Source organism: Amblyomma americanum, chromosome 3 (genome assembly GCF_052857255.1).
Source record: "Amblyomma americanum isolate KBUSLIRL-KWMA chromosome 3, ASM5285725v1, whole genome shotgun sequence".
Taxonomy (NCBI): Eukaryota; Metazoa; Arthropoda; class Arachnida; order Ixodida; family Ixodidae; genus Amblyomma; species Amblyomma americanum.
In genome coordinates this window covers 133,870,747-134,159,104 of record NC_135499.1, presented here as the reverse complement: position 1 = coordinate 134,159,104, position 288,358 = coordinate 133,870,747, and the positions used below count along the sequence as shown (strand labels likewise).

The window sequence follows — 288,358 nt, the reverse complement described above, 5'->3', positions numbered from 1 at the left end:
AGCTACACGTCACGTTCCCTCAAATAAGGGCTCCGTACTCTATTGCCAACTCCAGCTGTGAAGGCCACATTTCCCATTTGTTAGGCGTCGACGTCGGTGCCGACGCAATGCACCAAGTCAACGCGTCATCCTGATAGGTCAAAAGAAGGTAACGCCGCAAATCAGATAATGGCAGTGCGCTGCGCTGAATGGTCAGAAACGGAATGACGTCACGCCTGACGGCATGACAGCGCTCACGAGCTAGCCCGAGCTCTCTACTTCCGGGTAGCCGTCGATCCCCCCGCACACTTTGCATACGACGAGCGTCTGCTTAATTACGGGTAAATCATCGACCCTTCTAAATTGGTAGACGCAAGCTGATACCCTCGCCAGATGTTGGTCTAAATAATAGAGAAGCTGTCGCGTGGAGGCGGCTCCAAACTAATACTTTCATGAACCCAGTCTGGTGTGGGTCAAAATATAGTAAGTACTAAGTAGAGAAGCCTAGGAGACCCTGCTGCGAAGCGCGGACCCCACCATCCAGCGCCGCACCATCCATCTGGCGGAAGAGGCCGCAACAAGCCAAGGGCTGCCTGCAAGCCTCTAATCCGCGGGCGCTCGACTTCCCTTCTTCCCAGGCCTGCATGCCGGGGGCGGGGAGGGAGGCGCCTTTTTCCTGATGGAAATAAAAGTTGTTTCAATCAATCAATGACAATGCTCTTCGCTGAGTGTAAAAATTGGTTTTGAGGACAGAAAATGACACCCGCCGCGGTGGCTCAGTGGTTAGGGCTCTCGACTACTGAGCCGGAGTTCCCGGGTTCGAACCCGACCGCGGCGGCTGCGTTTTTATGGAGGAAAAACGCTATGGCGCCCGTGTGCTGTGCGATGTCAGTGCACGTTAAAGATCCCCAGGTGGTCGAAATTAATCCGGAGCCCTCCACTACGGCACCTATTTATTCCTTTCTTCTTTCACTCCCTCCCTTATCCCTTCCCATACGGCGCGGTTCAGGTGTCCAACGATATATGAGACAGATACTGCGCCATTTCCTTTCCCCCCAAAACCAATTATTATTATTATTATTAAAGTGACGCAGTAACTGTCTCACATATCTCGGCGGACACCAGAACCGCGCTGTAACATTAAGGACAAAGGAGGTAGTGAAAGAAGAAAGGCAGAAAGAGGTGCCATTGTGGAGGTCTCCGGGATAATTTCTACCTCCTGGGGATCTTTAACGTGCACTGACATCGTACAGCACACGGGGGCCTTTTGCGTTTCGCCTCCACCGAAACACGGCCGCCGCTGAGTGTCCAGAATGCCAATCACATACTTGTACGAATCCAGTGACGTCACTTGTGACGTCATTGTGTGCTATCTAGATGATATGGATGGAGGGATAAGCGTACGTGCGTGACTGTGGGTATTTAGTGTCTTAGTGGCTGCAACGTTTCACGCCGCCCACGCTGTCGCCTAATTTCGTATTACCACAAGACTAAACAACCGGTCAATTTTTTTTGGCCAAATAAATTTCCTCCTTTCTCCCTCTCTCTCCCTCAGGGCACACAAGAACATGAAAAGCGCATGACAGACAGCAAGAGCACGAAACCCGACAGGCAGTTGTGGCGCGCAGCTCTAAATACGTTTAGCGGATGTATGCGCCTGCCTGGCATCCTGCCGACCTGGAATGAATACCTTCTTCCGCAAGCGCAAGAACCGGAAGGGGACGTGGAAGCGTCCGAATTATGAAACTAAAAATAAAATATACTTCGCAGTGCGCGCCCATCCCCGCGTCATGCAGGATATGGAGATATGTTAGGTGAAATAGGCTCAAGGCCTCTGCGATCGTGAAGTCAAGAATCCGCCTTTCTCACACGCCCACTCTGCGCATGCGCGCCTCTTCTCCTTGAGCTGCACTGGTTGAAAAGAAAACCGACCGCTCCAAATGCGAATGCTCATTTCATGTTAGTGACAGGCGCACGCTACAGATGGCGGCAGTTTCCAAGCGTACACTTGCGTCTCCCACGTGCGTTTGTTTTCAACCCGTGGCAAACGAATTTTCTCCGCTCCTCAGAGGGCGCCACTTCTTCCGAAAAAGGCGGATTTTCCTATATTCGAAAAGAGAGCGGGTACTGTATTTAGTAAGGAGCACATAAACGAGACAGCGGAGAGGAGGAAGTGCAGCAGTTCAGATCTCGCTAATGAAGAGATGTTATCCTTTAGCTTATAAAAACGACCACGGAAGTAGAGGAGAAGGATTACAACTTGACTACCTGTATATGATCATGAAATTAAGAATTTAGTTTGTAACTAAGGTGCCTTGAAAAAATACTGGCAAGTTCCCGCAGGAAACAATTTTTTTTTTTTTGAGGAACGTCCCAGCATAAAAATATCGAACCCCACACATAAAGGTAGACATAATTCTCTGAAGCGTAAAAATTAATCATTATAATTGCCTTCTCAGGCACTGCTCACAAGGCAGCCGGCTCAGAGTGAGAAATCAAATGGAGGATTTGCGCAAGGATCAAACGGCACATTTCCGCTTGATGCGGTCCCAGCCTGTAAGGCATCGATTAGTTTCCGCGCTGCAAGAAGAGATGGGAGCCATACACACTATTGTTTCAATGCCACCGCCAACTTCTTCAAAGTTATGAATTTTAGAAATTAGGCACAGCAAATCCCTCATGGCTTGTATTTACCCTGCAATACTGTTGTCTCTCAAAGGGATAATTAGAAAACATGCCTTTATGATATGTGTTGCTCAATAGTTAGCACTTTACCAGATATGCATGAGATACCTGGTTGCATTCATGTGTATACTTTTTGCTCGTCTTCCAAATTCATCTACATCTGCACTTGTGATTCCACAACTGAATGAGCGACGAGCATTTAAATTCACCACGCAACAGCATCAGCAACTGCTGAGATTTGCGCTGTTTATTGGACCCTTCAATACATCTCATCGGCGTGCAATTCGCGTATGTGGGTAATCTTTAGCGAGTACAAGTCCGCGTTGAAATCCATTGATACTGCTAGTTCAGTACCTTTGAAAGCTAGGGTGGTGTATGAATGCATAAACAATTTTTACAGCGAGAGCTGTTAGGCGCCCGTCCCTGGCTTACGTGTCGTAGTCCGGCGTTGTCACCGTCGACGTAACCGGTGGGTCCGTTAATGGCATCCACCCACCACCAATGGCATCCATGGTTATCATGGCAACCCGGCTTTCCTTGGCAACCATGACCGACACAGCAATCGCTGAATCTTGCGTTACATAGTCGTAACCGTCCTGTGAGTTTTTTTATGGCTGTGAAAATCCGCACACTATAGTGTTCTAATGGATACCCGGACGTTGCCTTATTCTAGAAACACCGAGAACGGCTCAGCGGCTAGGCAGGCCAACACCAATACTCTTTCTGGTCTTCCGTTCTCGAGATGTGCATAATTCTCGAGATGGACGTTTACCGCGTTTAATGCGAGATTCAGCGACAGCTGCTAAGGTGTTTATATTTTACCATATGTCAGTCATAGAATGTGAAAGTGACTTCATATCTTCATAATTCTAGAGCCATCATTTCTGTTCCACACTTACTGCTACTCATACGCACTCCTCAGTGCTTTAGTTAGAATGCCTCGATGACCCAGAGGCGCGGGTATCGAGGCAGACTAACTAGAACACTATTCCGTAACCGCTGGATCGCAAGCTGCCCGGCTGCTTAAAATATAGTAACGATGAATAGGTTAAAAAGTGTCATAAAGATTAGTAGAATGCGTTGCTGTTTCCTTTAAGCCGCCGGCATGCGGCGCCTTATCTTTTGTATGCCACGCAAGAGGCACCAGATTTCTCTGGAATGACTGCGGCCGCGCGTATGTTTCTGCGCTGTTCGAAATTGCCGTAACTGCATTAAGTACCTTGCGTTTAAAGTTCGTTGTCACCTTTGAATTGAACGCGGCCGAGAGCGACCGTCATTGGGATTTTAGTTGATCGTTGAGAGCGCGTGTTTTTAATGCAAAGACATTATTTGCCCAATTAGCCCGAAACCCGTCGTCTGTCGCCGTCCATGGCACAAAATTAGGAGGATATGAGAACTTCTTTTGATATTTCAGTGCCGTGCCATTGTAATCAACGCATCTGCGCATGCCCACCATGGATTGCTTGGACACGTGGATCAAGAATTTTCGCCCGTCAGCATCCGGCCCTCGGCAGTGCCTGCGTCATCATTCTATGTCAGCAAGCGCAGAGTACTGTGCACCGGGACTCCAGGTTGAGACGCAGTGTAATCAAGCTATAAATGCGCCTCGCGCTAGCTTCGCAGTCATTGGGTACGGCGCATCGGAAGCATGCGGAACATTAATTTTTTCATCTACGCTATACAGTTTTACATATAGGGTGTTTTGCCTAGGATTTTTCACAATTTTTATAATCATGTTTTTTTTTAGTTAGAAGAGCGCTTTTTTTGCATAACATTGTCAGTGGTTAACTAGCAGGCTGGTTAACAAATATTTAACACTTGACTTTCTAACGATTACTGTCAGGATCCTTAATTATTGAGAGGTGTGTAGCCAACCATAAATGATATCCATGTCAGTTTTCAGATTTCGAAAATGCGGTTACCCTCAGTGCTGTGGCCCAAAATATTTTGGCGAAATCGCGTCAAAATACATGCGCTTTCGAGAAGATTGCAGACAAAGCAACCTCTCCAGTGCACGTAACTCGTCTAAATAGCCAAAATTTATTAGGCCACAGTGCCCAATGTAACTGTAATTTCGAAATTCTTAAAACTGATATGGATATTACTAACGGTGGGCTACACATCTCTCAGTGATTAAGGCGCCTTAAAATAACAGTTGAAAAGTCGACTATTCAGCATTAGTTAACAAGCCTGCTAGTTAGCATGTCTTAACTGTATTCTGATGTACTACACTGCTGACAATGCTATGCCGAAAAAAAGCGCTCTTCTTACTCAAAAAAGCCATTTTTTTAATTGTGTAAATTCTTAGGTGAAACACCCTGTATAACCCTCTCGCATTCTCACACGTAAACAGTATTAATTGTTTCTGCTGAACTTTTGTTATAGCTGCCGCCGAACTGCTTTCTGTTTTAGGGGAATCAGTTGGCCCAACAAGCAGTTTTGGAGTTGGATGCAAGCTTGCTTGTCGCCATTCTGGCATGCCTGACGTCTCTATTACGTAGCACAAGCATGCAATAAAAGCTGTGTGTGCACGTACTGAGTATTGTGACTTCAGAAATCCTGTCCAATTAGTGACATAAACTACTGTAAATAGCGCACTTGTTTGCTGTCGACGTATATTCAACCTGCTACATGTGCTGAAGCTATAATACCTACAAAATATTTCTTTTCAATATGTTTTCTAAGAGAAAGGGCCAGGTTATGGCCAATCTTGCAGTTGAGTGTCTAATCGTTCGCATCCTCTTGAACTCAGGAGGTTTTATTAACTCATAAGAATCACAAACCGTAATTTTCAATTCCTTACATCATAAGCTAACCCAGGTATAACACATTACTCTGCGTTAACGGAGCTATATATGTTAGGTTGTGTAAAAGATGCATTTAATGCAAAAGCATTACATAAGTTTAAAGAAGCTGCGTTAGGTTGCGGAAAAGATGCTTTGAATGCGAAAGCATTATGTGTCCCATTTGCACAGATGCCGCCGCCCGTTGTCTCCATTTTTTTTCCTGAAAAAACAATTTTTACTTTTTTTTCCACGCAAAAGGCGCCCGTGTGCTGTGCGATGTCAGCGTACGTTACAGATCCCCAAGTGGTCGAAATTGTCCCGGTAGCCCTCCACTGCAGTACCTTTCTTCTCTCAGTCCTTCCTTTATCCCGTCCTTTACGGTGAGGTTCAGGTGTCCGTCGAGATGTGACGCAGATACTGCCCCATTTTCTTTTCTCAAAAACCGATTTTACGTCACACCATGCTCTCGCATGACGTCAGCAGTACACCATAGAATAGTGACGTCCACAGCAAAGAGGAAAAAAAATGTATTCCTAATGTGCGGGGACTCGAACCACGCAACCCATAGGCCACGAAACTGCGTCACTTCAGACGAATAAAGGTGAACCTATAGTGTTTCCTTTTCCTTAGTACTGTATACGCTAATGAGTTGGTGCGTAATTAAAAAGGAAGGTATCTTTAATGAACATCGCAACAGAGCTCACGATGAGGCAGTGCTTTCGCATTGAAATTACGTAAGCTGTCTTAAGTGCCCTCCGTAACTTTGTGTGTGTGTGTGTGTTGGGGGGGGGGGGGGAGGGGCAGGGGAGATGGTGGTGGTGGTGGTAGTGGTTTTATTAAAAATAATAGTAAAAAGGAAGGAAAAGATTTTTGCTAGCCCCGGCATCTGCCATCGGTACTGAAGCATCAGCTGGGGCAGCGGAAATAAAGGACAGCAGGCAGAATGGAGAAATGAAATGAAAGAGGTGAGGGGACAGGAATAGAGGATAGGGGGAGAAGTAATATGTACAAACTATTGGGGTTAGTTTTCTGAATGATATGAGGAAAGTTCGTTCCCGGGAAGGTTTTTCGAATGTACAAGTGCAGGAGAATAAATTATGCAACACTTGTAGTTATATATCACCTTTCAGATATGTCTGTTCGCTATTCAAGCCTGTTTTCCTTGATACAGAGTGCAGTTTCGAACTCTGTCTTTTAATGAGCGTGATGACAGTAACTGCCAAAAAATGAATTAATTATATTGCGTTGTTATCGGATGGGACTATCAGACGTCGTCAAACTCTTGCAAATGCCTCGCGGACGCTGCTTGCATACCTGTCTCTCTTGGACGTCGCATGCATGCAACGTACGCGCTCTCATTACACCATGCGTCTGAGGCTAGCGTTGCGTTGTTTCTTAAGCGATGGTTCGCATTTCTGCCTGTTCCTTCCGCCGATAACGCAATAGATCTTTTCTGGGGAGCGCCATGAATTCTTGCTAATGCCACTTTTGCTCAAAACTTAACTGTCATGCAAATGTACCGTCTCATTCTGTCCTGCCAGAAGACAAACTGTACAGAGGCTGACAGCTTTGTTTTGTTTAGCTAAATGAAAGGGATAGAACGTGTTGACATCTTTACCCAAACAATAATGACTGTTGCGTGGCTCAGAGAAATGAGAAAAAAATTCCCTCGGCCTAACCGCTCGCTTCTTCGTGCTAAAATTTCGCATATTTCGCATAAAATTTCGCATAAAATTTCGCATAAAATTTCGTGGTATATAGGCGTCCATTTTGTTTTATATTACGTCTGGTACGGGTGCTTTCCTGATTCGGTCAAAATTTTTCGGAAATTTCCATCGTCTGCAGCAACGGGGAACCAAAATAGAAAGCATTCTCAGCAATGTTGCTGGTAGCACCATCACAGACACACACACACCGGGCGAACTAGAACTGTACTCTGCAGCCTCGGCAGAGATGGCGTGACTTCTGTTTTGCGCTGGATGTGCGCAAAACCAGTAACCAAAATTTGGCGCATCGTTAGAGGTATGCGTACGCCACTCATAACAGTTTCACCCCTTCACTGCACTCTCTCTGCATGAACAAAAATCCCTAAAAGAAGTCTAAGAAGAATAATGCAGACTACTGTCAGCGGGATCAGGGCATTCGGCACTGTTCGCAGATGGTTACTCAGGCATCCCTCAGGCGGCAGTGCCAGCGCTGGACCTGCCTTTCACAATTGAAGAGCTACCCGCAGCTATCACGGAATCAAACAGACGCACGGCTCCTGGTCACGATGAGGTGACCTATGACGCAATCGAAAACCTACCCCACAACTCCCATCTACGACTCCTGGAATGGTACAGTTCTTCCTGGATGATTGGTGAGGTCCGCACAGAATGGAAGCTGGCGAAAATTGTGCCTGTTTTGAAAACTTCTAAACAGTCAACAAGCTACGCGTCCTTCCGGCCCATCGCTCTACTGAGCTGCGTAGGTAAGCTAATGGAGCGAATGATCTGCAAACGCAACACCTGGTTCCGCGCAAAGCGGGCACAGTGGGGAGACCGCCAGACAAGATCTATGGAGGTATATAGAAGTTTACCTGATGAGCGCAACAAGGAGACGCGTGAAAGAACACGAAGCTTGCGCGATCGCCTGTCTTTACTGCACCACGGGAAAAGAAGCGCTGCCAGGCGCCTTGCCGAAACGCGCGGGACTCAAGTTGCAGTCGTAGTTCGTTGGCACATCTTTCTAGACAAACCCGATGCCACGAACGTCAGCATAGCTTCCGCGCCGGACGAACGGCAAGCAAGCCGCAAGCTTCGCGGTGACCGCGCTTTGGATGTGCGCTGCGCTGTTTTCCGCTCACCGCATGATTCCCTTTTTGCGCACGGCCCCACCGCGCCCGAACGAGACGAGCGGGAGGCGCTGCAGTCGCGCGCCATCTGTTGGGGCAGTGGTGTATATTGTGAGGAGGAGAAGGAGCGAGGAGAAGGAGGACGATTTTTCGCTCACGGCCAACGCCGCCGACGACACCGGCCTTCATGCAACAGGGGGCCCTTATCGCTGTCGCGTTAAAAGTACAAGTACAACCAACCGTACGCAGTCATGAGCGCAAAACACTTAATACAGATTTCTAGCGAAAAATGTAAGCACATCGATATTACATCTGGAAAAGTCATTCAGTAAACTGGAAAGTCGGTGGCGTAACAATTGCTGACTATAATAAGAACGTAGGTGAGGAACACACCAAGCCTCGGGAGCTCGAGTTGGGTAAGGGGCTGTGCGTTTTGCGAGACTGGCGAGAGAGCTGAGAACGCCAATATTTTTTACATCTCTTCTGTAAGTTGGCAGTAAGCGGCAGTTTACTAAAGGAGGCAATTTTAGAGTTTTGAGCTCACTGAAGAGAGGCGCGGAATGAAAATCGAGAGGCTCATTGGAGAACTTCCTTCTGAAAAACAGCGTATGAATGTTTATATTTTAAGTTGTCCCCATACTAGACAGCAGTAATTAAGGTCCTTTCCTCAAAACCGGTTATGGTGTCCACCGATATATCGGAGACAGTTACTGCGCCTTCAATTTTCTTGGAAAGGAAAAAAAAAGGTGCATAAGTGGTCCCCTGGGACGGTGGACACCTCAGTCGCGCTTTATTAAGCTACGTTGCGGTAGTAACAGATGTTCGTTGCATGCGTTGGCATTCACAACGTGGTAGCAGAAACGCAGCACTGAAGCAGCGGCGGCTCAGTGGTTAGGCGCTCGGCTTCTGACCCGGAGTTCCCGGGTTCGAACCCGACCGCGGCGGCTGCATTTCGATGGAGGTGAAACGCTAATGCGCCCGTGTACTGTGCGATGTCAGTGAACGTTAAATATCCCCAGGTGGTCGAAATTATTCCGGAGCCCCCCACTACGACACCTCTTTCTTCATTTCTTTCACTCCCTCCTTTATTCCTTCCCTTACGGCGCGGTTCAGGTGTCCGCCGGTATGTGAGACAGATACTGCGCCATTTCCTTTCCTCAAAAACCAATTCTCATTTTCAAGCTGTAGACCGTCGGCGTTCTTGCTCTAGACTCCGATGATTCTGAGGAAAGGAAGGCGCATAACTGGCTCCCTGGGGAATTGGACGCCTCAATCGCGCTATGAGGTACATGGCAGTGGGGAGAGAGAAATGTGGGCTGCATGCATTAGCGCTGACAACGTTGTGGCAGACACGCGCCTTTGCAGCAGTAAGCCGCAGCGTTCACTGGGTGACCAACCTCTCCGGATCAACCATTAACTTAACCACCACGTGGCAGAGCGGGCGCATTGTCTATCCAGTGTGCGGAACGCACTAAACATTGGAGGCCAAGCCGCGTCTACTTACCCGATACAGCTTTCGCTTTCTTACTAGTTTCAGCAGTAGTTGAACCGCGGCAAATTTTTTTGGTACCACCTCACATGTAGGTATTGGTGCCTGGGCACAGTTTAATTAATTTAAATGAGGTTGCTGACACCGTGACGAAGTTATCTGTTCAAGGCCCAGTCATGACTCTCCCTGCGCATATATTACAGCGACCAGGTTGCGCAGGGATCTGCTACTGAAAGCATTTGCAGCCTCAGCGCTTGGTTACTCTCTCGGCTACCAGCAGTTTCTTTTCCCGTGGTTCAGTAAAGACTGGCGATCGCGCAAGCTTCGGATTCTTTCACGCGTCTACGTTGTTGCGCTCATCAGGTAAACTTCTATATACCTCCATAGATCTGGTCTGGCGGTCTCCCCATTGTGCCCGCTTTGTGCGGAACCAGGTGTTGCGTTTACAGATAATTCGCTCCATTAGCTTACCTACGCAGCTCAGTAGAGTGATGGGCCGGAAGGACGCGTAGCTTGTTGGCTGCTTAGAAGGTTTCAAAACAGGCACAATTTTCGCCAGCTTCTATTCGGTGGGGACCTCACCAATCATTCAGGAAGAACTGTAACATTCCAGGAGTCGTAGATGGGAGTTGTGGGGTAGGTTTTAGATTTCGTCATAGGTCACCTCATCGTGACCAGGAGACGTGCGTCTGTTTGATTCCGTGATCGCTGCGGGTAGCTCTTCAATTGTGAAAGACAGGTCTAGCGCTGGCACTACCGCCTGTGGGATGCCTGAGTAACCATCTGCGAACAGTTCCGAAGGCCCTGATCCTGCTGGCAGTAGTCAGCATTATTCTTCTTAGACTTCTTTTAGAGATTTTTGTTCATGCAGAGAGAGTGCAGTGAATGGGTGAAACTGTTGGAGTGGCGTACGCATACCACTAACGTTGCACCAAATTTTGGTTACTCGTTGGCGCACATCCAGCGCAAAACAGAAGTCACGCCATCTCTGCCGACTGAGTTTATCAGCGCCGAATATGTCGTTGCGCCCGTCGGCTGGCACGAAGGTCTTCAATGTTCCTGGTGCGCAAAGCTTTCCTTTCAGCTCGCCTGCGAATAGCGCACATCATTTGAAATACCTTCTCATTTGAAGGTTGTCTATCATTTTTAGCTGTAATTCTTGTACTTTCTCTCAGGCAATCAGCCATTGTCGATACTATTTCCTCATTCCGGTTTGCGGCAGTAATTCCTCTGTTTGCAGTGTCTTTGTAAGCATCCCAGTCTGCAGATTTTATCAGGAATTTCTTCTGCGCCGTCTGCGCGCGAACAGCAGATATGAGGACTAGGTAATGATGACTTCCACGTGTTTTCAAATCAGTGCACCAGGCAAAGTTGTTGGAAAACGAAGATGTTACACAGGTCACGTCAATGCTGCTGGCAGTCGCCAGGCCTCAGATGTAGGTTATGCTGCCATCATTTAGCGGCTAAATTGAATGTGTTGGGAGTTCTGCAAGGTTGGCTCCTCGGGCACATGTATATATTAGCGGCCCGAAATTTCATTGTGCGCATTGCAGTTTCAGCAAATCATATGCGGAGAGGGCGTCCTATCAAGTTTTCAAGCCTTGGAGCGTCGAATGGCTTGCCTGGCTTCTCACTCTTTTCGCGTCTGCGGAGTTGAAATGGTTCTCTGAGCCATTGAACTCTCCCAGCCGCGTTCATTTGCGATGAACCGTTGGATTACATTGTTAAATTGCAAGCAATACACTGAATTCTTTACGCTCCTGATTAAGTGCGACATGCCACTTTTGAATCGCAACGGCCCCTCACATAGCTGCGAACCCAACACTGTGCTTCCCAGTGTGTCATTGCAAACTATTAAACTTCTGTGTCCGACCTAATTGTCTCTCTTTTTCACGTCCCTTTTAAAGGGACCCTGAATGATATATATGGGCATATTATAGTGCAACAGATCTGTATAAGTGGTCTTTGCGGGTATTCGAGTAAAATTTCTGTGTGGACCCTATAGTTTAGAAATCATTTTTTTAAATTGCTGTTGTCCTAGCTCTGTTAGACCAGGATATGCGTAGCGAAAGCGCGGCGACTTCTGCATCGCAAGAGTTAATATATGAAACCCGTGCATTCACTAGATGTACATTTATTCATGATCAAGCCCTGAGCCGTTGTGGTGGAGTGTTAGCGTCTCTGCCTCAAACGCCAAAAGCCGTGGTTCGATTCCCAGCCCAGGCACAGGCTCTTTTTTATTCAGCGAGTGTGCGGGGGTTTCAGTAGCTCCCATAGATAGCGCCACCGAATACGTTGGTTAGCGGTTAAGCGCGTGAGGGTGGTTAAGGGCGGCTCCGCGGCGAAACGCAAGGTGTGACGTCATGCCAGCTGGCGCGGCGAGCGCGCGGCGTTCGCCAGCTGCAGCCGTTGCTAGGCAACGGCTCTGCTCCTCTGTCACATATATTAAGGAGCCTAAATTAAATTTTAAAGGAAAAAGGTGTGAAGAAGACGACGCGAATTAACCTAAGAATAAAGAAGAGGAAGAAGCATTCGTTGAGGTGGAGAGAGATGATTGGTGGAGAAGCATACGGTGACGTGGAGAGAGATGATTGGTGGAGAAGAGAAGAAGACGACGACAAGGCTTACGTGGACTAACACCGAGGCTATAAAAGGGTGAGCGAGAGCGAGGCACAGAGGGAAACAGCAGAGAAGCGGAAGCTGCGGCAGGTCAGGGTCACATCGGCTGGAAGAGAGCGACGCCGGCTGCTGCTCCGGTGAGCTCGCGTTCTACGACATCGCATCGTGGACTTCCTGCCGTGCCTGAGCACGCTCCGGGGAGTCAACGGAGGACGCTACCACCTGCTACGGCCAGGGGTATCTCCAGCGCTGTTGCCATCCATCCGGGTGGTGCGCCCAAACGCCAACAACACCGGTATCACCTCCACGGGCGCTTGCACCTGGAGCTTATACGACGCAGCCAGCGACGCCGCCACCAAAGCCAACAACACCGGCATCACCTCCACGGGCGCTTGGACCTGGAGCTTATACGACGCAGCCAGCGACGCCGCCACCAAAGCCAACAACACCGGCATCACCTCCACGGGCGCTTGGACCGGGAGCTTGTACGACGCAGCCAGCGACGCCAGCCCGAGCACGTCGAACACCGCCAGCGACGCCAGCCCAAGCACGGCGAACGCCGCCTCGACGCCGCCTACTGGATCCATACAACGCCGCAGCCATACCGAACGAACCGTGAGCACGAACGCCGTCCGCTAATAGTAGAACACTAGTAGTAGACGCTAGTAGCAGTGTGCCCGGGTGGTGTGTATTTAGTCTGTGTTTTGTGTTAGTTTTGTTAGTTGTATTCTAGTGTGTGTGTCCCGTAGGGTGTATTAAATGTGCGTTTGTGAGGGTACACCCGTCGTTTAGTCCATTCTTTCAGTCGGAGTATTCTCCGGAGAGATCCGTGACATCCTCCTCCTCAGGACTGGCACAGCGAAATCACAACATCGCGGCCAATGTAGCTTTCGCTACAAAAACTCTGCTCGTAACAGCTCGCAACCGATTAGGGCGACACGTCACCGCCGCTTCCCGATGACGTCAGTGGGCAGTCTGGGTATGTCTGGGCGAGCTTCAAGGCTCGTCCAGACTGCCCATTGACATCATCGGGACGCGGCGGTGACGTGTCGCCCTAATCGTTTGCGAGCTGTTACGAGCAGAGTTTTTTTAAAAATGATTTATAAACTGTAGGTTCCACACAGAGCTTTCAAATTTGACTCGAATATCCGCAATGACCACTTCTACAGATCTGTTGCACTAGAATATGCCCATCGGAATTGTTTCAGGGTCCCTTTAAGACGACTGTTTTCTGACATAATTTACTGTTCTTTTGCTTTTTTCGTGCAGACTTATCGCGAAATGGAGTCAACGAATACTATTCCTGTGAGAGTGGCCGTCCGTTGCCGCCTGCTCATATCCAAGGAGATTATCGGAGGATGCCAGGAATTCACCCTGCTTGTGCCGAGCGAGCAGACTGTGGCTGTTCGTGGTGAAAAAAATTCGCCTACGACTATGTTTTGGACGAAGGCTCCACCCAGGCGGCAGTATGCAAGGCCTGTGTCTCCAACATTCTGCCAAAGATATTCGATGGTGAGCATACTTCTCTAAAATATACCCCCCCCCCCTTCCAGTTTTTTTCCTTTCTGATTCCGCCACTGGGGTAGGTCCGGGAATGGCGAAAAGGTCAGTCAGCAGGCACCTTGCTTACATGCGACTCGGGGTGAACAACGGTGCTTGTGCCACAATGCAGTGCAAGAATTTTGATGACGAAATTCGTCGCCAGATTCTGATAAGTGTGCCATTTGGTTCCTACAAATGTGATGTTTACTTCTTAGGCGTGTTTCCTCAGCACCCGTTTTTAAGCTTTCAAAATCCTTGTTGGCTTCAGTCTTCCTGCTTTCTTTGCTGTTACTGCTCGCATGTGCAAGCTGCCTTCCTGGCTGACATGATCATCACTTATCATCATTTATTATACCCTTAAAGGCCCTAGGTGGGGTAATACATAAAGGGGGAAGGAGGTAACACAAAAATTGTTGGCAAGAACAGAACCATAAAACAGTCAAAAGGCTCTTGTACAAAATCACACTTTAAGTGATAGAGGCACTGTAATGAAAAGAGGAAGCCACAATTTATGACATTATGGCAATTTATGGCAAAATGACATGTCAGGCATTGTTTGCATCTAACAGGAACACGTTCGATTACAACATGGTCAGGAGGCTGGTTCCACTCCTTAATTACGGCTGTCAAAAAAGATTTGTTAAGGGCGTTAGTAGGTCCATTTAAGCGACAGATGCTCATGGAGTTGAACAGACGAGATGGTGTGCACAGTTGGAACTTGTAGAGAATCACGGAGATGGGGAAGTCTTGTGGTGCAGTTTATTGAACAGACAGAGACGAGAAATTTTACGTCTAAAGGCTAGTGGGCGGATACCGAGAGACGTCTTAAGACTGCTGATGCTGGAGCGAAAGTCATAGTTTGAAGATATAAAACGGGTGGCGCTATTCTGGGTGGATACAATTTCGGTAATTAGGTACGCCTGATGAGGGGATGCGTATTCGAGCTTAGGGCAGATAAAAGTTTCGTATCTAAGTTTACAAATGGATAGCGGTGATAGCGAGGGCAGCCGTAGCCGACTTTGTCTTCGTGGACGACGAAGTTGAGGCAGCGGGAGAACTTGCGAACGAAGACATCATTGCTGACGTTGCGCATAACCAAGACACCACTGAAGCGCATTGTGACGAGGACTTGTAACAATGGGTGCATAAGTGCTCGGACGCGCACTATCCACTCAGCGTGGTTCGTCGCAACAGCGCGACGATAGAAGGCTATGCTCTCAGCTCTTCGTAGTCCATCGATAGCATTGCAAAATGTGTTCACTCGGAGGCAAAATTCACGACTGTTTCGCTCAGTAATCACGACTGTTTCGCTCAGTAATCTAGCTGCGCGCAGTTAGTGGCTATCAAAGAAATTCATTTTTTCCATATCAATTATTTTATATCGAATTACACGTTACATCGAACTCGTAGCGTTTTTTTGCGTGTTCGAAATAGGCAGGTTCGACTGTGTCGCATCCCTAAAGCAAATAGTCCGCAACAAGGGTCTTAGCCAGAAGCACGTGGCCGCACTGGAGAGCTTAGCAAGGAGCTTGATGGGGCGTGCTTCGAAGAAACAGACAAGGTCCAGCAGACTTTTTAAAGAAATAAACGGCACTCTTGTCTGACTTTGTGTTTTGGCTGCAATAGCTTAAGTCCACCTACTACGATACAACAAACGCCATTTCCGTGACCCTCGGATTCGTTATAAGTAGGTGCAACTGTACTAGTGACTGGTGCCGGTCGTTTTCCTGGAAGAGATCCAATTCGTATACTGGTTTATGTTATGTTCACTGGCAAGATTTATAAAGAAATGACTTTTTCACCTGTAATGTTTTTTAGTTTGCATACTCGACAAAATGATGAGTGGTATATATTGGCAGTTCTGCTTCAAAAAGTCAGTTCTACCTGAGCCTTCCTGTGTTTCTTATGAGGTGCTGTTTTTGTGGTATTGCAGTTACAATACTTTCCACTAATCTTAATTTTGGCAACCAACACACACACACGTTGGCGCGTTAATTTCTTTCATCACAAATAGCAGCAGCAAGCATCGCATTAATTGTACATCAACCAAAATTTCACAGCTGATGTACAGTCTCTTTCTGCTGAGTGTCTGTAGACTGAAGTGGCTTGATCCAGCTATGCATATGAGAAAATCTAAGCGTTGTGGAAACCTAAAAAAGCATAGGCATTCTTTTTGAAGGCGTCTGTTAGAGAAAACTAATTGCGTAATGATTTAAATAAGATGTATTCACAGACAGTAGTGCAAAAACGGCTTGACATCGGTGGGGCCCAATCGCATTACCTTCCAATATTACATGCAATGCTTTACCAACTGAGCTAAGGTGTTGGCTGTCTCAGCGCTTGCTTTCGAATGTATTCATGTTGCGTGCAGCGTAATCTTGAGTATTCACCAGCGTTGCACCCAACTATGCAGTGGACGACGTGTATCCTGTGTTGTCATTGGTTTCAGTGAGTGTTGGCAATTTTTGCTTTTCGCACATTCTGACAAACCCCTTTTCCCATCGTCCTTGCTTCATCTAGCTGTATAATATGTAACGAGTTCATGACCATGAAAATGTTTGAAACCGTGACTGCCTGCTCTGTGTTCTAGGATTTAACGTCACCATAATTTCCTACGGCCAGACGGGTTCCGGGAAAACGTGCACGATTGGAATTCGCTTCTCATCAAATGCTGACGATGCAGGAATCCCCCCCCCCCCCCCCCCCCCCCCCCCCCAGGGCAATTGGGGACATCTTCAAGCACATAGCAGCAACCACAGGGAAATCTTTTCTTGTGCGTGTCTCGTTCTTGGAGGTGAGTGTGTTTTTTGCAAAACATGAACGTTTGTATTTTGTGACATCAGCCAGTGCATACTGAACAAAACCACAATATTTTATGGCGACCCGCCGCGGTGGCTCAGTGGTTAGAGCGCTCGACTACTGATCCGGAGTACCCTGGCTCGAACCCGACCGCGGCGGCTGCGTTTTTATGGAGGCAAAACGCTAAGGCACCCGTGTGCTGTGCGATGTCAGTGCACGTTAAAGATCCCCAGGTGGTCGAAATTTTTCCGGAGCCCTCCACTACAGCTCATATTTCTTCCTTTCTTCTTTCCCTCCCTCCTTTATTCCTTCCCTTACGGCGCGGTTCAGGTGTCCGCCGATATATGAGACAGATACTGCGCCATTTCCTTTCTCCCAAAGAAATTGTTAAAGCTGTTCTGCCTAATTGGCGATTATGGTTTGTCTCTCCTTAGAGCCAGGCAGAAAAAAAGAACTTGTTTGGAAAAAACTTGGTCCCTGAGCGGTATGTTAACCACTGCCGGCGCAAACATAACAGCTTTGTTTTCCGATGCCTTGGACAATTCGGCTACCGCCACAGTTTGTGCCTGCTCTCGCTTTCCAAAATGCAAACAATTGTGCGTCTTAAGCGCATTTCGTGAAATTATTGGACATTTTCAAAATGAGACATGAGTGCTGCATGCGCAGGATATGCTTTAAATGCGAGTCCTCCGGACATTAGGTGCACTAAAGTAGTTGAAAACGATACTAACTGGAGTTTCATACCCCTGACTGGGAGCGAAAGCATAAGCAGCAACAAGACTGAGCCATGCACGAAGCCAAGTGCGATCGTGATGGATTTCATGCCCAAACTTAGCATGGACATCAATCAAGCCGCAAGCTTAGCCGTTGAAAATTTTTGTTTGGCATCACTTGTTCCTCACTCTGATTTGCATGCAAGCTTATCGCTTACTAAGTGCCACCGCATGCTTTATGCACCTTGAGGATCTTTTGCATTCATTGGTTAGCTGTAAAATCCCCGTAACCTAGCATTTCAACATTCAAATGCAGCCTTTCTTCATGCTGTCGTGTTGTTCAGAAATAAATGTAAATGGAGGATGTTGCATCATGTCTGTAGCGGGCAAACTGGCTTCTTGTGGATTTATTGCTGTTGCAAATTTCTCGCAGATATATCAAGAAGAAATTTTCGACTTGCTCTCAAACAGCAAAAGGCGGGAGCCACTTGCAATTCGGGAGGACAAGACTGGTACAGTAAAGGTGAGATTCCACTACTATATTCCAAATCCCTGCACAAACTGCATGATAAATAGCATGCGACTTGAATTTCATCTGCAAGGAAAATGTAGTACTTGGCTGAGCAAGTAGTTCATATTTCAGGGCTCCCACATCAGTAAAAAGATGGTTTCTGCTCATTCTGCTACACTCTCTAAGTAATGTGACTGAATTTCTGTGCAGTATGCAAAACATACCTTGGCTGTGCTTGTTTCGTGGCCTATTCTGCACACTTTTGAACTCTTCATGGCGCTTCCGATTTGCTTGGGGCTCCTTTTTTTTTGGGAGGGGGGGGGGGGGGAGTGTAGTTCTGTCTCTTGCTGCGTTCGTTCCCATTTGCAGTTTTCACCCTTCTCACGAAGACGTGCTCGTGCAACAAGCTTTCTTCTTTTTAACTCTTCTTTTGTGTGTGCAGGTTACCAACCTGACTGAACACAAAGTGGCGACCGCAGATGAGACTGTCAGCCTGGTTGGCATCGGCTCTGCATCCCGGATCACTGCGGCCACCAAGATGAATATCTGCTCCTCGCGGTCTCATGCCATCCTGACACTGACAGTGGAGCAACAAAACGAGAGCGGAGGCGCCACGACGGTGGCAAAAATGAATTTTGTAGATCTTGCAGGTTCTGAACGGGCTGGAAAGACCAAGGCAGTTGGCGAGAGGTTCAAGGAAGGTTGGTCACTGATGTTTCAATGTTTCAGCTAGTAGTTTTTGATGATCGACTCCGCCGGCAGTACAGAACTGCACGAGCCGCCACAATAGCAATAGGCACAGTTGTCAAACTGCAGTGACAGATGGAAGCAGTTGGTAGAAGCATAGAAAAGACGCATTGCTGTCGCACTGCCTGCAATGTCAGAGGTTTAAATCGATTTTTTTTTAATGTACTAGCACCACTGCCCGCAGTGAGAGATTTCAGCAATGTCCTTGTGGTCCTTCGGCGTCACACAAACCGAAAAATGTCGCAGAAAAAAAGTTCCAGGAGTTGGATTCGAACTCGGGAATTCCTCGTGGTAAGCAAGTACTTAGCCTCTAAGGAATTACGAGTGCCGCCTTTCTTGTTGGATAGAAGTGAACATAGTCTTTGCAGTAAAACAGCAGCAAAACAAAACAAATAAACGGTAAAATATTTAAAACAAAAAATAAAACAAGAGAAATAAAGAAAAAATGCAACAAAAGAAGAATGATGCGGTGTGAACAAGGATGTGGTGGCAATGGCTAAGCAGTAGTTAAAAGCGGATAAAAGAAGTGTTTGCAATGGCCAACGAAAGGCGTTTGCAAATAGCCAAGCAGTCGTTAGTGTGGTCATCTGCTTGCTAACGCATTCAAACCTTGCGCTTGCAGTGCATGACCTTTTTTATTGATGTTTTTATGCAGCTTTTACTCTGCTATGTCATCTCTGATAGCGTTAGTTTTCGAATTTGCAGCTTTTCTCTCTGTGTTTTCAAGGCCAGCAGTCATATGTGACATGATGCATTGAGAGAAATGCATCATTTTGCTATGTGCCTTACTGCATACCTCGCTCAAGGGGTCCGGAGGACACCTGGCCCACGTTGCTTGTGTTGCAGAAGGCCGGCATCTCCTCATAAATCGTGTCTTGTACACACGCATAGCAGTTTTAGTGCTTGATTTTGTCAGACCTAGCGCTTGTGATAATCATTTCCGTCCTGTTCTTGGTCTTATGATGCTTTTTTTATCATTTAGTTACCCCTGAGCTTGAATTTGTTTTATATTTCTCAGCTCCAAAACATGGCTGAGATTGTACTCCCAATTTGTTCACAGGCATCAAGATAAACCACGGACTTTTGTCGCCTGGCAATGTCGTGAGCTCTTTGAGCGAAAGAAAATTCCACGTCCCGTACCGGAACTCCAAGTTGACCAGATTGCTGCTGATTGAACGATTAATAAATGGACACCCCTCTCCAGTTGTAGCCAACACAGTGCTGTGCGCGTGTGTTTTAATTCCTCCAACATGAACTAATCACGCGCACAACCTGGACACATTTCTTATTGTGTAAATAGTTTGTGTATACTACTTCTCCCTCTCCTCTCTTCCTGTCCCCTCACCTCTTTCATTTCATTTTTCCATTCTTCCTGCAATCCTTTATTTCCGCTGCCCCAGCTCAGGCACTTCAGTATCGATGGCAGATGCCGGGGCTAGCAAAAATCTTTTCCTTCCTTTTTACTATTTTAATAAAAAAACCACTACCACCATCAGATTGCAGGGTTCGTACAGAAATTTTCTTTCTGTGCTGCTCTCTTGGCATGCCTGTTTTGCAGATGTGCATTTGGAATGTGGCACTTATTGTACGCTCTGCACGGCGCAGTGCACAATTTTTATTGTCTTCTTTGACATCTAGTTTTGTAGTGCATACAACCTTGAAGGCATTGGTATCCCTAGTACCTCGGTGAGTTGTCCCACGCAGTTTCTGTTCCCGAATCCTGTGTAGCATTTTATGCGGTGTATCAATTACAGCTGGTTATGCATGCACCAAATCAAGAGACAAATTCAGTACTACTTGAACACATTTGTGCACTGGCAGTCAAGTTTATGAAACACAGTAATTGGCAAAAAATTTTGGCTTCATCGTTATCTTTGCACAGAGGCTGGAAAAAAGACTTGTGCAGCCTTAATTCTGCAGGTTTGCAAATTGCAGTGAATCATTCAATCTTGAGCAATGCTAAGGAATTGTATTTTTTGCCAAAATTTCATTCTATAAACTTTTGGTGGTGAGTGTACTTGTACATCTTCTCTCTTTTTCCTCTCTGCCTCGGTCGGCAGTGTTATTAAAAATAAATTGCCTGAGAAAATATCCCAGTAAACATCGCGACCGGTAGCTTATGTCTTCGTGCTACAGTTACTATTATGCAATACCGTCTGTATCAGCTTCGTCTCTCTCAATCTGCATGTTTTATGAATCTCCAGCCAAGACAATGCAATGACGTATTTTGGAGTAAGTGTCTTTGATATTAGTCCATGTAAGATTCCATGCAGTTCAATTAATTTCTGCGGTCCTGTAATTTCTAATGCAAATTTTAGCGGATATTTTATGCTGGCAGGTTGCACCTGCCTGCTTAATTCGAAGGCCTGGAATGCTATGTCAGAATGCCCGAGTTCGCCGCAAACTCTAACACCAAAGTGCACTTGGTAAAGCAGCGTTACACCGCTTATAACAGGCGTGCAAGCCCACTGATAGCAACACGATGCTTAATCTTGCTCTTCGGTGCTTCACATACCATTGTGCAGACAGCAGTGGCACTCAGACTTAATTAGTGCGTGTTATGATGGCTTCACACTGGCCAAAGTGACCTCCTGCAGTTCGCTGGTGCCTGACTACCATTTGGTAGTGTTCACTGCTCGAAACTCGCTGATACGAAATACATTGGACACTGGCCGAGCTGGCTGGATGGACCGCACGCAGTCTTCTTGTTCCTACTCTTCAGTGGACAGCTGCCATTCTGCGCATGCGCCTAAAATGTGCGTCGCACCACTAACCTCGGATATCTGACCTTGGCCTGCACTCTTTCATGCACTGAGAAGATTGTACAAAAGTATCGGCGAACGGAGTAATGTTTTGCCGTTAACCAAGTACGCCCAGAGAGATGAGCGACTGTGTTCTGGAAATGTTGAAACTGGCATGGCGGAATTTCGGGCAGCCAGTAGTGATGTGGCAACCATGACGAGTCCAAACAAGCGCCCACTGTGGAGCAGTTTACTGTCAAACGCTGACCACAGTTTTGTTGAGTGCAGTGGTAGCGACTGTGAAGTGCTGTAAGCAGTTGTACGTTATGTGCTTGCTTGTTGTTTTGTTTTCCTTTTTGTTTTGTTTGTTGTTTTATTAATTCGAATCTCTGGATAATTAAAATTTCAGCGGGGCACTTTGTTGACCTAAAGTGCTGTGAGGCGAACGCATTTAGCGCGGTGTTGCTGCTTGTGTCATTGATATGGGGTTAAGATGTTAAGTACAAACTTGTTTTTAAATGCTGTAGGCACTGCAGGACGTTTGGGAGGCATCTGTCCGATTCGACGCCTTTCCGCACACTCCAGCGTCCTAGACAAGGAGAACTGCATATGCATTGGCATGAAGTAGCGTAGTCATTAGCACGCTCGACTGCAGAACGGAAGGGTGGTGGTTCGAATCCAGTCGTGCGCAAAGATTTTTTTCTTATCGAGTTGAAGAGCGTAACGGACGGACGGACGGTATGACGTCACTTCCGTTGTCGTGACTTTCAGTTGGCGATTTAAAGGACGGGCAGGATCTCAACCGGGAGTATGAGCCGTTAAAGGCTTTCGCCTTAAAACTGTACGACTTATCCATTCATGCTCCTTTAAGCCCGGAATACATGGAGCGTTTTTGAGGCGATTTTCGCCCGACGGCGCAGATTTGACGCCCGGCGTCAAGAAAAACGCCCGCCGCCGCCGATCAGGAACGGCTAGATTTTGACGCGGCGTGCGCGCGTCAGACGCTACCGGAAGTGCCTGCCGGACTCACTTCCGTCTGTATTCGGCGGCAGCGGCCAGCCGTCTCAGCGTCCCTTGAGCACTTCGCGCGCGTTATTCACCCTCCTCCTTTCTTAATTGCCAGATGGGGTGCATCTAAAATTTCCTCTTTATTTTCTGCTTGTCTTCTATGTCCCTCATTTTCATGAGCAATAATCTTTTATTTAACAGCAGAAGACGCCGATGTGCCCCCATGCACACTGGCCTTGGTCACAAGAATAGAAGCGGCGTGTTCTCCCTCGCAGTTATCTCCCTGCTTGCCGTCCGCTCGAAGTAAATGAAAACTCTTTTCAAAACTGGTTTTCAGCAACGAGAGCCACAAGCAGTGCACAGTGTCTGCCCAATCCGCACCGCCATTTCAGTCGCACAGGGTCGCCAGACGAAACAGTTCTGGCCAACTCTCTCCGCTGAACATCCACAAAAATATCGAGACAATACTAAACATACCTGAAAATGTGTATAGACATAACTGTAGGATATTTATTGCCTAATTTAATAATTATAACACAAGCAAACAACATATAAGCATTGATCGTTCATTTAGTGGTGGCCAAAACATTTTTGCCTTGTCTGGCCACACTGCGGCGGCGTTCGCCACTTGTACGCCTCATGTAGCCTGGCCAGCGTCCCTCTGACGCGTTTTTTTTGTCTACACGCGATAATCGCAGGAGAAAAACGCCCCATGTAGCCCCCGCTTTAGAGCCTATGTAATATATAGCCTGTTAATTCGAACGGTAATGGTTTGCGCCACCGATAATTTGAACTACGCGCCTGGGTGGCCTGGGCACGCGTCCAACCAGGCAATGCCCCTGTGAGGCTGCATGATCTCTTTGGAGATGTGAAGAGGGTAAAATTGGTGTGCGAGCTGGGAGGCCGGATAAACGTGGAGACAGGGCTCTTTCCGTGTTATCGGTGGCATGGTGACGGCAGCTACGCGAGACCTCAGATTTGTACACGGCTGTTGCTTGCGTTGCTTTTTAAAGCCAATCTCGAAGGCTTCAGTAGCTTGCTGGGTTAACTTTTGTTGTTGAGCGATGGATGGTGTGACCAGCGGCGGGATGCTATGTAACCTCGATGTAGTGCAATGTCATACAGGGTGGAGACACCGCCTCCGCGACCACCATTTTGGGACAAGCGCATAAAACGCCAGGCTCTGGAATGGCGGTCGGTATTCGTGTTCAGCATGCGCTTGCGTAAGCAGGCTCAGATGTATAAAATTTTCGCACATATACTCGCAATTCTGAGCTTTTTGCTCGCAGGCATAAAGAGAAATGTACTATCGTGTACTTGCATGCATAGCTATAGCTCCTGTAGAAAATGAGCAGCTAGGTCAGCATGTACACTTAAGCCGTCTCGGATGCTAAATTCGTGATGGAACAGCGCAAAACGCCGGGACAGGAGACAAACGCTTGTCTCCTGTCCCGGTGTTTTGCGCTGTTCCATCACAAATGATTAACCAACATGCCCAAGCTGCTGTCCTGTCGGATTCTCAAAGTGGTTATTTTGAATATACAGTGACTTTCTAAATCATGATTTCCAAATCATCAGTTAAATTGTCCCAGAAAAGGGCTCTCAATAAAGTTGCGATATGCCTGGGATGTTAAAGGACGCCGCTCCATAATTATTCTCCAGCAAAATTTTTTAATGCGTTTTGTCGAAGCTGAGTTATATGCAGAAAAAATTTGAACTTCCGTGTCTTCGGGCCTTTTCCTCTCTCGCAAGCCAAAACGGCGGCGCTCCTCCGCCGGCCTCACCGACTCGGCCCAACCCCTATTTCCGCGGGTTGCGACGCGTGCGCAGTGGCCGCGGCCGTAGTGGCGCGTGACGTCTGAAAGAATTTGGCGCTGTGAACCAATGATAACCCCCGGCTGCTGACGTCAATTGCACGACCGACGTGACGACGTATGCCAGGTTTCCGCGCGAAAGCCCGACACCGCGCGTCGCCCCGAGGTGAGAAAGCGGATATTTAAAAAAAAAAGTATTGTAAATTTCCCGCTCGCTTCTGAGGTGACGTACGCGGCATGGACGCTCGGTGGCCTGCACTCTGCACAGTGCAAGCATTTCAAAGCCAAGCTCAAACACCCCTTTCTGGGGCCTTTAATACACTGTCTGAAGAGTGAAAATATCTGCCACACTCCCGCACCCTTCTCCACATTTTTTGCTAATCATGGGGGCAATGATTATGGCACGCCTGTAGGGGAAGGCAATAATTTCATGGCAACATTGACGTTCTCGTTTTATGTGATAGTAACTTGTACAAATACTGTCGCCGTGAAACGGAAACTTGAACATTGTTTCTGTGACACATTCAGCTCAAAGTGCTCAGAAGTAAAACATTACTTTCTAAAGGCTTCAACACCGATTGCACTGGAAAATATTTAGTTTCACATTGTTTTGAGTAAACATTGCTTTAAAAGAAACTCGCTGTATCAGCCATACCTCTGCGAGGAATTGTGACAGTACCATGACGGCACTGCGGGGGTTGGCACAGGCTCTATTCTGTGCTTTAACCCTCCCTCCTCTGGTCTGTACGCACAATGCAGATACTGGTGTTGAATATGTGACTTTGCAGGCTGCAAGATTGTTACTATGCCAGAAAACTTTGCACAGAAACTACTCATCAGTAAAACGCACAAATAAAAACGTGGTTAGAAGTGGCTGTCTGGGGAATGCAGGTCCCTCATATTACCACTATTTTCATGTGCATGTTGGTATTGTCTCCTGGCTTTCCCTAAAGCCCGTGGAAAAGGCTGTCAGAAAGCTGGGTGAGGAGCACGCGCTGGCTGAAAGCCCGTCTCGCATCAAGGAGCTCAAGGCAAAGGTTCCAACACTCGAGAGGGGCTTCGAGCTGAGGATCATTGAACTCAAGAATGAACACCAGGAGGGGATTTGGCGTGCAGTACTTTGTTATATAGCTAGGATAATTCTTACCTGCAAAGCTGCCTATTTCAGCTGCATGTTACGGATTTGCTCCGTAACTAGTAAAAAAAGTAGTAACTAGAAAAAAGGCGTTGTGTCAGATAAATATGCCATTGCTCGAGAGCACTACAAGCAAGAGTGCCATGGACATTTCGCATGCGAATGAGTTGTGGCTAACTTGGTACTTTGTCAATGGGCACAAAGATGACTGCGATTAAATATGCTTTTGACGTACTGCTAATGCCATTAAATGTGCCCGTCGGTGCCCCCGCGCCAAGGACACCATTATTGAAGACTCTTGTGTGGTGTGGGTGCTACTCGAAAGTGTAATATGCACAAGCAGACTTCACGAATTGTGAATTTGGTCCATCGAGTAATTATATTCTGCAAAAGCAGGTTACACCAGCAGCACTATTGCATTGTGCTGTATACCACCGATGTTGCTTCGTCAACATTTGCCAGAGGGAAAAGCTATTCTTGATTCTTATCTAGCGTCATGCCTAGAATTAGAAGTTTCTTCTTTTCTTTCGCAGGGTAATTTGCATTGTGATGTCTACATTTACTATAACAGTGCCCCACATTGCACACACACACAAAAAAAAACCTGTTCTAATACATTCTGCGTATGTGCGCTGCAGGAGCTGTCCTTGTTCAAGCACTCGGCCAACTCAACGCCTGAGTCTCACCGAGACATTTGTGCCTCACTGGTAGAGGGGCTGGAGAGCCAGGTATTTTTCTTTTCTTGCCAGTCACTTGTACCCGCCGCTGTGGCTCAGTGGTTAAAGCGCTCGTCTACTGAGCCGAAGTATACTCGGCTTCGAAACGCGACTGCGGTGTCTCAGTGGTTAGGGCGCTCGTCTACTGATCCGGAGTTCCCGGGTTCGAACACGACCGCGGCGGCTGCATTTTTATGGAGGCAAAACGCTAAGGCGCCCGTGTGCTGTGCGATGTCAGTGCACGTTAAAGATCCCCAGGTGGCCGAAATTATTCCGGAGCCCTCCACTACGGCACCTCTTTCTTCCTTTCTTCTTTCGCTCCCTCCTTTACCTCTTCTCTTACGGCTCGGTTCAGGTGTCCAACGAGATATGAGACAGATACTGCGCCATTTACTTTCCCCAAAAACCAATTATTAATTATTAACGCGACCGCGGCGGCCGCATTTCGATGGAGGCGAAACGCAAAAAGGCGCCCGTGCGCTGGACGATGTCAGCGCACGTTAAAGATCAACAGGTGGTCAAAATTATACCGGAGACCTCCACTACGGCACCTCTTTCTTCCTTTCTTCTTTAACTCCCTTCTTTATACCTTCCTTACGGCGCGGTTCGGGTGTTCATCGAAATAAGTGAGACAGTTACTGCGCCGTTTCCTCAAAACAAATTATAAATTTTTTTCGCTCACTTGCCGTGCCAAAAAAAATAAAGCCCGCAGCGTTTTTCATTTTAGTGCGATAGCACTACTAGGCACACTTTCTGATTCCGGGCATACGTACGTATGTCCCTGAAGCCTGCTTTGTGGCAGGCGGTCCACCTACGCACCGGGTTGTGGGCATTTTGCCAGGTGTGCACAACTGGCAGGCCTGGTTGAAGGGTACACCAGGGTGAAGACCTTCATGGGGAAGGCCTTTAGGTCAAACGCCTTACTGTAAAGATCTTAAGGGTGAAGGCCTTCATGGTAAATGCTTTCGTGGTAAAGGCCTTTAGGTCAAATGCATTTAGCATGTAAGGACCTTGCGTGCCCATCATAACTAGTGCTACTGCATGATACTCCGCGCTTAGCCATGCTTTATTCAACCGTCTGCTATCTTTTCTTATCTGCACACAAGGCCTCAACCAAGACTAATTTGTGTGCATTTTATTTTTCTCCTACGTGCAACTTCTATAGGGTCAGGAGATATCCAAGCTCCAGAACGTCCACGATGAGCCCAAGAAGAAGATTGAGGAAGGGGAGACTGTGCAGTAAGCTTGTCTTCTCAGCTGACTTTGTGAAGGCCGAAGTGGTGTGGCAATGAAATGCCGACCTTAGCACTCACCAGTGTGAAAAAAGCCAGCCAGCGGTCTTATCACCCTGTCATTTCTTTAACATTCGGGAAATACACATCATCTTCATTACACTTTCTTTGCTAACGGATCTTGTTTCTTAGACAGCTCTGCGATACTGTAGGGATTAGTAGCATGCCCATAGCGCCATTGGGAGAACAAGGAGTTGCAGCCCTTTTAACAGTGGAAACTTGTTATTTCCAGCTTGCTAAATTCGAACTTCTACTTTAATTATACCTCTGTCACACGGGCAGTTTCGATCCTCATTGAGTCAATGCTCATCGAATTCAATGCAGATCAGAGGTTGTCACATGGCCACTTTCAAGCGCTGTCGAGTCGGTTCCTGCTTGGCCCGATCATGATTCCCCAAGTGCTCTTGAGGTTTCAAGCATAGTCGAAAGTGGGCATTGACATTCTCGCCCGCAATGGTCTAGTAAAACAAGAGAAAGTTAATAAAGTAAAAGCACGAACATTAACGTATAAATTGGTTAAAACTCATGATCGACCATTTTTAGGACACGATTCCTGCTACACAGAAAGGGCATTGTTGGGCTTTTTGTTGATCTGTGAAGATGCAGCGCATCACAGCAGTGAACGAGAACTGAGACGAGTTGACACACAAGCGCTGACTTCCAGCTGAACAATAGGAAAGTCGCGCTATATCAGTAAACTTCGTCCTGTGTTCTTTCTTTCGACTACTGATCCGGAGTTCCTGGGTTCGAACCCGACCGTGGCGGCTGCGTTTTTATGGAGGAAAAACGCTCAGGCGCCCGTGTGCTGTGCGATGTCAGTGCACGTTAAAGAAACCCAGTTGGTCGAAATTATTCCGGAGCCCTCCACTACGGCACCTCTTCTTCCTTTCTTCTTTCACACCCTCCTTTATCCCTTCCCTTACGGCGTGGTTCAGGTGTCCAACGATATATGAGACAGATACTGCGCCATTTCCTTTCCCCCAAAACCAATCATTATTATTATTATTATTATTATTATTATTATTATTATTATTATTAATATTATTATTATTATTATTAATATTATTATTATTATTATTATTATTATTATTATTATTATTATTATTATTATTATTATTATTATTATTATTATTATTATTATTATTATTATTATTATTATTATTATTATTATTCTTTCTTTCGTCCTCGTTTTGCACTGCTATCCTCAAGACCCTATATATACTCACTGCACTTGCAAGGCTGTGCTTGCACTGTGACATCACGAGGTGGAGGCGGGGGCATACACCAGAAAATAAAAAAATGGCCGAACGAGTAAACAGCACCAGCCCATCCGTAACGGCTACTGCGCTTACCTCTCGCCTTGGTAAAGCGATGCCGTATTCCCGTTTTCCGAATGCCTGATGAGTCTTTTTATAATTATAATTGTTTTTTTTGGGGGGGGGGGGGAGGAAAAGGCACAGTATCTGTCTCATATATCGTTGGACACCTGAACCGCGCCGTAAGGGAAGGGATAAAGGAGGGAGTGAAAGAAGAAAGAAGAAAGAGGTGCCGTAGTGGAGGGCTCCGGAATAATTTCGACCACCTGGGGATCTTTAACGTGCACTGACATCGCTCAGCACACGGGCGCCTTAGCGTTTTTCCTCCATAAAAACGCTAAGGCGCCAGTCTTTTTTGCAGATGGTATTTTCCGGATGAAAATATACATATTTAAACCTGCATCGATACCAATACAGTTCTAACGACAGTTCCTCACGTGTTGAAGTTGGCGCTAACCCCGCCTCGCATTTCGTTTTTCTTGCCACTGAGGCCTCGTTGCTCCTGAATTTTCATGTCAGCGCTTTTAACAAATGAGAGCATGTGCATTATAAAGAGCGAACGCCACGTTCGCTAGGGCATGCAGGTGGCCTGCCAGCCGGACTGCTCTTGAGCCGCACTGAACCACGGCGCCCGGCGATACCTCTACGAACGACATTGTTGCTTTCTGTGCCCTCCCCTTCTCCACCACCACCGCCGAGAAACCGGCGGCAACGGCTGGAGTCGCGATGCCAGCATGCTGCTGTGTGCCTGTCTGCAGCCAGGGAGGTGTGAGACGCGCACCGAAACGAGGCATCGCCGGCACACGGACAACGTGAAATGACAGCATGTTTCTTACTAATAAAGAGACTGGCCTAAGCCCAGCTGAGTTGTTTCCGACGGAAAGGCACAGTGTTGTTTCACTGCGTCGAATAGCAGCCAGCTTTGTGAAGAGCGCGCGAGAGGCCGCTCGTTTCTCATTCGCGCCCGTAATCTCGGTCGCTTTCAATAACACAAAAGGTATACATGTGTTATTCTAAAGCATCGCCAAGCTGCGTCGTCAGCGATCGTGTCGCCTTTCTTGTGTTTGATACTAGCACAAATATATTCGGGGCCATCTTAGGGACACTCGTGTTCATTTGTTTCCGATGGCGGCGACTATTCCGGCGCGGCTAAAAATCAAAGCAATGAACACGGTCGACGGGTCCCCAGCCACACGAACAGCCTAACCGTGGTTACCGAACTTGACTAATAATAATAATTGGTTTTGGGGGGAAAGGAAATGGCGCAGTATCTGTCTCATATATCGTTGGACACCTGAACCGCGCCCTAAGGGAAGGGTAAAGGAGGGAGTGAAAGAAGAAAGGAAGAGAGAGGTGCCGTAGTGGAGGGCTCCGGAATAATCTCGACCACCTGGGGATCTTTAACGTGCACTGACATCGCACAGCACACGGGCGCCTCAGCGTTTTTCCTCCATAAATACGCAGCCGCCGCGGTCGGGTTCGAACCCGGGAACTCCGGATCAGTAGTCGAGCGCCCTAACCACTGAGCCACCGCGGCGGGGCAACTTGACTGCAGTTATCACGATTCACCGTTATCACACATCTCGGAGCCACCGTACCCGGTTACGGCAACCAACGGCCCTTTGGATGCAACAAATGAAGTGCCGTCCGACGATGCCTTCCAGTGGCAGCGCTATACTTCCACCACCGTAAACCGCCGCGCTAAGCCAACACCTTATCTACGGCGGATCCCTGGCGCGCGACAGGAGAGCGCGCTAAAATTTGCTGTTCCAGTGAATATTAAGCCTTGGGATAAAACAATGTCAAATATAAATCCTTCTTGTAGATCGACGACCCATATATACTGATCGAGTTGCTGGTAGCAGTGATAGCGGCGATACAAGCAAGTTTCTCTACACAGCCGCATAGCAGCTGCTGCCAATGGTGTGGTGGGGCTGACATGGTCGGCTTGTACGGTAGCTACGTTTCCAATCAGGCATCGCTAAAATCGATCATATCTCTCTTTTAATAAGATACAATGGGGTTATCATAGAGGCAGTGCCGTGAGTAGATCTCTTTCGTGGCAATAGCGCAAACAGGACAAGGGACCAAGACGAGTATAGACACACACAGCGCTGTGCCATAGCGTGCCATGTGCCATGGACCATGTACCATAGCGCCGGCCAATTCCGAAGCGTCGTCCACTGCAGCTTCGATTGGAATGGCGCACTGAGAGCGCCGTTGTGCACCGGTGCACCGGCACCGTTGCAGTAGCCTCGCGATGTCCGGTGTTGCGAGCGTTGCAAACTTGTCGCTTACTTTCGTGATGCGGCAGGTACCGGACCTTTTTCGACGTTACGGCGCTAGAATATTTCGCAGCTTGAGCAGATGGTGCTAGTCAGCGAAGCTAAATGAGGTACTTTCTGGCACTTGATCTGAACTCAATAAAGTTTTTCTATGCTATGCTAAGGTGGGTACGCTGCGGAGAAAGGCGAGGTGCGGGGATGGGCAAAGTCGCATGTAAACAATATTTTCTGCGCTCAATTTCCATTTTGGATTGCAAAACAGATACTTCGCCAGAAAAGGCAAAATGCAGATGATCCGTGCTAGGTGGATATCATCAGTCCACGGCTGACAGCGACCTGAGTAGCCCATTCAATGGCCCGGGTTTGAACGCCCAGGTCTGAGCTGACCAACACGGCCTACCACTGCTGGAGAGTAGGAACTTGTATATTAGAGATTCCGGTGAAAGCTCCTCTTTACAGTTACACAACATGTGATGGTAAGTGGCTATTTCGCCATTTAGAGGACATTCTGGGTCGTATAATCACCGGGGTAGAATTTCGATACTAAGTAAGGAGTCATTAAGGATCTAGTCTGGGGTCCCCTCCAGGTTGTCTCCTGCTCCTTACCTAAGGTTTTGCCTGAAGGAGGGAATATTCTCCTTTCTAGTTTAAAATGATTAGTAATGTCGTGATATGATGCTATACGCCGTTATTCGAGAAACTCTCAGTACCTATCGCGTCCCCTGCTCGGCTGACGAATACTCGAGCTTTGATGTGTGCCTCTTCGTTACCAGGGTTCCCCGAGTGAGCAGGAACCCAAATCAACTCAATAGGTTTAAACGTTTCGTTTGACACAATATGTCGATTGCTGCCTGATAAATTCTGCCGCTCGCATAATTGCGTATAGCGAGTTTAGGGTCGCTGAGTATAGTATCAGCGTTGGTTTTAATGATGGCAAGGGCGATAGCCGCCCCTTTTGCCTTTTATGAGGATCTCGTTTTAGTAGTTCCGGCAACTATCAATCTGCCTTGCGTGTCCACCGCCGCTAATGCGAACGCCTGTTTCTGTGGCTATTCTACGGCATCTACACAAACCGGTTGTTCATGTTGGCTGTACATTCTGCGTAGAGTTTTTCCCCTAGCTTTCCTTCTCCCCTCGTCGTGAGCAGGATGTGTATTCTTAGATAGTGGCGTGACTACTATTGCCTGAGCGATGCGTTTAGGTATTTGTGTCTTGGCATCTAGTGGTGGCAGCTCGATGCCTAGTCCTAGGCGATCAAGCATGGCCCTTCCTGCTTTGGTGCGGGAAAGCCGGCCTCGTTGCTTTGTTAAGTGTGCTTCCTTAAGTTCGTCTAGGGTGTTGTGTACGCTTATGTCCCGGAGTATTTCGATAGAGGTACAGTTCGGTAGCCCTAATACAACCTTGTATGCGTGTCTAAATATAGCCTCTACTTTGGCTTTCTCAGTGCTCTGTAATTTTAAGTATGGGAGTGCGTAGACAAGCCTGCTTAGTGCAAATGCTTGTACTATTCTGCAGAGTTCTTTCTCCTTCACTCCTAATCTTGGCAGTTCGTCTGATTAGTCTTATTGTCGTGCTGGTCGTTGTCTTGACTTCCTAATGTCTCCTTGTTCTTCCTGTTTGACTGAAGTAAGGGTCCCATGATTCTTATAGATTCAACTTCCTTTACAGGGAGCCCGTCCACCCAGATGTTAAGTGGAGACGGAGGTTTATCATTTTTGGTTCGACAGCCTCTTGGTGTGTCTCTGATTACGAATAATTCGGACGTGGAAGGCGTGCAGGTCAGCCCTGCTTTACCCGCCAGGTCTCCTACTGCTTCTACAACTTGTTGCAAGATATACTCTATCTGACCATCGCTCCCAGTTGTGGTCCATAAAGTGGTACCATCTTCGTAGAATGTGTGTTGCAGCCCCGGGAGGGCTGCTAATTTAGGAGGAATTTTGATTAGTGAGAGGTTAAAAAGGAAAGGTGACTGGACTGAACCTTGAGGCGTTCCTTTACCTCCTAGTGATATAGGATGTGATTTGATCTCTGCCGCTGCTAGCTCTGCTGTTCTGTTACTCAAAAACGACTTTATGTGATTGATAGTTCTTTCTTCTGGGTTAATATCATCGTGCGTGACGCTGTCGAAAGCCTTGTTTAAATCCGAGCCTAATATGGCTTTGTTCCTCTGCGACGTTCTGGGTCTATTATATGTCTGCCTTGAGCAGCAGCATAACATCTTCGTTGGAATGATTAGCCCTGAAGCCTAGCATGTAGTTTGGAAGTAAATTATTGTACTCGGCGTATTCTTGTAGGCGGTTGAGAACTACATGCTCCATTAATTTTCCTAAACAGGATGTCAAAGAAATTTGGCGTAGATTCTCTATGCACAACTTCTTGCCTGACTTTGGAATGAATGTAATCTTTGCATGTCTTCATTCTTGTGGCTTGTTTTCTTCTTTCAGGTACTTGTTCATGATATCAGTGAGAGTTCTCACTGATTCCGCGTCCAAGTTTCTGAGAGCTTTGTTAGTAACACCGTCGGGCCCGGCTGCGGACGTGGTGCGTAGTTGGCCCGTGGCAAACTACACCTCCGCCTCCATGATTTCGGCGTCTAATCGCTCGTTTGGTGTCCCTTGATAGTCTGGCAGCGGCCCTTCTGGGCTTGCGTTTAAGTATCGATCTAGTAGTTCCGTTAAGAACTCTTCTGTGGTGCCTTGATACTGATGCACTAATTTCATCAGGTGACTCCGTTGAGTTGATTTTGTTTACGTAGTCGAGACAGGACTTTCAAACCAACCACCCTACCGCTTTCTCCCTCTTGCGTTTCTCCGCAGAGAAACGTTTTCCTGGCGGCAATAAAAGTTTTTCAATCAATCAATCAATCAATCAGCGGTAGAAATGTAGAGCGCTTGTTCGTTCGATGGGCGCGAGGTGGCGCTACCGGTACTATTGCTGCCAAATTTTGCTGTTGTGATTCGCCGCCACAGGAGACGATAAAGATTTTCGATTAATCATGACCGAATCAGGCAAGTAACCACCCAAACGCAGTTCAAAACAAAACTGACCGAAAAATGTCACCTCTGTGGGAAATTTGAGCCCGAACATGCGAGCGGATACGCCAACGGATTTTTTTCCCGATTTCCTCTGAGCGACGCAATAGTCCCTACCGGGTGTTTCATATTTATCTGTCGGGGTTGTAAAAAATTCTCCTCGGAAATTACTGGCTCTTTGGGCTCAACCATTACGACAAAGTAGGTTATGATTGTCGGCGTTTTTTTTTTTTTGATAAATAATTCAACATCGGAACTTGACTGGGTTACCCAGAATCAGCGAAAAACTGAAGTCGTGATTCTCGTCTTTACGTGCTTTTTCCACCATGCACCTAAACCAACTCGCCCACCTTTCTGCTCTAACGCAGCCGTCTGCGCGCAGAATTTCTGTCGAAGCTGCGCCATCTGGCGAACTGCGAGGCAACCAATGTCCCTGCTCGGAGCTGGGGAAGCTGGGGCATAGAGTTTCCTACTATTAACTAGAGGAAAAGCTGGCGCCCCGCCTATGGGAGTTTGCATGGAGCTTCCTCGAGACCACCTGTACCACCATGGGCGCTCTAAGCATCGTGGGGCGGAAAGCTATCGACTGCAGAACCACAACTTTTGGCCAAAAAATAATGAAAAACAAACGTTGTTCGATAATCAAGAATGTCCTGTCATTCAATATCCTGTCTATAAATTGCAACAAACGAGCAGAACAGCATGTAAATGCAAGTTTGCTGAAAAAAAAAACGATGGCTTGCTCTGCTATTGGCCAAGCATTGCAGACCACAAAAGCCAATATTTCGTACTTAACAGGCACATTTTTAAAAAGAAATATGTTTTTGGAAAAAATGTTGTCGTCTCAACTTTTTAAAAGGTTTTCCCAAAACATTTCGAAAAACAAAAACATTTTATTGGAGTCGTGTGTTGTTGCATTTCGCTACTATAGTTTTGCAAACTACTGTTACGCCGAAGTCGTCTGCGCGCGCAGCGCACCGTGGATGCGGAATGGGACATCTCAGCTACATCACTCTGTGTTCCTGAAGAAACCTACTGTCCCGCACCAAGTAGCTCATCGCCCCAAGATGCTTTGCGCGCCCATGGAGGTTCAGATGCAGCGCCGCCAGCTTTCCCTCTAGTTAATAAGAAACCCTATGAGCTGGGGTAGGTCGCAGTACCCCAGGTGGCAGAGCCTGTCAAATCTGCCGTCAAGTAAAAAAAAAAAACGCAGACTATCTGCTCCCTTGTGGCCGGTGGTTGAGTCCAAATACGCTAGTAGTTTGCGTAGGATAATTTTTTTTTTACAACCCGGACAGATAAATGCGGAACATGCGGTACATGAGGCCATGCACAGCCGGACTGAAGTCGACCGCGCTCGGAAGTTAATCCGTTCCATGAGACCTCTCGGAGGCTGATTACGCGGTCTTTGCATAAAGAGCAAGGGGTGAGACATCACGGTTCGGCAATTGCTACTCATGGCCGGACTAGCGCGGACTGGGAGCGAGCGTCTCTGTCTGTCTGTCGAGCGCGCGCTTTCCTTTTGTATGAAAGGCGGACGGCAAATGTATATTCTAGTACACTGAAGCAGTGGTGGGCAGTAGCGACCCCATCGAGGCGCGGCGGGAGGCGGAACCAGACCCCATTCTGGAACATTGCGTCAAGTTCCTCCATGGAGCCGCCAACATTGCAAAGGTGGCTGAAAGGCCTGCTTGTGCCACCTACGGTATGCATAGAGTTGATATACTGACGGGATGCCGCCGATCCTTCTCACGACCGTGCCCTTCTAGGACTAGTTCGTGGCGCCGCCGCAGCATAACGTCATTTTGTGAGCAAACGTCCAGTTGAACGTCCGCAAAGCAACTAATAGGAGTGAGTGCAACATTCTTTGTATTTACTGGCTAGTTTTTTACTATTAGGTAGTTATTGTCTTTTCTCATAACACACATGCACATTTCTTCAAAACAGTTACATGCAGCGGCGCATACTACCTACCTACTTCTTTCAAAGAATGCTGCGCAGTGCCCGCATAATTACTCTATACCCACAGTGCCACCAGCGCCACTAACGGTCAACGGTGGCTCTACAGGGGAGCCGATTTCAAATTGTCGCGTGTTGTACGCGCTGTCGCTGAGGCGTCTTTTGCAACGTTTAGCGGTCGTTGCGCCATGAGCTCCATGCCATGCACGCTGTCGGGAGCATCCTGCGAGCTGCGCAACGAATGTTTTTATCGTGACCGGAGACTGATGCGTGCTGAAGCCGGCCGCCGCAACAAACGGTTGACGGTGTTCAGTGCACGGAGACACATTAACACCACCGGCAATCAAGCCGCTGAAGAGAGCAGCGACGACGATGGTATGTTAGACATTCTTCGTCGTTCTGTGCTGTTTAGCGTTAATTTGGTTCTTTGAAAGCTCACGTCTTAGCAGCTGTGCGGCAACCCACACTAGATAGGATGAAGGAGGAGCGTGGATCCGCAAGTAGGTTCACCCTGATAAGAAAGGATGTAGCGCGAACAAAACTCAAGCATGTACTTACCTTTGTTTTGTTGTTTGTTAGCGCTGCATCCCTTCCTAGTAGTGCCTCGATACACATGCGGAGTTAGGCGCACGTGCATCGAGGCATCCTAATTAGGGTGGCTACCTGAATCATACCCTAACTCACGAACCAATTTTTGCGTGCGGGTGCCATTTTTTCCGATTTCATCGAAGGAAGCATGGGGCGTGTGTACTGTAAAACGCAAACTACGCCGTTGTTTTGGTTGAAGCTGTATTCGGTATTACTTCAGACCTCAGACCCATGCTCGATTTGTGCAAGGACACGTTGCCTCTCCTCCGACACTGGTTTTACTATATTTCGACCTTTCTTCTTAAATGTTCGAGCGCAAATTTCCTCGCTTGCTTTGCCGCAGTTCGCTTTGTTTAGTTTCATATCTTATATACTTGCTCCCTCTGCTTTGTTTTAGATGCGGGCTTTGTTCGTGAACTTTGTGAAAGACTGCACAGCACACCTGCATGCTTTTCAAGTTTCATCATCTGCCTGACTATGCCCACTGCAGGGCAAATGCCTATCCCATATCTTTCCAATTAACCCTGTCCTGTGCCAGCCGCAAACTTCCTAATCTTGTTCACCCACCTAATTTTCTTGTGCCCTCTGCTACGCTTGCCTTGTCTTGAAATCATCAGTTACCTTCTTAAGGACCTTCCGTTATCTTGCCTTCGCATTATATGCCCCGCCCAAGCCCATTTCTTCTTCTTGATTACGACTAAGATGTTATTAATCCACGTTTGTTCTCTGACCCACTTAGCTCTCTTCCTGTCTCTTAACGTTACAACTATCGTTTTCTTCCCTCCCGTGACGGGTGCATTTTGATGGAGGCAAACTGCTAGAGGCCTGTGTACTGTGTCATTTGCATGTTAAAGAACCCCAGGTGGTCGAAATTTCCGGAGCCCTTCACTACGGCATCCCTCGTAGCCTGAGTTCCTTTGGGACGTTAAACCCCATAAACCTTCTTCTTTTCCATGCCTCGCTGCGTAGTGGTTAACTTGAGTTGAACCCTTTCGTTAGCCTCCACGTTTCTGCCAGATAGGTGTGTACCGGTAAGGTACAGCTGTTATATACATTTCCCTTGAAGGATATTGGTTAACTGCCAATAGGTAATCTTTCTCTAGAAAGATAATCTGTCATCACTCAATGGCCACCGCTAGCAACCGTTGAGCCCTGGCGGTGTCAAAATCGCACATGTCAAGACATGTTGCAGCGCAGCCCCTTATGCATTCAATAACATTTACCACGCGAATAGGCGTTTCACAAAATATTAAAAAATCTGAGCAGAAAAGCAGGAGCGGTTAGTGAGATCAAAATCTCCAAATTTGCTAAATATTGGCTTCTTCACCCCATGTCTACCATTCTGCTGCTTCTTCTTCTTCAGTGTTCAATGGGAATGCGTGAACAGCGATGACGATAGCAACAGCGATTCCAGTGGAACTATCCCATTAAAAATTAATAGTATTTTTGTGTGTTCCTGAGGCACAAGAGGAATATTTGTGTTTCGTGTCAATTGACACCACCAGGGCTGAAAGGGTTCAGTACTCATGAATAATAAAATGTTACTTAGCGTGAATGCATGAAGTACAAACGACATGCATGAAGTGCACGTGCAGCACTGACATCTGCTGGTTGATTCCCAGTGTTCACATTGTTGTGGATTGTACAAACTGCTGGTAGAAATTGCAGAATGTTTTTGATTTTGTGGTAAGACTGCTTTTGCAGCGCAATATGCTGTCCAACACTGCTGAAAAAATTAATGCCTGTGCGGAGATGGGAACCAGAAGGCTGCTGATGATGGTGTTTTGAGGTGTCTAATAAAGTGTGCACTCAAGCAGGTCTTCAGATTTGCAAACATTTTTTTTCAACCTGCTTAAGTCACTAATCTTCAAGTGTAGTGTCAAGTGGCATCTTGTGTCGTGCATCGGTAATGCTAATGCCTAGGTGGCTTCTGGTTTCGAGTTACTTTATCAGTGAGTAAGTGTTTAGCATTCTTATTCTTTCAATCACATCTGACCATTTGTTTTGTGCTTCATTCACTGCCAGAAACCCTTCCAGCAACATCAAATGCAATGACGTACCCTGCCTCTCTTGCATGCATCCCTACATGAAACTACGCATTGCATGCCACCACATATGCCCATCACTAGAAACAATGCCTCTGGCAGCAAACAACGCGTGCAGGAAGTGTTGCTCAGCTGGCATGAAAATAATTGGCAAACATACAAGCACTAGCTTGTTGATAAGCTATGATAAGTTAAGGAACCAATAGCAGGTATTGCTGACACACTGCAAAATGCGTTGCCTGAAAGTTCGGGTAGAAAAGCCTGTGCAGGTCTGTGCCTTCCCAATAATTCTTTTCACTGTCTAATGGCTGGTAAGTGACTGTCTAATGGCTGGTAAGTGAGCTGGCAAAAAGGTGCATTGTGGCATATCTTAATCCAAACCAGAAGGCACCTCATCCTTCTACTTTCCTTTTGTGTTTATGTTGGTCTGATATCCATCGTCCAAGCCTTCATGATCAGCAGGATCACTTGCTGGCTCCCATACCTCCACGTTTCACTGGCAGAATGAAATAAAGTAGATATGCTCACCCGCTCGGCCTGCAAATCTGCTCTAGATCTCCGTTCCCAAACAGAACATCTCCTCGTGTTGGGACTTAACAATACGCAAAATGAGTTGGTCAAAGCATATCTTACAGCACAGTACGAACACCTTACATACACCCCTACCCACACATGGTCATCACATTCTGTCCACTCTGCACATCATGTAGGAATCCGCTTTTACAGACAAGGCTACACTTCCCAGGCATATTCATAGCAAGCTATTCATCCCTCCGATACCTAACAACATGCATCTGACTTATTACATTGACTGGCGAGATGTGCGTGCCAAGGCTGCTCACAAAAAGTACCAGGATTGCGAACTTGCCACATACGGCGACACCGCTGAATATACTCGGCAGCCTGCCGCAGCTGTCTCCCCTACTGGCTCCCTTGCTGCATCCGCAACTACTCATACTCGCACCCCGGAAGAGGCAGAAGAATGTGTGATAGCCATGGCCATAGCATCCACATCATGTACTACTGTTCTTAATGTCTCAGCCTGCAGTACGTACCTTTGCCAAAGGCCGGGTTTCCCCCACTGCTCTTTCCATCCTTCGGACCGTCCCACTTGATAGCCACAGTTTCCATCATCTGGATCCCCGCTCACACGGCGCACGTACCGGGAAACAGGGCCATACATGGCGCTGCTCAATGTCTAGCTTACTGAGCAGGGCCGTTGGCCGACTCCCAAGCAGTTTTCCTGCAAAGGACCTCTTGGTCACATACCATGTCATCACAATGCATTACCGACTCCAATGCATTACCGACTCGAATGACTCCAATCTCAACTGGGTGATAAATCTCTTACAAAATCTGAACCGGTCCCTTGGCGACAACTTCAAACACTGTCTATCCTTATGCCGGCTCAGTATGCCGCCACGTTTCCTGATAGCTATAGCCCCGACTGCACCCTCTGCGGTCCATGTGGCCCATATCTTATGGGCTTGCCTTGCTGATCTCCCTAAACCATAGCTGCGACTCATAAATTTTGAGCAGTGGGAGGTGGCATTGCTGTTCTTGGACCTGGCTGTCCAACGCCGGGCCCTTGAGCAAGCCATCGAGGTTATCACGAAGCAATGTCTTCTGATCACCTAACATTGATCTCAATTTTCGTTTTTTTTTTTTGAGCTAATAAAGTTTTTTCTCCTCCTCTTCCTGCAGATACCCCATTCACTCGTCGCCTGAAACACTGGAAGGAGCAGAAGAAACTGCGAATGGCTGTTGCCACCAAGCAGAAGGCTCCTTTCCGGCCACCAAGTCGGGAGCCCAGCCCACTACCACCGCCATCAGACTACGCATCATTTCGCAAGCAACATACACGCTATTATGACAGCATCCGCCAGTCGGTAATGATCCTTCTAGATAGGTAATGTTGTGTAACGTTAAATTGTAACGTTAGATCATGATTCATTTTAGTTACTAATAAATAGTATTAGATAATATCAAAATGTTTTAGATAATTGCCGATATTCTAGATCCAAATAATCAAAGGCAGGTGATATGGTTCCACTTTTGTGCTTGACTGGTGCTCAAACATGTACAGGATTGTCCACACTTTTGGCGAACACGCGACATGCGCTCTTTGGTGTGTCTGTGCATCTGGCACTGCATGCTTCAAAGAAAAGTGGCGCACTCTTGGGGGACGTGGAGGTAGTACTTAGCGTTGCCTGCCACTTTGCACCAATGCGCAACCTCATAGGATGCACTGGTGTACTCCTCGGATCATGGATTTGCAGTCACATGTTCACCTGAAATGTGGATGACCCTGTGCATCAGAGCACACCATTTTGATGGTTGAGCGCTCTTTGTGTGTATTATGCTTACAGAATGTGCGGACTCCTGTCTTGCCCATGTGCAGCTGTCTGTAACTCTGAAAGAAGGCTGGGATGGTGCCTCCCATTGGAGGAGGTGTAGTATTTGCTTCCTGTCGACGCACACAAATTTTGAGTGCGTCTGACCAGAAGTGGCTGGCTTTCTGATGTGTGTGCAGTTCAGCAGTACGGTTTCTTCATCTACATCGTGTGCTGATCGGCACGCTGGTTGCAAGGCCTCCAAAGAATCGGCTCGACCTCCCTGGGATGACTCGACACAGGTGTCATTTGCACCACTTGGTTTCCAGTTTCAGTGCCAGCCACTTGCCGTGAAACGCACTGGCACAGCTGCCAGGGCAACTGGAAGGTTAGTGTTGCATGTGTTCTCCTTCACTGGTGTACGTCATTCTTGCATGTTTTGTTATGGGCAAAGCAGTTTCTGTGAACCCCTATCCAATTGTACTGGACAATTTTCATGCACATCTTCCAGCTCATTGGAATTTACTTTGCAAAGTTTTGTGCATTTAGACCCTCTCTAATGTCATGAACAATGAAAAACCATTGTAATACAAATGCATTCTGGAAAGAGGTAACAAAGCTGAAATTTATGGGAAGCACGTCACGTAAACTGAACAACTATTCAGAGCAGGCATTGGGCACTAAGAGACTGCTACATTTTTGCACTGTATAAGAGCACTTTATACTACTATGGCTTGCAGCCTTTGTGGGCCAAAACCACCTTTGTTTTTGTGTTTTTCGGCACACAGTGTACCTGTAGTGATTTTGTGCATTGATTTTTTTGTTGTATTATTTCTAATTTTAAGAGATTTAGCTCTTACTCATCACGTTTCGGGATTTTGTGGGGTCTGCTACCACCCTTGATCACAACGCCATCTGTGGCAGAAACAACTCATCACGTTTTAAAATTTCGTGAGGTCTCCTACCACCCTGAGATCAAAGCGCCATCTGTGGCTGCAACTAGAAAACAGTGCATCTCGCATTGAGACTTGTAACGCCATCTACAAAAGCATTGTAGAAACAACCACCTGCCGCGTGCCAATGATGATGTCACGGTCTAATATGGTGTATAAAGGTGGAACTGTGCGAGTATGACGTCAGGGGACGAAATGGCGGCATAGTTTTGGTTCCTCGAATCGAAGATGGTGGCCATTAAAATTGGTTGTGCACTCTCATCCCTCACCCCACCCCCACCAAAAGATATCTTAAAATGGGTAGGAAAACTGTCCCGTTACGTTACGGGACTGTTATGCATGTACACATTCGTTCCGCTATATATACTCCGACAACAACGGGCACCCATCCAGGGACAGTTGTATACCGAAATTGGTAGGCAAATAAAACCCTATGGGTTGTGGTATAGAAATAAAACCACAAATAAATAATAGGTAAACACTGTTTACATGCAACTACTAATTGAAGCGTTACCATATCGCACGGCAAGCTGAATTCTAGGCCCACCTTGACCCCCCCCTCCCAAAGGAAGCAAATTTCATTCGGGACGTATCTCGAGGGGATGCAACTCGACAAAGGGTAGACGTGCATCGTAATTTCTCTGATAGATGGCGCTAGACGGCGATCGTTCCGCTAGGTGGCGTGCGTGCACGCGTAGCCGAGCACGGTGGCAATCCACCCCGTTTCAAAAGCGCGTTCACCTTCGCTTTCTTCATCGAGTAAACCAAACAGCTAACGCTTGTTACTTCGTCTTCCAGACGGTGGCAGCCTTTTTTATACATACATTCAATGGCCGCTGATTACAGTAGTGGCTTGGGGGCTTGAGCTGCCGTCTCGCATGCAGGAGGTGTGGGGTTTGATCCTTAGTGCCGCCAGGTACGTGCTGGTGACAAAATGGGTACAAGTGTTCCCTTGGCGTGGTGCTGTGCTTATCGGAGTTGAGAAATTCTTGGGTAATGGATCTTTGACCCCCACCTTGAGTTTAAGATAAATACCTTATACCATGGTGCTCTTTGGCGAAAGCTACCTGAAGTGGACATCGAAGCAATAAAACAGCTTTTGCATTTGTAGAAAATGTGAAACCACCTCCACTCTCACACGCACAACTTAACTGTGGTACTGCTGGTATGTAGGGGCTGGAAATGTTTTAGTTATGTTTAGTTTTATTGCTTTATTTCTGTGCATACCGTGTCACCAGCTTGGGCCACCCTAAGTAAGGTAGACCTCCTCGGGCATCTGCTCGATTCCTGTCATTTTGGCTGCATTTCAATGTAGCCAACATGCAAAAATACTTCTTACGAAAACGTGCGGAGATTCCAGTTTTAAGAAAAGAACCTAGTCCTTTTCATTGAGCTTCTCAACAGAAACCTTTGCAGGTTATCAGCATGCCTCCGCACAGCCGTGGTTTGCTTTGTATGTAAACTGCAAGGTATGCCGCAGCTATGCTGCTTATAAACCTTGTAGAGGAAAATGGCCTTTTGAGGCAGTGGTAGGCAGTGCCATTCTTTTTCTGTGCGACACGGGTTGAGAAATTGCCAACACCATCATTGTGAGGCTAACCTGGCCTGCACCTAGCATTGCCACCACCATCGCTAAGCCTGCAACATTGTGCTTCGCAAGCTTACTTAAAGGGGCTGCGAAACACTGCTTGAACGGATGCCGGTTGCACTTCAAATGGATTCTTTGTTACACAGATGCTGACCCAAAAAGAATTATGAGAATCAATGGATAGGAGTGGGAGTTATTCAATGAAGAAATTTCAAAATACAATCAAACAAAATGCTGCCCTCAACTCGATTTTCGCGCAGCTTCCCATTCCCATTTCACTCTCCCCATGACGACACTTAATGCGACCAATCAAAACAGCCTATCTTAGCACGTAGCGGAAGTTTGCACTCCATGGTTGCCTGTTCTCTGCAACTCGTTCATGCCAAAGCTGGCAGCGCCGTTTGCATGGTTACAACAACCATGTGAACGCCCAGCTGACCCAGCGATGCTTTATCGTCACGTCGACGGCGCAGAAGGAAACACTGATCAGTGACGTTCCCTTACTTATGGATCCGAATTTGAGCACGAGATACTTGACGGTGTGACGGCCTGCGCAAGATATCAGACACATTTCGCATAGTGCGTACAGCTACTGCTTACCGCTTACCATCGCCCATGGCTCCTAGCGCGCTAGTTGGTCTCGGCGAGCAAGGAGCATGCGCTGTTGACGGGAGCCGCCGCCCGGTGATCCTTCACAAGCTGACGATGCGCACTGTCTGCTAAATATGAAACGAATTAACGCATCCTTCCTTGTGACCGAAACGAACGCCTATAGAGTGCAATGGCTCGATAGGATCGATTCCACAAAGCCACTCTCAGATACATAGAGAGTAGCCATAAGTGTTGAGTGCTAGGTCATAGGATGTTTACAGAGAGGCGCAAAGTCCTTCGATGCAAAAAGTAGCCAGAGCCTCTGGTAGTGTATTTTTGTTTTACTTGCTTTACAGTGCTTTTATCTAAGGCAAACAAGTTGGTTTTGTTAATGTAATATAAAGCACAAAAACTTGACAAAACGTATCTCTAGTTATTAACACAATTTGCAGTATATTTACTCTTTGTCCAATCATCAAGCTCCCACTAAGTGATGTCATATCCGCTGCTAAAAACCGCCACTGTATGGTGACACCGTCAGCGCCACGAATTTGCTTTTATGAGCGAATTAAAATATTAAAAACCGCAGTATACGCGGTACGACCGATGCTAATAGCATCACTATAACTCATTCTATGCAACCAACATGCAAAACAATGCACTGAAAATGTGTTTCGGGGCCCCTTTAACTAGAATAAACTTTTTATAATTGAACGAAGGAAACAAAGTTCTATATGTTAAATTTCAATAGTCGGCTACTCTTTAATAGAGTATAGATAAATCGTTGGCACTTCACATTTTTTCTCAGCAAACTTGCCTCAGCTTTCATTTAACTTTGAACATGCTTTTAATCGGGGCTGAATAAAATTTGTGGCCAAGTTACCTCCTAGATAGCTAATCCATTGTGGCTATTGCCCAATAAAACTGGCAGCAGTCATAATTTGGAAGAACAGAAAGATGCTTGCAAATGGATATCATGCTGCTGCCATAGTATTCAGATCTGCAGCTATCATGTTTCATTTAGTGTCTGCCTTCTTTCTTTGCATCTTTTTTAGTAGATATGTGTAGCATGAAAGGCTAAATGCTTTTTTTGAGTCTGTTTATACTGAGTGTGGTGTTTTGTAGGGCCAAGAAAAGTCAGGATACCAAGGTGAAGGCGGAGAAAGCTCAGGAAGAAGGTGAGTTAACACCAGTAGGTTTTACACTTTAAGAAAGGACAGTCTCGCAGCTTTGATCAGTAAAGACTGCCCCTTTGTAACGCTTTGACCTTCTCATCATGTTGGGTGTTGTTGTGCTTTAGTGCATTAAAGGGCATCTATCGATGTCACATTCCTAACTGGTTCATTTGATGAGACATTCATAGTGTCTATTCCAGCCCTACAAGCATTGTAGGTTCACAGTGCTGCTCCAGTGGTGGTGAGCAAGGCCACGGTAGCCGCAACGGCAGTTATCTTGTCTACAAGATCAGGGGTTCTCAAACTTGTTATCCTCAAAGAAACCCAGCAGCTTTCAAAGATGCTAAGGAATGTCACATGTCTTAGCTTTTGTTCCCCCTTGCCTGATGCACATGCAGAAGAGCATGCAGGGGTGCACTCCCTGACAAAATGCCTAAATTCACTTATTAATGTTTGGTATTAAAGTGAGTGTGCTAAGCCATTACAATATCATTACTCTTGAAATAAAGTGGGTAAAATGAAAGATGGGCACTTAGGCACAAGTGGATTCAACAGTTCTATGAAACACAATTTGAGAACCCCTGTACAAGACAATTGTTACAGCATTCTTGGTTTGAATATATAAGCAGTTTTGGCAGCTTCCATACTGACTCTCTGAACACTGCTCCATCCTTTGATGTGTGTCAGTCTGGCCACTTGCGCAGCGGCAAGCTGGCACTGAGAACTAGAGTCTCAGGTTCTCTTGCCATTGTCCGATTGTGCTGTTCCGGCCATTGCTCTGCACTAGGCGTGATTGCCCCGAGTGACTGTTCTAAGCATAGCTCTAGGCATGCATTTTTATTTTCGGTCATCGTGGCCAGAGCTGTTGCTGCAGGAGCTTTGGTCTTACTACTTGAGAAACTGTGCACATTTGGTGAGGACGCTGATGAGGACACCTGTACAAAATTCTCGAGCAACTTTTCTTCGTTGGCCTTCTAACATGTCAACGCTGGCAAGGCTGTCAGTGGTCACAAAACAACAAAATGCTTACTTCGGAAAGAAGCAGTGTGCAGTGCTTCCCTATACCTTTCTTAATTTATTTCTTAATAAGGCTTTTATGTATACCCAAAATCTTTGGCTACTTTGTACACATGGGGAATGCTTTCCTTTATTATTAGGTGGCCTATTTTTCTGACTCTAGCTTTTCATATTGTAGTAATGTCTGAAGCATTGTGGATTTATTACGGCATGCGACCTGTACTGTGGTCATAACAAATGAGTAACAAAATGAAATAATAAATGACACATGGCTGATAATAAAATGAATGGTATTAAAAACTCTTTAATTTGGACTAAAGGTCGCAGAAGAAATGCTGCATTTATCCGGAGGTCGAGTAATAAATAGCCAGGCACCAGAAAAAAATGCAAAAATTTTGAAAATGCGGTGAAGCATTGCAAGGAGACTTTGCTTCGGAGGCTTCGCACAAATGACGAAAAGCCCGTAACGAGCATATAGTTTCAGCGTGCTGCAAGAATAACGTGAACGTAAACAAAGGCAACACCGTCGGAATCGCAGAACTGCTTCCATAAAGAAAATGATCCGTAATGTGCCAGTCGGTGTCCGAAAGCAGCGCACAGGTGGGTTCGGACGGCTGGCGAATGCACAGCCAGTAGCCATTGTCGTTGTGGGCTTACTGCGAAGCTTAGAAACCGGAACTACGTGGCCAGGCTATTTTTTGGCCTAGTGGCAGTGGCCCTCCTATTGTCGTTATGCCCGCAGTTACATGCAGGTGAGAGGTGCACGAGTTACAATGCACCATGCTTGCCTTGTTGGTGACACCTCGACTCGACTCCACTTAGGGAACCCCATGCAAAAATTCTGCAAGTGGGCGTTCGCACAAACGACATGGCAGATTTCACGCTACAAAAGTTCTGAAAGGCATTAAGATAATAACTCATTATAGAAGGATCATCGAAAAACCACGCACTTTCGCTTTGATTGATTGAAGTGAGTGGTCAGCCATCTTGTTCTCACCACGTGTGATATGTGGGAAAGCCCACTTGCGGAATTTCACATGAGGTCCAAGCCAATCGTCGTCCGAATGTTAGTGGTCCTCGTGATAAATGAAAAAAGCTAAGAGGACGTATTTGTGCTGTTTTCCTAACACTCTAAACCCGATCTTCATATAATTTTTCCATATATTCGACTTCCCATTATCAACTTCGAGTGGTTTTCGATCACCGCGAATATTAGGAAATTTTTGAATATTCGAAAATACTCACATAAAAATTTCTCGAATACGAATATGAACCGAGTAACAAATATATTCAATTTGTATTCAAAATTTCGAATATTTGCATGCCCCTAATACAGTCGAACCTCGTTATAACGAACACTGATATAGCGAATTATCGGTTATAGCGAACTAATTACGAATTTTGGTTGGTCATGCTTCATTTCAGTGACATTTATTCTTTTATAACGAAACCGAAAACGCGAGATCCGCCGCGATATCGGCTGTAACGAAGAAATATTTGGTTTACACGAGGCTCAGAACTTGAAAGTAGCATAAAAAAAACAAAAACCAAAATGAAAATCGAAGGCCGATACACAGCTGAATTTTTTTTTTTATCGTTTGAAAAAGTTTTGCCGTCTGGCACAAAAATCGCGTTTGGATGGTCGCGCCACCTGTGAACAGAGCGCGAAAACTCTGAAAGCTCATGACATGACAGAGGGCCGAAAGGCGGCGCCACTTGTCCAGCGGTAAAGAAAGGCAAGCGCAGCAACATTGGCAACTTTGAGGCCGGCGTTCTGACATCAGCACAGCGGCCAGTCTTGTTGTTGCAGCGCTCGAAATGGCATCGAAGAGGAAAGCGATCTCGCTCCAGACAAAGCTGCAGATACTGAGAGCTGTGGACAGTGGCCGCAAGAAAAAGGATATTGCTTCGGAATTCGGCGTTCCTCCAAGTACGTTATCCACCATTTTGGCCACTAGAAAGAAGATTGAGGGCAACACCGAGGACGCCATAAAAGCCGACCGTAAACGAGTTAGGCCTTGCCATCACCCGGACGTGGAAGCGGCTTTGCTTTCTTGGTTTAAAGATGTGAGGGCGCGAAATTTGCCGGTGTCGGGAGCACTTCTTCAACGGAAGGCCCACAGCCTGGCCTGCGTACTGGGGCATGACGATTTCTGTGCAAGCAGCGGTTGGCTGCAACGTTTCAAAGATAGGCACGAGATCGCGTGCCACACTTTGTCTGGCGAAGGGTCCGCTGTCGACATGGAGACATGTCAAACGTGGCTGGAGAATTTTCGTCCTCTGCTCCAGGAGTACGACGAGTGCGACGTATACAACGTCGACGAAACCGGCGTGTTTTTCAAGTTGTTGCCAGAGCGGTCACTGGCGATGAAGAACGAGACCTGCCATGGGGGCAAGAAAAACAAAGACCGGGTGACTGTCGTCGTTGCCGTGAACATGGACGGCTCCGACAAAAGACGGCTCACCGTCATCGGCAAGTCGGCACATCCGAGGTGCCTGAAAGGCGTCCGGAATTTGCAGGTTCAATACACGTCGAACAAAAAAGCGTGGATGACGACCAAGCTTTTCGAGGACTGGCTGAGAGCGTTCGACCAGGACATGGAGAGGCAGCACAGGAAGGTCCTGTTGCTTTTGGACAACTGTTCGGCGCATAAAGTTTCGATCGTGCTGAAGGCAGTTCGCTTGCAGTTTTTGCCACCGAACGCAACTTCTGCTTTGCAGCCTTTAGACAAAGGCATTATTCGTTCGCTTAAGTGCAATTATAGGAAGCGTTTGGTGACGCAACTGGTGTTTGACATCGATCGACATAGATCGACAACAATAAACATCAAGATGACACTCGAAATGTTGTACGGGTCGTGGAATGAGGTGAGGCAGTCGACAATAAGGAACTGTTTCGCGGATGCCGGTTTTGTTCTGCCTGCCGACGAAGAAGAAGTGCAGCCCGAAGACCAGGCAGAGCTGGACAGAACTTGGGATCGGCTGGCAGTCCCAGGCGTCGAATTCGACGATTTCGTTTCGGCCGATGAGAACTTGGCCGTGGCGCCCGAGCTGACGGATCAAGAAATTGTGGATCGCGTTTTGTTGCCCGAGGATGACAGCAGCAGCGACAGCGGTGAGAGTGAACGGGATGAACCAACGATGAGCAGTGCGGATGCCGCGGACATGGCCAGGAGGCTGAAAGGATATTTGGAAAAACTCCCGACGACGAAAACTGCTGACGTAGAAAAGGCCCTCTTGAGCATGGACAATGTAGAAAACTTTATTCTGCGCAGCGCTGTGAAAAGCCACCAGACGAAGATAACATCTTTCTTCAAATGAACGAATGCAAACCTGTTTGGCTGATCCCGGGCTGGCGTTGCATATGTCTCCTCGCCCAACGCCGCCTCTCCTCCTTCTCTTCTCGCCCAACGCCCCCTCTCCTCCTCCTCCTCTTCTCTCAAAGCTGCTTTGGCAGCTTTTTTTTTTTCAACGGTCCCTCTCGGGGCCACCAATCGCGCTTCGGCAGAGCACGCAGGCGCGATGGTTCCCGCTGTGTCTCACTCGAGTTCCTCTCTCTACACCAAGTCGCCTATGCGCAGACACATGGTGCAGTCGTTTCGCGCCACGCACTTTCACGTGCGCGGCGACGTAAGAACAGTCGTGTCAACCTTCCCATATTCCGGCCTATTTTGATTGAATGCCACAAGGAGACAGGTAAGGATTACCACGTTTGTAGTGGGTTCAAAGCCAAGTATATAATGCATTTTAGTGTCTAGAATATTTGCGCGAGCCAAATTACGAATTTGTCACAGCCGATATTTATGTCTACTGTTACAACGAATATCGGATATAACGAACTGATTTACGGTCCCGATGCTACTTCGTTATAACGAGGTTCGACTGTATTTGCATTAAAACGAACCACATTCCCACTTGGCAAACCTTGTAGTACATGTGTGTAGAAAAGAGTTCAGACTAACCAGTCGTAGTGGCATTGTTCATGATTTAAACAGCTTTTGGTTTCAGCATCCAGTGGAAGTTTTATTGTTTCATTGTCGTTTTTATTTCGCAGAAATTGGAGCAGCAGCACCAGAGAGCAAGAACTCATCACTCAAGCTGCCAGACTTCACTTTTCTATTTGAGCCAGCTCGTTTCTCTCTTCTGTTCACAGACTCCGAAAAGTAAGCGCATTTTCACTTTGTCATCGATAGTGGCATGATGTCCAGCTTTCCTAATCATGCCATTGTTGCTCAAGTGCCAGCACTGTGTTTGGCTTCTGTAGTGGTGCGATGGTTTGCTTGGAGATCTGTAATGGCATGCTGCTTGACTTCAGCATGAATCTATGCTAAGTGTGCTTTGCCATGGAGATCAGCTTCGCATGGGGTATGGCCATTTGCTATGTGCCTGTGCATGGTTTTTAGGGCTACTAAAGGTCGGCCCTCAGTGTGGTTTTGGTTTTTAGGTCATGTTGATTGAACTTGCATGACTCCTTGCGACGGAACTTGCGATGGTGAGGTGTGTGTGCAGCTGTCACTGAGCTGCATCAGATAGGTATAGTAGTATTATGTCAGTTTGCGAGCATACGATGGGCACAGCTGGCAAAGGACAGGGTTAACTGGAGAGACATGTTAGAGGCCTTTGCCCTGCAATGGGCGTAGTCAGGCTGCTGCTGCTGATGATGATTTGGATGTGCTTTGTGCCTTTTATTGCAGCAAACAGCATGCCAAACCATGTGTAATAGTTACTGGCATGTCAGCTGTGGCATTCTTTTTAAATATTGTGCACATATTGACTATGCTGGTTGTTTGGCTATTAGCCACTGTAATACTCGTGCCACACGCGCACAAGAAATGGCAGTAAATGGTTCAGGCCTTAAGTTTGTTAATGCCTTTATTTTCGGAGTTGGTGTTACGTGTCCACTTTTAATGTCATTATACGAAATTCACGATGACGATAGCGCTTGCAACGCAGTCAAAAACTTCATCTGAATAAAAACGGGGCTAATGAGCGCTATATCTCGGCAATGTTGTTCAAATGCAATATAAAAATTATTTTGCAGAAAATGCTGCTGTTCTTGCTTGACAAGTTGAAAAAATAGCCATAAACTCATGTGTCAGCACACATGCCAAGAGTATCTGTCAATAGAGCTGGTAAAAATGCTGCAGAGATGCCTTGTCTGACTGAATTATTCTGAATTAATCATTTACTACTGGGTAGGAAGTTATATGTCACAAGGTCACATGCTTTTCTGCATTTGGAATGGGAACGAGAATACATATTGCCCGGGCGAATGAGTTGTGGCAAACTCAGTAGGTCGCGAATGGCAGTGAGGCTAATGCCATTAAATTTATGCGTATGACACCGCTCAGATGCCATTAAAACTTAAGGCACTAAGCACTTAATGATATTAAATTTGCCCGTCTGGCACGGGTATAAGACTGTTTGTGTGTAATAAAGTACTGTGGGGTAGGGGTATGCCATACATAATGTTGACTCTGTAAATTGGTTCTTTCTGTGAAGATAGGATCAGCGTTTTCATGCTAGTTCAACAAAGAGCTGTACAACAGCCCCTATTTCCCTTTGAACTGATTGTTGGATAAGATTTGCCTGCATCTGTAAAAGTCAGTAATTACGTTTTTTGCTTTGTAGATGCTCTGTGGTACTACTGCAAAAAAGTGATGCCTGAAGAGATGCTTGTACTCTCCAAATTTAGCGTTTTTGTCGGTGTCCAATTGCTGTGACATACTGGAATGTACATCATGCCTAAATATTTCATATTTTTGGAGCTAACCCTTCGTTCTGGTGGCTGTTTATTTCTATTGTCCAGCATGCACTGTAGCCTCTATAGAAAAGGGAGGAATGCACCTCATTGCTGGACGAATGTGCGAGCCATATTTACGCAATTGTAGTTTGCCTCGAGGGTAAGTCAACCCCCTCTTCATATCACATGTCAGGAGAAAAGGGGAGAAAAAGTTTGACTTGACCGGCAGGAAGATATTTAAATCCGATTTTCTCAGCGATAAATGTATTTAGCTGCTGGATAAACATCAGTATAGCCGAAGGAGTCAAAGAACCAATTTTTAATGAGAACAGTAATTGGATGAGGTTGTCCTCAATGGTTATGTAATGGTGATTTTTAATATACTAACACTTAAAAGCCATGTTGGAAGTGATGACCTCCTCTCGTAATAAATCTGGTTGCAACAAAACTATAGGTGCAGATTTCCTACATTTAGTATTGGTCCCTTATCCTCTATCTAGCATGCACTCATTTTCTTTATCATTTGTATAAAATCTGCCATTCCAGCAGCGTAAATGCCATTGAAAATTGCGGTACAGTAAAATCTCGATAATTTGACCCCACTAATTCGGTATACTGAATAATTTGGGCCTACCATTCGGTCCAGTCAGACACATGTACTAATTCCATGGCGTGAAACACCTTTAACCGTTTACATGCCAATGTTCCAAAATTGGAACATATGAAACTCAATTTATATCTCGTTAAAGTATGCCCTTCGATATTTTTGTGTTCACATACTATATGATAATTGTGCAAAATGTCACAACTATAATATTCATTTTCAAATAGTTTAATCACTTTTATTTATTGATTCTAAATCGGTATATTTTGGACCTTGTCATAGCCAAGTGTTTAGGAGCCCTTCTGCAGGAAAATAAAATTGAGATGAATAAAACAGAATGCAAGTAATGACAAACAGTTGTTGATTTCGTGGAAGAAAAATAAAAAACCAACAGTGTGTCTTTAAATGACAGTGAGTTCAATGCAAACATTCCTTTTGAAAGAAAAATATAGCGTGAACAGAGAAGACAGAGGAAGAAGAGGTGCACAACACAAGCGCTGTCTCGCAACTAAAATTTTATTCAGGAGGAAAACACGTACATAAAAGCGACCGAAAAAATGGCGAAGTCAGCAATCATATGAGTCAATCAGCACCAGGAACAAACTCAAAAGATTGCACGGGGCGCCCTTTTCTCTGACCCATGGCACATCAGGTGTTATGCAAGAACTGTATCTCCGCATCAAATAATGTGATAGAGGGTTGGCTGATGCAAGCGGTTATTTTTTTCCTTATGAAAAGCACTTCCATAATCTCTCTGGTACGTTGGTCTCGGTGCCGGTACAGTACCTCGGCTCTCTCAAATATCGCCTTACAATTCTTTTTATCTTCGCACTGAGCGCAATGGTTAGATACATCTGACGATGCTTTTTCGTGTTCTTTTAGGCAAATATTCAAGCATCATCCGGTTTGTCCAATATACACCTTTTGGCAAGTGAAAGGAATCTGGTACACCACCAAACGCACACAATCCACAAATCTTGATCCGTGCCGCAGTGAACACGTAAAGGGGTGCATTTCTTTCTTCCATTCTTGGACGGCTGCCCTGTCATCGGACACAAGCATTGAAGCTTTAGGGGTGCTGAGCAAACCGCATCAACACGAAAATGGCAAGCAACATTCCTCAGATTGTGCTCCATGTGATGCACGTAGGGAATGGCCACTCCTTTCTTTTTGGCTCCCGTTTCTTCACCTCCGTTCATGGTTCGGAGACCCCTAAAGTTGGCAATTAGTTTTTTTTCGCGTGCATGTGTTATAACTGAGAGCGGGAAACCTGCCGCAGTCAGTCGTTGCACCTGCAAGGAAACACCATCTGCTATGGAGTGCACACAAGATTTTTCTAGAGCAGACCTTAGGCAGGAGAGAGCTATGCCGTTTGTTACCAGTTTTGAATGCCCTGAACAAAAATTCAGTATCGGTTTCTTGGAGCGTGGTTTATTGACCCAACAAGTATGGCCCTCCTTGAACATTAGTCTTAGATCTAGAAACTGAAGTTCATCTTTTTCCGGCATTTGAAATGTGAAATTCAGATCCATAGCGCTCTCTTTAAACATTTTCAACACATCAACTGCATGCCTAGCGTGCCCTCCCTTATTTACTGGTACCCGAAAGTCATCTATATATCTCCAGATCATAAAGGCAAGACCGTCAAGATTTTCACTGATCGCTATGTCTACTTTTGCTAGAAAAATACTACTGAGTATCGGGGCTACACGAGAACCGATACACACACCCTGTTTTTGCAAGAAAATTATCCTGTGTCTGCATCCACCTCTTCTTTGTCTGTTCGTGCTGTATTTTTGTTTTAAAATGAACGTCACCCAACTGGCTCAACTTTCCATCCTGCAAACATTCCTTATCTGGAACATTTCTATTTGACAGCAGTGATACCGCTGTTAGTACTTCAATACACCCCCGCCTCTCCCCTAGCGTACACCGCACCTGAAGGCGACAAAGGCAGCGCTAGGCGAGTGCAGACGATTGTCACGTGATCGTGGAACTGAACCGCTCATTGGTCGTCGTGGGGCTTGTGTAACATAGCCAAGGTGGAAAAGCCATTGCTCAAGAAATGCTTTCCCATCTTGCCACGGCTTCTGAGGTGCTGAATGCTGCGACATTTGCTTGGCAAAAGAAAGCATTCTGCAAGCATAATGGTTTTTGATATAATTTGCGGAGACATTGCAAGCAGCTATGAGATTGGTTGCAGATAGCAAGAAGAAAAAATTTGCACTGCACACACCATAAAAGTTGTTTCAAATGACATTAGCATTCAGTATATGTGAAACGCCCATGTTCCAAAAATGGAACATGGAAAAAAGCCATGCTTATTCGTTGAAATGTGGCTAAATTTTTTTTCATTGTTAATTTAGAAAGCAGGTGTTAATTGTCTGTAGGACTTGAGTGATCCGCAAAGAGCAATACACATGTTGTGCCAGAAGACTATTGATGTGACGACACTGAGGGAATCAACACTCAAAAGTTAACTAAGGAGCTCATAGCATAAATACAGGTCAGCAGCATGCAGACACAGCTATGCTGATGGAAATTTCATGCATGCTGATAAAGAATCGCCTGGAATGCCTTCACATGATCAGGAGAACGTAACAGAAAAGTCAGCAAGCATGTCAGAAAAGGAAGGCGCTGGAGCTGGATCTTGAGAAATCATCTGAAAAAAAATATATAGAGCTGCAAAAGCATGTTCAAATTTCTTTGGGAGTCGGCGGAAAGTCTCTGCAAGGATGCTGAGTTTAAGAATGACATAATTCTCCTTGTCAAGGCTAACAGTTTCTGCCGAAAAGGCCAGGGGCAAAGGAAGCAGAGGTGGTAGCTGTGGAGAGGGGAGTCAGAACTAAGCAAGAATCAAGGGATGCCTGATCTATGTAATCCAAAAAATATTTCATGCCCTCCTCAATTATTGCCTGTTTTTGTCCTGAGCCCTGGAACTCTGCTTGACCTTTAGCCAAATATTCTGTATGAACCCTGGACATATGTGTAGGCTCATTCGACACTGTGCACGCACAGCACCAGTTAGCAGAACAGTGGAAAATATTTAGTCATGCAAATTCCTCGCATGGGACAATAAATGATTCGGTATAGATTTTTCCAGGAAATAAACGTATGCTGGTGATGTTGATGGGACACTTTGTTATCATGTCTTTTGGTTCCCCATAATTAAACTTTCAGTTAAACATTTTGTCTTATCCTATGATATCCCAATTATAACGAGGTTTTTCTGTACTTCCAAGTAGCCTTCCAAAATGGCTGCTATGTATCTATGAGCACTATACTATGTGCCCAAAAAAGTGCCTATTTTCTTGTGCTTTGCTGCAATATTATTTGCAGTTTGGATTGAAATATACATTTTGCCTCGTATGTTCTTCGATTTCTGTACCACTTACCGTACGCATAGGAAGCTGTGGCGTATTGCACAGAAAAGAACCATGAACGTAAACTGTTGGGCTTGCAGCTAAAAAATGCTTTGCCTGCACTCGGGCGAACACCCAGTCTTAAAATTCTCTTGATATATGCTGGCAGGCATTTCTTTGCTCAATCATACGAGCATGTGCTGCTATGAAATGTCAAGCAGTTAGTATAGTAGTTAAAATGCAGCTAACCAGATTAGTGCTTCACAAAGATCTCAGCCCAACAGGTGTGACCACCTAAATCAAGTTGGCAAAATCTTTCACCTTGTTAGTGTCATATTTTTGCTTATGGTCTAAACAGCGCTCTTCCGCTGTCAGTCCCGTTAAGTTGGTGGAATAATTTTCCTGATAATTTGAACCAGAAAGAGACCGAAAATTTGGTCAAATAACAGAGAGCCTTTTCAAAAACACTCGGTGCTGACAGGACCATAGCTTCCGTTTGAAAAACCTTGGTTTTTATATTAAGCAAGGCCAAATTAATGAGTCCTTCAGTACAATGCAAGCAAAGCAATAAACAGTTCCTCTGTGCTTTCATTGCTCCTGTTTTCATATAGTATTTGTCTGCTGCCATAATTTCAGCATTGAAATGTCAGCATGCAAGAGAATTTTTTGCTGCCTTTTTTGGGACAAATATCTGACGAAACTCACATTTGAGGGAAAATTCCAGAAGTTACTGCTGCTATGGATTAAGTGGCAGTCTGCAGCGGTTGCTGCCTTCTGATGACCAGTGTTATATTGTGACGAAGAAGACAAAGCTGGCAGTGGCGCGGGACGGTGTGCTTGTGCTAGGCCAGCAGCCGTTAAATTCGCCTCATTGCCATCGATCATCGCGTCTCATTCTTCGGTTGGCGGCCACGTAGCAATGTGTGCTCCCCTGAGCTTGCTCATTCGTATTGTGCTTTCCACAGAGGGTGTATTTGTTCATGCAGGACCAAAATGAACCGGAAAGCTTCCACAAGGAGTGCCCTTGCCAGCCTTGGCACCGCAGGGTGAGAAAGTGGCACGAGTTTTCCTTTTCTTCTAACTGAGCTCTGCTCCATAGTAAGTGGTGTAATTTGCTGGAGCATTACATGAGCTTGCAAGTTGCAGTTCATTTGCTAGCTTGCGTGCTTTAAAGAAGTCTGTTTCATTGCATGTATACAAAGACTGCCGTCACACTTCATATACTATCTGCCTTTGAAATATGTACATGTATTGTCCGGTCTTTACTGCATGCACATGCCCACAGCAAGCTGTGTGAAAGGTTAGTTTTTCTCTACTTGCCTTTTTTGCTGCCTTCACTGGGCCGCTTCATAAATTGGTCTGGAAAGGTGTTTTCTGGCTATTAAAGGAAAGGATAGCTTTCATGACAGGTGCCAACTAAATTTAAGTTGTGTGCCATGTTGTTTATTGTTGCACACAAGAGGTTAAGGCAGCTCAACGCTTGTTCTTGGCAATATGCAAACATGAAATTTGATGTAGTCACAACGGGTTTAATGTACAGTCGCCGACCGATAAATCGGACACCGGTTATTCGGTTGGGTGAGCAAAATACTGCTACCACTGCATGCCAAGCTCACTATGAAACATATAATGTTCCGCAGCTCTCAAGTTGCTTGGCGTTCCGCAGAACATTTTTGCTTTGATTTATCAAATAACATTGCGTTCTCTTACAAGAGACTGTGCGATACAGGCAATGATTTTGTAAATAAATATATTTCTTCAGAACAATCTCTTCCTTTGCATCTGCCTCAATTTTTTTTGTTGTATGATGCTGTCTTTTGGTAAGGCTTTGAACTTCTCATTCTTCCAGTGTCTCTTTTGCATTCCTTGTCAAGACAAGGACTGTGTGCTGAGGTACCATGGCTCATATGCATGCATGGTTCTGCACACGTCGTGTTATGTTCTGTTTTTGCTGATTTGAACGTTATTGTACCCTACTGCACTTATACTAAGGAAGCATTTGTCTAATGTTATTAACCACTCGTGCTTCTGCCCCACGATTTCCCAGCACTCTCTGGCTTTCAGTACTTGGCCTTTGAGCCATTAAAATCCCTGTCTTTAGACGATCACCCAAGGATAGAAGTGAGCAGGGCAGTGTTAGCTTGAATGGCTGCTGTCACACCGTGATGGGCAGTACATGACGTCCTGCTTGAACTGCATTTCCTTTGCGTCACGCTGTCATTGAATCTTGACTGGGGCTAAAATCAGTTTAAATTCAACAGGTTTGCCATTGGCTGCCATGGTTAAAATTTTACAGCTAAATGAATGTGATCGCATTACTGCAGCCAACAATTTTAGTTCATTCAAGCATTTTCGGAAAAAGCATGCATGTGAATGGAAGGCACCGCAAGGTGCTGTTGAAAGGAGTAACCTTTGAGCAACAGAGAACAGCATACATAAATGAAAAAAGGACAAAAGGAGTTAACGGCATCCTAGCGGGAATAAAAATTCTAGAGGGAAACCGGACGTGTAACGTCGCAGACATATGGTCAGTGGTCTGTTATGGTAACAAAGTGGGTTCCAAGAGGAAGGAAATGCAGACGAGAGTCACCGAAAGTGGAGAGGCGAGATAAGAAGTTTGCAAGGATAACGTGGCTGCAGGTGGCACAGGATAGGGATACTATTCCTTGGATTGCAAAAAAAAGAGGCCTCTGTCCTGCAGTGGATGTAATCTGGGCCAGTGATGACGTTAATGATGGTGATAATTTTAAAAATCACAGGGGTCCAAGAATGGTAGAGTAAGGCCACCTTGATATTGGTGGTGAAACTCTGTGGTCTTTTGCTGCGATGCTGTGAGCAGTAATCAGCTGCTTTCGTGAGTGCATTACTATTCTTGGCAGCTTTGACAACCCGAGAACAGTGTTTTTCCTGACAGCTTTGACATTGTTTACTAGGAAGCTTGCAAAGCATTGCACATCTCATGGGTAAACTTTGGCTATTTGTTTGTTGATTCATTCTCTGTTCTTTTTCTTCTTAGATCGGCCACCCAGAGCTCCACCAAACTTGGTGGTCCCAAGCAAAGGCGTCTAGCCCTCAAAGAGAACACCCCAGCTGTTAAACCTGAGCACTCTCTAGCAAAGCCGAATGGTGGTATAGTGGAAAGACAAGGTGAACGGAAAGCTTTCATTTTTTCTTTTGTACTTACCGCATATTGCCATGTGTAAGCTGATTTTGAACTCGAACTGACGCATGCACTTTTGCCACCGCACTCTTTGTTATGTAGCTTTCCGCAGGATGGCATCATGGCTCATAGGCAGCTTGAAGCAATAAGTGCTTAACAATAAAAGCACAAAACCAGCAGTAGCAGCAAATGGGGATCAAAGAATAGAAAACGACACCTCATTCTGCGTCCTAAACTCATATGCAGCTGGACTGGCTAGTGCCTAACCGAACTGCCAACAGTTCTGTAGCTTCATATTCCAGCACGGTGCGGTGCACACTCTGGAGATTACCACAAGTTTTCGCTTGTGCTTTCCGGGAAAGCGGTCGCCAACACGAATGAGCCGGGTAAATGGCATGCGGTTCTAATTTACGTTAGTGGTATCAATTTGCACACGAATCACTTTTCTTTTTTTTTGACACGTGGAGCTCTGTGCACCATACCAGAAACAGGTACCGGCATGGTACAAATACTACCAGCTGCGCCGTGGTAGCTGCATTTTCGTTGAGGCGAAATGCTAGAGAAACTGGGAGATGTCTGTGCACTTTAAAGAATCCCAGGCGTCTAAATTATGCTGGGCCCTCCATATGGCACTCCTGCTGCCGCGGACCATGGTAGCTCAGTGGTTATGGCGCTTGGCTGCTGACCTGAAAGACGCGATTTCGATCTTGGCCGCGTTAGTCAAATTTTTATGGAGGCAAAATTCTGGAGGCCTGTATACCGTGCGATGTCAGTGCACGTTAAAGAACGCCAGGTGGTTGAAATTTCCGGAGCCCTTGACTATGGCGTCCCTCATAGCCTGAGTCGCTTAGGGACGTTAAACCCCCATAAACCTATGGCGTTCCTGATAGCCTGAATTGCTTTGAGATATTAAACCCCATAAAACCAGCCCGAAACTGACCCCGAAATTAGGTTGCATCTGCGTTTAGGGTGACCCCCCCCCCCACACAATTTTTGATATGTTTGGAAAACAGGTCAACTTATTGTGGCAATATACAGTATATTACATCTGCGTGATCAGCCTTTCTTGTTCCTTCTGGGGTTGTGCATGTATGTGCATGTACGTATGCACATACACAGTTCAACTTTCATTTGAGAGCCTCATCCTTTCATCGCATTGAGATAGCAATGTTGCAGCTCAACAAGACATAATTCTTGGGTACCTAAAAAGCCCGTGTATACTGCCATGCCATTTAAATGGACATTTATACGTAGGTTGTCCTGCAACTGGTTGCATTGCGATTGAAGAAGGGCTGCAACATTTTGGCAATCATTTGCTACATATTGTAGCATGCCCTTGAGACAGGAAGAAAAGTCACAGTGCCACTCTGGTATGATTACACTGCGTTTGTTCACTTGGCGTTAATAGCTTCAGTATTGAGGGGGATGTCAAGTGCACCAATGCAAGGGTACCGTTGAAACCTTTGGCTGCTTTAATGCAACAGCAGCTATTGAACTGTGGCTCTTCTCGCTCACTTGTCAGAAGGCACCTCAAAGTGCAGCTGTGACCAGTGGCACATGAACAAATTGTTGGGCTGCACTATTGCCTTTTAATGTCGAAAGAGTGCTTGGCAGTTTCCCTCAGGTTTCACAATGTTTTTTTCATTCTGTGCACCGTTTTGGGCACGGCCAGCTGTGCTTGAACAAAATGGTCAGTAGGAAATAGTATTGAAGTGACATCCCCATTTGGGATTATCAACTTTGTTTTTAACATTTGAGCAGTTTACTTTCTGTTTAAAGGAGACCAAAAATTTGCTTGAATTATGCAGAGCTCAAAATGCCTGATTAGAGTGCGATGCTGATCACTGGGTTTTTCCGTTAATCACATCTTAATTAAGTGTATCATCATCCACTAGGCCTTTTTTGCATGTGTATGACCTCTTGGCACCAACAGCAAAAGATAGATTAGTAGTATAGCCTCCAACGTGCTCTGGTGCAACATTATCATTACTTATCCAGCTAGTTCAGTAATCTCTCCGCTCCCAGCATTTTTAAGGTATGACATCCACAATTTACTGATGTCAATTTAGTTGTGCACTTCAAGAACGCAGCAATATATTGATGTTTCATCATGCTCTACGCACATATCCATACATATGCGTGTTAATTTGCAATCTGTGAAAGGGCTTGGTGAGAACTGACTGTAAACCTGAATTTTCAATTAAACAGTGCTGCATGTAGTACGTATTGATAATTAGTGAGCCAGTTCCTTACCGTCTTTAAAAAGTGTCTCTTCGGTGTGTTAGGTATGCTTTGTAACCTTTGGTTCACCCTTTATTACAGCTCTCCACACTACCATTTCTAAAGACAAGGAGGTAAGCTTGAATATAGCTATTTCTTGTGTGCATACCATATTTATTTACATAATGAATGCATGTGCTATTTTGGATGTCAGAGCAATTGCTTAACTCTTGCATAATAAATGCACCAGCACTTTTAGTGTTCTGAGCTTTCTGATGGGAACCATGCTGCCAGTAAGCATTTCAGCCTTGGCATTTGTATCGCTGCAAATTAGGCAAGACACATGTGGGTCGAAATCATTTGGGGCTTTTGACTGTGCTCCTCAAATACAGCTGCTCCATTTTGTGAAAAGCGTCTAACACATTTACTACGACTCTGCTCGCAACACACTGTGCACCAACGGTCTGGTAACAAGTTTCCTACCAGGTACCAGTAAGCCTGGCTTGCTTTGCATGAGGCCACAGTAGATGGTGCGCCACACTCAGCGTAAAAGATCTGATTTGGCCATCAGTATGTCATCAACACCTGGTATTTAAATGAAGGTGCTGTTATTAAAGCTGAAGCTTTACTGGCCTAGCAGGAGTGAGCAAACTCGGCTCCAAGAAAACAGCCTTGCAACAGCCGGAGTGTGGTGTCACAACCAAGTGACATGTTTCTCTCTCTCCTTCGTTCGAGTGTCCAAGTGTCCACCGAAATATGTGAGACAGTTACTGTGCCATTTTGTTTCCTCAAAACCAACTTTCGGCTCCATCGCTTTGACCTTTAGTGACCTTCAGCCGAACGGATGAAGTGCGGGAGCTTAGAGAGCAAAGGAAAGGCACATAACTGGTCCCCTTGGACAGTGAACACCTTAGTTGCGCTTTAACCTATGTGGGGGTGGTTAGCGGTGGCGACAGATGTGCGCTCTATGCGTTGGCATTGCCAACGTTGTGGCAGAAACGTGGCACTGAGTCTGTAGGGCATCATCGTCCTCACTAGTGCATCCCTCATCATCGTTGCTGCGGTCCTACAGCACATTATTTTAACGTCGTCCAGCGAAATCCCCCACTTTGCAAAAAACCACACATGTTGTCGTCCCTTGAAATCCCATACTTCGAAGCAACCACACTGCGACATCACATGGAACAGCCAAAAATTTGGCATCACTACAGCCGCCGCACCTGTATCACTGTTCCAAAGCGTCGAACTTGTGGCCCTGAGCAAAACTGTTCGTTTCTTCAGTGCAAAGAATTACTGCCATCTTGAATGTAGCCATAAACGAGTGCCGAACGCTTACCGGACCGAGACCACTAATGATCAGGCACTGCTATTCCAGATGGCGGCGCAACCGCGATTGTAATAGCGGCTCTTCTATCAACTATCGACACTACCTTAAGTGCTGAGTGTGCAGTTAAAAGTTAAAAATAAAATTTAAAAATCTTCTAGTACTGGGTGAATCTAATGCTACTGGTCAGAAGAGCGTGTTGTCGGGCAAGTTGGCTTTGCATGATAAGGATGAAGTTAGCGCAAAACTTAGACAGAGACAGAGACTTAGACAGACGAGCGCTCGTCTGTCGTCTGGTGTGTTTCTTCTCGGTGTCTGTCTAAGTTTTGCGCTAACTTCATCCTTAATGCTACTGGGTATAGCCATAGACCAAACATAAAATTTCAACCATGCCGTAGCATCTTGATATCTAGTTTGTCTCCCTTTTACTGATGGTGCCATGCACTGGTTTTGATTGTAAGTCAACCCCCAACTTTGGATTTTCAAAAAAAATTGGTCGACTTACAATCGGGTACAGTTCAGAGCAGGGCTGGCTTTGTCTAGCCAGAGCAAGTATGCATGACCTGTCTGTGCACACTCCTGCCTCGCAGTACTTTGTCCGCGCTGCACGTAATCCCTGCCTGAAGGAAGCTTCAGAAGCCAGCGTGGTGTCCTCGCTTGAGGCCAGTGTGTGCGGAGACCACGTGCACATCTGCGTGGGCATAGGCGGTGCTAACTCTGCACCTAATTATTCTCTCGTAGTCTGCCGTGTCATTGGTCGAGGAAGCATTATTCATGGAAAAATGCATATGCAGCTAATTTGTTAGCCCTTTTGCAATTCATGGCCTTTTGAAACGGTAGAACGTTACTGGAAATAAGCCCTATACAGAAGTTCTTAGAAGATATCGTAGCATGAGATTCAAAAGATTCCTCATGCTATCCAGATACCAATTCGAGTAGAACTGCTGAAATCAGAATGTGTGATCAGAGGTTATTACAGTACTGAAAATTAGAGGGGTGCGAATATTTAAAATTTCTAATTGAATACAAATATGAAGAGAAACTGCTTCGGATATGAAATCGAATGTTTTTTCAGTAAGAAAAAAATACTCAGAAAAAGGGGATAACAGAGAAAGGTATAGATAACATGGCTTGAACCTATAAATTTTAGTACTACCTGACCGCAGCGGCCATAAAAACGCTAAGGCGCCCGTGTGCTGTGCGATGTCAGTGCACGTTAAAGATCCCCAGGTGGTCGAAATTATTCCGGAGCCCTCCACTACGGCACCTCTCTCTTCCTTTCTTCTTTCACTCCCTCCTTTACACTTCCCTTAGGGCGCGGTTCAGGTGTCCAAAGATATATGAGACAGATACTGCGCCATTTCCTTTCCCCAAAAACCAATTAATATTATTATCATTACACAACACAAGAGTATGCAACCTGCACTGTGGTCAAGCAAAATGAGTAACAAAATGAAATAGTACATGAACTGACACGACAGGCAGCTGAAAATAACATGATGGCTAGTAAAACCACATTCATTCGGATTTCAAGGAACAACTGTTTAGACATAGTGTCCTACTGCATTAACATATGGGAGGCATACGTTAATGCAAGTACAGTCGCCGACCGATTTTTCGGACTCGAAGGGACCCAAAAAATGGTCCGAATAATTGAACTGTCCAAAAAATCCGTGAAGTACAAAAAAATCACTTTATTGAGATGAAATCGGCTTAAAAATGTCACTGATTTTCTCTCGCAGAAAATTTCTCTTGCTGGTGACGATTTTCGCCTGTATTTACGCCAAAGTTGTGCTTTCACTGTACACGCTAGGCAGCAAGGTCACCGCATTTAGTTCGAATACTTTCCACGCTTCTTTGACGGACCCGGCGGGGCCATGTTGTCCACAACCCGAGTGTGCACCACACCGCTCGTCAAACACACGCAAAGATAAGGCACCCTTCGCTCAATGCGGTGGAACCGCTGGACGCAATTACAAAACGGCGAACGGATGTAACTTCGTGAAGACTGAGCGCCACTCAGTCGACACGGTCAGAGAAACCCAAGTGACGAAACAGCGAATAGCGAATGTATGAGACCTGCCGCGGTGGCTCAGTGTTTAGGGCGCTTGGCTACTGATCTGGAGTACTCAGGTTGGAACCCGACCGCGGTGGCCACGTTTCGATGAAGGCGAAACGCAAACGTGTGCTGTGCGATGTCAGTGCATGTTAAAGATCCCCAGGTGGTCGAAATTTTTCCAGAGCCCTCCATTACGGCACCTCTTTCTTCCTTTTTTCTCTCAGTCCCTCCTTTATCCCTTCCCGCCGAGATGTGAGATAGCTCCTGCACAATTTCCTTCCCCCAACAACCAATTTTCGACGTATGGGACAAGCGATAACTGCCCGCGGCAACATCGGCGACAAAAGCAAGTTGACAGCTATGACAATCCAGCTGCCACCTCGAAGTGCAGAGATCGCAGGGACCTCTACTGGCGAAAATGAGGTGCCGAAAGTATGTCAACCAATCCAACTGAAGCGTAAATCCACCGCAATCCAAGATGGCGCCTTTTGCGCCAGCGAAAATCAGATAAGATGGCCGATTTTGGCCCGCAGGCGACTGAAATTATTCTGAAAAATCGAACTTTCGGACTTTTAAGTCCGAAATATCCATCGCGAATATGTATGTGCTTCTATGGGGTGACTGGCGGTGCGTCATCAAGGTCCGAAATATCCTACAAGTCTGAATTGCCCGTCAGCTACTGTATTCTGAAATTGCTTTGCTGAAGGCATGAAGATAACTTTGACTAACATTACATTTACTGCTAAGCAAGCTCTTCACAGTAGTGAATGAAGGAGTTGCCTATGCCTTAAGTTTGTAAGAGCCTTGTATTCTGTGTGCGCAGCATATCAGTGCGTCCAAGAAGTAACGAGACTACATTCGTAAAAAATATTTATTGCAGGTACACGTAATATGGCTTGAAATTCCTCAAAATAACATGCATCTGCATCAACAAATTGTTGCTAGTGTTTCTGCCATGCATGTATGCCTCCTGGAAGTGTGCAACCGCATCCACTTCCAAGCACTGCATCAAAGCTGCTCGCACTCTTTCCATCAGCTCATGGTTGTTCTATCCGAGGAAAGCGAAAGATGTTGGGTGGGGCCAGGTATGGACTGTCGCGAGGCTGGGGCAGCGTTGCTATGCTGTGCTGTGCCATGAACTATGCATAGTAACATGTGGTGTGGTGTATTGTCATGATAAGATCCAGTTATCTGCCATCTACCTTTGACACAGTGTGCCCTTAACCTCAACTGCTTGAGCACTTCCACATAAAATTGATCATTCCTTTAGTCAGAGAAGACACTGAGCATGGATTTTACTTTTAATTTGCTCATGCGGGCCTTATTTTGGGCGAGGAGAGCCACTGGTGTGCCATTCTGTGCTTTGTCTTTTCACCTCACAGTGACCAGAGCCCGACTGTGGTGATCACATTTCGATGTGGACGAAATGCTAGATACCTTGGTGCTGTGCGATGTCAGTGCACATTAAAGAGGCCTGGGTGATCGAAATTATCCAGAGCCCTCCACTTAAGCGCCCTTCATAGCCATAATTGCTTTGTGACCAAAAAATCAGGCTGAAGCGCCATACGTTCCAACATTTCCTGACAAGATGACACACCGATTTCCTTCTGTTGTGTAGACAAACCCTTCTTTGGAACCAATATGGCGCGCTTTCCTCAGCTGCAAAACATCGTCTGACACCCGCTGTATTGCTGCAAAGTGTACGTTAAACTTTTTCGCATTTATTTCCATTTTCGCGCATTGATCAGAGTTCAAAAGTTATTTTACTTTTGCCACTTTTCCCTCATTTCAGCTTGTTGACAGACATCCTTCATATTGCTCATCATCGACGCACTTCCCTTCCTTCTTTAAATTTCTTGTGCAATTCAAAAACTCATGTTTTTGACATAGCATCCTTCCCTTTGGCTTCATGGGTAAAGTGAGTCTCAGCACAGGATTTGTTGTTTCATGTGAAACTTGGTCACTTCATCATCATAATCCTGACTGCACCCACTGAATGACAAAAGCCTCTCCCATATCTCTTGCAGTTAACCAGGTCCTGAGTCACTTGCAGCTGCCTTATCCTTGCAAGCTTCTTAAACTCATCCGCCCATGTAAATTTCTGCCACCCCCTGCTACGCTTGTCTTTATTACGTGCTGCTGTTTCATCACACGCTGCATTGTGATTCCTGATGACACAGCAAAACAGCTGCTCACTCTGGGTATGATGCACACTCTGCAATGGCTCAGAGGCAACTGAGCCGGGTTGTGTCTACCCAGAATCCCCGACCAACTTCCCTGCCTAGGGAAGCCAGCCTGCACTCTGTTCCCTTCACGAGCAAAAATGTGTCCCAATAATTTTCGGGCAAACCCTGTATAGTGCACTTTGCACACATGGGGAAATTTATTGCTGGTTGTTCCCACTTTTCTGCTTTGCTGGGGGTCCAGTGTAGTGCATTGGCTCAGGTTCTTGTCTTTGGTTTGTGCTAGGTTCCGCACTCTTCACTTCTTTGCACAGCATCATATGGTAATCTTTTGCAGAATGACAAGAGTGGCTACAACCTCAGGCGAGCAAAAGCCCCGTCTACTTGCCACTAGGACCACCATTGCTTCATGCCGTGGGATGTTTCTACAAGGCTTGTGAATGCATGCAACCTAGAGTACAATTTGCGCCAGTGAATGCTTGCTGCAAGCTTCAGACATAGTGCTGCATTACATGTTTCTTTCTTAGCCACCTCTTAACATTTCACGCTGACGTGCAGTGTTGGCAACTTGCTGGCTGAAAAGGGTTCTTTTTTTCTTTGGTTCAGCAAAATGCTTTCATTTGCTAGTTTGCAGATAAGCATGAATGATACTATGATGCAAAAATTATCCCTTTGTTTTAACTGCCATGAATATCAATTGGAGTTAGTAGCTTTCCAGCTACCACTGAACAGGACGGCAAGAGGCAGCATTCAAGCACTCATGTCATATTTTGTTTTTGCTAATTTGAAGTACATGATCAGCTTTTGCACTTTTGTTTATACTACGAAATAATGCTGTGCAGAGCCAGGCCAGTCTGCATGAGATGTACTTGGCTTCCAACTGCAATCTTGTCGCTTGACCCATTTCACAGGTGTTACCGATCGCACTTGCAGCTGGTTCTTACTATTGAGAACTCCATGGTAATGCTCTGTAACATGGGGCACCTTTGGAGTAAACTCTGTTTGCTGGATGGCAGTTAAAACTAGTGTGTAGTCAAGGTTTTGCACAGAAAGTTTAGAAGTGAAAAGAAATGCACACATAGAGCTCTTGTGTAGATTGGCAACTTTTGGTTGAAATAGCAGACGGGGTATATTTGTGCAGGAAAAATGCAACAAGGGGTATGGCAGTAATAGGCACACTAACAGGAGGTGAATTTCTGTCTCACCTTTTGAATTGTCAGTAAAAATTTTGCTGCACCATACTAATTGTGCATTTTTTTTTTTCAATGCATACCCTCGCATTGCTGTTAAATGGTAGCAAAGCAGGATTTCGTACTGCAGTTGATGTAATCTTGCAGTCAGTCTGATAATGTGTTCATAACTTTGAGAAAAAGATAAAGGTTCTTTATTAAAAAGAGCTGATTTATCTTATTACCATGTCATATCATCTTTTTGTCCAGGCCTGTAAGATAAGAGCGTGCTGCATTTTATGTTTCTGTACACTCATCCACTTACTTTTAGTCTCCTAGCTAGTTTCTCGTTCATTTCATTCACTGTATTGTAATCTCATTAGCAAATTATTAAAGTGCATCACATAAGTGCTATCTGGTCCTGTGCTTTCATTCAAGCTGCCATGGGTACAACAGACTAGTATGCTGGTGTTTCCTTGGCTGTTTAAAAACATTGCATGGCATGCTGCATCAATATGGCAAATTTTTCCGCACTGTACTAGATATATACAGCCAGACTTAGTAAAGCCTGAACTTTTGTCTTTTTTTGTTCCATGAATACCGTCGTTTCAGAAGTGCTACCATAAATGCTTGTAAAGATTTCGGACGATGACCGCCAGCCAGCTGCGATGCTCCCAACGCCGACGAGCCACCGGAAACGAGGCTCTTGTGTTTCCCGACATATTCACGGCGATTGGGGAAGACAACGTCCACTTGCTCATCTTTCCGGCCTCCGCTCTTTCGGGTCCCATACTCTGACCGGGCGAAGCTTGCCAATTGGAACCTGCTGACACCTGGGTCTATTCCGCGTGGTCCTTGACAGCAAGCCTGGGAGCGATCACCATAGGGTTGCTCGGAGCCACCCAGTAGAAGCATAAGTGTTGGCTGCCGGCAGGCGAGACTTGCTGCTGCCATTGCTAATCCAGAATGGCTGTCGCCATTCATAACTGCACTATGAGTCTTTCCGTCCGCCAAAAGGAATGTACGCGTGGCGCCGATATCTGGTCATCTCTGTGCTGTGATAGCGCGTGTTGCGACGCCGCCTCAGTAGAAAATTCAGCTCCCAACTTTTTAAGCACTAATTGACATCGGGTGCGCTCGCCGCCAACGCGTAGCATGTGACGCACGCGATGCTGAGATCTGGCTTCTCTGCGACGCGTGCAGGCGGAAGCGATGGTGCCCTGCCATTTCTGCACGAACAAAAAGCCACCTCAAAAAAGTGTGCCCCCCCCCCAAGACAGCTTGTTTGCACTCTTTCGCGAAGGTGCATATAAGGTACCTTTTTTTTTGTGGGGGTGCATTTTGTTGTGTGTAAGTGTTTTATATTTTATTTAAAGGCAATTGTACATGATAGTAACCAGCCCGCTTAAGCATTGATGCTTGTGAGCATGGCTGGGCAGTACAGCATAACTGCATCAGGACAAAGCTTTGCAGAAAAAAAAACAATATTGAAAGCACATAAATGTTCAAAAGAAATAAATACACATGTATGTCTCAATGTAACAAAGCAAATAAATGTTCAAAAGAAATAAAATGCATGTAGCAAAGTAGCGAGGCACAAAGCAAGGTATTAATACTGGCATAGTAAATGAACAAGATTGTATTTTCCTCAACACGCATACAAAAAAACTCAGACAGGGCATTTTTGCAACTGAATTATCTTTTGAGCACTACATATAAAGAGCATTGTTCCAAATAAATTGTCTAATAAGGGGCAGCATACGAAAAGCACATGGTGTCATTCATTTGACTGCACAAATGACCTTATAAATGCCTTAATTTTTCGAGGAGGGTTGAAGGTGTGGTCTGTTTCAAATTTGTTGAAACATGAAGGTACATAAAGTGCGCCGGTTTTCTTTTCATAATTAGTGTACACACGTGGAATACTAAATTTCTCTGCCGTAAGGGTCGTGATTTCATATTTTCTACCTTGAAGGAACATGAGAAATAATGTTTGTATAAAATATCAAATAAATACTGTTTTTTATGAATAACATATTAAAACGATTCATGTTAAATAATACATGTTCACTATGAAACTACCATATGACAGGCTGCATGCAATTTTTTAAAACACTTTATTACAGTTAATCTGTATGTGGATGCGGAACCATATATATTACGACCATATCTTGGTACAGATTCGCCTAAGCTCTTATACACCATTTTTCGTATAGGTGCGTCACATAACGACCTCAGAGAGTAGAAATGTGCACATACCATTCTTAGTTTCTTTGAAACTTCCGCGGTATGAATATTCCAAGATAGTGTGCTGTCGAATGTCATTCCTAAATATTTGGCGCTGTCTATTAGTTGTACTGGGATACATGAACAATTCTCGGAACGTGAGTTATGTAAGTAAATTGTCTTGGTATTTGTTCTGACTTTATGATTATTGCAGAAATATATAAGGTTTGTTTTGGCTTTGTTGACAACTATTGCATTGCTTGAAAACCACGAGAGCACGCGCTGTATATCTGTTTGAAGTATACCTCCAAGTTCGTTATAACACATTCTAGTACAAGGGCCGTGCCATCTGCATATAAATACAGCTTGGATTGCAGGGGTAAACTGGCAATTTCATTAATGTAAATATTGAATAAGAGGGGTCCTGGAACCGATCCTTGAGGTACTCCTGATTTAATATCCAAAAATGTACTGTAACCGTCACCTATTATTGCGAAAGCAATACTGTTTGAGGTTTCCGCTCTTGGCCGTCGTCCCGGAGAATCCACCATTGACCTTTAGCGTTACCTATGTGTGACGTCATACCAGCTGTGGAAAAGCGGGGCCCCAACTAGGCTCGTCGCGGTCGGCCCAGCGAATCCTCCATGCTGCAGCTGCGCTCCGCTGCCGCGAGGGGCGCTCGCTGTACGTGACGTCATGCCAGCTGTGGAAAAGCGGCCCCCCCCAACTCGGCTTGTCGCGATCGTCCCAGCGAATCCTCCACGCACTGCTGCCGTGGGGGAGGCGCTCGCTTTACATGACGTCATGCCAGCTGTGGAAAAGCGGCCCCCCAACTCGGCTCGTCGCAGTTGTCCCAGTGAATCCTCCACGGTATGTCGGATGATGTGTATAAGGTGAAGCAGCGGCGTGCGGAAGAAACGGATGAAGAGCGGGAACAACGTTTAGCTAAACGGCGTGCATTTGTAGTCGTTATGGGGAGTGCGAAAGAGACGCAACAGCGACAGAACGAAGCGAGGAAGAGACACCGCGCTCAAGAGACGCCAGAAGAACGCGCCGCAAGACTCAAGAAGCGTAACGAAGACGTGGCTAGAAGTGCCACGTCCCGTAGTGACTCTTCAACTGCGAAAGAGACCACTTTGCATTCTCGAGAGCGTCGGAATGAGACGCAGCGTAGACGACGTGCCAAGGAAACGAAGCTTTCGCAATTCAACTAGGGTTAACCAGAGCTAAACCACAGCCAATTTTTTTTTTACACACTGTTGTCGATCTTTGAAATAACTGCAAAAGAATGACTGGTAGGGCCCCCTGTAACCAAAATTATTTTATGTTGCAGAAGTTGATGATTAATCTTATCAAATGCTTTTTGAAGGTCAAATTTTTCAAATCAAATGAAGGTCATATTTTTTATTTCCACGACAGTGCCGCGCAGAGGCATCGCTGAGTGGCGCTGCTGGATGGATGGATATAGTGTTCCTGTATATACAGGAACTCTAGATGGATACGGTTGAACCCATTGTGGCTCAAGCCACCTAGCCATGTCTTGTGAAATTTTACTCCTGTTTTGCTTTTAGCCACCAATCAGATAACCTTCGCTTGGTTACTTCTAACCTCTTAAAATCCACTTTCCTTTCACTATCCCTAAACCCCATTGCCTTGGGTAAGTCAGCCCCGCTGCTTTCCATTGTAGGGTGAAGCCCTTTACAGAAAAGTATCAAGTGTTCGGCCGTTTCCTCCTCCTCTCCGCACGCAATGCACAAAGTGTCTATCTCCCGGTACCTGACTCTATACGTCTTAGTCCGCAAAACTCTAGTCCTGGCCTCAAACAACAAAGAGCTTCCCCTACAATTATCATAGATATTTTCTTTGACAATTTCCTGTTTAATGGTCCGGTATGTTCCCAGTGCCGATTTCGTCAGCATCCCTGTTTTCCACAGAGCTCTCTCTGTTTCTTTAACCTTTTTCTTAACCGATAATTGCTGATTTGCCCCCTTACTGCTGTCCAGATATTTGCTTGTCAATTTTCTAGTTCGCTTTCTCCATTTAGTGTCAACATTCTTTATAAACAGGTATCTGAAAACTTTCCTAGCCCACTGCTTTTCCTGCATCTTTCTCAATCGTTCCTCAAATGCTATCTTACTGCTAGCCTCTCTGCTCTCGAAAGACGCCCATCCCATATCACCCTGTACCCCCTGATTTGGTGTGTTGCCATGTGCTCCCAAAGCTAACCTCCCTACTCCCCGTTGGTTAATTTCCAGCCTTGCTTGAACATCTGGCCTCATACACAGGACAGCATTACCGAAGGTCAGGCTAGGGACTATCACCCCTTTCCAGATCCCTCTTACCACCTCATACCTATTGTAATTGCTCTTGATGTGCAGAGCCATCTGCGAATGAAAAGTAGGAACTGGGACATTGACTGCTGCTTTCACTGCAATATTTTCGCGTGCTTTCTTGCACGTGTGCGGGCTCGCGCTGGCACGTCACAGTGTATCATCTCCACTACGGCTTCAAGAAGATCGGTCAAATTGATGCGCAGTTACGCAAAGCGAACTAAATTAAAGGGGAGAAAGTCATAACCACGTCTACGTTGTTGAGCAATCGATTGACGACGAGGACGAGGCACGTTTGATCGCGAAGTGCTTTTCTCAAGTCTTCGACGTGTGCCTCGAGGTAAATCCGCTATTTAATTATACGCCTAAAATATGCATAGCACGCTGTCGTTGATCTTAGCTTGTTGCTGTATGTGTGTGTTGTGTGTGTGTATATATATATATATATATATATATATATATATATATATATATATATGTGTGTGTGTGTGTGTGTGTGTGTGTGTGTGTGTGTGTGTGTGTGTGTGTGTGTGTGTGTGTGCTTTTTTTGTAATAGAAAGCGAATTTGCGTACACTCGGAGAAATACACGGAGCTGAGGGAAAAAATGTTTCTGCTCGGCCCAGCACATGCTTGTCAGTTGAAAAGCTTGGTAAAGTTTGGGACATGCGTGCTCCGGGCACTGAGGCAGCATAGACTACTTGCTCGATTGTGAGTCAGGTGAACAGATGAAGTTCGGCGAAACCAGGTGTGCTACTCCTCTCATTTATCTGTGTTAATTCTTACGCGATGCTTGCACTTCGTTTCTTTGCGAATATTTTGCACTTGGCGCGAATGTGGCGTTTTGTTGGAGTGATGCCGTACAGCAGTGGGTGCGTTGTTGTATTGTCCATGCGACATCAGAAAGTAACAATTGTGAAAGAGCCGTGTAATTTGTGCTGATATTGCAGGTTAATACCGAATTAACAAAGCCGAAAAACAAAGCAGCCGAACAAAAAGACAATTTCAAGCCGCTGTTTTTCGATGCGATTGAACAGCGTTCGCGACATGTAAACTGCATGGGGCGTAGCCTTTATTAACGTATGCAGTAATAACAGCGCAACACTTATTGAACCTCATTTTCAAAGGACAATTAACATAGAGCGAACGGGGACAGTCGATGAAGGACAAAGTGTAACGCTGCAATCTGTCCCTCATCCGCTGTCCCCGCTGCGCTGTGTTGTCCCTTCAAAACGAACGTCACCCCACGCGATCAATTGTTTACTGAGAAATAGGAGAAAGCTGTAGTAGCGACGGCTTCGCTTGATAAAATATGGGGTATGAAAACGCGATGTTCTCGCCACGTAATCGTAACAAGACATTTACAACAAACGCTGCAGGTATCTAGAAGACAGCGAATGCGAGCAGTAATTACTGCAGTCGTCGCATTTCGTTCGTTAGTATTCCGTGGCCTGAGATGACAGTCCACGATACAACAGTACTTATAACATAGAAAAGCTATTGAGTTCAGATCAACTATCAGGATGACGGACTTGCCCTCCTGTCCTTGTCAGACGGCTGAGATCCCTTGGGACATGGCGGCTTCGAAGTCTTGTCCGATGACGGTCTTCTGCTCTTCTAGGTCCTGGAACCTCCCCACGAGTCCTTACTGTCCACTAAACTGGTGGATTGGGTGCATAGCCGCATTATATGGGCTAGGGTCGACCGTTCTCCACAGGCCGTATATTTGCCTTCGTTTAAGCCCGGCAGGAACCTTCTCAGTGTGGCTGGGTTCGGAAAGGTGCCCACCTGCAACTGCCTCCATGCTGCTTCCTCGTTCTTGCTGAGCTTCCTGTGTGGCTCTGGATATCCCCGTATGCTATGTCTGTAGAACTGTGCAATATCGAAAAGAATATAGCCGCTCGTTTTCTGAACTGTATCCATCCTCAGAGGTAGTCGCGGAGACCGGCCGGGAAGTCTGCCATCGGGCGAGCTCATGAGCTCCAGCATTACCCTGAATGGTTTGGTACACATGCAGGCGCCCAAATCAAAACGATCGAATTCTCAATTTTACCGTTCGACAGTATGCGTGCAGCCGTTGGCGATACTCTACCTAAATCAAAATTGCGCATCGCTTCCTTAGGGTCGCTGATGACCACTGTTACGTATTTTTGTGCAAGCACTAGTGCGATGGCCGCCTCCTTCGCCGTCGTTACCGCACCTTTTCTGAGTGTGCAGCTACTTGCGGGCACCTTCCTTTGCGACCACCGCCACCTTGACTGTTTGTCCAGCGTATACTCTGCCGCATCAGTATGTACGCGGCATCGTGCCGTCCTGCGTACGTATACTTCCGATGCAACATTTCCACCCTGTCTTTCCCGCATTCCTCATGAAAAGAAAGGCGCATATTCCATGGCATTTTCTGCCTAACTTCTGCAGGAATTCCCAACTCAAGTTCCTTCGTCTGCATGGGAGAGAATCCCAACTGCCTGAGAATATATATCTACCCGTCTTCGTGGTCGTTAACCGACGCGACTGTGCAGTGAGCGCAGCTTCTATGAGCTCGTCTGTGGCATTGGATACACCCAAAGGCGGGTTCACACTGGCGAGTCGCGGAGGTCGCGCGACAGGTTTAAATCGATTTGTTACTTTCCCTCCCTGCCTTCCTATAGTACTTCGGAAACCGTAACTAACTGACCGAAATCGGTCGCGCGACGTTTGCGACTCGTCAATGTGAACACGCCTTAAGGCCGTGAGCATTGTAGTCGAAGCCCACTGCTGTAGCCCCAGAGCTGCCTTAACACTTGAAGCTATAGCAGAGCGTCTGATCCGGCAGCTTCCCGTCGTATCGCGGTTTGTCGCCAATGGGGCAATGCCGAGCTGCCGTCGTGCGACCAAACTTCAACTTGGGTTCCCGTAGCTCACACTGTTCAACTTATTCGATAATTCGTCTTAACGTTAGTCTACTTCATTTCAAGGAGAGGCGCCTTAGAAATGAAAGGCACGGCAACTGTGCCGCCTAAAGTGTACAGCTCAAAGGCGCCATTTTAAAGGGGAGTGAGAGACTTTCTTTGGGCACCCCGGTCCCTGCGCCTCCGCAGTGACGCTGAGTATCCTTCGCCACATTGTCGCGAGACGAAATTTCTTTTCTTTCATCTTGGGTTGGCATCACCACAAATGACTGGATACTTTATTTCGGAGACCACGTAAGTTAAGCAACCAAAGCTGTCATTAAACTGAACTGATCATAAACTGCATTTTTTCTAAGTCTGAGCTTGACGGCCATTAATGGAAGGCCTCCTATGGCCTGCGTATCTGCACTTCTGAAGTTTTTTCCTGCACCGCCGGTTTGTTCGTTTCTTCACGTTCAAATGTAAGACTACCGTGTATGCTACTACACGTGGTCCCTGCATCTTTAAAGGCTGCAGCCGACGGCCGTGGTCTGCGAACCGAGCAGGTATATTTTAGGTGTTAGCTGTGGTTCGTTGGCCGAGGGAGCACGGGTTACTTCCAGCACATAGCTGAAGTGTTCCTATATTACAGGAGCACTAGCTCCACAAGGTGCACAGCGCCATTGCTCCGTGTCGCTGTTTTCGCGTTGTTCTCAACTTCTCGAAAGATGGCGTCAACACTCCCCGCAGCTCCGTTAAAGTACATATTCTAGAGCACAATATAACTTTATTCTGCAGAGGTGAGCCGACGCAGCTCGCTGACGCCGTTCAAGGTCCGTCTGACCATGGCTGGACTTGCCCTAAAGCTAAAAACAGTAGCCTGCATCAACTAGGCAATTTTCCCGCTCATTACGTCGTCTGCATGAAACTTTCGCAATTGCTAAAGCAGCGGAACGCGCGGCCAGGTCTACTTGAACAATTTGGGATATACTTTCTTTTTCTTTTTGCCGCTTAAGGGGTTTGCATATCTTATAAGTTCATTCGCATGCAATTTTCACGTTTTTTTAAGGAGCCTGTTGACAATGTGCGCTCGTAGACGTGCATACGAGTAAATTTACCAAAGGAGCTGCTGGACGCGTTAGCCAAAGCTATCGCGCGGGGAGCGTGCTGTGGTTTGTCGTCTTAAAACATCTGGCATCGTCTTGTCAATGGCTTCAAACTCCCCTACCGGCACAAAACAGCAGATCAGTTTATTTAAAAATTGCTGAACTTTACGTAAAAGCTTCCTTATTTGGATGATTTCTACAGTGACGTCCGCCGCGTGGCTGGCAGTTAGTTCTGGAAAATACTTTTCTATTTTAAACCTTCTATTCTGAGGAATTTCCGAAAGTGTTCGCTGAAACATTTATTATATCATCATTATTAGTCAGTGACCACAGTTATTAATTGCCGCAGGTAGAAGTTATTTTTCCTCTTTTAGCAGGCAGTTTCGCAAATGGCACTACTTAAGCAGCACAGGTAATTGGCCCAATATTGGAAAGGCATGGTTTCATACTGATGCTTTGCTGGACCAAATTTTAAGCCTATTTTGCTTACTACTGGCAAGACAGGTCACCCAACGGGACCTGTTATTCCGGGAGGGTCGTCATAATACAATGGTTGTGCAACCCTTCACTATATTGGTTGAAGCGACGCCACGCCTTAGGTTTCACGAGCAGCGAACACGGGGCTTGGAGTCTCTTGGAGGCGGGAAATTCAGAAAGGTCGACGATTCAGCTGCAGAACCGTTGTGTTCTGCCGTCCAATTTCGCTGTCGGTCACCTGGGGTGAATTTTGAAATTCTGCTGAATAAACTTTACGCCGTATCCTATTATGCGTTGGTCGTATTATGCGACATGGCCGAGGCCGTAATTTTTTTTTTCGGGGTTCAAAGTGTTTAAAACGTGGATTGGATTGGAAAACATTTAATTCGTCAGAAAAGGCAGAATGCAGACGATCCGTGCTAGGTGGCTATCAGTCCACGGCTGACAGCGACCTGGGTAGCCCATTCAATGACCCGGGTTTGAACTCCCAAGTCTGAGCTGACCAACACGGCCTCCCACTGCTCGAGAGTAGGAACCTGTATTAGAGATTTCGGGATCTTGATTGTAAAACATTTTATTCGCCGGGAAGAGCTTGGCAAGAGGTCGCGTTAAGTGGTCGAGAGCACATAGCCCTCGACGACTTTGTCAGCCCACTCCACCGCCAAAACTTGCGTTCTGGGGTCAGAGCTAGCCAGCACGGTCTCCCACCGCTCGAGAGAAGGAGCTGTAACTAGATCACCCGGAGGTGGCTCTATTTTGCAGTCCCACAGGATGTGATCGTAGGTAGCACGTTGGCCACAGTGTTTGCAGTTTGGGTTGTAAAGATCTGGATAAATGTGCGCGAGGAGTGATGGGGTGCATTGCGCGCGATAAAAATAGTTCAAATGTGCCGCCATAGCTTAAAAACAAAATGTGCACAGCGCTGCGTGCGTTTCTTTTTGTGTTAACCGTTCGTTGTAACCATACCTGAAAGCGTTGTTTAGAAAATGAATAAGTACAGCAACACACTTGACGTAATTTGTGTTTACTTTGAAACAAAAAAAAATTCCGGTTTCATGAAACGTTGAGCGCGCCGCCCAGCGACAACTTTCTTTGTTTCGCTTTCGGTTTCGTCTGCGATTCTTCCGCTAGCAGCCGCTAGCAGCTGGTGCCGTTCATTCCGTACACGACAGGAGGCGCGCAGCTCGTCAGCTCGCCAGCGTTGCTCGTCCGGCGTTCGGTCGTCTGCAATTTTGGGCGTGAAAGCTGGCCCCCGCGCGCGGACCCGCGGTTCGAAGACCTCCAGAGTTAGAACTGTCGCGTGCCTTTGGCGTGCTCCTCCTAGTTCCGTCATGTTTTTCGCCGTGGTGATGTTCTTGTGGGCCGTACTCGGCTTCGGCAACGGCGAGACCCTCGCACCGGCTTACGCGAAGGGTTTCGACATGAGTGCTTGCCAGACCCTGTGCCCCGTTCCGGGCTGCCCTGGAAACACGTCGGCCGACTCCGAGCTGAAACTCTCCGAACGTGGCTTTCCTCTCACCAAAAACTTTGAGTTTCCGCCCAAGATTCGTCGTTACACGCCGTTCAGAGGTGAGAAAGACACGCTTCCAGAGCGCCCCCCTTCAATTACGTGTTGCTTTTTCCATTTAAGGGCCCCAACACGAGTGCACTCGCCAAGGGCGTGTTTTTCGATCCATTCAATGTAGTTTCGGGAGTTGGGAAAGTTTGTGTGGACCTCAAAGCGCGCCTTAGCTGAGGGCTTCTCTGCCGCGCACATTGCAGTCGTCATCGACACACAGTGCAATTCGATAACTTGTTATCCGCGCGTGTGGCGCCTGTTAACGTATCAGCGCCGCGCATACTCAACTTTTGGGCGGAAACGTGAGTCAGTAGATTCCTCGACAGTGCTGTCGGGCTATTGGCCGCTGCTGGCGGCCGTTATCCGTTTAAACATTTAAACTTTGGGCGTTGTTTACCAGCGCTCTTCCGCGCGCAGATTAGACGCTGCGCGGCGCCGGGAGCGCTCGTGCGGCGAGTCGCAGATTGCGCCCGGCGCCAGCAAGCTGAGAGGAGGGCGGTGCCTGCTGCTTCTGGCGGTGGGAGAAATTCACTCGCTCTGTATAATGCGCGCGTGAGTTGTCTGCGATCGCGCCGCTTCTGCGGCATGCGTGGCGTGGATGCTTGGCCACTCGTTGCGAGCGGTTTATTCGGTGGAGATCGGCGTTGTGGAGTTGCATCGAAGCTCCAAAGTCTGGGCCCTCGATGAGTCAAGTGAACAACGTTTGACAACGTGCACGTGAACCCAGCGTAGAGGCCTGTATAATAATAATAATAATAATAATAATAATAATAATAATAATAATTGGTTTTTTGGGGAAAGGAAATGGCGCAGTATCTGCCTCATATATCGTTGGACACCTGAACCGCGCCGTAAGAGAAGGGAATAGGAGGGAGTGAAAGAAGAAACGAAGAAAGAGGTGCCGTAGTGGAGGGCTCCGGAATAATTTCGACCACCTGGGGATCTTTAACGTGCACTGACATCGCACAGCACACGGGCGCCTTAGCGTTTTTCCTCCATAAAAACGCAGCCGCCGCGGTCGGGTTCGAACCCGGGAACTCCGGATCAGTAGTCGAGCGCCCTAACCGCTGAGCCACCGCGGCGGGTTAGAGGCCTGTATGTGGCTCGTAATTCATGTCATGGGAGAAAAGACACTCGAGACGAATTGAAGTTAGCGTGTCGCAATAAGGTGCTGCGTTCCGATGGCAAAGAAGGTACCTTCACTGAAAGCGGAGCTTTCATAAGCTAGGAAAAGTGTAAAAGAAAAAAGCAAGTTGCGGTGACGTGAAGACCCTAATTGCGAATCTCTGAGGCTAGGCTACATCTCAATCCACTTTTAAACGGTGATCACGGAGTCATTTTTGGTCTCCACGAGTTTGAACCGAGGGACGGGAAAAAAAAAATTGCTCTGTTTAAAATTAAAATCTCTCAGCTATAAATGGGTGTTTTCCTGCCTAACAAAGAGCAACGTAGCCGCTAAGTGTTGCACAATCGATTTTTGCTGCGAACAAAAATTGCATCGCGCAGTCCACATTGTTCTGTTAATTACGCCGGCAGTGCCGCCAACTACGCCACGCGCTATAGTATAATGCAGACAGATTGTTAACAATTCTACTGCTTGAGGACAAAAACCTAAATTTTTCTTTTAGCCTGAAAGTCGTAAAGTTCTGCACGGCGAGCTCATCAGAAAAAAAAAAAAAATGGAGGGATTCGCATTGGAATGAACGCCGAGCGGCAATTTGCGCTCATGCGGCAAAAATATAGACACGAAACGAAATGGGCGTGTAATTTCAAAGAGGCTGCACATAATTCTCAAAACGGACTGGAGCAAGTGGCGGCTGACACGCTTAACAGATGGTTCGTTGTAGTGCGCAGTAAACTGCTAAATATGACTGAGAGAAAAAGGGGTCTGCAAAAAAAAAAAAGGAAAGGCGCGGTAAGTTCCTCGCTCAGAGTGGACGCATCGACCGCACTCTCGGGCAAGAGATGAACTTCAAGAGAACACGCAGGGGCTAGACCTCGCATGACTCAGAAGAATATGCTACAGGGTGGGGTCAAAACCGTGTGGGTTCGGGCATACGTAGTTGCACGAGCCCAATGCATCTCCTCCGCATACACGTTCAGCTGAAAAAGGTTGAGAATAATGAGAATATAGGACCGTTGTTCTGTGGTCCCGGGGTTATAGTTGGAGCGGCTTTCTTTTTCAACCTGGCACCCTCGTTCGTATACAAAGGCGGCCACGCCTGGCAGACTGCGTGAGATGCGGCTGTAGAAAATGAAGGGTTTTAGACAAGAGAAAAAGCAAAAACTGAAAACATGCCAATGTTTTGCAAGAAAGCAGATGTCCCAGATGATGATGGCATGATTGCGTTTTATTTTAATGGCGCAACGGCAGCTTCGGCCATAGGAGCGCCGTGTTTAGCGTTATTTTGGTCTGCGGGGCTGGGGTTAAAGATCAGTTTTTCTAAGCACCACATCCCAGAGAAGCGGAGCGTCAGGCTAGGGGAAAGGTTCTAACCCCCACCAGAAAACCGGTATAACCGAGGCGGTAAAGTCGTCCAAGTAGCTATAGTTTTGTTCACACGTGCTTGGTTTCTAGGCTTTCTGGAGTGAGCTCTGCATAATGATTAATCATGCGGTAGAACGTTGCGGCCTTCTCCTTCTTTAAGAAATTTTCTCTGCATAATGCTGCCGCCTCGGCTAAATATAGCTTGATGTTTCCACGGAGTTGCCACGTGCTATTCCGGTGGTTTTTCGCAAGGCGGTGACGGTAACTGCTCGTGGGCCCTGCCTTTACGCGTGCACGGTCGATAATATACGGCTTTTAAATGGCCGAGCGCCTGTCTCGGAAGTATTGATCTCAGCTTTGGGTCAAAGGGTATGGGAGGGGCGATAATCGCGGAGCGGTTCATTCGAAAGCTGATGCCGTTCGATCGCTTCGGCTGCGTTCAAGCCTCCGTTTCTACGGAAACGAAAAAATAATGTTTTGACATTTTTCTGACTTTTAAGCTTTGCATGCGTAGTCTCATACAGTAGCTTGGTTTGGGCTAGTTGGTAACAGTTCTTAGAAAACATAGCGCAAAAAGGACACGGACGACACAGAAGTGGACAGGACAGGCGCTAACTTGCAACTTTATATTTCGAAAAGCCACCACGTCTAATATATAGGAGCCGATCACCACCATCAAGCGATGAGCATGCGCAAAGAGCACAATCAGGATTACAGCGTGTGAAAAATAAGCAAAAAATTTACGATAAAATAACAAAATGAAAGCACGGTGCCGGGGGAACACTGAAAGAAAAGAGACATCGTGTACTGAAACTTACTGCAAAAAGCGCTTTACAAGCTTGTCAAGGTTAAGAACCAAACAAATAACGCGGCAAAAAAGGGAGATAAACAGATCGACTAAAAGATGAGGGGAGTGCACAAGGCTCCACACTGAGACAAGCACGTGGTGAATAAAGACAGAATGACAATGGGGAAACTACATTTATGGGCATGGCAATGGCAATAAAGTTGCAAGTTAGCGCCTGTCCTGTCCACTTCTGTGTCGTCCGTGTCCTTTTTGCGCTATGTTTTCTAAGGTCTCATACAGAGCCATGGGTTTATTTGTTGTTGCATCTACTACGGCGACGTATTTGTGAATTGTGCTTACTCAGCTAGACTAACCTTAATATATTGCTCCGATTGCGACGCCACTGCGGTGGCAATCGGGAACCTATGAACTGTTATGCATCTCCGTCTCGGCATCAAGGAGCAGTTTGCCATATCGCCGCCGTGTTGGGATAAAACAGCATTGTTATTGCCATCAAGCTCAATTCAATTCTTTATTTCTTCCAGAAATAATGCATCCTGGAAAGGGTCAAGGGCTAGAGCTGTCTCGACAGCTTGACTAGGCCCATGACCGCTTGTACAAAGCAGGCGTGGTTTGCATCAATACCTACGTCAACAGGTATTGCTCATGTTAATTGGCGGCAGGAATACGAAGAGTACTTAATTATGCAGTAGCACAAGTATACAGAAGTATAAGCAACATATTATTTCAAAATAAGTTTGTAGAATACCAGTACTAACATTGGTAGACACATCACAATACCAACAAACCAAGAAGGTAAACAGAACAGCATCAAGAACAAAAAAAAAATAGAATGCTTACATGTTCAAACAAAAAAAAAAGCCTTAGAAACGAAAAATCAAACACATCTAGGCATTCATTCCGTGCCTAGAAAAAAGAAAAAAATCAGGGGGGGGGGGGGGCACTTTCTTGGCCTAAAGTGCGGTGAGGAGAAAGCCTTTAGCGCGATGTTGATGCTTGTGTCACTGATGTGTGGTTAAGATGTTGATTAAGTACACAGTTGTTTGTGAATCTTAAATGCTGGAGACACTGGAGTGGAGGTGGGTATTTGACCTCAAAAATCTCGACCTCACCTCAACCTCATATAAAATTTGCCGACCTCACTCAACCTCATCAGTTTAGGTTGAGGTCTCCTTAGACGCCCTCACCGCGCTCAACCTCACCTCAACCTCAAATTTCGAATTTGAGGTCGGCTTCTCAACCTCAGAAAACAAAAAAAAACGATTAAAAAGTTTTTCAGTTAAAAACGGTTCTGAGAATCCTGTGACACAGGAAAGCCAAAATGGTGATGGTACCATTGTGATGACTAGTTATAACAATAGCGACACTAAGCGGTCTGTAATTATTTAATAAGGTGTGTACAGACACTACTGATGTGCACGCAATAGGAGAAGCTTATAATCTGGGATGAACCCTTGGAACTTGGAGAGTTTACGGCTTGCGGACAAGGTGGTAACCCTTACGTGCCTACCACCAGTACGTCGTACAGTACCTTTTTCATAAGTTTGCTACACTAACTATTTGTGAGCTAATCAGTGTAAATATTCGGCAACCAGCTTCGCGTATACTTCTTCGTATCGGAAGCCTCTCGCTCATTCACGCACGACCCGGCAATTGACAAACACAGCCCTTCTACACCGTCTACCAGAAAATGGGAGGGGGGGGGGGGGGGGAGGTATTCACGATACTCTTCTTAGGCTTCAGAATAGTTAGCGAATGTAAAGAAACTGGATGCCGATTTACTTTCCAATGGGACGGCTACGCAGACGCATATCAGTAGATTTCGATTTTCTAGCTATGTAGAAGCGAGCAGCTTCTTTTATTAATGCGAAAGCATATTAGATGGCGCAGTTTCAAGGTCATATCCGCAAAAAAGTGTCCGCAAGAAGCGGCACCATGTGAAGTCACGAGCTGACGATTCAAGCGACGAAGATTATGACATGACACCATTAATTATTGATAGTTAACACTCAAATTAGCGTGCCTGACTAATCATAATTGTCGTAATTAGATAACACTAACACTAATTAGTATTAATGATGACATCGTATGAGTGTGGCGTCATACCGGATCACGTGATAACGATGTAATGTCCCATCAAACCTACTCACCTGACGACGATTTAATGTGCCGGCACACCTAGTCACGTGACAACGATCTAATGTCACGTCATACCAGGTCCCCACCCACCTCCTCCCCCCATTTCAAGGTACATGTGGATCCAACATTACTACGCATGCGCGCGTGACGCATCACAATGAGTGCCCACAATCCGATCGGATTGTTAAGCACGTAAACGCGCCAGTTCTCATGTATGACATACTGCAACGACCTTGCAACGACACATGCCTTTGGCATTCGAGATTTTGCCGATGATGATGATGATGATTGTGTATCTTTACGAGCCCGGGAAAGTCTGACATACCGCTACCAGATTAAAAGAAGTTGCTAGAATATTGTAAATGTCGTACCCAGCAACCTCAGACAATAACTGTGCGGAAAAAAAGCATTACGTGCAGCTAATACTTAAGGAATATGATGCTGATGTTCTTGGGAGGTCAAGACCCTTCCTCGATTCCGTCACTTCTCTCCAGGTGGCGATGGTAATGGTTTCGAAATCCTGGGAATGCTCGGATGACTCGCCAGGAACGGGCTAGATTACGTCTTCGAACACTGTGCCGACTATTTAAATCACGTGGGACAACTGGCCTGGAGTGGGCAGCGTGAACCGCTCTCTCTCTGTCAAGAGCACCACGGCTCTCCGCTCAAATTTCGTCGCAGCGAAATCTTTTTCCGAGCTCCCCCACCCCGGGGAAAAAGAAACCGCCCAAGTAATCATACGCCTCAACAGAATTCTGGGTACCATTTCGTCAACCAGTATGAGACAAGCTGTTTTAAGTCAGTCACTTGTTTTCCCACAAATCTGAACTAATCAATGGTACGCCAGCATCCTCGACGTTTTTTACCCACGAGCACCGCGCGAGCATTCTACGAAGCCGTTTAAGACGTCAGATAACATGCCGAAAACGGTTTTTCTCCTCTTTTGTGTGCGAAATATCTCGGTACTCCAATCCTATAGGAACGGTATTTTGTGTCCCCGCGTGAATCAGACGGGCCTCAGCACGGACACGCGTATACGAGCGCCCATTATCAACTAAATGTTTATTAGATGAAACAAACTTCCACGTTCGCACATCTGAGCTGTTGCAAACTGTCAGTTCCGTCTTAATTGCTTCAACCGGGCGTGCGCGCGCTTGTGCGGAGAAACGTACACTCTTGCTTTCCATTGAACTCGATTCTGCTTTCGATGACAGTTTGCGCTCGTGTGTGTTCTCTGCTCCCGAGTTTCATCGTTTCGCGCGAGTAGAAATGGTCGTCTAGCAGCTCGCTCAGAACTGCCCAAAAGAGCAAATGGTGCGCTCTTATACGGCTGTCGTCCTCGCACACATTTCGCTCCGTGCATTCCTCAAATTCTCAGTTGCGGGTCGACTGAAGTACAGGGAAGTCTCGAGCAAAGTGGGCCAGAGAAGGTCTCGTCAACTGTGACAACAGCCAGCGTGCACGTGTTCATTGTTCGCGCATCGGAGATGGGGCCGGTCTGGCCCTGTAGTTGCAAGCAGGCGCCATGCTTTTTCTACAGAAATTGAGCCTACTCCGAGCGGACGAGGAAGCCTGCAAGTCTTTTTGGAATATAAACCGAAGCCCGCTTGAAATAAATCTAACTGCTTATTCTTCCCCACGAACGGTTCTTCCGCGCAGAAACTAGTGGCGCATTCCAATCGGTCATCCGGAGCACGTTTGCGTGCACCGCGAACCGAAAAGCGTGTTTCAATGGGCGATTTGCATCCAAATCGCGTATTATTATTGCCCGAGACGGATTTGGTGCGCCTTTGCGGATTTGAGGCTCTGCTCCGGATCGCCCGTTGGAATGCTCCATAACTGCTGGTGGCTATCACTTTGGAATTAATGTCTTAGGGAGTAAGACAATAATTAAGGTACTAATTATTGCGGCGACACAAAGGATTGACCCGTGCGTCGCTTTTAGTCCTTTTTGCACTCGCGAACGATGTTGCATTGTATGTAATAAACTGCAGGCAGACTGCGTTCTTCTAAGCTTTATTTGGCCGGCGCACAGAGGTGGGCAACCTCATGAGGTTTCAACCTCATGAGGCCGATTTCAACCTCAAAATGACCTCACCCTCACGTCATGAGGCGAGGTTGAGGTGAGGTCGGCGACGGCTGGAAATTGTGTGAGCGAGGTCAGCAAATCAGACCTCAACTTCACGCCTGAGTCTGAGGTTGTGGGAGGTCGTCATCCAGTGAGGTCGAGACTTTTTACAGTTGCCGCGGCTTACTTCGACGAGCGGCGCTTCCGAAGCGGAGTTGCAGCGCATCACCGCAATGTTCATGCAATGATGCCTGGTGTTCGGTTTCCCCTTTTTGGACAACCGGATGCCACAGTTCCCTCTTGGCTTCCGGTGCTGCGCCGTAATGTCCGTTCAGTCCGAGCCTACGGGAAGACGCACCCCTCTGGTCTTTCCGAAAGGAGTGTTACTGTTGCCCGACGTTTCCACTTATCATGAAAGTGTTTCGTGTAGGTTGATGTTCTCAGGCAACCAAATAACTATTGTTGGAATCTAAGGCCTCATGGGTTATGACCAGAATGTCTACTGGAGTTATATTATTACCTAGAAAAGTATTCAAACGAGAATATCATAATTTCAGGCGACCTACCCACATTGATTGGGGCACCATGAAGTTCAGTCCCCCCGATGCGCGTAGTTCAGAAGTATTACTTGATATATTGTTGGCGTATAATCTAGTCCAGACTGTGCACTCTCCTACACGCATAACTAGTTCAGCTTCTTCAATTATGGACCTCATTTCATGTTCCGCAGGCTGAAAAAATTGCATTACTGTAGTTTACGAGGGCATTTCTGACCACAAACTAGTCTATTTTACCTGCATGCTCCCACGCCAACTGGGAACGTGCATGAAAAAATTACAAACTGTGAAGCATTTTGACGCCGCAGACGACCCACGTATTAGGCATTTTCTGGAATATGCCCTGTCATCGTTTTGTGAGGACGATGTAAATGCGTTGTGGGCGAGGTTTAAATACCTCTGCGATTACTGCGTGCGAAACTTTGTACCGGAAGTAATAAGGAACTAGGCAGAACAAACCCTTGGCTAACCCGAGAACTAATACAATTAAAAAGTAAAATCAAGCGCTGCAGGAAGAAAAAGAAAGAAACGCGTCACTAATTACAGAATTAAGCGCCTCCCTCAGGCATGGGTTGCAAAAAGCAAGAGACAGGTATTTTTCCGAGACACTTGGTCGTTTTGCAACGGAAAATCCTCTAAAATTCTGGCGGTCTGTCGAATAAGCACAATAAAAAGTTATAGCAAGTAACGGTCGACGGGGAAGTTGTCACGGACAAAAAAGAAATGGCAGACTGGTTCAACCTCCATTTTCAAAGCGTATCTTCCAGACCTGATGCGAGGATTGATAACACGTCAGTCAGCGATGGCACAAGCAACATTACCATCTGTTTGGAAGGTGTTACCGAACTTCTATTGCAATTGGATCCGAAAAAATCAGCCGTTCCTGATAATATTCCCGCAGCACTCTTATAAAGGTGCGCAAAAATTTTGGCTAGATTTCTCGTCGAAATCTTTAAAAAAACCAGTAGAGTCAGGCGTCGTTCCCCATGACTGGCGTGTTGCGCGTGTTGTACCCGTATTAAAGAAAGGAAATCCATCGTAAACCAATAATTACCGCCCAATATCTGTCACCTCTATTCCTTGCAAATTAATCGAGTATATTGTATTAAAATACCTTAACAGTTTTTTAGACACGAATGAAATAATTAGCAACAGGCAACATGGCTTCCGGAAACGTTTTTCCTTTACTACTCAACTAATTGATAGCGTACATAATCTAACAAAAACTCTCGGCAGTGGCGGTCAGGCAGATATAATTTTTACGAATTTCTCCAAGGCGTTTTATAGGGTTCCTCACTCTAAATTGATAACAAAAATGAAAGAAGTAGGTATCCCTTCCCATATCAACGCTTGGGTTATGCCATATTTACAAAATAAAAGCAATATGTGGAAATTGATGGCAACTGCTCCCGCTCCCTAGATGGTCATTCAGGTGTTCCTCAGGGCTCAGTCTTGGGGCCTGTTTTATTTAATATCTACATTAATGACCTGTTAGGTGTTCTGGAACTAAACACGTCGGCCAGGTTATTCACCGATGACTGCATTATTTTCAAAAGCATTCATTCTGAATCCGATTAACTGGTCCTAAATTCGAACTTGCAGTTTCTTGCAGACTGGTGTAAAAAGTGGGATATGATAATTAATTATGACAAAACCGTTTATTTATGTGCTACGAACAAGATCAACAAAATGAAATTTACGTATGACATTGGGGACAACACAATTAGTTAAGTGGAAGAATACAGATACCTGGGCGTGACTTTAACATCTGATCTTAAATGGTCATCCCATATCTCCAACATCTGCTCCTCTGCAAGGAAAAAGCTAGGCTTCTTAAAACATAAATTAGGCAATTCTTCAAGCGCACTTAGACTTCAAGCGTACAAATCAATTGTTAGACCTACTATTGAATACGCCAGCATAGCATGGGACCCACGCACCACAATCAACGTTGAAAAACTAGAAAAAAACCCCAGAGATTAGCAGTAAGGTTCATATATAACCGGTATAAGCGAAGGGACTCTCCGTCCGTCCGCCATGTTACATCAGGCAGCCCTTGAGCCATTGGCTCGAAGAAGAAAGGCTGCCCGGCTGCGTTTTTTTCAATCTATTTTCAAAAACTAGGCATTCGGCCACAGGACTACTTCGAAAGGGACACAACCAGATCTTCACGATACAAACATAGTCATAGCATCAAGTCAATATTTGTCGGCATGAACTTCTACGAATATTCAGTTTTCCCGAAAACGATATCCGACTGGAATTCCCTGCCTCATGATTCATCTCTCCATTCTTCAGCCTTTTGAGAGCCTATACATCTGACTGCATGGTTAGAAATGATGATTATATATTAACAGTGCATAGTGTGCTTCTTTGTCTATGTGCCTGTGTTTGGGGCATGTACTCTCACAAAGTGTATTTGCATTGTAACCTTGTTTATTTTTGTTATTACATTTTCTTGTTGTAAACTGTAACTTCACCATTGTTGCTGATCCTAAGGCATAGTGCTTACTAACAAATGTATGTAACCTCTCGTGTTTGGACCGATTCGGTCTGCAGTATTCTGTAAATAAAAAAATAGTAAAAAGTTATTGTAAGAGCACGCCACTCTCCCTCCCCCTTGCCCCGCTGGCGTAGCACCCGGCTTCCTGCCGGTCGGCTCAAGCTCCCGGGAGCGCACAAAGCACGTAACTAACGTTGACCCGTGGTAGCTTTGCTTGATGCCGCAAACAAATAAGTTCAGTCCAACAAGCACGCAATAAATTCGTCGCAGCGCGGATGTCCCCAAGCAAGACTGCTTCGTGTTCATGCTCGTTGCCGGCACTGACGTCATGGCTCTTGCCTTGCAGTCGAATAAAGGGGATTCTGCTGTACATTACAAACTGACAACAGAAACTGGAGTCGTCGGCACAAGCGAGAGAATGTGATTCAGGTGGTTCCTAACAAGGACACCTGCTGATTTGATTAAAAAAGCCCGAAGCCAGAAAAACCTGTATAACACCGTCGAAGCTTTTGATCGATGAATTCCCCTTTCGAATCTCACACTACTTCTGGATATTCCCGTTGCCTAATGCAAGCACATGTAAATATAATTTCACTTTTTTATCCTTCCGAATAACCTCTCTTTGGTCTCATGTTTTTTGTTCCTTCTCGGAAATTCGCTTATTATGCCGAAACACCGCAACACGAGGCGGACGCATCAGCATAGCGGTGTTGCAGCGGCGAAAAAATGCAAAACTGTTATGAATGTATGGTGATGTGGTAGCTGATTCCTTTTCCTTTTTTTTAAATGAAGACATGTGAATGGAACTGATTACATGCTCGCGCTGTGCTGCTGAGTCGCTCTTTCAAACCTTCTAATATAACGTTTAATGGGGCACACTGTTGTTCGCTTCTTTTCTTAGTGTGCGATTTTTGTTTGTATATTTCTAATCATTCGATTTTTGTTTCTTTTTTCGTATGCGATAAGTTAGGTTGGCGGCCTGCCTTGCAGGCGACCAGGCACTACACGTTTTCTTTCCTTTAACTATTTTGCAGAGACCGATCGTTCATCTTAAACGGCTTCGTAGAATGCTCGCGCGGTGCTCGTGGGTAAAAAAACGTCGAGGATGCTGGTGTGTCATTGATTAGTTCAGATTTGTGGGAAAACAAGTGACTGACTTAAAACAGCTTGTTTCAGACTGGTTGACGAAATGGTACCCAGAATTCTGTTGAGGCGTATGAGCACTTAGGCGGTTTCTTTTTCCACGGAGTGGGGGAGCTCGGAAAAAGATTTCGCTGCGGGGAAATTTGAGCGGAGAGGCATGGTGCCCACGCTGCCCGCTCTAGGCTAGTTGTTTTGACCCGTGTGATTTTATATGTCGGCACAGTGTTCGAAGACGTAATCTAGCCCTTTCTTTCAAAATGCCGTGGGTTCACCGAGTCATCGGAGAACTTCCAGTATTTCGAAACCATTACTATCGCCACCTGGAGGAGAGTGGCGGAAATTTGAGAGGGTCTTGAGCTCTCAGGAACATCAACATCATTATCCTTAATTATTAGCAGCTGGTATTCCTATTTTCTCGCACAATAATTGTCTTCGGTGGCTGGGTAATGTACAGTATTCAATTAATATTTTGGCAACTTTTAATTCGGTAGCGGTATATCAGACTTCCCCGGGCTCATAAGGATACACTGTTAGCATCATCATCATCATCGCCATCATCTCGAGAGTCAAAGGCATGTGTCGTTGCATGATCTTTGCAGTATGATATACATGAAAGCTGGCGCGTTTACCTGCTGGGCAATCCGAATGTCATTAATGTGGAGCGGGTTGTGGGCACTCTTTGTAATGCGTCATGCGCGCATGTGTAGTAATTTGGGATCCATGTGGATCTTGGAATGTGGGTAGAAAAGGGGTGGATGGGGGTCTGGTATGACGAGAAATTACATCGTTGTCACGTGAGTAGGTGTAATATCATATTACAGCGTCATCACGTGACTAGGTTTGATGGCACATTACATCGCTGTCACGCGACATGGTATGACGTCACACTCACACGATGGCATCACTAATAATACTAATTAGTCTCGACATTACCTAATTACATTAATTAGCATTGATTAATTGTGTGACGTCATCATCTTCGCCGCGTGACTCGGCGGCTCGTGACGTCGCATGGTGCCGTTTCTTTCGGACATTTTTTTGCGGATATGACCTTGAAAGTGAGCCATCTAATGCTTTCGCTTTAATAAAAGAAGCCGCTCGCTTCTACACAGACATAAATACCACGTGCCTCTGTTGGTGTAATATAGTCGCAGCTTGTTAAGTGTTTTCGAAGGCAGCATACAGAGGACTGAAAAGAGCATTCTCGCTATGCCGGATGGAACTAGAAAATCAAAATATACTGGTATGTGTCTGCATAACGTACCGTCGCATTGGAAAGTACATTGGCGACCAGTTTTTTTATATTCGGTAACTATTCTCAAGCCTGAAAAGAGTAATGTGAATACCTCCCCCTCCTCCCAATTTCTTGTAGATGGCGTAGAAGGGCAGTGTTTGTCAATTGCCGGTTCGTGCGTGAATGAGCGAGAGGCTTCCGAAACGAGCAAGTATACACGAAGCAGGTTGCCAAGTATTGACACATATAAAGTACTCACCGACGTACTGGTGGTAACAGCGTATGGGACACTCCTGCCCGCAGGCCATATACTCTCTGAGGGTTCATCCCATATTATAAGCTTCTACTATTGCATGCACATCAACAGCGTCTGTACACGCCTTATTACATAATACCATCATCATTTTGGCTTTCCTGTCTCACAGGATTCTCAGAATTGTTTTTAACTGAAAAACTTCTTAATCGCTTTTTTTGTTTTGTACACAGTTTGTTTTCTGAGGTCGAGCAGCCGACCTCAACCTCACTATTTGAGATTGAGGTGAGGTTGAGTGAGGTCAGCAGTGGCCCCGAGAAAACTGGGGTGAGGGCGTGTAAGGAGATTTCAACCTCAACTGATGAGTTTGAGTGAGGTCGGCAAATTCTTTTTGAGGTTGAGGTGAGGTGCAGATGTTTGAGGTGAAATGCCCATCTCTGGCCGGCGCCGAGCACGCGTTTAGATGTGCTCAGCAGCATTGCCATACAAGCAAGTTACAGGAGCGTGCGCTTTCGCTGTTGCGCGTGCGTCCCGACGACCTGCATATAGCCGCATTCGCTCCATGCGAGCGTGGCGGAAACGGAGGATCCGTTTCCGGTGTTTGCATTGCCGCCATTGCCTTTCCGGAGCCTGCAATCGCTCTTATTCCTCGTCTTGTATATGTTCCGCGTTTTCTTGCGCGCTGGACTCGTGCTCGACGCTGGCGTCGTGTGCGGCCTGCGCGCGTTGTAGTCATCGCTAATCAGATATTACCGCTTCTGCCGGGCTTGAGCCAGCCTTGAAGAACGGTTCATCAGCTTTCCCTTCGTTTGGGGATATTGCACACTGTATACGGGCTGGTCCCCATTTCCTGGCCTTGTGTCCTAACGCACAGACGGTGGTTTTCAAAAGCCTTTCGCAGACATGTAATGTTGATGCTCACGTGCAAGCGAACTTTGGATGCTGCATGGTGATGGTTGGTTTATGGTTTATGGGGGGTTTATGACGTGCCTCATAGCAACTCAGGCTATGAGGCACGAGGCACGTCGTAGTGAAGGGCCCCGGAGATTTCGACCACCTGGGCTTATTTAACGTGCGCTGACATCGAACAGTGTCACCACTTCGCGCACTTTTGCGTGCGTTCCCAGACACCCTTAGAGCGTGTGGGGGTAGCGGTCTCGGTCACAGAGGAGATGCCCTCGACTCAGCGTGGCAAGCTCAGCCGGAGACCAGCTACCAAGTGACAAGGGGGGTTGGTCGTTTGGTGCCCGGCTTTCGCCGGTCGCAAGCCAGAGAATGGGTCGAAGCCAAAGGTTCACAAAACAAAATAGTTTATACAGCTAAGAGACGATACAGAGGCTTTCACAATCACTCGTACGTGCAGATACAAAGTGATTCAGAAATACAAAGTAACTCATGCAAAGTCACAATAGAGAGAGATACAATTCAACAAAATCTTTGCACCTAAAGTGCACTAACACAGAGAAAGACAAATAAACAAAACACGATTTGTTCACCGGGCACTGCGACAGTCTGACGACCTGAGGAGCTCGACGTTGCCTCGCTGGTCCTTGGCTGGGCGAGTGGTGTTGTCCCGGGAGTCGAGCGGGTGCGCTTTTCGGAAGCTTAAACGGCGGCTCGGGCTAAGCAACAGCGGTTGCAGCCCCTCATTTATAGGCGCGGACCGCGTCTGTTTGTTCTTCGCGCCAAGGCAGGCGCACACATACACGCAGCTTTAACCGCACAAACTTCTCCTTCTTGCGCCGGGCGCGCGACCTCATTGGTCGAGCGCGGAAACCACCTTCTAGAACAATTTTGGTCATTCGCGGCACGCTGAGTCATCGGTGCCGGAGCGAAGGGGGGAGGGTGGCCTTTAGCGCGAAAGGTTACCCCCTTTCCGTCGACAACAAGCAGAAACTTCTCCAACATTCGAGAAGAATCGACGCCGCGGGTGTCTGTTTACTTTGGCGCCCCGACGGCGAGCTGAGTGAAAAGCGCCATGTGCTCCCGGGGGTTCTTTCCCTGCTGTTTTTTTGTTTTACTTTACCGCTCGCGGGCGCGATTGCTTACGCGCAGCACCGGGTTTTTTCGAAGATGCGCCGAATTTTGTGACACACAGTACACAGGCGCTTTTGCGTTACGCCTCCATCGAAATTCGACCGCCGCGGCCGGGATGCCACCCGCGTCTTTCGGGTCGGGAGCTGAGCGCCACAACCACTGAGCCACCGCGGCTGCTAGGGGATGGTAACTGATGCCACAGACGCAATAGATTCAAATTAAGCTCCCAAATCTCTTCTCAGCTTCGCGCTTCGTGTGCTCTCTACAGTCGTTCTAGGGTTCAAATGAGAAGCGCTCCAAACTTACCTACTCCGAAGTACATTACCGAAAAAAATGGCAGCTGTACACTAATTTGCCAAGGCTGCGCGCTCCTCTTTATGGTGTGTCGAGAACCCACTTCCTGTTCGCTGGTGAGAAAAGCTAAAAATGCCGCCTGCGAGCTTGAGCGCGGCTGGTCATTAAGGACCAACGCCATTCGCTGCGCCACCAGCCTTCAGCGCGGAGCGACCGGTTTAAGTTAAAACCGCCGGCCGTCAGCGCTTTCACGTATTTACTTCCGCGTCCGGAAGTGCCTGCGGCTTCCGCTCGTTAAACTCCAATTTGTCGCTCGGTTCTCATTTCGTTCACGGTCGCCCGAAGTTCGCACTACTATAGTATACCATCGAAACTGCACGTAGAATGTACGTGCTATTTATTCATTGCAGTCGCGCACATTTCATTCGCCTTCGTGGATACGGCGGTCTCCGAAAACGTTTCTCTTCTCTTTCCGTGTGTAACGGCGGCTTCGGATGCGAACGCGGGCGGGCGAGAACAGTAATTACTCTTTCAGAGAGGGTGGGCTGGATGCCGTTTACATGGCGTCCTGTTTCGCGTCTGTCTGTGCGATACGCTTTCTCGCGTGAGTTGCGGGGATGCGGCCTCTTATTACTGGGCCTCTCTGGCGAGCTTGGTCGCGGACGTTGCCCGCACTGGCTCATCACTGTGTGGCGATCTATATACGAGATAAGTCCGGTGGTGGGCGGTCGTCTATCCATCTGTCCATGGTCCCGTTGCCGATTAGAGGAACCGGTTATTTTTTTTTAATTTTTTTTCTCAATTTTTATGTTGTCTGAGTGCGGCTTGTTGCTGCGAGCGCCGCTAATGATGCTGCGCCTGCTTTCAGGCGATTTTGTTGGTCCGTTCTGTCATCTAGAAATTTCGGCGTTGCACCGGCCACTTTCAGCCTAATAATAATAATAATAATAATAATAATAATAATAATAATAATAATAATAATAATAATAATAATAATAATAATAATAATAATAATAATAATAATAATAACTGGTTTTGGGGGAAAGGAAATGACGCAGTATCTGTCTCATATCAGCGGACACTTGAACCGCGCCGTAAGGGAAGGGATAAAGGAGGGAGTGAAAGAAGAAAGGAAGATGCCTCGTCGTCTTGTCGATTTTATAGAGAGGCGGAGAGAGCGAATGACAAAAACGCTCCGCGTTACTCATTCAGCTGCGTCCTCACTCCTTCCCTTGTTCCTATTCATAATTCTTTCAAAGAGGCACTCTCCGAACCTAATAAAAACAAATAGAAACCAATAAAATTCAGTAGCATTTTAATGGTTTCTTTCTAATTTCAAACGTCACGCGTCCCATTGGACATGAACTGAACAAGCTCTGGCAGTCTAGCTGTGGACGTGCGGAACTGCTCCATATATCTGCACAGCGCAGGAGCTGTGCGTTGCGCAACGCTCGGTGGCGCTTCTGCCTGAGCATCCGAAACGCTGCAGGGAATTAACCGAATGCGGTTCTCCGCCTCGTGCCGGAGATGGCGTGCGGCCGAGACCTAATTGGACGGCTCTCTCTCCCAGCAGATGACGACCGCCCAGTGCGCGTAATGACTATCGACTGCGGTCGCGCGCCGTTTACCGCGCTACAGCTCGACGTGAGCGAAATGGAAGCACGCCCACTGCACTCTGTGTATTACAGTCTACCCGCGTTATTCTAGCGCTGAGTGTGCAGTGCACAGCGCTTTCTCAACCTCGGCGAAAATGACCGGCGTCATCGCGGGCGGGTGGCTCACTGCAGGGCGGGGCTCGAGCGTTGTGGTTATACAAACCAGACTGTGAAGATTGCATCGTCGTCGTTTAACGTTTTGCACTTTATTTGTTTAGTCTCGGAAGACGTGGTCTTTGAGTCTGCTTTCAGCTCTGCACACTGGCGCAGCCACCAGGACGGATTTACGGCCAGGGGTTGGAAGAGGCGGTCGAGTCGCGGTCAGAAGTGTGCACGTGCACTTCTTGAACATCGTTCGCACGAAGAATAAAGTGAGGAGAAGGGGAAAGTTGGTTTTTAGGAATTGAAATGCGCAGGAAGCCCCGCCGCGGTGGCTCAGTGGTTAGGGCACTCGACTACTGATCCGGAGTTCCCGGGTTCGAACCCGACCGCGGCGGCTGCGTTTTTATGGAGGAAAAACGCTGAGGCGCCCGTGTGCTGTCCGATGTCAGTGCGCGTTAAAGATCCCCAGGTGGTAGAAATTATTCCGGAGCCCTCCACTACGGCACCTCTTCTTCCTTTCTTCTTTCACTCCCTCCTTTATCTCTTCCCTTACGGCGCGGTTCAGGTGTCCAACGATATATGAGACAGATACCGCGCCATTTCCTTTCCACAAGAACCAATTATTATTATTATTATTAAATGTGCAGGAACTGCCCCTCTTCTGGGCGGACACCTGAACCTCGCCGAGGGAAGAGAGGAGAGTGGGAGTGAAAGAATAAAGAGAGAAAAGGGTGCCGTAGTGGAGGGCTTCGGAATAATTTCGATCACCCGGGGACCTTTAACCGGCAGTAACGAGGAGAAGGGATCAGTGTAGTTTTTAGAGCGAAAGCTCTACTTTGCGACCGAAGCTGCAAAAGCCAGGCCATATTGCTGAAGCCTTGATCGCGAACAAACAAGCAAACATTGCCGTGACTGCGATTCGAACCCGCGGTGTTGCGAACAGATCAACCTCGCTGGCGACTGCTCTAGAACGCTATGCTAAAGCCGCTTTTTTGTGTAACGTGGTATTTATTGCAGTGAAGCAATTTTCTGTGTGCATCAACTATGTTCAAACTAGGAAGAAAACAATCTCAAATCAACACAATGCATAAAATGACAGACCTAAATAACCAAGCACGAGAAAAGACGCAACACAGGGCACATCACTACTGCATCATAAGACACACCTAAGCAATGACTTACTATAGAAAAAGGGGAATGAAGAGCGCAGCACTAGGAGTGGGTGCCACTGTGGTTCAAACTAAGTATAGGCATTCAATTCCTTTAGATGACCAACCATGCTGCTGAAGTGGTCCTTTGTAGAAACAAGATTCACAATGTCGGTCCATCGTGTGCGTTTTCCAGAGGCTGTGTTGTACAGCCAGGAAGAACATGTCTAAAGGTTCACTAACAGTGCAGTGAGTGAGATACGGCGCAGAATGCGGTGTCAAATTAAGTTTTTTTTTCAATGTTGGTTGCGAGATATCCCAAAAGCGCATTTCATCTTTGCAGTCGATGAAACAATGCTCAATTGTTTCTGGAGCACCACAGGGGCGGCTATTTACTCTGAACACAAAGGTGCCCTTTTTTATAACCACGTTGTAACGGACAATGTCTCGCTATGCAGCTTATAGAAAAATGTCTTGGTACATGGCAAGGGGGAATTTTACGTGCCCTTTTGAGTACGCTATGTCCCGGTAAACCAAAATACATAGAGCGGTACATGGGCGGAGGGAAGAGCATTCAAGTTGCAGTTTAACACCAGGCGTGATCGAGGCGTGAGCACACTATACCGCACTGTACATTGCACATTGTCGTCTTAATCAACTTCTATCTGTAGCCGCCGCGGGGCTGAGTGGTTACGGCGCTCGGCTGCCGGCCCGAAATACGCGGGTTCGATCCCGGCCGCGGCCGTCGAATTTCGATGGAGGCGAAATTCTAGGGGCCCGTGTACTGTGCGATGTCAGTGCACGCTAAAGAACCCCAGGTGGTCGAAATTTCCGGAGCCCTTCACTACGGCGTCTCTCATAGCCTGAGTCGCTTTGGGACGTTAAACTCCCGTAAACCAACCTACCAACCAAATTCTATCTGCGGCGCAAACAGATCAGCTTAAACTCATTCAGAGCTTAACTAGAATCTGATATCGTCGCCAGACGTGCCGACGACCCAGCAAAGCAAAACCATAAGCCAACCAGGATAAAAACATGCTTTCGCACATCTACATGGTATAACTACGGAAAAACCGCACCATTTTTTGAATGAAAGATTTTTCGCCGCGAGTCTGGCTGTGGTATATCGCTTCTAAAGGTGTAGGCCACCTCAGGGCGTGCCGAAAGTGGGACAATGGAACGTTAGGTTGGCGTGAATGTCAAAGGGACGGTTGTAGAAGATGGCCCGCGATGCTACGAGACAGCCGAACAGGACACGGGTCGACAGGGGCGCCGTGCTGCAGATGCGCTCAAGACAAGACAATCAAAGGGCTATGAGCAACGCATATTGACATCTTTGCCTGATCTGAAGAGATAGCATACGTCAGCACACACAAAGATACTCAGTGCTAATGAAATAAAAAGCTGCAAAAAAAAATTTGGAGCAGAAAGAACGCGAGCGAGGGCAAAGCGCTACGTGTGTGTTTACGTCCTTGTCTTCCTTGGGCCGCAATATTTTCCAGTATTTATAACCTGTACCTCACTTGATATACTACCCACTGACATCATACATGTGGTGGTGGTAGTGGTTTTTTAAAATAAAATAATAGTAAAAAGAAAAAAAAAAGATTCTTGCTAGCCCCGGCATCTGCCATCTATACTGAAGCACCTGAGATGGTGCAGCGGAAATAAAGGATAGCAGGCAGAATGAAGAAATGAAATGAAAGAGGTGAGGGGACAGGAAGAGAGGATAGGGAGAGAAGTAATATATACAAACTATTTACACAATAAGAAATGTGTACAGGTTGTGCGCGTGATTAGTTCATGTTGGAGGAATTAAGACACGCGCGCAGCACTGTGTTGGGTACACAACTGGAGTGGGCGTCCAGTTATTAAGTTCAAGGTAGAACTCGCGGAGCGTTCGGTCACTGCGTGCAACTACCTGACGGAGAACAGACGGGACGTCAAGCCCGTGTGTTCGAGGAATGCACAGATGCTCACCAAGGTTCGCTCACGAGTGCGCGCACTGCCCTGCTGCCACAATAGCGTCTTGGGGGAGTCTGGTAGTATGCCCAGTGCCCTATAGGCCGCAAGCATATTGCGACGAGCATCGGCGAAGGCGGCACAGTAAAGGAGCAGGTGTCCTAGTGTTTCAACTGCGCCGCATCCGTCACACAACGCATGAAACGCAAAGGCGCCCTTGTGCTGTGTGATTTCAGTGCTCGTTAAACATCTCCAGATGGTCGAAATTATTCCAGAGCCCTCCACTACGGCACCTCTTTCTCTTTCTTTCACATCACCTCCCTCCCTTTCCTCGAGACGCCGTTCGGGTGTCCATCAAGATATCTGAGACAGTTACTGCGCCATTTCCTTTCCTCAGAAAGACATTTCTTTTTCCAAGTAAGTACTCGAGCAGCGCAGTTGGATGTTATGTGAAGATGTATTTTTATGCCGCGGTGGCTCAGTGGTTAGGGCGCTCGACTACTGATCCGGAGTTCCCGGGTTCGAACCCGACCGCGGCGGCTGCGTTTTTATGGAGGAGAAACGCTAAGGCGCCCGTGTGCTGTGCGATGTCAGTGCACGTTAAAGATCCCCAGGTGGTCGAAATTATTCCGGAGCCCTCCACTACGGCACCTATTCTTCCTTTCTTCTTTCACTCCCTCCTTTATCCCTTCCCTTACGGCGCGGTTCAGGTGTCCAAAGATATATGAGACAGATACTGCGCCATTTCCTTTCCCCCAAAACCAATTATTATTATTATTATTATTATGCCGCAAAGGTATCAGTGACCAATGAGCGCCATAGCACAAGGTGCTTTCGTCTACTCGAGGTGGGGTCGTAATAGTAATAATTGGTTTTTGGGGAAAGGAAATGGCGCAGTATCTGTCTCATTTATCGTTGGACACCTGAACCGCGCCGTAAGGGAAGGGATAAAGGAGGGAGTGAAAGCAGAAAGGAAGAGGTGCCATAGTGGAGGGCTCCGGAATAATTTCGACCACCTGGGGATCTTTAACATGCACTGACATCGCACAGCACACGGGCGCCTTAGCGTTTTTCCTCCATAAAAACGCAGCCGCCGCGGTCGGGTTCGAACCCGGGAACTCCGGATCAGTAGTCGAGCGCCCTAACCACTGAGCCACCGCGGCGGGTCGAAATGGGGTCAAAGGTCCATTTTTCGAGTATTTCATCCTGACGAAGCCGAGCATTTGGCCAGGGGAAAGCCTGCACTCTTTGTATCGCCAGTGTAGCACAAAAGAACGAGCCTCCCGCATGCGAGGCGAATGCTCAAACCACTAGGCCACTAGCACAACATGCGTAATATATCGCCATAGCGGTGCGTAATAGCTGCTACGCTTTTGCGCATGCTGTGCTAGTGGTGGACTCGGTTTTAATTTCGGCCACCTTTATTTAACTTGCACTGACATCACACAGCGCTCTTTTGCGCTTCGCCTGTATCGAAAGGCGGTCGCTGCGGCCGAAATCGGATTCCACTGGGTCGGGCTCGGTGGGCCACCGAGGCTTGTTAGCCGAATGCCAATATGTCGAGAGTCCAGGTGCCAGTGCTGAAATGTTGTGTTTCTGTTAATCAAATTACTGCGGCGTCGAATGAAGTGCCAGTATTTTTTTGCCATACTTCAAGTAGATGTCACTGAATTGTGATCGCTTTGGCCGAAATATCTGCAGTATTGACAGCGAGAGGGAGAGAGAGAGAGAGAGATAGATAGATAGAGAGAGAGAGAGAGAGAGAGAGAGAGAGAGACGTTCATTATGCTTCCCTTTCCCAGGTCGCCGGCTCCAGTGGGTGGCTTGAGGCCTCGGCTCGGCGCGGTGAGGGGGTTACCCAACACCTGGGTGAGGTGGGCCACCAAAAGCAGGCACACTGGGGCGCATAGTGCAGTACGGTTTGGTTGGTTTATGGGAGTTTAACGTCCCAAAGCGACTCAGGCTATGAGGGACGCCGTAGTGATGGGCTCCGGAAATTTCGACCACCTGGGGTTCTTTAACGTGCACTGACATCGCACAGCACACGGGCCTCTAGAATTTCGCCTCCATCGAAATATGACCGCCGCGGCCGGGATCGAACCCGGGTCTTTCGGGCCAGCAGCCAAGCGCCATAACCACTCAGCCACCGCGGCGGCTGCATAGTGCAGTATGTTGAGCAGCCCAGGTCTCCCAGGAATGGCCGCCGCGGTCGCTCAGTGGTTATGGCGCTCGGCTACTGACCCGAAAGACGCGGGTTCGATCCCGGCCGCGGCGGCCGCATTTCGATGGAGGCGAATTTCTAAAGGCCCATATACTGTGCAATGTCAGTTCACGTTAAAGAACCCCAGGTGGTCGAAATTTCCGGAGCCTTCACTAGTGCGTCCCTCATAGCCTGAGTCGGTTTGGGACGTTAAACCCCCATAAACCAACCATAAACCAATCTCCTTGAAATGGGGCACATATTTAGCGGTAGGAATTTGCGTTGGAAGTAGTATAGTGCGGCCACTGAGGGGCGCGTAAGCAGGACCAGTATGGGTGTGTGTATCATCAGCAGAGGTGTGCAACCTCATGAGGTTTCGACCTCACTTCACGTCGCGAGGTGAGGTTGAGGTGAGGTCTGCGACGGCTCGAAATTTTGTGAGTGGTGTCAGAAAATCAGACCTCAACCTCACTCGTGAGTTTGAGGTTGAGTGACGTCTTCATTCAGTGAGGTCGAAATTTCGAAGTCGAGACTCCATAAAAACGCAGCCGCCGCTGTCGGGTTCGAGCACACTGTTGTTCGCTTCTGTTTTTAGTGTGCGATTTTTGTTTGTATGTTTCTAAGCATTCTCTTTTTTTTTCTTTTCTCGTATGGGATCAGTTATGCTGGCGGCCTGCCTTGCAGACGACCAGACACTACACGTTCTCTTTAACTATTTTGCAGAGACCCATCGTTCACCTTAAACGGCTTCGCAGAATGCTCGCGCGGTGCTCGTGGGTAAAAAAACGTCGAGGATGCTGGCGTACCATTGATTAGTTCAGTTTTGAAGGAAAACAAGTGATTGACTTGAAGCAGCTTGTCTCAGACTGACTGACGAAATGGTACCCAGTATTCTGTTGAGGCGTACGAATACTTACGCGGTTACTTTTTTTTTTTTCCCTGGGGGGGGGGGGGGGGGGGGCTCGGAAAAAGATTTCGCTGCGTGGAAATTTGAGCGGAGAGCCACGGTGCTCACGCTGCTTGCTCTAGGCTAGCTGTTTTCACCCGTGTGATTTTATATGTTGGCACAGTGTTCGAAGACGTAATGTAGCCCTTTCTTTCAAAATGCTGCGGGTTCACCGAGTCATCGGAGACTTCCCAGGATTTCGAAACCATTACCATCGCCACCTGGAGGGACGTGGCAGAAACGGCGGAGGGTCTTGACCACCCAGGAACATCAACATCATTACCCTTAATTATTAGCGGCAGGTATTCCTTTTTTCCCGCACAATAATTGACTTCGGCTGCTGGGTAATGTACAGTATTTAATCAATATTCTGGCAACTTTTAATTTGCTGGCGGTATATCAGACTTCCCCGGGCTCATAAGGATACACTGTTAGCATCACCATCATCGCCATCATCTCGGGAGTCAAAGGCATGTGTCGTTGCATGATATTTGCAGTATGATATACATGAGAACTGGCGCGTTTACCTGCCGGACAATCCGAGTGTTCTTAATGTGGGCCGGGTTGTGGGCACTCTTTGTTATGCGTCATGCGCGCATGTGTAGTAATATGGGATCCGTATTGATCTTGAAATGGTGGTGGAAGGGTGTGGGTGGGGGCCTGGCTTGACATGAAATTACATCGTGGTCACGTGAGTAGGTGTGATGTCATATTATAGCGCCATCACGTAACTAGGCTTGATGACCCATTACATCGTTGTCGCATGACCTGGTATGACGTCACACTCATATGATGTCATCGCTGATTATAGTAATTATGCGACGTCATCATCGTCGTCGCGTGACTCGTCGGCTCGTGACGTCACATGGTGCCGTTTCTTGCGGACACTTTCTTGCGGATATGACCTTGAAAGTGAGCCGTATAATGCTTTCGCATGAATAAAAGAAGCCGCTCGCTTCTACACAGACATAAATACAACCCGCCTCTGTTGGTGTACTACAGTCGCAGCTTCTTAAGTAGTTTCGAAGGCAACATACAGAGAACTGAAAAGAGCATTCTCGCTCTGCCGGATATAGCTAGAAAGTCTAAATATACTGATATGCGTCTGTATAACCGTCGCATTTGAAAGTACATAGACGGCCAATATTATTAGATTCGGTAACTATTCTCTAGCCTGAAAAGAGTATCGTGAATACTCCCCCCCCCCCCCCCCCCCGTCCCCATTGCCGGTTCGTGGCGTGAGTGAGCGAGAGGCTTCTGATACGAGCAAGTATACACGAAGCAGGTTGCCAAATATTGACACATAAAAAGTACTCACCGACGTACTGGTGGTAACCGCGTATGGGACACCCCTGCCCGCAGGCCATATACTCTCTGAGCGCTCATCCCAAATTATAAGCCTCTACTATTGCGTGCACATCAACAGTGTCTGTACACGCCTTATTAAATAATACCATCATCATTTTGGCTTTCCTGTCTCACCGGATTCTTAGAATTGTTTTTAACCGAAAAACTTCTTAATCGCTTTTTGTTTTGTTTTTCGTTTGTTTTCTGAGGTCGAGCAGCCGACCTCAATCTTACTATTCGAGGTGGAGGTGAGGTTGAGTGAGGTCAGCAGTGGCCTCAGGAAAAGTGAGGTGAGGACATCTAAGGAGACTTCAACCTCAACTTATGAGGTTGAGGTCGAGTGAGGTCGGCAAATTCTTTTTGAGGTTGAGGTGAGGTCCAGTTTTTTTTAGGTCAAATGTCCACCTTTGATCATCAGTGTGTTGTCGCCGCATACATATGACAGCGGGGGTGGCCAGGGCGTCTGTAGTGGTTGTTGAGGTCACAATATCTGGGGAGGTTGGTTCCTGTCGAGTGTGTTCGCGCTGAAGCTGCATCGAGTGTGTAGTATACATTGGTGGTAAAAATAGTTAAATTTTATTTCTCAGTCGTGTATATATGTATAAAGTTGTAACATAGACTTTGCAACCTTTACAACTTAAATTTTAGTCATAATTTGAAATAAAAATTAATAACTTGGATTTTACGTAATTTTAATGCGTAAATATAAAGGTGCATTTTTTTGTTCAGTGAGGGAAGAAGTGCTATCATGCAGCAAGAGTAAAGACACAGCAAGGTATCGCAAGTATGATGACAGGCGGACGGAGGTGAAGGTGAGCAACACAGCGTTTTGACAAAAAGGACGCGGCGCCAAAATCCTCACCTCAGCCGTTCGGTGCCGTCTTCGCATTGCTCTGACCGCGTTATACGCCGTGCTAGCGTTATACGCGCTCTTGGCGAAGGGAGTAGCGGCTGGAGCACGGTCGTGCAAACTACAGTCTAGCGTTGGCTGTACATTTGTTAGCTGAGCAGTGAAATGTGTTCCGCGAGCACTTCACAGCGTGCTGCGCTGTAGGAGCTCATTCTGATCAGCACACACACCGGCGCCGTGTATTTGAAACGCCCGAGCCTACGAGATGCCCTCACGTAAACGGACGGTGCAACTCTTGTGCGCTACATTGGGCCTTATTTTTCTTTTTTTTTTTAGAGCGAAAGCTCTTCTTAACGACAAAAGCTGGCCAAGCCATTTCACCGCTCACGCCTGGCATAGAATTTACCTTGTGAGCCGAAATAAGGTAAATAAATAAAATAAACATTGCTGCCCCTGAGTTTCGAACCCGCGGCGGCGCGAACAGATCAGCTTCGCAGGCCTGTGCACGAAAGCACTATGTGCTATCGCCGCAGCTGATCACGCCTCGTGTTAAAGTGCGGCAAACTCTCGCGCAGTGCATTGCATGACGTCTTCATCAAGTGATACTACTATTGAACTAATATCGTCGCCAGACGGGCCGACGACGCAGCAGAGCAAATCCATTAGCCAACCAAGCTAAACACGTGCTTTCGCACGTCTACTCTGTTTAACTATAGTTTCAAAACACTGCCAATTTTTCTTTTTCATTTGGAAACTTCTGCTCTGCGTAGCTTGGATGTGTCAGTGACGGCGCAGCAGTACCGTTCCCAGCCCTCATCTTTCCCGGATATCACCGGAGAGAAAAAGGCCGCGGTCGCTCGACCTATTCAGGCCGGGCCTGTCGACAGCGCGTTGGCGCCGTCGGGTATGATCCCTCGGGCAAACAGTCCGCAAAGCTGCTGCTTGCCTTTCTGCCTCGTGTCGCGCACATGCCCTACAAGGCGACGTGCTGAGGATACACCCTGTCAAGACCCCGTTGTGTTTTTTGTTTTCCCCCGTGCCCTGCTGCGCTCCCTCGCGAAATCCTCGAGGCTGACGTTGAGTCCGTGGGATTGGAACCCGTCATTCCTCCTCCTCTTTTTTCTCCCTCTCCGCTGAACTTATCTCCGTGGCTGACGGCGGCAGCCGCGCGTCCAATTCGTGGTTCAACGCTCCACGAGTCGCCGGGAGCCGTGCGTAAACGCGGGTGTCAGCCGGACTCGTATCCTGGGTGTTCGTTTCTGGCATCGCGCTCCAGTGGAAACGACAGCAACGAAAGGCGGTTGATGTCAGCATCCTCAACACAAGCCTAGCTGGCTCTAGGGGCACGTGGGATCTGCTTGTTGCATCCGCCTGTAGAAGGCAAAGCCGACAGTGTAGACGCGTACCAGGTGGCGTGTGTCGGGGGACCTGCACGGAAAGCCGGTGTACTTTTTTAGTTGTTCAATGCGACACGAGGGAGCGCGACACTTTCCCGCGCACGCTGCGGCTTTATGTCTCCTCGTGAGAGCTGCCGGACGGGGTTGATTACAGGAAGCGATGCGCAGGACCGGGGCTTCTCTGTTTTCACCGGCGTCGCTCGCGCGTCCATGCACCATTGATGCGCGGCCGTCTGGCCGGAAGTGTCTGGCATACAACGCGTTGCCGGGGCGATGGCGCTGTCTCATCGGTCGCTGGAGGGCGCTTCAGGCTCGGCGGCCTTCACACGTGTCTGGCCGCACGACACCTGCCGGAGACGCGTGCAAGCATAAGTGCGTCTAGACGGTAGAGAAGGGTGGGCGAAGGGGCGGAGGGGCGTCTGGTGTCGCGATAACGGAAGTGTGGCGGGGCCTGAGCGGTGGGGACGCGAAATAATGCATGGACGGCGGGACGGCGGCGGTTGCTGTCGCAGTGTCTGCCTGACTACAGACGGATTGATTTGGATAGCGCATGTGGTCAGCTAGCTTGCTGGCTTGGCCTGGAAGCAAATTGCAGCCTATCCTACTTACCGGAGGTATGACAATGGTCGTAATATATGAATAATAAACTAAAGCTTTCTGCTGCGACCACTCCCTCCTATTCAGTCTCCTTTCGCTTCATTCTTCATTCCTTCTGCCACGGTGCGGTTCAGGTGTGAAGTGAGAAGCGCGAGACAGATGCTGCGCCTTTTCCTTTCCTGTGAAGAAAGAAATACATTTTTTTTCACTTTATCCTTTGCTAAATGCAAATCCTACAAAAGGGTTGGGTACACGAAACGGCAAAGCGACCTGAAAATTAAAAAGCTGCATCACGCAGTGTGACGTATATCGTCGAGAGCGGGCTGACTTCGTGCCAATTGTTCGCGAGTCTGACACACTCTTCGCATTAATTTGATTCCGTACGACTGAATGCTGCTTAAAATTGGCGCACTAATTTAGCCTTTTGTTTTTCGCGCCCTGCGCTTACTTCCTGCTTTTCCTCAATGCAAAGGGTCGCTCTTAGAATACCAAGTTATACCGGCGTGCCGCAGCGCACGGAGCGTACGTAACATTTGCGCGATTCCGAGCTTCGATTGTGCATAGACCGCGGGAAGTTGTTGCAGCGGTCGGAACAAGATGACGACAGCAGATGCATTGTTTGCAGCATGCATGCTGGTCTGAATGCTGTCCTTTGTTTCGCTCCCCCCCTCTGCTTCGTCTACGCGTGTGAACGAGCTGCATGCGCCTCGCCCAGCGGTTGTTCGGTCCCCGGCGGGCCGGCCGAGGCCGTCACGGCGTGAAATTGCCTCTCGCTCTCTGGCGCTGCCTCTCCGCCCGGCACGCTGTCTGCGCTGGCGTTTGTAGCGGAACTGTGGCGGACACGGTGCCAACAAAAAGGCCATGTAGCGACGACAGCTAGAAAAACATCTGTCGGGGATGCTTGAAAGGACTGCGAGTCTTTTTTTTTTCCATTATGGAAGTGGAATGGTATGCTAAAGCGACGACCCTCTAGGCACAGCGGTGGTAAAGGAAAGGAAAAGAAAAAAGACGGTGAAATTAGATTTTCTTGGTGCAAGCGTGGACATTGTTTGACGTCGGAAACAATAGCATCCGGCATTACGGACGCAATGAAACAATGTCTTTTTTTTTTTTTAAAGCAAGACGTGTCGCGGAAGTTTCGTGGAGAAGGCGACAGTGCTTTCAGACGGCCAGCACGTTTGTACTTTCGGTTTAAAAAAGTTTGCTGCGCTGTTTACGAAAGCAGGAGAAGGGAAAACCATAAAAGAAAGTTGCTCTTGGTTTCCTCATTCCAGTACTCCACTGGCCATGGCCGCCCAGCGAACTTGCTGAACAAGTGCTTGATGGCTTGCCAGGATATCGGCTGTTAGCTGTACCCCCCACCGCTCGAATGATGCGCACTGCGTCTTTAAGTTTTTTTTTTTGGCTTGCTCCGGCACTTTCAGGAAATGTAAGAGAGTGTGGGACGACCCCCGCACCAGGATCAAGTGCTGCGATATGTTGTCGGGTACATGTTGCAATATCCGTAGAGATTTGGGAAGGTGTTTGTGTTAGTCTAAGCGCTATTGCATCTTCAGTGCTAAGCATCCTGCATGGTGCTGGATAGGTCCTGTGGTTCAGCCGCTGCGCTTCGAGCCGTTCTCTATAGTTGGCTCTGCGTCAACAACGCGCCCAAAGCAAACTGGCCGACCGATAAGGCCAGATTTTCGCAGATGGAACAGCTAAACAAGCAGACGACTGCAATAAAATATAAAAGTGCGAAGCCAGGATGTTTAGTGGGCTCGGGTCAAAGCTCTCCTTAACAGGGAAGTGCACGTCACCACGGAATCGCAGCAGGCCTGTTAGGAAAGCTTTGACCCGAGCCCGCTCCCTTACAAAAATTTATTTAGACAGTCTATAGACTTTCGATATACTTCTGTCTATAAAGTCTATAGACTCTCTGTAGACAAACCCTAGAGGACAGGCTATAGGCAATAAAAATCTCATAGACAGTCTATAGACAATCTATAGATTTATGGCCATATACGTTTAGTAGACATTTGTCTATAGACAGCGTATAGACTATGAATAGACAAAAATAAATATCTATAGGAAGGCCATAGAGTGTATAAGAAGTCCATAGACTGTCTATAGACCATTTTTGTAAGGGCTAAACATCCCGGCTTCGCGCTTTTATGCTTTATTGCAGTCGTCTTCTTGTTTCGCTGTCCCTTCCGCGAAAAATCAGGTCTTATCGGTCGGCGGGTTTACTTTGGGCGTGTACGTTGCTGACGCAGGGGCAACTTCCTCGCATTTTTTTTATATCGTGGGGCAAACAGGTCCTTTATTTGTCGCTGACGGACATTCCACCAAACCTCTCCGTGGTTGGGGTGAGTGCTGGTGGAAATCACAGGGTATCTTTCGCCCTCTTTATCCGTGCACACTGTTTGCGATAGGAAGTGGCGCTCGACGAAGAACTGACTGTGTCTTAAAAATGCGCGGCAACGAGCTCGCAGGGGCAGCAAGCCATCGCCGTGTGAGCTGGCAGGACGTGTAGTTTGCCTCGCGGAATGCGGTACACGGTACGCGGCGGGGTGCCATCCTCCTTTTCCGTTTTCCTGTGCTGCCATCTGCCTCACAGTGCGGTAACCACTATCGCTAGGCTCGTCAAACGTACACTGAGGGGTACCGCTTGCTGATCACAAAGGGACCAGTCGCACCGGAAACGGAACTTTCACAAGGCTGTAAAGAGGGAAAAACAACTCACAGGTGTCGCCATCACCGGTTGATTTCGCAACTAAAATGCGTGTGTCGACGCCGACTGTTGGGAGCGGATCCCAGAGGCTACACTACACCGCCATTAATTTCAACACTGTGGAAACCCATCCTTTTCGGTGAGACGTCGCGGGTTTGAATCGACTGGCGGGAAGATTTCTGAATGCAATTTTCTCGCCAATAAATGCGTTTTTTGTTTCCAGGAAAGCGTCAACTTATCTTGAAAGAAGTAGAAAATAAATTTTTACGGATAACTATAACTGGGTGAAGTTGTCCTCGGTGTCGCTTTAAACCTTGGCGGGGTGCGTAGTTACAAGCGAATGAGGCGCATGCGCAGTGCCGCGGTGAGAAAAGAAATGGCCAAAAGAAGAAGAGAGATTCGTGTCGTCTTGAAACCAATGCGCTACCAGTGCTGTCAATGAACGCGCGTATTCAATGAGAGGGCTAAATCTGTTTCAATATCAGTGTGAACGCGTTGCACTTGCTTCGAGCTGATGCATCAGTAGCTGCTTTTTCCTAAACGTCTCATAAGACTCCATTTGAGAAAGAGAAGGAAACAGCTTAATTGAAAAAAAAAAAAGATGTTGACAAGTGATGCCTACGAAGTCCAGGGTGGCGTCCTTAGTCCAGGACCCCAGTGTCGATGGCGACATGCCATGCTCTCTAGATAACCTCCTGAAATTTAAAGATATTCGTTGAGGCAACGAAAGACACAGTATGAGTTCTAGGTGGACACCTCAACCGCGCCTTGATGGAAGGACGAAAGTTTGAGCGAAAGAGAGATAGAGGTGCCATAGTGGAGGTCTCCGGAATAATTTCGACCACCTAGAGAATATTTAACGTGCTCTGACAACGCACACCACACGGATGTCTTTTGAGGTTTCGCCTCCATCAAAATGGGGAAGCTGCAGGCGTGTTCGATCCAGAGTACTCCGGCTCAGAAGACGAGCGCCCTAACCACTGAGTCACCGCGGCGGCTATGAGTTCTTGCTTTTTGCCATTTGGGAAAGAACGGCGGTTAGAGTGCTCTTTATTGTGTGGCGGATCACCTCTTTCCCTCTTGCTTTTTGAACTCCCACTTTCATCCCTTACGCCGCGGCTGAAGTGTCCACCAAGCAGCGACTCTGTTACTGTTCCTTTTCCTGCCCTCAGAAAACACTTTTGAACTTTCACAAAGCGGAGTCTGTCCTTGGAATAGTTCAAGGTAATTATCAAACGCTTATGCTGATTACGTGGCATGGTAGTGGATTAGTTTCGAAGTCGCTGCACATTATGGTTTATGGGGGTTTAACGTCCCACAGTGAGTCAGGCTATGAGGGACACCGTAGTGGAGGGCTCCGGAAATTTCGACCACCTGTGGTTCTTTAACGTGCACTGACATCGCACAGTACACGGGCCTCTAGAATTTTTTCTCCATCGAAATTCGACTGCCGCGGCCGGGATCGAACCCGCGTCTTTCGGGTCAGCAGCCGAGCGTCGCAACTACTGAGCCACCGCGGCGGCGGTGCGCATTAGCATTGGGTAAGGACGATGTTGTAACGCCTACTCTCAGGGCTGTTGCAAACCGGTGCTGCTGCTGCTGCTGCTTTCACCGCGTTGCGCCATGTACACTCTAGAGTCGCTGGAATGTTTTCCAGTGACTCTAGCGCGCAGTATATCCCAGCGGGGAGCCCTCATACTAAAGGTCTATAGACGTTTCTGCATTTCGCCGCCATTTATATGCGGCTGGAAATTATGGATCTTAGGAACTTGTCCTATGCATCAGAGCGTCGTCACCGCTGACACACCGTGACGGCCTTTTTTTTTTTTTCTAATCGTTGCGCATGGAAATCACTGGGCGGCAGACATTTTGCATATCTGGCGCGCAGTACATGCTACGATCAGCGTCGTGCTGTGTGTTGAGAGTAATTGTCGCGACTGCAGTGATGTTTACGGGCGACGTCCCTCACTGTACGCGGGAGATGTGGTTTCTTGTGGGCCCAGATGAATGACTGCTTGCTTCAAGGCTCGACAACGCAGCACCTGGTAGCGGGCTGCGTTGTCCGAGAAGAAGGGGATTACGTCTTTCCTCTGAGAATTCTTGTCGCCAGGGGGACGAGAGTGCCACATGTTTCACATATACCTCGATGACGCCCCAGAGGCGGCGATTAGGGACCATCCCCCTTCATTGTGCCGATTTGCCCACGTGAGATCGAACTGGGTGTGGACCGGCGGCTGTCGCGCTTCGATTTCGGTAGACCATTACCCGCGCGGGCCCGGCCCCCGTGTACTGGGTTTCATTCGGCCTCTGGAAAGGACGGAGCTCTGGTATTTGGCGGGCTTGTGACTCTGGAGGCGACATTTGTGCCGGGAGCCCGGCAAAGCGTTCAAGCAATGACTCCGCGCAAATGGGTGTCGTTCTCTCCCGCGTAGTAGAAAACGGGCTCCACGCTGTTTCTATCGACTTGCTCTGGAATTTCGAGACAAAAAGGCTCCGATGGGTCCTCCGGCGATTTTTTTTTTGGATACCGTAAGGGACGCCGGCGTGACACTGTCTTCCGCAACTCTGTCCTCCTGTTTTTCCTCTCTTGCAGGACGTTCACCTAAACAACAGTGACATGCTACAAATAGAGTATCGATTTTTCCAAGCACTTCGTGGGTACGCGGTGCCTTTTGGACAACGGCGTTTTACTCTGTCTCGGCCCCGGTACCTCATTGGTCTTTTGTGGTACTTGAGGCTGCATATTCTTCTCATTGGGTCCCGAAGGCGTCAACACGTCAACGCTCTCTAAAGGCGTTGGCGATGTGTGCTTCGTAGGCTTAGAAACTCAAATGAGTGCTTCATCGTCATCTTCGTCAGTGCAGTCTTAAGCGCTTGACTTGCTGGTGTTGTATACGCTATCAACCTTAGTCATTTTGTCTCTCTTTTGTTATGTCCACGAGCGACAGACATGTTATCTTGTGTTTTACAGGTTTGGCTGGTGATAACAGACCGCCCCTGAGTTTTCGTGGTCGTCATAGGCATGAAATGACGTCGCCAGTAGTAAGGTCATCAATCACATTACCGATGGGCCACACGGGTCACACCATGATTCCCTTAACCAACACGACCCCGTTACACCTGATGCAGAAATTCGCGTCACATTCCATCAGCACCCATTCAACATTTCCTCTCGTCCAGGAACGCATGGAGCGCCGCTGGTGCAACTTCGAGGGCTTTCCTTGTCTGAAAAGAGAACCACGCTCTTTTTGAAGCGCTCATTTTGAAGCCAGTCGTTGGAGTGCTAGCTTGCTCGTTGAGACGAACGACATGCCCTTTTTGCTGCTGGTTTCAGGGTCTTGCCTCGGCGGCCGCATTTCGGCAATGGAACTGCGTTGCGAGAAACCAAGTGTCCAGTGCGCATTGAAAATCCCGAGCAGGACCGAAATCAACCAAGCGCCTCATAGGCTGCTACTCAGAGCCGAGTCGCGACTTTGGGCTATAGAAGTCTATCGTTGCTACAAATGAGCATAACCGTTTCCAGTCTTTATCTCTAACCGGAAGTCTATATAGCGCCGCATCTATATACACAACTACTCTCCGTTGCTCAGATTCTGCGGGCAGTAAATAAAAAGGGGAGAAAAAGAACTTTCGGAAGTGCTTCCAGGACGATGCCGTCTTCTTTTCTTTCAGCTGCTTTCACTCTATTGATTTCCCGCTTCCGCGAGTGTCTGGAACTCGTGAACCACCTCTCCCAGTCTGTCCAGAACAGCCAGCCCAACAACAGGCGTGCCCTCTGCCACCAGGTCGCAGCCGGCGAGTCAATAGGCGCTGACCGCGTTGTAGCCCTTTTGCTGCCATGGGCGTGCGCGTGGACGGCGCCTGTGCAACGGTCGGTGGCGGGCCTTTCAGCTGTTGCGTGCGCGCGCTCGCTCAACTGTGTAGAAAGACCGTTGTTGGCGTGTGCTTTGCCTGCCGTTCCGGTCCGGCTACGAATGGGCCGCCGGCAGACGTGTACTGCAGTCGGGCTGCGGTTGGTTGACCGTCCCCGAGTGCGTTGGCTAAAACAGTGCCACGCCATACACGGCGGCACCACTACTACCGACTTGTTGGCGTGGGAGAGCTTTGTTCGCTATTCGGGGAATGAATTCTTCTTTTTCTGGTACGTTTGACGCTGTGTGTATAGCAGCACCTGGAGCCCAGACCTGTCTGTGGCGCTCGGGGTCTCTATCTGCCCTGTTTACCGGAAGCAGAACTTTAGCAGTTGGCTGAAGGCTGCTTGCTATATAAAAGGTGTTTCAGGGAAGCTTATCACTAATTTTTAAGACCTGGGTTTTTGAGGTAAATAGAAGATTTTTGCGGCATAGTAATACCACTGTCGGCGGACGCCGAAACACAGGCGGATCATGTTAGCTAGAAAAATGATTAACTGAATTCTAATAGTTAACTTTTAAACCATTTTCGATAGGCACCTTACTGCAATTGTAGGTTTGTAGCCGACTGTTAGCAACAGCCGTGTCAGCTTATAGAATTTCGAAAACATGATTACCCTCGGCGCTGTGGCTCGACAGAAATTTGGCTATTTCGACTAGTTACGTTCACTGGAAGGGGGGGGGGGGGGTTGCTTTTCCTGCATGCTCCTCGAAAGCGCATCTATTTTGGCACGACGTTGCCAAACTTAATCGAGCCATAGCGGTGAGGGCAATCGCGATTTTGAAATTCTAATAACTGGTATGGCTATTACTAACGGCCGCCTACAAATCTCTACCTGCAATCAGACGCCTAACGGTAATAGTTAAAAGTTAACTACTAGAATTTAATTAGTCACTTTACTAGTTAACATGAATCACCAGTTTTTGACGTCCGCCAACACTGGTATTACTATGGCGCAAAAAGCTTCTTTTTAGCACAAAAACCTTATTTTTTAAAAATTAGTGACGGCTTCCCTTAAACACCGTTATATTGATAGTTAATAACTTTCAGTGCTACTAGCTTAGCAACGAACCATTCGCAACAAGCATTGTAGTGTCGTGTAGTAGCTGATGTGCACAGCTGTACTAAATGTCAGTTTGCTAGCGAGTTTACAGTGTAAGGGGGATTATATTCACGTGGAATGTGAAAGACGTTGCTCAAAGGTAACGACCGCTTTCACGTGGTAGTCGATGAGAAATTAAGAAACGTGGTACGGAAATAAACCGTCGAGGAAGCCCAGTAAGAGAAGTTAGCGTGCAAGGAAGGAAATGTCGTGCAGGAAAGTTAGCGTCCAATGTGATAATATAGCTCTTCTCAGTGAGCTAAACGAGATCATTTCGTTCTTTCTGTTGCCATCAGAAAGTGAGCGACTTTTTGTTATTCACTCTCTATTCCAGTCGGACTTCATTGGATGATTGAATCTAAGCGCGTGAACTTTAGACGTTAGTTCGTGACACGCGCACAGAGTCGTCGTCGACAAATGAACGCACAAACCACCGCGCATTAGCTTTGTAGCCAACGTGACGCATATCGACCGCCGTTCGCTAAACGGACCCGGACTTCGGCGTCTTCGATTCGCGTCTCTCGGAATTGTTTTCAGCGCGCGGCCGCGTATGCCGTGAGTATCGAGCGGCGTACGCCTAATTATTTTTTCATCGATCCCAAGAAGACGCCCGACCCAAGTATACGCGTAATGAAAAACACGAGAGATAAATGTGGCGCTCGTGTTTTAATTTGCGTCCGCAGTCTCTTCAGGATATACCACCGCCGCGTTCTTTAGTCGCTAGCTGGGGCCTCTGGCCGCCCGGCGGGTTCTTTGTCCATTTGTCAGCGGGGGATTATGAGGTAAATGTTTGAATTAGGCGCTGCGCCCATAGTCCAATGGACCTGGCCTCGCCGGCATTGTTTTCGTTTGTTTGACTCCGTTGTTTGTTTTCTGACTGGCTTTATGAGATGTTATCTATGCACAATGGAAGCGCACTGCGCGCATGCTGAATGGTCACGACCAGTACAGATGACGGCAGCCTTTCTCTTTTATTGCGCACTGGGTCGTTTAGCCTTGCTGCGCAAACGCACCCCTTTTCCGAGCAGTGTGCTGTATGCATAAAGCTTCGCTAAAAAATCGTTGCGGGCTCACTGCGCGGTTCGGGGGCTGAGCTTCGCGTGACTTTTAAGTGAACGCGGGACTCCCGTAGTCGCTGGTGAATGATGCTCAGTTGCCGGCTGCACAGTGCAGTCGCGGTCGGTGTTCTTTCTCTTTTTTTTTGCATCTTCCCGCTATATTCCGTCGAAATGCCGCGTTAGTTTGCCTTTCGTGTTCGCGCCCGCCGTTATGGGGCATTCACCCTCCGGATTTTATTTTGCTCGGGTTATTCGTAAAGAACGAAATGGCCTTTATTTGCATGTTTTCGAAGAAAAAAAGATAAGCGAGAATAAAGCACGTTTATTTATTTTCTTTCTGCTGTCTATCGTGTCAGCAAGCACTTTGTTGCCACCGCCACAGGAATTGCAGAAGCCCTCATATTTGTATTTCATGGATAGCCCTTTTTTCTATACAATTTGTCCGACGTAACTTGAGCCAAGACTTCAGAAGTGAAAGGCACTTCAGAAGCGAAAGCAACTGAACGCATACTTTTGACACTAGCCTGCAGTGACTCGGAGTAATTTTGTCCCCCCCATTAACTAGCTAATTATGTTTAATTGCCTACCTTTCTAATTATTGGCTGCTCACCCTAAGTGTGACTCTCAAATGTGCAGAGAACCTTCAGAAACCACTAATTAAGTAGTTTCGTATGCGATATTTCTCACGTAGCCTTTTTTTCCGCGTTACAAAGAAAGCCCGCGAAATATGAAAAATAAAGCCACGTGACGGGACAGTTGCGATCTCCTATTGTGCTGTTCTCAAGCGTGAAACGGGTGAACAAGGTCAGCTGCAGCGTCACTATGACCACGGGGAAGCGACACAGTACTGTGCCGGAGGTAGGTGTCTGGGCCTACGGATGGATGGATGGATGGATGGATGGATGGATGGATGGATGGATGGATGGACGGACGGACGGACGGACGGACGGACGGACGGACGGACGGACGGACGGACGGACGGACGGACGGACGGACGGACGGACGGACGGACGGACGGACGGACGGACGGACGGACGGACGGACGGACGGACGGACGGACGGACGGACGGACGGACGGACGGACGGACGGACGGACGGACGGACGGACGGACGGACGGACGGACGGACGGACGGACGGACGGACGGACGGACGGACGGACGGACGGACGGACGGACGGACGGACGGACGGACGGACGGACGGACGGACGGACGGACGGACGGACGGACGGACGGACGGACGGACGGACGGACGGACGGACGGACGGACGGACGGACGGACGGACGGACGGACGGACGGACGGACGGACTTTTATTTCCACCGGAAATGGAGACCCCTTACCGCCGGGGCCCCGGCACGCAGGCCTGGAGGACGGGGGCCGGAGCCTCCGCGACTAAAGGCTAACAAAGAGATTTTGTCTCTGCGCGGCCTCAGCCGCCAGGCGGATAGCTTTTTCCTGCCCTGCGGGATCTTCGCTGCGCAGCAAGGCTTCCCAGGTTTCTTTGCTATCAACATCTTCTTCGACTCCGGGGGAGTCGGCGCGTCCGACGGTTGTCTCATGACGACGCAAATGCATGCTGCTGGCCGCGCTAAAGCGATAAAGAGTCCGAGACCGCGAAAGAACAGAAGAAAGCAGCTTTCTGATTCTGCTTCAAGGGAGAAATGAGCGAAGCGCGTAAGAACGACACAAGGCGACGACGGCTAGGACGATGTCGAGGATCAAGTCTACTGGACACCAACCACAACGTCAGACAACTTAACAAACAGAAAAGACAAGTCTGCAACACCTTTCCCGAGACCCGGTCCAGGACCACCACGCAAAATGTGCTAATAAGATGCCAGAGTTCCGTTGCACCAGCTGGCGATCTCTTCGAGCACGCATTGTAATCAAGGGGCCCTTTTTGAAGTAAAGATCGCTGAAAAAAAAATCGACCTATGACCGTTTTTTCGTTGCCCGCTCTCTCATGGCCGCCGCCCGTTCTCGTGCATTTCAAGCTTCAGAAAGTAAATCTGTTTCTTTCCTCTATTTCACAGTCTTTTATTCTTCATCGCTTCGGTGACGCTCGGCCAGCAGCATGCATTAGCGATTTCATGCGACAAGAGCCGAGTGCCCAGATACTTACAACCGGCGCAGCGCTCTGTCGCTTCTCCGTAGCCACAGTAACACTGCAGCCAACCTTGTTCACCCATGGCACGCTTGAGAGCAGCACAATAGTATAGTGCGCAAGAGCCTCTTCACGTGTGTTTTTTTTAATTTTCGCGGGCTTTCTTTGAAATGTGGTGAAAAGGACTATGTAAGACATCGTGTCGAAAGCAATTGAATGGGTGTTTTCTGAAGGTGCTGTACAACTTGCCGTATTACACTCCGGCTCTGCAGTCAATACTGAAAGAGTTGGCTAATGAAATACAAACAATCCGTTAGTTAAGGGGAAAAGAAAAATTGCCTGAGTTACTCTAGGTTAATGCCAACATCATACGTTAAGTTGAGTTCGCGTCCGAAGTGTCTTACATTTTTGAATCCTTGGCTCAAGTTGCGTGGGACAAGCTGTATATAGACGGCGCATGCTTTACTGATACCACAGCGATAAATCAGGACCAGTAGAGCCAGCTTATAGTGCTTGTCTAGAGGCGATTTTATCTGTGTTGAGCCTTAGCCTAGCCTTTAAAAGGCAACTACATAATTTTTAAAATCCGACGAGCTTAGAAGGGTCGAGCTTAGCCTTTAAAAGGCAACTGCATAGTTTTTAAAATCCGACGAGCTTAAAAGGGTCGAATGTGTCGAGCTGGGACGTAAAACATGCGAAGTATTTTTGGGCTATTATTGGAATTGTGACGTGATCGCCGATTTAATACACGACTGCTTTCAGGCTTCTCCGCAGCGCACAGCGCCGAGTGGTGGGCGCGTGTCGACGTCATCTACGGCATCAATGCGTTTTCACGCAGAGGCAACTGCTTTGAAGAAAAAAAGAAACAACGCCACCAAAGGCAATGCCCTCGAAGCGCTGCTTGGTGACATCCGATGATGCGCGGCAGGGTTTGGGCGAATACAGGGGAAGTTTGAAATCTCCCCGTCCGGGACGTCATCACCAAACTTTTGCACACTTTTCACACACTATGCGATGACGTGACCATTTTAAAAGCGAGCGTAGAAAAAAAAAGCTTTGCATGCTTTACAAACGGCCTATATACATTTCAATCCTTGAATATCGCAGAATTGTCAAAAATTCGTGCAGTTGTCCTTTAAAGGTTCCGTGGAAAATGTTTAGCTTTAGAGGGTAGAAAGAATTTGGCGAAATTAATGAATTTATTTATGTTTATATATTTGTTACTCACAAAAAGTCTTAATTCTGGATAAATAATTTTTGAACACAGGCAGTGTATGGTATCCTATTAGTTGGACGCTATATTATCAATGTGAAATGTTAGCGTGCACGCAGCGTAAGCAGAGACCGACTGACAAGTTCGGTGTCTCTGCACGAAAAGCCCTTTCTTAGACACCTTTAGCAATACCGTGTAGCGTGTTACCGTTCCCGTTGCCGGAGTACCGGGAGCCCGCCCACCGCCAGTGCGCAGGCGCTGATTGGTCCCGATGCTGCAGGCGCGCGCGCAGCTGCCGGGTACCTGGCGCCATCTGGCGCCCTCAAGGCGACTGGCGCATGCGCACTGACGGCGCGCGGGCTCCTGGCACTCAGGTAACGGGGACGGTAACACTGTACACGGTATTGCTATAGGCGTCTATTGTCCCAGTTCTTTTCCCACGTCCTCGGCGCCCCCAGCGCGGTGCCTCTCAATGTAGTGAGTATCATCTTGCGGACCTTGTTTGATCTGCCGAGCGCCGGAGGACCGCGCCCTTTTCTCGCCGTCGTCGGCGCCGCGAGACTCGTAGCTTGCAACACAAGACAAATAAGGTATTTCTGTTAGATTTGTTAGACTAGCTTTACTGTTCACAGTTGTCGCTACAAAGATCCATGCTTTGTTTCATACGAAAATGTTAGGTGGCATGAAATGTGCTTGGGGGAGATGATAAATCACTGATAGCCAGGAGGCTTGTCGCGAGCAGGTATATCGCATTTGGGCTAGCATAAAAGATCTCTACCGCACAGGTGTTCGATGCAACTTATCAGCTTTGAACGTGAATAATAATTATAAAAAAAAAAACACGATATTGAGACGCGGTAGTTATGGCATCTTGCAGAAACAAAGCTGCGCTGCCGGAACGACAAGCCCCATAGCGGAGGGCCATTCCTTCATCCGAGGATGCCGCTTACGCCGTCACTTGATGCATGCGTAGACGAGTCCATTGGTCACCCTGCTGTCTGAACCCCCTCAACGGGTCAGCGATACGATGATTTGGGCCGTAGTATAGGGCGTTCCCTCTAGTAAGTCCACTGATTTAACGTCCACCACTCCCCCATTTTTTTTCCTTATTTCTTACCTTCACTGTGCGGAAGTGGGTGCGCGCATTGCCCTCGGGGTCAGCATAAAAGCCCCAAATGTAGACCATCTGATCGTTACTGAGTGTTGCAAGCAAAATTCTTCTGAAGGCCGGTGCGGACGCAGTGCACCGCCTCCATACATGTCCCCGTGTGCAAAGGAGGAAAGCCCACGTGGTCTTCCCTGCATGGGCGCATTCGCTCGCTTCCTTCCTGTATGAAACGCCCCCTCCCCCTTTATTACTTTTATGCTCCTGCCAGGGCAGTTCAGATGGAACCTCCCTGCCGCTTCCTGCCTGGCGCCGCCATACTCTTGCGGGGCTCTATCGCGATCCCCTTGTATAATAACGAGGCTGGCGCCGCGCGGTCGCGGAAGCTTCAAAAGACCTCGCCGCCATTGCTAAGTGTGGCGGCTCAGTGTCTGAGGCCTTCGCTTAGGACCGACCCGGTTATTTAGAACTCAACAAAAGGAACACTGTCTGTGTGATAATGAAGAAAGCAGAAAGTTGCTGCCACTAATCCCGTTACTCATGGGCGTGAAGAATCTGTCTCAAGCAGACACGGCATAGCTGAAGAAATACGAACTGGCGGAAGAAAACCAACGCGAAATCAAACTCCACCGTGGGTATGTTCCATTCCTTCGGTGGCTAGCAACGACGACGACGTCGTCGTGACGACATCATGGTGTTTCGTCCTCGTTCTCTAGTCCCAGTTAGTCTCTGTCTTTAGCGATGTCTCGTGAGAGCGAACTAGCTCGAAACAAACTCTTGCTCAGAAAGGGTTTCGGGCAGTGGTTTCTAGCTTTGACATCAGTGCAGTAACGTGCGCGCAGGGCATTGAGGGAGCCTTGGCGGGACCGATACTGATCTACGATGGCGTGGAAATATTTTCGAAGGGAGGTGTTTAAGGACGAATGTATTCCAGGAGTGTGAAGCCATGCAGTGGCCGTATAACATGAAACCAGCTCACGCTCGAACCTACTGCTGCGTCGACGTCGGCAGGGACCCTTATAGTCAATTCATAATTTTCAAACGACTCATTACTCTTTTGAAAAAAATGTCTTCAAGACTTCCCAGACGACATTTCTCACTCACTTAATTCCTTTTAAGGAACTGAGCATCCGCGGTGGCGCTAAACGTTGGCCTTTGCTCCTTGTCTAGAACGCAGTGTTGTTGGCAAAGGTGCCGTGATCGGCCCTCTGATGCTAAATGCAGAATTAAACTTGTCCCTTAATGTGGTCACCAGCCGAGTGGTAGCTCTTCCCTGAGACGTCCGCCAGAGCACAACCAACGTGGTGCTGTCAAGCATCCAACAGGGTTGTTCATACTCTTCACCCCTATAGGGTTATGCTTTTCTGTGACAGTTCTGATGGAGCTGTCTTCCTTAGGAGAGCAGAAAGTTGGGCTAGTTGGTTGATATGCTCGTCATTGTTTGTCTCGCTTGTCCTCGTTGTTCCGCGCCAACTTCTTCAATCTGTCTTCCTTAGTCGACATAAAAGATCATCTCTGAAGTATAAAGAGCTGCTGAACATTTGATTAAGAAATTAGAAATTGCAGTACGTTGTTTTCGCGTTTCTTTTAACTCAGACGGTGCGCGATCACCTTGCTTTACATGCATGAAACCTTGCCCTTTAGTCAGCATGGGGGCTTTGCGTCGACGTGAAGCATGATGCACCCACGGCGGCCTCGCTTCCGGCAGTGCTACAACCGGCCTTCGTAGCAGGGCACGACTTCCACTGCCGGTCCACTGCCGGTGTGACACGTGTATTCCAGCGTGCAGTGCCTGCTGTTGCCATCAAGCCGATCACTGAAGTGCTGGTTGGGCAGGCTAGACACTGTTTGAACCAAATGGTTTTAGCCCGTGGGTTCGACGTTCGCTCTATACCGGGTGTTTCACCTACGTTGTTCTGCAATTTTCGAAAATATAATTTTTGAGTTAGAAGAGCGCATTTTTCGGCATAGAAATGTCAGGGGCGCAGCGCATCGGATTATAGCGAACACGTACTAACTTTATACATAGGCTGGTTAACTAATATTGAGTAGTTAACATTTAAACCACTACTTCTCCTTATTTATTAAAATGCTTGTAGCCCTCTGTAATACCGTACCTGTTTTTATATTCGAAAACGCGGTTATCCCCGGCGTTGTGGCCCAACAAATTTTGGCTATTTCGACAAGTTACGTGATTTGGAGGGGTTGCTTTGCCTGCAAGCCTTTTGGAGCCTTGCGGGGAAAATTTGTTGGACACCAGCGTCGAGGCTAACGCCGTTTTCGAAACCCTGAAAACCGGTATGGACATTAATAACGGTGGGCTACACTCCTCTCAGTAAATAAGGAGAATAACACTAATTGTTTAAAAGCTAACTGATCTGTAGTAAACTAGCCTACTAGTTAGCACATCTTCGTTGTATTCTGATGCGCTACACTGCTGACGCTGCTATACCGAAAAAAGCGCCCTTGTAACTCAAAGGCTATTTTTAAAAATTGCTGAATATCGTACGTTAAACACGCGGTATAAACTTCCAAATTAGGGCGGCTGTCTCTGCCCCGCCTAAGCCAGGGTAAGCTTGGTGGCTGTTAACGTCCAGCACTGCTAAAACGGTTCTACGAATAGATTTTGCAGGCGCTCCTCCTTCGGTGGTCAGCTTTCTCTTTCCACCAGTGACGGGCCTTCACAACGCTGTTTTTACGGCGGCACGCTTAAGCGGATGCGTTCCAGCGTTCCTTCGCCACTGGCACGCCTTATACTGCTCAGGAGGCGTCATTCCGTGCGAAACTATCCAGCACGGCCGCGACGACCCCCTCAGCGGGTTAATGGTGACGAAGGCAAAGGAGCGTAAACGGCCTCTCACGACGTCGACGCCGGGGTTGTGCCATAGCCACAGCCGCAGCCACAACCGCAGGGCCTTGCGAAGGGAGACCCGGACTTGAAAGCAAGAGTGGAGGGTGACGTCACGGCTTCTGTTTGTTTACCTGGGTGCCCCGGCCGCAGAGAGCGGGGCGGAATGAAAGGAACGGCGCCCGACTTGGATCGATCGCAGCGCCACGCCATTCCTTCCCACGGCTTCCCTGGCACCGTCTCTCTGTGTGCAACGATTATTCCTGTGCGAAGCGCCCCTCGCATTCTCCCAAGAGGAAGGCTCCTGATTTCGCGCACTGCGTCTGTTTGTGCGCTGTTTGGGACGATCCCTGCCTAAGCGGAGACGAAGGAGGGAAGCTCTGTTTTGCTAGCTGACTCCTGAACTCCCGCGCATGCTTATTCAACGCAGGCACTTTGGGAGGGGGGGGGGGGAGAGCTTATACGGCACACTGAAGCCACACAAAAAAAAACAGCATAAGAAATGAAGGAATGCTTTTACTCGCAGCCTCCGGGCATGCAAGAGCCTGGAATTGAGAGCTGCGGGTTTCGCTTGTGTCCGAGACCACCACGTCGGCGTCTGCATTCTAAGCGGCATGTTTGCCTTTGGGCTGCCAGGGAATTTAGTTTTTATGCCGCTCCAGTGGTCTGTGGCCTTTATTTTTTTCGATTCTTTGCAATGTAGTAACGGCTTCTCCGCAAGACACATTAGCAATCAGCTTTTCTTAATGGTGGGACCTCGCTTCGTGACCGCATCGCAAGCTGTTCGCATCTTTCTGTTCCGCGCGCTTGCGCAACATGGTGTTAGGCGTCCCTGCTGTTCTGATTATCTAAAAGCGTTGGTTTTGTCAAGTGGTGCTTTGCATTGCTGGGGTGGTTATATTCCTGAAGTCAAAGGAACTGAAAAGAGAAAACGAGAATAAAAACGATAACAACTGATATTTTGTTGCCTTGACATGCCGACACGACCTTCAGGTACTTAGTATTCGTAGGGCCAGCGGGAGCTGCGCCGACGAGGGAAACTGCAGGATGATATGATTTTAATGACCTGCGGACCAAGAGAGAGCAATTCGTCGTTCCCCAGTGGCGGCGGTGTCATCTTCTGTCTCGCAAACTTACCCCGGAGCACCATCTGTCATCCTGATCGATGATGGCGCGGATCTAACGAAAAGTGGAAGGGATGACGGGACGGTATATTTGGGTTCGAGCGGAAGCTTCTGTAGAAGCCCGTGCTTTCTATCATGGCTGTCTTCTCAGCCTTGTTCCAGGCTCACATGACTAGCATTGTATTTGGTCAAGGGTGAAACAGGTCATTAAGAAAGTGCTGCAACTGGTTGTCCTTATAAACGAGAACAATTCAAAGAGCTACGCCCTGGCTCACGTGCCAGTGACCCTCCATGCAAGGTGATACTACGAAAGCTAAAACGTTATCTCTGGCAAGTATTGTTACTGCACAAACTGCGGAGATTGCTCACGTGAGGAGTTTCGCCCTTAATTTTCCGGTTACGAGATAACACTACGACAACTGAGGAAAACTCTGTAAACGCCGGAGGTATGCAAACAATCAGTTTGGCGGTGGGTAAATGTGCTCACGCCGTCGCTCCAACGTCCATTGTCTTTGGTGATGCACTTGCGTACGGAAACTATCCGAGTAGATTGATGACTACTGGCTCGTTCGCTGAGTGACGCTGGCGGCGGCAGTGATTATATCCATCCCACAGATCGTTCGTTTATAATTTAGGAGCGCGTTTCAGTGGCATATGGTTATGTAGAGAAACTGACGCTGCACGTTAATGAATCCAGCACGGGCGTGATGGGGCTTGTAAGTTTCCTAAGGCTGCGCTGTGTTGTTCAAGACAGCGAGCAGCTGTGGCTGCGGGCCTACTTTCTGTCGTATTGCTGGCCACTGTGTGCTGGTTGGAAGCGAAGTCGCAGGTCCGGAAGTGGAGTGTCAAAGATACTATCCTGATCCCAGTTTCATCTCCCTGCCAGAACAATAGTTCCTGCATGCCGACGTTATGATCAGAGTCAGAGTGAGTTGTTGGGCTCGCCTGCTGCGCTGGCCTAACCATCGTCGTAGACTTCGCCATCATCACAAACGTCACCATCACTATATCCTTTGTGACTCTCTACTTAGACTGCCAGTTGTCTGTTATGAGCATTGCGTTTCAATCTAGTGTCCATATCTTCTTTTTGATTTCAGATAAAATATTGTATAAAAGATAGTGCCTGTTACTCAAATTAGCCAGTCTAGTGTTGCTTAGAGAGAGAGTGAGGCGTTCGCATGACGGTACGTGATGCTGAAAGGACGTTTTTTGCTGAATGGAACTCTGCTCCGCACTGCTCACGAGAACTGCAGAAACTGACTGCATGCTTATCACATCTGCTACCGATTAGTGTTCGATACTGAGAGTCTTGCACGCATGAGGCTCCAGGAAGTATTAGCTAAACGATGATGACCGCTTGGGGGCTTCTGAGTCTGGGCAATCTAGACACGAGACACAAACGGGTGTATTCCCCGTACTTTTATGAAGCACCGCCGCCTTAATCCCATGCATCGTCGTTACTGCTCTCCTTCTCTACTGAATTCGTCTACTCACACGCAGAGTGGTGTGCCATCTTAGGCTTTCCTTATTAATGAACCCCCACTCTCGCTACGGCCCGTAGCAGAGGCGGCGCAAGCAGAGTGGGACACGTTTAACCTCGGCGAATCGCATAAGGGGTGCCGCTCGGGAAGTCGTCTGGCCTCTCTTAGCGAAGCACCCAGCTCTCGAGTGGAAACGAGCTCGCTCATCGTGGTGCACCTTCCATTCAAGGCCACCATTAACGTGGTCCCAGCAATCGGAGAGTGCGAGGGCCTAGGCGGAAATTGGATAAGTGCCCCACCCGGGCATGCTTGAGCCGTTCCCGTGTAAGTACTCCCGCCTCGCCAGGAGATTGAGGCGGGGAGGGTGACGGGAGTTGGAGGAAGGCTGTTCAGGGGAACCTGAGGGAAATTGGTGGAGAGCAAGCCGTATGGGTTTGGGTATTGCTGGGGTACACGTGGCACTGTCGTTGAGGCGGGATTGCCGCTTGTCGCTGAGGTTTATCCGAATTATCTGCGGAACGTGTTCCCGTGCGCTCATCTGGGGAAAGGCAGACGCTTCTCTATGTGTTCTGTGCGCGCGGGGTCAGCTCTGCGAGTGGATTGTTGCTATGAGCCGCAGTGCTTCCAGAGGACGGGAAGAGAGTTTAGTCCGGGAAGATGTAGCTTCGGTCTCTCGGATGTCGTTTGTTAATTTTCCACCGATGTAACTGTGGGCTCATAATGCTTCGGCGCACTAATCCTGGACGAGTGGAAGCCTCCCTTTAGTGTAGCGTGGTCCGACAGGCGTAATGCATATAAGACTCGGTAAATGAAATGCCGCGCACTTGCCTAGTAAAGCTACGGAGAGGGGTAATACCATCTTGCAAGAAATAAGGCGCATTAACAGTGCAGATAGAAGATGGAAACGCGGTAAAACTGCAACATATGCAGTGCCTCTTAATAGCGTAGTGCAAAACTGACAGTTGGTATATGCACGCGTCGTGTTCAGCGCGGGAACTTCTAGCTCCAAAGTTAATCTAGAGCTGTTACGCTTGGGTTTCCTTGGCTGTGTTGTGAGGAACCACTCAGCCTAATTCAGAGATAGCAACCCACTTATTGCACGCAGGGAAACAGTTCCTTCCGGTAGACCGGGAATCCGCTAGCTGGCACGCTAGACATGCGCCTGCAGCTTTAGAGAACCCGATCTTCTTTAACGCCTCCGTGGGATCGCATGCCGTCGTCGCAATCGTGGAACCGACCTCTGATGCTACTAGAGCCTCAACATGTTTTTCTATTCTGTGTGCTGAAACTTGGTCAGCTTCAGCAGGTAACGGTACGAAAACCTTTACAGCAACAAGCATTAGAATGTTGCTTACATTTTATTGGGTAAAGAAACTGCAATGATGCTTTGCTAACCGTTATAAAATAATCTACATTGGAAAATAACTAACAAACGACTCAATTAATAGCTCTCTAAAGTTATCTGCGAAAACGCGCATGTTGCGGTAACAAACCTATGCTGACGAAAGAAGCGGTGGGCTTTGCCGCATAAGTTGTCATTTTGAGGCGAAGCCTAACTTGTGTCGCCACAGGCGGGGTGGTGACGTTTACAGGACTTTATATTTAGCGACTCTACACCATCTGTGTCTTTCTACTAAGGGTCTGCCTGCCTCCTTCTTTTCTTTTTACTTTTATCGTTTTTTATTTCCGAGAAGGGCGTATCGAACCTCGGCAGCTATCTGCCGTCACGTTGCACACCTGGCTCCGTTCTGCTCACTTCTCTGGAACACCGCAGCTCTTGTGGAGATTCTCGAAAATACTAACGCGACGAACTTTACTCGTAACGAACTTGACGGGGCACAAGGATGGTTCCGTTCTGCGTACGAGATGTCAGGCGCGCTCTGCATACAAAATAAGTTTATTCACGCATTCAGGTCGATGTCTTATGAAAAAAGCTCGCATCACGGTTCATCAGTCATCTAAAATCGAACCAAAAATAATAGCAGCCTGTGGCCGCCAGTGCAGTGCGCTTTTATCGCACTTGCGGGTTTCTGATGCTAGAGCAGTCAGGCTTTTGTATATGAAGTAAAAAAAATACAATCAACAGGTCATTTGTTATTTTCCTTTTCCTGCATGGAAGTGTAGACTAGGATTTGCAAGCTGGCGGTAAGCGCCCGTTATAGTCGCTCGCACAAGAGTGCATGGCTCCTTTTTTTCCCCTCTGTCTCAACGCGGTCATGACACTGCCGTCAGTCTTGACATTGTTACGGGTCTCCGCTGTTGAGGCAAGGTGCCGTCGTTCGTAGCTCGACTCCTTCGTTCATCCGCTTTCCGGTGCAGCAGCCCTGTGCTCTCGCCTGGGTGGCTTCGGCTTCCTCATCAAGAGCGTGTACGGCGTGTCGGCGTCGCCTTGCCTCCGCCGCCGCCCGTCCCTCAGCTTCTCTTTTACTCTCTCGCTCTCTGTACAAAATCGGGGAGGAGGCGACGGGGTCGCCCTCCGCGTGTGCGGTGTCATGTCTTCCGCACGCTGCTAATCGCCGACAACGAGGTGCGTGGCCACTCGTGCGAGGAGCTCACCCTTTCTACCACACTCCTCTCTGCTCTCTCTCTCTCTCACTCTCTCCGTTTTCGTGACTCTGAAAGGAGAGAGATCTGCCAGCCGGCCCCACCGCCGGCTCGTCGCCCAGACTGGCCGCTCTCCCTTCCCTTCCGTGCAACGAGGGTCAATCATCTGCGCGCCCCGAGCCAGAGGACAATGCCTTTGCCGAGCCCCGCCCGGGCGCTCGTCGGCTGTGTTCTTTGGGACCCCGGGTGCCTTTCTCTTTCCTTTTACCCACTCGCCGCTGCCGTCACGTCGAAAACTGTCGCGTAGGGAGCAGGCGCTTGTGCATGAACCATGAAGAGAGAGTGCTATGAACCTGGCATGGGTGCTTGCTCTAGCGCCAAACGGACGACGTGGAAGCTAAGGTGCCAGTCCCTCCGCTTATTTTATTCAAGAAACTTTAATATTTCATCTCTCCAGAGGAGGGCCGTTCATCTTTACACTTTGGTTGTTGCATTTGTCTTTCATCTAGGTTATATCGCAGGAGATCTTTTTTTTCTTCCGGTCATTCCGCTTAGAGGGGGTGTTACAAAATCGTCGGATCGCCATTGAAGTGTGCTGGCTGGGTTAGAATCAGGCTAAGCTGCGAACGCGGCGATTTTCGTATTTGCATGGAGTATGGCTCACGTCGGAACGGCGTCTCAACGTTAGGCAGGTACCGTAATGAGCGGCGAATCGTCACGATTACCGCAACGAACGTTTTCTAACTCGCATTGATATCGCGGCTGGGCGTAGAGGGCCGCTGGGCTGGTTCTTGCACAAAGGAGCGCACAGTTGTCGCTTAGCGCGAATGCGTGGAAAGTCGCGAGCACTTCCTTCCTCAGGAGTAAAACCAGTCAAAAGACGGGACACAGCGAAGAGACGAGGCACGCACACGAATGACAGTCGTCGTGTGTGTGCCTCGTCTCTTCGCTGTGTCCCGTCTTTTGACTGGTTTTACTCCTGAACATGTACCAACTGACTCAGATTTCAACACTACTAGTTCCTTCCTTTCGGTGGACGTCGGAAGATTCGACTCGAATGACGTTGTCTGCATTATAACGTAGTTACCGGCAAGCAAAGCTATGTCCGCCGGATAGTTCCTCCGATTTCTTTGCGCTTGGCAGATGTCTCTTAATCCGGACGACAGATTTTTTTTTTAAAATGCGGAAATAGACGGTGGCTTCCACGCCAGACTTTCACTCCTTTTGAGTCCATATACCGCAGACCTGACATGGGTAGCCACGTATACCATATACTGCATATACAGGGTGTTTCACCCAAGACTTTACACAATTTTTAAAAGCAGGATTTTTGAGTTAGAAGAACGCTTTTTTCGGCATAGCATTGTCAGCTGTGTAGTACATTAAAATACAGCTAAGACGTTTCAACTAACAGGCTCGTTAATTTTTGAGAGGCGTGTAGCCCACCGTAATTAATATCCATATCGGTTTTTAGAACGTCGAAGGCGCGGTTACCCTCGGCGCTGTGGCAGAATAAATTTTTGGTACATCGGGCCAAAATTCATGCGCTTTTGATAAGCTTGCAGGCAAAGCAACCTCTCCACTGCACGTAACTCGTCGATACAGCCAAAATTTCTTGGGCCACACCGCCGAGGGAAACGGCGTTTTAGAAATTCTAAAAAACTGATATGGATATTACATAGGGTGGGCTACACGCCTCTCAATAATTAAGCAGCCTAATGGCAGTAGGTAAAAAGTTAACTATTTAGTATTAGTTAAACAGCGTGATAGAACATATTAGCCGTATTCTAATGTACTACACCGCTGGCAATGCTATGCCGAAAAAAAAAAGCGCTCTGAAAAACTTTTCTTCTTTCTGAGTGTAGCGTTGCAGCTAAACTTCCACACCTCAGCAGAGGCACGAATGCCGTGCTCGGCACCTGAAGAATGCGCATTGCGTGCAAATTTTAGTGAAAGGAAATGCTGCAATGAATAGAGGGCTGGGCGGTCAGCTGATTGAGTGCTATACCAATAACGATGGCAATACGTCATCGATACCTGCTTTAGCTGCAAATAAATAAAAATAAAAAAGAAACCATGACACGTCGCGCGACTTACGAGATATATTTTAAACGGTCTGCCGACTTTGCACGTTCGCTGCACGATGGCCTCGAACGTGCCCCGACTCAGCAACTGTGGGGCTGACCAAGTCACACACATAAAAAAAATATGACTTTACTGTCTGTATAGCGGTGACTTCTTTTTGAACAATTTCGTTCTTTCAGCGTTTTTTTCTTTCTTTGTGAACGTAGACGAAAGAAATGACTCGTTCGGCGGCCTCACTCCGCCGCCTTGTAAAACGAAGTCGCGCCATCGATTTCCCGTCAAGTCTAACTCCCTCTTTTCTCTCCTTATAATCAATCCTCCGTTTTTTTTTTCTCGACGGGCGGGCGTAAATTCAGTGGGCACGTAAGTCGCTGCGCGGCCCATATTTTTATCGGCCTTCTTGCGTGCGATGGCCGCCGTCTTGACTCACGGCACACGCGGACCACCTTTCGGCGATCGATAAGGCTCCCTAGGCTCGTTATGCGCCTGGTGTTCGGGCTCGTGATAAGCAGGGAACGTAGACCGCCTATCGTTGCCCCGTGCTATGCCGCGTAGAGCTTCGAGTATTCGAGCAGAGCTCCCAGTAACGTCTCTGAAAACCGCGGCTCGTTAAGCTATCTCATGCATCACGTGTGGAGCGGCGGTGGTTTGCGTATACGGGTGGCTGCTGAAGTTAACGGGCTGATTATAAAGCCATGCTCTCTCGCACGCGAAAGAAAAAAAAAATGGAAAAGAAGAGTGTGCGTACGTCATAGGGTACGTTTGCGTTGTTTGGTTCTTATGCGGTTGTTGTAGCTAACTCTACCGTACTGCCCGGGACAGTTCATGCCGCGCCCGAAGTTGTTTTCCAAACCTTGTCATTTGTCCCTTGCACTGGTCCACTTCGGCGCTCCGTCGCTGCGCAAGAGGTCATGGACATAACTGGCGGTCAGTGCACGTTAGACAGCACTAAAGGGTAGAAATTGTTCCTTATATAGCTTTCCACTGTAGCGTGCCGGATTGGTAAAGTGTAGCTGTCACTAGTAAAAGAACATTGTGGAGATAAAATGGGTCTATATTGATAGCTATTTCTCTCCCCCCCCCACCCCCTTTCCTTTCATAATTGTTTTTTTTTCTCCCGCAGATTCGAAATTTTCCGTACAGGCTTTCCGTATTCGATGTGAATCGTCTGAGTATACATCATTACGGTTGTACCACAGCACCCATCTTGTATCACGGTGTAGCGTTAGCGTGTGTTTTGCAGAAGCGCATCTGTATAGCCTGCACGCCCACCTTGCTATTTGAATCTTTGGCGGGTGGGCATTCTCGACGTCTTGGGATTGCTGCTTAGCTGAAGTTGTTTTTAAGCAGCTCAAGGGACAAAGGACGAGACAAGTGCACAGACGCGGCGCTGAACTTACAAGAGTTGTTAGTACAGCGCAGTGTCTGTGCACTCGTCTCGTTCTTTGACCCTTGCGCTGCTGAAAAGCAATGTCACACCAACTTGCCCAAGCTTGTACAGTATCTGCTTAGCTGAAGAAGTTCCCAAACCAGGCAGGCCACAGTGCGTTTCTCGTTCACTCGCTAGCACACCAGGACCACCGCTGCCCGCTTCACTTGTTCAAAGACGTGCCGACATGCTTCGGAGAATACTTTTGCACACACTCAGCTGTATGCGTGCTCGTTCATTCTTACTGGCACGCTAGTGGTCTTCAACATTCATTCAGGCACAATGAGTCGTCGTTACCGAAGGTTTGACGGTATTCACTATGACGTCGCTATCAATGCGATACCATTAGAGTCCTCGTTGGGAGTAAAATGTGTCGTGGGAAGCTTAATTCGCTGATTGGCTGGAGGGAAGTGAGATCACCAGACCGGAGCACTCCCATTGCATGGAGGGAAATGGCGCCACCGGAACGGAAATGGCGTCACTTCCGGCAAAGGCGCCAACAGCTGCCTAATGCTTTCGCATTGTCAACACGTACATAATGGATTTAGGTGTTTCTGTGAATATTTTATTGTACTAACAAGATTTTCCCCTCCAGAGCAGTTTCCTGTCATCATTTTCAAAACAGTGAAGAATGAACGCCACAACAGACACACGAAGGAGCCTACACTCGGGGGGAGGGGGGGGGAGGAGGTGCTTGTGCAGTTTCCAGCGTGACCTGTTCTCCCATTTCGGACGTTAGCTACTCTCTTACTCGCGTAGTCTGCAGCTCCATTCAGTTGAGAAAAATGTCCACTGTTTATGGTGGCACACTAAACTCAGCGAAAGCTGTCGCCGTGTTTTCGGTTCTCTTTTGTTAATGCCCAAGGCCAACGGTAAAGTCTGAGGCCTACAGACTGTGGAAACCTGGGTGACCACAGCAATCGCGAGGGACGCTCGGTTCAGCTTGAAAACTGCGCGTGGAAACGAAGACAGAAGGAGAGATGACACACTTATCTTTCGCCTTCAATAAATTGGGATGCTAGCTGCGCGTTGGTATTCGTAGTTGGTGTTGCAGCATCCACAAGGAGTCACCGTTTGCAGACAGAGAGCGCAGACTTGCAATTTTTATTCCAAAGCTTACAGGCAGTTTTTTGTGTGCTGGGCAGGCACCACTTAGCAAAACTGTGGTATTTAGCAGCAGATGAACATCACAATTCACTGCGCACTATCGTGCATGCACTGTAATAATTGCGAACAAATTAAAGGAAACCAAACAAAAGCAATATCTGAAAGGAGTCACATCATATGCTGTAGTGCGCGTGGCTAAAGTTGCTTCGAACAGCAAAAACTCAACAAGAAGACGCTGGTCACGTGACAACTGGTTGTTGACGCTGTGAATAATGAATCCGCCGGGATGAGCTCCGTATAACTGCACTTGCAGTAAAAAAAAGAATGCCTAATATGCCGTTCTTGCCTTTCTGAATAATCAAATGATCAGCGTTTCACCGAGAAAAAAAACATGAGTAAGTGGTCCTGGTGCTGTTTACCTGAGTCGATCCAAGACGACACCGCGACTCCCTGCGGCGGATCATTGGCAATCTCCCTTTGTTCCTGAGCACTAACTAGTTCCTGAACAATGGCGCATGATGGCCTTAGCTGCCTATGTGCCATAAAACCCAACACATCATAGTTCCTGAACTCCTGGGCGTTACAAATAAACCAGCAAGAAATAGAAAGAACCACTGAAGAAATACAGACACAGGACAACAGCTGGACGAATAAACCACGGAAGAAGCAGCCGTCATCGCATGTTACTATCTCTCTCTCTCTCTCTCTCATGCTTCCCTCTATTTCCTACTGGTATATAACCACCTTTTCCCTTATTAGCACAGCCACGGCATTGTTCCAGTCGTTTAGACTGAACGATGGCCCTCCTTTCGGACGCGCCCTTAACGACCAAATTCCCCGCATTCAGTGGAACGCGCGAACCATCAGCCAGCCTCGTACACAGCTGTGTCCACCCGGAAGCGAAGCAGGCAGTCTCCGCAGCTTCGCATTGGGTGGCGGCATCGGCGGTGCGCCCGAGCGTGTAATAGAGTCCCAGCGGGAGCAGGGACCCAGCGAGACGGTGATTTCTCGCGAGGCTGGTTGCCTCGAGCACCAAGCCATTCGTGACGCCAGCGAGTCATTTAGACGTAGGCAGGCCTACACAGAGACACAGACCGGGACTTGTGGCCTCGTACGACTGAGGGGGAATAGCCCGCTGCCTTCGGCGCTGTGGGACCGTTCGGCAGCGCGGCTTATGGAGCCCTGTCCACTCTGTGCAGAAAGGGCTGCTTTACCTCAGATAGTCGAGCTCTGCCCTTTCCTCGGTTGCAACCGCTGCGCGGGGGGTTTATAGGCCACTGTGATGTTTAGAGCCTCATTGACTGGTAAAATTTATAGAGGATCAATGCGGTTGATGCGACAAAGTATGCAACAGCAGTAGTGTCCCCTACGGACGGAGCAGCCGCTGCTGTGTTCCGTCTGTGTGATCGGGTGGCGGGATCCAGTCCGTCAATCACACTGTGACACGCCACATCCCCTCTCCGCTCTCTCCCATCCTCTTCCTTACCCCTCCACTCTCTCTTCTTCCCTCCTCTCCCAGTTTTACTCTCCCCTTCTCATAATATGGAGGCCGAGATTCTCCCTCCACTTTGCCACCAGTCGACCGAGGCTTCAGACGGACGGACGGACAGGCAGATTTTTCCAACAAGGGAGTTCTAATGCTAACGCATAAAAAACCCGCTACCGCGGATGGGCCAAAAATTTTAGGCGGAAAGCAGTGCAAGTGGTGGATGATCGCTGTAAGCTGCGTCATCTTCTCGCGTAGCTGGTACGGCGGTTAGTTCTTTCGCTCTTTACCTTCCGACAGAGGATGCCACATGCGAATTCTACACCCACGGTCGTCATCTATTAGTGGCCTGGTCAGCATGAATTGTTTCGAGCACCGCGGCTCGCCTACTATCACCTTTTTTGCCGCTCTGTTATGCTGCATATTTCTAACTACTTCATAGAAAGTCCTTACGAAAATCGTAACAGACCTGCAAAGCAACACGGAGGATTTGTTACAGTGTGCGCGATCTTACAAACTCGGACTCACCGCACTCTTATTCTGGCTCCAAATTCTGGCGAGTAACTACGACTTAAGTGGGACTTTGTTTTAAAAAAGTTTGACTCAGGAACCGGAACAACATTATAAATGCAGAAGACAACAAGACATCTGGAACACCGTTGGAATTGAGTTAAGATGTTTTATACAGAACAGTATGCGTATCTGCTGGAACGCCGTTCCGGTTATATTATGATACGTCATTACAAGCTACCCACCGTAGTAGGTAGCAACAAGGCTACTGGAATGTGATGAACCTGCCCATGCTGGCAGGTAGCTGGAAAAAAAAAACGCTGAGCGGTCTGTCCCAGTAATATCAACTTGTTCCGCATAAGTTGCACTTAATAAGTCGAGAATGGCGCCGCGAAAGTTCGTGTTCCACACAACACAGGATGAAACGAGCCTCGTGCTATATAAAATATGTGAAGCAGGGGCTTTAGCGGAATTTCTGTGGAAGGAAAAAGTCTTTACAGAACCGAGATTAAGAGCGTATAGTTGTGGCGTTTGCAGAACGCTGAAAATGCGCGACTACGCAACAATGTGCCATTATCCGTATCACGCTAAACTTTTGCACCACGACTGCACATTCTGTGTCTGGAAAGGGAACAAAAATGGTGGACCTCTACGAAACGCTAGATATTTTTCCTTGTAAGAACTCAGCTGTGTAACGTGATGAATTGCACAGGGATCTACACTAGTGAGAAAAAAAAGACATGTATAGGAATGCGACGCAATGAAGATAGCGCACCGCACAGGACGGACTGAAAGTGTTTCTGGCTGCGGCTAAAATATATAGCATTGTGAGTGACGTCCACGCTATACGTCTTTATGCCTCCCATAACTTGCCCTGCCGAGAATGGGAGCAGTCCTTTTGTTCTGCTGCTATCCTTTCTGAGAAGATGGGGGTAGGCGTTTTTGCGCTTCTTTTTCTGCGCGGTTACCGCAGCGGGGCGTTTGCCCCCATTTATCAATGCTAAGGCAACGGAAGGCTGAGGCCGACGGAGTGCGGTCTGGCGAAAAGATAAACGATACAACGTAGTCCAGCGCGCCATTCGCCGTCCAGAAACAAACCGCGGCGCGAGCTCAGGTCCGTGTATTGTGCGGTCGTGCTTTGCTGCTTCGGCCGGTGCGCATATTTCCGCGCGTATATGGAACTGCGATGTTCCCTCGACAATCTTCGCGGCTAATCATGACAGAAAGCTTCGGTGGTGGGTTGAATGACAGCCGTAAAAGATGTTTCCTCTGCGCGTGAGCGATGGTAGAAAAGTACGTGTAAGCTGTACTGAGGACGTTTTGCTTTGCACTCTTTATTCTTCTCGGGAGCCTTAATGGGTGGCTAGTCGTGTCGTGCTTGCCTCGTTGTTCTTTGGTTTTCTGCTTAGCCAGGAGCTTTGGTGCCCCCCCCCCCCCCTCCTCTTCCTCCTCTCCGATACGCTGGTATTTGTCACCGTTGTGTCCACCGCCGTCGTTTTTTTTTTGTTTCCGCAGTGGTTGCATGTTAGATGTTGTTGTTTGGTTCTCGCCTCGAAGTACTCTATTTCTTTCTTTAGGAGTTGGAAAAAGTTTTCACCTCGAGGAAATTATTGGTATCCTTGAGGAAACGAAAAAAGTTTTGTAGCTTTAGGCGCTTTGTAAGTGTTTCTAATTTGTTGAAAAGTGTTTTTGCTGCAAATAGGTCCTTTTGGTGGAACATGCATTGTGGCCGCCTGTAACTATATGAGGTAGTGCAAAAGCCTCTAGTACAAGCGGCGCTTACAAAGGAGGAGAAACATTCGTTTGTAGAGCCCTTCCTCATTACAGCAGCGTGCGACGAAGAGCACTGCAAATGCACATGCCGATAGGAGGAGGAGGGGGAGGGACTTTAATGGAACCGGAGAGGTCCGCCTGATTGTCGGCCTGGCATGCTACTCCAGATAAATATGCCGATAAATAGTGCTTTTTAATATGGCTCTACTCCAAGCACGAGTTTAACGAGTTGGGGGGTTAAATTAGATTAAAACTTCATTTGGCAACCGCTTCTTGATTTTGTGATATCAGGTGATAATAAAGAGGGGAGTGGGGAGAGTTACTTCTGTCTATCTTTCGTCCGGCTGCGCTGTTCTATCCAATACGCATCTATAGCAACTCGTCCAAGATTTCTCCTTAAGTTAAGGAAGAAGCATTTTAGTTGCGACTTTTGCTCTGTCAGCTTTGGCGGCAGTGCGTCGTTCGTTGACGCCAGTAGGCGTCCGCAGCCTCGTATAAAAGGCCGTACATTTAACATCGTGGCTGAGTTCCTCCGATGCACGGCCGCACGAACCGCGGCATATGCCCATCTAAAATCGCGTGCTGCCCCGCCATCGATTGGCCCCGCGACCACTTGAAAATGCAGAGCCCCGGTTATAACGTCGCCCTAGCACGTGAGGTCCCACTCCGTTTTCACGCTGTGCAGACTCGACGTACACGCTTTTATTGCGGCGGTCCACAGGGCTCTCCCCAACGTTTTTGGGAGCACTCCGGGGCGCTATTTGTGTGTCATGTTGCCGGGGCAAGCTTGCTTAAGCTTGGCCCCCCGGCTCAATATTTCACCTATCCATTTTGTACACGTTTCAATCGCCTGCACATTGCCCATAAAGATGCCTTGTGGTAATAAAGTTGAAAGTTCAGATTTTTTTTTTGTAAAGCGAGTGGGCTTGCTGGTTTGTTTAGGGCGAAGGAGAGGTGGAAGGATAAAGCAAACAGTACTCTATACGAGAAAGCTGCGCCGTTAGTGGTCCGTAACGTCAGCGAGGAGGTCGTGTGTCATGCGGCCCCCGCGTGCTTTGCGTGCGATAGTGCTGTGTTTATAGAGGGCTGCGTTTCTTTTGTTGCTTTCACTAGATACTATTCCGGACAGAGAAGGGAAGTCACTGGCTGCACATACTCGACCCATATATGACCTCAGCGGATATGAATAAGCGAAGCGCCTTCACGATGTATTTTCTTTGCTGGGATGAGCTTTTGCTGCTACAGGCCATTGGTGTCCTCTTCTGGGGTTGCAGTCGTCTATCAGTTGCTTTTTGTCGGGCGCCAAAGTCCTTTTTGCTGTTCTCTATAGCCCGCTGTGCTACCAGTTTAGAAAAAAAGAGAGTAGAGTTTCGTTAGCTTAGTCCTTAATTACATGCTTACCGGCAAAGTGCTGTATCAACGCAGGGTATATGATGTGGAAGGCCAGAGCGATGAATCGCGTGCGTTGCTGCTTTTCTCGACCCTCGTTTTTCTTCGATTTTTTTTTTACGTTGTCGTATAGGCGCGGCGTAGTCCAAATTTATTGTTGACATATCTGCTGGTCGCTGCGCCTTAGTCGGACACCAGTGTGCTCTGCCTTCTTTTCTTGCCCTCTTTCTCACGCGTGCACGCGTTCAAGTGGGCACAAGAAAGCCACTCATTAGCATACCACGCATAATTGGCGACATCGATGTATACTATAAGCTCCCATGCCATTCGCATCCTTTGGAAGTAGTGAGCCATGTCATAGTAAGAGAGTGGAAAAATTTTATTTGACACAGAACGTGAATAGGACGGACATAATTTATAGAGCAGGAACTCGACCATATACGGAGCGCGTTCTTAGTGGTCCTGCCGTTTGCTCTGAAAAAAAAAAAACGCGTCCGTGCTCGGCATGGAATTTCAGGCGATTTAGGGAAGTTGTGCGTTATTCATCGCGAGCTGTAGACGCGGCAGCTAGAAAGTCTCTCGCCACATGCTTTCTGGGGTCACTACTGGCTGCGTCCCGACAGTTGTCGTCCTCCGTTGTCCTCTATGATCATGGCCGCCGCCTTGCTGCCGATCATCATGGTAGGCGCGTGTGTGTGGCCGCTCGTAATGTCCGGCATCACGGAGGCGTCGGCCACTCGTATACCTGTCACACCTCCTCGGACCCTGCATAAGCATTGCAAGCGTGTCGGCGTGCCAAAGCTTAGATGGCCGCACCGCTTTCAAGCACCAAAAGTCGTGTTGCTGGATGTGCCACAGGTACTACATTGGCTAAACGCTTACAGAGAAGCACGTCTTGCCCGACGAGCCGCCGCGGTGTCTGAGTGGTTATGGCGCTCGGCTGCTGGCCCGAATGACGCGGGTTCGATCCTGGCCGCGGCGGTCGAATTTCGATGGAGGCGGAATTCTAGAGGCCCGTGCACTGTGCGATGTCAGTGCACGTTAAAGAACCACAGGTGGTCAAAATTTCCGGAGCCCTTCATTACGGCGTCTCTCATAGCCTGAGTCGCTTTGGGACGTTAAACCCTCATAAACCAAACTAAACCAAACGTCTTGCCCGACTGGCTCGATTACGTTTTCTCTTTACAGTTTCCACTGCGCTGTGTCCTTTACCAAACCTTGCGGCGCTCCGCGCAGTAAATAGAAATGCGCTATGAATCGAATGCCAAGCTTTACCAGACGCTGAAGCGGTCGAGTGCAAAAAACGCCGTGTTGCGTTTCGCTGCTGAAAGACCGTACATACACTCGCCTCTAACCGTAGTACCATAAAAAAAGCTGGCACCGAGTAGATTTTCTCGTGGACGAAGGAACGCTTTTGAGAGGAGGACTAATATTTCAGCGAGAATTTACGATGAATTAACAGCCTCTGAAATTGGCTGTCTTGCGTTCCGCTGCGTCCATTCAAAACGAGGTCTTCGCACCAATCGTGACAGAGCTCTGTTGATAATACTTGCTGAAAGAGCTGTACGCAGATTACTCGTGCCCACTCGGAACATGATGGTAGGCTACTCGACAGCCTACTCGGACCAAGTATGAGATAACGCTTAGAGAGTCGCCTGTTATCTTCAGGCAACACAGGAAAGACGAACATGCAAAACCAGGCATTCGTATTGCGCATTCCTATTCACCTTGGTATTCTAGCTACTTGTTTAGCACGTATTGATGGCTTGCTGGCTCAACAGACCCCTTTGTTATGCGGCTGCAGTTTCGGATGTATCTTTGCATGTCGGGTCAATATAGGATCTCAATGCAAATGACTCTTAATAGGTTCATAGCCGCACGTGTTGCAGTGGATCGCTAAACTGCTGCCAATACACAACTTCATAGAGTTCTCCTTCACACACAGGCGATCAGTGATGCAACTACCCGTTCGGGCAACATAAGACCTACACGTGGTTGGTATTTCAAACATAACACCGAACTGCAGCATCTGACGAATACAATGTGCCCTCGCCGTCTTCGCAATTCACTCGTCAGCATAGGCTTTTGCGTAATCGGCGCTGAAAAAATCGCTGGGAAGCCTGCGCATTCCTTCGCCTTCTTCATTCTGTGAGGCACATTACGAACGCACGGTCCGTGCTGCTGGTTTTTCCACCCCGGTTTGACACGACCTTGTGAACTGCTGCCAATACACCCCTGCCAAGCCGACCAGCTACGCATTAGTAAAACCCGCCGCTTTCAGTCTTTCGGCGATTCAGGACTGGACAACTCTTCTGAATTTCAACCAAAAACTCATATTCTAGGCTGTCCAGCTGTAGACATAAGAAAAAACTTGCCACCTTGGTCCTTTCGCCTTGGTACTCAAAACTGGATAGCACTTCACGAAAGCGCGACCTTCTTAATGAATTCTGCAATATTTTCGATGGAAATGCCTGCAAAACTTGCCAAAAGGGACGCTGAGGTCCCTCACCGGTAGTGAACCGTAATGGCGGGTTAGCTCGCCGGTGATGTTCCTCGTTGGTATTTCTTATCTACGGCTTGCAATGCACCCTACATAGCAGAGGCCTACAACTGCTTTGTCTGGTGCCCTTGTTTGCGGCGGGCCATTATAATTCTGCCTGCGCCAGCTACGATGGAAATTTGCCTTGTGAAGGAGCCTAGTTAAGCAGCCAATGCCTTGCGTGTTTCGCCAGAGCCTCTTCGAGCGCTATAGAGCTCACCTGAGGCGCTCGTCCAGGACTGCCAGGGGATGGGAGCCCATGGCCACCGTACAGCACAGGTGCCAGCCCGTGTGCGCAAGGTGCCGGAAGAGGCACTCGATGTACTCCAGACTCCACAGGGGGCCGGCCTGTGCACACGGAGAAAAGGCCACGTCCCAGGCCTTGGCACCGATGCTCCTCATGGCGTCCGTGCTGAGCATCTCGTCGATGAACATCTTCGTACCTGCGAGCGAGCGCGACCGCTCGTTCCCGATTCTTTTAAAGGATAAACTAAGTCACTACTACATGCCAGAGCCATAGACCAACACCGTGCTTACAGCCGTAGGGGGAGCTCGCGATAGTCTGTGGCGGCCGGGGGTATCTTCTGCGCCGTCGTCTGCTACCGTGCGTGGCGTGCTTGCCATGCTGTTTGAAGGCTGTCTTCCACGCAGTGCTGTCTAGGCTATCTAGATTGAACGACTGTCTATCTAGATTGAACGACTGAACGAGCAAATGAAGCGCACGCGACAGCCTGTCGGACTCAACGAGAAGCTTGTGCGATTTAGAGCAACACCTACCTGACTAAGCGCCTAGGTATTGGTGTGTCGTGATGCCGGATTTTTATCGTAAAGTTTTAAATGTATATCACCATCGAAATTACGTTCCATACTCTTTCATACCGTTTTAAAGGCACTGATCAGTGGTTGACTAATGGCCTGCCTCATGGGTGGACTGGGAAAAGAGAAAATAATTTTGCTAAATTTTGTTTACATCTCTTTCTATGGCGCGCGCTCCCACCCTGAACCTCCACTCGGGGATAACCGCGGCGCGCACATATTATGGTGTTTTTAAAAATGCATTTCCTTAGGAATGATGCTTGCTAATTGAAAATTATGTTTTGAAATGTACTCTGCTTTTATTAAGAAAGGAGGGACCTCGCAGGTGTGTTGAGAATTCAGAAAACTACTTTGAAATTTTTGTTTTTATGTATTCTTATGGGTTGTACCCACCGATGTTACCCCAACCCGATGAGAGCAGCTCCTCCTCATCCTGCTTACGTCGGAGATCGGTGTTGTTCACATGCACCGCCACCTGCGAGGAGATGCCATACAGGCGAGCTCCGGGATGTTAGTACCACACTGGTGATGTTTAGCGTGTACACATGTTTTTGAAAATGCGGGCGGCGTCGCAGGATGTTGGAGTTGTGACATAGTTTTAGGAGCAGGATGCCATGGCCGCTGACGTTCACTCGGCAATCCGGTCTTGTTTTACCTTTGGATTTTTTTTTAGTCTAGTAGGGGCGCTGGGTGTTGCTTGTTACATAGACGGACAAACGCACTCGGGAGCTGAAAGATTATTTTGGAGAATACCAAACAATATACCACGTCAGCATTGGTACGATAAGTGACAAATTTCAGTATACAATGCAGTACAGTAAAAACCACAAGACACAACGTGCTGTAGTAAGGAAAGCAGTGATCTAGGAAAGAGCAACTCAAGCTTATAACTCTATAGCAGGTAGCGAAAATAAGAGCACGCGCTGAATAAGTTTTCCTCCTGGGCTTCATTTGAAGAATTCTTCTCAGAAATAAAAGTATAGCGCCTCCTCTTTTCCTACATCACACCTTTTTTTGATATATCGCATTATTTATGTGCATGCCGTGGTATAAGATTAATCCGCTGTTGACGACGGCAAAAAGAGCACTGACATCTTTGGCGGACGCGAACTGCGTTGCCTTCAGATCTTTCTGTCGGTAAATAACCTGAACTTTGTTGACGCGGGTTTGGGGATGCTTGGTGGCTTAGACTGAACAGACACCGGAAATCTCTTGTCTCTCTGCCCACCTGCCTGCCACCTACCGCAGTAAACTGCCAAAAAAAAAGCAGTGAATTGCGGCTTCGCCTTACTGCTGGCAAGGCACTGGAGCCAGTGCACTTATGAGTAGAGCACGCAAGACGGAGCATGCCTTGAGCGGCTGCCTTAATGTCATCTGGGTGCTCCAATATGCGTGGGTCGATGTCCGGGTGTTGGTTGGGATCCCGGGAGCGCAGCGAGAGGTAGCCTCGGGACTTCGGCCGATTGAGGATGACTACGGTACGGAACCCGGGCTGGCCGTCTTTTGGACCGAGAAAGCGGTCGTAAGCCTGCGAACGAGAGAGCGTTGGGAGGTCAGCACTCAGCGTATGTTGTCTGAATAAAAGAAAGGAGGTTGATTCTTGTTTCTTGTTGGGGACCAGAGCTGCGAGACATGAACATTCGTGGTTATATGATGGGATTTAGCAAAACAGGACTTTTTTGTGCACAATAGCGTTAACTTCGTGTGTAAACCCTAATCAACTTTCATTTTGACTTGGCGTCGAAAGCTTGTGGACTGTAATAAAAAAAAACGTTGTTCAAGGACTGTTCTCTTGGCGGAGTAGCTTTTTCTTGGCGACATATAGCGCAAATAGTGATGCGCGGGATGATATGTCAAAAATGCATGATGACCGATTACTCGGCGTTTCGGTGGAGGCGAAGCGCAAAAGGCGCTCAAGTGCTGTGCGATGTGAGTGCACGTTAAAGATCCCCAGGTGGTCGAAATTGTTCCGAAACCCCTTTCTCCCTTTTATCTCTCAGCCCCTCCTTTATCCCTTCCCTTACGGCGCGGTTAAGGTGTCCGCCGATACTTGAGACAGATACTGTGCGCCATTTCCTTCGCTCAAAAACCAATTTTTTTTACTTGAAGACTTATATGCTGCAAGTGGCGTGTAGTCATGACGGCCTCAACCTGTAGTTACTTTTGCGGCTAGTTTCTAGCGTTTTAATGCGACACCATTGGGAGGCCCATGACTTCGAAAACTGTACGGCGTCAGCGTCTGGTGGTGGGGCCTGTGTGAAGCCTCCAGCTTGTGGAAGTTTAGGGGCGACTCTTCCGCCCCGCACTACCACTCCGCGGATGCAGCTTCTTCGCTCGCTTACCGCGTTGGGGTTCGGGCTCGAGGGAACAAAGGGCGACACAACAAAGCGTGATCACTCATATGCTATTTATTTCAACCTGAAAATCGTACACAGAGCAGGCCAGCTATCTACGAAACATCAACGAGGCATTTCTCGGAAGCGGAAGGCTACGTAAGAAGGGCTTCCGACTAACCGGCTGGGGCAGGGGCGCAACTTTGGAGGTATCGGCGGCAAACGTTCGCGCGCGCCGAGATTGGCGACCGGGTCTTGCCGTGCGCGCCGCGTCCTTGGGGCAAAGCCATCCCCGGCCATTTGCCGGGGGAGTTGACGAGAAAGTGCGTTTACTGCGCTCGCTTCGCTGCCTGGAACCAGAAGTCCAGCGGCAGGGTGCGGAATCTTCGCGTGCGCCTGCCTTTGAAGGTACCAAGAGCGTGCGGCTGCAACCGCTCGTGACGCTGGCCGGATCCCGAAGAGGCTGTCCTCACCGGCTCCGCGGAGTTCCGCGTAACTTTTGAGGTGGCGCTCCCGTCTCTGCTTCCGCTTCCACCACGAGGAAGTTTATCCCTCGCTACAGTACCCCTCATCCAGCCGGCTGTGTCCCGACTCCTGATGATGATGGTCGGCAGCGTCGAAACGGAGGGTAAACAGGCTTTCCTCAACCTTCCAGTTGGTGTCCCGGGGGATTTTCCTCTCTCTTGTTAATCGACCCTCTCTGAGCTTGCATGGGAGAGGAGGGAGACGTCGGACTAAGAATGACTCAGCGAAGATGAAAATGACCAAGGCAAGAGCAGGCCCACGCGCGAGACAGACAGCCGTCCGCAGAACTATCTGCGCAAAGATGAGACTTGATGGAACTATTCCTTCTCCGCATTGCTCGGGAAGAGCAACGTACGTCTCACAAGCCCCACCAGTGGCTGTGTTTAAAACAGCCACCTGCCGGAGCCATAACACATCGCTTAACCGCTGTACTACTGTGACAGTGATATGACTCGCGGCGATCTATCGGTGTGACACGTTTTGCGTAGTTACCGGAGTTAGCAAAACGGCGAGAGTAAAAAGGATCCGCTAAAGGAAAAGATGAATTTCTCAGGGAACAGCTGGTCTGCGTGCAATATAAATAGCGCCCCGAGCAACTAGATTCACCGACCACATGCCGTAAAACAGGTTAGAACGAAGCACCGGCTATTATGAAACAGAAAAAAAGGTGGAAAAGAACGCCCTTGCATTTCCTCCTTATAAATGCAATTGATCGCCCCTCCATTTTAATGGAAATGTACAGCGCAAATACAGACAAGGACACAAGAAAGAATGACATGGAACACACGAGCGCTGACTTGCAACAGGTTTATTTCGAAATTCGGACCAGTATTTATAGCAAAACCAGGCAATCATCACGCATGCTCAGTAGGAGTCAAATGTTGTCTCAAATATAACAGCTCTTTGTTAGTTAGAGCAATTGATGACTTGGCCACGCAGGACTCACCCAACCGGTCTATCAATTCAGCCTCTACTATCTCTCGAGTTAGTTGGCAACGGTGTTTGGCAATCACAGAACAATCTTTGTACACAGGCCGACACACAAAATCTTCATCAGAATCGCTGTCATCATTACCGTTCTTACATTTTCTGCAGTGAGTGTCCAGGAACCCTCCTCGCCGTTCAGACACAATATTGCAGTGTTCTCGGAGGCGTAAGAACGGTAATGATGACAGCGATTCTGATGAAGATTTTGTGTGTCGGCCTGTGTACAAAGATTGTTCTGTGATTGCCAAACACCGTTGCCAACTAACTCGAGAGATAGTAGAGGCTGAATTGATAGACCGGTTGGGTGAGTCCTGCGTGGCCAAGTCATCTATTGCTCTAACAAAGAGCTGTTATATTTGAGACAACATTTGACTCCTACTGCGCATGCGTGATGATTGCCTGGTTTTGCTATAAATACTGGTCCGAATTTCGAAATAAACCTGTTGCAAGTCAGCGCTCGTGTGTTCCATGTCATTCTTTCTTGTGTCCTTGTCTGTATTTGCGCTGTACATTTCCATTATGAATCACCAAAATGCCCAGTTTGCCACCTTAGTGACTCCATTTTAAGTTTCTTATATTATCTTGCCGCCTACGCTGTGCCTTTCTTTCAATCCAGGCGGTTCCCGTAAATATGATCAGTAGAGATATACTTGGCTGTGACAGGCATTAGAAACTGACTGCCATGCTAATACTGTCGTGTGTACATGTTCATCTATCAGCCTTAGTTAATCTTCCGGTCTGTGTTTTCATGATAGAACAGTAAATTTCTCCCCCGTTAGTGACTATAGCTCCAGTATGAACCCGGGAGCTGTGTACCCTACAAGCGCTCTCTCGACGAGTCTTCTTCGTTAAATGTGAAGTCGTCTTTTAGGGCATCGTGGCGATTTTTTTGTTCGCATAGCTTGAAGTGGCCCCGAGTGGTGCCTGCTCTGTGCTGACAGCTGACCGTTTTAAAGGACCTGTAGTTGGGAGCGCGAAGAGGTAGCTTTCCAGAGGCAGCAGTCTCCATAGTTTTATCACCTGCGTTTTCATTATTAACTTTTGTCACCAGTACACTGAATTGAATTTTCCAGGCCTCACGGGCCTTGCTACCTGTTCAAATCACCTAGCTCAGACAACAACTTCGTTAGCTCTCATGCCGAATATTCGCGCATGCCGCGTGAATATTACCTCCGGCAGTATACCCAGTTCAAGCAACGAGGTCCTGAACAGCTCGCTGGCCGGTGAGGTCGAAACTGGTGCCAGTTCAATGTCCGCGATGTCCGGGTCCGTCGCATAGTCGGTGTGCAGGAACTGCACAAGCTCTGTGCTTGCTGGTATTGATATCGTCCCTGGAGAAAGCAGCACAACACCAGTTTACATCTATGGCACTTTGCGTATGTAACTGAACATCCCTGTCATTCTTGCCGCTACTGTCTTTACCTTTCAGCTTTTGTTTTTAAATATTTAGCGCGTTCTTATAAAACCGAAAAAACCGAAGCTTCGATGGCAATATATGAGTGGAAGATTTTATGTAGTTGAACATTTACTACCCTCACGACGTATACGTGTCACATGTCCAGAGCCGAGGCAGGCCTTGAGGATGGATGACTTACCGGTTCTATTTGCGTCGTACTGCTGGATATCATCAAGGGTGAAAGGCGGGATGCCAGCTTCCACGTCAGTGCTGACGGGCACTGCCATCTGTAAATTCACGTGGTCCTGCAAGCCGCATCCGACCGGAAGGTCGGCGACCACTGGAATCTGCATCGCGTGCGGCGGTGGTTGCCATGAGTGAAGACACATCTCTTCATGAAGTCGTCTATTACGCGCTTACGCATGATCAATAAAGACTGCGGATGTGATTGTGATTGTTCTATGAGACACTTTGTGCTATGCTCGCAACGTCCACCAGCGTCGTAGTGTGTTGTAACTTGTAAGTGAAAACTCCCGCGTTCACCCAATGGCGAGAGAACGTATTCCTGGTGATCTTGGGCTATGGGAGCTCTGTAGGCTTAGGATGCAATATAGGCTGTGGGAATGATACATGAATTATGTGTCGTGCATTATTTGGGAGCCATATATTTGGGGGCTATATACTCTTAGGGAGCCATTAATGCTATGGGAGCACCACAGGCTTCGCGAGATATATAAGCTTTGGGAATCACATGAGATTTGGGAGCAATATAGTGTTTAGGAGCCATAAAGTATATTATATCTATATATTGTTTGCAGCCCAACAGATTAGGGCCCTTCATTTTCGGTTTAAACAAGGCTTTACACGATTATTTCACCCCGAACCGATTTCTTAAATCGAGTTTACCCGATTGCTGCCCAAAAATCAGCCTTCTGGATAAAGTAGTTTTCTAGTACACAAGGCTACTGAACACAGCTAAAGAAAATTAATTGATACCGGCTGCTTGTTCAAAAAGGGTGTTTTCCTTAACGAGTAATTTTAAACCTCTTTTCACGCTTGTTATTCATCACACGGCTTGGTTTGAGGTTTTGGAAGCGAGAGGTTAAAAGACGAGTACTCTGGCCGGACGTCTTATTGATATCGTTGTATCAAGCCCTTCCCAAGCTAATGACGTCTTGTTCCGAGGCTGTTGTGCTTTTAAAATGGTCGCTGTGGCGGGGAATGAATAGTTTGGGTGCGCGCAAATTAAGGCAGCCAGGTCTTGCACTAACGCGGGAAGGCTTCGCAGCATAGGGTAATGCACACGGCAAAATAATTGTAATAAATAAGAAAAATAAATATCTGATTAGGTAGTTTGGCGGAGAAGTCTGCCATTTCCGTAGAGTGTATGAAAATAATGAGCGATAAAGTATGCCCTGCACAAAAACTATCTCTTTTAGTATACTGTATTTATTCTTTTTTTTGGAAAACATGACTCGATAACCTCAGAATTATGAAACTTTTTGCTGAATAACTCGACCCCGCTCAGTGGTTACCTGTAGCCGTTCGAGATCCTCTGCAGGCCCTATGCCGGAGAGTAGGAGGAGCTGGGTGGAACCTATGGTTCCGGCGGACAAGATCACTTCTCGCTTTGCCGACACGGTCTGCGGCTGGCCGTATCTGGTGAATGTCACTCCCACAGCACGCTTCCCTTTGAAGTTCACCTGCACCACGAGGTCCAGACAGAATGATGTCCCTCGTGCGCGTACAACTCCAGCATGTTTCCGTAGAGCACGCGAGGGGGTTGGCTGCGGAGTTCGGTGAGGGCTGCTGCCATCGCGTCTACACCACTAGTTGTACGAAGGGCTTTCTGCAGCGTAAACTGCGTCACCGTCAGTGTTGGTATAGTATGTCGTACCTTAAAACTCTGTGGTCGGCTCCTGCTGTTCCCCATGTGGGCCTGAATCATAAGGAATATATGATTTAGAGAGTGAATGTGCTTTCATGAATGCGTCATCCCTCACGAAAATTTCTTTAGCCAGTCCGCTGACAGCCTATAGGGAACGTATATAGTATGTATAGTGGATAGGGAAACAGGAAGACAGTAGAGTGGGTTAGAGAGCAACCGCTAATTAAGGAAACACTAGCGTGATCAAGACTGGGAAATGTAGAAGAACAGGGCCTGTAATGTGAAGGTAAGGTGACCGATTGACCCTCAGGCTAATGTGTGGATTCCGAGACAAGGCAGACGCAGCAGGTTGGCGGATGATAGGTTGGCGGATGCTAGAAAGTTTATCAAAATGGGTGGACGTAACTGTCGCAGGACAGGATTAACTGTCGTGCAGGAGACGTAGTTAGGCTGGCGATGCTGACAAGGCAATCTATACGCAGCCTATGAGCTGTTTATGAAGGTTTTGTAAGGGATACGTAGGCCTAATTATGTTATCCATTCTGGCTTCGGGGCTGGCGCGCATGCAGCGCAGTGGGTGGGAATGGAGGCTGTTTTTAAATACAACTATCGCCGTCACTTTGGTCCGAGCGAAAATTTCGGGAGTTTATTACTGGAAGGAAATTTTGAAATCGTAAGGGTTTGGAAATAGTGGCAATTTTTCATAGGTAGGCATTTGCGGTTTTGATTGGTGGCCTGATGTAATCGGCCGCTAGATTTTAACTCTTCTGAACTTTTCTTTTTCGCTGCATATGCAACAGATGTGAAAATCGTCGCTTCGCTGTGTGTAATGTGGGCTATCTCCGGAGAATGGCATTCTTCCGGACTAGTTGGTGGTATTCCATTTGTGGGGGCAAACTTGAACGTTACAACGCAGGAAGACAAACATAACACATTCCTATGTTCATTCAGTATGTTCTATGTGTCTTCCTGTCTCCCAGTGTTCAGGTCGTCCTCCACAAATGAGTGTTTCTGCGCCTGAATGAGCAGGAAGTCAAGAATTGGGCCCGATCTGAATCTGTTTAAGGCTGGCCCATCGATGTGTTTTACAAGGCACGATGCTTTATTAACGGTGTTAGCGCAATTCACACGAATTAAACTGCCGGGTGCATCAAGAAGAACACCGTGCAGTTATCAGCGGGAGGTTGAGGTAGGAAGCGTTTTATAGGTGGAGACAGCATTTCTGAATTTTTATGAGTGTTGGCATATAACAGAGAGGGATTCGAAAAGCACTGTGGAAATGCGAGTAGAAGATGAAATACACAGGAAGCTTCACCGAGGCAAGAACTCACGTTAGGATGTTCTCGAGCAAGTAATCTAGGCAGTTTGCAACGATAGAGAAATTTTGTTCGCTAGCCATTCGTCGCTTGAGTTAACGCGCCAAACTGAAAAAAACAAACAAACAAACAAACTGGTTGTTGGGGAAAGGAAATGGCGCAGTATCTGTCTCACATCTCCGTGGGCACCTGAACCGCATCGTAAGGGACGGGATAAAGGAGGGACTTAGAGAAAAAAAGGAAGAAAGATGTGCCGCATTGGAGGGCTCCGGGATAAGTTTGACCATCTAACAATAGTAATAATAATTGGTTTTTGGGGAAAGGAAATGGCGCAGTATCTGTCTCATATATCTTTGGACACCTGAACCGCGCCGTAAGGGAAGGGATAAAGGAGGGAGTGAAAGAAGAAAGGAAGAAGAGGTGCCGTAGTGGAGGGCTCCGGAATAATTTTGACAACCTGGGGATTTTTAACGTGCACTGACATCGCACAGCACACGGGCGCCTTAGCGTTTTTCCTCCATAAAAACGCAGCCGCCGCGGTCGGGTTCGAACCCGGGAACTCCGGATCAGTAGTCGAGCGCCCTAACCACTGAGCCACCGCTGCGGGGCTTTGACCATCTGCGGATCCTAAATTTAACGTGCACTGACATCGTACAGCGCACGGACGCCTGAGTGTTTCCCCTTCATCGAAACGGGGCCGCCGCGCTGCCAAACTGCCAATTAACAGTTATCACACACGAACACGGAGCGTATGATAACTTTGGTATCTGATAGGTGACGTATGGAGGTTTTTCTCGGGTAGTATGGGCCGCACTGTCTGTGAGCTAAGTGGCAGGTAGAGTTGCAGGCTTCCAGTTGTGCCTTACCTTTGTGACCTGGCTGAAGGGTGCCACGTGCAGATTTTTCCTAGTCCGGATTATTGGCCTGATGAAGGCCTTGCTCGCACTGACGCGCTCCCCGGCTGCCACGTTGGCCTGCACCCGAGAGCATCCTGGACGTGAGGGAAGCAACGTGAGCTACAAACGTCGCTCTGTTGCTTTTCAGTGAGTGACGCTGAACTCATAAAAGCCGAAAGAGAAACGAAAGGGAGCAAAACTGGTTGAAGGTCGCACTGCTTGGGCATCGCACGTTATTGAGAAGACTGTGCGCTCAGAGGCGTCAGAGTTCAGAGCTCATTACTGCACTCAGGTCACCTTGCTGCGTGGGGCCGTTGTAGTCGACGTAAGGGTAGCCGGCCTCGTTGCACGCCTCCAGGTAGGCGCGGGTGAGTCGAGTGCTTGTGTTGGCGTAGTCCACTGGCACCTCGCCCGTGGTGCCGTGGTACTCCCCTGGCGCAAAGAAGAAAGAACATCGTTCATACTGCGCATGCTGCTAGAGTAGCAGTCCTCTAGAGTGATGAGGCTCTTCCTTCAGTACACAGGCGCCACCTAACAAGCAGCGTATCATGACACGCACGTGATATGCACCCATACTGACGCTTATCACGTGGCTTTCGTGAGTGGTCTTTCTGGGGTGGACTAGCATTTGGTGTACAGGCTAGCTATGTTGTTTCTAGCTTTGATACTATATATGACGTGGTGATGCACATTCTCTCGAGGGCCTTTCCATTTTTCCGATGATAGCAGGGAGGATTAACGTCTCTGAAGCGCTGCGCCTGCATCGCCGAAATGTGAGGGATCTCGTATAAAGGAACATCCTCTCTGCTCGCACCATCATCTTTTCTTTCTGTCTTTGCTCTCCTATCCTTTAACTCTCCCACTTTCAACTCGCGGCAGCGAGCGTGGCTCGGCTTGAGCCAGTAGGCAGGCCCGTGCCCTTCCTTTTTCTTTCTTCCTATCAGCAACAGCAGCAGCAGTAATAGTAGCACCATCATTTCCACCAGCAACCGGGTATACATAGGGCAAGCCTCCTTCCCTTATTTTCTCTACTGGAGGAACTTCTGGCTGCGTCACTGCCGCATTGCATAACGCTAACCAAGGAGGAACAGTGGCTGGCACTAAGCGGAAGGCCTCCCGTTTCGGTAATCTACAGACAGATGAGGGGCATGCTCATGAAAAGAAGCACAGGCTGCTTCTGTCTTGTCCTGCTCACCGTCAGCTGTTTCCGCGCGGAAGTCCTCGATGTCCTTGAAGTGCGGCAACACGTCCTCGTACGCCCACCCGGTCGCTCCGTAATCGTGGTGCCACCGGTCGAAGTCGTGCGGGTGGCCGCGCACATAGAGCAGGAAGTTTATCACGCTGCTGCCCCCCAGCACTTTGCCTCGCGGCAGTGGAAGTCGCTGCTTGCGTGTAAGGAGTGAAAAAAAAAAGCATGTTGTTTTGACTGGAATGTAGACAGCCGCGATGGTCTGCTGCTGAGCTCTTCAGGAGGAGAGATGCGGGCCGCTTCGTAGATCTTTTTAGTTTCAGTTTATGGGTGCAGCTGGTATATCGGAGTTTGGGAAGGAAATTTGCGTCGCTGTACCGGCGGACGCATATACTTACGGATAATGTGTAAAGAGTAAAAAAAATTCCTTTCAAACTTGCCTTGCTTACAAGAAAGTGTTAGGCTGGCGCTCTTGCATGCATCGCAATGAAACACTTTGTGTTCACAGCCCAGCCTTTTCAAGGTGGCTGAATGGTCACCAAAACCTCAACAGATTCTGCGCGTGCTGCTGTGAAGAAGGAAAACGCGAAAGGAAACACACGTCCGGTCCTAGTCGGCTTCTTGGCTCGCTCATGTTTTAAAAAATAAACTATCGAAGCTCGGCTGACCCATTCCTAGCGTGGACAACTACCTCCACGCTCGCTGCTGAGCCGCCGGATCCTATTTGTGCGGAGCATGGTTATGGTTAAGTCTGCGCGCGATGTGACGAAGCTGGCAAGCTGAAACAAGCGGAGCGTTAATTTTGCGTTTATTTTCCCCAACCTTGCAACTTCTGCTGTCGTATACCTGCGTACCATGGCTCCTACAATGTTATCGTTTATGATACAGTTTATCGCAACGCTTTCTGTTTCAAATCTTTTTTTTAGCGCCAGGCCATGAGTTGATAGAATGATATAAATCCATACGGCCCTTGTTAGGCTGTTGAATTACTCTATATCCAGCACTGAGCTTAATGAACTGCAGTCTAGAAAGGAAAGACCAAGAATAATGTTCCTGAACATTTCCTCCAAACTCTGACAAAATCCGATAGGTTTTGTCGTTGACTCAGGAAACTTGCAATCTCCGCGTGACTGCTTATTGAGCGCTGCAGGGCCTGGCCTTAAAACTCAGTAACCGCTTCTAAGGCTGAGGTGAATGCCGACACAGAGTATTTGGACAAGCGTGTCATGTTCATGGAGAGCAGTGCGCGCAGTTGCTGGTCTTATGGGCTGGTGCATTCAGGCTGCGGCTTGGCCATTTTAGCATGGTCATTACCTTGAGTGAAGCAAGGCAAAAGTGAGAACTTCTGCTGGGCAGCGTCGCTTCTATACACTTGTTCCGATGGTCTCAACTTGGCGATTCAGCGTAAAGTCACCTTTGCCAGGAAAGTTAATTTTAAGTTATATCTCTTACGCACGGGCTAATCTTGTCCTATTATGCCTTTATTTTTTTCTGCTGTATTGTACTCAGTGCCCTGTACCAAAGTATGCTTAGGCTCATTCACACCCTAGAGCTTCCATACATAATCTATATACGGCCTTATCAAGCGTCGCGCCTTATTTTGCCTATCCACTCATAATTGATCACACAATCTCACGTGAGGGGCAGGTCTCCAGAGGGCTGGTCTTTACTCGGGAGTGTTGCAAGTGAGGACTAGCGACCGAACGTGCATGCTGCTGATAAACCTGCGTACGTGACGCTCTGAATGCATTAGCCACTTACCCGCTGCCTGAATGAGAGCGCGGCGTGCCTCTGCGGCACGCTCCTATAGTCCCAGTCGTCGTGACCTCCGAGGTTGAAGCCCACGGTGCCCGGTATCTGTCGCGAGGCCGTCTCCAGCCCTCCGGCTTCGAGCAGGAGCACCGTGACGTTGGGGTCAGCCGACAGCCGATTGGCGAGCACGCAGCCTGCCGACCCGCCGCCCACTGCGTTATGGCCCGTGTACAGAACTTATAACGTGGTTCGAAATAGTTGGTTTTCTGGTTTTTTTGGGGGGAAAGGAAATGGCGCAGTATCTGTCTCATATATCGTTGGACACCTGAACCGCGCCGTAAGGGATGGGATGAAGGAGGGAGTGAAAGAAGAAAGGAAGAAAGAGGTGCCGTAGTGGAGGGCTCCGGAATAATCTGGACCACCTGGGGATCTTTAACGCGCACTGACATCGCACAGCACACGGGCGCCTTAGCGTTTTGCTTCCATAAAGACGCAGCCGCCGCGGTCGGGTTCGAACCCGGGAACTCCGGATCAGTAGTCGAGCGCCCTAACCACTGAGCCACCGCGGCGGGTTGGAAATAGTTTCTATGTGGAAAAAACTACGGACGCACGAGAAACCAATCTACAGGCGTTGGTCCTGAGCAGGGCATGCGAGAAAAATAAGCGATGAGCTTCTTTGTGCTCTGTGTCGTTTTTGAGGGCTGTGCTTGCGCGCTGTCTTTCAGATGTGTTTTCTCCCTCTTCCTTCCAGTCTCATTTATGCTACCTGTTTACCTTGCGGAAATGCTTAATGTTGCTGTTTAAACTATTTATCGTCCACATTTAAAGCGCCTATTGTCCTCTGGGCATGCAGAAGGAATAATTCGTAATTCTATTTTTTTTTGTGGAAAGGAAATGACGCAATATCTGTCTCATATATCACTGGGCACCTGAACCGCGCCGTAAGGGAAGGGATAGGGGAGGGGCGAAAGAAGAAAGGAAGGAGGTGCCGTAGTGGAGGGCTCCGGAATAATTTCGACCACATGGGGATTTTTAACGTGCACTGACATCGCACAGCACATGGGCGCCTTACCGTTTTTCCTCCATAAAAAAAGAAATAAAAAATCTTGCTTTCAGCGCTGAAAAAACCTGAGAATAACTGGACGCCCCACTCCAGTTGTAACCAACACAGTGCTGTGCGCGTGTGTGATTTAATTCCTCCAAAATGAACTAATCACGCGCACAACCTGGACACATTTCTTATTGTGTAAATAGTTTGTACATATTACTTCTCCCCCCTACCCTCTCTTCCTGTCCCTTCACCTCTTTCATTTAATTTCTCCATTCTGCCTGCTGTCCTTTATTTCCGCTGCCCCAGCTCAGGTGCTTCAGTATCGATGGCAGATGCCGGGGTAGCGAAAATCTTTTCCTTCCTTTTTACTATTATTTTTAATAAAACCACTACCACCCACCAGCACGTCGTTCCGACAGCCGTAAATCGAAAGCGGAGGCCAGGTATAAAAAATGTTTCCGAGGCAATATAATATGAGCAGGATGCACAACGGAGTTTCCTAGCTGAGTAGTTTGAAACGTGCTGTCTTTGACAAATTGAAAGCTCGGAAAATGAAAGGCCGTTTTAAGTGCATATTACACGAACGGCCATGACACCAAAACTTGTTACTCGTTTTATATCCCCTGCTTAATTGCACTCGTTAGCGTGTGAAGAAATGCAGGGTTAAATTATTGTTCTAAAATATTCATCTGTAATAAAGTCATGAGCGTTCCCGTAAGGGCAACCACACAACAAATTTTTCCGAGTTACGAAAAAAAAAAGTTTTTACAGTTAGTTTACAGGTATTAAAGTAAGCGACGGCCTTCGTAGCTGGAATCTACCAAGCTAATAGCTGGGGCCCTGTCTGAATCTTCCCTGCTTTACGGTGGTGGCCATCTTTTTACTCACTTTTCAGCTCCTCGTTTGCCCTCCTTTTATAGTCCGATACAACTCAAGAACGCAGCTGCTTTCTCCCGTCAAAAGACCTCCTTCCAACCAATGGTGTAGGCCGATTCTCATGATCCTGCTAGCGTGACAATGCTGGGAGTGGCAGATAAAAGGGGATAGTCCACTCCCTCCATGATCGGAGATAGTCTCCCCTCTGCATTGTCGCGCCGCTCCCTTCATTGCCACGCTAGTAATGTCACGAGAATCGGCCGACGCCACTGGCGGGAAGTCGGTCCTTTGACGGGGGAAAGCCGCTTCGTTCTTGAGTTGTATCGTACTATAGGAGTCGACTGATATTATGGTAATCTTTAGTGAGGAGTGCTGCTGTAGTGTGAAGCACAGGTTCTGCACAAGCTTTCCCCAAAATGTCTAATGGCGCTCCGCTGCAGTAGTGGAAGTACCAGACGGTGTAGTACTAAGGTACTAATTTTATTAGCGATTTATCATTGCAATCAAACACCAGGTGACCTCAGTACCGCTTTCAGCCATGCTCCGTTCTTTCACATACGTCTTTCTTAGGCACTAGAGTTCAACTAGAAGCGTTTCAAACTACGTCATATGCGTTAGTTTTATTCTCGTCACAATGTGCATTTCTGTGTCTTTCCACCGTCGTATCGATGTTTTCCGTCTCACCAACTCCACCTACTCCAGCTTACCATTTTTCTGCGGAGATAAAGGTTTAAGTTAGCCGTAGAAATTACCCACCGACTGTGCAGAGGCTGCCGACAAGCTCTAGTTAACGAATTTTGTTGCCCACTGGCCGTTTTTTTCTGACACAAGGACAGCTTACGATATGACAGAAAGATGGCCGGTTTCCATGTCACTGGGATTGCAAATTTTCTTCCGGCGAAACACCACCTGCCGCAGCTGTTCCATTGCGCCAGGTATCGCGGAAAATAATGCGTCTTGTGAAAGAGCGCGCTGTGATGTCAGCTGCTAGTGACACAAAGTCTAACAAATAGCGTAGTCAATCCAGTTTTTTTTAAATATTTTTTTGCGGATACTGTACAGATCTACGCTACCATCTGCGCTCTGCATACTTGTGCTGGTCGTTATGAAGTTTACGCATTTTTGCTGCGTACAGTTCCTTATCAGGACTGTCCACTGCTGACGTAGTTTCGATGTCCATCTGTTTCGTGATATAAGGACGCACCCGGCGTACAACGCCTGCCCGTCCTAGAATGTCGCCCTGCGTCATCCGACCTTTACCGGAGGCGGGACAGCTTGCTCTTATCCTTTTGCAGCTCGTGTACAGCTGGGAGCAGGCTTAACTGGAGCGCTCGAGCGGTGCTGCGTGGATCAAGCGGAATGATACTTGAAAGCAGGCGCGGGGTTTCGCTCACAGCTCATGCACTCGAATCCAGCCACAGGGATATACTATAGCGTCAAAAGATTAAGCTCCGTTCCCCAGACGAAACAGCTACGTTAATGTTTCACTTTATTCTTCCTCATAGCAACAGGGCGCAGCAAGGAAGCCTGGTCACATCTGTACGTGCTTTTTCGGCGAGGTTTGCCGTACATAAACGGGGTGGCAACAGGCAGTAACAACCCTATGTGGAGGGTCAGCAGTAATAACATGCGTGTTATTTTGTTTACAGCGACAGCTGTTAATGCCACGGTGTCGGCGTTGCAGCACACCGCGTGCAACGCGTCAGGCTGATTGGTCGGAAGGAAGTGACGTCACGCACGACGTCATGATAACGCCCCGCGCTGATAGGCCGCCATGCCAGTGCCAGTCATTGGTAGGTCCAATTGCAACGAACATCGCTCGTGAGGTCACGAGGCATTCATGAGAGCTTGTCCGTGGCGCAAATGCGTTTTGCCAAGACGTTTCGCACTCGTGCCCTGTGTTGCTGAATACTCCGACTGTCATCTGTATTTCGCGGCAGCTCAGCTGTCTCTTAAATTCCGGTTACGGTTATTTTTTTTCTAGCCTAGTCAATTTATTCAGAGTGATGAGACATGTAGCTCGAGGAAGGGAGCTTACTGAGATTTGCTCCGAACATGCAGGGGTTCGGAGTCCGTTTCCGCAGCATCTGGACGCGACAAACGACTTTTGCACCCGCATATGTCAAAGGTAAACCGGGATACACGCTATTTAATAATACTGAAATGCTGCGTTGTCGTTCCAGTGTGTCTCCTGGCATGTTTTTCATCTTTAAGTGTCGTTTCCCACAAAAAATTAACAACTTAGCGCAACTTTGAAATGACGTCGGCCCAATCGGTAACTGTAGCTTCGTATTCACAGACCTCGTTACGTGAAAACACTATATAGGTCTATACCGTGGTGACCTGGCGCGGGTTGCAAAACCAGCAAAAACAGAGCACTTCACGTAGGATGTCAGGTTTTGCTGAGTTTCTCTTGTGCTCTGTATACTACATGTGCCAGTTTTGATACCTCACGTCAGCTACCTGGGATGTTCTGAAATCCTTAAAATTTCGAGCACACCTTTAGCTGTTGTCGCGGAAGCGGCGGGTGATGCCCATGGTATTCAGAGAACGTTCAGTACACAGGGAGTAGCACGCTCTTTCCTTCCACTCTTTATCGTTACGGTCATTACTTTGCTTCCTGCTGTACACCGGGATCCCTTTGCCTCCCGGCTGTAGAAGCTTGCGGGGCATATCCTTTTCCTGCTAGTGTTTTACGACAACGAAAACAATGTCACATTTACGCGCCCTACTATTTGTCCCCTCCTCCGCGCCAGTCATTCTGTGAACTGCAGCTGCAGCTGACCTTGTCGTTTTAGTCGCTAAACCCAACGTACTTCAGGCGTCACTCGTTTCGCAGCCTCGTATTTCGGTCGCGCGAAATGGATGGTGTGGGAGTTTTTTTTGTTGTTGTTCTTTCAACTAAACCTCCAGCTGGCAGCACTAGGCTTTCAAGCATTGGCTGCCAGAGTTCTCATGTATTACAACTTTGATTATAAAAACCTGAGCAGGCGGTCCGCGTCGCACCTGTACTGCTGCACGTCCGGCACTGCTCTCGGTGCAAAACGCACTGCGTAACTATACAGTTTTTCTTGGACGTTGGACCCAGTGACAAGGTCTTTTACGTAACTGTTGTATATGTGGTTTGGGTTCCAGTTTGGGGATTACCTGCCACCAGAGGCACCCGCGAGACAGTAACCCGCGAGACAAGACATTCAGACGGCCAGGTTACGCCATGCGTTGCAAGATTAATAAAACGGTAGCGTTAAATGCCCTATGCTGCAGAAAATCCAGTGTTGTCGGTGTCGGCGTTGTTAGTGAAAAATCACGGGCATGACTCTGGAAGTTGGTCCTCAGAGAGCAACCTAAGTCAATTCGGTCGGCTTTGCGCTAAGCTGATTTGGAGTTGTCTTAACAATGTTGATTTGCGTCACGTCCAAATAATTTGCATCACGTCAAAACAAGAATAAAGCACACCAAATGTTTCACAATGCTCAGCAAGAATGTCTTTCTGAAGTTCCTTTTTGTTGTGCCAATTCTCAGAACAAAACAAAGAGAGGTGTATTAAGTATCACCGCGTGAGCGTGTGGAAAAAAATCTGAAAGTAGGATACCATTTGCAGTAATTTGTCGGAGCACTCGTTCTGATATGCATGCGTTGCCAGCTTTATGGAGCTTATACCAGAATTCCTTGGCCGAATAGGTTTCAGAAGCGTTTGTCGCGCGCGCGCGCGCGCGCGTGTGTGTGTGTGTGTGTGTGTGTGTGTGTGTGTGTGTGTGCGTGCGTGCGTGCGTGTGTGTGTGTGTGTGTGTGTGTGTGTGTGTGTGTGTGTGTGTGTGTGTGTGTGTGTGTGTGTGTGTGTGTGAGAGAGAGAGAGAGAGAGAGAGAGAAAGGTTTTCGTTTTTGGGTGTTCTCATCATCAGCTCAAGGGCCGTATATTGTACCGGTACTCCCCCGATTTATAGTTTTGACCTTTTATAATTGGCAGCCGGCGCACTATGACGTCTCATAGTTGATAGCCAGTAAGGAATGTCGTTCACCGGCTGCGGTGTGAAAACCAACGGAGGCCACGGCAAAGAGGGGAAAAGCATGGAAACAAAAATAAATTGTTGCAATATGGGGCTTTTAGTGTGTTTTCTTTTCCGTAGCGTGCTCAAATTTCCTCCCATTTTTCTCCACTTTTTTTTGCCTCCTTGATTTTTAGCCACCTTCTTTACGCCCATTATCGCCTTCGCCCCATTTCACCGACTCTTGTGAACGCCATTGAAATTCTGTGTTGGCGTATGGGCTCAAAAGATAAGAAGAAAAAAAGCTGAATTTCATTATTACCTGGAGGCACGATCTGATATTTTGGGGCACGCTGCACAGGTCGGACAGGGACGTACACAACAGACCCTTAAGTTCATGACCGCATGCTTACACTGCCAACTAATTAATGATTTTCCTAACGTCTGTTTTCCGAAAACTACCGTGAGCACTGCTTGTATGTCGTTCTTTGCCGCGAACAACCTCATTAAATATTGGGGAGGGCGGAGGGGGGGGGGGGGCAATTGAGCTTCACCTTAAGGGCACGACGCGATAGCGTTAATGGGTGGATGTATATATATGTGGAATCGGTCATTCTGTGCCTTACATTCATAAATCGCCGGCAGTTCTCATACCACTCCTGGCGCAGTGGTGCAGCGGTTAAGCGCTGAGCCGCTGCCCTGCTGTGGCAGGTGCCGCCACCAGTACAACTTGTGCGAACCAGGTTGCTCTTCTGGAGCAACCTGTCGCGACCAATCATAAATTAATCTGCTACCTGCCACGATGGTCAGTTTGCTCACAATCTGGAGGGCAGGCTGTGATGACACCACGAGGTCACGTGACATAGGTGGTCCACCTGTCACATTGGTTGCTCCTCTGAGGATTTTTCGTAATTTTTCTCACGTGATCAACGACGTCGGCTTTTCGGCGACGTGGCCTCCTTAACGTGTTATGGCGTTAAAAAGTGCGTTCCTCACCGATGACGTAGTCGTATCGCTGCCGCAGCTTCCCCAGTTCGTAGTCCCTGAGCACAGGCAGGTCTGTGAAAGGCACGTGGACCAACAGGTTGACCAGGGCGAAGAGCAGGCCCAAGGCGTTCGGCGGAGCCGCACCGCGGCCCCAGAGGGCGCAGGTCATGGCGTCCAGGTCGCCGCTCATCTCGCGAAGCACCGCCGAAGCGCACAGCGGTGATTCGTATTCGAGTCACGGGGTTTTCTTTATGGCCCTGCTGCGAAGAGAAACCGGGAGGGAAGCGGGGGAGGGTGTTGTCGTGCAAGTGCGTCCCCCACCTCGCAGCTGGTGCACGGTGTTGGGCTCATCTGTTTTCCCCCGCACTTCCCGCACCAGAAAGTTAAGTAGCACGTGCACGAAGCGAAGTATTTTGCGGCAGGACGTATACGCCTTTAGGTAAAAACCGTAGACATTGCGCTGAATATATGCATTGCCGGTAAAGAAGACAATATACGCAGTTTAAAGGAGTGCAGGCACAGAATCTTTGGGTGCCCGTCTTTTTTGTTTCTCTCTTGAAAGATGCCTATGGGCATAGTAATTATGAAAGGAAACTCAAAAGGGCATTGCGCAGAGTGAATAATTACGAACGATTTTGTTCCGGCACCTTCGGCCTCAGTAGGCGCCAGCTCCAGAGTGCAACTTCACGTCACTGCTGATCGGCCAACCCGGGCTACGATATTTCTGATGATGTCCGCGTCAGCGGCAAGCGCTGATTTTACCTATAAAAAACCAGCGTTTTCGGTGCCGTCACAGCAATTGGGGCAAGTGAACCTTGACCTTCTTCGATGCGAACTGAAATTGCGAGCTGCTCCCCGCACAACTTCCAAAATCATATTAAATTATGTTCCACTCAACGCCTGCGACTGAGAGTTGCTAGAAGGCATCGCCTTACGCCCGTGAAGGAAATCACCTCGTTTGTTAGCTTTCGAAGTTTGGTGTCTGTGCCCTTATAAAATGGGCAATATTTGTATGAGCGGTATCCGTGTACAGATGGCTTCTGCTAGCCTTGACATGAAAGCAGACAATGGAGCCTTCTTAACTGCGCCCCGTATCGTTCACAGCTGCCCCTCTGGTGTCACCGTTACAGATTTTTTTTTTTTCAGTCGAGTGCGCCGCGCTCACTGCCCGTATGGTCAAAACTTTTCTGCGTTCCATCTGTGGGAACTTTGCAGAAAACCCGACAGAACGGAGTGTAAAGCATCGTAAACGGGATGAGAGTACTACGCGTCCTGAGGAGCAGAGCACGCTCTCAGCACTTTCCCCTGGGAATCCTGGAACGAGTCACGCGTTGTCCGCTGTGTTGTATACCAACCTACTGACGTACTGTTTTTCTTCATACAAGCTTTAGGTGTCTGGCAAAATGTAAAAAAAGAAAGCGAATTAATAAATAACGTTCGCTGATTTTCCGGAGCCAGCAATATGCCATTCCTTTCGGCACGTTACGAAGCAACTCCATTGATAGCGTCCCCCTGGGGGTAAGGGTGTTTTGCGACCCGTGACTACGTAGCGAAGGAAATCTGGAAGGACTGCTTTGCCAGCATGTGCACAGCTGGTGCGAGCGCTCTTTAACCAACGCCGACACCACTGAGCGTCGCCTATATTTTTCAGTTGTCTGACCGCGTTTCAAGAACTCGCGTTTTAGTCCTCGTTGAGCCCATTCAGGGCAGCACATACGTGAACATTTTGTGGCATCAGCGCTGTCGAGCTGCGGCTGCGGTGAGCATGTGCTCCCGTGACGAATCTGACATGCGCGTACGATGCGAGTCTGTGGCTCGTCACGTCCCTTTCGGCACTGGTACACTTTCGGTGTGCACGAATGTTTCGTTGACAGTGCTCACATTAAACAATCGGGCTGCACATTGCGTCTCGTTGTGTTTCTGCGCGCTGGAAAAGCAACCTAGGAGACAGGTGGGCCACGTAGGTCACGTGACCCTGTAACGCGAGAACCACCACCACTAGCCACTCTTAAATTTTGTATTCACAATGTCACTAACGAAAATGGTATAAAAACAGAGATTTAGAGATATTTTACGAATATGAAAACAGAAAAGGTCGTTTATAAACATATTTAGTTATATGGGGTTTTATGGGCCATAAGCAACTGTGGCTATCATGCGCCAGACACAAGGTTAGATACTTATAGAGCATTTAAAAACAGTAAGTAGAGGTGCTTCTCTATTTAGCAGATATTCAGTGGCAGTACATTCAGTATATATTTAGCAGCATATTCAGTGGATACAAAATAAGCTGTGTAAATTCTAGTTGCGGTTTCTTTGCGTACTAGCGCTGTTGTTTGCCGAGTCACCACAGCCAAAGCGACGCTGCCTAGAAAGGGAAGATAAGTCAGGCATGCGCATAACTCATGAAAGGGCAAAACCACGCCTTGCAGGGATCCCAGACTTACGTGACGCGTCCCAACATGACTAATGACCCGTTGTATTGACCCTCTGTGCTGCTGTGTAGAGGTTGTCTCCTCAGTGACGACCTGAGATAAAGGGGTTGCTGTGATAAACCAAAACCGGTTGGAGTGGCAGTAACAGTCGCACTGCCATTACAGCGAGTGCGTGAAACAAGAGTGTATTATGAAACGGTATAGTATAGAGCACTGAGTTCAGTGAACATCTTCCTTTTTTTTTCGCGTCTGCTTCAGCCATGTGTATGTGCGCACGTGCGCATCTACACGACATGCGTACACGCACAGCCCTGCTGTACTGGGGCAAATTTTGATAAAGAGGCCAACGCATGTCAGAAAGTAGCAGCGCAGACACAAGACGATGAAGGTGAGCGACACTATCGGCCTGTGCCTGCGCTGTTCCTTTCTATCATGTGAGTGAGACCAATTAGCCCGCAACAGTACCCTCTTCAACGTACGCGACCTTGGTTTAACTAGGCCGTAGAATACGAGCTCACACCAAAGCGACAGCTGCTAGAGAAACCCAATCCCATGTGCGGCGACCTACTGGGTGACCTTTTTCGCCCACGTCCCCCCCCCCCCTCCCCTTACCTTTCATCTCGCTGTGTAGGTAAGTTTCTACCATGGGTGAACTTTTTGCGTCGGTGAACTTCCACCACCTGTTGTGGGACTGCCCGGCGCTGAAGCCGACGAGAATTCGGCCCCTGGCGGCAGTTGGACTCTCACCGGACAATCCGGGTTGCTATATCGCCTGGACACAGGGTCCATATCATCGTTCACTTCTTGATTTCATCAAATCAGCCCACCTTTTTTCATTTATTTAAGCATCTTACTCATCTCTCACTTCATAGTTTTTATGCCCTGAGGCAATAAACATAGCTTAAAAAAAATCGCCATACTTAAACTTCCACATCGATAAACTTATGGCATATTGGTAAACTTTAAACATCGGTAAACATATTTTATTATTTGGAGTTGGGGGTGCAGAATACGGCGTTTATCAAGAACATTTACCATCGGTAAAATTTCACCATGAATAAACGTTTGTCATCGGTAGAGTTTTCGCGTCGGTAAGCCTTTGGCATCTCTAAACTTTTGGCGTGGACAAATTTTAGTGTCAGTGTCTTCAGGAGTCTCTAAACTTTTTTAAATAGGTAAACATCTATATTTTTGTCTTTCTGAATAAATAAATACGTTTGGCAATAACAGTTACCACCGGTAAACTTTTGGCATCGGTAGCCTTTTGGCGTCGGCAAACCCTTGGCATCTCGAAACTGTTCTCGTTGATGAAACCTCTGGTGTCTATTAACTTTTGGCATCGGTAAACTTTCGGAGACGGAACACTTCTGTTATTAGAAAACTTCTGCCTTCGGTAAACTTTCGTCACACGTGAGCTGTTGGCGTGATTATTCTTTCGGTACAGTGTACTAGAGGTGACAGTGCAACTTGCGGCAAACATTATGCATTAGGGCGCGCTTGACCAATTCCTCCTGCCAATTCCTATTTCCTGTGGCAAGACATACATAGGGCAGACTGCGAATTGTGTGAATACACGCCTAAAAGAACACATGGGTTTGCTGGACAAACTTCCTAGTTCTAATCTCGTTCTGCACAGCCGGAACTGCAGGTGTTGTCAACCAGATTTGAAGGCACGCGGATACTACACAGAAATCGGAACCAAGTTTCGGGTGAAGTGGTATTGGCATTTTTTGTCATGAAAGGCGGGGAAGCATGTGTGGCAAAGGCTTCAGCGAGCCGGCATTAGAATGAGATTTCGTTCCTGCACCTGCAATCTGCGCTTGCAAGGCACGACTGACTCCGACTGTGCATCTTGCCATATTCACCTCATTTGTTTTTTTTTGTTTGAAGGACTTGGGAACGTGCAAATGCCACGCTGGCATCTTATCTATTTAAACCTTCTATTACCTTTTCAACTTCAGGAAGTCTTCATTGCTTATGCTTGCTTTCATCTGGAGTCTATAAAAATATTTTTGTGAATAAAGGGTTAATTTGTTAGTGCAGTGTTGTCTCGACTATTTCTTAGTCTCCGTCTATCGCGCTGTTACAGAATGGCAAGTTCAAAGCAACCAATGCCGTTTATTATCATCCTGGAAAGTACCCGCCTAGGCTCTGTGCTGTTATGGGGAAGTGCGTGTGTATATGTGTGTAAGTGTGTGGGTGTGCGTGGGAAAGGGGGTTGCTGGTATATGGGCGTGTCTGCGTGTCGTAGCTGACACTGGATACGTGGGATTTCATCGTAACAAGAAAAAAATTGTGGGGGATACAGATGGTAGAATGCAGTGGCACAATGTCCCGACGCTCGCTTGCCAGCCCCTCATCTACGCGTCATCTGGAACGCACGGTCAGGCGTGCCGCGCGTTGACAGCTCTGTTATCAAACACAGGGACAGCGGCCAGAGTTCTGAGCGCTCGAGGGTCCAGGCGAACACCAAGGTGTCACGGCCGTGAATCACGCGACCGCGCTACTTTCTCCGGCTTCCTTGCTCTGTGGCCGCGGCTATTTTTAGGTGCCACGATCGGGGTGCGATTCCTGGGACGCTCGATATCGGGCAAGGAAAATTTATGCCTCGATGGAGGAATGAAAGGGTTATGAGATAATATCTTTACGTCTACAGCAACGAAACTGCGGATAAAAATCCGGTCGTGATTGGTGCCTGGTTTCCTGGCTTCTTTGATCAATTCGCCACCTGCGTGCTGTGCAGTCATCTATCTGGTGACAGCCCGCTACGTTTCCACCAGCGCTGGGCAGTTCACCTCATTTCCGCGAGTGGCGTAACAGTCGGCTAACCTGAGAGCTTTCGACCAATCAGAGGCGGATTTAATACGCAGCTCCTATGGGGAGTTCCGAATTAAGCTGGTGCAATCTAGGAGCTCTGTTAAGAGAGGACGGTAGCTTCGCTTCCCCTGTAGAGCTCTCAAGTAGGAAGGGGGTGCAGCGCATTCTTAGGAAGGGATGTTTTATTTCATTCCTATTTTTATTTTTTTATTTGCTAAGCTCGGGGCTCTAGCTATCTAGCTCTGTCTATGAAACGACGGCATTTTATTATACTGTCTCCACAAATTCACATTGCCCGCATAGCCAAAAAAAAAAAACACGACAGAAATAAACAAAAAGAGCGTGTAAAAAAAAAGGGGGGGGGGGCACTTCCTTTTTGCGGAGCGGTATAACTTCAGGTTCCTGACGGCATTTTTTCTTGTTTTTTCTTATTGCTCTTAAGTTTACTGCGTACCACTGCCACTATTCCCGGAAGGCGCTTTAACCATTCGTGAATGCAGACAGTGTTTTCTTTATCTCCCCTTTTTCTTAGCCTCCTGTTGGCGTACCGTATCGCATAGCTTTATGCGTTTGGTGCCGTGCGACCCTGAAGCGATAGAATGCAAGCATTAACGGAGAGTAACAGCCAGGGCCAGCTCGCCAATCGCTGCTATAGGGAGATATTTTGTGCGCGTTTCTGACTCACGACCGACTCTATCCTTCAACGTTACGTGTAACGTTAGTTGTACACAATCGGAGCACTATATAGAACCGTCTTCCAGGCTGTAGCGATGCTCTTATTTATGTCCGGGCTACGAGACGCCTTTGTCACGCATGCTTGAAAGGCTTCAGACGTTTTTGCTGTGCGCAAGCACTCCCCCCGAGCTGTTTTCTCTGATTTGGATTGTCTGCGTCGCCGCGCTGTCCCCGTGAGAAGCAAGGAAGGCTAATCGCGTAAACCACACGAAGCGGCGCCAGTGCTGGCGGCACCAAAAGCCGTTCTTTATTTTTTTTTCTGCACTTGCCGCGCTGTCGCGAAAGCTATGTCTCGTTGAAGTCCCGTGGGCGCGCCGAATGAGTCGGCGCCGGAAATCACCAGTACGGATGAACGGATTAATGGTTCGCCGAAGAACTGTGTGTGTTACTTTGTCTCAGCTGGGGTCTGTTGAACCTGTCATCGCATAACGCTATGAGCGACACGCTGCAGTCGTCCATGCTGGAAGCGACTTTTATGTGTTTGCGTCTCGGAAAAGATTTTTTTTCTTTTTGAGAGGTGGGAGAAGGAGAGAGAGGGAGGGAGGGAGAGGAGGAAGAAAGCGGAGGCAAAGGAGATAATAATAAAAAAAGTGGAGGCAGCCAGCACTTTAGCGCCTGGAAGCAGCTCGGGGACATGTGCGGCTTCGGCGGGGCCCATTGTCAAGGGCTGGGAGCCGCAGGCAGTTGTGCCACTTTGCTCCATTCGCTTTTCGAGGCTCCCATCCCTTCCTTGTCTCTCTCTCGTTTTCCTCTATCGTCGCTGGACGGGAAAGCGAGACGGGAGTCAAGCCGTGCTTCGTGGAGGAATAGGGACACCCCTTGTCATAAAAAGCAAAACAAAAAAATTGTTGGGAACAACGCTTGAGTATCGGTCGCCGGTCGTCACGTACCGACTCTGTGGAACACGCTTACACGACGTAGTTCGCTCATTCAGCACAGACTATTCGCCCGTGTTATAGCGCGTGCATGACGAATTTAACCGGCGCGTGGCGGGCGCCTGGAACCAATCGCCCTATTGGAGGGCTCCTTTGTTTACGCGTAGTACGTCCCATTTTCCGGGAAGGGTGCTAATTGCTCGGCATTCGAAAAAAGCTGCTGCTGGGGTGCGCCGCGCACTTGCGCGCACACGTAGGTGACATTTGTGAATCGCTGCCTTGCGCTGTTTCGCTGACGCCAGCTGGCCTCGAATTGTGTTCGCGGCGCTCATTTTGTGTGTGGTTGTTTAGTAGGAAGGAGGGGATGAAATACAAAAGGAACTGCTAAACTACAGTTGTATTAATACGTCTGTTGGCGTGCTCTCCGGTGGCGCATTAATTTGCTTGCGCTGGTTATACGAATCCACAGATAACCATTTTTCGCGGTGCCATTGAAAGCTCGTTCGTGTGGTGTATGAAGTGAGTTAAGTGACCCTGCGAAGAGGCATGACTACGTGATCGTTTGGCTTGAGTACCAATAGTTTGGTGATCGTAGTCGCCATCACGTCCAAAACACGTTACCTGTAGTCACAGTATGTTCGGAATATTAAAACCTTGCACTACAAAATGAGTGGAAATGTTCTCGTTCAATTGGGAACTGCCATGATGCTCAGTTTGCTGAAGCTTCACCCTTTACAGTATAAAGAGATTGGAGCTGTCCTCTTTCATTCGCGATTTTCTACCACCGTTGGCTTTGGCAAATCAGTGAGGCTAGCTTTCATCGTGTCATGGTGTCGCAAGAAAATATCATAGTGTTTGTGGCGAATTGTTTTGGGCGCTCCACTTAATGCCGCTTGTCGGTTTGCATAGCTGTGACATTAGTACTTACTAAGACCGTTATACACCGCTAGATGGCCTTGCTGTCTTCTTTTCATGCATCCCTAGAATTTCCCGAACTCATCGTAGGCTGTACAAACGGCTGCTTTTCATAATAATTCATAACAGCGCTGCATACGACCAGACCGCGGTAGGCGCGGTGACTCTAGTTTTATTCGAAGGGACGCTGATGACGCCGCTAAATTTTACGGATGCCCTGTTTACTTCTTCTCGACTTTCTTGTTTTTAGGATTCCAAGTGTAGCTGGGCGCTGCGTATTCCAAAATGAAATCCTTGCTGAAGTACTCTAGGGTGGTCCCAACGTACTTGTTTCGTCACCAAGCTCTTTCAGTCACGCATCAGTCGAAATTGGCGTACGAATAACAAGGGCTACACTGCAGAGTATTCATTTGCTAATCCTACCGCATAATCCAGCATAATCCAGCATAATCCTACCGGTACTCACCTACGGGGCAGAAACGTGGAGGCTAACGAAAAGAGTTCAGCTTAAGTTAAGGACAACGCAGCGAGCAATGGAAAGAAAAATGATAGGTGTAACGTTAAGAGATCGGAAGCGGGCAGAGTGGGTGAGGGAACAAACACGGGTTAATGACATCCTAGTCGAAATCAAGAGAAAGAAATGGGCTTGGGCAGGGCATGTAATGCGAAGGCAAGATAACCGCTGGTCCTTAAGGGTAACGGAGTGGATTCCAAGAGAAAGTAAGCGTAGCAGGGGGCGGCAGAAGGTTAGGTGGGCGGATGAGATTAAGAAGTTTGCAGGCAAAGGGTAGGGTTAATTGGAGAAACATGGGAGAGGCCTTTGCCCAGCAGTGGGTGTAGTAAGGCTGATGATGATGACACTGCAGAGAACAAATATGGTCCAGGCCTTCCACGGGCCATACCTTACAGGCGCCGGTTACCTTTCGAGAATTGTGACCGGTCTAACTCTAAGTAACCGAGTCTGCGCAGTTTCACCAAGGTGTCGACCCTTTAGGGATAGCGGCTTCGCTAGATCGCCGACTGTCGTCGTGTCCAAGTTCGGTGGAAGGCTTTTCTTGTCACGTTCATATTCTCTGACATGTCCCGAGTGATGGCATTAGTTATGTAGCGCGAATTACCGCGGCACTTTAAGTGGCTTAGTCGCCTGGCAACGCGACTCAGTTAAGCAGATGAACCCGATCCCTCCCCGAGAGCATTCCGCCCAGTTTCCTTGTTACGTCTACCGCGAAGCCTGCGCAGGCCAGATATGCACGGTCACTTGCTCGCTTACGCTGGCTGGATATCGAAAGTGGGGGACGGGGGCGGGGGGGGGGGGGGTGGAGCTGCCGGATGTACGGTGTACAGTTCGGCTACGCGGTGTGTACGGGCATATTGGCTACGACGCCTTCTTGCCTTCTCCCGAGCCACGCCGTAATGAATGCACCCGCGGGCAAATTACGTCTAGAGTCCTATCACGAACAAACGAACCGGCTGGGGATGCGGGACCAGCGCATGGCTTCGCCCTCCCCCGTTCATCCCCATCCTAGCCGCGCGCTCTTTTGTCTGGGGTACGCTAGCGGCGCTCACGTGAAAAATGACGCTTATCCCGCGTACCCCCCCCCCCCCCCCCTTCTGTAGGCTCCTCCGCTTTCCTTTGCTGTATATTTATAATTATCCCTACTCCGACTATGGGCGAGCTGCGTTCCTCCTTTCCCTTGGGATGTTTCTCCCTATGCTCCATCTCCCGCGCACCCTTCCCAACTCCTTTTTTTCCCCTCTCACTAGTTTGCGCTGTCGTTTTCTTCCGTGTTCTTGCTATTCCCCTCTGTTTTGTCCCTCGAATCGTTTTGTCCCTTCGGCTAGGAAAACTAAAGCTACTGATGCCCTCCAAGCTCGTTTCTCTAAAATCGGGTAAGAGCAGGCAAGAAGTGGGAGAGGGCTATTTTTTCAAAAAGGAAAAAAAGAAGACACGAAGGAGCGTCCCTCGTCCCCTGTCCCCAAGTTCCCCAAGCACCGCATTAGAAGGGGAATCTGAGTAGGGTGGAAACGCCTACGCGTCGTGATGAAAAACCATATTTGCAGCAGCGGGAGCCACCCCCGGCCGCAGCCTACCGCACAACCCCCCCTTCTATACCCCGCCTTCGTTCCTCACGTCCTCCCCGAGTTACTCACATTCTTTCGTTTCACATTCGTGCGTTAGCTGTTCCTTTTTCCTTTTCTTTTTTTTTTGTGTTTCAGCCGCTCGGATCCACATCAGGCACCGCGCGTACTCGGACGGGAGAGGGAGGAATAGCTGTGCGGGACGAACGAGGAAACCCAGCACGTCGCCGGCTCAAATGAAGTGACGTTGACGTGTAACGCAAAACTGTAAATGGCACGGCTCTCTCCGTCTATATGGCCTCGGGCACACGCGGGGCGAATGAATAAAGGAGTAGCAGCACGCACGCCGTCTGGGCGGGTGCGTACCAAGCTGTTGTATTGATCAGTCGGCACAGCATGCGTCCCGTTACACGATGCCCGACCAGCCTATGTAGTGTGTTCAGAATGTGCAAGTCGGGCAACTCGTGGACCGCCGATCCCCTTCACCTTTGCTGCTTCGATCTGACGGGGAAGTCATTTAAAGCTCTCGATAGGGTTTTATTTGAGCGTATATATGATTCGAGCGAGCTCAAAAGGCGAGACAGATGGATGATTTAATTTGCTTTTAAATGGAGCCAGCGGAGGAAGACGGAATGAGGCCAACCGAACAAGGGGAACGATTTGACTTCCGGCGCCCTGTATTAATTTTAGGTCCTCGTGTGTAGGCATAATTTCCAGAAGAGCGTTGTCAATGTGGTGTGCTCTGTAGCTGTTTATCCACATAGGAGCAGATAGGGTTATTTCCGGGCAACGGTGAAGAGCCGCTTGGAATCACGTTTTTCCCTAAAGTCCGGCGCAGCGCTAATATTCCGCAATTTCTCGGTTTTCATTATTATTTTCGCGATGGCGCGTGTTTCTTCGCAAGTACATTACTACAAAAAAACTTGCCACTTTCCGTTTCTCAACCGATAAGTTCACCGTGCTAAATTGGCATCTTATTGGGTTCGTTTACCAACTGTGCAAGAGTAGCTGTCACATTAGCAGCGTGACAATGTTCACACCACCGCGCTTGTGCCCCAGCATCAGACGCTTCGCCTGTCAGCATCGGTGTAAGTGAATGAACAACAAAGAAAGCATACCCGGCTTTTTGGTATTGTCCGCCTACGTTGCGGGGAATGCTTTCCCCAGGGGCAACATGGGGTGGATTGTCTCCACTACCTAATGACACGGAGCGGGACTCCCCGGCGCTCTGCGGTGCGCGTTTTTCGTGGTTGCATGGTGATCGATGCGCGTGTTATAGCGTACTACGAGTATAGCTGTCGAGGCTGCCGGCCTGTGCTTGGTTCGCATCCATGCCTGGTGGCAGTGTCGCTCGTGATTATATTCGTGGGTGCATATGCATGCAATGGTCTTTCCCGTATAGTGCGCACGCACACCCTCCAAGTTAATCTTTAGAATGGTGCTTCGCGCTTGAGAAATGCGAACGGGTTGACTGCCTGCTTTCGATTTAGCCCCTAATGCTTGGAATGGACGAGATGAGTGTGCATGCATATGACTCCGATGTCGAGGTCGTACTTGTTAGTAGAGGCCTTCCTCTTGGCTTGACAAGACGATGAGACATGGGAATGTACACCGGATGTCTGCCAACCACAGCCAGTATATGTCTACATTCATGTGCGTCGGGCATACCGGGTGCACTTCAGCGAACACTTTCAAAAATTTTCAAAAATAGCCATTTTGGGTAAAAATATGGCTTTTGCGGCATATTATTACCAGTGTTGGCGGACTTCAGAAAGCCGGTGAATCGTCTTAAGTAGTGAGCTGGCTAACTAATTTTTTACAATTAACTTTTTCACTAGTAAAGTTAAGTGCCTAGTCGCAATTAGAGATTTGTTGCCGGCCGTTAGTAATAGCCATATCAGTTTTTATAATTTCGAGAACGTGATCACCCTTGAAGTGTTGCTTGTTGGGCGAGTTGGTGATCCATAATAATAGAGCAGCGCGTAACAAAACAGGACAAAACCCTACCATACCTTGTAAAAAAATTCTGCACAGGTTGTCGCCTATCTGTGCCAGAATAAAAATAAAAATGTATTGGCTTTTTCAATAGATATCAATGATCTGTTCTACTCCTTGCCACAGGATGAATTGCTGCTGTGTGTTGAGCAGGCTATTGACGCGCTTGGAGCTGTTTCCTTTCAGAACAGTTCTGGAGTGAGTGTGAGTGGGTTTTTAGAATTGCTGGATGCATACCTGCGCTCAACAATGGCTACCTGGGACAAGGGTGTTTACCTGCAAAAGTGTGGAATTTGTATTGGTTCATGTGTTGCGCCTGTTCTCAGCGACATCTTTCTTGTAAAGCATGATAGGATCCTGGAGAAAAGCTTAAGTGGCTCCAAAGTTGTGAAAATTTTTAGATTTGTGGACGATTTTTTAATAATGATTGACAACCCTAACGCAGATTTTTATAAGGACGCTGCTAATGAGCTTGACTCCTTTAAAAGACATTTAACCCCATTAATTCTGGCGCATGAGCTTCCTGACAGGAACTCTATCATGTTCTTAGGTCTTAAATTTCATACTAACCGCATCTGTTGCGGTTATGAACCTCGCGCAAAAAAAAAAGCCTACTGCCAGCGGTATCAGAGCATTCGAAACTGGTAAAAAGAGGCATTATCAAGTACTGCCTGCCAAATGCGCTCAAAAGCTCATGCGAGCACATGATGCAAGAATGCTTGGCATTACAGATTAGACGACTGCCTGATTATAGGTATCCTAGGCCGCTAATTGTTTGTGGCTGAGGGCCTGCTCCAAAAAATGAAAAAAGCACGACGGCTCGACAAGCAGGAAGGCACCAATGAAAAGCAGAATCGAAGGAAAGTAGCTGTCCTCCCTTACATTCATTAGACCTCCCACAACCTTAAGAAAATAGGAAAACGAGCAGGCGTTGAAGTTGTATTTTCAGCGCCCACAAAACTGTCTATGCTTTGGAAGAAGACAAATCCATGCGGGAACCAAGAGAAAAAAAAGATGTTTAATTGACCATCAGAAACGTTTTGTCACTTGTGAAGGGGGTGTTGTCTATCGTGTACCGTTGTCTTGCGGCCATGAGTATATTGGGCAAGCAGGGAGATGTGTAAATAGGAGGTTAAAAGAACGTGACTACAACGTTATTGAGAGCAAATCGGGCCACCTGAGCCAGCACTGTCGCCACTGCAAGATCCAGTCCAAGAAACGGGGCCGTCCAAAGCCGTGCATGTCCCTTTTTAAAAGGAGCCAAATTATCAACCGCCACAATGATAAGCTTGTTAGAGAGATTATTGAGGCTTTGAATATTTCACGTGCAGGCAACAAGTGTGTGAGCGTGGCATCACTGGCACTTTCAGCAAAAGAGCCCACTTATATAAATCGATGGCAACCAGCGAAAGGCTGAGTTGTATAGCTTGTATCAGCTGACCTGATCGCTCTTTCCCATTTCATGCTGTGGTTCATCTATTTATACGTAGCAACGGCAAGAAATAAACAGTTGACAGTTAGCGCTCCTGTTCTGTGTTCCTCTTTTTGTCCTGTTTTGTTACGCGCTGCTCTATTATAGTCACCCTTGACGCTTTGGCTTCTTTGACTAGTTATGCCGATTGCAGTGGTTGCTTTGCCTGCATGTTGTCGAAAGCGCATGTATTTTCGCACGATTCAGCCAGATTTTGTCGTTACACAGTGGCGAGGGTAATAGTTTACGAAATTCTAAAAAAAAACTAATTGTAGATTTGTAGCCGGTTAATAGCCATATCAATCAGTTGCATATCTGTGATAGTTAAGAAGTTAGTTGTCAGAAATTGGTTAACCAGCTTACTACTTAAGACAATTCAACAGCCTTCCGGTGTCCGCCATATTTTTACCCCAAAATTCCATTTTTGCAAATTTTTGAATGTCTTCCCTGAAACACCTATTAGAACAAGTGAAAGGCTGGAAATGAGGCTTTCGGATCTCTTGACGTTTTTTTCTCTCTGCATCCGCTAAGGACTGCCGTTCATTGCTTGTGTGTAATTGGTTGCGAGGCGTTCCGGGACAGCGGTGCCAGGGAACCGTGGTATAGTTGTCTCATGAATCTGACAGACTATCCACATGGTCTTCTCTTTATACATTCTTTTACTCCTTTTGCCTTGGGGCTACCGTACGAATTCCGGGAATTTGATCTCGGGGGGGGGGGGTAAAACTTATCATGGGCTTCCGAGCAGATGTGACTTACTTCTAGTGTTACCCTTCCAGTGTTCTCGAGTGCTCGGCGGCGTGCTCTTTTTCGGAGCCACTCGACCATTGTCGAGGCGTATAAGTGGCACTGAGAAGCTGTCTTCGGCTCTCCAAGCCGTTGCTTGGCAGCCTTTTAAAGCAAAGCATGTTTCGCGGACGAAAGGTGCTTTCTGGGCTGCACTTTCCCTCAAGCGAAGTAGCAGTGATTCTGTCTCATCAGCCAACGTACTTTTCGTCCATGTTGTTGCACAGGATGGCCAACTTTCGTGCAGACTGCGATAATCGGGAGTTGTGTATTTAGCGTGGAAAGGAGTGACCGTCACTCCGCGCATGCGCAGACGGGTCTCTGATCGCGCACGGAGGAGCACGAGGCAGCGTCAAGCAATCCCCACAATTTGGAAATTTTCGCGATTGCAGACTTTCTGAAAAATCCTCGTTTTTTGTTTCTTTTCTGCGTCCTTCATGGGCGAGCGCGTATCGATCGTTGCCGATGTTGCAGGGATGGCGAAAAATAAAAAAAAAGCAGGAAAGGAGCAATCGGCGCTTCTCTTCAGAAAAAAAAGCGCAGTATATGGCATCTAGTGCCTGATTTTATTTTTCGTGCTTTTTGTGTGAGAACTGCTTCTCTCTTTTCTTATTTTGCTTTTCTAAATGTTCACTTCGAACTCGTTCGATCGTTTCGCGTGACGTGGTACGTGGGCTGAACGTTTGCGAAAGCCGACACCGTCGCTGGAATTCATTTTCCGTTGTGCCCTTTCTCGGGGAAGGTCGGGCATGGTGCGAGCGGTGCGCTTTGCTCAGCAAATTTAACGGCCGAGTGGCTTCCCGATGCGCATGCGTTGCGCCCCCCCGTTTTGGTTTTCACGGAGACGGCGTGCTGGCGTTCAGTGCGCGTGGTCGCGCGCACAACTGCTGGGTGCGATAACTTTCTCGCGACGACGGTGCATGGTGCGAGTGGATAAAGAAGGAGGCAGGAAAGAGGCGCGCTAACATCGTACACAGCTACTTCGAAACGGCTCGCGTATTCTTTAGCGGAAAACGTTGTCTGCAGATCGGTCATGCCTGTGTGGCGGTCGAAATCACTTCTGGGCCCTCCACTACGTCCCGCCCTGTAGCCCGGTCTTTGTTTCGCACGTGAAAATCCAATCATAAATCAGTCCTTAACGAGACGAGTGGATTTGGGAACATGCATATTTTTCCGAGGCAAATGTTTGACTGCCTTGTGCGTTTGCATATTCATCGCTAAATTGGCGCAGGCATCTGACTCTTAATGTTTTGACAGTTTTCTTCCCTGCTATTTATAGAATGCGAAACGAATGTAGTTGCTATAAAAGGCTGTACGACAGTGAGAGTGCTATGCGGCAGTGTGCTGGTGTTGCGGCGGAGGTGTATAAAGACGGGGGTGGGGGGACTTTGTGGCGGCGCCTGGTCTCGGGGCGCGCGCTCTCCTGGATGAAGAGGTGTAAGCACGAGCGCCAGTTCAGCGTTTCGAGCCATAAACCAGTTCTGAAGGTTTAAAATCAACAAGAAGCAGTCTACTGGAGGAAGCTGCAAACCGGAACCTTCCCCAATTTACACATCCTTAGCAAAATATTCCCGAACCAATACAGGAACATCTGCCCATGGTGCGGTGCAACACCCACCCTATACCATGTTACTTGGGAATGTGAAAGAAATAAAGCAATCCATGGCTCAGAAAATCCGAGTGCGGAGCGGTGGGAGAGTGTGCTCTCCAGCGGCAGCCCAATCCTCCAAAGAGGATTGGTCATCCATGCCCAGCGACCGGCCAAACTCAGCGGTGCCCATGGAACAGGGGCGCCGACCTCTGCAAGACGGAGGGAGACATCTGCTTGAAGATGAAGACCTCTGTCTGACCGAAAGACCTTGTTAGAGCAATAAAGTGTATCCTATCCTATCCTTGCCCTAAGGTGTGGTCGCGTCCTATGACACTCGTGGTCACGCGGCAGTCTCAGTGACTTCTGCCAAAAGACGCTGCTTGGCACTTCTTGCATCACTCTTTGTTGCTGCTTTCTTTTGGTCACGGTACCTCCCTCTGAGTCTTTTATCAGTACCAATCTGCGAGTTTAAGCAGACGGCAGGATTACCGCTTTACTTCGACCTACAGTCCTCAGTTGCGCAGAAATTAACTGAATTAATTGAATCACTTTACCGAACTGCACTTACGCAATTGAGTGAATTAATTGCTGTAGGGCTGTAGTTAAGGGCTCTGTATTGATATCCGCCGCCTTGGTTTCGTTAACCCTTTCATATACTACGTACAAGTCTGTACAGCGAGCCCACACCTTTACCTAGAGTTGTGCTTCTTTTTTTTTCGTTTTGAATGAGCTTCGCACACTTCATATCGAAACTACAGTGCTTTTTCATGTTTGCAAGCGAGATCAGGAATCATAGTTCTCAAAGCGGCGAGTTCGGCAGCACGTCCTTCACTAATCATGCAAACAAATTTGGTCGCACGTAATGATACATCAGGAAAGATTAGCAGGGGGCGACAGAAAGTTAGCTGGGCGGATGAGATGAAGAAGTTTGCGGGGTTAAGGTGGCCGCTGCTGGCACAGGACAGGGTTAATTAGACAGATGTGAGAGAGGCCCTTGTTTTGAATTGGACGCAGTTAGGTTCATGGTGATGATGATAAATGATATTTTTTGATTTTCTCGATTGCTGCTACATGTGCATCTTCGAGAAAAAAATGTGGCATCGCACGATTTTTCGAGCTCCTATTTAACGATCCCGTTTTTCGATGTCTGTCGCCTGTAGTGTCCGCGAGTCGCGACTTGTGCCAGTATTGGCCATTTACTTGGCTTGCACCGTTTTCTTCGCCCTTTCCTAAGGGCTTGCTTTTCCATCTGTCGAACAGAAGAGAAATATTGCCAAGGAAGGCGACGTTTACCGTACCTTCTTTTTCTCTTATTTCCTTCTAGCTCTAGTGACCCGCGGTAGCGTCCCGGGTTCCTGACCTCCAGCTTAGAGAAAGTTTTCGCGTTCCCCTACCTCTCCCGCTTTGTGTGTTCTTTTCTTTGTTTCTGGCTCCCGGGAGTTCCCAGCTTCCTTTATTCCGGGCCTGAATAATAAATGGCGCAGGTCGTATAACTGGCCGTTTCGGCGGTGGCGTAGTGTTCGCCGCTTATTTCACCCTTGGATCACGGCTTGCGATTCATGATGGTTGTTTTCCACCACCGTGAGGTTCTGCGCGGACGCGCCTTCCCCATCATAACCGTGGCCATCCCTAAATGTGATAGCAGTGGCACTGGTCGCTTTAGGATTTCTCCTCAGCCACATGGTTCTTAGTATAAGCAAGAAAAACAGCTGTGGGACTCAAAGAAGACGTCGGATGTGCCTTCTCGGCACGTCGTTGCGTCTACCGGCCGATTTGGTATGCCCGCCTTCAAGCAGCCTCACCCTGGAGTACCCTACGTTGAACGCTTGACCGGGATCCTGTATCGCCTCACCACCCCCCGACACGCGCACTCCAGTCCAAGCCGCCATTTGTCCACTGCGCTTTCGCAGGCAGTGCTTACGTTTTCTTCTGCGTGTATGCTTTGGCTGCCGTTTACTTCAGGCGCCATGTAATGGCCCCCATCTCATCACTGGACACAGTGACAAGACTTTTACACTCCAAGTAAACCATAGTGACACCGTCGTCTCCTTCGACAACCTCCACCCTGCTTACATCGATGGCAGCGTGCTCCCTTCCTCAGCTGTCATCTCGCTTCTCTTTCCGACCATTCCCAACATGCCCTGCGTCTGCTCTCTTTTATCTCTCCGGTTCGCTGGCACGACTCGGTTTCCAGAGGAGGAGGAGGCCCTGTGATATCACGTCAACGCCGCGCAAAGTCAAGTGGCGAGATCTAGGAAGGCGCACTGAGCGGCTGGAATAAATCAGTTTGCGTGCAGGGTTTGTGGAAGCCACATCTTCGTCTACCCAGCTTTTGAAGCCCGGGTTTTCTTAGACGTTACCAACTAGCTGCATCTGTTAGCTGCCGGTAGCGAACGTCGACACGCAAGCCTAGTAGCGTGAGAGACAGAAGGCTACGTGTTTCAGTCGGCATAATTAGACGCTCGATATGCCCCGAACAATGTGCGCTGGAAGTGGTCGCGACCGACTGCCATCTCTGAAACGAATGCTCCCGTACGACGCACCACGGGGTCAAGCGCACGTAACGCCGAATCGAGCGCGTCTGTTGTCGTTGCTGTCTGGCACGCAGCTTTCCTTTGCTTCTGGTTGCGACCTTGGATCGTCTCCAGTGGTCCGTGAATGGTACGCAGTGCGGGCTGCCCGCACCCGTGTTGCGGGGCGACCGATGGACCGTGCTCTCCGCCGTTCCGCTCGGCCGATGCGGGGGCCACGCGTCAACGGCGGCCACGGCGGGAACGACCGCAGCGCAGCCCTGGTGGATGTAGGAATGAGTAGAAATAACAATAGATGAACCGAGCGCGGTGCTCGAGAGCGCGCGCGCCAGTCTGCGGTGGAGGTGGTAGTAGTAAGAGGTGAGAGGGGCAGCGGAATTCGAACGCCGCGACGTGACCGATTTGCGCTCTTCGGGGATAATGGGGTGACGGACACGCTCTCCTGGGTCCCCCCTCCCCACTAAGCAGCGCCGTGTTGTGTGGTGTAGAGAACCGTGGTAAAACACACGCTTTGGGTCGCGTTAGCGGTGGGCCGGGGCGAATGGATTTAGGGAGTACGTGTCCAGCGAGTGTGGAATGAAATCACCGCTTCCACCCCGCAAAGGTCAGGCGTGCCCGGATTTTAATGGCTCTTGTAGTGGCGACAACTCGTGTCCGAGGCCGGGGGGAGGGGACGGCTGTCTTGTTTTTCCAAAGGCTGGTAAAGTTCATTATAAAGTCTGTCCGCGACCGTCCTGTTTGTACCTTAATGCCCTTGGCGCCGATTAGCAATGTTTTAGCATGGGCTCGATTCATTTTCTTGGTATTTTTTTTTTCAATGAATTGTTCCACTTACCCTTCCTTGTGGCGCTTACTAGGAATGAAAACTTATTAAGGAACGATATAACGCCCTGATTCCAATGAAAGGAGGCAGAACCAACTGTTTTTGTCCGCCCGATACTATGCACCCGCGCACTAGTACTGTCGAGAGCTGACATTAAACGGCGTATGCTGCGTTAAAATAGTTGTTCTATGCTTCTCCTGAGCGTTTCATTACAATCTACCGTCGACTGTAACGCATTAAATTTTCATGGTATACTAGTGATTAACGTGCGCCATCCGTCGGGTACAGTAAGCGGCCTCGCTTTATTTTAATATTTTCGAATGGAGAACAGTGTATCGAATGGAGGAGCGGTGACTTTGTTGACGACGAACGGGAAACTGGGTCGCCCTTTTTGTATTTTACAAATTGATTTCGAATCGATTGCCCTGATCGTTCGATCGGGAGTTGGGCGGGACGGTAATTCTGGTTATTCCGCTTGGAAGGGAACATGCCATGCAAGGCTATAGGTGCCCCTGTATAGCGCTGCAAGCAAACTGCTGGGGGAAGGAAAAGCGGCGTCTACGTTTAAGCAACGTGCATCATTGGTTGCGAGCGACGCTCAGGTTACTAGGCAGCAGAAATATTGACTCGAAGAAAGCCCCGCTGCATGCTGTCGCTGTGTGTAAACGTAGGAATCTCCGGCCAAGCTGATTCGCTGTCTCTGTGCAGCACCGGTGATTTCTGGGTCTTTTTTTTTTCTTTGCAACAAAAAAGGTACCATAAAGCGGAAATGGTATCGGCACTGAATGTTTACACTTCAGAGAGCACGCTGGAGGAACGAAGTTACAATTGTCTGAGTGTACTGACGTGACCGGAAAAGCATTCGTGCAGCACCACGAGTAAATAATACCAGATCATTCCGTGCCAATATTTCTTTCAAAATTGTCACATCCTTTCATTGTTTTTTTTTCGCTTATGAAAAGCGCTGCTTGGGAGCTCTTTGTTTAAGTATTGTGTTTAATCCCTCTGCGGTGTTTTTTTGAACATGTGTGGCAGCTTGACACTTTAATGCGATGGCCATTTCCACGGGTTGGCTTCAGCCTTTTTTCATACAGCATTTAGATGCTGCCGGCCCCAATCTCCCCAATATTGAATCAGTGACTCCTGTTGAGCAATTTCTGACAAAAATTTGGAAATTTGAAAATTGCAAGATACTTTGACAGAAATATTGAAGGTAAGGTCCATTTTTCTGATATGTAGCAAAACCTTTCCTTTAATCTGTTTTCATCGATCGCATCGAACAGCTAAGACTCCCATAGAAAAGCAGGTGGGAACGCTTTTGACGATAAAAAAGACGTTAATACAAAAAAAAATTCAAGACTAATGTTGGTTGATCTGCGGACATATTCATTGTTATAGTGAGATCTTACATTATATGAAAAAGTTGCGTTCACAAAAGGTTTCCCGCTAAAAAATGATTTTGTCCAGAATAATTAGGTATGTGTCTTCACCGTTGATTACGCTGGCCCAATTTTAATTTTCTCTTCCGGTTAAGCGTGCCCATTTATGCATTTATTCCCAGCCTACCTATCGCGACTTCCTACCAGCCCCATTTACACCAGCATCTAGACCGTCTTCTTCATTATGGAGTATGCACCAACCTCGTGTGCTTCTTTCCATACCGGGCATCAAAAAGAAGGCTGATTTATCGTCGACAGCACTAAGACATACAACTCTAGAATATTTGCATGAGAAACACGGACACCGACTGCACGTATACACCGATGGCTCAGTGACCCCTTCCAGTTCTTCGGGCTCCGTGGTCATCCCCGGAAGGAGCATAGTTAAGAAAGTGGAAACATCACACCAGACTTCATCGACCGGTGCAGAACACACTGCTATTCGTGTCGCCATTGAGCATATCAGTGAAGAAACACCCCAGCAATGGTCTGTTTTCACTGATTCAAAGGCAGCCCTCCAAGCATTACAACCTGCTCTTCATCATTGGTCCCATGAACAACTTGTCGCCGAAATACGAGAGCTCCACCACACAGCCACCAACAAAGGACACGGTATTGTTTACCATTGGCTTCCAGGACACAGCGTTATCGCAGGCAACCACCGCGCGGACGAGGCTGGGCGAACTGCTCACCACGAGGGTGATTGTGTGCCCATTCCCATCTCGAGAGCCGACGCAGCGGGTAGGCTTAGACCACTGTCGCGGGACATCACGCTTGCCTCGTGGAATTCAGGTCAATTCTCGCACTCGCGTTTAAAAACCTTGGACACAGATCTGAAGCTTCGGCTTCCATCTGACCTACCACGACGTGAAGCAACTTTGTGGTGTCGCCTGTGGCTTAGTGTAGCTTTCACCAAGCACTGCTCCTTTTTATAGTGTAGCTTTCACCACACTGCTCCTTCTTAAAAGGTATGACTGACAGCCCTGCATGTGCCATCTGCGGGTGTGATGAGACAATAGCCCACATTCTTTGTGAATGGCCTGCCTACAGCGCCGAACGACAGTCTCTCTGCCGTGGACTGGAGCATCTATACCTGCGCCCACTGACGGAAACGAAGATTCTCGGCCACTGGCCGCGGCCGTCGTCGGCGGTGAAGGCCTCCAAGGAATTGCTCCGCTTTTTGAAGACTTCTGGTCTGCACGAAAGGCTGTGACTTTACTGAACGCTGTGACTTTACATGTAGACTTTCATTTCCTGCATCTTTCTTTTCTCCATCTTTTTCTCCCCTGAAGGAAATGGCGCAGTATCTGTCTCATATATCGCTGGACACCTGAACCGCGCAGTAAGGGAGGGATAAAGGAGGGAGTGAAAGAAGAAAGGAAGAAAGAGGTGCCATAGTGGAGGGCTCCGGGATATATTCGACCACCTGGGGATCTTTAACGTGCACTGACATCGCACAGCACACGGGCGCCTTAGCGTTTTGCCTCCATAAAGACGCAGCCGCCGCGGTCGGGTTCGAACCCGGGAACTCCGGATCAGTAGCCGAGCGCCCTTCTCGTTCACATCGAAATCACCATTTAATCCTGTATGTGGGGACGCTCAATGCTGTAATTTATTGCAACAGGCACTAACTAGTTATTGGTCCAAGCCCATAAACGTTGCTGTGATTAGGATTTTGAAGTCATCAGTTGCTCTCATAGATAAGGGGTGATGATGCACTGATGACCGGTAGTTCATCGTCGTGTGCTTTTCTCCTAAACATACCTAGTTTTCGTGGCTGCATCACATGTTATCACGCAACTTCACCACCTGAGCAGCAAGAGTTGCACAGCAGGAGTTGCACAGAAGGTGTTGCACTGTATAGGAGTCAACAACGGAATCCTTGGAACTTGGCACGAGCAGCTAATACCTTAGCGGCAACGCTAAAGACTAGAGGACCTTGGTAATCGGGACAGCGTGGAGGCGGGCTAGTCATCACGGGGGCCACCGTTCCATCCATAAAAGGCACCATTAGGGCAGTCATTACGAGAGTCCTTAGGCCGCTAGAGTCACGAAGCGTCATTTCCCATTAGTGTACATGTATCCGCTCTGTGTCTTGAGTTTAGATTCCTTTTTCAGGAGCGCCATCAGTGTTTTTGCAGCCCTTTAGTTTTTCCTGCGTTTAACGCACGTGCGGGATTCTTCGATCACCTCTGTCGCGTCTCTACCATTCGCTCGCTTCATTGTCCTTCTTCAATAAAAAAGAAAAAAAAGTAATCGATATCGCCTCGCGGTGCAGTCAGTATATCACTGTGCTTCATCGTTGCGGACATTACGGCGTTACTTTCGGTCGGGGGTCTGCACGTCGGTCAGTTTTAATTGGACGCCTGAATTTCATAGAGGTCCTTATTCCATCAACGGCCCAATTGGCGCAAGTTAAAGAGACACTGAGGACAATTTTATTCCATTATTGTTCTCAGTACAAATAATAAAAATCGAGTTTCTGTCTTCTTCTGAGAACGTTAGCTATTTTCCGGCAGCGAAAGACCAATTTTAAGCTGAGAAAATTGAATTTAGAAATTGCCTCGCCATTCGATTCAATCCCGTAACGTTTACATGGAGGGCTGGTCGCCGTCGTTTTGAAGTGAATAGTGGAGTAGCATAGCCTCCGGGATCCGCTGAGAAATTAATTGTCGACGCACGCATTTTACTTGCGATGTTTGGCGGTCGACACCTGTATTTTCCCAGTGTCCATTCAAAAGGAGGTAACTCATTCCGACGTACAGCAAGACCTGTCATCATCGGACAGCTGTACATGAAGTGCGTAAGTTCAGTTTTTGGAAGCAGTTTTAAACCTTCATGGACCGCTGGCTTAAGTGCTAAGTTACTGCCGCTTTTTTGAACGCATAAAAACGTTTCCACCTACTGTGTGCTCGCAGCTGGCATCTTCGTTTCCCACGCGTGTTCGATGCTTTCCGACATTATTGGGATAGTTAATTTCCGAAGCAGGAACTCAACTACTTTTTTCGTGGCAAGATGCTTGAATTGAGTGTGCGCAAACATCTCGCTTTCAGTGCGCGCCACTCAGACGGGATCAGTGCAACAAAATCTTTCCAGAAAGTTCACTTTTATGCAGTCGTCGCCAGAATGTTTCAGCAAAGCGTATAGGTCGACTTAAAGAAAACAAAAACAAACAAAAAAATTAAGCCTCCCATATAGCTTGAATGCACTTTTGCGTAGCTCTCCAGCTTATACGGCTATGCGTGAAGCGAGCGTCGAGCCTCTTACTCTCAGCACTCTCGGGTGGCATGAGCTTTTCTGGCGCAGCTAACGAAGTGGTTGTAGAAAGAGATCGTTTTAATTTTCAACTACATGCGCTGTCCTCGTGATTCTATAAGAGCCAAAAAGAAAGATAGACGGTACAGAATGGACCAAATTCCGAACTGTCGCCGCGGCGGTGTTTCAGAGAGTCCGTGGCGTGCCATGGCGTCCCCAAAATAGGGAGACATTGACGGAAGGGGGGGGGGGGGGGGGCACATAGCAGAATTCCCGGTGCGAGCCTGTTGGGGTGGGCACGCAAGCGGCGGCTGTATAAGATGGCCGCGTGGCCTGTCTACGCGCAATCGTAACCCGGCCCGCCGTGTGCCGCCGGTGACGGGCCAGATCGATGGGCTGCTGCTGCAGGAGGCTCTTGGGAAGCGGTCGGGGCTGATCTCGTGGGGGCCTGTGGCAGAGAGACGTGCGCGGGATACGAGCGAAGTAGAGAACGAATCTGCGGCGCTGATAAGGAGCCGCCGGCCAGAACTACACGGGATGGAGACGAAACAGCGGGAAAAGGAAGGGAATTAAGGAAAGACCCGCCGCTGTTGCCCAGCTGTTGTTTCTCCGAAAGGAGCGGTATGGTATAGGAAGGACGCTTTATCTGCAGGCAGGAAAAGTTGGATAGCAGTGTCAGCCGTAGTTTTGCGTCATGCTGGGGTGCACTTCGGAGCACCAAGTATGGGAAGTGAAAACAATAAAATTGAATAAAAAGAAACAGGAGCAAGTTTCTTTGTAAGGTCATAGATCTTTTCTCTTGTTGTTGTTCTGATGCTACTCGCTTCATTTTCTGTGTGCACCTTGATCTTGCCACTCGACGTTTACATAAGCAACGAACTATGTGAAGCCAAATCAGTGTACGGAATTAAAATGGTTGAATAGATTTTTTAAAAATAAATTGGTTCTTACTTTCATTGCCTCAATTCCCCACGCCTCGTGTTTTATGTGCGCCTCTTGATCGTGGCACATAATTTTGAAAGGCAACGTCGCTAGGAATATTGTGCTACGCCTTTGTCTCTCCGCATGTTTTTATCCTTGGTTAGGGCTTTCCTGAGCACATCGTAGCGCGGAAGCAGTTGTGCACAGGCTGCCTTTGCACCCGTTGCTGCTGGTACAGTCTGGGACAAAAGTCTCTGGACCAGGTGTACCACAAACGAAGCCGATACCTCGACTATTACACGGCGGCTGTAGACCACACTTTTGGAGGTGAAAGTCAAAATTTCGTTCTTTCACCTCTGGAAGTGTGGTCTTTAGCCGGCATTTTAATAACCGAGCTATAAACTTCGGTAACAGAACGCGCGACCCAGATACTTTTGTCCCCGACTATACGTGTTTGCTCCGGTCCTCGACTTCATTAATTCACTTTTTTGTGTGGTATTCCAAGCTTTATTTTGTTAGCGTGACAGCATAAGCATGGGGCCCGCCTCAATGTCACACTGTCGACCTTAAAATCTTGGTCTCAAAGTGTCGACTGCTCACGGCGCGCCCCAATCTTGTTTCCCGTCCTTGCACGGTAGACTGGCAGTGAGTGAATCCGCAATGTGAACTGTACCGGCTTCACGAAGCAAGACTGAAGCAAACGCGCCAAAGACCGCTTTTCGCGCACCTTTTAGCGTTTGTATCCGGTTTGGAGACGTTTCGAAGTCTCGACATTGTCGCCAACTGATATCGCGCTGCTACCTCCGCGACGCGGGCTGTTCCTCCTTAGTATGGTTCACGCGAGCATTGGGAGAGCACGCCGTGGCGTTTTTTTTTTCCTTGAAGAACCCTTAGGTTGCATGTAATTCTGCTGGATCGAGTAGTACATACATGACATCACAGAGGAAGCATGGCGCGCTCCGTAACAATGGAAACATTTCAAAGGGAATCCGGAAGTTTTATTTTGAGGCAGCCTTCTGGATACGTTCCCGAAAGAATTGTGCAGCATAGTCTTTTTCTTCAGACATGAAGAGTTACAAGAACCTTCAGTTCCTTTTGGAGCGCTTAGGGCACATCTGCATACGTCTGTACACATCTGTATTAAATTTCTCGCACAAAACAAAAAACTAGCAAATGTTTAGCGCTTGTTAAGCCTAGTGATACGAGCGAAAGCTCCATTCAGCATGATTACGCATGGTTTGGCGCCGGAGTCTCTTCGACGTGCGCCTCATTCATGGCGAGACTGAGCGACCGAGTTCCAGCGAAGCAGCTGTTATACCCTCTGCTTGTCACGTGGTGCAGCAGCGGCGCCTCTCCACAGCGAGTCACGTGGTATGACGTCACTTGTCGCACCTCCGATCCTCCTGGTCAAGGTCAAACGCGCACCAAACTTGACCTTGGCAGCTGTCGCGCAAAGAGTAGAGCTTTCGCTCTAATAAATAAAACGCAGTGGTGTAACCAGTTCTGTTTAGGCACTGAGTTTAATGAAGGATTGGTAAAAATGGCAAAAACTAAATTATAAAATTCTATCTTCATAACTCGGTACCTTAATTCGCGGCCAGAATACATACTGAAACTCTTTAAACCGCGTGGCGTCCGCACATGTAGACGACGTAGCCTGCGGTGCACTTCAGCTTGTATTGGCGCTAGCGTGTGCCCTCCCTGGAGATTGTTACAAACAACCAATATCTCTCAAGAGAAAAGTGTACAGCAGCACGATCTTACCAATACTCACAAACGGGGCGAAACCTGGAGTCAAACGAAAAGGGTTCAGCTCAAGTTAAGGACAACGCTACGAGCTATGGAAAGAAAAACGACAGGTTTGACGTTGAGAGACCGGAAGCGGGCAGAGTGGGTGAGGGAACAAACGCGTATTAATGACACCGTAGTCGAAATCAAGAGGAAGAAATAGGCTTGGGCAGGGTATGTAATGCGAAGGCAAGATAACCGCTGGCCCTTAAGGGTAACGGAGTGGATTCCAAGAGAAGGCAACAGCAGAAGGGGGTGGCAGAAAGTTAGGTGGGAGGATGAGATTAAGAAGTTTTCGGGCATAGGGTGGGCGCAGCTGGCAAAGGACATGGTTATTTCGAGAGATACGGGAGAGGCCTTTGCCCTTCAGTGGGCGCAGTCGGGCTGATGATAATGATAGTGACTGCTGACGCTTGAGCCTTGATTAAAATTGTGCCGGCAGCCTATTACGGCTGACCCGAAGCAGCACTTAGCTGGTCGGAGCATTCAATGCGAACAAAGCTGACAGAGTCACAGGTGACTGTAATACCATTTACATGACTTTCGCAAACTACTTGTAAATGAAATATCTATACGCAGTTTCAAATATCGGATGCCATTTAACGTCTTTTAAACGCACCAGCAGGTGCATATATCTTTGTATCTGTTTTCGTCACGCACGTTCATATATGTAACAGCAAAGTATCGGAGTTGTAGTGGTTTCAGCAACTTAGTATAAATATTAGCGAGAGCAGTGATAATTAATGAATAAACGCTGTCATTGCGCCGGCAGCTCTAAATACTTCCATTATATTTCCGCTTGGCTGCCGCTTGAAACTTTAAGCTTAAGACAGGCAAACAAATCTATCAATTTTTCCGAGCACCTGAAAGCCGTTTTTCTGACAGCAGGGATTTTAATGCTGTAAGATTAGAAGAGGGATTACTCTGAAATTGCGCATATTTCATTACATAGTAAGAGGTTCAGCGTAGCGTTTAATGGAGCGTCTCGTAGCGATATAATCATCCACTTAGCTTGTTATAGACTTATATTTGTCTGTGTAGCTTACTAGCTTGGGAGGCTTTTTTTTTAAATATCACACAAGTCTGCGACACGTTATAAGGCCACCTTCAGGTAATCCACCTTCAATATGTTACCGAACGCAACAGTTCTCTACATTCAAAATACCTATGTAATCACGACTGACTCAAGAGACAAAGAACAAAAATAGAATTCGTGGGTGTTATAGTACGCGGACCAACATTGTAGGGATGTTTACGGCGTTTGCTCAAGAAATGAAGAGCGTTGTTCCTAGCTGTGGCAGTTTCCAAGGGGAGTGTTGCAACCGTAGTTTCAAATGTTCAATACGCAAGTGCCGCGTCTGTTACGTTCCGCACTTTCATTTGTTCCGCCCGAACAAATAACGTCCCATACACGGAAAGCGATTTTTCCGGTCGAACCGGAACGACACGCCTTTTTCAGTCAATAAGGAACTATTCGATTTGCCTTTCGGCTGCTTCGTTGGAAAGAAATACGGTAGTTTCTGTACCCAATGTTTGTCGCATGCCAAGCCAGGCCGATCGGTTTTTTGAGAACGCGCGCAGTACGTGGTCTGAGTTTTCCTTGAGTCGATGAACATCATTTCGTGAAAGGGCATTGTACTGACGAAATGTGTTCCGAGCCTTCAATGATATATAGTAGAGAGTGGGACCGAAATCTTCTCAAAATGCACGGAGGCCGGCAGGGGAAAAACATTTAACTTTCGCTAGCCAATCCCATTTGAGATTGACCTGTGATGCGAAGATAATTCTATCGACAAATGCGATGTGCGCTGCAACGGTGGATCGCATGAATGTAGTGATTGGAGCGAAAGTGAATTGAAAAGCAGGCTGTGCACTTATCTCTAGGTGCTACGGCTCCGGAAAAATGCGAGGCACCTTTCCCAACCGAGGCAAAAAGGGTGGAATTGGACACTCAGCGTTATCCGGTTTGTGTTCAGCATTACGAACCAGGCAGGGCCACGATGTAAGTCGAGAACAGCAACAAATGTATTCTGAAGAATACGCACAAGGAAGATTAAGAATGTCAACGTAACTAAGAGAGCATGATGAGCGCGTATTTACATTCGATCGGAGTACATCCTTACTTAACGTAAATTAACCTCGCTCAAAACTGATCATTTTGTCTCGTACCTGGTTGGGGCCCCTTCGCCATCGGAAAGAAATAGATCACAAACAGAAAAAGAGACGCGTACGCCCTTACTTCTGTACTGTCAGGGGTCACCTTGAATGATAGAAAAGAAAAAATACAAGGAAAAAAAGCTTTGCATATACCCTCTTCTTTATGCGGTGGTTGACCAGAAGAAAGACGAAAGACTAATACCGCGTGCCCGTTTATATGCACGAAAGACAGAACGGCACCACAGAGTTTAATTGGTACACAGGTGTTAAAGAACACAGGAAGACTAAATATGTTTCATTAAACAAGTCATTGTAAATGCACAAATGCTCCCACTTTTGTGACAGTGGGCTTCGCTGATTTATTTTCAATATGTGGTTTTTTCCCTTAATTTTTGTGTGACGCGCCGCAGTGGCTCACTGGCTTTCGACTGGTGGTCACAAGGTCACGGGTTTGACCTCTGCCGCGGCGGTGTAAATAGATGCAGGCGAATATAAAAACGCCCGTATGTTGTGCAATGTCGACGCACGTTGAAGAATTCCCTCTATGGCATAAATTAATCCGGAGCTCTCCACTTCGGAGTCCCTCGAAGCCCACGAGTCCCACAGGGACGTTAAACCCCACGTACCAATATCAATACTGAATTTTTGTCTGCCTCATTCCCGTTCCGACGTACTTTTTTTTTTTTACTCTGATAACAAAACGAGTTCATAAGCGCGGAGTTCAAAATTTCACAAGCACGGAAGTGCTTATAACTCCGCCATTTAATATACGCGCTCCGAAATTCGGTCATAAATTGTGGAACGCTTAAGACACTCAAAAAGAAGTCATTAAAAACGTATTGGGTCGAACAGCGCGGTCGGATGAAAGACAAACAGAAGAAGGAAACAACACAGACGAGCTCTCGTTGCTTCCTTCCTCTATCATTCGTCCGGCTGCGCTGCTCCACCCAGTGTGCGGCTATACCAACTCGCCCTAATTTCCACCCTATATACTACAGCTTAATATCATTACAAGTGTGATAGGAGGATTTTAATGGGGTTAAACTGAAAGTGCGAAAGCACGTGTTCAGGCCGATTCATTTGTGTTTACTTTAACACGAGGCGTGGTCGGCTTTGGCGATAGCATGGTGCTCTCGTGCAGTGGTCAACGAAGCTGATCTGTTCGCGCCGCGGCAGGTTCGAAACCCAGCCGCGGTAATATTTTATTTCTCCTGGTTGGCCAAGGTCACCCTCAAGGCCAATCTTTGCCCGATGTTCTTCTTTGGAACCGTGTTAAGTAAGGTCATCGTCAGCTTCAGAAAGATTTTCGGTGTTGATTAGTGCTTCCGCACTAAAACAGGTGTTTTAATAGCTGGCTGCCGAATTGGCATGCACCATTTAAAATGCTGGAAAGCATTCGACTAATGACACTTATTGGATGACATCCAGTTGGCGCGATGCTTGTCTTGCAAAATCGAAAAGGAAATCAAGAGCCGCAAGTACAACAGTTATCGTGGAATAAAAACATGTTGAAACAAGCTCGCTGAACGTACTTGTGTTTGGTCAGGTATACATTCATCGGCGGCGGCTATGTTTACTTACATGTTTCGTTTTTTTTCTTTCCTTTTGCCTTCCCCTCGCAGTGAACATGAGTTCGCCGAACGTGGCGGTGAACGCGCTCATCCTGGTGTTCCGTTCGACTGCCGGCGACACCGACGAACCGCAGGGCTACTTCGACCAGTGGTCCGACTCCCTGCGGGCGCTGCAGTGCGAGGGCGGCCCACCGAACGCGCTCACCAATAAAGACCTGTCCGGGAAGCAGGAGCTCTGGTTCTCCTGGATGCCGCCCGACCTGCCGGACATTGACGTCGCCCTCAAGTATGTTTCCCTGTCCCGTGTGTAGAGCCTTGTATCGTCTACATTCAGAAACGGAACTTACGAACTGGAACTGAGAGCGGTGTTACCATCACAAGTCCGTCTCACGCACTTACAGTACTTCGAGAGCTGCGCGTTGAACAGAACAAGGGAGTCATTGCGGCTTACATTTATTTTGACTAAATGAATGGCTGATTTTAACAAGCTGCAACCTTAACTGTATATCCTTAACGCTCTACGAAGTCTCTTCAAAGCGTGAGAGTGTGTGTGTCTGTTTTGTGTGTTGTGTTGTGTGTGTTGTGTTGTGTGTGTTGTGTTGCGTGTGTTTTGGTGCGTGTGTTGTGTTGCGTGTGTTGTGTCGCGTGTGTTGTGTGGCGTGTGTTGTGTGGCGTGTGTTGTGTCGCGTGTGTTGTGTGTGTGTGTGTGTGTTGTGTTTGTGTGTTTTGTGTGTTGCGTTGCGTGTGTTGCGTTGCGTGTGTCGTGTTGCGTGTGTCGTGTTGCGTGTGTTGTGTTGTGTGTGATGTTGTGTGTGTTGTGTTGTGTATGTGTGTGTGTGTGTGTGTGAGGGGGGTGACATATTGGGTTCTTTTAGGTTCACCCGGGCTTGGAAAGAAAATAGGGGACGTGAGCGGGTCAGTGTGCGCTCGCTTCCATACCCGGTCATATTTCCCTGTTGCGCTGGAGGAACGCGCCCCCGGGTTGGACGTCGGCATTGTAAACATGACCGGGTATGCGATTGGGTCAGCTTTTACTTCTTCAGCGCCCGCTTCCACAATGGCCTTAGATCGCTGTCTTCGCGCTTTAAAAGTCACTTCCAGAGCCGAACGTTACAAGCTTCAGACCGCACTCCGGAGTAGGTGTTTCTCCTTATGCAGGGCAGCATTACAGCGTTTGCACGCCCCTGGTGTGCACGTGTCCTGGGCTGCTGTTGCAAAAATCGGCCTCTCGAAATAGAAACCACAAATCTGGCCCCCTTCCCCCTCTCTCTTCGACAGATCTTTTTCTCCTCAATAGAAAGTATAAAAAGAGCAAGACGCTTGCCAGAGAAAGAAGCAAAAAGATGAATTGTGTATGACGCTGACGGGAGTTTCGTTTGAAGGCGGCTTTTTTTCTGGATTTGCGTCCCTTTGCATTTTTTTTTCACCACTACAGGGCACAGTAGATGAGAAGGCTGGGGAAGAGAAATAAGCTCAGAAACTGCCACGCTGTCGACCTCTCGCGTTTGCACCGACGCGTATACGTGCATAAAACATGCCTGTGCGTAAATAAGGCGACTGGCGACTCGGTGAAAGTTTTATGGCCCAGGAGGGGTTCCCTGTCTGCTTTACCCGTTACCGCGAACTCACTGGGGGGTGGCGGTATCTCTCCGTTGGGTCCTGTAACGCCGGTACTAGCGCCGCTTCTATCTCTTGAAACATCTTCGTTTCTGTCCGGTACTTTTGTTTACCTCAGACTGCACAGGCCTTTGTTTATCAGAAGCGTTCAGCGAGCTGTGTATGCTAGATTTCTCTTCGTACCGTTAACGTTTCGTATACCCTTGGGACAACGAAAGCCGGAGCTTCGCGGCAACACTGGTTTGCATTTTTGTGCACCTGCTTAGTGCTTTAGCTGCCTTGGAAGCTCAGGTTGTTTGTCGTTTGCTCCACGGAGGCTTTAAGCTAGTTTGTTATTATATTTTTGTCTTGTTCGAGATTCCCTGTCTATTTGTTAACAAAAACACGCGCTTGATCGTGCGTCTGCTTATACACTTGCTCACGATGCCGTTGACACTAACACGCCATGGCTTCGGTAATACTGGGCTGGCCTCACAAAGCCGTGTTTACGTCTACGATATGAAAATAAACTGATAAGGGAACGGATTGTGCGAAGCAACGAACGCACATATTGCATTGCCACAACCATCAACAGAGGTAGGAAATGTGATTAGTCATATGCTCCTACATTACAAGCAGGTAGCCCCCCATACATGTATCGCCGACACTAATAACAACAAGGTGTTCCCATTTCTGCTTGTTAGCCTTAGTCTGCAGATTCGCGATCAATGTTAAAGTGTATTTACAGAATCTGGCGCATACAGCCAATTGTGCTCTTTGAATGTAGCCGTGCTTGCACATGTTCTGTGCTGTTCATTTTCGTTCCTACTTACCCTGGCATGATTATATTAACTTTGCTGGACTATCCGCTCACTTTTGCCGCTTGAACGGAGTCTCCAATAAACATTCTCACCTCACCTCTCCCCCACATTTTTTTTCATAATAAGAAACCTCGTGTCTGACATTAACTTGTCCGAAAAGAAAGTACGCGTCAGCCATCTTGGATCTGTATCATACCGACCTCTTCAACAACGCTGAATATTTATGGAACTGTGCCACTCACTTTACTTCCTCAGGTTATATATTCACCAGCGTTACAGCATTAAAAATACGCGCTGAACTAGATGGCTTGTAGTGTCACCGCGAACTCTCTTGTTCAGTGCTTTCCTGTAAATTTTCTTACCGCTTTGTTACTTCATGATCATTTCTTTCAAACACCCCGCACCCAGAATATTCCCACGCCGCGACCACTTCTGCATATACAACCCGATGGCCTGTCACCCGCCCCTTTACCGGAAATCTAGGGGCGCGCGAATAACCTAACTTTTCTAATAGTGAGCTAAACGCTCTCCTATTCGATTGCGTGAATGAACTAAATAATTGAGTGCATGCATTCAAAACTAATCGAAAGGACCGAATATGTTGTCTAGTTTTCGAATTGTATGCGAAGTCGCACGATGTTCGAATAACGCGTGCCGTAGTTTCTTAGACGAATGTTTCGACTCTGCTGCCACACAGCATAGACATATACTGCCGCGATCGGTTTGCGCGGTATGGATGGTTAAGAGCCGCGACGCTGCTCATTGGAGTGGTGTCATTCATAAATACTCTACATGGACTCCAAAGCTGCGCGATGCGGCAGGGCTCAGGCAAGGTTAGCAAACCCTGCATTTGTACCGGATCTCAGAATCCATGGCTCATACGTGCCTCTCTCGCCTCTGAACTTTGAGATATGGCGCTTGATTATTCGCTGCCGTCACCAGTAGCAAGAGGTAATTTGCTTATGTGCATGAGATGACGGTCATAGAGTTAACGTACTTTACTGACATTGCGTTGCTCGCCCCCTAATGGAGATGATCAGGGTTGCTTCTTTTGGCAGCTATAGCTACAACTCCACAAGTTGTAGCGCCGTGCCACAGCGCCATCGCTACCGTTTAGGTATTTCGTTCAATTGTTCATTTTTTTCAAGTGTTCACATAACATCACTTTATTACCTTAAAGACTCCCAATTTTGGAGGTATTACAGAACGGGGTGGGGGGCGTGCTGAAATAAACATACCCTTGTGTGTAAAAATATTATCTGGTAAATATGGACGTTATACAAATCTAAAATGTGGATGGGCAGATCGTTGCAGTGACATCATGTGGAGGCCTTTTCAACGTATGATTGAACGACGGAAGAATGACGCAGCAGACGTTGCAGTACGAGCATTTGGACGGACAATATACGGAGTATGAACAATGCTGAGGGAAATGTTCGCATGAATAGCGAATATTCGTAAACATATTTTATTTGTATTCGATTATGTTTTATGCCACTGTTCGATTTGTGTCGGATTTAGCTTTAGCGACGATATTTTCTGTTCGATTCGGCAGCAAAGCTAAACTATTAGTACAAGATTTGGTTTTGCAAAAACTACTCTTCGCACACCGCTATCGTGATCCCCAATGTGCCGCTCAATAATTGATTGGAACTACTTTCCGCCAATCTCATCTGCCACTGGCATCGAAGTTGTATAAGATTAGAAAGCGCATGATGATGGCGATGCTCTATCTTTATCTCTCTTTTCATTATGCCGTATTGTGGCTTGCTGGCCTAATTTATTCTTGTGACTTGACGTTCTTGTTCACTGCACATCACTTCATCAGTGCCTACTCAAGAGTAACGTTGCGTGCCTGTAGGTATTACTAGTAAAACTCACTGGCCACGTTATTTTGTAACGGTGTTTATTGTCATCCCCGTTTTACCTGCGTGGATTTATGTAACAGATATTTTGTACTCAAAATGACTGACAACGCTGAGTACTTTCATAAATCACATTGTACGAATTTTTTGCTCATCTTTTTTTTATTGAAGCGGGACACTGACATTGACGTGCGGGAAATATCTGCTACGTCAGAAAGAAGCGTTGCCCACACAAATAATCTGAAACGAGGCGATGGAAACGGCGCACGTTAAAGTCGATTTGCGCAGGAGCGAATAGTCGCAAGATGAAAACACAGTGTAAGTTTCATCCGAAAATGATGCCTTAGAAAAACCGCAGAGCTGCCTTTAAAGGGTGCCAAAAAAAATAGAGCGAGAAAATTCTCTTTTGTGTTGCGTTTCACCGTGTTCCGGTGATGTTTTCTTTCGTGAAACTACAGTGATCCGTCACTCATTGCCTCCTGTTCACGGGAAATATCTGCTACGTCAGAAAGAAGCGTTGCCCACACAAATAATCTGAAACGAGGCGATGGAAACGGCGCACGTTAAAGTCGATTTGCGCAGGAGCGAATAGTCGCAAGATGAAAACACAGTGTAAGTTTCATCCGAAAATGATGCCTTAGAAAAACCGCAGAGCTGCCTTTAAAGGGTGCCAAAAAAAATAGAGCGAGAAAATTCTCTTTTGTGTTGCGTTTCACCGTGTTCCGGTGATGTTTTCTTTCGTGAAACTACAGTGATCCGTCACTCATTGCCTCCTAGTTCACTTGGCCAGCCTTGTGTTTTCAGCTAACCGCTGTGCGTGCTGTATTTTTTGGTTCTGTGCAGGGGCACATTCGTGGTGAACAACGAGTACTGGTACCACCTCGAGATCGCCAGCGGCTTTCAAGTGGACGAATTCCGTGAGCGGCACTTCTGCGCTACTTTATATCATTGCATGTCGATCCACTGGCACGTATTTGTGCCGACCTTTTACTCTGTCGAGTCAGTGTGAAAGCTTTTCGTGGCCTCTTGCTAATTGTGGAACGGTGTCCCCATGTGTTGCATGTGCGACCAGTGCTGTTTGCACGGCTTTACTGCTTGTAGCGTATACAGTACTCGACTCCGCAATGGTAGCATGGAACGGGAATTGTCCGATGCTTGCTGGCGTTGTCACGAAAACTTGCATTCGTTGGCGCCAGAGGCAGTTATTCAGCAGGAAATATCAGTTTTGCAGGAAAATCTCATTAAGCTGAACCTTTCTTTTTGAAATATTTAAATGAATATAAATACAAACTGCAGAGAGTCGCGAATTTGCCGGTCACTTGCACAAGTTTTTTAGTGATGTGCACTCATTAAGGCGCTCATTAAGCTGAGCCTTGCTTTGTTAGGTAAGGTAATGGATTCGATGGAATCAGCTGAGTGTCGTGAAATTTCCTTTACGCTTATAAGTAGTTCTGTAACGAAGTGCCGCCGTTCATAGCGTGTGCACTTCGTCGTATGAGGTTGAAAAATGAAGAGATTTGTCTATTCGGATTTCCCCGGAAATTGATTAATCGTAAGTCTCAAAAAGAATGTTCTGCGAAGCATCAACGCAACGCACGCACGAGAGGGAAGAAGTACGCTGCACACAAATACACCCCCTCCCCTCGTTCGATTAGGGCTTCCACTTTCTATTCCGGTCCTTCTATCATTTGGGGGCAAGCGCTAGGGTGCGTTTCCTATAACCATTGCGCGATTATCTAATAATTACATCATTGCATCAGGGAGATTTCTTTGCCAGTTATAGTTATCTGAAAATTTTCATTTTGAACAAAATTTCACCTACGTCAGTCTTAATTTTTCCTAATGTTTGAATGTGGAAGGCACCCTGGACAATCCCCAACTGTATACGTATGTGCCATTCCTCCAGATGCCAAAGACACAGCAACAACATAGCCAGCGCTAGAACACACAGTACAAGGTGCAAAGCATTGATGCACTCAGCCTTGAAGCACTCAAGAGTGAGGTACCCAGACCTGAGGTGCTCAGCCCTGAGGTGCTCAGCCCTGAGTTGCATAGCATTGTGGTACTCAGCACTGAAGTATGCAGCACTGAAGTACACAGCATTGAAGTATACAGGGCACTCAGGTACGTGGCAAAGAGGCACACAGATTTGACTATACGCAGGGTTGGGGTACTCAGCACTGAGGCACGGAGTACTAAGGTGCACAGAACAGACGCACAGAGCAGCACCGCTTCGAAGCACATTTTAGAATAGGCTGAAGGCCTGTTCAAGAACCCTTTTAGTAGGATTAGATCGGTATGAGTGTCACCTATGGCGAGCCGCGTAGCCCGAGTGTAGTGTCTTCTTGTGCGCAAAAACTGAAGAATTAATTATACGGTGTTCGCAGCGGTGTCCATGGAGGGCTGCGGGCAGGCGAAAAGCTGCGTGACACTGTCACGCACACGCACCAAGTGCGATAAGGCCAGCCGGTGCGATCTGACCGTCACTTATTCCCTGAGCCCCGACAACCGGACGCTGGAGGTCACCATGGGAGGCGTGGCGTCCATGGCGGGCCGCTACCTGGCCATTGCTTTCACCAACGACACGGACACTGTGAGTGACTGGCGGATCCCCGAGCACGAGTTTCTCAGTATGTGTCGTGTGACGAAAGCCCTGGAACAAGTTTTGTAGGGATGAGGACTACAGGTGTTTTTACCATCAGCTTTCAAGCCGACGACAACCTAAGCTGTGGCGCTGTTGCCGACGCGTCGGTTCTTCTCACATGCGCAAAATATTTGAGCCGATGGTCTTTAATCACGTGAATTTAGTCAAGCAATGCAGGCACCTTTGGTCATAGCTCTGTGCACCATCGAAGCAAAAGATATGAACGGGCTGGTGATGATTTCAAACGCGTATACCACCAACATGTCAAGGCGACTGTGGCTAGTTTGATGAACTGCTCTTGTGTGCCAAAATGTTAAGCCGCTCCTCCATTGTCGTTGCAATGCGTATTGCGAAGTGCTCATAAACTTAATGGAATAGTTTATAAACGGCAGATTTTCCAACAGTTGTTGGAGAAAGCGGAGGAGGGAGGGGGGCGGAGCTGTTTGCCCAGAGAACCGCAGCGGTCGCCTAGTCGTTCGGGGGTTGCGGGGTTCGGGGTTCGATCCCCAGTGCCACCGGGTACCCACCGGTGATACAATGCGTACAAGCTTTCCCCTGCCTGCTCCGCGTCTTCTTCAAGGTGAAATGCTGCGGAATGGGACCCCACCTTAAGTAGAAGAAAACACCTTGTGCTGTGGCGCTCTTTGGCCACAGATGCCCTTGCGCCATAAAAATCCATAATCATTATCATGTTTGCCCAGAGAATTACACCGTCAGCGGTTAAATGCACGTTTCCTGTTTCAGCGGAGTTGGCATCAATGCGCGACGCTTAGAGCTCAGCATGCAATGACGCCACGCTGAGTGGTCCGAGCACAGTGATATAAGTGACAGCATAGTGACGTCACGCGCAGTCTACCATAGAAGCCAAGTAATAACGAATAAACAACAGTATCATATTCACCAGTGCAAACAGCTGTCAATAAATCGCGCGTTGCACATTGGTAACCGTCATGTGATTTTTTTCTTGCGCTTTATTCGTCAAAAAGAAAACGAGGAGAGCGGGCGAAGTTGCTGACATGCTGTTTTCCCACTGAAATTTGCTCGCTTAAAGCTAGCTGCTGTGGCTATGTTGGAAGGCAGGCGACAGCGATGCAGCGTAAAAAAGACAGGGATGGAATCTTCAAGCGTGTACTGGTCGCTCTATACATCAAACATAACAGTCATAACAGACATAACAGTCAGCTTGCATGCAGAAACAAATTCTGTTACGTTCTAAGTTTAAATGTCTCATTCGCATTATTAGTCCAGAGGAAAGCTATTTAGTACAAAAGAGGAACTGCGTTTCGCTCATACTTATGTACTAATCATTGCCTGGATGCGAGTAATGTGTTCCCTTTACTATGGAAGCTGTCTGTACGTTCATACTGGCATCTCGCTGTAAGCAATGGGTGAAATACTGTTTAGATGAGGGGCACCCTGTCAGTGCTGCTTTCCCACTTTTAGGGATCGCTTGGCACGGGGAGCTTAGCGTCGAGTGCTATGTAAATGCTACAAGAGCTGTGTTTGTTCAGTGTATTCAGCTTCGGTGCACATGTTGGCATTCAATAGGTCTTACCGTAGCCTATGTTGCGAAAAGTTATTTTCCCCCAGAATTTGTATAAACTTAAACTCGAACCCTTGCAAAAGTCGATGGGAGTTGACAGTGTCAATCCGAGGTGTTCGCTGAAAAAGCGTACTTGATATCCGCTTGCAGCTCAAAGGCTCCAGCATCTTCGCTTGCATCCGGACTGAGCGGCTGGCTGAGGTGCGACATTTCACGCTGAACGACGAGAAGATCTTGCCGGTCCAAACCAACCAGGTGGGGTTACCTGCTAACTATAGTTGGCCGCCTTCCTGTGCGTTTTCTCAATACTTCAACTAGTTTTCAATTTTTTTTCAATGCGGGCAATTTCTTCATGCTTTTGGCTCAGACACAGATGTAAAGAATGTTGACATAGTTCAACTGGATGCCAGTACAGCACCGATGAAATGGAAAGGTATTCCGCATTGGTGGTGCCGTCGAGAGCCTTTATTCTTACCGTAATAGCTCTGCCTCCTTTGTTTCCCATCAAACCATCCATTTTGGATTAGGTTCTTTCAGCCTGCTCTCGGTAAAACTACATGGCCGCTGGGATCTGAGCTCCACTGAAGTCACGGGCAGACAGGACTAGTTAGTGGCAATAATTATTTTTGACTGCGTGGTGGCATGGCTATTAAAATGAGGGATTTCTTAATTATTTGCTTGCGATATAAAATATGCCTGCTTTCGGAGAATACAGGGAGAAAACAAAATTCAGGGGGGGGGGGGGGGGGGCACTTTGTTGACCTAAAGGGCGGTGAGGCGAAAGCCTTTAGCGCGGTGTTGCTGCTTGTGTCACTGATGTGTGGTTAAGATGTTGATTGAGTACGCAATTGTGTGTGAATCTTAAGTTCTGGAGACACTTGAGAGCATTTGGAAGGCATCCGTTTGATTCAACGCCTTTCCGCCAGCACTCTCCAGCGCACTAGACATATATTAGTGTGGGAAGAAAAAAGAAAAATAATTTTGCCCGGCAAGGAGAACTACTTATGCTTTGGCAGGAAGTAGCGTAGTCGTTAGCACACTCGGCTGCGGAACTGAAGGATGGTGGATCGAATCCCGCCGTGCACTAGGACCTTTTTTCTTATTGAGTTGCTGAAGAGCGTAACGGACGGACAGACGGTTTGACGTCACTTCTTTTGCCGTGACTTCCGGTTGGCGATGTTACGGATGGACAGGATCTTGACCTGGAGTATGAGCCATTAAAGGTTTTCACCATAAAACAGCAGCTGTGGTCATTGGGGCGGTGCGCAGCGTCTTCGTTCTACTCTTTTTTCTCCTTCCAGTGTGGTGCACACACTGTTCGACGACAAACTCTTCCCAGGGGCATATTTTCAGTCGTTTCGCTTCCAGATGCGTTTGCTGTCTAACGTAGCACAGAGCGTGTGAGGGTGTGGGCGCATCTCTTGTTTTTTTACATTGCATCGATGATCACAACTTTCTTTCATTTTGTACTCTGCTGCATCAACCTTACGAATTGAAACAGTGAGATGTACAAAATCCTGTATTACTTACGGAAGAACTGCTTAGTATACAAGGAAAAAATCTACATATAAAAAAGCAGGATCCAAACGAGACATCGAAAATAAAAATCTGTTCTTGTCGTAAAAAATATCTTGTCATCAAGGAGGACTGAACATTGCAACGAATTTCAAGGATTGGCTCGTTCGCCTTAGCTTGCCAACAGCTATACATTTTATTGCCCACTCCTTGAAGGATGAGCGCAGACTCCTGACATGGGGCGAACCTCGGATCCACCCCTACGCTTTTTTCTTGGCGGATTTTGCGCCTCATGCTGTGATATTTGTGTCAAAAAAAAAAAGACCCACGCGGCAGAACCTTCCCTCTTTTTTTACCTCTGTGCATGCTGGCGCAGGTTTTGGAGAACACGTTGTTCGAGCAGGACGGCGAACGCGTGTGGTGCCGCTTCGAGACGCCCGTGCGCAGCCCCGGCGTCGACCTCACCTTGCCCCTCTACCAGTACTACTTCTGGGGCCAAGCGAACCTCACCTGTGAGTTCCGGTCTGGCTATGAACAGTATAAAAGAAAAAAAAAAACTTTCGCAGTCGACTCCCTTCTTTGCTGCAGAAAAGTGACAATGATGCGAGCACCACGTCCTCCTTACCAACCCACGAAAGCCGTGCCGCGGGCCATGCCCACATGAATCACACGAGGTCGCAGTACACATTGTCAGAAGCTGAGGGATGGCCACTGGGAATACGGAGAGCTTACACAAGGGATCACCACGGGGAGTGAGCACGAGAGACTGGCACGTGGAATGGGTGCAAGCCATTGGCACGGGGAGTTATCCTGGAAAATTAACACCTGTTATTGCCGCGAAGAATCGACACAAGGAATGGGTAAGGTGTACGGGGCAAAAAAGGCGTAAGGTACTCGCTCATGGTATAGGCACGTGGAACAGGCACGGGGAATGGGCGCAGAAAACGGGCACTGAAAATGGGCGTAGTGAATGAATATGCGGAATGGATAAAGAGAACGGGAATGCAGAAATTTTTGATTATGGCATTATGGCGTTACAGAAAAAAATTCAGTCACTTGGTGTCTTTGTGTTTAAGCAGGTGTTAAGCTGTTGTCTCTGTAGGTTGAGAATTGATTGAGCCACACGTATGCGGCAGACTGTGACTGATCACCTTATGATTTCGGAGGGAACATGTCCTGAGTCCAATGTACAGCCTCTGGAATAATCTCTCATGTTTACCTGTTCACCCAATATTAACATGCGGAACAAATTTTCTTTTCTGTCTTTTGCAGTCTCCTTCAGATTTACTTTTCTAGATTTTGTTTTAATGGATTATTTAAGTAGAACTCTCTATTAGCCATTATGCTTAGCCGAAAATGTCAGCAAATCTGTCGATCTGCTCAGGCGTGCTAACGTGTACTGTGGTTATAAAAGCCTGTAATGGTAGCTGATTTGCGAAACTGGACAGGGCAAACGCTGGACACGCTGCCGGCGAAGTGGCGGGTGGTAATGTTATGCTATCCTGTGTTACAAGCGTGTCATCATCATCATCAGCAGCAGCAGCAGTGTGATGGCGCCCACTGCAGGGCAAAGGCTCCTTCCATGTCACTCCGATTAACCCTGTCCTATGTCAGCTGCGCCCTTAATTCTTAATCTAATCCGCCCACATAACTTTCTGCCACTCCCTGCTATGCTTGCTGTTGGAATCCACTCCGTTGGGATAGAGGTAGGCCCTATATAAGCTGCACATTTTCGACATTTGCCCTCCGAAGAAGAAAAGTTCTCTTACTCGCAGCTTTGCTTACACTACTATGAGCCGTGGTCGTAGTGTCTGTTTCTTCAATTGAAAATGTCTTAACATGCTGCATTGTTGAAGGCAGTGTTCTCAAAGTGCATCTTCCTTGTTTCTTTTCTCTCTCTCTCTCCCTCTCTATTTCTCCCCTTTTTCACCCTCCGTGGGAACAGCTGGGCAGATCGAGATGAGCCCGCCATTCAAGATGTCCAAGGACGCCATCCAAGTGGGCGTGGCCCAGCACAGCAGACTCACCAGCGCCTCGTCCAGGGAGAGTGCGCCGGTGCTGGCTGTCCTTGCGGCTGGTCTCCTGGCTGCTGCGCTGCTGCGGCCCACGTCATAATGCACACTTGGCGCCCGGGCTACTTTGCGTTACCCGCGATTTTTGTTGCGAACTCGCGACCTTTAAGGAGACAACTGTCCACGCATCGCACTACATGTGGCACTTTATACTCGACGGCAAACTCGGCAGTCCTAGTCCGCTTCACGGCAGCAGATGCAGTGCGGTGGGAAACACCGCACTGCACGTGCGGTTTTGTATACCGCAGCTCTGTGCATGGATACTGCCGTGCTGGAAATCCGCTGTCGTTGCTTTTGGTGGCACTTTCTAAGCGAATCACCCATTGAGGCTGTCTGCAAACTGATCGCAAGGTGTATGCAGTAAGGCCTAGAACTCAAAGTAGCGCCATCCAGTGAGGTTTTGGCAAGACTCCGCCACGGTGTGGAAATTACGCGCCTTCTAAATGTATAACGATACATTCCACGCGTTCCTTAGAACGGCAGCGCTTAATCTCCGGCAGGGAACTGCGCAGTGGTGTAAGCAGATATGCGTAAATTTTTAGGTGTTATAACCTTGATGCGAAGATGACGCGCTGGGCGGCGCGTTAGTGCAGTCGCGCGCAATCTTTAGGCGCTATTCAACATGCTTTTTCAGCTAATATGGACTAATCACCAAAAAACTTCATTTTTTTATGTTCAACTCCTACTGGAGTTGGTACGCTAGTCAGGATGTTCAACATCTCTCGCAGCCCCACACAGTGTGCCGGTAAGCATGGATTAATTAAATGACAAGACGCATCTCCAGCTACAGGATGATTTTATAGCCGTTAGTTACGGTTACGTTAGAAAGCAATTTCTTTGGCAGCAGCTGAACACACTGCGCTATAATTAAGCCGAATCAGGTCTATTGAGTGCCATGGTCATGCGTAGTTTAAGCTGTGTCCACCATGCCTGCTTGAAAAAAAAAAGAAAAGAAACAATACCCGGTTTGTGAAGAATCACGCCGCATATGAAAAATTGCGAACGGATCTGTAGTAAGTAGTTTTGAGTCCGTTTTCAGAGGGAGCTAGCACAATGAGAAACACAGTGCTGCTTACTTTCACTCCTTGCATGCAAAAAAATAGCAAAAAAGAGACACACACACACAAGAGGCGATTGGGGCTACCTGACAGTGTAGAGAAAGCGTGCACATCTCGACAACGTCACTTATGATGTGTCGGGTTATTTCTGAATTAATATGAACAGTTGGCGAGTTCGTAGATATCCATCTGTGCAGAGCGCAATAAAAAAAGGCACACGAGATGGAAAACGTCACGGGAAAAACAAGCTGTGCTCAGACAGGTTCTTTCTGCTCGACCTGTGCACATCAAAATGTTCACCGTACCGCCGTCGCTACGTCGCTTCGCACGGCCACGTATTACATATTTAGTGACTCACACAGCTTTACACACAGAAAGGGAGGAAATGTGAGAGTAGAGCCTGAGAGAAAGAGATGTTTATGTTGTTTATGACAAAAGCACGCACCTTCACAGTTTCACTCACTCCTGTGATTGTTTCTGGGGCAGCACCAATATTTGTCGGTTTTGTTGTGTCGAATATTTTGTGTTTTATTTTCTAGGTTTTCTATATTTTTGAATTTTAAACAAATTCCTTGCAGCATAACACTATTTTCTTGTTGTTATTGTGTGTTGCTTTATCAACTAAATATTATAGCTTAGCCATTGACTGTGCTTGCAGAACAACTGCACATTCCATCGTCACTATTTCACTTCATGGTTCGACTATTCACGGCATTACTTCTCACTCACACCTCAGTCTCACTTCACAGGTCTGCTTCAGCAACATAAGCTTCCACAGCTGATCGGTGAGTGCGGTGGAAAACTTCTGCTATTTTACACATGACACCTACTCCACAGCACCGGACACTTTTTTTTTCACTACCAGGACCTCTCCACAGCATTGGGGCCCGCACTCTCGCTTATCCAAGAGGCTCACATCACTGCCTGCACATCCGTGCTTTCATCTAGTCGAGCACAATGGAAGAGGGGTTGGCACCCGGAAAGTTGTGTTGTTCTAGGCAGGCAGGATTGACTCCCAGTAGGAATTGTAACTCACCACTATCTGAAATGATAATTCTTCTATGGTTCCCAGCGTGTCTTTATGGAGCAGTAGAGAAACCGTGTTGTGCGAAAGCAGGGAAAGATCAGGTGCGACATCACTTAGCAGCTCTCTACTACAGTGGAAAACAAAGAGATAGAAAGTGCTTACCGATGACGAACAGATCAACGCGATAATAAAACAACAGCGTTTCTTTTGTACATGTGCGCATGAGAACGGTTCTAATTCGACCAGACTCGACAAATAATTTACAGACGTTTGATTCTTCACTTCATTTTCTTTTTTCTGGCGCCTTGCATTTTAAGCTCCATTCTATTTCTTCCAGCTGGGGAGTCAAGTTTTTTTTTTTGTGCCAGTTGTTGGAGCACTTTAGCGATCGAAGGTGTTTATCAACATATAATTTAACTGCCGCGCTCGGTGCACGCAAGCATTTCATCAGAGAGTGGTGAACTCTCCTGCGAAGAAACGTGGGAACAAAGAATAAAGAAAACAAAACCTGACCTGTTCTCGCTCTTTGCGCTGTCTGATTGGGTCAGGCGCACTTATCTCCTTTGCATTTCCCCTATTTGGTTTGGCGTCGAGTGGCAGGCGTTTTGCTCACTACTTCAGTGTTTCCGATTGCCTTTCGCTGCGAAGCCTGTCAGCCTTTCTCATGAAATAATTTTTTTATTTCTTATTTGCATTTCGCCTTGCAGCGCTGTTTTGGTTTTTTTCATGTGCATTTCATCTGAATCGCGTTTTTCGTTCCTTTTTTTCACGCACGCTGGCGTGTTGTGTTTGGTTGGGCAACGTGACTGATGGAACTGAGAATTTAGGTGCGCTGAGAAGTTACTCAAGTGTGCTTTTGTCTGAATGGTTTTTCTAGTGCCTGTGCATTTTTTTATTAGTTCTATTTTTTGTGAAGAGCCTCCACCTTGACAACAAGGGAACTTGGACTGTGGGGAAAGTGACAGTTGATGTAGTGAATGTGTACAGACGAGTGTGCAGAACCGCTGACAGCGGATTCGCGCGGGAATGTCTTTTTGTGTTTAGCGTTACGCGTTGAACAGTCAGCATTTTGTTGCAGTGATCTATACACAACAGCTATTTTCACCCGTTTATCGCATCGCAGTGACGCCAGGCATTTTCGTCTGAGGGAGCACATTCAGCGTTCCTTGTATTTTTCTGTTTTAAAAGCCGCTTCGCAGAAACGTTTTAAGAGCAATAATGCTAATGTGAAAATATTTGTGTATATGAGTTTATAAACGTGTGGCTTTTAACGGAGTAGGAATTTATTTAAGACTAAGGGGCTTTTGTTTTGTGCCCTCTAAAGGCGAGTCTCATTCGAAACGTAAAAGAACAGAGTGAGCGTGCTTTGTGCATGTTTACCATTCCTGACAGTGTAATTAAAGCAGGCTTCACACTTTGCAGAAAAAAGGTTAGTACTGCGCGAATTAGACACGACAGGAAAACAGGAACAAACACGACAACACAGGCGCTCCTGCGTTCCTGTTCTCCTATCGTGTCTAATTCGCGCAGTACTAACCTTTTTTCTGCAATGAACCAACTAGCCCGCGAGAACGCTCTACTTCATACTTTGGTTTGTGGAGCCTTCGTGACCACGATTGCAGCACAGGACGTTGTTTTCTCCCACGACAGGCTGGGTGTTTTGAACCTGCCGTTAGTGAAAAGCAATGCAAAGCAATCCCTATTAAACTCTGTCACTTATGTGCACAAATAGATGATTGGTAGTAGCCAAGCTGTCCATCTTAGCAAAGAGTTGCCACCGTACTTTTTCAAACTACACGCAAAAGAGCGTGCAAAGGAGGGGTTTGGTTGTTAGCCAATGCTTACAACATCCTTGTTGCTACGTTAAGTGTAAAGTTAATGCATTAGACGCAGTATAGTGCGGTTTAGAAGCGCATGCATATTTTTTGTGTTTTTGTTTTCGTTGCACAAGAAATCACAGGAGTGGTTCTCATTTAAGATTGCGTTGCGCTGTTGCAACGTGGCATTTTCTTTTTCCAGAAATTACGCCACTCTTTGTACCTCTCGCCGAAAATCGATGCTCCGCTATATTGTAATTTGCAGACTCAACTCCATGCTGTTGTTGTCAGGTCTGTAGTTCCACTGAACTGGAACACGGGAATGTGCCCCAGGGAGTTGCAGGACTCTCCTTGTCCAGAGTGCTGGCATACGCTGACATTGTACAATCCTGCACTTACTAAGGCGTTTATTACCATCTTAACGCATTGATGCCGCAGTGATATTGGTTTAAAGTGCATCTGGATTAGTGCTAAGCATAGCAGTTTGATTCTGGAAGGCTATTTTTTCTCCTCTTTTTTAAACACGGAACCTAAGTTTAGATGCTGAGTGTATGTACTCTGAAGAGAACCCTGTGTAGGTGACTTTCTTGAGATCAATAATTTTTTTCTCTTTCGAGTATTTAGGCCTGCAGCACGAAGCCTAATATATAAATTGAAATGTTCTCATTATAAGTTCCGTTTATTACATTACTCGTTAGTTGCCAGCATAGCCTTTCAATCACGTACGAACTGGTACACGAGATTTAAAGGCAGACGCCAAGATACTTTTGCGAAAAGTTGCGTGAACTGAAAACTTTGTTCAAGCATTGATTCCAAGCTTGATCAGCCGTTGTGGCGGTCAGATTATTCTTATCCGGCGCAAGAGTGATCTCTTGTACGCCGGGGTCTAGCGATGTCACTGCCTTCAGAGAAGGAAAATGAACCTTGAATTTAGTGAAATGACCTTGAAAATGTTGAAAGAACTCCAGGACTTTAAATTTATTTAAACTATTGAATGAAGCTCCGAAAATTTCCTCATATATTTTCCGCCAACATTTCTTTTTCTTGCATGTCTATCGCGTCCTCCAGCCTTGCTTACGCATGGCTTGAAATACATAGCCTACTCGACAAAACATGAAGTGCCACGTGGCCTTTTCCGGCGCACATGGCGCTCGGGAAATGCTCCTCGGAAGACTAATGATGCCGATACAAAAGTGCTGATTTGACTAGCGCAATTTTCTTCACATCAACTGCATTCGCCTGAGCTCTATAAATCACACCGTGTTTTTGGATGCTGTGTAAGGACCCAGTGATATTTCAATAAAGCAACCGTTCCCATCTTATTTATTTCTTCTAGATGTTGCCACACATCAGCCCTTCTCCTTTTGCACCTTATCTTGCTGCGCTTAATGTTCGCAGTGCTGTCGCTTCTTAATGTGCATCCCTCGTCACAGCAACCAGTGGTGTGATAAGCAGCCCTAGTTAATCCTCACGCCTTATGTTTGTTGCAGCCACTGACTTGCATATTCCATCAGTTGCTAGAAACGTCTGTTTGTACTATAAACGTGAGAGGTAAAAAAAAAATGAAAACGTGATGGATGCACATGCAGTTAGTTATGAAGTGTTTGTAGTTTCCAGCGTGACGCTCGATTTGAGCAAATGCAGGGGTGTTACGTATTGGATATATCTCGTCTCTCTTTGTTAGGTGTGCTCAGAGTGACTCCGTACGGTTGTTCCAACACCCATGCATCATTTCATCATCGTGCTTGAAACACAAAGGACTAAGTTACTGGGTATTTATGTTAGAGAGCACGTCCCACGGATATCTTTTTTGCAACTAGTCATACAAGGCGATTGATGGCGACTCTTTTTTTCGTTGTGTGCTTTAGTTTAGGTCATCTTCAATTAAAAACAAGCATGCGCTTCTAGCTACTCCCGTAGAATACCATCACTCCTTGAAGTTCGACAATTCTCACCGTTTTTTTTTTTCGTTCAGTACCAGTATCATGAAACAGCAACTGGGGCTAGTTGATGGTACACAGAGTTCATTCTGTGCGCTAAAACTGGGGCACTGCACAACACTAACAGGAAGCCGAGCAAAGACCTAGAAGACAGAGAATGCACACACAACTGCCTTTTAGTTAGTCCACGAAGTGCTTTTATGCAAATTCGTGCGTATGCTCATGCCAGTGCACACAATAGAAACCGATTTTGTGGCCTGACTAGGCTGCAATCGTGAGCGCGCTCTGTGCTCTGGTCTCTGTTTAGTGACTCGCTATTAGTGCCTTGTAGTGTCGCCGTCGCAGCACGCTAAATGAACGAAACGGTATCCAATGCCTTTCAATTCTCTTTTGCGTGTGCTGGAACAAATTCGCTTTTGCATCTCACGTACTGTCACTGGTAGGGAACAATTGCTTTTTATGACAGCTACAGCGCCTTGCTGTTTGTGCCCTTGTGCTACCTTAGCGTAATCCGTTAACTCCTGTGGCACCCGACTCTGAAAAAAAAGCTTGTGCGCCGTTTTGTCACTGTGCAAGTGTTTGTGTGTGCAAGAAATGTGGCTTTTTACGTTAAATTCTGCTTCTGATGAACATATCAGATTGCACCGGCTGGATGTTATCGTGTAAATAAAAGAAAATTAGAAGTGGTGTGCTTCTGTGACTGAACTACTTTGCGCATGCTGCCATGGTGTGTGTTCATTTGTTTATGCCTTTGAGTCAGGACTCACCGTTTTCTGGGGCCTATGTTGGTTCAGAGGACGTCACAAGAAAGCTAAAAATGCGGTAGGCTTCGTCTTAAATTCTGAAGTCTTTTGAAGCCAGCGTTGTGGGGGCACTATATGGGCTTTGTCAAGGGACTTGTGTTCTTCTGGGGTACATTTTACAGTTTCTTAATGTTGCGAAGTGCACCGGAAATTCAACAGTAATGTGGAGAACAAGGGCCGCCGCGGTGGCTTAGTGGCTGTGGCGCTCGGCTGCTGACCTGAAAGACTCCGGTTCGATCCCGGCCGCTCCGGTCGAATTTCGATGGAGGCGGAATTCTAGAGGTCCGTATACTGTGCGATGTCAGTGCACGTTAAAGAACCCCAGGTGGTCGAAATTTCCGGAGCCCTTCCCTGTGGCGGCCTTCACAGCCTGGGTTTCTTTAGAACGTTAAACCACACAAACCAACCCAAACCAAACCAAACCCTAACTGTCTGACGGACCACAAACAAATTTCATGTTGCACGAACCGAACAAAACATGCAGGGAAACGTTGCTCAGGAGCTTCGTAACGTGGAGTTTATTTTGAAGAAATAGTTACAATTAACGATCCACGCCAACTTAGGGATTCTCATACCAAACCTTATTGAAATCTGCGCTTCGAGTTAATTAAGCCGCGCCTTGTCTGCTGGCTGATAGGGCGGCTGGTCTGGAGAACCAGTGGACCCGGGTTGGAAGCTACGTACAAGGACGAACCATTTAATTCAACGTCGAGTATTTTGAGAAAACTCCATAGTTCTCCATGGTTGTCCGTTAGTTGCGCTCCTCTGCAAGCTAATCTGTAACCGGCCTCTTGACTACAAAGAGGGTTCAGTGACGCAACGTAAGTGTCCGGCAGGCACGCTGTTCTTTCTACAGAGACGCTGTCCTCAATCGGCGTGTCCCGTACACTTCGCTTTCCTTTTTACTTTCCCCCAATGCATGCACGCTAACAGCCACTGAGCAGAGCGGAAAGCAGCTGGAAACAAAAACAGTTGAACACATTGTCCGGCGAAAAGCAATACTGGTCGGAAACCGCTTGGCTAACTGTCATCACCATCAGCCTAACTGCGTCGACTGCAGGACAAATGTCTCGCTCTTTGATCTATAAACCCTGTCCTGCACCTGCTGCGGTCACCCGGTCCCGAAACCTTCCTATTCTCTTCAGCCCATTTGACTGTGCACATCCCCCTGCTACCTTAGCCTTCCCACGAATTCACTCGGTTGGACTGAGGGACCACCGGTCATCGGGTCTTCGTATTAGGTGGTTTACTACCACTCGGACTACAAAGTGGCGGTCAGTCGCGTCCGCCTAATAGCGCAGAGGCGTCAAGTTATCCGGGTCTGAGATGCATATCAGGCTGGGACACAACGTTCCCGGGCCTGTGACAAGGACACTGCAGTGTCCTAATCTTCATAAACACTAGCTTATGCGAGCTTCGATCAGTAAGCAAAGCCGACTTGTCAAACCGAAGGCACTTTCACTCCTTCCAGGGAATCTTCCAAGAAAAAGTTGCGTTGCAGCTGTCGCTGTCCACATCGTTTGGAAGATGCAGCATGGAGTCTTGGAATTATTTCAGCTGTACATCACCATAAATGCACGCATTAAAACCCGCCCTATCGAAAACCGCAACAAAAGATTTTATGTTGTCACAACAGATTTTCCTGTAGTAATCGGGACCTTACGACAAAAATTCTTGTACTAACGACAGGATATTTGGAGCATTGTACAGTTTCCTGTCGTAACGACAGGACCAGCTCTGTCGCCATAACAGACAACTTCGCATACCTACAGAAAAATATGTCTTAACGACAGGACGACAAAAATGCGTTTTGGGGCCGGCTTTGTCGTATTTATTGACTGGGCGGGGTGGGTATTAAATTTACAGGCATAAAAAAAATTAGGAACTTGCTCGTCAAGTAGTGTTGCGACTGTTTGTTGTTTTCGCTTGCTGCGGAGGCCTGCAGACCTGCCACGTAAAGCTCTTCGCGCGGTTTACGAAAACAATCACAAAAACAGTCCAAACTACTCGCTCGCTGTATACTTGGTAAGAGCGTTCGGTATTTTGCAAACGCAACAGGGGTCTAAGAGAAAGGAGTGAGTCAACCTATAAACTCATCTTAAAATTCGCTTGCGTGTATCACTTCTTATGAGGCCAGCTTTCTCTTGACTCGGAACTAGCAAACAGAGTATATATAGTACGTTTTCGCTACTTGCATTTCAGATCGTTCGTAGTAGATAATCACAAAAGAAAGGTTTTGGTCGTCGCAACAGATTTTCTTTAAAACTTTTCACCATGAAATTGTAGCAACAACAGAAATTTTCTGTACATACTATTGAAATCTGCAGAACTACAGACTACAGAGACCCACTACAGCAAAAAACTACAGCCCAACACAAAAATACTACAAAAAACAGAAAAATCTGCCGTTTGACAGAAGTCCGAAACACTTGGTCGTATTTTGGACACGGTTCTGTAGTTTTTTTCTTCTTTTGCCTGGGTTAGCATTATATTCCAAGCAGTAGCGGAGTCACGAAGCTCGTATGGAGGAGTTTGCGGCTGCCGTTGAGCGCGAGGCGCTTACCAATAAGATGCAAAGCACGGCAACAGCTTTCCGGACTCTGATGAATTCGCCGCACAGTTTTCCGGCTGTTCACTCCGTAGGAGGAAAGGGCAAACGTCGAGGAATGCCTCGGAACTGTCGCGAGCAGTTGAGGGCCCATACATCACCGTCTCCGCATGCGCGCATATAGTGGGCACGCTGAACTCGCAAGAAAAAAAGTTTTTTTCTCAATCTCGGTAAACTTTCTGCCTTAAGTGAGTTCAAAGAATACATAATGGTTATATGTGTGCTGCAATGTTATACGGAGCGTAGTGTGTCTAGCAAAAATACAAGTTTGTCCCTCGCTGCCTGTCGGTTCTTTGCGTGTTCTGTTCACCGCTAACTTGGGACCAGGCGAAGCCGTGGCGGAATAATATCTCACGAAGAAACACTGCACGTTACTACGTTCCCATGTGCTTCACGCATTAGTTCACGCAAGCGCACATAGATTTTCTGGTCCTTTCCCTGCCCCAAGCAATGCCTCGGGGTCATTACACTATTCGTCATGCAGTTGCCTCGAGTGCCTTAGGAAGTATGAGAAGACGTAAATGCATATTTGCAGGGAAATTATTTCACGACCCGTACATACAGCGGCAGCTCCGATCCCAAGCGAGGTCGCAGCGCCCTCTGGACGGTTGTGCTTTGATATCTTGGGTGCTGCAAGAACGTGTTCGCGCGTGCGAGCCTTCGTACCTTTGTTGCTGTCGTCGACTGAATTCCACGCCTCCATAGCTCCCTGGTGTCAGTATAGCCTACTACAGAATAGTTTATTTTATTTATCTATTTGAAAATACTGTAGCCCCATGCAGGGGCTATAGCAGGAGTGGGCTATATAAAACATTTTACAATATATAGTTTCATGCTCCAAGAGCACATGGCAACAATAAAATATGAACACAATACCTCCGCATGTCACAAAGACTCAATTGCAGATACAAACTCATAAAGTGACAATGAACTTGTGCGGCCTTGTAAAGAGTTCCAACTCTCCACTGTACGCGGAAAGATGTATTGAAGGCGTTAGTACGTGCAAAAAATGGTTGGATATTAAGATTGTGATGGCTCCTGTTGCAGATGGTTCTGAAGACGAGGTATGGTTACCATCTGAAAGGCAGCAAGCAGAATGCACTATGAACTGGAGAAGTTTTAAAGAATCAGTTTTCCGGCGGGATGAGAGTAGAATTAAGTTATTGCATATGAGGGGGAAAAACGATTGTCATAGCGTCGGCAAACCAATCTTACAGCTTTCCGTTGTACAGATTCCATTTTTGTTACTTTCACAGTTGGTCTAAAGATTGGTTGAGGAAACTCTTGAGGGAAGCGGCAATTACGAGCTTCGAACCATAAACCCTTTAGTGCGAACGGCTATAGGAAATATATAGTTTGTATATTTTCATATCCTTTCCCTCTATTCGCTTTCCTAATTCCCCTCAGTTTTATCCCGCACTTTTTTTACGCACTTCAGGCGGCACGGTATTGTGTTTTTGAAGTTGGAGGTAGCCTTGTATAATCTTGCCAGAGGTCGGCGCCCATACGAGGACGCCCTATGCGTGACACACTTCATGGCTTACGCCGAGGGAAGTTGGCGCCATTCCCCGCTGGCCTCGTTTATGCTTCCTCCCTGTTACGGCTGCACGCGATTGCGTGCGGATGTGTGCGCCGAGCCTTGCAGTACCTGCGCGTGCCGGGAAGCATTGTGCGTGCTTCGCTATCCGACGATAAAGCCTTCCCTTCCCGCGGTGCACTTCATCACTGTCCAGTGCTGCCGCAAGGAGAACCGCCGCGAGGTCACCCCGAATTGCGAGCAGCAAAAGTTCTGGCTACGTATTATCTCCCTAAGTAAGGATCCAGAAACGTGGGTCTTCTGGAGTCACGGAACGCCGTCAAAGTACCCGTAGGCCCACCATAAAGAGTTAAAAGGCAAACGAATAGGCTGCAAGCACATGCTAAAGTGGGAACGACTACACTGACCGGCGTCATTTGAGAGCAACTGCCCTTGGCTTTGGGTATCCTTTCTATCGGAGTAGGCGTTCATCACAAGTTGTACTACACGATTGGAGGATAACACAAAGCGGGAAATCCGTGCTTCTATAGTGAAATGTGTTGCCTTTTATGATGAAGGGAGGGTCTGCCGCTGTAGCCTTGACGTCTGATTCTGACACAGGGGTGCTACGTCGATAAATACCTTCATTAAAAGCTCTTAATTTTATTTGCAAACATTTTTATCAGTAATGTGCTGAAAATGTGCGCAAAATGCAGTAAAAGTAAAGTTAATTTTAGGGCGTAATAGGTTACACGCAAAAAAACGTTCTTTGTTTTCTGGTAGCACTACTTAGAAAGGAGCTGCCTTGAGGCATGCTTGACGGGGATAAACGGTTCTAAACGGGTCTCGGGCGTTACTTTGTAAAGAGAAAAATAACAGTATAACATTTCGGTTAGACAACAGTTCACTCCTTAGCGACGGCCTTTATGTGTTTAGCTTCTTCATTCTATCCAGAGCATTTCATTCAGGCCTTGAGTGCGGTGTCGGCGTTCAAAGGACTCGCATGAAAATGAAGGCGGGTTATCACAGCCACTCAAACGGTGACGAGGTCACAAAGAGTTGAACTTTAGAGTCCGGAGCTCGGCCCACGGCTAGTTACTCAGCTCTGTTTCCGGCATGCGGCTCGTGCCCTCCTAATGACGCCACAAGGCTCAGCGCTCATTAGTAGGTGCTCATGGGCTGTCAGCCTAGCATCGAGCCCCAACTCAGCGCTAATGGCTTAAACAGGGCACAAGTTAGTCTGCGGGCAGTTAGCTTTCTTGTTGTGATCTTTGTGGCATCCAATGCCGAAACCTGCGTAAGCCTCGTGCTCTAACTTGGCTTTCAGTGCGTTTCCCACACTGTTGGTTCCATATCCTGCGGAGGCTAATGACTTGCGTTGCTCTCCGGTAATGACCCTGCGGAAAGCGTTTCATTGCTTTTTACGTCCAATTTTCCTGCATGCAGGCATCATGACTAACAGATTCAGCGCTGACCTTTCGCACATTGCCTCTAGCTCTCCATAAACACTCCATTCTATTCTACCCCAAGCCTTCGATGTGCAGTATAGAAATCTTGCTTAGTAGGAGTTCTTTTTTCGGCGTATCGGTGTTGCGGGCTGGCTAAAACAAGGAATCAGCAATCGAGAAGTGAGTGCAATATAGCGAAGTTGATAAATTCAGTAGGAAGTACCTGAGGCCACAGCTTGTTATTGGACAAGCAGAAGCCTGTGAAAACTAATGATACCTACACATTACCGGTGTCACTTTCAGCGCGAAAGGACATTCCGATGGGTAAACCCCGAGCAAGATCTTGAGGTGCTTGTATGCTTGCGGTGTTTGTGGGTTTGTGCCAAGTGAAATAAAGAAATAAGTGAAATAAATATCCGCGACTGGGATTCCAACCCGTGGCGACGCGAAGAGATCAGGTTCGCTGGCCAATGCGCGAGAGCACTAGACTATTGTCGCAGCCGATCGCGCCTCGTGTTAAACTGAAACACACTCTCGCGCTGTGCATTGCACATCGACTTCTTCTTCAACTAATACTGCTATCGAACTAACATTACCGCTTGGGGATGTGTGGCGGTAGTGATAGAGAGATGTGCGCTGCATGCGTTGGCGTGGAAAACGTTGTGGCAGACATAAGGCATTAGTGCAATACGCATCTGCGTCGACAACATTGCTGCAGAAACGCGGCACTGGAGCATATAGGCCACTGGCATACATTGGGTAAATTGGCATTGACGATGAAAAACTTGGAGGCGTGCATAACTGCCTCCCCATGGGTCCCTATATACATCTCCAACGCGCTTTCAGGTACGCGGCGGTGGTATACACCTGAAAAACACTGTGCTTTCGCCCAATATTTCGTGCTTAGCAATTTGCTAAGCCGCCAGCCATTTTTTTATTCCAGTGAGTATAAACATTGCATCTTTAGTGCTCCACTGCTTGATGCCCCTGCTTTGCGGCTGGAGAGGCCAGCCCAGCTTATACGCCTCTCGATCCTCCTTTCCTGTTTCTCGTTAGCGCACTCGCATTGCGTGTTGAAAATCGCCGACAGAACGGTGCCTTTTAGATACTATAGGCGTGTCTTCTTGTTTCGCTGAAACGTGAAATAGGATTAGCTTCTCCGAGCTAATTGTTTAGTTGGAATCCGTAATTCGATTAACAAAGATGTGAGCAGTTAAAAAAAACCGGAACTGAGAAGGAATGAGGAAACAACTTCACGGGAGGTTCTCGAAAAGGAGCACTTGCTCCTCAATGGCCGTCAAGTCTGAATGAAAGCCTGCGCTAACTTCCGGACATTCAGGACTGGCCATCACGCTCGCGTTTATTAGCTGAAGAAGTGAAATACGCGACGCAAAATAGCTGATGGAAGATGCGCATACCTAGAAAGTTTGTCATGCGCATTTTTTGATCTGGAAGTTGCTTATTACCGCAATTTTTAGGCATATCCTAGCACCGCACCATTACAATAAATGTATCCGCAGATCCCTCCTTGGAACGCTTGCAGTTCCCCTGCTATTTTTTACTATTTGTTGTAAAAGACACATCCTATTGATTTTTTATGGCAGTCCTACCTGCTCGATGCGAACACAGGACAAACTTTAAAAGCAAGGTTTTGCTAGGCATCGGTAGCTTGCGTCATTCCCACCAATATGTTCTTAACAGTATGTTACAAAAGGCAAAAGTTGCCTCACAATTATAAATGATATGCAAGAAAACTGGACTTTGGAGCAGGACGAAATGAACCAAGGACTAGCAGAGAAAAACGTGTGACCGTGTCAAGGGGGCCCGGTTTGTTACAATAAGATCACCGTAGCTCCCTCTCAAGGAAGGAATTTTCACAAGGCTTAAGGCGCTGAAAACGGCAATGCGAAGTCGTAAGGCATCGTTTAAACAGGCAACCATATAAGTCCTAATTCTACTAGAAGCATTCATTAGACTGCCGAATAGTTTGTCAAGTCATTTCTGGGCAGATTTTTCCGGGAAGGAATTACAGTGCGTGTTGGGTCGCTGTAAAACTGGACACATTCTGTAATCAAAGGTTACGCACGGCAGCGTAGCTGAACCTTGGAAGACATTTTAGGGGTATGTTTGTACATTGTGGCTTTACAGTTGAGCATCAAGGGGTAGAATGGAGGTGTTTCGCCCATGCTTCTGCATTTCACTTATGGCTTTCTAGTGCTTGAGGGGAATGCAATGACAGTACAGTGCTCCATTCACTTTTGACTCGACTCTTTTGTGTGTTCTTACCAAGCTATTTTATTTTTCAAGGAGAAAAAAAGGGAAGGGGTGCGGGGAGAACAACCTGACACACAAACTTGGGGTCTCTGCTTGGGAAGGAAGTAATAAAAACACTTCCGCACACTTCAAACACTTTTCATATGCCGAAACCAGGCTTCCGGCCTTGCGTGCTCTTAGTGCAGCATTCAATGCGTCGGTCGCTAACGACGTTCGCTGCGCGTACCTCGTAGAAGTCTCGCCACTGGATACATCGTCTCATTACTTCAGTGCAGTGCCACGCAAGCTGCGAGTTTAACAGCGTGAACGGGTTGACTGCAGGAATTGATGCTAACTCTTCGAGAATCGTATGCGCTCTGATGAAGGTCGTGCTGCACGCAACTTAAGTGAGACCAAGCTTACTCTCTCCCTCATCCTCTTTTCATCTCTGGGGCAAGGAAGGGCTAACGAACGCTCTGCAACTAATTGAATGTCTCGCGCGTCTCGCCACTGTGTCGCCGCGTGGCGACTGCAGCCGCCGTAATGACTGTCCACAGCGGGGCGGCGCTACTCTGGTGAGTCGGAAGTGAGCGTACAGTAAGTTGGAGGCCATGACCTCGGCTTTGGCTGTAGAAAAAGGCTCAGGACAAAGCGGTCGAAGAGGATGTGTTCGGACGATTTCAGCTCCGGATTGCAGACAGCAGTGAATGCCTTACTGCCGTTTTTACATGATTTATTAATCCATTCCCGCCAAAACTTTCGATGCGTGAGAGCATGGTTTAAGCAAAGTGCGTCCTTTCCAGACATTATATTTTGGTTTATCTGGGGACGAAAATCATATTAGCTTGGAATTTTTTCTCATATGATTTTTTTTGACAAGATGCAGTGTGAAATGGTGAGATGCAATAAAAATTCAACTGCGAATATCAGATTCACTCATATTGTAGATTTTGAAAAAGCCGAAAATTGGAATATTCGACGTATATGGTCGCGAACAGCTATAAAATATTCAGTAACGGGCGAAGCCCGGTAATAATCGTGCGCGATGTTTCTGTGTTGCTGGTCATTAGCTTAAAAAAAGCAAAGCTGAGTAAATCATGAATCCATCTTTGTGTTCTCCACCATTGAAGTGAAATCGATTGGAGCGTTCAAGCCACACTTTGCACTATGCATATTCAAACCACAAGTCGCGCTATATTACCTCCCACTGTAGTGGGTTTCAGCCAGGACACCACTAACCTGCTGGTTTATTTCGTGCAGAAGAAGAGTCCGTGAATTAAGAGCTTTATTAGCCGCCCTTTACCTTGTACAATTGGTACAAGAAAAGAGTTACTTTTTATCGTTACAAATACAAATTGCCGCTGGAGGAGTTTTCTTCTTTATAGGGCGAATTTAAAGACTAGCCGGTGAAGGACAGCGTATTCCACGCATGCGCAAAATTCGGTATACACATTGCTCCCGCACCGACGCTACAATCGCCTTTCCAGCTACACCGCGACTGTACAACATCCGGCGTGGTAGCTGTACGTACAAATCAGCTGCCTTGTGCGTGTGCTAGTCCTGAAGCTGGTATCTATTTTGTCAGCGCTCTTTCTCCTCACTCACCCAGCCGGCCGAAAGTCCGCTCCTGTGTGCCTCGCTTACCCGAACGAGCCTGTCGGGGCACGGTGCTCCGATAATGCCTTAGGCAAACAAGAGGGTGCTCTCGCTCTTTGTAGCTCCCTTACTTTACATAAAGGGCGGGAGTTGAAGACCTGCACGTTGGCTTTCCCCGCGCAAAGCTTCCTAAAGAAAATTTATTCCTAATTCATACCTTTCAGTTACTTTGCAGTCCTATTTTTCTATTTCTTTTACTTCAATGTCCGGGGCCTCGGTGAGGTGAGTGCCGTCACAGCCGCTGCCAACTTCGGCTGCGTACACATATGCAGTGAGGGGAAGCGTCTTCGTCGCAGGGACGCCGTCACGCTAACGTTATTTCTCCTAGCAGGATATGCCTAGCCTTAGTAGATGTATTTTGCTGATTGCATTGCGCATGCCCTGTTAGCCTTGCTGGGAAGGTGCTCTCTTCAGAAAAGCACAGTTGTTAGTCCAGGCGTAGTTGTGTGCCTTTCTCTTCTCGTCCTTCGTCTTTTTGACTGGCTTCCTTCGAAAATAAATAAACGAATTCGAAGCCCTCCGCTACGCCCTACATCGTAGACCCATGTGTTTTAATGTCCCGTAGAAATCCATCAATAAATTCATCTTTGTGTGCCGTCTACTAGGCTCCTGAAGCAGCAGTGATGATCGGCGACCCCAGAGAAAAATGCAGAAAGGGAGACTCTTTGAGTGCAAAGCCGGGCCTCCGCGTACAGTCGTGGAAGACTCGTGATCAAGCTTAAAAGCTTATCATTGATTGTTGCCCCAAGCTGCGCTTTCTGCTGGCATGCAGTTCAAGTATTCATGGCTGTGTGCTAAAGTTGCGGAACCCCGACATGTAAACATGGACGTATTTGCAACCCTGCTTGGATGAAAAAAAACAAAGCAAGCTGTCCTTAAGTGATGCGCCGACTTATAGTGTACAGGAGGGGTGAAAAAGGGTGAAGGAATTCATTTTGTTGCAAAATATGAAAGTTTTCAATGGAAACGTCGCGGTGCTACACCTCAACAATGATGGCGGCACGCAGTAATAGCGACGAAAAGTAGAGTAAGTGCTTACCCAGAGTTCTCCTTTTAAGGCGCCCAAACTGGGTGGAGTGGCGAACGAACTAACTTGTATTCTAATTCCTGTGCGCACTGAATACCTGCCATTTGATAACAAAATACAAATTTACCTATGTGAGGTACAGTTTGTTTCAGATAGCGAAGGCTAAACACTGTCCGACGAGGTATGCGACAAAGAGATAACATCTAAATGAAGATGAGAAGAAGACTGCACATGATCTTGAATGGAAGACGTAGTAGACTATAGGCTGGTACACGCTGCCTTGGACGGTGTCTTACAAAACTCAATGATTCAAAGGGCGGCTCCCAACACTAAGCTCAATTTTTAGTCACCTACATTGTTAGTCGCAAGACTACATGCTCGCACTGAGAGGTTTGTAAAAAGTGAAAGACAGGAATCAAATGAAGAGTGTGCGATCTTTTGCGGGAAGTTACTTGCACCACTTTTTGCAGCCTTATCAAGCCCATACGACAATAGTGGAGTAAGACAATAAAGGAGCGACTCTCTGAATTGTAGGGAGTAGCACGGAGAGAATGAGAATGGAACTGAGAGAAGACGACGTTTTTTTTTCATCAAAAAATAAAACTTCCAATCGCATGCAATGACCCGAATCACCATAAATTCTGGAAAAGGTGACGTCTTGTCGGACAGCATATGGCAGCGGTGATAAATTTTACATCTTTCGCTTTTCTTTAGGCGCGTGAATTTTTCGAAGGCACATGTAAAGGAGTCCCAATTGCGCCATAAGCGCATGGGTTTCTTTCCCAGGAGCGTTAGCTATATCGACTGCGTCCACATTTCTTTATTTTTACCACTGTCTTAAGGCTGAAGTGAGCTTCTGTCTGCATGCGTATGTTTCGTGGAACGCGCGCGCTCTCAGTCGAACCGGGTGGTGCAACCTCTATTTCACTTGTAATGCGTTGCCTAGATCGACCTTGTGCTGCATTTGGAATTGGGGGTTTTCTGACCTAATGCGTGTGCACTGATAGCTGCATGTGGCTGCGCCTGAGTGGCTTGGGAGGAAAGGTGAAATGTGCCTTTCAAGGATATCATGGTTGTTGGGAAATACCGCTTCTGCATGCGAAACTACGCGCGCACGATAACGTGTTTGTCGATGCTAGACGCACGGGTCAAAGGAGCGGAACACACGCAGAGAGAGAGAGAGAGAGAGAGAGAGAGAGAGAGAGAGAGAGAGAGAGAGAGAGAGAGAGAGAGAGAGAGAGAGAGAGGGCAATAAGAGAACCACAGACTTGTGATTTGCACCGGTATACAGTTGCAGGGGGACAGGAAAAAAACCGCTAACGACAAAACAGCGCGCCATATAACAGCACACATAATTGGCGCAGCTAAAAAACTGCACGGCCGCAAAACAGCACGTTCCATAAGTACTGGTGATAGAAAAGGGCAGGGAAAAAACTGCACAGCCACAAAACAGCACGGTGACAGTACAGCACAGGTATACAGCGCATCACTATGAAAAAACAGTAGAGTGCAGGACGGTACAGCGAGTTTACGAGCGCAAAAGAGGTAGATCGGCCGAGCAAGAAAAAAAGCAAAGTGGGTACTTCTAGTGAGAGAGCAAGAAAAAGCTAAAGGAGGCACTTAAGCTCCATCCTAAGGGTATGACGTGATACCATTAAGGAGTTAATCTAATGTCCACATATGCGGCACTGGTCATTCTCTATACTTTACATTCATAGAACCCTGGGAGTCTTCATACCACTCCTGACGCAGTGGTGCAGCGGTTAAGCGATGCGCCACTGCCTTGCGATGGCAGGTGCTGCCACCGGTGGGGCTTGTGAGACCCGGGTTGCTCTTCCCGAGCAACCCCTTTCGACCAATCATAAACTTGAACTGCCACCTGTCAGGGTGGCCACCAGTGTGCTCACAATGTGGTGGCAGCTGGCCCACCTGCTCCCCTAGGTTGTTTCCTGTGGATGTCTTGTGGATTTTTTGCTAACGGTCGACGACACCGACGCCGGCTTCTCTGTGACACGGGGCCACAGGCCGTTAACGCCATAGCGTTAAAACGGTGTGGCTGGATCTCGCAACAAGTTTACAGTCAAAAGTGGTCGTTGACTGCAGAAAAGGCGCTTACGAATTTCTTTTCTTTGTCTCTTTTAGGCGTTGCGAGCTCCCTGCGCCTGGCGTGTAGTGAAATGTACGTCGGCGCATTTCGCGGCTCACAGCCTCCGTTGGTTTCCGCGCAAGCTGCCATTACATTCTGCGACTGCACTGAGTGCCTTTTTAAAAGGCGATGATCGTGTATCTTTTTTCGAGAAACCGTTACATTAATGTTTGAATGTATTTTCGTATTGGACTGAGTTCGTGGTCCCTACAGCCTTCGACAGCGAAGCTCCCGCTTTGGACACACCAAATCTCACATCAGTGATTTGCGGTTAAAGAAGATGGGATGCGAATGGCACCTCGCCTTTCTGTAACTACCACATAAGATAGCGATTCACAGCCAGATTCAATCGAATACTAAGCAGGGGAGGCTGCGCGGCTTTCCGTGAGCCAGCTGGCTCGATCATCTTTCATGACTTGTGACCTTGAAATACCAGACCGGAACTTAATAGATCAATAAAAATCATAACCCAAAGTGTTGAAACACGTTTCTTACAACCAGCATTTTTTTACGCCGCCAAACCTGTTTCCGGACAGTTTACAGGTTTCAGAAGTAAAAGTTAGGGTACTGTTGGCGCAAAGAGTAATTTGCGATATTGAACTTCTTTTGAGAGTAGCGGAGCGCTTCAACCAAATGGTGATGGCTTTGACCTTTGTACATTACAAGCACTTGTATTCTACATGACTAGGAAACAGTCACTACCTGCACTCGCTTGCTGCTTTTCTCTGGTTGCGACGGTGGTTCCACGCGATGAGTCATAGGGGACACTGGCGAAGCAGTGCTACGTAACAGCGTTGGAGGGGTTTGGACTAATCGGGAACGCTGAAGAATGTTCAATATTCGTCAGAATCATGCCGGCGTGTTGCTTCGGACGCATTTAGTGTTCTGCACTTGCTTACGGCCTCCTGTCGCCATGTTGCTGTCGTGAGGTCACGTCACGTGTTGCTTTCGAACCTTCTCACCGGCGTAAAGGACGACCAGCAGGAGGTAACTGTAGATGGAACAACTACCATTGGAAACGGCAACATCTTGCGGGTTGCGTCGCTGTGAGAACGGAAAAGAAAAAAGGTGGGTCACCTGTGTGCTTCGTTCTGCACGTATGTCCGTGTCCATTGTCTGCTTCATTGCTGTCAATTTTATTTCGAAGCAACCGCGGCAGGTAGCGGAAGCTTGTGTCGCAAAATAATGTGCCTGTGACTATACTCCGTAAGTCGCGTTAGGATGTCGGGCTAAACGATTTGGCACTCTAAGCATATTAAAGAGCGGTGTTCTGCTGACACTGCTCACCAATCGAACATTCGTGCATCAATCCTATGTACATGAAGGTCGCCGACGTTTGGCAACAGTACTTTGAATGTGTTCTCAGCATGCATAAAAAAAAAAACAAGTCAGTTAGTGTATCCGAAATAACTTCTATTGGTAACGAGCCGTGAATATGCATCGAGATGGCCTGAAATGACGTCAGAGGTCAGTCCGTGCACCCTCGGAAGAGGGCCAATGTAAACTGCTTGACCGATTTATAGACCCGTTTGCTTTGGGCTCGACGCAAATAGCAGGTGAAGAAAAAATGACAGGCGATCTTTAGGTGCCCACGTGGTATACTTTGCTGGAGAGGCGAATTGCTCGTGAAGAATAGTCTTTTTTTTTTCTCCTTTCAACTAGCTCGGTCTTTGTTCTGCTCTAGAGTGTTTGCTTTCTCCATAATAAAATTTAGGTTTGAGGCAGCTGATTTGGAGTTGAATTTGAGGAACTTCTAGAAAGTTAAACTGTTAATGCTAGGCTTTAAGCTTCGTTATCGTGTTACTATTCTTTTCTACCGAATTTTACTTATCTGAGGGAGTCCAAAATAAGTAAATGAGCCTCAAGTGCAGCCGGACTGAACTGTGTTTCAAGCATTGCTCACGCCTCTAAAGTGAGATCCCTATAGATCGCTCACTGTGGCAGACATCGCTGTCGGATAGCGTTTCCCTCCTCGTTATTCTGGCCGATAAAATAATCCATCCAACAGGATAGGGCTGTCGGGCTCCCAGGGGCCGCCGGAAAATAGCCACTGTGCCCGCTATCTTCGACATTTAAACGTGAAGGTCATCTAAGAGGAAACAGAAACTGTTCGGCTGTATTTTTGTTTTTGAAATCCTTCGATTTCGGACTCTCCGGCCGCTTCCATTTGCCCGCACCGGTGCAACTATGCAGCCGGACATTCCACAGGTCGTCATGCCGAGAAGTGTTTGACGACTGCGCTGCTATGGGCTCATACGTATTCTCGACAGCCACGAGTATACAGGCGTTTGGTGGCGTACGGCTTTCATTTGCGTTCACCTGAAGCTCGCGGTCACGACCGAGAAGAGGGCCGCATTCTTTTCGTATCGATCGCGACGAATTCCCACCTGCAGCCCATTTCCGCCACCTCAGTTGCGATTGCATCTTCACAGCGTCTCCGTCGAATGGAATTTTCTGCCAGTCCCGCCAGATCGCCACGCTTCGAGATTTTGTGCCCGAAGAAAAAGAGAGGGAAAAAGCAAGCAACCACACTGGGGGTCCAGATGGGTGTCCCAACCTACCTGGGTGTCGTAAGCACGTTGATGAGTTTTTCTTTGCGTTCATTCTTGAAGCCAGCGGCACATACCATTAGCGGTAGACAGAGAACGAAAAGAAGTCACCTGAGGCGTATTTGGACTGGGACAACGAATGTCTTCAAAGCGTTTTCTTTTGTGATCGTTTACGCACACTCCTTGAACAGACTGCCCTTACCTTTTCTATTCCCCCTTGTGTTGCCGAACGCGGTGGTCTTCTGGGGCGCATGTCGAGAACATAGAGGAAATCATTTCCTGAATACCCGAATTCATATAGCCGCTCTTCGTGCGAAAACTTTTCCAACTCGCTCAGCACTGTGGGTTCGGCAACCTCTTACCTAAGTTTGTGATCACCTGCGCACTAGTAACTATGCGCAGTCCTAAATATTACACCTAACACGGTCGATACTGTTTCACTCGTTTCCCTTGTTTCTGCGACTATTTCGCTCGTGTATCATGTTCCCACTGCGTTCTGCATGATACTACGCACCTGATTTGATTTTTTATCATTCATATTCATTTTCGTTCTCTTTTTCTTTACCCACGGAATGATAACCTCAACCAAGTCTACGCTATTTTTTTATAGTGCTACCGCCCGTCGGCTTTTATCAGTATAGCGGATGGGTAATCCTAAACACATGTATCGCTAAGCACATGTGCGTGTCAATATAGGTCCTCATCTTCATGTGTCCTTCCCTGTGCTCATTAGTGCAGACACTTCTCAACTGAAGTGAAAACTACTGGAGCTTCCATTACTGTCAAAACGAATGTTTCCGCGTTCCCTTTATTTCTCGCCGACAACCTCACAACAAGACACGTGTGCACTTAAAAATACCGAGAGCTTCCTTTTTTGCAGGCTCTGCGCGCGCCACTTGCTCATTAGCACTGATTGTATGGCCCGCTTGTGAGCGTGAGGGCCAAGAAGTTCGTTTGACAGATTCCATTGATCTTCTACGAGCTCTGTTTGTCTCTCACCTGGCAGTGCGCATGCGCATCTGCGCTTTCTCTTGCTGTCTGGATTCGTTGCTGTGAAAGGAACGAACTTCCTCCCTCCAGTACTCGCCCGCACCTCCAATTTCTCCCCGTCACTTTTCCTTCATTACCACTGCTTCGATTTACGCTTTTCAAACAGCGAGAACGAACCGGCCAGTCGTAACATAGAGAGTGGCTACCGCCCACCAACCCTTTCCTTTAATTTCCCCGCTGCGTAGCTGTGCTGCAATAAGCTGCATATATCGTGAAGACCCTGTGCCTCCTTCCGTGTACATTATAATGAGTGCAGGTCTAGCCCGCTTGACTATATGGACCGGATCCGGCTGCCCATGACTCGAATGGAGGCGTGTTTTCTTCCCTAATGCACTGTCATTCGGTGCCCTACTTGGAGCGACGCGGCCTCATTGAAGGGGGGCCGAAAATGCCTTCAGCGGATATTAGATAAGTACTCTGCCCAAGTCCCGATCCAACGCGCAGCCCACGTGCCGTTCCTGTATACGGTCTTCTAAGTCAGCCCCCGAGAACGTAACAGGATGGGCTCTGAGTGAATTGGCCGGCAATGGGGCCGGCGGCGGTGATTTGCTACGTCTGTGCCGGGACGTGTAGTTTGTTAGGAGCAGACTGCGCTGTTTTCTGCTGTTTTCTTACGCACCATATGTTTGTGTGTAGCGATCATCGCGATGTTTACTGATGTAGCCAGGAATACACTCTTGCTTCGGGTTAGCAACTAAGGCGATTCAATTGACAGGTGATGTCATACTATTCGGGAACTGTTTGGCTAGCCTCAGCGCAGGGGCTTGAATGAGAAGTTGTGGACAGCATGAAAAATCCTATAGCCTATCTTAGACGCCGCCTAAAAAAGCCGTCGAGTAAGCAATTTGTTGATGGTAATTATCTGCAGTGTGTGTTCCGAAAGCAACTTGTGTTGCTACAAATGCTCGCCTGATGAGAGATTGGGCTGCTTCTGTCACCACGAACACAGAAATATAGACAGTGCGCACCCTACCATCGCTAATTTAATATACGATGACGTATGTATACAAGTTAGTTTTGGTTTTTTAGTGGAATTTCTTTCACAGACGTGTGCAAGTTAACTACTAGCGCTTGTGAGAAATGAGACGCGCAAAGTGGTGTGGATAGAGGAAAGTTTAGTTGTCTTCGTGATAGCATTGTTATATACAAACTTGATAGCATTGTTATCTACAAACTTGCTACAACCGGAATATTCCAAAGTTATCCTGGGAACAATAGCATCCAAGTGAACAAGGTTGAATCTCAACAACGACAGTATCGGCGGCTATATGCTGATTTCCTTTACGCCGGGGCAACGGAGAAGCACGCAACCTACTAACATCCGCACACGCTGGCATACGTCGGGGTTTACCGCATTAAAAGTAATGCTGCGGCAAGGAGCAACCTAGGTCGTTTTCAACTTCTTGCAGGAATACCGCCTTCGTCAACACAGTGCGGGATGTTTTCTGACAACAGCATTTGCGACCATTTGTGCTGATGTGATCGAAGCGTCCGTCGAAGGGGGGGGGGGGGGGTAACAGAAAGCGTGAGAGACTGACTTGCATTCGGTATCATGTTACTTTCCAAGTTGTGCGAACTTTAGTGAATGAAGATGTTTTGCAACCCTTATTCAAGATGTTTCCAAACGTTTCCGCTTTGCTTTTCTTCATTGAGAAATGGCATATTCTTTATTTTATACTGTCGCTACTCACCTCCCTTTCCACCGATTGAATTACGCAGGTGAACGTATGGCTTCTTCGTGCGTGTGCAAGTCAGTCACAAAACATTGAAAAAGGCCGCCATTTGGCCACAGCGTGACACGTGACCACACCCCTTCCAAGGAAGAGAGCCCGAACAGAATTGCCCTGTTTGCGCCACGTGCGCGTGGCAATGCAACGCGTATTTTGCATCAGCTTGTCGATGCCTTCTGTCGATACTGACGGGGGCCTGCTACAGGCTCATTAGTGTTGTTTGTCGTATGTATAGGAACATTCAAAATCGTTCCAGTGTCGGGGACGATATCCAATCCGGAGTACGCCATCGTCGCCCGTTGTCGGCGCTGTATACCGTACCCGAAGACTCACTGACGTCATCACTGACCAACTAATGTAATCCAGCTGAGCATCAGTCGGCTAGAATGCTGACAAGGGAGAATGCGCAGTCTACTGTAGTAAGTGTGATCCAGGTGGCGCGTAAGTGACACAGCCGGACTAGATTGTTGCTTTGAACACCGATTGAAGAGGCCAGTGAGCAGAGAGAGCCGAGTGAAAAAAGTGAAAGCCGTCGCCTTCACTTTTCAGCTCCTCCCGTCGCAGTGCGAGAAAAAGGGTGGATTGGTTTTCTGATTAATAGGTCCCTATACAAAACTCATCAGCTCCGCAAGGGCCCGCTCGGTGTCGCATCAGCCAAGCAATGTGGGTCGCCAACAAGAATGATCGTTGTGGCTTTCGACAGTTCTTGTTTCTCTCACTCCACCTTTATGCTGTGCGGCAATGGTTCAGTCAGCCAGAGGTCAGACTTCCGAGTCAACGCTAGTCTTGCATCTGCGCGCATCAGAAAAGGAGTGCGGCACCACTGCTGAGCATTGCCCACTCATTTTTTATTGCTTCGTTCTTCGGAATCTGAGAACCTGCGGTTCTGAAATTGGGAGTAGAGACCGTCCCAGCGGCAGTAGCAACAGCAGCCAGCGGAAGAGAAAGTCGGAGGTGTGTGATGCGCCCGAGGCGACGTTCAGCATGCTACTTAGCTTCGATAGTTGAGCCTGTGCATTACACGAAGAAAGGAAGCATTGAAATATTTAAAAAAATGCAATTATCTCGTGGTTCTTCTTTTCTTTTACTGTTGATGTTAACTTTTGCTCCAATTGTAGCAGTTATTCGGAAATGCCTTGAAAAAGGGAGCAGTGTAACAATTTCTATTGCTTAGAGCTGTCAACTGCAATATTTACCGAAGTGGTCTGTCTGTCTGTTGTTGCAAGGAAGAAAAAAAAGGAAAGTGCACAGGCCTGCCCACTGGCTCAAGCCGAGCCACAATCGCTACCACGTGCAGGTAGTAGGAGAGTTGAAAGATGGGATAGAAAGGCAGGATAGAAAAGACGCGCGGTATAAAGACCAAGGCCGATCCCGGAGGCAGTGCAATACCGGGCCAACCGGTGGCGGAAGTGAAGCAACCTTCAAACTCTCCGCCACATTTCCAAAAATAAGTTCAATTGGGACCCGTAACAGATATTCTTTGTACTGAAAATAAGAAGCGACTGCAGCCACCGTAGCTTCCGTGGATGCTGTGTTGTTCCATACGATCACTTGAAAATAAGCTGCGTATTTAAGCTGTGTATGTTAAAATTGCTATGTGCTTCCTTCGTTACGTATTTACTGTTTACTAGGGCAGGTCGAATATCAAAATTATGCATATGATTCGAATATGTTTAATATTCACTGCATATTCCTATTCGAGAATTTCCGAATAGTCAAAAATTCTCGAAAATTCGCCATGAATCGTATACTGCGCCGACTTTCATCAGTTCAGCCATGCCAAAACCACCATATCTAAAAAAATTACCCGACAATCGAGCCTAATGTGCCAGGAAAACAACACAAATGTCTTGTTGGCTTTCTTCTTCATTGTTTATCACGTGCACCATTCACATTTGAACGCTACATTTGATGCGAAATTCCGCAAGTGGGCTTTTCCACATATAGCTCCTCATTGCAGAACAAGGTCACCATCATCTGCTTCGAACAATAAAAACCAGCACGCGCTTCCTTTTTTTTTATCCTTCCATAATGTGTTGCATACTTAACACTCACAGCCATGGCATTCGTTCTGTCGCCTTCATAACTCACCCAGCGTCAGCTCCGCCATCTCATCTGGCGAAGTAGAATACGCGAGAAAGCTCTCTTGCGGAATTCGGCTCAAGGCTTCTGAAGGAGCGAGAAGAGGTGTAACAGCAGGCCGAGCGATCGTGCAAAAATCCCGCCTGTTGAACGGTTCATCGTAATCTGCGCACGTCTTAAGTGCGTTTAAAGTCAAGTTTGACGACGGTCGGAAGGCCCTTTCGGTAGGCCTAGAAAATTGCCTGACAGCGTAGTTTCGGTTTCAGAGCTTCGCATCTCCTCGGCGACGGCAGCTGTCGATCCGCGCATTCACCGGCCACCCGAACCCAACTACACGCTACTTTCGGACGCCGGCCGGAGCGTCACTGGTAATTTCTTTTTACTTTTTAGATGCAGCTTCGCCCTTTTGACGCCAATGTGCGTTCCCTTCGCTTACGTCCGCGTTGTTCGTAAAGCAGGCTAAAACTGAGCGCTCATCCTACGCTTTTCGGTGTTAGCGTGACGGAGCCTCCTTATAATGCTTCACCCCATTTTCGCATTTTCGGCAGTTTTTTTTTTTTTTAGAGCGAAAGCTCTACTCCTCGAGACAAACTTCCAAGGTGAAATGTGGCACGCGTTTGTCCATCAGCCGGTGCATAAAACAGTCAGACACGCAAGACTGCTTACGCTTGGGAATGCAAAGGCGTTGATTGGTCACTGTTGATTGCACGAGCACAAAGACAACCCACCGCAATAAAATCCAGCGACGAAATGGCGCGCTCTAATGTTGCGCCGTTTCCGGTAGCGTGATGTATGACGCAACCCACCAACCACACACGCACACGAGAGTATGACGTCACCCAGAAAGCTGTACGACGAACGGTTGCGTCGAAATTTTGATGCGAAGGAGGTGGGGCGGCATACATTTGAAGGCGCATATGTTGTCGATTCCAATCCCTGTCGCAATCTAGCCTTCAGACTGACTAGCAAATGTAAGCTATATGCAACTAGACATCGTGTGACACCCCCCGGAACGATGCACCAGTAAGGGCTGCGGCAGTTTTGCTACAAATGTCGGGAAAAACTGGCGCCACATGGAGTTTGAGCAGTGGAGGGTATATATACAAGAACGACATGTGTAAGATTGTCCGAAATGACGATGCTCGGCTTGCTGCGTGCATCATACTGCTGCTTGATGACGTCACACGGTTTTCTTGCCGTCGCTGGCAGTTTCTGACCATCTGTGAGCGCGCGCGCGCACACGAATACACGCATGCCGCCGGCTTTTTACGGGACTAGTAATGCCTTCACATTGAAACTTGCCTTTCGGTTTGGGTTTCTTATTCGCGCAACGATGTGGGATTCCGCCTATGCCTCTGTAAAAGGCTCTGACAAGCGCGAGATCTTTGCTTCCCAGAAGCTACTTAAATTATGGCAACGAGTCATGTTTGCCATCTTCGGTTTCTTATGTAATACAGCTCTCAAAACTCTCTGGAACGCTACTTTGGCGAAGAAATTTAATTTCTTTGCATCCTGGGCGCGTTGCCTGATATTTAATAGTGCATTGCGTAATTACCAGCCTCAGAATCAGGTTGCATACATCGGCTCCAAGCTGCTTGCTGAGAGGGCGAAGCAAGCAATTTTTCTCGCTAGTTATGCTTTCCATCAACTTCTGATTGCGGGTGTAAAATTTACTTTCGAGTCTTGTGTACAGCGGGCCGCTCGCGTTTGCTTTTTTCTGACGTCAGCAAAACACGCTTCAAATAGGACGGAAGAAACTCGAGGAGTGTCCTAAGCGACGGTATTCACGGCACTTGCTTTGATTCCTTCTTTTGTTCAAACTGTACCTTTCGCGCAGGGACGGACAAGTGATTTCCTCGTAAAACATTTTATGAAATATGAGCAAAAGCTCTTTATATTCCTTTCTTTTCTCTTCGCTGACATGAGCGGGATTTTAATGAAGGCTCCCGCTTTTTGCTTTCTCTGCTTTCATGCTGTCTTGCGTGGGCGGCAGCGTCAGCAGCAGCAGTCAGCCACACAAGCAGCCGTGGTCGTTTTCTCTATTTATGGCGGGGGTATCTCGTTATACCGAGAGATCGATGGCGCACTCGGTTCTCGGCACAGAGCATCGCTGTTTCGGGCTCACGATAAGCGCACAAGATGGTCCAGCTCGACTACGTCGGCCTGCGTCGCACGTACGACCTTTTCTACCCCGTATAAATTTTTCTAATAACGACTGCTAAGACCGTCATATTCCATATATCTCCGGGTCGTTATATGACCTACGAGAAAGCTCGGGTAACAGGCATCGGCGATTGGTGATGCTTATAATGTAGAAGAAATCGCTTGACCTAGTTTGGCTTAAGGGAAACATGCATTACCTTGTTGAATCGAATAGAATAGCTTGTGCATGATTTTTTTTTTCACTTGCTACGAGTACACACTTAGTAGTAAAAAGCGCCCATTCTTTGTGTTAGCAAACCACTTTCGAGCCTTTTGGGGCCTACCTGACACTCTTGGCGGCCCGAAGTTTTCAATACATGGTTGAGCTGTGTTTCTTAACCTCCGAATCTGAGCATAAGTGCGAGTGCTGTTGGAGGCTACCACGCTGACTTGAGCAAGGTTTCCTACTTTATTTTTTAGGCGCAGATGCCTGAGGTACAGTATTTGCTTTCAGTTTTTGCAACCGATGTCCGTACTTACTCTCGTTTACCTCTTGCGATCGGTTGGTGCTTACCTCTTCCAGACGAAGATTTATCCTGTACGCGTCCTTTGTTGGCGTAATTTCGGATTGAACTTCTACAGGCTGAGCACGAAATGGACTGCGGAGCGCCACAACAGGGCGTTCGAGGACCACCTGTTCGGTCCGTCAATGGCACCACGGCGAGCAACTTGGTATGCTCCTTTTTCCACGAACGTTGTAAGATGGAAAGCCGCCGTGGTGGCTCAGTGGTTATGGTGCTCGGCTGCTGGCCCGAAAGACGTGGGTTCGATCCCGGCCGCGTCGGTCGAATTTCGATGGAGGCGAAATTCTAGAGGCCAGTGTACTGTGCGATGTCAGTGCACGTTAAAGAACCCCAGGTGGTGGAAATTTCTGGAGCCCTTCACTAGGGCGTCCCTCATAGCCTGAGTCGCTCTGGGACGTTAAGCCCCCATAAACCGTTGCAAGATAGAAACTAGGGCGAGTAGGTATAGATGCATATTGGGTAGAACAGCGCATCCGTCTCGAATACAGAAAGATGACAACACAGAACTGTGTTTAGTCTGGATGCACTGTCCCACCCAATATGCACGTTGTTCCTTTTGTTCATCTTTGTTCGGACTGTGCTGTTCCACCAAGTGTGCATTTCCCACAAACGCTGCGCGGCAAGTAGGGGACGGAAAATGGCATAGCATTTCCTGTGCGCATTTTGTTGTACAGTGTGCCTTAAAAACGTACCATTCCAATGACTTGCGCGGGCAGCCGCACGACGGCTCCTCTTCTACAACCCGCAGCAGTGGCTGCTGATACCAAGGTCGCGGGTTTAATCCCGGCCTGTGCGGTGGCATTTCGGGGGAGGCGAAATTCAAAAACGGCCGTGTGCTGTGCAATGTGAATGCACATTAAGAACCGGAGGTGGTCTAGATTAATGCGATGCACTCCACAACGGCGCCTCTCACAGCCCATGTGTCGATTCGCAACGTTACACCCCACAATTTACAGTTCACAATTACTTTTCCACATGTTGCCCTAGGATCGAAACACACGTCCTGTGAAGTGCTCAGCCTTTTTTTTTTCAATTACTGCTCGAATCAAACCAAAGCCATTAACCGGGTCCTCCATCGACTTTCGTATTAAACGTGGATCTCCAAAAATTTACTTTTTTTGGCCTTGCGATTTTTAGCGTCCCAATTATGCTCCATGCCTTTACTTTATCACGCACACTTCTGACCGTCCAAAATGAAATTGCCTTGTAGTCCTCGCATCCCTGCCGTCTGAGAGGCATGGCGTGTAATGCTATTCTGGCAGCGGGGAAAGGGCGCCGCACTCACCCCCAGGGAAGCGGTCGTCGAGCCATTCGTGTCGCCTCCGAGTCGATATGACCCAAGCGCAGCGAACCCCTCATTGATGGAGTGGTGCTCGACTTGAGGCACTCTCGCCGAGGCGGGACGTTTCGGCACGGCGGCGATCGATAAGCTCTTCACCGACACACGATAGAGGCACCGGTCCCACGGCGGAGCTAAAGCCCATTTGTTAGACAGTGCACTGCACTCCTTGCCTTTGCATTTGCTCCATGTTATGTCTCGATATGTGGCTAGTTCGTATATTTTTGCAGGCCTTTTGAAGTGTTGGCACTGGTTAAAACTTCACCTGTTTCCAGGATAACACTGTTGCCTTTCCTAGATGGTATCCTATCCGAGCTGATGAACTGATCTGCCTGGTAAAAATAAGGCATGGCTGCCAACTATTTTGCAAACTTGCTAGGAAGTCAGTTAAACGCTGACTTGGCGTTATCTCGTTGCAAGCCATCTTTTCACCACACTGGTTGATGACTAAATCTGCTTAAAAGAGTGTGAACGTGCGTCCTTTAATCTTTTGAAAAGTGGTTTCATCCCTCTATCGGACATGTCAGTAATTACTGAACACTAGTAATTAGAGGAAAGTTGAGAACTGCTATGATTACTAACAATGAGTCATGATTATTTACAGAAAGGTCAAGAAGAAGGTCCAATATTTTCTGTTAATCAACTTTTTGAATTTTATAATTCTTATACATCTTTGAGATACGAATTTTCTTTCAACGGTAGGATTTGATGAAGCGTCGAAGCTCAGATCATTATACAAAGATCTCCTCCTATCACCGCTTCTTGGTTATTCTCAACAAAAGTTTTTACTACCATCCTTAGGAAACTAAAAATGCGTCTATAAAATCGTCTGCAGACGATAACACACAGAAAAAATGCATCCAATGTTTGCGCACGCAACACCTCAAAAACTTCAGTAAGACCACAATACCAAGCTACCAAATTCAAGCATGCACTATTGTCTAGTAAACAATAAACAACTGCACTATTGTACGTGGACCATTTTGTTTTCTTTAGCGAGGTGAAAAGCATCAACTTTCAAGTATTGTTACATTTAAACAAGGCAACATAGCTGAGGTCACTTTTATAAAACACAAAAATAAGTTTCTAGCTCCAATAAATAACTCGGCACGATTGTTTGTCCGTTCGTTAGCGGATAAATCTCATTTTTTTCAGCACACAGGCAAGTGAGCCGACCTTCTTTGGAATTTTGGTGGAAAACAGCGCAACGACGCGGACAGAGTGGAAGAAAATACAGGACAGCGCTTGTCCTGTATTTTCTTCCACTCTGTCCGCGTCGTTGCGCTGTTTTCCACCAATATGTACCACCAACTCGCCCGTTTGGCTATTGTGCTTCTTTGGAAGTATGCCCCAAATGCGTAATCCCGTTTCACAAATAACAACTAGAACCAAGAAAAGCAGTCAGTGCTAGACGTAGGGCAAAAAGATTATTCTCGCTCTTTACGACAGTCATCGGATCACCGTTCTCTATACGAGCGAGCAGTTTCGCATTTGCAAGCACTACTTTAACCAATCATTAGGGAGAAGATTCCAGGAACCAGACTTTAGGTCTTGTAGTAACGAATGCACCTTTCTCGTATTCATTTAAGAATGTTTTTTTGTAAACACACCTTTCCTATTATCCTTGCTCGGATGGTAGTGTGGACAGCTAGAAAAGCTTGCCATGCCTAGCAAATGGTTCACTTTTCACCTTCTTTGCAAGCTAATTCACCTTAGAATAAAAACTTTAATTCTTCAAAATTTCAATATTCACTTTTACTCCTTCTTACCTCATCATTTCTTATATTTCAGAGTCTGCTGTGCCAAACAAGAACTTAAACCTCCGCTTAAAACGGCCTCAACACTTCTGCTAATGTGCCCAAGCCCTTATTTTAAACCCGCCATTTAGTACAGTCACTTTCCTTGCGTGGTTATCTAGAAAACGCCGAACTGTGTCGGTTTACTTAAACGGTGTCTGATCGAAGTTTTACTTTCTGTGCACTTGTTGGATTCACACTTCCAACTGATTTCGGGCTGGTCGTTCTTGCTTTCCAGAACACAATCAGCGAGAACTAAATATGACCCGCGTTTAAATTAAGCTATCGCTTAGAACAAGCTAGGTACAATTCCAACCGCTAGCTTTCAAGCTGCGAACACAGGAGGGATACACGGAGCTGCGCCGTTTAAGAAAGCATATAAAACGAAGCTATCAACTGTAAAGGAACCTACCGAAGAAATGCCGGAGCCCGGTAAATAATTTGTCCAATGCACCCGGCCGATATTATCCAGATGGTTGGGAAACGCTCCTGGCGTAGTCAAATTCTGCACCTTGTAAACGGCTGCAACAGCACAAGTCGATCAGCTTGCTGGAAGCGATGAGAGTTTAAAGCGTTTCGTAGTGCAACAACTATGAAAGGCGTACCACCGGCCTCAGAGCACCGTGGGCGGGTAAGTGCATGAGGTGAACGGTAACCCTGCGCCAAGCGCTCATTAGTAAGCGGCGGGAGCATTTGTCTTCTCTGGGAAAACAGAAGGGCTATTAGTGTCGTCGGCACTGCCCGTTGCAGCATTAGCGACAACAGACCACGCTTCTGCAGGCGTCGCACCGGGATCTGGCCACCTGCAGGACCTCAGGACTCGTCTCTGCGGACAGAACATTAAACTCGTGTAAGTATTCGGCTCGTGCGATGACAACTTGTTAAGGCAAAGCTTACTCCCCGACTTTCGCTTTCCACATAATCCTGTCTTCACTGTGTTTCCACCAGGCAACGCGTTGCAACGCCACAAGCTACAGCCGCGATGACCTTGAAGGGAAAGCGCGCCACTTCTAGCTTCTCTTAAATCCTTCACTCGCACCCGGTCGCTTGTCGCGGAGAAAGAAAGAAGGATCGAAAAAGATATAAAGGAAAGAAAGAGAAAAGTGTAAAGAATAAAAAGTTGGAAAGGGGGAATAAAAACAAAGGCGGAATGAAGGAGCAGGAGGAAAGAGAAATTCTCAAGGACAGCTCAAGGTGCGGCCAGTGGTTTCACCCCACCTGCACATGCATAAAATGCGTATGCGCATAAAACCGCTGTTGTGAGCCGGGCGCGCATGGTTTATCGCGAAGGGTAATCTAAAAACAAGAGAGTGGATAAAAAGGGAGAAAGAACGCTTCGAATGCCCCTGGCACAGCTCTTATCGCAACGATTACGTAAATGTTCCTTCTCGTGTGAAGTTCACCACTCGCCACGTGGGTTTCGTATTTAAGCATCATAACTGGGCCAGAGCTGTCACGTATTTCTTTGAGTTAAGCAAGTGATAGGAAAAGTTAAAAGTAAACTAAGAAATTCTTGGATGTTAAGCGGCGGGCTACCTAGTAGCTAGCTGTGCAACTAGGTAAAATCTTTTTGTTCTTTGGTAGTCGGTTCATTTCGTTTGAAGTATGTTGTTCGCAGTCAAATACGATGGTTTGCGACACGCGCTGCAGGTGCTCAAGTTACGTTCAGTGTTTTCATCTGTGTGAACAACTTCTGTTCATTTAAACGCTTTTGGACTGAAGAGGCTTTCAGTATTAAAAAGACAATCTTTTACTTGCACCACTTCATAAAACATGACAGATTGGAAATCTCAGACATCCAATTCTTTTTTATGCCCCATCTTCCCTTGCTTCCTCGTTGTACTTATTTGCAGTGCACAACATTTAGGGTTTTTCTCTCTTCTCTAGTGCATGAAATCTAGCGAAAAATTTGCGGGAATGAAATATTTTCCTGGTAGAGGAAAAAAAAAGCGGGTACTTTATATTCACAGGGGGATAGAGGTAGAAATTGCCACTGCCCGGACTCGGGGGGCTATTTACTCACCTAAAAGTAGACATAGTTGAATCGACGAGCGTGGGACCACCGCTAGGCAGGGAGTCCACGTTGATACCGCTAGAGACGCCCCTAACTTAAGTAGGGTGACAAGAGCTGGTGACAAAGTCGCCATTCACCACCTGCTTGCAGTGCGCCAGCGTGACTAACACCCTAAACCCCCTTCCCCCTCCCTCGCGCCTTTCGCGTCACAGCGGGCGTTCCTTTGACACCCCCTCCATACTTAAAAGACGCTAGCTATAGCCCTCAGTCACCCCTGATGAAGGAGCTGAGTCGGCTTCGAAACGTTGGGTTAATGTTAAAATTTTTGGTTGGAGTTGTGCAGTTTATTATAAAACGAAGTAGTGCTACAGCTAGCTGGCAGCTAAATATGCCTCTCCCGTAGAGTGACTGTTCTCTGACGAAGCCGGCGGCTGAATGGTCATGACTGTCGAACTGCAGGAATGACGGCGCTGGATTAAACGGTGCGGGGCTCCTGTGTGACCGTCTACTGACATGTCTTCCTTCCCGTCTGTGCTTTGACGACACTGTGTCGAAGGCGAAGATCATATACGGAAGAGCTGTCTGATCTAGGCTTGACGCTGCTATTCCGACTGCATGCATGTGGTTAGTGCGGAAAAACGCTGAGAAAGCAGTCGGTGCTCCGGATTTGTGTCTCTGAGCAGTGAGAAGGCCAGGAATGGCCGCAGCCCTCTACTTGGAATTGCAAGGGCTCCTTTTTTTGAAGCTGCGAGGAAACAAGAAAGGTAAGGTAAGAGGTTTCCGGCTCAAAATTAAAGTTTGCGTGCACATTGCGAAGTAACGTCGAGTCCTTCCTCGTAAGGCGCCTGACACAGAAGCTTGTCTCTTCAAGGAACGATAACCTCGTGTCGTTTCTAGAATTTTGCTGAAATGAGCGTATTAAGCGTGCAAGGGGTATACGTTAGAGAGGACGCACCGTCCTCAGCGAGTTGGTGAAGAATACGGCTTTGGTTCCGGCTTTGCAGACATATAGGCCCGTATGAATTATCGGGTGGACGTTCGAATTGGAGTGGGCCTTTCGAGTGTCACCTCGCCGTAGCACTTATATGGGGCTATAAGGAATGCGTTCCAGAGAGCGACCAAATTACCTGCACGTAGCACGAACTTGTAGACTGTCATACCAGCGTAGCAATTGCTTGAATGCCCACTCCACGTGAGCTTTCCGGCCGTAAATCGGGAGAAACTAGTCAAATACCATGAACCAACGTTATCTGCCTTGAACGTTACCTAAGAAGTACTTCTAGCGTAACTATTGCAAGTTGTGCGTGAGCGAAGCCCTTGAACCATCACCAGACAAAACAAGAAGTCAGAATTAATGTAGGCAAGTACTGAAAACAGCTTTAATATCAGAGCTAAACTTTGAGCGCAATATTCGACGTGGTCGTAGCCCGTCCCAGTGGTCGGTGGCCCATACTTGACCTCTGGTTTCGTGTTCATTTCCTTAGCGGGACCTGCACCAAGTTGTAAAGGTCCTCATTTTAGGAACTCATCAGCCAAACAAGCAAGAAAACAGGGTAAGAAAATAAGCAAGGTGGAGAATTTCCTCACAAGCTAATTGACCCGGCAGCATGGCAGGTGTTGCAACTGACCTAAAAGAAAGCGTCGCTTCCTTGTGGGGTGGCGTGCAGTTCAGGTAGGATATTTTTGCTGGACACGCGATTGCGTACTTAGTATTGCTCACGTGTAGATGCCTGCGCAAGCTCTTATTGCTGTTCTTTGTAACCTAGTCGTGCAAAAAGCAGCTAATACATGACAGTGCCTTTCTGGGTCAAACGAATGCGCAGATAGACTTACAGAGAACCTCGAGAAAATACAACACAGCGCCTTGTTGTACGTTCCTCTCATTGTACTGTGTTTGCGCTGTTACCTTTTAAGAAAAAACGTCTTTCTCAAGTTTCCCAACTTTTACGCTGTTTACTCTGTACGTACTTGTCACGTGTTAGATGTTTACAGCTGCCAAGGTTCTACTGTGCCGAGACTGCAGAATAATGGGGTCTGACCTCAGAACAGCCTTTTAGCCACGAAACACTATATCTTCTATGCTTGAAATAGCAATAATCTTAGTGTTGTAAAATAAAAAATAGGTTAGTCTTTACGTTTCGTATGGACGCATGTGTGGAGCCACGATGGCGAGGGAAGAGGAAGCAATAAAACTGAAGTGCTTTGGTGCTTTTTGTGCATAATTCTCGTCTTGTAACTTGTAGATTGTGTGGTTTAACGTCCCGAAGCGATACATAGACTACGAGAGATGGCGTAGTGGGGGACTGTGGTTTAATGCAGGCCCCCTGGGGTTTCTTTACGTGCACTTACATCGCAAAGCATACGGGCGTTTTAGCATTTCCGTTTAGGCGTTGAAATGCGGCCACCGCAGCTGGGAACGAACCCTCGACCTTGTAATCAGCAGTCGACTGCCATAGTTACTGAGCCAGAAAAAGGAATCTTGTTTATCGAACTCTATAGCAACACTACCTTCATTGCGGACTGCCGCCAGTAACTTCTACATTCAAGTTATTTTTTCATCGTTGTAATTTTCTCTTTTGCATTTCCTGGGTGCAAGTTCTCGCGCACGACTCCACGCAAAGCTTATGCGCTAATCATTATCACACGGTTATATAAGTGACGCTCGGACGTTATATTTTCGAGTTGCCAGGCTCAACCATAATTTTACAGGAAAAACAAAAGGTCCGTGCGATAAACTGGAATGTCAGTGCTTAACGCGCGAAGTGTACATTGTGTCGCGCACCTTCACTTGAAGCAAGTTTAGCTTCAGAAGATACAGTGCATAAATAATGTTTCAGCCCGTGTCTCTCATTTAGAGGCCGTTTTCAACGAAGGGAAGTAAGCCATGCCGTGGCTTTTGCCTCGGACAGGCTGTTAAGATGAGACGCCGGGGCCATGAAAAGGCTTCCGCCTTGAAATGGGGACGGCTTCAGCTCGTTAAATTCCAATTAGTCGCTTGCGTAAACTTCGCTCTCCGTTTTTTTCCAAGGCCCAGAAGACTGCGCGCGTCACAGGCAAGACACTCATAATCACACACACAGCTTCCTTGCAGGGGAGGTTTCTGCGGTCTTTCCGCACGCTCTGTTTTGGTGAAATCTAGAAGAGTGCGGTTAGGGGCTAGTTGGTACGGCATTATGGAAACAATGAATAGCTGCGCAAAAAGGACGGGACAAGAGAAAAGAATCTCGTGTCTCGTGTGATTCTTCTCTCTTGTCTCGTCCTTTTGGCGCAGTTATTCATTGTTTACATTCGGTTTTGGTACCTGCCGTTCACAACAAATATGGGCTGTGGCAGTTTTATTTGGCACGCCGCTGCTGTGTGAGCGGATGTCGGGGTTGGGGAAAGGGTGTGGTGGTGTGCGTGTGCTCATAAAGTCTGTATGCACTTTTTCAGCAGAATTCCTAAGTGACGATGCGTAAGCCGATGGCTGCATTCACACAAAGAAGTGTTCTAAATGCATCGCTGGGAACATTACGGTTCTCTGATTTCTGTAACCACCAGTTCGCTTCCTGGGCACGCGTTGGCGCGGAAATCTGTACTTTGCCACCTTCACGAAAGTTAATCTGTATTGCATGACCATTCATTCTCACTGTTGCTTACAACTGGTCCCGCATGACAAGGCTCCTACGTGAAATCGCAGTCCGTTACGCCGATGGTAACTAAATTCCGCACGATGCTTTTGCGTTAATCAAATTCGGCTCGTAAACATTGGTTGGGCGCTAGATAAGTCACCCAACACTTTCGTTCACAACACAGCTATTTTTGACTATTATAGTAGCACACAACATTCTACAATTTCCCTGATGCCCTGTTCCTGTATGGTCCTGCGGGGCCTAAGCGAAAATATTAGCGAAGCGAGTTATCTTAAGCTTGTTCACAGCCTTTACGCTGAGTACTTGCGTGCAGCTTGTTTCTGCGTTTAGTCCACATAAATTACAGCCGCATACGTGTTAGAGCAAATGGCAAATGATCCTTTCCTGGCGATGGCGGACAGGTTCTTCGTGTCTGCAGTGTATTGGTATTCTTTTCTTGCTGCATACCACTCGCGGGACATGTTTGCGACAATGCTCACAAGCTGGATGGACTTTTTGGCCAGAGGGAGGACGCGGAAGTTTTCGTTTCCTACATCCTACGCCAACAATTACGCCTCTTACCCCGGAGAATTTCGCATTCTCTATTTTAATTTTTGAATCTGCAAAAGCTCCAAAAGCCTGAAGCCCTGCAGCATGGTTAGGTTGCCGTTACTGACAGTCCTCTAACGCAGTATGCATCGAAGAGCTGCCCTTCAAAGTTTCTTGCCTTCCTGTGTGATTTGGGATTCTAGTTCGCGTTAAAAACCCCAGGTGGTTCATTAATCAGACGCCCTATACTACAGTCGCTAACTCTCTCTCCTTTCACCAGCCTCTTCATCCCTGCCCTCGTGGCGCAATTTGGGTGACTATCTTTAGTTAGAAGTTAATCCGCCTTTCTTTTCCTGATAATAAAATATTACTGTAAGTTTTCGAACCAAACTATATTAAAAGATAAATTTTAAATGTAAGAGAGCCTTATCAGTGTATAAAGAAGCAATGTATAGCTCGTTAACTGCACTTGGATTACGCTGGCGATTTATGTGCAATGATAAGGAAATAGAGAATTGATGCAGCGCACTTGCCTTCTCCCCTCTGATTTTACTTGCTTGATGTGTTTCTTGAAGAGACCACAATAGAAGCGCTGCGGGCGCGCGGGGTCGCGCTACATACTATTATCATTGCTATATTTTCATCCTTATCATCATCATTATTATTGCTCTCAGAAAAGCGTCCCGCTACATGCGGTACACGCATATATCCCAGGCGACGCCCGGGCAGCAGCAGTTCGGGATCGGCGAGTCATGGCGACGATGCTGGCGCAGGTTCCAGGGCTACGACGTCACGCTCATCTCTGGCGTAGGTCGACATCGAAAAAAATTGGCCGGCGAGAGGCCACGTACTGGGTCATGGGGCTGGCCATCGTCTCCCTGCTCTCCGCTAGCGCGCTCAGCATCACCATGCTAATGCGGTATACACTGATGCAGTTTCCGTCTTTCCGTAAGTGTACTTGTTGCCTTGTTTTTTTGTGGCCTATTTAGTATACCTCAACGCACATATAATGATTCTAAAACGCGTAGTTGCAAATTTTTTTCTTAATCGCCGCTGTGGTCAGCAATGCAGAGGAACAAAAAAAAAGTAATGTGCTCCCAGCGGTGGGTTTTGTGCGTCCCCGGTTGCTCTTCCCGAGCGACTAAACATTAATTTAACTGCCGCCTGCCACGGTGGGCAGTTTTCTCACTATCCGGTGGCCAGGTTGTGATCACGCTGCAAGGTCATGTGACCTAGGTGGCCCACGTGCCTCCAAGGTTGCTCCCTGGGCTCGAGCTGCCAGAGTTGTGCTCGTGATTTTTCGCTCACAACGCAGACACCGGATTTTCAGGACAACGGGGCCTTAAACGCTATCGCGTTAAAATGGCGGTCGGTAAAAAGTGGCCACCCTTCGCAGCGCCTTGTATTACTCCGCCGACCAATCACAAAAGTAAAAGAAAAAAGTTAGCTGTGTTTTACACTTTGGTTAACCCTGGTGAGAAGCGAAAGCTTCCTTTGCATGGCTACGTTCACAAACGCCACACACACTGCCGAACGGATTGTCTGAAAAGCGTCGATGAAATGCCCACTGGGGCAGTTGCCACCTGCCACTCTGGGCAGATTGTGATGACGTCATTAGGTCACATGACCTGCCACGCGACACCACGTGACACTTGTCACGTGACTGCACCGACGCTGCTCTCTTGAACACCTAGCGTACTGAAGCTTTCGCTGCAATAATCTTTTAACGCGATAGCATTAAAGACCCCATTACCCAGGAAATCCGACGTCGGCGTTGTTAGCGAAAAAAAGGGCGGCGTAGAGTGGCCCCGTGGCCACCCGCCGGAGAAGGAACCTAGATGGGCCCCCAAGGTCACGTGACCTTGTGACGGCATCGCAACGTGCCCACAGGATTGTGAGCAAACTGACCACCGTGGCAGGTGGCTGTTAAATTAATGATTGATTTCGAGAAGTTTCTTTGGAAGCGCAGCCTTGGTCGCACAACCCCAACCGGTGGCAGCGCCTTCTACCGCAGGGCAGTGGCGCGTCCCATAACCGCTGCTCCGTCGTGGAAGGAGTGGTGTGAGGACTCCCCAGGAACTATTGATGTAAAGTTGAGAATGACCAATTCCGCATGTGAGGGAACTAACTCATTAACTCTATCGCATCGTATCCTGTGTCCCCTCCAAATTTTTATGACTGACTGGCAACTGAGTAAGTAAGTTCTTTATTCCAAGCATGTGTACGTACTTGAGGGGGAGTAATAATAATTGGTTTTTTGGGTAAAGGAAATAGCGCAGTATCTGTCTCATATATCGTTGGACACCTGAACCGCGCCGTAAGGGAAGGGATAAAGGAGTGAAAGAAGAAATGAAGAGAGAGGTGCCGTAGTGGAGGGCTCCGGAATGATTTCGACCACCTGGGAATCTTTAACGTGCACTGACATCGCACAGCACACGGGCGCCTTAGCGTTTTTCCCGCAAAAGGCATATTAAGTCTGACGAGGCCCGTCCCCCCTGGTGCACCTAGCACAGCAACACAGCGTAACATGTAACATATAAGCGTATCGTGTCACATATAAATTAACACGATTGGGACCTGATCCTCTGACCTTGCGGCCAGCAGTGGAATGTATTTACTGTGCCCTCGTTGCAGGTATCCGGTTATGTATAAACCGTTTGATGTATTGGCACTTACACACCTCTTGAATATAGTATATGCAAGATGTGTGGGTGCTTTACTATCCAGTGTTTTCGGCCGATATAAGACGGCTGAAGTCCAGCACTGTCCAGTCAACTTTTCTTCCTGCTAGCCATCCATTCTTAGTGAGCTGTTAAATTTGTGTCATTTTCTGCAATCGCGTTCACAAGCAAAGGGTGCATGCTGCGTGAAAAAACGCTGTGCTTAGTAGCTTATCACAGCTGACAGTGCAGATAGTGCGGCACTGGGCACTGGTTTGAAATGCTACATAGAGCATGTCACCATGGCAGCTGCTGCTGGAGAAAGCTTTGCAGTGGCTGTACAGTTGGTAATGAAGTAGTGAGTTTGAAATCACATCCAACACTCTTTACTGAAATGTTATGTTGAATGATTATGTCACAGCCTCTTTAAACAACATAAGCTGCAGTATTAACACGACCTTGATGTCATCAGCCTATGCCACTGAAAACGACAATTGCAAGTTATGTTCCCACTATGAAAACAGAAACAACATACAGATAATTCCAGAAGGACAAAAAAAAAAGGCTGGAAAGTAGTAACGAATTACAATGGCAAGATTACCAGAGACACATAAAAAAAAACTAAATAGTCATTTACATCATTGATTAGAAACATTTGCACGAGTGGAAGTTCATGAGTGTTCTACTAGAAGCATTTCTGATGACAATTGCTAGTTATGACACATAAAAAAAACTAAGTAGTCATTTACATCATTGATTAGAAACATTTCCACGAGTGTAAGTTTATGAGTGTTCTACTAGAAGCATTTCTGTTGACAATTGCAAGTTATGTTCCCACTATGAAAACACAAACAACATACAGATAATTCCAGAATGACAAAAAAAAAGGCTGAAAAGTAGTAACGAATTACAATGGCAAGATTACCAGAGACATATAAAAAAAACTAAGTAGTCATTTACATCATTGATTAGAAACTTTTGCACGAGTGTAAGTTTATGAGTGTTCTACTAGAAACATTTCTGTTGATTTTTTCCTAAATAAGCGCTCATTTCTGTATTTATGGATGAGAAGAACTGTTATCTGGTATATCGTAGTTTGAGAGCCATAATTTGTTCTTATTCTGGGCGGCCGGTGCAATAATCTCTTAGCTGGTATTTTTGGTGTTGATCAGTGTGGATGATGTGTGAAAGTGTACCTCTGTAAACAAGTGGTGAGCATGACTGGCAAGCCGCAGTGTATTTAGATTATAAATATTTAATATCCTTAAGCTACCCCAATGTGGAACTGTGGTCTCTAGGCAAGAAATACCTGATATGACTCTGATCGCTCTTTTTTTGTTCAAAAAGAGTGATTTCAAATTTGTCCGCCCGATGTGCTGCCCCAAACTAGAAGGCAGTAGTGAAGATGAGATTGCACAAGCACAAAGTAAAGTTGTTTTTTTAACCACATTGGAACAATAGACCTAAATTTATTGATGATGTAAACGAAGCGTGCTACTTTCAATCGTACAGAGTTTATGTGGTCATTCCACAACAACTTTTCATTAAATATGACTCCGATGAGTCATATATGACTATATCGAACAATTGTGAGGCATTAAAATTCTGGAGCTTATAATTTCTTCTATTGGTTAGAAAAACTTTAACAGTGGACTACTTTTGTCACGGAGTAATTCTGTTTGGCGGTCACTGCAGACTTAAGTTGTATCTGACTATAGAGTTAACGGCAAGGTGTACGTTTGCTCTTCCTTCTTAAGCACTGAATTTTCCTTCCACTGCAATGGCTTCGATGGCTGCTTTAGAAAAAAAAACAACAACCAGGGGCACTCAAGTCGAATCACGAAAACATTGTGCACTATTGCTGTTTTCGTTGGTGCATTTGTTGTTTGTGCCTTTGTGTAACTCAGTTCGCGTTGGTCACCAAACCGCACACCATTCGGAGCTCCGTGGGTTAATGCACATATATGCAGAATTTGTCGTTCTCTACTCAACATTCATAGATGACGTCGAGTCATCATACCACTACCAGCGCAGTAACGCAGTGGTTAAGCGATGCACTATTGGACTTCCAGGTGGCTGTTTCTATCACAGCCACCCACAAGTATTGTGCGACCCAATACTGGTGCGACGCTCCTCCGAACTTACCCGAGCTTTCTCCTACTCGCTGCATCTTGCGCAGCGTTGTCCCGAACTAGCCGAGTTTACACCAGTTATTACCGAGTAACTCGAAAAGCTTGGTAAGTTACCACACTTTCCGTTAACACCTTCTGTTAACGCCACGCATGAGCCGGTTAATGCTAACGCATTTAAGAAATTCGCTAACCGCACGTTGCCTCATTTCTCTCAATTCATCTCAGCTCAGATTAGGCTGGTCTCATGCTTTTATGCAGGTTCAAGGAAGGGAAAAGCGACAGGTCTTCAGATCGAGCGCTCCAGTTCGAGACCAAGTCCCCGGCTGCCGGAGAGTCCGGTTTCAAGTTTGACATCGAGTACCGTCCGTCTGGGCGGGGTGGAGAAGGTGACTCGTCGAGCACAGGCATCACGTGGACGGGGAGGAGGCCGCCCTTCTTTACTCCCACCGTGAGGTCCCGTCCGCCGCGACAGTCACCATCTCACTTCACATGGCTGCCCATCTCGCCGGGAGACGATTTGGAACCTGAAACGTCCGACGACAACAGCTCCGCCCCAACCGCCGGAACGGAGTCGAAAGACCAGAACCCCACTGCGGGCCCCGCGTCGGACGATTCTTCATCTAAGGCTTCGAGCGCTGAAGTCAGCGACCAGACCAGCTCGGTTAGCTTGACGGACAATTCGTCTGACGAGTCGACAGACAGCTCGAGGGAGAGTTCAGCTTAGAATCCGACTAGTGAAACCAAGCCTGACGCGGCTGGGCTGTTAAAGCAGCCGGATACCTCATACGCTGCGCGGGCCCCCGACAGAGGTAGCTACGACAGCGAAGTAGGAGGAGCTCTAGAAGCACGACAGCCTATTTCGCTTCCCGGGGACACGGGGCTGTCAGTGGCGATCGCCTCGGCTGCGAGGGCGTCCAACAGCACCATGCGGCAGGCGCGCATCTCCGACTCCGCAGTGCATTTCTCACAGGAGAGAGCGAAGGCTCGGCACGCCCTTCCAAGGTCAGCAACTCGGAGTCTTTATAGACTACTGTGCGTTTTTCAGATATCTAGAGCAACTGCAACTGGCCAATGCGCTGGCTATAGACAGTGTACGCGATATTTGAACCGGGAAGAAATGATTGGTTCCACCCGCACGATGTGATGGACTAATGACTGAGAGAACGTTACTACGCTACAAGACGTTGACACAGCGCGTCTTGTAGCGCAGTAGAGTTCTTCTAAACATGAGACCTAACTAACTGGCCAAACTTTCTGCTTTACTGCTGTAAGACCGAACATTGAAATCAATAGTCTGTATAAGGAAAACAACCTACGCGGTGCTGTGATTTGAGCGGCACAATCAGGAGGTGGCTAACAACACAAATAATTAGTGGTAGATACCACAGCTGTGGTCTGGTGTAAATTGTTCATGTCTATAATCCTTCAGAGAGACGTAAGCTTATTAAAGGTTGTTGTAACACATCGTCAATTGTCCTCGATCATGCAAATTTGGATATGCCCTCTTAGTAGGCTACTTTTTCATAACTGGGTCCAATGCGAATAGTATAGCTGATAGGTGAATACAAATAGAATATTCGTAGACATATTTTGTCAGGAGCCCTCCACTACGGCGTCCCCCAAAGCCCATGTCGCTTTGGGCTGTAAACCCCTTGTACCATATGCGATACCATTTTTGCTACATGTAATGCGCGAGCAAGAACAGTGGAGCGCTAGCAGTATCACCAGTGTCGCTGTGGTACGGCTCTATAACTCATGGAGTTATGACTGCAGCTGTCAGAAGACGCTGCACTGATGCATGACCATGTGCCATAAGCATAGGAAGATTAATTTTTACATCTGTTGACGACAGGGAAACCCTATGGGGACGCTTATGTCACCTTAAGAGAGTGCTACAGCATTTGATTTCACTAAAATCGCATCTTCAGTTGAAACTTCTGTGTGTGCTTGCGTAAGTTTTTTTTGCTGTTGTCGCTCCATCAAGCGCCATATTCGTACTGCTAGCTGGAGTAGCAGGTATTCGCTATGCTGTGACAGTGCTGGCATTAGCATATGTGACTTTTCGGTCTAGATTGTAGTCTAGAAACTAGGCTGCTCCGAACCTGGCGGGCAGGTTGTGATGACTTCTTAAGGTTCCGTGACCTCCCTCGACCAATCAGTGAATTTCGGGACATTAGACAGCGGCGGGTTTTGGTGTAACAGTTTTAAATTGCATTAATAAACTTACGCCACATCTCAATAGATGAGGCGGACACGACCTATGGGCATGAGCTTCCGAGATCAGGCATAAGACTCCATGGCTGAACTTTGCCGTGTCGCCCAATATTGGCAGCCATGCATAAGAATTATGAACGTCCCCTCAGGAATGGACCGCATGGCAGCTCTGAAGTCTCCTTCCTACGCAGAGCCATGGGAGCCATGAGAATTATGAACGTCCCCTCACGAATGGACCGCGTGGCAGCTCTGAAGTCTCCTTCCTACGCAGAGCCATGGGAGCCATGATAATTATGAACGTCCCCTCAGGAATGGACCGCGTGGCGGCTGTGAAGTCTCCTTCCTACGCAGAGCCATGGAGCCATGAGAATTATGAACGTCCCCTCACGAATGGACCGCGTGGCGGCTCTGAAGTCCCCTTCATACGCAGAACCGTGGGAGCCATGAGAATTATGAACGTCCCCTCACGAATGGACCGCGTGGCGGCTCTGAAGTCCCCTTCATACGCAGAAGTGTGGAAGCATGCTGCACGGCGTCGGAGTGGGCCCTGCTTTCGAAACATTCATCAAAGACATGTACTGAGTTCCTTCGTGCCAATTATTCTAAAACTTGAGCGCATCTCCGATTTACTGAACTTTTAACGCGACAGCGTTAAAGACCCCGTTTTCCAGAATATCCGTCGTCACCGTTGTGAGCGAAAAATCACGAGCATGGCTCTGGCATGTGGTCCCCAGAGGACAACCCATGAGGCAGGTGGGCCACCTAGGTCAGGTGACCTTGCGGCGTCATCACAACCTGTCCATCGGATAGTGAGCAAACTGCCCACCTTGGCAGGACAGTTAAATTATTGATTGGCCGTTCGGGAAATGCAACGTGGTCCGCACAAGGCCCGCCTTTCGGAGCACCGGCCATCGCACAGCAATGGCGAATCGCTTAACTGCTGCATCTCTTCGCCAGGAAGGGTATGAAGACTCTCAGGGATCTATGAATTAAATAATGACTTTCTCCACATATGGGAATGAACCCACTACGGTATTGCGTCTGTGTTCTGCTGTAAGCACTCAGCAGCGCTTTGCGCGAGACTGGCTTAACTGCAGTGATTAATGGTGGCGGTGGTGGTGAAAGACTTCTATTGCCTCGAAAAGAGGCGCAGGGAGGTATGATTGGACCAATTCTTAAGGGGCCGGCCCTCACAAACACTAGGTGCACGTAGTGTGCAAACTTCAAAGTGACACCAGAGCGAGTGCTTGACTAAGAGTTTTCTCTCTATTTGTTGTATTTCCTTTTGCTGCAGCGTGCGAGTCCAGGAACGAAGCGCAGCGCTTCGGAGCTGGAAGATTCTTCCCGGTGTGGGCGAGCAGCCTGTTACGTAGTCGGTTTTCATTTTCTGAAGTTTTACATCATTAAACTAATAAAAACGACTCCTTCCGGTGGTTCTTTGGACTGGGTCAGTCCACCCCAAACGTCCCAGAAGTTGCGCTCGACGAATAATAATAATATTAATAATAATAATTGGTTTTTGGGGAAAGGAAATGGCACAGTATCTGTCTCATATATTTTTGGACACCTGAACCGCGCCGTAAGGGAAGGGATAAAGGAGGGAGTGAAAGAAGAAAGGAAGAATAGGTGCCGTAGTGGAGGGCTCCGGAATAATTTCGACCACCTGGGGATCTTTAACGTCCACTGACATCGCACAGCACACGGGCGCCTTGGCGTTTTTCCTCCATAAAAACGCAGCCGCCGCGGTCGGGTTCGAACCCGAGAATTCCGGATCAGTAGTCGAGCGCCCTAACCACTGAGCCACCACGGCGACGATCGCCAATTTGTTTTAAAAGATTCATGGAATCTTTTCGCAATGTGCGTAATGTAAGTCTAAAATATTTTTGCCGAGAGAATTTTAGACCTGGGATAAGCGCAGTTTGAACGTTTCGGAAAGGTGCGAAACAGTGCACCGCTCAGTAATTGATAAAGAAATTGAAATGATTAGAAAGCACTTGCACAAATTTTTTAATGACATTTGCTCAGACTTATGTTTCGATATGATTCGGGTGATGTATTTTCTGTTGTACAAATATTCATTGGAATTTAAATAAAATGTGAAAACGTTCCTATTTTGTCACTTTTTAAAATGTTGACTTCCTCGCGGAAATTAGGAAATAGCTGTCTTGCTCCCCTAGGTGCCTATTAACAAGAAACAGCTGATCAAACTCATATGCCGAAACAAAAAAAATACTGAAATTTCAGAAAAGTTGCGTTTTCAAGCACAAACGCCCGTTAATTTCATCCTGAGGTGGCCCAAGTAAGAATACAAACGATGGCGGGTTTGTATGCCCGTTTATTGCCTTTCATTCCTGAAGTTCTGTTGGAGGTATTTTTGTTTAAAAGGCGAAAAAAAAATTTTTAAGTTCAGCTTTCGATCCGCAAGTTGCGTCGTCTTTGACTGCTTCTTCACCCCACTGCGCGGAAGCGGGCAGAGCGGGTGAGGGAACAAACGCGTGTTAATGACACCCTAGTCGAAATCAAGAGGAAAAAATGGGCTTCCGCAGAGCATGTAATGCGAAGGGAAGATAACCGCTGGTCCTTAAGGTTTAGTTCGGTTCATGGGAGTTTAACGTCCCAAAGCGACTCCGGTTATGAGGGACGTCCTGGTCCTTAAGGGTAACGGAGTAAATTCCAAGAGAAGGCAAGCGTAACAGGGTGCGGCAGAAGGTTAGGCGGGCGGACGAGATAAGGAACTTCGAAGGCATAGAATGGACGCAGCTGGCAAAGGACAGGGTTAATTGGAGAGACATGGGAGAGGCCTTTGGCCTGCAGTGGGTGTAGTCAGGCTGATGATGATGATGATGGTGAACCACTTCAGTTTGCCCTCGCTCACAGTAGTGTGTCTTTATGGCTTGAGTGAAAGCAGATATCGTATGACATTCGGCGGGTGGCATGCGATCTGCGAGCTCGTTACGCTTTCGAAGTTCGAACGGACCCTCGTTGATGCCAGGCAGCCAAAAGGAGAAAAATGAATGTGTTGTCTCGCGTGGACCACGAGGAAAGGAGGACCAGCCGGCACGCAACTGTAACCAGTGATGCGAACATAGGTCCACGTGAAGTCCCTAGAATGGGAACCTAAAAATCCCTAGACCGTGCAAAAAATCTCCAGGTTTTTAAAATATAATTTGCCCATTAACATTGACAAAGTTTCCCATAGAATGAAACCACAGGTTGTGCTGGCCGAGAGCGGCAGCGAGGCAGATTTCTGCCTCTTTGAGATACTTTTACACCTGCTCAGGACGTAAATATATGTCAGCTATGGAGGGATCCAGGTTTACAAAGCTTTTCTACGGTATTATTCTTCCGAAACAGCGAAAAATGTCAGATTTCCTTACTTTGTAATCTGTGTCATGCACTTTGCAGTAGAGAAAGCGGGGTGCTTTCTTACTTATCGATAGATATCCTTTTTACTAGAAGTCTTCCTACTGAATCTTCCTTTCAAGATGTTGCTATTTACTTCCTGATGCCTGCAGCAAGCAAGGAAGTATTAATTCGGCAGAGAAAAAGTATGCAATGGGCGCAGAACTTCTTTTTTTAGACACTATTGATTTTACGTCGTTGTAGAGTGACCACAGAATACTGAGAGCAAAGAAATCACTGCATTTCCGTAAAAAGACGCTAGGTCTTTAAACGCCCACGAAAAACCTTGGATTCAGGGATAAATCCCTAGGGTTCGCATCACTGACAGTAGCAAAAGTGCTTTATATATGCCCGAATAAGAGCGCGGAGAACACACACGTGACGGAGCGATGTCCGCATCACGCGAGACACGCTGACGGTGAGCGCAGCGCGCTCGTGCGGAGATGCCTCGCTCGCATGGAGGAGCTTCGCCTGCATAGCGGCTTACCTTCTACAGTTGCGATAGGGTCTTTGTTAAAGACGGAGGTTCAATTTTCGTGTCACGGATGAACCAGGCCCCTGTCTTGAACTGAGCTGTTCTGCGGTTCATGCGGATGCCTATATGTTCAAGTAGAGATGTCTTATCCTGTAGTTTTCCTAAACTATGTATAGTATGCCTTGTGTAAACTTGCTTGCGCATTTTCTGGCACCACTTACTCCTGTATATTCGTGTATATTAGCTGGTCAGTTTCTGTCGCTCGGAAACCGAGACCGCAACAAATAACAATATGAATACTGTTCGTTGTAGAAGGAAGACTGGTCCATCGTATATGAGGCCTTTATGAGCACAGAATACCTGGCGAAAACAAATATTTAATGCTGAACACTGCATACGTAGCTGAGTTCAGCACACATTTCTTAATTGCGCAAGACCTACATACTTCAGACTTGCGCGTAAAGGTGTTCACGTTCATGTGCATGAAATTCTGTTCCTTTTGTAAAAACTGAACTTCATTCATGTTCTCTGGTTCCAACTGGTTGTCACAAGCTCGCACAGACCGAGAAACAGACCCTCATCATTGCTGAAAATTTGACACATACAACTGAGGACTGGGAGGCGGCGCTGTTCAGCTCACATTCGCAAGACCAGCTTTCGCTGGTGAACCGGTCAAGAGCGGCGGAAAAAGCCAATGGGCTCCTGGAATGAGGGTCCACCCAACCATCCTATGCATTAAACCTTTCTCTCTCTCTCTCACACAGATAGACGCCTTCTTTCCCTTCGCTGAGGATGCCCACAAGGGACCATCACTACCGTGTGTGCTTATCACTATCAAGTTTTCCTCAAGAAGTACTCATCACCGATCGCATCTAATTGTTGTTCTAAACCTTTCTATAAACACGTCAAAAACTACCATGTAACTAAGCTTATATCTTTAGGCCTGGCAGATGCGCACCCAAATTTAAACCTTATTCCTCGTGGAAGACTTTGTCAGACATGTTAGCGGCATTACTTAAGCCTGAAGAAGAGCGGTATTTGTGAGGCAACTCATGAGGCGCTCAATGCTCATTCCCATTCCATTCCAAAAACTTTTATTTCCATCAGAAATGGAGACCCCCTACTCCCTACCCCTGGCGCGCAGGCCTAGGGGCAGGGGCCGGGGCCTCCGCGACTAGATGCAGGCAAAGAGTTGCTGGCTCTTCGCGGCCTCTACCGCCAGATGGATGGCTTTCCTCTGCATGGCGGGGTCCGCGCTTTGCAGAAGGGTAGCCCAGGCTTCTCTACTATTTATTCCTTCATTGACCCCTGGGGAGTGTGTGCATTGACAGATTATGTGGTCGAGGGTCCCCCTCTCCCCGCATTCCTAACATTTATCGTCAGTGTCTTTACGTGCAAGATGACGTCATGGTAGCCAGTGAATCTTGGAACGAGGCCCTTGCAAGGAATGGAGAGAGCCCCCTTAAACGAAAATGTTGCATATAAAAACGGCAAACCTTTGCGCAAAAGAAGGTTCGAAAGCTTAAAGGAAACGCTGAAAAAATTATTTATAAGCCACCTTATACACCATAGTCATAGGCGAATACGACGTGGGGCCCATGAATCCCAGTCTTATGCATCATTAGAAAGAATAAAAAAATAATAATCATATTAATATTATTAGCCTTTATTTCCATCACCATGATGGGGGAGGTTGGAGAAAAAAAGCTGGACAGCTTGACTGGTCCCCCCCGATATAAAATTTACAATTGCTTCCACAAAGGCAGAGCTAAGCGGACGACAGAACACAACATTTCAAAACTAAGCGCAGTTTTAACCATCATGAGAAATGAAAATAACACGTAATAAAACAAGTTATCATGAAACAAAAGAAACAACTTAGTATCAATAGTGAGGCCTATTTGTACACACTAAGACAATTTTTGTGCTATTGAAGAAATCATTAGGATTGCATCAGAAATCAAGTATCCAGCCTGCCCGGGACAAAGATTTTGTTCTGGGTGACTACGTAACGCTTATGCAAGACGTTTAAAATAAGTTTATACCGGAAGACAGTCGAGAAATAAAATATTCAGTTGCACTTAGGTCTGCTTATGAGCGGGAATGCGAAAGCCTTTCTCTGTCCTCTGTTTAATAATAATAATAATAATTGTTTTTTTGTGGAAAGGAAATGGCGCAGTATCTGTCTCATATATCGTTGGACACCTGAACCGCGCCGTAAGGGAAGGGATAAGAGAGGGAGTGAAAGAAGAAAGGAAGAATTAGGTGCCGTAGTGGAGGGCTCCAGGATAATTTCGACCACCTGGGGATCTTTAACGTGCACTGACATCGCACAGCACACGGGCGCCTTAGCGTTTTTCCTCCATAAAAAACACAGCCGCCGCGGTCGGGTTCGAACCCGGGAACTCCGGATCAGTAGTCGAGCGCCCTAACCACTGAACCACCGCGGCGGGTCCTCTGTTTATCCCTTCATTTAATTTCTTATTTTCTCTGTTTTTAATATTCTTGTATTTTTTCGCTTCTATTTTTCATTTTACCTTTTATTTTTATTTCCAATTTAATACCTTTCATTAATTTTTCATTCTTTCTTCATTTCTTTCAATTCGTTTAATTCACATGTGGAGCGGGCACTTCTTGCACACGTTTCCTGCGCACATTCATGACCCAAGAAAGACTTTCGCCTTAGTACGTGCAACCTTTAACATTGGCTCTGTCGTTTTGGAAGACAGCCGCCACACGACTCGCTGAAAGGCATTCCCAGCGTAGGTAGTCTCCTGCTTTCGGAGGTCAATTATTGAAAAGGGCGGGAGCCGTTACGTTTAATTCAATTTAATAGAAAAATCGGCCGCACTGAACAATAATTCGATGTTTCTAGGAATGCTCGGAGAGTGATCATCGTGTTCCTAAGGTAAACAGACGCTCAGAATCCTTTAGAGTGCACCATATATGATCATAGGCGAATAATATACGTGGGGACCCATGATCATCATTAGAAAAAAAAACATGCTATCGAGATTCGCTGTATCTGCTCCTGTGACGACCTCGGTGTTATACAACGTCTCTTTCGTTGGTTAGTTCGAGTGTTAGGGCATGTGGCGATCAATACAGCCGCGTGCGATAAAAATTGCAAAGTAGGTTTTGAGGAAAGGAAATGGCGCACAAATATGTGTCACTTCTCGGTGGATGCCTCAGCTGCGCCGAGAGGGAAGGGAGGAAGGAAGGAGTGAAAGTAGAAAGAGCTGCAGTAGTGGAGGGTGGTGGTAATAACTTTATTTGTACAAATATTTAGGTGATGTAGCGTGAGTGGTGAACTGCGTTCAAGACTCCACTGGAGGCTACTGCCGCTGGGGCACAGATGACCAGTTTCCTCTCGTCGTCGAGAGCCGATCTGGACAGCAACATCTTCCATTGCGCATGTGTCGGACTCCCGATGGATTTCGACCCCGTGGGGAGGTTTAACGTATGTACGAGCGTCCAATTCCGGGGAGCAACCGAGAGAAGAGGAGGAGGAGGAAAAGAAAGAGAGAAGGAAGAAGAAGATCTGTCTCGTGCACAGCACGCGCAGTCTCGGGCTCAGTCTCGTGCGACACGCCCAAGAAGCCGCACTGTTCTATTGCAGCCAGCGCTCTTCAGTGACCGATCGAATCGAGCCTGCTGGGGTCCTATCCTCGCTCGCCAAAAGCTGCCTTGCTGCTGCCGCTTCCCATGCAGCCTAGCGAGAAAATCGCGGACAAGGAGGCCGCGGTACCCTCCACGACTGAGGCGACTGGGTCTGGCGGTCCGGCCCAGGGGCTACCAGTGACGACTACTAAGGGTCGTCCAGAGACACCACGGAAGAGACGGTCGCTATCGCGGCCAGCCTCCCGTGCGCATTCGGCCGTCTCCAACGTGGTCACGAGTCCCGATGACGCGACCGGTAAGCACCGCAGGGCGCCGCACGGCTCCGAGGTCTCATATGCGGCGTGACGTCTCTGAAGGAAGTTGCGGGAGATAGATAGCAGGGAAGATGTTATTCTTGAAAGCACTAACTTGAACAGGGGGCGGCAGTGGCCAGTGGGCTAAGGCTTTCTTCCCTCCCTTTGTTCAAGTTGGTGCTCATGGCAAGGTGGCATCTGGCTTGCACCTATTGAAGTCGCATCGGCCCCATATCGGTATTCCAAGGGTTAACCGACTTTAAAACCGACGTTCGCCCGACATGGGCTGCGCTCACCGGAACCCCAGTGGCAGACCTCATAGGCCACTTAAAACGGGTTCACACTGGTGAGTCTAAAACGTGGTACGTAGTTCACGTAGTGCTAGGAAAGCGGGGAGGGAGCGTAGCAAATTGATTTACACCTGTCGCGCGGCTTCCGCGACACGCCAGTGTGAACCCGCCTTTAGTGCTACATGGGAGCCTTCTCGTCTTATGTACTGTTGCTTTGAACTGCAGCCCCCGTGCACGACGTGGCACCAGCTCCGGCGCCGGAGATCCGCAGTGGCAAGTCGCTCGACCCGCCCACGCAGAGCGCCGGCGGCGGCAGGCGCTCTTCCTTCAAGCGGAACAGCTCCAAGGGCAGCCGCACACGCGTAGGCCGTCCGGGCGCTGCCGTAAAACATCCGTTGTCAGCGCACAATACCGCTGCCACCATGGTCTCGCCAAGCGAGGCGACCAGCAAGCCTTCAGCCGCCGAAGGGATGCTACCGTCGTCGACGCCGCTGTCACCATGTTCACCACTGTCGCCGATGTCGTCGGGTCAGCAGCAGCATCCACCGGATTACAGTGCGAGGTCTCAGCTAAGCAAGCCGGCAGAGGCGCCGGACGCTGAGGCTGGAGCGCTGGTCAGCGTGAGCACGTGCCCATCGGCAGCCAACACTTCGAGGGCTACCACTTTGGCTGCGCTGAAGTCGGAGCCTCAGAACATCGTTCTTTCGCTGGTGGCCTCTCCGATCAGCACTCTGGAGGAGTCCTCCAAGATCACCGACGACCTCACGTCCGCGGGGCAACTCTTGTCACCGCCAGTGGTTACTGACTCACCCACGGTGAGCTGCGGCGGTGCTTCGGTATGCTGCATGTCGAGAGCTTAAAATCATTATGACGGACATTTACTATACTCGCAGTAATGAATGGGAGTATGGGAGTAGTATTGGAGTATTTCGGGCACTACAATCAGGCGCCTAAGACGGCGACGGCCTGCTACACGAGCCGGCGCTGTTCGTCTCCACCTCCAGCTCCAAGCCAGTCCAGCTGCGTCCCCACAGAGCGGTAGGGGGTGGGAAAGAAACCAGATTGCGCAGCAATCGGGCAGGAGAAGAAACAGTGAGAGAGGTTGGCATAAGAGGCAGGGAAGCTGGGACATGGAGTGCAGGTGTGACATGAGTGTTGAGTTATATGTGTTGAAGGATGTTACATGGATGAAGGATGAACAGTGGGAGAGGTTGGCATAAGACGCAGGGCAGCTGGGTCATGGAGTGCAGGTGTGGCATCAGTGTTGAGTTATATGTATTGAAGGATGTGAGCCTCCTGAACACAGAGACCACTGTGTGGGTCGGGGTAGAGTTTATGATCAAGGCGCAGAGCACTCTAATACTCTTCTATGATGGCTTGTGCTACTACTACTAATGAGATTTCAAGAATCTCCACAGAATATCTCAAAAATACTTTGCACCAGATTAGTATATCAATCAGCAAAAGCTCTTAGTCTTGGTTTAATCATCTAGGTTAATCCCACCCTCCCACCCGGTTACTTCTCTCTCTCTCTGCCCTGTCGCACAGCATTCCTTTCTTCCTGACCCCTAAACGGGGAGGGGGATTTCCATCTTGCCATTTTGCTCTTGCCACGGCGGCCATTCAATTGAAATATACTAGGGTAAATTAATTCACTCAGTAATTAAGGTCTTAAGGCTGACAATGTAGATACCACTGTACGGGCAGGCACATTTATTTTTCATTTTTTACAGTCCTACAATAATTTTTGTAGAATGCAGCGCTTAATGGCTAAACCAATGCTCTAAAGCGCCAACTCGATGGACACGCGTCAGCCTGAACCGGTCTGTGCATGCGCGTGGCGCGAGACGCTTCGATCGGTCCCCGCCAGATATTTGGCGTTCGGGGTACATCGCCGTGGCGTTTCTTAAGAGAGCCAGGTTACAACCTGATGACCGCGGGGCTCTCGGTGACTCTCTCCTTCACGGCTTCAAGCTCTTGCAGGTTCCCCCTGATTTTCTTGGAATCCTTTAAGCTCTCGAAATTCTTTGTTCACGGCTTGACATTGTCAGCTCGAGAAGGGTAGCGAGCCAGCACCAAGAGGTTGGACACACATGCCCCTTTTCGTCCCTCGCCGCAGCGCTGTGCTGGACGCTCCACACGAATACACCGAGGAAGTGTTCATCAAGTTGCCGCTTAAGAGCTTTCTCTGTATCTCTGTGTCGTTTCTTTCACGTCGCGCCTTTCGTCAACCACTAAGTGCCGTTTCAGGACCTGGTCCATCAGAACGGAGCCTCTGCGGCGAAAGCCTCTCCGATGCACTCCCAGGAGGAGCCCTTCAAGATCACAGACGACCTGTCGCCTGCTGGACAAGTCTTGACACCACAAGTGGCTACTGACTCACCCGCGGTGAGCTGCTGATGCCGGGAGCGTAACTGCTTTGTTACTCACGCTATACGATAGTGTCAGTAATGAATTTTCAAAATTATCCTCAACAATCATAAAGTGAATGTCGGTGCAGCTTCCTTCATGTCCTGGCTTTTCTAAACTGCTGAGTGCGATTTCCGGGCCTGGTGCTTCGCAGGTTTATGTGAGGACGTTGTTGTTGTTATCCTCATACTATGGCACAGGTCCACATAGGTGGATTGCCCAAGAAAATTGGGGGGCACAGAGAGTTTTTCAGGTACATATTTCCTGGACGAAAATAAAATGAATGCTAAGGAAGGAAGATGATGATGATGATGATGATGATGATGATTTATTTTTTGGAGCAAGGACGTCCTTGGCCAAAGAGCGCGATGGCACAAGGTATTTTTTTATTACTCAAGGTGGGGTCAAAGACCCATTTTTCAAGCATTTCAGCCCTTACTACCGCAGCACCAGACCAGGGCAAACCTTGTACCCATTGTATCACTAGTGGGTACCCGGCGTCACTGGGGATCAAACCCCGCACCTCCCGCATGCGAAGGAAGGAACAAGTAAACAAAAAGGAACAAAGAAATAAAACGGGAAATGCATAACGCGCGCAGGAAATCGAGACTGATGTTTACAGCCGAGTAGTTAAATGATAATGACAATTGTAAAAATAAAAATAATATTGAAAAATTAACAAAAGAAAATTAACGCGGTAGCCGTCTTGATTCCATTAAAAAATTTTGGACGGCGGTAAAGCAGACTTGTGGCTGTATCCAAGTATGGTGGCTCCAAACGAAAATATGACTCGGCTGCTCAAACAAACGCCAAGCTGTTGTAGTGGTTTCTCTAAAAGCCGTCTTCTCATCATGGTGTATCGGCGACAAAACAACAAAAAATGGTCAATGGTTTCGTGCTCACCACAGAATAGACAGACGGGATTAAGCGCCAACACAGGCCTGTGCAAATAAGAATTTAAGGGTGGGATCCGGCAGCGGAGCCTTGATAGAGATACCTCAACCTGCCGTGAATGGCATGATTGCCTGCTCCACGAATACCTCAGGTGTAGGTAATCATCAGATCTTAAAAGAGATCCAGTTGTCATTCTGTCTCCGGAACCTCGCTGCTGTAATGTACGCTGTAGCCGGAACGATAGGTAGCACGGGGTCATTGAGGGACGCCTTTGCCAGGCAGTCCGCAACTTCATTGGCCGTCACACCGCTATGACCTGGCACCCAGATCATGTGAACAAGGCTCAAATGCGGAGGGCGTAATAAATGGAAGGTGTTTAGGATTGGCGAATCTACAGCCGAAGCAAGGGACGAACACTGAGAGTCTTTAATGACAGTCACTGAAGAGAAAGCTGGCTCTAGTTTGCGAAGAGCAAGCACCACCGCCAGAAACTACGCTTGGAAAAATGGGGTGTAGTCGGGAAGTCGCACAGAAAACTACCAATCTAGAAGCGGGCAATATATTCCCGCCCCTGCCTTTTCATTACATTGGGAGGCGTCAGTAGCTATCGTTAAGCTAATAGGTAGGCTTTGTAAATGGTCTTCCAGTAATCCATTAAATATGCGGGGTGCTAAATACTTATCGTTTTTCGGGAAAATGTCATCACAGACAATTTATACAGAGTACCCACTGTTTTGTGTCGTAAGGATGTTATACAAAAGAACATATAAAGGTTCAAGCAAATTTTGTACCACAAGTACCTGCGGGGTGTGAAATCTGGGCCAGTGGACTCCAAAAAAGAGGTCGGCTGGCAACAAAAAACAAACAAGGAGCGGTGTAAATCTGATTCATATATCATTAGCTACTTCTGAACAGTTAGCAATTGAAATCTAGATGATAAAGCAGGATTACGGGTTTCAAGATAAAGCACGTTATTGGTCACAAATTTGGGGAGGCCAAGGCAGAACCGAAGCGCTTCCCGCTACAAAGGAACGAGCAGGCGAATTTTGTAAGCAGTCGTAGCAGAAAACAGCACAGATCCAAATTCTAAAATTGGTCGGACATACAAAACATAAATCATCAAAAGTGCGTCGCTCCGCATTCCAGACCGGGGATTACTTGATCTACGCAACATGCCCACAGCCCGAGCCCCTTTCGCTGCAACGTGGTCAATGTGAGAGCGCCATTTAGGCTGTCATCATAAATGACACCAAGATATTTTAATGACTTAACTTGAGGAGTAACTGAGAGACAGATGAACAGGATCTTTCATTTGAAAAACAAGTACAGCGCACTTGTTTTCATTTAAGGTGAGACGTAAATCACACAGCCATTATTCAAGCATATTCAGGTACGATTGCAGGCGCACATAGAGAGATTGAATGCTAGCTGCTGCAGTGAAAAATGCAATGTCGTCCGCATAGACGTACGTGCGAATGTTTTGATGGCTGGGATGAGAGCTCATTAAAATATTAAAAAGCACAGGCGGCAAGACTGCCCCTTGTGGAACACCTCTGGATTAGTTATAACTTCCAGAATTCACACCATTTAGTATACAAAAGAAACTGTCTGTTTCAAGGAACGCAGATATCCACGCAAGTAATTCCGATACTGCAGAGTATATAATCTTTGCAATAATATGTAGTGTTCTACGCTGTCATAAGCTTTGGCTACATCTAATGTCACCAACGCAGCATGAATTCTTTGGTGCCGCGCAAGACGAATGCGGCTGTCAAGATCTGTGTGAGCATATTGATCATTTTTGACGGAAACCAATTTGACAGGGACTTAGCATATTATTGCGGTCCACAAGCTCCGAAGCACGTAGGGGTATGACCCTTTCAATTAACTTAAGCACGTTTGATGTCAATGAAAGGGGTCTAATATTATCCAGAGAATAGCCACCACCATTGTTTTTAGGCAAAGGGATCACTTTCGCTATTTTCCATCCAGGAGGAATCCATGCATGTTTGATTGAAAAATTAACCAACTGCAATAAGGATGTAGGGGACTCCTCAAAGAGGATCCTTAACATTTTTTATGTTACCCTATCAGGGCCAGAAGCAGCAGTCGGTAACCTCAACACTATCGGGAAAAGCTCGGGAAGGGTAACAGGGGGGACACGCTGAAACTGGTCCACTGACGCGGAGCGCAAAGGAAGTACACAGGCGAAACGCTGCTGAAATCCTTTGACGATTGTCTCAACTGTTTCTATGGCTTCTTGCGGGGTCAAAACACATGAGGGTGAATTTTCTGAAATCGTAATCTTTTTCCGCGATCTTAAGAATTCGAAAAGTGCGCGACGATTTCTTGATTTTTATGGGAAATCAAAATGCTCGGATTCATAATTTTCTTTCGCTTGTGGGATTGTGCTTTGAAAAGGAGGCGCAATGAACTTATAATCATGCCAATTTTTTGGGCACTGATTGTGTAGGAGCTTCTTCCATGCAGCCTTTCTGCGTCTGTAATCCCTCGAGCAATTTGGATTCCGCCATCTAGCTGAAGTGTTCCCTATTGATGTACGTACCAAAAGTTCGGACTCCTTTCGGCATTCCTCAGTAGCCAAGCATAGGCCTTTGTCTGTATGCTCTTCAGCAGAATTTACCGCTGAAGCTAGAGTGGAACGCAAAGAGGACTGAAACTGACCATAGTTCATATATGACCTCAACTGGGAGCACGCCGGAGTTAAGCGGCAATTAACATCGTAAACGATAGGTATGTCATCGCTAGATGCTCCACAATGTGCACAGTCGAACAATTGAGCACAGCAACACTAGGGTTGGTGAAAGTTAAATCTAACACAGATCGAATTTGTGCGCGGAGAAATGTGGCCAAACCTGAATTCATACACGAAATGTTGTTATCAGTAACCCAATTCCAAAGGCGCTTACCACAGAAATCTGTGTTAAAGCCCCATGACACACGATGAGAATTAAAGTCACCAGCCAAGAGAACCGACTTCTGACAATTAAGGAGCAGGAGATCTAGCAGCCTGGTATCCTGCACACCGCAAGGAAAATAAACATTCACTAATGAAAACGGATAGCACCCTGCAATTTCAAAGTCTAAAGCCAATAACTAACAGTATATAGTAGAGGACTGAGAAGTAATCTTAGGCCCCTGACAAAATTTAGAAGAAACTAGTATGAGTAAGCCTTCTCCTCTTGGCTGACGATCTTGTCAAAATGAATAATTTTGCAAATGGAACTGTTTTTCAGATGTAAGCCAAATTCCTTGTAATGTAATTATGCCTGGATTATGTTGAGATATATGGTACAGTTAGTCTGTTAAAGCTCAGAGAAGTGACCGACAGTTCCACTGGAGAATTCTTAACACCCCTGTGGTTGAGAAATCCGGGAAGCAGCAACTGCCTGCCCTAAAATGGTTTCTTTCGTCTTAGAGACAATCTGTTGCTTCTTTGATTTCGGCTGAGGATGTGGAGTAGAAGGGTTAGGCATGAGGGATCCACTGCGTTTGAGGATTCGCGTATCCGTATACACCATCTCTGCATCATGAATAATTTCAGCATTATCTGAATTAGTGGACCGAGGAAGTGGAGACAGCAATAACTTGTTCGTGTGGCTGAGACTGCTCAGGCAAGGAATGTTCGGTCATTAACGAAGGCATGGCTGACAAGGCAGAAGTCATTACAATTTGCATAGTCTGGATAATCTGCGTTGCCAGAGCATTAGATATGCACTCTGTGACAGTGGACACTATTCTGTCAACCATCTCAGCCATAGAGGCTTCCACAGCAGTCACTATTGCCTGAGAGATAGACGAATCTAGTGTCACTCCTGAACGGGCTGACACACCTGCATAGCCGTGAGCTTTAATTTCTGATATTGCATCGCGCCGCGAACAGCGTTTGCGGTCGGTTGTCTAGAATTTCCGATTCATGATCCTGAGAAGGACAATTCATGGAATTTGGAGCGTGAGATCCACCACCAAGGCAACACTTCTTGCCTTGATCAGAGCATAAATTTGATGCATGGTCATTGCCGCATTTGCAACAGCGCTAGGTGTACTTGCAGCCATGGGCACTATGGCCATATCACCAGAAATTGCTGCACTGCAGTGGCTTAGACGGAAGGGGATCTACATGGAAGATTAGCGGCCATGCTTTTATTTCTGAGGGGCAGGCAGTACCCGCAAAAGTGGCAATAACCGTTTTCGTTGGCACCCGATCATTGTTGCCCTCCCAGTAACAGCGGTACACAGCCACAACATCCGCTGCAGAGAGAAGGTCGAAGGTCTCAACTGGAGACAAGCAAGAAAGAGTCCACACCGCGAACCGAAGCTTTTGTACAGGCCAGATGAGACTGTATGAAGCTGTTTACCGAAAGATACCCAAAAAAGAGCAGTTTAGGAGATCCTTTACGCACGGCAGGTCTGGTGAATGGCACAGAATCCCGCCACGTCCAAACGGACTTACCTCAGTGATTGCCTCATAAAAGGAAGTGGCCGCCCGGAGAGCAGCTCGAACAGGCCCTGGATTGTTAATTTTGATAGAACCGCCATCCTTTGGCACCAGCGCCACAGGAATGCTGCGGACGCCGGAGCGTTGAAAAGCTTCCAGAGGCATCTCATGAGGCGGTAGGGAATCCGACCAGGGGGACCTCCGCTGGCCGGGAGACTGCGTAGACATTACCTGAGATTTAGAAACTCGTCGCGTGCGTTATCCACACAAGAAAGAAGGTGCAAAGACACCGGGGGAAAAAGGAAAACAGGACCAGCCGCCCAATACTTAGCCAATCTCTCGTCTTCCTCCTCATCCCCTTCCTTTCTTCCTTAGGGTGCTATCCACGAAAGTGCACCAGGTCAGTGCGCGTCGCATCCCGGTGCTTGTTCATCGCGGTCAGCTGGAAAACAAAAGTAGTAGTGGGCGTGGCGTCTCTAGAGACAATAACAGAGCGGAAAATACAAATTAGTGGAATGGGAAGGGAATCGTTACATTAAACCTGCTACCTGCAACGCCTCCTCCATATCCCCAACATTTCTTCAAGTGTTCCCCCTTATTCCCTCTCACAGATATGCGGCTCAGTTCCGGAAACGCTCGCAAGCGTGTGTGTTTCGTGTGCTATTGCACTTGTTTGACCTCTATGGGAGCATCGGATGCAATGTGAAACGTTCGCTTCTATAGCACTATTTGATTCATGTGGGTGTGATGGAACATGTGAAAGGAAATCTTGACTGACCCTGCATGGGCTGTGTAAAGTGAAAGCGCTAAGGTAGCTGGATGTATCCATGTTATCGTAGAATTATTGAAAGTTTCTTGCGTTATTTTTCTCTCAATACGGACACATTGCTTTGACAGACACATTACAGCACCCATTCTAGGGCATGCATATTCTTTCGCATGCGAGGATGCACAGAAACCGAATGTTCATGTAAGCGAAGTGTTGCCTCGTATGAAAAGTGCACCAATATCCTATTCCAAGCTTTACTATGACAACCATTACACCACATTATCCATGCGCTGTGTAGAATTTTCATTGCTGCCATGTTTCTTGCGCATGCGACGCTTCTTCAGCAATCGCGCAAATATAGCCTCACCGTTTATACGCAGGGCTCGGACGGCATGCAATCCGACTTTACCCGGCGCAAGTCTTCAGTTCGATGTGAGTAAAGTGTCACGTATACTATTATTCTCGAGCACACTAACACTGCCTCGTATGCGGTGTACTTTGCCGCTGTTCGCAGCAAGTATATTAGGTGTTACGAAGCCCGTCTTTCCATACGTCAGAGAAAATGTGAACTGGTAAATCTAGCTGCTCATAGAACTTGGTCACGTGGAAAGTTTTCGGTCCCGTTGCGCACTCTTTCGACACGTGTGTGAGCCAGTATAGACGGAACAATCGCAGTTTAGCTTGGATATTTTGCTGTCTTAGACTGCGGTCCTATGTGTTGATGATCATGGGCGCAGCCTAGTAGGCGACTACAAGTAAGTGAACAGCTGTTTGAAGTTGGCGGTAGGGCAGAAATGAGGGGCTGGTGTGAGTTCCTTTGGTATTCTTGTTCTGCCATCTGCAACAGCGTGGAGGAAAGCTGTAAGTGCATAAGCTGCTTCAATAAATGCGGCATCGTTTTGCATGGCAGCACCATGCTCATTGAAGTGACCTGTAGATTCAAACTAAACATCGATTGCTGTTTCTCGCTGCCGGTCTGAAAACTGGGCGGCTTCCTTACTGACATTTGTACAGTAGACATGTAGATGTGTTTGCAACAAAGCATTAGAATCGAAAAGACAAAGGCAAGCAAGCGAAAGAACAAACCAGGAAACAAGTGATATAACTAAGAAACGAACGTCAAGCGAAGCAAGAGAGCGTAAAGCAACCAGGCATGTTTTTTCACCTTTAGTTCATTGTTATTCACGCGCTTTTGATACCGGAGAATGGAAACAGCTTACTACACCATGCTCTGGGCTTCCTTAAACGCTACGAAAAATGCGTCGCTTGCGTGCAGTCGGAGGCACCACCATCCGTGAGATCTCCCATGCGACCGCGTCACTCATCGAGCACCACTGGCATCTCGTGGCGCTGTACGTGCTCGCGTTCCTGTGCGTGGTCATCTCTACTTCAAGCGTGCTGCTCTTCTTGCTGTTCCGCACCGAATCGGCGCCTCACCTGGACACTTGTTCCACGCTGAGCTGCAAGCGCGCCCTGCGGGACCTGGAGCGCCTCATCGACGTGTCCATCGATCCGTGCCACGACTTCTACGGCCACGTCTGCCGCCGCTGGCTGAGACGCTCTGATGGCGGGTTCTTGGAAACAGCGGCGTGGGACCTCTTGCGGGACCTCAACAGCAGCCTGAATGACGTGGACGAGCACCACAGCGTGTCGCCTCGCTTGTTCCACCTGGCGCAGTTCTACCAGCTTTGCCACCGGTTTCTCAGCGCGCGTGGGTTGCAGCTCTCCGACATGTTGAGGCCGTTCAACCGATACCACGACCTGCTCGCCCTCCCTACCTTTCCCGAAGTCATCAAACGCATGGTCAACCTGTCGCTGGCGCAAGGCGTTCACACGCTGCTGAACATACGACTTGTGCGCATCTCCAACGTTACCACCAGGCTTCGGATTGGGCGCGGCCGCTCGCTGGCGAACAAGTGCTGTGAGAACTCGACGGCCGAGCTGCTCGTCTACCTGAAGAGTCTCGTGAGCGGCATCTCCACGACGCTGCTGAAGAAGCAGGGCAACAAAGTTCTTTCTCTCAGCGCCACCGACATCGCGGAGAAAGACCGCTTCGTACATCCATTGCTAGCTGCGCCGGTGAATCAGCAGAACTACAACGTCTCGATTTTTGGTTCACTGTGCAAGCATGTCAGTAGCCAGCAGTGGCTGGAGGCCCTTAATGCTGTTCTTCCGTCCGGCAGCCGTCTGGACAGGAATTCCAGAGTACTCGTAGACAACGCGGACGCCATCGCACAGGCGCTGGACTTCTTTGCAAGCAGCAAGGACCACGGTGTGGCCTATATTTACATCCAGGTAATAATGGAGGCGATGCGCTTCGACTACTTGCGCCGCCGCAGATCCCACGGTCCAGATGGCCCCGCCAGGACGTGTCTGCGTGCTACATGGAGTGCACTGAGTGGTGCCAGGGACCTGATGACGTCTATGTTTGTGGGTTCGCACGAGAAAGTGGCAAGAGCAATTTTCGAACGCGTACTCTCTTCCGTGGTGCTGGATGCTGAGGGCTCTGTCTGGATGGGCGACCTCTTCAGGCGGAACGCCAAGGTCATGCTCGGAAGCATATCCATTCAGAGCTTTGCTGCCGCTTCGTTCAACACCACCGCGACTGGCGAGAGTGGAGTGCCGAACCTGACTACGTCATCAGCATTAAGCCTTTTTCCGGGACTCTTCATGGAACTGAGACAGGCGCGCCAGATGGAACTTCTGGAGGACCCACCACGCCAGCTCGCCGGCACAGAGGGACACGACAGCGACGACTTCTTCGAGAGCAGCGTAGTGTACGACGCTTCTTCTAACTCGCTAAAAGTGCCAAGGGCTGTGCGACGTGAGCCCATCTTGTACGAAGAGGGCGTACCACTTGAGTTCGCCCTGGGAACCTTGGGTATGCTTATGGCGCGAGAGCTGCTCCGAGCCGTGGTCCCCAGCAACGTGCCGGGGCTGTGGACGAGTCAAGAACAGGTGAGGGTCGTACTTGGGCACGGTGTTGTCCGCTGTATCCTCGAAGTAGGAGTACAGGGATGTAGGAGCCAGAAACCTTTGATAATCCTAATAAGTGCAGAAAGGTAATATTCTTGGAACCCGTTAAATAACTGCTAAGAAACTAGACTGCACTACGCCTATAGAAGAATAGAGGTCATGAATGTAGCGGCAAATGTCCCTCAAAGGAGGACCTCCAGCCAATGCCATGGACCGGCTCTTATGAGGTCGCGGTTGCAATGCAGTAAAGGTTTAAGCAGGAAAAAAAAGGAGACGGTCCTTTGCCGCTTTGCGTGGGTGTGGGTTGTTCGGGCTAGGAGTCGTACGGAGTGATGACGGGGGAGGATTGAGACTGGGTACAGGTTCGTTAGTGGGGAGGAGACCACTTCCCAAGCCACGGGGACAAAAGATCGCCTTCTTTCCTTTCCTGTTAGCGACTGCTGCATTGCTATAAAAAATCAGCTTATATAGCGTGAAATCGCAGGTGACTGGCAAGTGCCTCCGTGAAATGGCATTACCCGTGACGTCATGGCAAACGGTCGACGTCATTGGCTGGAAGGCCTTCTTTGAGGGGCATTTGCCGCCGCTTTCTTGACTTGTATCCTACTATAGACTATCCTACTTTGGGAATATATGCGCGCTGTTCAATGTTTTGATGTCAGCCATACGCAAGGGACAGCCCAAGAAGGGTTGTCACTAAAGAAAGATTTATGCATTTTTTACGTTTACGTCACGTGTAAGCACCCAGCTCTGAGGTAGCGGGTATGACATCTCCTTGGAAAGATAGCTTGTTTTCGGTATCTCTGCGCATGCATTTGTCTTTGAACGTGATAGCGTAAGGCTCCATTTCTGCAGAAAATCCGGCACCATTGTCGGCGCTGTGAGCGAAAAACGGGCCGGGGAAGGGTGGCCCACATTGTCTATCAAAGTAAAGTAGAGAATGGCGAATTCCGCATATATATCGGCATTAACCTATTAATACTATCGCGTCATACGCTTTAAGTCATTTACCCGAAAAGCCAACCAGGTACACAAAAACTATGCGGACACTACAAGCCCATGTGATCGCGGACGAGAGCACTTGCGAATGTGCCTATACGAACGTGTGTTCGACCGCAATAAAGAATCCATCACAAAGAGAGACACGGCGAGTTCCCGAAGTACAAAAAGCTGCAACGTTTTCAAGATCATGAAGATATTGGGCACTCATAAGCAGATAAAATTTATCACTCGTGGGGTGTTTTTAACATAAATATTTGTTTTCGATCCTCCTCCATGCTTCGTTGCGTACAAAATTAGAGCACGATTTTAGCTACGCTGTTTTTGTTCTAGCGCAAATTGCAAGCTAATTAACAAGACCTACTATAGGCTTGACAGGGGGGGGGGGGTGTTTACTGTTGGGGTAAATTGCTGCAGCAAACGCTTGGGCGGACGTGGCGGCAGCCGGAGCGCCCACTCTTTCAATCTTTTCTTTCGCATCTGTTTCTTTCCTGGAGCAATGGTAGTGGTCTAGTGGGAGATCGTCATTTGGTCGTTTGTAGCTTTCGTCTCCGATAACTATGTATTTGCTAAACAAAGCCGTTTAGCTAGCGGTTGGCCTGCGTGGCATGTGCGTTGCGCGTATTGTCGGCAAGGAGGACAGATATGCATGCTAGAGACTGCAGGCATAGAACTGAAGTGTCAAAATTTCCGGAAGATAAGCTTGTGTTGGAAGACAACTCGCAAGTATGTAAATCTTCGCGGCCTCTGCACGGCGCAGGTGGCTTTCCTCCGGTACGATCAGTGCGTGGACTCCCTGGCGCGGCGGGCGATGAACGTGAGCCTGGAGCGACCGCCCGACAACCAGGCACCCGAGTACTTCTTCTGGCTACAGGGGGCGCGCACCGCGTACGACGTCCTGAGCGCCTCGTACGCGGCCGAAGAGCGGAGGTCGACCAACTGGAACAGCTACTGGCGGGAGGCGCAGCGCACATTCTTCCGGCGCCTCTGCCTGCTTTCTTGCAGACCACATCACAGCGACCTACCCTCAGTGCCGGACGACCAGTCGGACTCGGCTAGCCAGCAGCCGGTTGTGCCTCCGCGGGTTTCCTGCTTGTTGCCCCTGCTCAACATGCCCGAGTTCGCCGCGGCATTCGAGTGCGGCCACTCGCCGCCGACGTGCACGCTCGCATGACTCATGGCCCGCCTCCGTCTCTGCGAGTGGGGGACGACACCCCGCAGCGAGCGCTTGGAACCGAGCATCTTCGGTTAAGGGCACATAGTTCGCGTGCGAAGACCAGGTCTAGGGCCGACCCGCTTATTTCACTCCACGTCGATCTTACCGTTGCGTCCAGCGCGACGGTGACCTGCTGGCGACGGTTCGGGTGCAGTCGGGCGGTACACGTTACCACTGCGGCGCGATCTGGTCTTCCGCGAAGAGTCTCGCGAATTGACCACGCTCGTCCAAAGCGCGCGGCATTTCGCTGTTTTAATGGGACTGCCTTGTGTTTCACACTCGCAGAGATAGCGGTCATATAACAGGTCGTACGTTTTTTTCACTCGCTGACCGAATATGTGCCGGTGAACAATTTCAATTTGTTGTCAGGATTTGTAGATAAGACAGCTGAACATTTGAAACCGTTGCGTGTGTTAGTGCGTGTGCTGAATATATGTACTTTAATTTACACCTTTCGACGTATTGTACTCTTTCAGCATTTCTGGAACTTATGTGAACAATGCATCTGCTTGCTGATTGATGATGTAGATTTGTCGCGGCAAATTTTGTGTAGGTGCGTAATCAAATTTGTCTTGTGTTGACCTGTTTTTTTTTAATATCTCTTATCGCTGTGCTATAACTTGTTTACACTGCTTGGCGGGAACATGTTTTTCGCTTTGTGTAGCAAGTGCATACTCTGAGGTGTTCAGTCCTTGCTTATGTTGATATTGTTGTGCGATGGACGATGTCATGACGATGGTGGCAGCAGATAATGGACAGTGGCAGCAAATCGTGAAATGTATAACATTCTATCACTATGCTGTAGTAAGGTACGGGACAGCTGTACCAACATCAAATCTTCGTTAGAATTTAATGTACCGGAACCGACTTTAGGCAACTTGATTGAATGTTCTCCCATTTTCTTCAATTCCTGTAACTTAATAATTACAGCGTGGAGGCCTGTCAAATACCCCTTGCCGCTGACTTATACGCGCTTCCTACCTCACTTTCTGCGTCACAGCCTCACGTCTTTACATTAAATATAAATTTAAGTAGCCTCTTGTATTTCCGCATTATTCATTCACCGGGGAACCAGGATTACTAAAAGCACAAAAAAGTACCCCACACACAACTCGGGCACCACACAGCCCACCCCGCTGTTTTAGCCTGTGTTCTTTGAAGGGTTTTGATCAGGAATGACGTGGTGGCGTGAATAGCGGGAGCCGGAAGGAGCTGAAGACTAAAGTTATTTTAGAACAGCCAAGTTCCGCACATGACAGCACGTGAGAAGATACTGAGTAATCATGCGAGTGATACGCTACTGGCGCATACGTTTAATCCCTAGCTGGGGATTCTGCACATCATCGGTGTCAAAGAGGTCTCTCGACACGACTTCGGAAGCCGCCCACCGCATGAGGTGGCAACGTTGCCCTTGCAGTGGTTCCAGTCCGCCTCCCCGCTTTGCAGTTGGTGATTGAGTGAAATTCAGTACACGGGAAGCAGGTCCTGGTTGCATCGGCCTTTGACCAGGGTCAACTAAACGTACCGTGCCCAGCAAGGCCACCAACTTCGAACCTCGGCGTTTCGTTTAGATGGAAGGCGATTGCTGCCGTAGTTAATTGCTTCAGGAAAGATGGATGGTCGACTCCCAAATAGGGTGTGCCACTATGCCGGCAGGAACGTTGTTGCACCTTCCTTTATCCGCCGCCGTTCCTCACGCGGGAGACCTGCACTCGGATCGCCCCTATTTTTTTTTTAACCGAGAGGATATTAGCCATAGTTCATTATGTAGCAGTTATTTTCGACAGCACTGACATCTCACGATAAGCTCAATCTGCTTGTTACACTTGAAACATGTGAATTGTGAAACATGAAACAGGCGAACAGTGCAACACACTTAGCGAAAATCAGCACATAAGACGGGACAGCGAGTGAAGTTGTTAAACACATACACTGAGCCCCATACATTGGTGCTGCACGCTGAATATTGCGCACGTCAGGTTGTAACTTGGTACACATGCTAAAAGGAAGATGTAATCTTGTAAGAGTATTTCGAAAACATAAAAATGAAAGTCACACCGAGAACACAAAACCGTTCACAGCAGTTGTGACACAAAGTAGCTCTCTTAAACCGGCATGAGCCGCAGGCTGGAGCGTATGGCTTGTTTTCTTGTTTTTTTTCTTTTTCTTTCTTCTAGCTTTCCATGGAGGTGCAGAATGGCTGAAATCTGTAAAACCCAGTGCAGTGAGTCATATGTAGTGCTGTAACCCATAAAGGTATTTCAATTTCTTGTTATTTATGTTATTGTATGTCTTGTTCCGCCCCCCTCAATTATGCCCGCAGGGCCATGTGGGTATCTGAAATAAATAAATAAATAAATAAATAAATAAATAAATAAATAAATAAATAAATAAATAACGGATCATTCCCAAAGCGTTCCCCAAGCATTAAGCACTACTCCTCGTGTTTTTATTGCCATAAATACATACTAATTACTAATCGCGTTCTTCCACTGCCACTTCATGCCCCGCAGGTTGTTCTCGCCTACTGACAAACATGAGGGACAGTCAGCGGGTCAGCGCCAGCAAGGCATTCCTACAGCCTATCCCTCGGACGATAGAAAACCTGGACGTGGCGCTGTTCAGCAAAGCAACTAAGGTATGCCACTCCGATGACGCGATGTCGGTTCCTTTATCATTTCTATTAAGTCTAGACTATAGGCTTCCATCATAAGAAAACCTGAAGGCATGTCCTCCTTTGATGACTTTCTTGCACGATGTACCTAACATGTTCTCATTGGCGGCGATGATTCAAAAGACATATCCCTCCTGAATATGGTGCTAACTGCGCCTTGTCAGATAATCAGAGATACCCGATGTTTATCAGCTTAGAATCAAAACAGGGAAGAACATAAAGCAAATAGCTAAAAATGAAAGCGGGGACTATGAGCATTATCATCAGAAAATAGTGGCGCCTGCAACCAGTACAGAACGAATTACACTTCAGAACGAGGAAAAAACAAACAAAACAACAAAAATACAATGAACTTTTTCGTTAATCCTAAAGTTTACTTCTTCGCATAGCTGGCATGCTAGCTCTTTTATCATGACGGCACAGCCCTTATGCGATGTACATGTCATAGGCACGTGCCTGTTTCTTGGAACCATAGACCATAAGGATTGATTTCTCGACGGGGCTGCACGCATGCCTACCGCGTGGCTGCAATAGCCATCTGGTAATTTGCTCTGCTGTGCCTTAGATTTTGCAGGGAGATTCGATGAAGTCAGCCAAATGTTAATGCGTTTATGCAAAACGTTCATAAGCAATTCGAGCAGAATGCTCAAATCTTAAGCATGCATAGCTCATTTATTGGGCCACAAGGTTAGACGCGAATATAGGGTTACCGTAGTGTTAATAACAAAATAAACCAGCCTCCCAGCGTGCTTCAAAGTTTTCTCTTATGCGTAAGCAGTGTGAGTGCCATTAGGCGAAAATGCCGGCGTTTGTCTCTGCGTGGCCGCCGAGTGAAGCTTCCGGCGTCGGCGCTAAGCCAAGCACGAAAACCGCCCTCGACGAGAGGCGAAAGGGAAGCGCGAGTGAGCCGGTACGGAGAGTGTCCCTCTTCCCCTTCCCGGCGACGAGAGGGAAAAATCTGTATCGCAGGAGGCGGGCTCAGCAACACCCTTAAATGAGAGGTGAAGGCGGACAGAGGAAAAGCGGAGCCGAGATCTAGCGCGTGTCAGCGGATCACGTCAGCAGGCGCGGGCCATCGGCTTATTCAATTTGGCGCTTAGGAATGCGGAATGTGTAAAATGCAGGAGACGTAAACGTGTAAGAAATTATTGGCGAACGAATAAAGACAGCAATAGTAAAGCCAAGTACTAAGCATAAGCGACCCATAGCGACCCATTCTTAGCGACCCATTAAAGCCAACCAAAGTAAAGGAAAATCAATCGGGAGGCCCGTGTACTGTGCGATGTCAGTGCACTTTAAAGAACCCCAGGTGGTCGAAATTTCCGGAGCCCTTCACTACGGCGTCTCTCATAGCCTGAGTCGCTTTGGGACGTTAAACCCCCATAAACCAAAAACCAAATCAATCGGCGCAACTGGGTGGGAATAGAATGCGGCAAAACAAAAAGCAATAGAAATGGAAAAAAAAGAAAAGCATTGAGTGGAAAAGGCTCATTCTAAACGACCATTCAACTTACGCGGTTCATCGCATCAGACTATCTAAGCTTCCGCCCGTTTTTTCTTCTTGGTTTTCAATAAACGTTTTCATTATCTTAGGAGAGCAGAAAGTTTGGCTAGTTGGTTGACATGTTTAAGAAACATTTTTGCTCAGAAACACGAGAACAAAGCAGGGAAAAACAAGGACGAGCGCTAAAAACAAAGATAGCAAAAGTCCTTGTTCTAATCGGCTTTGTCCTCACGTTTCTGCGCAAAAATTTTCACTTTTCGTCATCATCACCCAAACACTTCCAACACCGGTGTCATGTCTAGTCATCACCATAGCCCCTTTAGAAAAAGCATTTCATGTTTTGTGTTTGCGTATGAACGCTCTTTTTGTGCCACCGTTATCATCACCAATTTTGATTATTTTTTCGCAAGACGTTTTTTAGAGTTTCTCTACCATTGTTGCCTTAGTTTCCGACGACCATGATGAATACATGAACCACTGTGCTCTCTTGTGAATCTCAGTATACAGCTTCTGGCTGCACGACGCCGGAATGAGTTAAGTAGTGCCCAGCGTTTTTCACCCCATTTCGTGACATTCAGGTGAACTTCGAAGGGAGCCATGCTGTGGGCATTGCGTTCGTTTACCAGGTACAGTGAGCAGCGGAACGTGTCAGACCGACACGAGGTGATTCTATCCGCAGGAGCCGTGGGTCCGGCCCACATTCGTCTTCTCTCTGGTGTAGGGCCGAGAGAAGAACTTGAGCGGCTAGACGTGAGTTCCTTTCGTTATGTGCATAACTAAAATGTTGATGTGGGCTACAGAAGGTGCATGTGTTCTCAATGACTGTTGTTACGCAAAGAAAGATACGGAGAACACAAAGTACGCACATACGACACACAGAGCGCCAACTTGCAACTTTCAACTAGAGATGCTTTTTGGCAGCAAATGAGGATACATTGAAGAAACTCGCTGAATGATGTTGCTTTACTCGCGTGGCGTTCCGCTTGGAGATACCAATTGCCACCCAGTCAAAAGCCTGCTCTGACTATAACAACGCACACAGACTCTCTCTTTCTTGTCAGCTTGACAAGAAAAGCATCGATCAATGCGCATCCGCCATAGCATTGTGTGCTAGAAATGGCACTGTGTAGATCACATTGTATAGGAATTTCGAGCATGTTGCTCGTGGTGCCATTGACAGGCCGCAATAGCAACCTTTTTTTTATGAGACCACTTTCATTTTCGTGCTGTTTTCTCGATCCCTTCCTCAGCGTATAGCATGAGAGACATAACATTTATACTCTTTCTTAGATGAATTCGGTTTCATGATTATTGCACTAGCGGCCTACGACTGATTCCCAGGATCTAAATAAAGGTAAGGTACTTGCTTCACCTCCAGCAGGTTTTTGCAGACAACTGTCAGACTAGGCGGTGGGAAGTATGCTGTGCCGCAAAATGTGTGCACAATCTTACTAATCATGGGGTGCTCAAATTCAGATCCACAGGCACAGTGCACTCGCAAATTCCAGTGGTCGCCGACCTTCCCATTGGGCGGAGTCTTCAAGACCACGTGGTTTTCATGACAGTGGTGCAAATAAGTTCAGATGCTTGCACAGATCTCTCAGGAGAGCACTCGGACCGAAAGAATGGACTAGGCGACGGGTGTACCCACACAAACGCACATTTAATACAGCCTACGTTATTGTGTAAATAGTTTGTGCATATTACTTCTCCCCCTATCCTCTCTTCCTGTCCCCTCACCTCTCTCATTTCATTTCTCCATTCTGCCTGCTATCCTTTATTTCCGCTGCCCCAGCTCAGGTGCTTCAGTATTGATGGCAGATGCCGGAGCTAGCAAAAAATCTTTTCCTTCCTTTTTACTATTATTTTTAATAAAACTACTACCACAATACAGCCTACGTGACACGCACACTAGAACACAAATCTAACAAAACTAACACATAACACAAATACTATAAATACACACGACCCGGGCAAACTGCTATCAGCGTCTACTACTAACGTTCGGTGTTCGGATCCAGTATCCGGCGTCGAGGCGGCGTTCGACGTGCTTGGGCTGGCGTCGCTGGCGGCGTTCGACGCGCTTGGGCTGGCGTCGCTGGCTGCGTCGTACAAGCTCCCGGTCCAAGCGCCCGTGGAGGTGATGCCGGTGTTGTTGGCGTTGGGGGCACCACCCAGATGGGTGGCAACTGCGCTGGAGACACCCCTGGCCGTAGCAGGTGGTAGCGTCCTCCGTTGACTCCCCGGAACGTGCTTAGGCACGGCAGCAAGTCCACGATGGGGAGTCGTAGAACGCGAGCTCACCGGAGCAGTAGCCGGCGTCGCTCTCTTCCAGCCAAAGTGTCCCTGACCCGCCGGAGCCTCCGCTTCTCTGCTGTTCCCCCCCGGGCCTCGATCTCATTCGCCCTTTTATAGCCTCGGTGTTAGTCCACGTATGCCTTGTCGTCGTCTTCTCTTCTTCACCAATCATCTCTCCCCACCTCTCCGAATGCTTCTCCACCAATCATCTCCCTCCACCTCACCGAATGCTTCTTCTTCCTCCTCCTCTTTATTCTTCGGTCAATTCGCGTCGTCTTCTTCACACCCTTTTCCTTTAAAATTTAATTTAGGCTCCTTAATATATTTGACAAGGGTCCCTTCTCTCAAGAGTTTTTCCATGAAAAACTGCTCACGTCATCCTCATCTTCAAGCCACCCAGCCAACCGACTATCTTCTGTGGCGATTCTGAACCCAGCACACACCACACCGCAGAGGTCCAGCACACCAAACGCACCCCACTAACACAGCACACCAAATTGCGTTTCCAGAACAATAACACACCACTGCCGCTGTCCGCACATGTTCGTGTCCACAACACACTCCCTTGTATAATCACACAACAGCAACAACAACAACAAGATAAATCCCAGAGATACATTAACACAACAACAAGATATATGCCAGAGATACCTAGAGCTGACCAGTTAGCTCTATCTCTATACAAGTCAAATTTGTAACATATGACCTCAGTTTTGCTTGGCACATCCGAAAACGTCTCCCCCTTGATTTGGAGTAGAGCTGTAATCCTCTGTCTGCATTAAAATTGGGCTTCTTCAGTACCTCATCCCCTCGTGCGTTTTTCTTCCCACTGCACGTGGGCACCTCGGCAACATGATTGTCTTCTTGGCCACTACCGAGCATGCTACCTTGGGGGTGAACCGTACGGGACCCCTTTCTTCGTACTTCTTCAACATATTTACATGGAAAACCTCCCTAGTGTCATCTGTCAGTAATTCATAATCCATATCCTTTTTCTTCCGCGTCACAAGGTATGGGCCGTTCCATTGCATCAGTAACTTATTATGGTCCGTGGGTAGCAGGACGAGAACCCTGTCGCCCGGATTCAGATTCCTGTGAATGGCTCTCTTTTCATAGTATCAATTATGGCGTTGACGCGCCTTTTCCAGGTCTTGACGTGCAAGCCTGCATGTTTCCATTAACCTGTCCAGCAAGTCAAGAACGTACGTGAATGTTGTCTTGAGGTCTGATGCAATCTCTTTATTGGCCCACAGCTCCTTGAGTATTGCAAGTGGACTCCTGACGGTTCTCCCATATAACATATAACATCTCTAATTGCGAGAAACCAATTCTCGTTTGTGGTACCTCGCGCTAAGCGAACAAAAGAGCTGGGAGATATCTATCCCAATCAGTAGGTCTCTTCTGGCACATTTTCTTGATCGTGTTTTTGAGGGTGCCGTTGAACCGCTCTACAAGCCCATTACACAAGGGATGGTAAAGCGTCGTCAGTAACTGTCTTATTGCCAAAAGGCGGTTAACCTCATTCATTAGTTCCGATGTGAAATTCAAGCCCGGTCACTCAAAACTTCCCTCGGGAACCCATAACACGGAAACATTTCCACGAGACCCTCCGCCACTTGAAAACTGTCAATAGTTCTCAGTGGAATAGCCTCAGGATAACGAGTGGCGACGTCAACCAGAGTAAGCACATATCTATTGCCTTTGGCGGATACCGGAGAGATTGGCCCCACAATGTCAATCGCCACTCGCTGAAACAGTAGGTCGATGGCTGGCATCTTTCCCAGAGGTACGGGACCAACTCTTCTCTTCGGAACTGTGCGCTGGCACACGTCACATGAGCGAAAAAAGCGCTTAACGTCACTCTGAACACCCGGCCAAACTAACTCCTCGGTGATCGTAGACACCGTTTTTTGAACACCCAGGTGTCCGGCCATAATGGCGTCATGTCCTAAGCGCAACACGGTCTCTCGCATATCTCTCGGTAACACCAGCTGTTGGACGCGCCTTCCTGAACTAAATATGCATTCCCTGTGCAGAAGACCATTTACCAATTGATATTTGAAGGACGTGCGACTCTCCTTTCTTTTCACTGTTTCCCCGACTCTTTCGAAGCAGGTCTTCAGGCTCGCGTCTTCTTTTTGCCTAATTGAAAATTCGCCCGGTGTTACGCTCAGGCACATCGTAACAGGAGTAGAGAGCGAACGCTGCGTTGCTCGGGCTGTCGCTTGAGCTCTTGTCTCTACTGCCGAGGAGAAACTGACCGCACCCGTCTGAGCAATTGGGGGCATTTCCTCCTTTGGATGTTCTTCAGCGTCGAGCATCCTCCACTCGGAATCGGGGTCTTCGACACTTCTTGCACCCGTAATGTTTCCCAAGATGAGATCGTAGATGGGTTGGTCTACGCATTTTGCCACTACCTGCCCAGTATAATATGGCGTGGACACTAGAATCCTTCCTTCAGGAAGGTACCTTACTGTGCTACCTACTAGAGTGACGACCGACGCTACCCCTGTACGATCCTCGTCTTTCACCAGGCTTCTCCGAACCAACACTGTGTTGGCTCCGCTGTCTCTAAGCACTAGTATAGGACGGTCCCCTATTTGCCCAACCACCACTGGCATTGCTGCTTTCGACTTGGGTGTTCCACTCACTGCCTCATTTTCCAGCGGCGTTTGCTCTCCTTTTAGCTTCGGAACTTTAGGTGGCGTGACAAGTTCTACCCTAGAGTCGACAACGCAGCAGCTCGGTCCTGCGTTCTGTATCGGCATTCATCTAGAGTATGACCCCTCCTATTACAACCTTGACACACAACCTATGTTTTTTGGGCAGCACTACCAGTCCGACGGTCAGCTGCACGGTGTCCCACCTTGCCGCAGAGAAAACACCTTACAGGCGCCTTACATGCACCGCCATATGATCTTGGTTTTGCCTCAACTGTCTCTAAGGTCTTTTGGGTTTCCTCCTTTGCCTCACTCAAATGTCTTAACCCTTGAGCCTCGAGGAATTGGTCTGCAGTGTCGGCGAACTCTTCCAGCGAACACAACTTTCTTTCAGGAATAGCGCTAGCTTTGAGCTGCAACACACTAAAAATTGTTCTGTGACCAGCTTGTCACGCACACCTTCAAAACTCTTTTCTGTGTTAGACATATCAAGCCACCTATCAAAATAGTTGATCAGCTTGCAGGAAAACTGCTTAGCGGTTTCTTAATCCTCTTGTTTCGCGGTGCGAAATCTCTCACGAAAACCCTTTGCCGTAAGCCTGAATCTTTGGAGGAGTGCCTTTTTGACTTTCTCGTAGTCCATGGAATCAGCAGCAGGCATCCTTCCAAAAACATTCAACGCCTCTCCGACTAAACATATGCTTAATGCCGTGGCCCATTCACTGCGCTCCCAGCCTTGCCCCAAAGCTATCCTCTCGAATCGTTGCAGGTATGCATCCAAATCATCTCTCTTGTCATCTAAAGGAGCCATCAGCTTTCTTGGACAAACTCTGGCCGGTCTAGGAGATTCTGTACCCGCTAAGGAACGCTGATCATTGTCCGTGATCTCCTCATATCCTCCCGCGACATGCGCCTGTTTCCACAAAATAAACTCCTTCTCCCGTTCTTTCCTCCTTTTCTCCTGTTCTTCTGCCTCCCGAGCTCTCTTCTCTTCTCGTTCTTCCGCCTCGCGAGCTCTTCTCTTCTCGCTCTTCTGCCTCGCGAGCTCTTTTCGCCTCGCGCTCTTCTGCTTCACGACCTTTCTCTTCTCGTTCTTCTGCCTCGCGCGCGTCTGCGCGTGCTTGCGCCCATTCCTCTCTCTGCCCCTTTCCCTCCTCCTCATAGAGATGCATCGCCTCTTCCTTATTTAACCCTAGCTTAAGCGCCAGTTCGAACGTTCTTGCCAAATCCATCCTTTCTGCCGTCGAGAGATCGGAAAGATCCGAGACAAAGCAAAAATAAAAAGGAAATGGATCCTGGCTCCGGCTCGCCACTTATCTTAGTCGCGGATCTCTCCGGAGAACACTCGGACCGAAAGAATGGACCAATTTCCCTTTCCCTTTAGAATTTATTTTGGCTCTTTAATATATGTGACAAGGGTCCCCTCTCTCAAGAGTTTTTCCATCAAAATCTGCTCACGTCATCCTCATCTTCAAGCCACCCAGCCAACCGACTATCTTCTGTGGCGATTCTGAACCCAGCACACACCACACTCGAACACAAAACTAACAAAACTAACACAACGCATAAAGACTATAAATACACACGAACCGGGCACACTGCTACCAGCGTCTACCACTAGCGTTCTACTATTAGCGGTCGGCGTTCATGCTCACGGTTGGTTCGGTGCGGCTGCGGCTTTGTGTGGATCCCGTAGCCGGCGTTGAGGCGGCGTTCGGCGTGCTTGGGCTGGCGTTGCTGGCGGCGTCGTGCAAGCTCCCGGTCCAAGCGCCCGTGGAGGTGATGCCGGTGTTGTTGGCGTTGGGGGCACCACCCGGATGGGTGGGAACAGCGCTGGAGACACCCCTGGCTGTAGCAGGTGGTAGCGTCCTCTGTTGACTCCCCGGAACGGGGCTCAGGCACGGCAGGAAGTCCACGATGCGGAGTCGTAGAACGCGAGCTCACCGGAGCAGTAGCCGGCGTCGCTCTCTTCCAGCCAAAGTGTCCCTGACCCGCCGGAGCCTCCGCTTCTCAGCTGTTCCCCCCCGGGCCTCGATCTCACTCGCCCTTTTATAGCCTCGGTGTTAGTCCACGTATGCGTTGTCGTCGTCTTCTCTTCTCCACCAATCATCTCTCTCCACCTCTCCGAATGCTTCTCCACCAATCATCTCTCTTCACCTCACCGAATGCTTCTCCACCAATCATCTCCCACCACCTCACCGAATGCTTCTTCTTCCTCCTCTTTATTCTTCGGTCAATTCGCGTCTTCTTCACACCCTTTTCCTTTAGAATTTAAATTAGGCTCCTTAATATATGTGACAAGGGTCCCCTCTCTCAAGAGTTTTTCCATGAAAATCTGCTTACGTCATCATCATCTTCAAGCCACCCAGCCAACCGACTATCTTCTGTGGCGATTCTGAACCCAGCACACACCACACTGCAGAGGTCCAGCACACACCAAAGGCACCCCACTAACCCAGCACACCAAATTGCGTTTCCAGAACACTAACACACCACTGCCGCTGTCCGCACAACATGTTCGTGTCCACAACACACTCCCTTGTATAATCACATAGCACCAACAACAGCAACAACAACAACAAGATAAATCCCAGAGATACATTAACACAACATCAAGATACATGCCAGAGATACCTAGAGCTGACCAGTTAGCTCTATCTCTATAAAAGTCTAATTTGTAACATATGACCTCAGTTTTGCTTGGCACATCCCAAAACGTCTCCCCCTTGATTTGGAGTAGAGCTGTAATCCTCTATCTGCATTAAAATTGGGCTTCTTCAGTACCTCATCCCCTCGTGCATTTTTCTTCCCACTGAACTTGGGCACCTCGGCAGCATCATCTGTCTCCTCGGCCACTACCGAACATGCTACCTTGGGGGCGTACCGTACGGGACCCCTTTCTTCGTACTTATTCACCATATTTACATGAAAAACCTCCTTAGTGTCATCAATCAATAATTCATAATCCATATGCTTTTTCTTCCGCGTCAGAAGATACGGGCCCTTCCATTGCATCAGTAACTTATTATGGTCCGTGGGTAGCAGGACGAGAACCCTGTCGCCTGGATCCAGATTCCTGTGAATGGCTTTCTTTTCATAATATCCCTTACGGTGTTCACGCGCCTTTTCCGGGCCTTGATGTGCAAGCCTGCATGTTTCCTTCAACCTGTCCCTGAACTCAAGAACGTACGTATATGTTGTCTTGAGATCTGATGCAATCTATTTATTAGTCCACAGCTCCTTGAGTATTGCAAGTGGACTTCTGACGGTTCTCCCATATAGCATCTCGAAAGGCGAGAAACCAATTCTCGTTTGTGGTACTTCGCGGTAAGCGAAGAAAAGAGCTGGGAGATATCTATCTCAATCAGTAGGTCTCTCCTGGCACATTTTCTTGATCATGTTTTTGAGGGTGCCGTTGAACTGCTCTACACGCCCATTACACATGGGATGGTAAGGCGTCGTCAGTAACTGTCTTACTGACAACAGGCGGTTAACCAGAGTAAGCACGTATCTATTGCCTTTGGCGGATACTGGAGAGATTGGCCCCACAATGTCAATCGCCACTCGCCGAAACGGTAGGTCGATGGCTGGCATCTTGCACAGAGGTACGGGACCAACTATTCCCTTCGGAACTGTGCGCTGGCACATGTCACATGACCGAGCAAAGCGCTTAACGTCACTCTGAACTCCCGGCCAAAAGAACTCCTCGGTGATCCTAGACACCGTTTTTTGAACACCCTGGTGTCCGGCCATAATGGCGTCATGTGCTAGGCGTAGCACGGTCTCTCGCATATCTCTTAGTAACACCAGCTGTTGGACCCGCCTTCTTGAACTAAATATGCATTCCCTGTGCAAAAGACCATTTACCAATTGATACTCCAATGACGTCCGACTCTTTTTTCTTTTCACCTTTTCCCCGACTCTTTGGAAGCAGGTCTTCAAGCTCGGGTCTTCTTTTTGCCTAATTGCAATTTCGCCCGGTGTTACGCTCAGGAACATCGTAACAGGAGTGGAGAGCGGACGCTGCGTTGCTTGGGCTGTCGCTTAAGCTCTGGTCTCCACTGCCGACGAGAAGCTGACTGCACCCGTCTGAGCTGTCGCGGGCCTTTCTTCCTTTGTATGTTCTTCAACGTCAAGCATCCTCCACTCGGGATCGGGCTCTTCGACACCTCTTGCACCTATAATGTTCCCCAAGATGTGATCGTAGATGGGTCGGTCTACGCATTTTGCCACTACCTGCCCAGTATAATATGGCGTGGACACTAGAATCCTAGTTTCATGAAGGTACCTCACTGTGCTATCTACCAGAGTGACGACCGACGCTTCGCCTGTAAGATCCTCGTCCTTCACCAGGCTTCTCCGAACCAAGACTGTGTTGGCTCCGCTGTCTCTAAGCACTAATATAGGACGGTCCCCTATTTGCCCAACCACCACTGGCATTGCTGCTTTCGACATGGGTGTTCCACTCACTGCCTCATTTTACAGCGGCGTTTGCTCTCCTTTCAGCTGTGGAACTTCGGATGGCGTGAAAAGTTCTACCCTAGAGTAGACAACGTATGCAGCTCGGTCATGCGTTCTGTATCGGCACTCATCCAGAATATGACCCCTCCTCTTAGAACCTTGACACACAATCTGTGTTTTTGGGCAGCACTACTAGTGCGACAGTCAGCTGCACGGTGTCCCACCTAGCCGCAGAGAAAACACCTTACTGGCGCCTTAGATGCACCGCCATATGATGTTGGTTTTGCCGCATCTGTCTCTAAGGTCTTTTGGGTTTCCTCCTTTGCCTTACTAAAATGTCTTAGCCCTTGAGCCTCAGTGTCTGCAGTGTCGGCGCACCGCAGACACTGCAGACACTGCACTGCAGACCTGCGGTGCAGGTCTGCAGTGTCGGCGAACTCTTCCAGCGAACACAACTTTCTTTCAGGAATAGCGCCAGCTTTGAGCTGCAACACGCTAAAAATTGCTCTGTGACCAGTTTGTCACGCACACCTTCAAAACTCTTTTCTGTGTTTGACATATCAAGCCACCTATCAAAATAGGTGGTCAGCCTGCAGGAAAACTGCTTAGCGGTTTCCGGAACCGCTAAGGTTTGGCCGGTCTAGGAGATTCTCTACCCGCTAAGGAATGCTGATCACTATCCGTGATCTCCTCAGATCCTCCCGCGACATGCGCCTGTTTCCACAAAAGAAACTCCTTCTCCCGTTCTATCCTTCTAGCCTCTCGCTCTTCTGCCTCACGAGCATCTGCGCGTGCTTGCGCCCTTTCTTCTCTCTGCCTCTTTCCCTCCTCCTCATAGAGATGCATCGCCTCTTCCTTGCTTAACCATAGCTTGAGCGCCAGTTCTAACGTTCTTGCTAAATCCATCCTTTCTGCCGTCGGGAGATCGGAAAGATCAGAGACAAAGAAAAAAGAAAAAAAGAGATGAATTCTGGCACCGGCTCGTCACTTATCTTTGTCACGGATCTCTCCGGAGAACGCTGGGACCGAAATAATGGACTAAGCGACGGGTGTACCCACACAGACGCACATTTAATACACTCTACGTGACACACACACTCGAGCACAAAACTAACAAAACTAACACAACACACAAAGATTATAAACACACACGATCCGGGCACACTGCTACCAGCGTCTACCACTAGCGTTCTACTATTAGCGGTCGGCGTTCGTTCTCACGGTTGGTTCGGTGCGGCTGCGGCGTTGTATGGATCCCGTAGCCGGCGTCGGGGCGGCGTTCGGCGTGCTTGGGCTGGCGGCGTCGTACAAGCTCCCGGTCCAAGCGACCGTGGTGGTGATGCCGGTGTTGTTGGCGTTGGTGGCGGCGTCGCTGGCTGCGTCGTACAAGCTCCAGGTTCAAGCGCCCGTGGAGGTGATGCCGATGTTGGCGTTGGGGGCACCACCCGGATGGGTGGCAACAGCGCTGGAGACACCCTTGGCCGTAGCAGGTGGTAGCGTCCTCTGTTGACTCCCCGGAACGGGCTCAGGCACGGCAGCAAGTCCACGATGGGGAGTCGTAGAACGCGAGCTCACCGGAGCAGTAGCCGGCGTCGCTCTCTTCCAGCCAAAGTGTCCCTGACGCGCCGGAGCCTCCGCTTCTCTGCTGTCCCCCCCCCCCCGGGCCTCGCTCTCACTCGCCCTTTTATAGCCTCGCTGTTAGTCCACGTATACCTTGTCGTCTTTTTCTCTTCTCCACCAATCATCTCTCCACCTCACCGAATGCTTCTCCACCAATCATCTCCCTCCACCTCACCGAATGCTTCTTCTTCCTCTTTATTTTTCGGTGAATTCGCGTCGTCTTCGTCACACCTTTTTCCTTTCAAATTGAATTTAGGCTCCTTAATATATGTGACAGATTGCCAGCCGTTACTTGTAGGAAGCTCCCGCCTGGTGACTCATGTACAAGAAGTTCAAGGTGGGATTTTCATGGCACGTTCGGCGAATTTATGTGGGCCAACGCCATCGTTAGCGACGTCGTACGAGCTTTCTCCCTCCCCGCACCTGCCACCCCAGACTCCCGTTTTATATGGATGAGCGTCCGTGTGTGTGTGCCGTGGTTGACGTACGATTGCATGCATAATGATGCGTGGTGGTTCGTGACGCACGCCTACCCAACACTCCTTCCCCACTTCTACACCCACCCCATGACTGCACCCGGCTACTGAAAACCCTCAGCGAAAAGCATTCACTAGGGCTCAAGCAAGTGTAGCGACATAACTGCAATGGATATCCTACACGCCTAACCAGAGTTGCTAAACATTCCGAGTGGAACCAGTACTTTGCACCACACCAGCTGTTCCTGAAATTTTTTTCCATAAAAGTAAACATCCAGTGAACTTTTGTCCTTAGCTATAGCAAGAGGCAAATATTCCTAAATCTCGGTGCCTACATGTGCTTTATTTTTTTTATGAACGCTGCTATGAGCGGCCAAAGGTGGTTGCGCAGCTGAGGAAGTAAATTCGTGAATGGGGCGTTCACTTCCGCTTTCCTCCTAAATACCACATTATCGACTTCTCCGAAAACTGCCAGAACCTGCACTCGTCTGAATGCATACCTGTGTCTCCAGTTTGCGGCAGCAGCCATGCATTGTCAGGTCGCTGCCGTGGCAGCGTTGTGCGATGCATTGCCTTCTGAACACAGAGGAGACAAGATCATTTCCCTATGATAGCGCCAAGAAAAACATTTCACGCCATGTTAGCTGTGGACTTGGTCAAGGGCCAAAGGTATTCAGCTGCTCATGGGCTCCGTCAAAAATTATGTACACCGAAATTGTGCGTGACTTTATGGAGCCGTATCAAGTACGGTTGGAAGCTGGTGAAGCACATTTGGCAAATTTTGTGCAGTGGCGCTTCTTTCGTGATCCGTACATTGTCCGCGCACTGTTTGTGCGTTTGTACATGCAACGTCATCACTCATGTGCGACGTTAATTGTCTCGTCTATTATAACGATAGTGGGCACAGAACGAGGGTGTGCCACTCGTCTCTGCAAGCTGAAGTCCTGGAATATCAGTTGATGCAGCGCATCGCGTGCCGTACTCCTGACGCTACGCCGCATTGCGTCATCATAGACAACTTCTACATTGTCGCTGTCACTGTGGTCAAGACACTTCATCTGCGCACTGCTTTTGGCTGGTCAAAAAAAATTCGCGCCCTTAGTCTCCAACAGTCCCAGGCACAGATAGGCAAAGCGGACGTTACGCGTTGGTGACCAGAAGTCTATTGGTCCTGACAGGCCTATGGAGGAAGTAAATATAGGCGAAAGCTAGCGCTATCTTTTATTTTAATATCAGCATCAAGTGACTTCGATAGAAGCGCACAAGTATGTCTAGGCTACTTGCTGACTCCGAGTCACGAAAGAGGTTTGTTTCACAGGTTAGCTTCAGCGAAATCTTCTCTTGCATCACTAGCGGATGCGTCACTAAGCCACCATTGCAATGTGCCGCCATCTGGCTTCACTCGAACACATGACGAAGACCTCGCGGACTTGGGGGCTAGAGCACTCTTTTGCCAATCCTGAACTCGCGGTTTGAATTTCAGGCTATGGCAGCCGTATTCCGAAGGCGGTGACATATGAAAAAGCGTCCTAACACTGAGATTTCGGAGAAAAATAACGCGTGGTCACTGAAAGCAGTCGGCACTAGTTAATTACAACGCGCCTCAGAACGTGATGATAAATTAATAATATTAGTTTTGTTTTTTATTTTTACATTAAATGTCAATGACTGGGCATTTCATGTAGGAAGGCTGGGGAAGGGAAGGGGGAGCTGATTTTTCGAAGGAAGCAGCAGCACGATAGCAAATATTAGGAATACAGTAAGCAATGTTGAATTAACACTTGAACACGAGACGAATAAATTGTGGAAACAATAGAGGTCAGAACCAAAAGTAGGCTCTGGTGTTGTTCAACACAGTATAAGCAACAGAACATAAATAAAGCATAGGCAAAGGGTGCACAAGCCCTTGCGGCCTCAAGTCTTGCTGTAAATGGACATCACCTCTTTCCTTTGTAAGTTGGGACACTATGGTTGTTCGCGTGAGTGAGACACCTACACTTCTCACATTTGCCTTCTACAACAGATGTGGTTCTCCTTCCTGGACATGGCTGGAGGAAAAGTTTTCGCCCGCGATCAAAAAAAAAAAAAGGACAGCGAAGACCATTTGAACTTTCTTCGTCATTGCGTAGCCGGAAAAGGATTCTTGAAGTACACTTTTTCACTTAGCGGGCCCCAGACCATTACCAGGGAAAGGCAGTGGAAGGAATCAGAAAGTAAAGAATCCAGCGGCAAAAAAAAAGTTAGGAAGCAAAGCATAAAGAGCGGTGTTGCGAAGCGACTGGAATTTCAGACGCCGGTAGGTCGATAACGATCTATTCGAATTTTCGACGACGGCGCTCGAGTTTTTGTGACGTTATAGAGTTTTACACTCTCAGTATTCGTCGGTTATAAAGAAGTTTTCATTTCTTTGCAGCCCTGGAATAGCTGTTTCTGGAATCTAGACTGCGCGAAGGGGAACAATCGGTACTTGACGTGCGGAGGGCTTCGGTTAAACACGTTTGGATCTCCCTCTCTTGCACAGGGCGATGGAATTCGCGGCACCGTATGAAGCGTGTTGAAGGGCCCGTTCATTTGCTTCCCAGCGCTGGTGCTGGGCAACATATTCCTTTTTCGGAATTACGTCTCATTTCCTCGAGAACGTCGAAGGCTTCTTAGCATTCCAGCGAAAAGTCCTGAACTTTCGCGACAAAGGAGGCAGGCGCTGTACTAAACGCCTAGCGCTCCCCCAAAAGGCGATGGTCGGTACTTTCTCATTTTGTTTTGATGTGATTGGCTGAACGTGTGGCGTGATGGCCGTTGCCATCTTAGGAGCGCTTTCACGACCTGGATGGTTCGCGACACTTCGTTGGTGCTCCTTTTATAATGCAGCACTCTCAAGTTTGTCCGAGGCTGCATCAGTGACAGAGCAGGAAAATACCAACTTGGAGTAACGCTAGTATACAT

General features: G+C 47.8%; 4 protein-coding genes, 1 long non-coding RNA gene and 1 pseudogene across 6 annotated transcripts; 4 read left to right on the top strand and 2 right to left on the bottom strand.

Annotated features, from left to right (window-relative positions):
* Positions 1-16,631: 16,631 nt before the first annotated feature.
* Positions 16,632-20,073, top strand: LOC144124138 (chromosome-associated kinesin KIF4B-like; the record flags this gene model as incomplete). The annotated part of the gene is made up of 4 exons (XM_077656799.1): positions 16,632-16,727; positions 17,879-17,968; positions 18,399-18,657; positions 19,764-20,073. Coding segments are annotated over 4 exons (639 nt in total), but the record flags the coding sequence as incomplete, so codon positions are not given.
* Positions 20,074-36,114: 16,041 nt separating this feature from the next.
* LOC144124944 (uncharacterized) lies at positions 36,115-68,891 on the top strand. Of its 2 annotated transcripts, none has more exons than XM_077657908.1 (9): positions 36,115-36,376; positions 40,339-40,523; positions 41,168-41,355; positions 45,225-45,277; positions 50,346-50,454; positions 56,987-57,046; positions 59,017-59,147; positions 61,483-61,514; positions 68,728-68,891. In XM_077657908.1, exons 1-9 carry the CDS (start codon positions 36,190-36,192, stop codon positions 68,749-68,751), a joined length of 969 nt encoding a protein of 322 aa, XP_077514034.1. In that variant the 5' UTR covers positions 36,115-36,189; the 3' UTR covers positions 68,752-68,891. The 2 variants fall into 2 exon arrangements, with proteins under 2 accessions (XP_077514034.1, XP_077514033.1); XM_077657907.1 differs by lacking the exon at positions 68,728-68,891 and adding an exon at positions 67,284-68,527.
* A 9,397-nt stretch (positions 68,892-78,288) lies between these two features.
* LOC144124939 (uncharacterized) lies at positions 78,289-208,697 on the top strand. The gene is made up of 7 exons (XM_077657904.1): positions 78,289-78,691; positions 190,164-190,398; positions 195,238-195,311; positions 196,782-196,987; positions 198,732-198,836; positions 200,473-200,608; positions 202,042-208,697. The coding sequence occupies exons 1-7, from the start codon at positions 78,454-78,456 to the stop codon at positions 202,209-202,211; spliced, it is 1,164 nt and encodes a 387-aa protein (XP_077514030.1). The 5' UTR covers positions 78,289-78,453; the 3' UTR covers positions 202,212-208,697.
* LOC144124940 (L-sorbose 1-dehydrogenase-like) lies at positions 137,645-160,152 on the bottom strand. The gene is made up of 11 exons (XM_077657905.1): positions 159,938-160,152; positions 153,038-153,240; positions 151,283-151,469; positions 150,385-150,519; positions 150,058-150,182; positions 147,523-147,690; positions 146,187-146,334; positions 145,762-145,922; positions 142,097-142,274; positions 140,151-140,373; positions 137,645-138,156 (listed from the first exon to the last, which is right to left on the bottom strand). The coding sequence occupies exons 1-11, from the start codon at positions 160,116-160,118 to the stop codon at positions 137,994-137,996; spliced, it is 1,872 nt and encodes a 623-aa protein (XP_077514031.1). The 5' UTR covers positions 160,119-160,152; the 3' UTR covers positions 137,645-137,993.
* Positions 208,698-228,151: 19,454 nt separating the features above from the next.
* On the bottom strand, positions 228,152-228,299 carry LOC144126390 (U2 spliceosomal RNA; annotated as a pseudogene).
* A 30,012-nt stretch (positions 228,300-258,311) lies between these two features.
* LOC144124943 (uncharacterized) lies at positions 258,312-265,925 on the top strand. The gene is made up of 3 exons (XR_013313317.1): positions 258,312-258,388; positions 264,912-264,963; positions 265,808-265,925. It is a non-coding gene; the product is annotated as an uncharacterized LOC144124943 (long non-coding RNA).
* The last annotated feature ends 22,433 nt before the right edge of the window (positions 265,926-288,358 follow it).

Coding starts and splice junctions, on each gene's coding strand:
- LOC144124939 (XM_077657904.1), top strand. CDS start 78,454: ATGTTTTTCGCCGTGGTGATGTTCTTGTGGGCCGTACTCGGCTTCGGC. Junction 198,837..200,472: donor TGCCGGTCCAAACCAACCAG/GTGGGGTTACCT, acceptor ATGCTGGCGCAG/GTTTTGGAGAACACGTTGTT. Junction 200,609..202,041: donor GGGCCAAGCGAACCTCACCT/GTGAGTTCCGGT, acceptor CCGTGGGAACAG/CTGGGCAGATCGAGATGAGC.
- LOC144124940 (XM_077657905.1), bottom strand. CDS start 160,118: ATGAGCGGCGACCTGGACGCCATGACCTGCGCCCTCTGGGGCCGCGGT. Junction 147,691..150,057: donor CCTTCAGCCAGGTCACAAAG/GTAAGGCACAAC, acceptor CTCGTGGTGCAG/GTGAACTTCAAAGGGAAGCG. Junction 142,275..145,761: donor AACTGGGTATACTGCCGGAG/GTAATATTCACG, acceptor TCTCGTTCGCAG/GCTTACGACCGCTTTCTCGG.
- LOC144124944 (XM_077657907.1), top strand. CDS start 36,190: ATGAGCTCCATGCCATGCACGCTGTCGGGAGCATCCTGCGAGCTGCGC. Junction 41,356..45,224: donor GCTGCCAGGGCAACTGGAAG/GTTAGTGTTGCA, acceptor GGTGTTTTGTAG/GGCCAAGAAAAGTCAGGATA. Junction 59,148..61,482: donor TGGTATAGTGGAAAGACAAG/GTGAACGGAAAG, acceptor CCTTTATTACAG/CTCTCCACACTACCATTTCT.